At 39.8% G+C, this 288,358-nt stretch overlaps 2 protein-coding genes across 5 annotated transcripts; both read right to left on the reverse strand.

Moving 5' to 3' along the window:
- Window positions 1-7,844: 7,844 nt before the first annotated feature.
- CAMK4 (calcium/calmodulin dependent protein kinase IV) lies at window positions 7,845-171,992 on the reverse strand. 2 transcript variants are annotated; one of them, XM_054054650.1, is made up of 12 exons: window positions 171,758-171,992; window positions 171,173-171,385; window positions 100,850-100,928; window positions 81,780-81,842; window positions 81,052-81,134; window positions 65,166-65,238; window positions 27,602-27,692; window positions 26,267-26,341; window positions 21,686-21,761; window positions 17,767-17,893; window positions 15,526-15,678; window positions 7,845-12,647 (listed from the first exon to the last, which is right to left on the reverse strand). In XM_054054650.1, exons 1-12 carry the CDS (start codon window positions 171,856-171,858, stop codon window positions 12,483-12,485), a joined length of 1,299 nt encoding a protein of 432 aa, XP_053910625.1. In that variant the 5' UTR covers window positions 171,859-171,992; the 3' UTR covers window positions 7,845-12,482. The 2 variants fall into 2 exon arrangements, with proteins under 2 accessions (XP_053910625.1, XP_053910626.1); XM_054054651.1 differs by lacking the exon at window positions 171,758-171,992 and adding an exon at window positions 129,030-129,088 and having other exon boundaries at window positions 171,173-171,200.
- Window positions 171,993-195,367: 23,375 nt separating this feature from the next.
- WDR36 (WD repeat domain 36) lies at window positions 195,368-237,415 on the reverse strand. 3 transcript variants are annotated; one of them, XM_054054646.1, is made up of 26 exons: window positions 237,249-237,415; window positions 236,985-237,124; window positions 236,385-236,453; window positions 234,467-234,607; window positions 230,648-230,675; window positions 228,388-228,488; window positions 227,756-227,873; window positions 226,723-226,855; window positions 225,049-225,103; window positions 224,100-224,232; window positions 221,538-221,713; window positions 220,329-220,449; window positions 218,129-218,194; window positions 217,062-217,145; window positions 215,550-215,704; window positions 214,423-214,537; window positions 213,000-213,165; window positions 212,615-212,723; window positions 211,773-211,852; window positions 207,957-208,064; window positions 206,747-206,844; window positions 205,115-205,257; window positions 204,402-204,518; window positions 204,194-204,275; window positions 201,890-202,077; window positions 195,368-200,084 (listed from the first exon to the last, which is right to left on the reverse strand). In XM_054054646.1, the coding sequence occupies exons 1-26, from the start codon at window positions 237,262-237,264 to the stop codon at window positions 199,935-199,937; spliced, it is 2,892 nt and encodes a 963-aa protein (XP_053910621.1). In that variant the 5' UTR covers window positions 237,265-237,415; the 3' UTR covers window positions 195,368-199,934. The 3 variants fall into 3 exon arrangements, with proteins under 3 accessions (XP_053910621.1, XP_053910622.1, XP_053910624.1); XM_054054647.1 differs by lacking the exons at window positions 236,985-237,124; window positions 237,249-237,415 and adding an exon at window positions 236,644-236,679 and having other exon boundaries at window positions 195,371-200,084; XM_054054649.1 differs by lacking the exons at window positions 234,467-234,607; window positions 236,385-236,453; window positions 236,985-237,124; window positions 237,249-237,415 and adding an exon at window positions 232,966-233,169 and having other exon boundaries at window positions 195,374-200,084.
- Between the last annotated feature and the right edge of the window lie 50,943 nt (window positions 237,416-288,358).

The raw sequence follows: 288,358 nt of genomic DNA on the forward strand, positions 1-288,358 counted from the left end.
CACATGAAATAATACGCATGTTTGGGTATTTTAAACAAAAAGTTATTTGCACATGAACAACATGTTAAACAAAAAAATGCGTTCTAGCTGCTCAGAAGCACACCAGAACTACAAAACGCTAGGGCTTTATAAAGAAGCAGACTGCATTAGGCATCAGCAGAAATGCAGGTTTCAGTTAGTTATGAGGCAGGATGTTTTTTTTAAACTCCTCAGCTATCCTAACCTATGGCTAGTCTCTCTGAGTAGTTCTGTCAGCTTACTGACTTGTCAGTACTTTCTCATGTCCCATTTTCTTGTTTGTCTCCAGCTCTCTCTGAAACCAGTGTAAAGTTATGCGGCAACATGAGCTTCCACACTGATGTTTGATACACTATTTTTAAGAGTTCAGTCCAAAGAACAAACATCTTGAGCTCCAGAGAGAATTCAGAAGTCTATGAGACCTGGTTCCTATGCATGCCCTCTTCCCTCCTTTCAGATTTCCACCGACATTATTCACTGTGTTACGGAGATGAGAAGAAGATAATTCCATGAAACTGTAGTAAGAATCTATGCTTTGCCTCAGCTTGGGAAACATCAAAGTAGACAGTGTTTCTGGACCACTGTTACCATGCAGATCATCTTCCAGAACTTATAAGGATTTATTTCTTACATCCCTTGAGGGTTTTAAAAATATAATCTCCCACAAAGGGGCAGGAGGATACTTTACATTCAGGCAATTTGCGTGGCTAAGGAGTTGTAGGTAGCAGGAATAATAAGTTACACCAGTACAAGACAGTGGTCAGCTGGCCAAACAGCTGTTCAGCAGACCCATAGCAGTTGTGACCCATGACAAACTGAGCAGGAGGGAACACCACTGAGGGTGTTAAATTACAGATATAGAAACAAAACAGAGAAACAAAAAGTAATCCTTCCAACACTTCTGTCTTGCCAAGACCTCCACTCAGGTACTATGTGTAGCTTTGGGCTACATAGCTTTTGGCTATATAGCGCTAAAGAGAATAGTCAATGAGAGGCAGAAAATCCTTATGTGTGCAAGAAGAGCAACAAAAGACCCAGGATGTGTGACCTGTGAGGAACAGCTTGGTTTGTGCTGCTGAGAGGATGCTGAACAAAAGACCATTTTAATAATCTATAGAGGCATAAGAAAAGGTTGCAGAAAACAGATCACCGTGACAGACAAACCATTAACTGCCACAGAAACACTCAGAACTTTATAAAATACTTTCCAGTCACGAGAGTAGAGTAGTGATTTGGCAGATTGCACAATGAAGTGGCAGTGTCTTCGTTGCTGTAGGTATTTAAGACCAAGTGAGACAAACATCTGTCTTGCATAACCCTCCCTGGGGTACAGGGATAGCCTGGACAACTGTACAAAGGTCTTTCAGCCCCTTTGGTTTTGTAGTCCACTACTAATAACATTTCGTTTGTCATCCAGCCACTAAGGCTTTGAGGGAAGAAAAAGAAGTATTACGCCAAGTTGGAATTCATTCAAGACTGTGCTATATAAACAGATAACACCCATCATTCCATCTCCTTATAATGATGACTAATATTCTGTATCCTACAGTAGGCATTAGCTGTTAGCAAATAATAGATGTAAGCATTTCTAGATTTACTAGTTTATTTGGCATCAGACCAGTCATGCAAGCCACTTACTAAACTCACCATCAAAGCATATTCTCATGGCTTATCAGCATTTCCATGCAAGCACACAAGCAGGTACATTGGTCCCAAGTATGTACACTTAAACAACAAAACTGTCAATTTTTCCCTGTTTCAAATTTCTCTCTGGTTCATTTGCACGGTATCAGAAAAGTTACTACATAAACAAGCTTAGTTCAAAGTAAAAGTGTACAATTAAACGAGTAGTCCATAAACTTCTATTTAGTTGCTGACATCTTTGCTAGTACAAGCAACAGTGTTGATGGTACAAGATTTCTTACACATTAAGCAGTAAAAGGAAGAGTCAGGTACACAGGACACAGAAATAATTCGAGAAAGTCTAGTAGATATATGACAATTTTCATTGTTATTATTAAGAGTCCAGACGTCATTGCTCTGAGATCAATGAGCTTCTGTGACAGGTTTATAAAATACTTCATGTTACAAGTCAATAGCACCATTTGTCTTGGAAGCATCAGCACACACCCTAACCAAGCAGCAGATACTCTCCTGAATTAACATAAGCACAGAATTCCCTGCTTACAGTCTGGTCCTGATCCAGCTGCAAATCCAAGAGCCACCACGAGCCTCCAAACCAAGGCCAAACCAGAAATAAGCCCTTAACGTAAGACATTTCTTCAGGTAAAAAAAGCTTAAGCGGATGAGCTCTTTACTGTGGGTCAGGAGCAGCCAGCCAGGCTCTGCTTGGTGACTCCCAGGCTTGCAAGGACATGGTGGTTTAGCTCCTTGGGACTGAAAAACTCCTTCCCCAAAGTGAGACAGACTCAGTGACTTTCCCTCTTCCTCCACACCCTCAAAAGCTCCATCAGCCACTCTTGCTGTTCTGAAAGACTATCCTATTTATCTTAGTCTTAGGGATTAGGGTTTACCCACCATCTCTCCATCTTTCTTTCTCCCTGAGCACCTAATCACTTCAGAGTTAATTTTCTTACAAGCATAAGATTCTCAAATACTGTGTATTCTGAAAAGAAGTCCAAACAACTCAAATCAACCCCCCCAAAAACTGTCCCTTATGGAACATTAAAGGAAATTTCTGCTGTTTAATCAGAAGCATCAGCATGACTCCTCATGAGCATGTGGTATGAACAAGAAACTGTTTCCTGTTGTGTATAATAGCATGAAGACACAGCTGGGGTTAGCTCTCAGCAGCTAGTAGTTTAACTGGTCCTGTTTCTAATTACTTTCAGCTAAAAAAACCTCTTAGTTTGTAACTACCATTTCCCTGCAGCCAAGATGATAAAGATTTGAGCAAAGCAAACAAGGCATCAGCCACCACACTGAGTTCAGTAGGTTGGTGGTGGCACCACAGTGGAACCCTCTGTAGGGTTCCATGGATCACTATCCTTCCCAGGAAAGATATTTCTCAGGGAAGACATTGCTGCAACAGGATTCAGAAAACCCTTCAAAGATTTTTTTTTCTAACTATGCACACAGTCCATTTGCTTAGTTTCATGAAATGTTTCTTGACAAACTCTTGTTCACCACTAAAGACTGCTCCAGGCCCCACAAGAAGCTGAAGAAGACACTGTGAGCCATATTGATAGTACAAACAAAAGAGCTTTGATGTCTTACAAATGAAAATTGGGGTCAGCGGTGAGATTTCTTCATCTATAGGAGGCTGGCGCTCTACTTTTATAAATATGTCTGAAGTTGATGTCAGGAAAATAACAGATATTTGGGAATCTGGGACCTTGGGAAGAACACTTACACACACTTTTCACCTTATTCTTTGTTCAGACAAAGCTCTCTTCGGTGTGCTCCATAGCAAAATCCTTTGTTCTTTTTGTTGTGCTGTTGATTTTATGGCAATATTTGGAGATTTGTGGTGGAGGTTGGGCTCCCTCATGTAAAGCTTTTGTAAGTAACATCACCATGCCTTAGGATCTGCTTTTTCCTAGATTCCCCAGTTCCTGCAGATATGGCAGTTATAATTTTTCACAGTGCAACTAAGCTATTTGGAGCTAATATTTGGGGCTAGGGGTGGGGGGGAAGTTGTAGCTAATGTCTGTGAAATCTGTGATTTAAATGGGCGCAATCGATTTTAGTAATTCAAGTAGAAGTGTAAGATGGAGCTTAACAACAATGCCTCAGATACACGGCTCTCGAACAGCCATGGGGCTTTGCACTTTACTCTTCATGCACCCTGTTTAATTTATTAAGTATGGTAAATTGATCAGGTAATTTGAGCACTAGGTAAGTGCAAAAGCTAGAGCTCCTCTGGCTTGTCCAGGTGGAAGAGACAGAATTCCATGGGATGGATTAAAATAGCATCACCTCATCACAACTGACATAGTGCTCAACACTATTGCTTTGACAGGAGTTGGAAGACAGCCTCCCTTGAGGCTGCAGTGCCAAGGAGACATGGATGAACAACTGTTGATTTTATGCACCTTTAATTTTAATTTCACAGATTAGTGAAAAAAAGCTTTCCTTTGGAAGGAGTAGCTCAGAAGGACATGACAGATGATACCAAGGGCTGATACGATAAAGCAGACCCCTAAGCACAGTTCTGCGGATGATAGGATCATAGAATAGTTTGGGTTGGAAGGGACCTTAGAGATCATCTAGTTCCAACCCCCCTGCCATGGGCAGGGATATGCCACTAGATCAGGCCGCCCAAGGCCCCGTCCAACCTGGCCTTGAACACCTCCAGGGATGGGGCAGCCACAGCTTCCGTGGGCAACTGTGCCAGTGTCTCACCATTCTCATCGTGGAGAAATTCTTCCTAATGTCCAGTCTAAATCTGCCCCTCTCCAGTTTGTAGCCACTCCCCCTGGTCCTATCACCACAAGCCTTTATGAATAACCCCTCCCCATCTTTCCTATAGGCCCCCTTTTAGCACTGGAAGGTTACCATGAGATCTCCTCTGAGCCTTCTCTTCTCCAGGCTGAACAAGCTGTCTCAGCCTGTCCACGTAGGGAAGGTGCTGCAGCCCTCTGATCATCTTTGTAGCTGTCCTCTGGACTCGTTCCAACAGTTCCATCTCCTTCGTATGTTGAGGATTCCAGATGAGGTCTTACAAGAGAGGAATAGAGGGGCAGAATCACCCCCCTCGCCCTGCTGGCCACGCTCCTTTTGATGCAGCCCAGGACACGGTTGGCCTTCTGGGCTGCGAGCGCATGTTGCCGGCTCATGTCGAGCTTTTCTTTGACCAGCAATGAATGAATATGACTCGGTGGTTGATGGCGTATACTGTCTCTGTATAGATCACATGCCATTTTGCAGTTGTAATCATACCCAATCATTTGTTCCAGCTTTTGAGTTACCAAAATAACTGCCTAAAGTCTAAAACATTAATTTCAAGCAGAGCCACCCCAGATCCACCCAACATGGAGGTAAGAATTAGTCTTTTTTCTCTTTGATAGACTTCCACTGTGTGTACCTATGTAGATGTAATGATTGGCTTCACACAGTTTTCTATTTTAAAGCAGGTTATTTACAGTTCCAGCCAACAAATGGGACCAAGTGTTATGAACTGACTTTGCTGTTCCTTCTGCCAAGATGGCAGGTGGCAATGCTGCATGAAATATGATACTAAGTATATCAACTGGTATTAAGCAAATGACATTAAGAAGATCACTGGTCAAAGCACACGTGGTATTTTTCCGAGGTCTTAAACCTGATGTCCTTTGGCTTGACCTAAACCAAATCTTCTCCATAGAAGGGAAAAGATGCCATTGGTGAAGGAACTTCCTAGTGTAGAACTTGGAAGGCCAGAATGTGGCATAATCCTCTTCTTGTGCCACTTTACTCTGAGCCCCTCACTGCAAGCGTTAGCAGCACATACAGCCAAAGCATCTACAGCCGTCCAGGTGCCTTCATTTTCTACTGGGAAACTAACTGAAAGAGTTGATTTTTTTTTTTTTTTCTCATTCTATCTGGCATTTTTTTTGCACAGCAATGAGCTATTTGTGTCAGCCAGGTATAGACTTTTGAGAAAGGAAACAGAAAGTGCCAGGAAACATCACAAGTCAAGGAAATTGGGAGGGAAAGGAGAAACACCTTCTCCTAGAAATTAGCTAGCAATGACAAGTCACACCAAGAGTGTCTTATGACAGAATATATTTATACTTTACAAGTAAACCCCAGACTCTTTTGGGAGAATAAGCTACTTACAGAGCAGGAGTGAAAGCATCTGACAGACCAATGGGCAACAGCAGATTAGTCGGGGCAATGCAGCTGAAACTTGCCAAGCATTAGATGGCTCTTCTCCCACTGACCAGCAGCTGATAGCTCTTCCTGGGTGCCCCATCGGGTACCGGATTAAAAAAAGAGTTGAAGCATAAAGTGGAAGAAAAATAACAAGCAGTTTCGTCACAAATACATGTTAACACTTGTTCTTGAAACCAGAATTTCAAATGGAAAAAATAAAAAGTACCCTTTCTTTTAAGTTTTGCTTTTTATGTATTGTAATACAATGCTTGGGAATGCTGTGATTTCTAGGGCAGACAGAAAAAAGTTGCTGATTCTATGGGAGGCGCTTGTGCTACTAAATAGGAGCAAACATGTTCTTAAATATACTTTGGCCAGCAAACATTTCCCTAATATAAAAGGTAAGGATTAGATTGTGAGTTCTTAGTCACAAGTGCTGTGGATGGAACGCTGCAGGGCAGGGGCCTCTGGTGCAGCTTAGGGGAGCTCTAATCCATCATAAAATACTGTCCTTGTGTTGTCACCCCACTTCAGCCCAAATACTGAGGGGAAATACTACGGGAAAGGATGCGGGCAGTGAAGCACTTTTTTCCCAGCTGTGTCACGGTATGAAGGAGCCAAAGCTGGGGAGAAGTCTGTACGCCTGTATTTATTAATCTTTTATACCTTGATATCTATTACACTGAGTTTCATCCAGCAGTGGTCCAAGAATGTAAACACTACGCTTTCAGCTCCAGCAGAGTAATGCAAAAGGGTAATCCAGCAGAGTAATGCGGGCAAAGGGCACAAGATCACTTAAAAGATTACTGCTACTGTTAATGCATACAAGGGTCTTAGCATTCAGCAAACTCTGCCTCTCTTTTGATAAATTTATATATTTGTGTGTGTGTGTACATACATATAGTTTAATATATAGTTGGAGGTCGGTCACAAGTAGTGTCCCCCAGGGCTCAGTGCTAGGTCCAATCCTGTTGAACATCTTTATCAATGACCTGGAAGAGGGAATTGAATGTACCCTTAGCAACTTTGCAGATGACACTAAGCTGGGTGGAAGTGTTGATCTGCTGGAGGGTAGGGACCCTCTTTAAAGGGATCTGAACAGGCTGGACAAATGGGCTGAGACCAACGGGCTGAGACCAACAGCATGAGGCTGAACAAGGCCAAGTGCAGACTCCTCCACTTGGGACACAACAATCCTGTGCAGTGCTACAGACTAGGGGAAGAGTGGCTAGAAAGCTGCCTGGAGGAGAAGGACCTGGGGGTGTTGGTTGACAGTGACTGAACACGAGCCAGCAGTGTCCTCAGGTGGCCAAGGCAGCCAATGGCATCTTGGCTTGTGTCAGAAACGGCGTGGCCAACAGTTTCAGGGAAGTGATTCTGCCTCTGTACTCTGCACTGGTGAGACCACACCTTGAATCCTGTGTTCAGTTCTGGGCCCCTTGCTACAAGAAAGACATTGAGGTCCTTGAGCTTGTCCAGAGAAGAGCAATGCAAGTGGTGAAGGGACTGAGGAACAAGGGTTATGAGGGACCTCGTGTTGTTTAGCCTAATGAAAAGGCGGCTGAGGAGTGACCTTATCACTATCTACATGTACCTGAAAGGAGCTTGTGGTGAGGTGGGTGCTGGTCTCTTCTCCCAAGTGACAGGTGATGGAACAAGAGGAAATGGCCTCAAGTTGCACCAGGAGAGGTTCAGATTAGACATTACGAAAAATTTCTTCACCGAAGGGGTCATCGGGCACTGGCAGAGGCTGCCCAGGGAGGTGGTTGCGTCACCATGCCTGGAGTCATTTAAAAGATGGGTAGATGAAGTGCTTAGGGAAATGGTTTAGCAGTGGACAGGTAGAGTTGGATCCAATGATCTCAAAGGTCTCTTCCAACCAAGCAATTCTATGATCCTATGATAGAGCTATAATTTTACTGGTAAGTTCAAAATAGGGCAACTTTGACTATTATATTCTGTTCCTGCTTCTATATTATGTCTACTCCTATAATATCTGAATGGCTTCTAATGATGACAAAGTTCATAACTGTGTTCATGGCGTTCACTCCTCTCTGGAGGGGTAGAAGAGCATGCAATGCAGAGTTTTTTTTCAGTTTTGATGGATTTTTAGCTGCATGCATGTACATCATTCCATCCTTATATAGGTTAGGGGATTCACACTCCAGGGAATGCACTCCTTATTTGCACTGACCCTCCACCAATCTTCACCAAATTACTCTGGCCAGAAGTTTTACCTCCCAGACATAAAGTAAAATCTGCTTATGTAGAAAACCTAGAGTCTTGTCAGTGAAAGTTTATACATGTTCTGGAACTAAGATTTTTTTAACATTCCAGATATAAATAGATGAGGTAATTATTCCTATATCTCTCCTCTTTGTTTCTTAGAATTTTATTTGCTGCTTATTTTTGCAATGCAGCTAATGTTTTTTTGTACAATGTAACATGGTACTGTGCAAAGGCTTATCAGGGAAGCTAAATTTCTTTATACAAAAGCAGAACTAACTCTCACTTTTGCAGGTGTCCATTCTAACCGAAATTACTCCGAAAGGGTGGACATTCTTTGAGCTATTAGTGCTTTATAAAGTCACTTTAAGGAGGTCTGAGTTGTCTTGTTTGTTTAACTTTGGTATCTTCAGGGCTTGCTTGCATCCCTGCCATTGTACTCCAGGTCCAACTGTGCATGTTGTGCTTGGTCATTCTTGGTCCTACTTTTCTTCCATGAACGAAGACAGGTTTTTTACTTGAATGCCATGCCTACATAAGCTATACACTCGTAACTTGAAAATGGAAGAAGCAGGATCAGACACATAAAACTGAGTTCTTCACCAGGAGAAATACACAGCCTCTGCACAAGCCAGGGATCAAGGCACTATGCTGAGATTCGCAACTGTCCGTCACTTTGTAAGCAGGCAATATGCAGGTCACTGTGCTGGGAGTCTGCTGGGAGTCCTCCACTCTACACTTTCCTATGCCACTCTTAAAAAAACCATCTTGAGAGCTGCACTGTAGGGCTCTGCATAGCATCACGTCCCAGGACACATGCGGGAGTTGAGGGACAGTTGCCAATCATTATTTGGAAATGGGAGCCCTCTTGCATTTGCTGCTTAGCAGATACGAGTATTCTTTTTTAACTTGGACACTGCCAACTCCTAGCATTTTCTTCCTCTTCCCAGCTGTTCAGCTGCAGAAAATGCACTTCTCCTACAACTGCCAGCTCCATCTGTGTTTCACTCACCGCTCAAACAGTAGAGGAAGGATCTTTTTTTTCAGTAAGTGCCGATGCCTGGCTGCCAGTGAGCCACAACCTCCTCCATCCTGGGACTTCTTGCTGACCTGAGCCCCTTCCAAAAACTCTTTAGTTGCCGCTTTTATCCTGCTCTAGTACCACATGGCTTTTCAGAGCACTATGGTTTATTCACCGAGGCATGGGGACTTTGCATAGGGGATACTGGGCAGTTTTTGTCACTCCTCTCCATGTGCCTGACAGCCTGCTTGGTTGCAGAAACACAGCTCTTAATACCCATCCTACAGAACACGTGGCATATCGCAGACTTTTGCCTTAATGCTCTTTTGCATTCAAAAGTTTGATTACAGAGTATCTGTATCTTTACAGCACGCGTGCATGATGTGAAGTATAAACTTCAGCTAACTACCCAGCACTGGGCTCATGAAGTGCAATCTACTGTGTCATCTGTAAACCTAAAACAAAAGTGTTTGAAACGACATGAAATGTCTTCTATTTTGGAATGAATCTATCTAGATTTGTAAAAAACCCTACTGCTGTGCAAAAGCAGAACATCATTAGCCATTTAACAGACATCAGATCCTCAGCCTAGCTCTCAAATATTAGACTTTAGTTGGCTAATATCATAATCTGCCTCTAAAGGAAAAGTTTTGCTAAGTTCAACTATTTCAAAAAGATGGCAAGATTCCCTCTTTTATACTTGAAGGACTTTGCTAATATGTTGAACATTTTAAAAATTTAGAGGTTAGAATTTCAACAGAAAAGAGCATCAGTAATTTACTACCTAGTTTAAAACCACAGAAATGGAACTCATCCATGTCTAGTAGCTTTTGGCTGTGCTCCTATTTTTCACCCACAGTAAGACACTGGTGTCACACTCTCAATTCTGAATTATGGCAGATGCCACCAGGGTGTAATTTTTCAGATAAAAAACAATGCACATAACATTCCTTTCTTCTGTTACGTGCATATGCCCTACCACTGCTCTTCCTTCTGCATAGTAATGTCATACATAATCCAGACATACTACTTTACTGACTCACGCATTTGTAATTCATTCAGCAGAGATATTTGATTGTCTCATAAGGAGAATAATAAAAGAAAATTAAGCAAAAACAACTGAAGCCCCAGAGCCTTTATGCACAAGACTGAAATGGCTCGAAGATCATGTTGTTACAGAGGAGTCTCCAGTTGCATGGCATCAGTTCATATTTATGATACGCTATGGTATAATTTAGCAAAGAACAACTTCAACAATCAGCTGGGACTACTTTTCAGCTCAACGAACCACTCCTCAGACGTAGAGATTTCTGCTCAAGTAGTCATAGATGTGAAATGAATGTGCAGCCAGCTGCACAGATTAGAAGCAACTATCACAAATTAAGGAGGAGAAGTTAGGCAAATCCAACCTCTCCCATCAAACCTCCCCACCGACCAAATTCGTATGGCTTCACCTCCGTACTCAGCAGACGAGAACTGTGGCTGAGAAATGCATTTGTCCTGCAGTCTCCTCACAGGATAAAAGAAAGACAGTAAAAACTGAGACAAGTGGGATGTACCTGTCACCTTCTCCAAAGTGCTTAGTCTTACCGTACTTGTTTGCAAAGGAAAACCTGCAGAAGTGTCCTGTTGGCCTGTTCACAGCTGCCAAGCCCCCACCAGCTGACCTCAAAGCGTGTCACCTGGGATAAGGATGGATGGATCTACTTTAAATTTCAACTGTGCTTCATTAGCAACCCTTTCTGTACAAGCTCAAAGAGTTATAAGAAATGGATTAAAAAATCTCAAGTACAATACATTCATTAGTCTGCATTCTTACCTATTAAATACAGTACCTTTAATTTTTGTTTTTATATTAATCTAGATTACATTTTATTTATCAAACCTACCACATGAATAACATGGTATTACCCTTTAATTTCATCAGGAAATGCAGCTACTGAATGTTTTATTAATGACTTGCTTTCTCAGTAGCTGATATGTTTTTCAAGGCAAGTTGTGCAAGGCCTAACTTAACATAAAAAATAATTAAAGCATAAGAGAAATGTTCAGTGTATTGGTGTGTTAGGTAACTATCAGTATTAAGAAGTTCAACAAAGACAAATGACATTGTTGTACATCGGTTTCTTTTTGCCATTTCTGTAATATATCAATAGCATTATGAAATTCACATGCTATCAAAGTGATAACAAACAAATGTAAACTGTCATACATATTGATGCATGTTGGTTTTTCAATTCCTATCAATTACGTTCACAAAAAAATCAAGATAGTTGAAGAGTCTGACCCTAATTTTGCAAGCTAATGCACGCACAAAACTTTTAACTTAAGATACAGGAATTCTGAATGGATGCAAGACCTGTGCTGGTGAATCACTTTGCAGGAGGGGTCCTTTTCTTGGAAAATCTGGACTAATTATGGTGACAAGTGGAAACTGGTTACTCATAAGGTTAAACTATCTGGGAAGCAGCAGATTATACTACTTACTCCCAGACCCTGTATAAGAGTGCTTCCTCAGAGCAAAATCATTAAGTTGTGGAATAGCTTCCCTCAAGCATTTACAACTTGTATAATTGCAGATTATTCCCTTATGCCCTATAAAAACATCTTCTAGCTGCACAGTTTAGAAATTAATGAATAAATATAATGGTATTTCAAAAATTTGCATCTACTTTAATCCTCTCTTAGCCTATCATTTTGTTTTGCTAACACTTCTCTAAAGAATGAAATGGCATAAATCTGAGTAATTTTGGTTGTCATTAAAATACCGTATATAAACAGGAAAAGTCACAGTAAGGCATTCTCAACATAAGCTTCAGGAACATACATTTTCATGCCCAGTGAAACTAACATTTCGATTTCTTCCCAGAAGTAGTGGAATGTTTTTTGCATATAAATCCCCAAATACCTTTTTAATTTTACAGGAAAAAAAAAAGCATTATTTCATACATCAGTTTTAAAAGCATTGGCTTGGTATTTCCTTCCATTTCATCTGCTGCAGGACTATGAATCTGGAAGGATGCAGTTCAAAGAAACTCAGGACATACAGAAGACACCTACTTCCACAAAACCAAATTAAACAGTATTTTGTTTCAAATACCATCTAGAAACACTGAATAGATGTATATGAAATATAGACATTATGGTAGGTAGTTATTAATCCCCATATTTTCACCTGCCGGTATTACTGCAAATAACACTGTTTCCATGACATGCCTTATGGAACAGTTTACTATTTTCATAAGCAGTCACATGCATTGAAGGTAGGATCACCAGCCAGTGCGTCTGGCACCCCAAAGCAGAACCAGAGAGGCCAAGCTTACGAATCTTTCCTGCTGAATGACAAGTTAGCTGGTGTATGAAATGACAGATCTCAGCTGAAACAAGGAAGCACATTGATCTAAGACATTTCTTCCGGAGCTGCTTCTGCTTCCTGAGTAGGTTTCTCTTCGGGTTTGCTGTCATGGATGGGAGACGGGTTACGGCTGGGCTTGTTGCTGTCATGCACACTGTGACCACTGGCACTGCCGAGGCGAGTCGATGCCACCACAGCTTTTACTGCAGCCTGAGGAAGAAAGGATCACGCAAACAATCCTTAAAGGACATGGTTTGTCAGCACTACAGCCTTAGAATCATCCCCTTAGGGAACATAATTGTGTTTAGTCTTCATGGTAATGTCACAGTCAGACACCTGCCTGGGCCTGGATAGATTTAGAAGGCCATAACTGACATTCAAAATTGTAGCTTTCACAAGGTTACCCGTTGGCCAACACAAACAGATATTTTTTTTTAGAAACTACTTCAGATCTCCCATGTTGACGTTCGATAGGAAAAAAGTTATATCTTCTGACATAATAATAACAGTATTATTGCTGATCATCCCATGAAAAGTTCACAAAGGGAAACAATATTTATCAGTATGGCACTGTTGGATATACGAAGCACAATGATGCAGAGCATACAGGCAACTCCCTGCGTATATCTATAAATAGACCCTGGGAATAGGTTCTCAGATCACAAAAAATGGCACAAAATGAAGACACTCATTAAGCCGGTTATCCTAGCCTTCGCTTTGAAGAGTTTTATTGCCTCAAAAAACCAAACACACAGAGGTAAATAAAAGAAATACTAATCTCTGTGTGTGACAACTCTAGCTATTTTTGACTCCACTAGCTTTTTGCTTAGGCATCAAAGAAGTGAGTCTGCAAGAAAGGATGAGGAGTTCAGCAAGCTTTGCGGATGGCTTGGAGAGTTAACCAAAACCAAAAAATACAGGAAAAGACGCTAATGAAAAAACAGACTATAAAGCATTGGCAAGAAGGAAGAATCACTTAATACAGAATATGAAGTCTAAGTACAAAGCACAACCCAATAAGCCAATAAAAGTGGCAAAAATTTTGAAAGCGAGATTACAGATTACGAACAGAACAGGCCAGCCAATGATATAATGCATAAAGATAATTTTAATGTAACTTAATCTCACTAGCCATGTGGATGTTTATGAAATAAATCCAACACAATCTATGAAAAACCAACCATGACTTGAAAGCTTTAGAGTTCTTCTATAAAAATGTGTCTTCATAAAAAGAAAGTCCGCTGCTGGACTTTTACGTTGGGAAACAGAGGATCATTTGATAATATTCTTATTAACAAAACAACAACTAAAGCATGTGTTCACTCACTGTTGATCTGCTTTGTTCTTATTTTCTGGACAGGAATTTATTGCCTACAAGTTTATGGTTCATTTTATACAGATGTATGTGTAAAACTATCAACGCTACAATAGCTGATAACTGCAACTAATTCTGTTAATCACTGGAGATTTCATCATTTAATCTTTAATAGAAAAACAATGAGGGAATAAAGTTATAAAAAACAACAGTTTCTTAACACAGAAGTATAAATCCATTGACTATGGGGATCTAAATAAAGTGGGCCTCAAAAATATTTTGTTGGTGATCAAAGGTGTAAAAACATAAAGAGAATCAAAATCAAAACGTTCAAAAATGCACAGATTTCTTCAGGACCTCCTGGACAGGGAGTATAACAGCTCACTCAGAAATGATGAAATGTAACTTTGCTTCTACTCTGAAATCATTGTGATACCAAGTGTTGCACAGCATCTTCAGTGAGTGTGCAGCAATCCTGTGATAAGGGTACAGAACTCTTTCTGAAGATAATAATGTTAATTATTACTAACATTTAGTCAGTTTAGTCAGTCCTGCATGAGGAAAGCATCGCGGCGAATTATAACTACAGTGTCTCAGACCTTTCTAAACAATAAAACCTTTTTTCTTTGCCCTGTAGAAATGGTCTGTTGCAGTTCCCTAATACTGAAATAAAAAGGAAAAAAAAAAAAAAAAAAATTAAGGGTCATTATTTGTTTTGCATCTGGGTTTTGCAAAGCTCTCAGACAAGAGGCTTTTTACTCTTTTTCCTGAGGGCTGCAAGGGCAATTTCACTGTAGCTGTTGGTAATATTTCCTATGCTGAATTATCCCTGGAAGTCTCTCCTAAGCAGACACAAGTCTTTATAAACTGAAAAAGGGATTGAGGGAGAAGGAATTTTCCTGATATTATGACAGTCAGGTGCCTAGTTGCCTGTCATTTTCATCTAGAAATGTTTCCTTGCTTCTTCCCATGGTAGATCCGTAGACTGGATGGTAAAGGAGGATACTGGTGTCTTTTCAGGACAGGTCCCACCTACACTCTTGCCTTGCAGCACTTAATTTCCAGATAAAGAATGCGATGACACATTTGCCCCAGAGGTACTCGGAAATGCATGTTTTGGGGTTGTTAATCTCAGCCCACGCATTTTATAGACCTCTGTGTCTGAAATGATGACTTTAGATCACATAGAAGGATCACTTAAGCTCCTGCTTTGTGTTGAAAGGTAGAGAAAGTGGGAGTGGTTTGCAGATCAAAGCACATCCCAGGAGATCAAATATCCTCCCAATTTATGGATCCTCATGAAGAAACTATACAGGGAGGGAGGGAGGGCGTGAGGAAGGAAGGAAGGGAGGAAGGGAGGAAGGAAGGAAGGAAGGAAGGAAGGAAGGAAGGAAGGAAGGAAGGAAGGAAGGAAGGAAGGAAGGAAGGAAGGAAGGAAGGAAGGAAGGAAGGGAGGGAGGAAGGAAGGAAGGAAGGAAGGGAGGAAGAAAGGAAGGGAGGGAGGGAGGAAGAAAGGAAGCTGTGAAAGCTGTGTACATTCTCAACAGTTCTATCTGTGTAGGTAAAATTTTCCATCGTTTCACACAGTTTTATTTGTTTGGCTGCAGGCATTGACTAAATCAGACTGAACTTTTCTTCTTCATCAGTCATCTTAAAAAAAGCTTCCATACCACTATGGAATGTTGTCCCGAATAGTGTGCAAGGTTTGTGTGAGGCTGCTAAGTTAATTGCATGCTTTTCCAGCCCAAACAGAGAATATGTCCAGAGACTTGCCTTGAGTTTACGCCGGGCATTGAATTCCTGAAGTTTCTTTTGTGCATTGTCCATATGTGCAAAGTTTGCTGCCTTCCCTGTAACCCACGGGTGCTGCAAAGCCTGCAGCGTAGTAAGGCGTTTCTTGGGGTCTAAAACAATCAACTTTTTAACCTGCATCACAAGGAAGAAGTACAGAAGACTGTTAACATTACGCTTCTTTTATGTTTACTGAGCTTTGCATTTTGGGGATTTTGGTCTTCATTTGGGAAGCATCTTAGTAAAGCACATTCTAAGGAACCAAAAAAAATTTGCATTCTAGTCTTTGCATGTGTTTTGTTTCTAGCATTTCTTGGTCCTCCAGAAATAACATCTAATTAACACAGCCAGCAGGGAAGGAGATGAGAAAAAGAATCAACTGGTTATCAACATTTGTAAGAGGATCTACCAGTGCAGCTGGCCAGTATCTGCATAGGCTTTTGTATGTCTGAATTGTCACATATATCTTAAGAGATTCTCAAAATACCCCCAGACAGGCAGTTCTCTTAGCACTGTCCCTACTCTTTGATTTGGTAATGTTTAAACAGGATTAGAAAATTTATATTGTAGTGTATACAAGTCATGCAGACTTGTACCATGCAATCAGTGCCAGGTGCATCACAAATGAAATGTTTCTTTTGGTTATTGTAAAACATCATCTACATGTGAACTAAAAAGTATTGCATTTCTCTCTTAGCTTACTCTGAAACTAATGCTGTTCAACATAGAACCACAGAATGGTTTGGATTGGAAGGGACCTCAAGCCCATCCAGTTCCACCCGCCCTGCCATGGACAGGGACACCTCCCACCAGACCAGCCTGCTCAAGGTCACATCCAACTTCGCCTTGAACACTTCCAGGAATGGAGCAGCCACAGCTTCCCTGGATGACCTGTGCCAGTGTCTCATCCTGCTCATCACGAAGAATTTCTTCCTAAAGGCTAATCTAAATCTTCCTCCCCTTCAGCTTAAAGCCATTCCCCCTTGGCCTATTACTACATGCCTTTGCAAAAAGTCCCGCTCCAGCTTTCTTGCAGGTCCCCTTCAGGCACTGGAAGGCTGGTATAACATCTCCCTGGAGCCTTCTCCAGGCTGAACAACCCCAGCTCTCTCAGCCTGTCCTCATGGCAGAGGTGCTCCAGCCCTTGGATCATCATTGTAGCCCTTGAGTCCACAGGAGAGGTCAATTTAAGCAAATCTCTTCAACTGAACACCCACAGCATGGGGTTTGAGAGTCCTAGGCTTCATCCTTATTTAGAACTTGCTATACAGTGTTCAGACCTGAAACTCTGAGCTAAATGGTAAGGACCAAAGCTCTGTACGTACAGATATTAAAAAAAAGAGCAGCTTTGCTGCAGGCTGTTGCTTATCTGGGTTTTGATGACATAAGGCAGGAAATTACATTTGTTTGATCTTAGAAAAACTTCACGTCTAATACAACAACAAAAAGTACTTTGATATTCTACAGTCCTTCCATTTTAGACATCCAGAGATACTATAAAACCAGTAATTATGCAGTATTTTATGGCACAGTTTGTGTAAGTAATATGGAACTGAGCATTTGTGCCTTCAGTGCTAATGAAATAACTGAATTGTGCAAGTTATTGTTGACTAAAAATCAAACGCAAGAACACCTATCTTTGCAAATCATTGTCTCCTGGATCCAATTGACTTTATCCAGTAATAAAAACACACAGTGCAGATAGCATGCCAGCCCTTGCATTTTGCTAATGGATCATATTTAAAGGTAATCAGTCTTTCCTTATCTACTGAGAAAAAACTGAAGTGGACAGAAAAAGGCTGTCAACAAAAGTGAGGTAGGGAGGCTTCACTCCTTTTTATATTCTTCCGACGTTCAGACTTGAAAACTGCATAAAATACAGGGCTTGTTTCTTCGATCCCCTGAAGGTGGTCGCTTTGCAAAGCAGAACGATGAAACACTTCACAATAGTATTAAAGGCAGGCATACATAAACATTGTGACATCTGCCAACAATATGTGGCTTTAGTTCACAGACAGACCTGAACAACCATGGTTTTGAGTGCAAAATTATAGCACTGGACTAACAATGGAAATTTAACAGCAACTTAATATACCAGGGATAAGAAAAGCAAGGAGCCATATGAACATATAATTAACCAATTATTCTGCCTTAACCCCCAAATGAACTACTAGTGAATACATATCAGCAAAGATAGTCCTGTCTCATTTTAGCTTTACTTACTAAATCCTTGGCATTCAGAGACACGTCATCCCACCAGGGGGACACAAAGTCATATTCACAGTTCAGGATTCTCTTAAACATGTATTGATCACCCCTTTCATCATAAAATGGTTCAAAGCCACAAAGTCTGCAAGGATGAAAGAAAAAGAAATTTATCAAAGATTAGTTAGTCTCCGGCTGTTAGAAAAAGTTGCTGGTATTCTCTTTCCCTGCTTTGTTTTCGATACTCCACTTCGGGAAATCAGACCTGGATGTACTTATCAACTCCTAATTCTGCAGGGCAGAGCAAATCGTGGTCCTAAGCATTCATAAGCACTGGGAAAGGCTGACCAAATTGTGAAACTGTATAAAGTCTTTTTTTGTTTCTTCAATGCACTTTAATCATGCCTGCACACACAATTTGGTATTTTAAAGTGAACTTATTCAACCAGTCTGTGTTCTGAGCTTAACAGAAAGTCTATCCACTACTCTGCCTCCAGAAAACACAACAAGCAACAAGCTGATGATAGGAAAAAAACAACAGACCATAAAGAACAAGTCACCAACAAGTCTAGAAAATTTAAATTTTGCATTTTAATGTGGTTTTATATTTTAAAACCAAATCAGTGTTCCTACTGTCCAGAGAAAGGACACAGAAGTTCGAGAAAGAAATGTGGAAAAGAGTGGTGTGTAGCCATGGGTGTTGCATCATTTTGTACTGCTGAAGAGGAGAAAACATCCACTGTAAGCATATTCTGGATTCATTATTGTTTTCCAAGACTGGCAGAGATATGTTAAAACACAAGGATGCGACCTGCAAATACTGTGTGCTTCAGTAGGTGGGGGCCAGTCATGGTCCCTCTGCTGCTCCCCTCTCCTTTGCCCGCCTCTCCCACCATAATTTCTGAGCTTACTTTAGGTGGGTGCCTATCCTCATGAAGCATCTTTGCTGTGAAGGTTTTGGGGCCACCAACTCATTGAGCCAAAACTGGCTTCTGAATGCCAGGTACTTGATAGACAGTGAGACCATGCTTAAGTCTTGCTGTGACTGTGTTGGAAGCCTTCTAAGTGATTCTCTGTTTACTCCTAATAATATTTCCATCGTAACTCACTACTATCACCTATTTTTGTCTTATTAGCAATTTCTATGGATATGCTTCTGCCTAAAAAAAAATCATTTCAGCAGACAGATTGATGAGATGAATAAAACTAGAGGTGTGATTTTAAATTAAATAAATTAAACCAGGGTAAGACCCAGCATGGCTAATCTTGATTTAATATAAACCAGGATTATGCTGATAATTCTAAATCAATTACCTACCAAATAAAGAAAAATCAATGTAAACAGCTTCAAAATCAATTAGAAAGGACCAGACAGTGTTTTGTGACCTTTTAAGTAAGTTAGTTAAAAAACACCTTTAATTAAATCCATGCAATTTTGGTAACAAGCAAAGCCTCTATATTTGTTGACCACCATGTGCATCTCAAATGGGCAGCAGCATTTCTGCCCTGCTGTAAGAATACAAAAAGATTCATCCACTTTGCTGCTAAAACTGCAAAGGTAGTTTCCTTGAAATTATGACAGTTATCATCAGTAGGTCTTAGTATAATTTGCCTCAGGAATAATTGTTTGGTCGAAATATGTGTCAAAATTTTTCTTAATCATGTATTGAGCCCACTTTGTACTGGTGAGAACATATAATTTTATGCATGTTTTCTGTAGCATGGTAGTTGACTCTGTTTTGGAGGCACATACAACAACGTACTTTTTTGACTGTATGTAAATGTGCTCCATCTGTTGAACTATGAGACTTATACAAGCAACAATGTTCTTTAGGCTGCAGGACTAATCAATTAGTTACTGTCATGTACATTTATGGTTTCACCTTCTAACACATCAGAAATGTTTGCCTATAAGGCTTTACACTCACTAGAATGAGTTTTAAATGTAGAGTATTATTAAAGCTAAATGGAAGAGATGGCCAAATGGATTTGACTAGTACCCTTCTAGCCTGGCTTGCTCCTGTAGGTCAAACTGGAGTTTCAGAAGGGAGCAAGAGAGGACCAGAAGGAGGGAGAAGTGGGGGAGTATATGTACTGGTAGTGTTCCACCCAGGGCAGAAGCTCATACACTTGTGTTCACAGCAGCACAGAGGTTTAATGTGGCTGAGGAGCACCTCTGGAACAGCTGGAAGGTTTTGAAAGGCTGCACATAGCAAATGCCACTCCACATATTCCAACAGGAAATTTCAGTACATTCTTGATTGGAGCTTGCCTAGACTCGAAAGCAAGTTCTGCTTAACGAAGGCTCTCAGTTTTGAGAGTAACTACCTCTCAGTTATTGAATAACTTGGCAAGCCCATGGCTCTATCTAGATATCTTTGTAAACGGACAACAAAAGCCACCTCTCCAACTGCAGGTACAGAAATTTTCCTGCTGGAAAATTTCACGTCTCTCTGCCATGCGTGGACCACTAAAACTGATGAGAAATGATCACCTGGTTGACAATATCTGAGGTGTCATCAGATTTAAACCAGGCCTTGAGATAGAGATTCAAATTTTAAAAGAAGTAGATAACACAATGGCAAATAGGAATAATGTAACCTATTATTTAGAGCCACCCAAAAGTAGAGACTTATTTTAAGTCAATTATGTGACTTATTTGAAGCTTATGCACAGAACAAAAGACGTTTTATGGTATTTGGACCAATGTTTATATAAACTTATATATTCTTACTAGTACTTCTAGTAAGTATTAGTAATAAAAACTAGAAATTAAAATTCTTTCTTTGCAAAAGCCATTAAGAAAACTACTATTATTATTATTATTATTATTATTATTATTACACTGTATTTGCTGTACATGGTTAATGAGTCCTAGAAGGGGAAAGAAAATGTACCTGAACTTACAAAATCCACTATATCTTTAAAAAAAAAAATATATATATATATATGCAAAATCCAGTATATCTTTAATGTATATATGTCAAATCCTGTTTTCTTCACACAAAAAGACATCCTGCAAGTACTGTGTATAACTACACAGGCCAGCTGAGCATTGGTGTTGCCAAGAGAATAAATGAATTTAGTTATTCTCCCATAAAGAGAATTGTGAACACAACAGAATCCCTTCTCAATAATCTTCTTTTGAAAGATTCCATCAATGCAATAAAATAATTAGAATGCTTACCAGCTGAATCAGGATCATCCATATTAAGATGCAGACACAAGTGCCAACTTTTAGACACAACTGTTTGAAAATTTTGGTCTGTCTTTGCAACTTCAACTGTTCAAAATATTTATGCCTAGCATCGCTCAGCCTTCTGTCAACAGTGTCTCTGGTTATTTTTTAAGAAGTGGAATACTTCAACATTAATGATTTAACCCATCAGGCTGATGTGAAGACAGAGAGTCCAGGGTTGTCCCCTGGTTGAGACGCTGTGCGAGAGCAACACTCGTGCTGCAGCCAAAGCTGTAGCAGTGTCTGTGGCTGACACAGATCAGACACCTGCATTTGGGAATATTCACAGGCACTGTGAAACTATAGCAAGCACCTTAGCTTCTCCTTTCCCTATTTGTAGTTGAGAAGATACTTAAGATCATACTACATCTCACAGTTTATGTGAATGAACAACTCTCCTCCTCCCCCCACCCCAATGCTTTCAGGAACTCATATGCTTCTATTTATGCCTTACGCTGCTTTGCTGCTATTCATTCACATTAATAAAATGATTCTTCACAGACCTTGTTGGTGTTCAGGACGAAGTGTTCTATTTATCAAATATATAGCGTGTGTGTTCTGCTATACTCCTCTAGGAGCTGATTTACTTAAATAAGATCAAGAAAATCACACTTAAAGTTTGGGATCTCATGTTTTCCAAAGGCATAGCTCATAGTGTCATGAAAACCTACAAGTACTCATGGCTCTGTCTGCACTTACAGGATGTAGGTGATAATCCCCAGAGACCACATGTCCACCTCAGGGCCATAGGCACATCCCCGTAGTATCTCTGGTGCTGCAGATGATAAAATCTTGTCAATAAGATGAAAGTCGAACATAGAGGTAACAGTAATCAAGTCAATTTAAACTCTGTGCACACTTGTAATTGTCTTTTAAAAAAGTTACAGTCCAATCCTTTAAGCCCTTAATTTGGCAAATTACTCCCTCCTCCGAATACAAAGCAACAGAAGTCATGTCCAAGCACAGCCAGAATAAGAAGGAGTGCAGATGTTGGTTTAAAAAGTCTTTTTAGATTGAGGTTTGTGAAAGGAACCATGGAAAGCTACGGCAGCGCTGGAGTTGCAGTGTGGCAAAGGAAGTGTTAGTTTCACTTCAGTATTTTATTTATTTACATGGTACTTTATTTAGAGTTTTTTTTTTTTGTATTCTGCTTTATTAGGAAAGGCCATTTCAGGCAATTGCTTTTGCTGCAGTGCGGAGCAGATGGAAGGGCTAGGCAGTCTCAGGGGATCCCGGCTCTGCAACGGTATAGAGAAGTTAATCTCTGCCCAAGCCTCTTGAAAGACACACCTCAAGAAAAGCTGAGCAGACTGCTGTATCCCTCAGACTGTATCTGTTGCTGTCCTGTGTGACTAAAAATGTGCACGGCTGCAGAGTTAAATTGTGACATGCCTACCTCAAGTGCCCCTGGCCCCCACACCTCCAGGGCTTTTAGCTCTGTGTAACCCTGAGCTTTGCCTCGGGCTGAGCAAATGTCCCTAGGCAAAGCTTGAGGCAGAAACAGGATATGAAAATGCCACATTGCCAGAGGAGGAAATGGAAGTGAATGATACTGAGGGAAGCAAGACCTTCCCCTCCCTCACCTTCTAGCCACAGACAAAAATATCCAAATAATTTGGAAAAAATAATTTAAAGGTCACTCCTAAGCCACACGTCCTCCTATCAGCAGTCCTTCGTCTCAGCAATTGTTGTATTTGTATTAATACCCATCAGCTATATGAGATGGCAACACAGCCCCTGACCCCACCAGTTCTATGATGCACATGGGATGGCTGCCACATTTCTGGGGCACAACAGGCTTGTTGCACCTATGCACATCAATGATACAGCATATACACACCACTTAATCTTCTGGCATTACACTTTCACAGCCAAAAGCAGCAGGAAGGGCTGGGTCTTCACAAAGTGTATGACAGTTCCTGCTCAGCCTGAAGCTTTGATTGCCCGTATGGACTGACCCATGCTGCTGGCATACTCCTGCTTTCCTCCCAGCCGGTTAAGAGGTGTCTGTTGGGGGCAGCTAGCTCTACCAAGGAATGTGCTGCAAGATCCTGGGGGAGCAAGACTCCCTGAATTATGATTTTAACCAGAGTATACACGACTCCCTAACAGACTCCAGGCATCTGGTTCAGACTTCTTCAACTTACCTGGAGGATTTACCACCACTGTTAGTTAGATGTTGGCCATAACAGACTGAACATGAATCACTGCTCTGCATTGCCTTATTTTTATGTGCTACTGTCAGAAATCACTTATGCCCTTCTTGTTAAGTTCACTGAAAGCACAATGCCTCAGCAAGTCAAGTTCTTTTGTGCTTATCTTCTTGCTTTCAGTTCTCTGCATCACTTTGTATGCCCAGCAACTGTAGAAAAATAAATCTTGATGCCAAACTGTCCAGATTCCAGTAAGTGGTTTTGTTGCTGCGTTCCTTCTGGGGAAGCTGCTGATAGCTAGGTGGGCAGGATGTGGGAGCTGGCAGCCTGTGACTAAGTTTTTCACAGTTTAATTTGGTGTTGCAACATTATCCCTCCTGAGTTTCCTCCACTTCTGGAAGTAATGCTCCGGTATTTTCCAGGCACCAGAAATTCTGCATGGTCAGTTAATTTGAGTTGCAATGCTCCTTTCTCCTCTTCTCAGTGCAGATATTGAGCCTCAGCCTCCCCCACCAAATCATCCCTACTCCGTCGGTTCTTCTAAGAAAATAAGCCTTATTCTGACTTTTATAGTATAAAAAGACAGGCATTAAAAGGCTGAAACTACTGTTCCATGGCATTTTCAGTGTAATTGTCCCAAGAGGAGAATATTAATAGCTAATATACAAAGTACATTTTTATGAAACTAAGCAGACTAGAATTCAACCCTACTCTATAGCATACCTGGCACCCGTGTGTGGTTGGCAGAGGGTGTCATACAAGGTAATGGACATATAAGCCCAATTACATTATCAGCTGTGCTACAAGGTATCACAGTAATCTTATGGTCTTCTTCAATGTCCTTTTTCCTTTGCTTTTTCTGTTATAAAAGCAAATGTCAAGGCTTTAGTTTCCACAGGGCATGGCTCAGCTCTGTCCTGAGGTGCTCACCACCCCGCACACTGCTAACAGCTTGTGGGTCTTGTATGAGCCCATTCAGCATTTAGAGTTCAGCAAGAATGTCAGCAATAAGTTTCTCCTCAAGATCGCATCGGTTGCTAGAGCTGAGCATCCACCGTGGGAAGCCCATCAGGCTTGCCCTGGTGTATACAAGACCACCAGACTCCCTGGCCATTAGCTGGTTTGCAGAAGTGCCTTGCAGTGAAGGGCAAGGAGGCTGCAGAGGCAGCTGCAGTTCTCTTTTGCCAGAGGAACATCTTCTTTTGCACATTCTAACACTGGAGAAGTAATTTCTGGCTCATTTTCTGGTGATGGGAGGCCAGGCGGGCTTTTGCATGTTCCAAGGAGCTAGCTGTCCCTGCTCTGACAGCGAAGCTGTGCACAAGGGTGTACTAGGAGCGTGAAAGCATGTACAGTGTGCCTATCTGAAAGCTGCCAGCCTCCATCCACCTTGCACACCTCACAAGAGCAAGAACCCACTATGGATCTGCTCTGCTCCACAGACCATCTGCCTGCAGGCAGGCTGGAGGCTCTTTGTGGTTACAGAGCATATGACATGCCCATGCCACCCTCTCTAACCTGGGGATGATGGTGCTGAAGAAAAGTGCTACGCACAGGGGACAGCCAGGCTGGGTACATCCCTGCCTGCAGTAGGAAAAGCTCCTGCCACAGCCCTGCAGGCAGAGCAAGGAAAATGCTCTGTCCCCATGAAAGAACGGTCCCTGGGGCTCAGCAATACCTTCTTAATTATTTTTTCAAGATGAGTTGTATGCATGTTTTACCCCTGCTGTGGTAGATTATGAGCTTGAACTCTGGTTTTAGATTTTGGATTTTTAGGGGGTTGCTTTCAGTATAGCTTCTTCGGATTACTGATTTCTGACAAACAGCACAGCTATGGCATTTTTTGCCAGACATTATGCATACTACAATCGTAGTGTTTGCTCTCTGCCATGCTTATTTTCTCCCAAAAGCAATGGAGAACCCCCACCCATTCCTAATTACTAATGGTCTGTTACCAGTATTATGTTTTTCCACATGCTTATCAAAATCTCACTCTTTCATATGACAGTAAAGGAACGTATTTTTACCTAAATGTGATTCTATGGAGACTTGTTTTAATTTGAAGTATCAGAGGTGGTTTTCTTGCATTCAAATTAGATGCCTTATTCAAAGCTAGAAACTAGCTGTGATTTTGGAAAAATAACAGAAACATGTAAGCACAGAATAACTGAGGAAAAACACGATTTCTAAACTTCGTGCACATCTTCCACAGTCAAACAACTAGAAAGTGTCATTAAAGGCTACTAACTGAAAAATATAAGACCAACATAATTAAGTATATAATTTCCTAATTTCTAAATTACTGAAGGAATTAAAATTACTATTCTTGTTTGCAAACTGCTAAGCTCATGAGTTAGATGTTTGCTTTGAAGTCATCCACAAACTCATACTTAAGCATTGTGAATAGAGAGGCAAATTAGTGATTTTGGCATGCAGCTGTTCACGCTGATTCTCACTATCTTGATAAAACTGAAGCAAACTTATGATTTCATTCTTATTTTGTTATAGGAGAAAAGTTGACTAGTTAAAAGTGCCAAAGCCTTAAAACTGCTGAAAGAGATGACTAGATCTACACTGGTCACTGCAGTCAACAAGATCTGCCACAAAGCACTCCTTGATATTGTATTAATATTTCTGTTATGCAGGACCCACTTCAGTGTGGACCATTTTAGGTTTAGGGAATGAAGTTATGAAGTTATGAACTTACTCTAAGGAATAATTATATTTCCTCAATGTTAAAAAATTACTTTAGGATAAATGAAAGTAATAAATATTCATAGTCATTATGAACTCTACAAATTTTTAGTGTTTTCCATTATGCCTTTCATAATCCAAATTTCTGCTGATGCGTCTCCAGTATTATATTAGTAATTTCAGCATTTTTATTATTTCCATGTGAATAATGAACCTGTACCGTAACAATAGTTAAGATTATTAAGCTTCAGTGGTACAGAATATGAGTTGAGAAAACTTTAACCCAGTACTAGTTCTGAATTTTAGATTTTTATTTCTGCTTTTCAGGGGCTTTTTTGATTTTGATTTTAGAAAGAAGCATTTCACCTTACGAAGAGAAAATGTGACATCCTCACATTAAATGTAGCGTACTATAAATAATAAAACAACATACCACAGTATCCTGGAGTTCCACAAACTGTCTTCATGGTCACCTGATCTTCCACAATCTTGGAGAGCCCAAAGTCAGCTGTTAAGATTGTTTAGGAATAATAATGTTCTTACCTCCTTGTACAATCACTTGTTTTTTACATTGCATATGTAATTAAATAAACATTTAAGCATTAAATGAACTGTCATTTTTGTTTTATTACAGTGAGAATAAAAGACAATGTTTTGACTTAAGGTCAGGTTAGGAGTAGTTTGCGTTTTATTCTAGAAATACATGATTAGGGTCCACTTCTTCCTAAATGGTTACAATTATGTATTATTATTTATCTAAACAGAAATATACTTTACTTTTATGAACAATGTCAGTCATTGTAAATCAGATCTCATTTTGAACAGAAAGTGAAGAATCACAGCATTAAGGAAAATACTTCAGAAGCCCCTACTCCACTCTGGACACCAGACTGAGGCCAATGAGTGCTGCCTTAAACTATCACATTGCAGCTGTTTAAATCCTTTCCAGGAATTATAAGAACTAGGATAAAGTATTCTGATATCATCGCCCTGAGATGCAAGACTTTCCTAGAGATTTATATGAAATTGCTTCAGTTTAGTTTGTGGAAATGCAGCTCCTGAAACCCATGATGAACATGGCAACAATCACCCCTTGCATGCTCCCATGCTTCCAAGCTCCCCAGTAAGGGAGCATGAGGTGGTATTTCCAAACAGAGCGCTCAAGAGTGCTGCACAGAACTCCTTTTTGCTCAGGGAAAAGCTGGTCACGTCCTTTGAACAGGCTGCCATCTCCAACAGGAACGTGCAGGAGACCATGGTCTCACCTTGTTCCTCCTCATTCCCCTTGTGGTGCTGACTGTGCTTCAGATAACTTTCCTATGTTCTTTGTGAAAGTCACTTCTTATCTCTCAAATCTGCCTTCAAAACAGAAGTCAGCTTTGCTCGGTGTGCTTTCTACCACTTATCTGAACACTTGTATCTTCATGCCAATGATTCATTTCGCTTAAAATACCAGTTTAACAAAGAAAGGGGCACAAAATTAGTACACAGAGCTATATCCTGATCTCATGATCCTTCTTGTTCCTCCTGAGTACTTTATTCTCAGTGACATTCTGCACAATTTTGGCTGTGAGTTCTCTAAACAAGCACCTAGTTTTGTACTGATTTTTAAAAACACTACGCACAGCTGTGCTACTGAACAAGTAACAGGCTGCTCATTTGAATACAAGCATTAGCTTCAGACTAAGTGGTGGTGAGATGTATGTACTGTAAACCTCAGTTAACTGGTAGAAAGGAGTTAGGGAAGCATACATTTAGTGCTGCTTACCGATTTTAAGTGGTGCGTCCGGTGCTGGCGTTGCATAGAGTAGATTTTCTGGCTTCAAGTCACGATGCACAATCCCATTTGCATGCAGGTACTAGAAAAAGAGAAAGTCAAAACACTTAAGTCAGTAGAAGAAATCTTGGTCAAGCATGAGTTAACATCTTCCTAATAATCTACAGCAGCAGATTAATAACTGCTACATGTGCAACAGAGTCACTTAACTAATTCTTAGCAGTTTTTTTCTGCAAAACTGCTCGGCCCGGGTTCCTTGGATGCATTTTGTAATCTGAACAGGTAACTAAAATTTGGAAGGCAAAGATAGGATCACATCCATTGGAGAAGAAAAACATCCCAGAAAGTATTACTGACTTTCTAAATACAGTGGTAACTTCAAGGAAGTAATGAAATAGATGTTGAGATACCAAAGTCTGGCTCAGAGGAAGGTGGTTTCTGCACATTATAACATTTTGAGAGATAAGAAAATGGCCATACTATTAAGCTATTAAATAGATACCTTTGAGCAAAAAGGATGCAGTATGTGTCCTGGGCCAACTATAAAATCCTTGAAGTCACTGGAGCAAAACTGTCAAGGGTTTTAAAACCACCCAACTGCAGAGTCTCAAAAATCCTTCTGTCTTCCTGAAGCACATGCAGTACATGTGAATTCTCTCACACTGAATTTAAAGATGCTATTCCAGCCTTGCACTAATGGGAAGAGGAACATTTTAGTAGCATCTCTCTCAGCTGTGTTTCCACTGTTAAAAACCCCCTCTGTGTGTGCACTATTATGCAGCAGGTGAAAAATCATTGAATATTCATCTAGAAAGTTGAGTCAGCATCCGAGATGAACTTTTGACACTGGATTTTTAGTTGGTATAAGTTGCCAGTGATTAAATAACATTAACTGAGAATACATTGCTCCTTCTTTGGGTATTGTTTTGTGACACTGGGTGCTTTTTTAAGTGTGTATTTCCTCTTACAGTGCAATAAATGTTTTTTTGTTGACCTTCTTTAAAATTCTAAGATTGCAGTATTTGTCATGACACGGCTTGTGGAGATCAGCCAAAGATGCTCATCTACTTTCTTCATAGTGACATCTAAGTGCTTGTCCCAGCTGTATTTTTGACAATGAAGTAGATAATCAGTTATCCGAGGTAAAAACAGGCAACAATGTACGGAAAACTGATGGACTGCATGCTGCTACATCATTTAATGCAGTCACAGCTGCACGGCTGCACGCAATCATGTCCATCCTGGATAAAAACATATCTTTATCTGCCAATGAAGACATAAGCGCAGCAAAGGTCCTCTCACAGCATAGGATTAATGCAACTGACATGCAGAGGTGAAAGTGTTACACAGAGGGTGCACCAAAAGCAATCAAGTTGGAATAGACAGAAAAAAGATGTCTGAACTGATCCATCTTCATGTGCTGCAAATCAATTTATCTGGCTCTGTAGGAGGGAGAAGGATCAGACATTTCACGATTGCTCAGTGAAAAGCAGGCATTTCCAATTCATTCATATGAAAAAATGTGTGCAGAGAAGTCTTCCAGCCAAGGCTGCAGTCTACGAGCAGGTCTTTTTTACACATGCCCACAAGCTTAAAAACATTTTATGGTGTGAGGCAGAAAACATCCCCATTTTCTTCTCTTACCAGAATCACATTTTTGTGGGAAAGAAATTTGAGAAAAACTTTTGGAGAAGCTGTTCAACTTTTCCTCCCTTTTAAGTCATAAAGTAAGACTGGCTCATAGGGCTTCTTCTCAAACACAGGAAGAACTATAAACAATGACATCTGATAACCATGCCTGTGTCTCATGACTGACTGTGTAACATATTTTTATTGAACTGGCAGTGTGAACACTTTTGTTTTTATTACAAACTCATAAGACCCCATGAAGTAAAATGTCCCTCTTCTATCCAGCCCACCATTTGCAGAAAACTTGCAGGATGGCCAACATGATGGTGCCCAACAAATGTGAATTGCTTCAATAACCTAGTCTGTATCTTTCAAAGAATGTCACTGCAATCATCTGAATGCATTCTGTCATGATCCCTCCTCACAACAGACGCAGCCACTCTTACCCTCTCCACTGTATCTCCCCTTATCTCCCCAGCATCCTAGCCCAGAATTCCTGCCTACTCATAGTACCTCCTCTGACTTCTACCTACAGACTACTTAGTCTACTCAGATCCCATCAGAGTTGCTACAATCCCTGATTTCAGTTCCTGCTACTCTGTTCTCTCTCACTGTTTCTTTTGCTTCACTTCATATTTGGGCACAAGATGATACTGGCGGTGCTTGGACAAGCCATGCATGTAGCTGGGGCTGCCTCAAGTAGCCAGGTCATGGATTTAACAGACCAACTGTAGTCATCTTGTATCTTTGGGACCCAGCCTGCTGTCAAATTTTGTTGAGGTTGGCCAGTAGGGTCAATAGTTTTGTTGTCAACTAACAAGCAAAAGGACGAAGTGGACAAAAAACCCCAGTGTTTTCACTGATGCAGAAATCCCATTCTTCAACCACAGGAAAGTACCAGCTAGCCTCGTGGATCCCCAGCCCTCCAAGGGGAGAGACTGCTGACTGGACTTCAGTAAAAGATAACTGCCTCCAAAGAGCCTTGTTACTATAGGTTTCCAGCACATACAGTGACCTCCTGTCCCCCAGGCTGAGCTACTTGTCATTCATTAAGTGTGTCTCCTGATTCACAACCCACTATAAACGGGATTTTCAAAGGCTACGTCCACTTTCAGCATTGCTCCCTTACTTGGTAAATAACCTAGGGCTTGTTTGCAGATTTTCACCAGTTCCAACAGCTCTGCTCCCTATGTAGCGTAATAGCTCCTGGTCTTAAAGTCTGCTTGGCAGTATATAGTTGTATATACATGAACAGTATTCAGAGTTAAACTACCTTGACTTAGAGATGGATTTAGTTAAACTAGTATAATCCACTTGGTATAACACTTGTATCTATTTATAGGTGCTCTATTTTGATTGCTGTTCACTTTATTTCTTGCAGAATGATTTTATTAAGTGTCATGTTCCTTTGCAGGCAGTGCCTCTGCAGTGTGAGTTCAAAGATTTTCCTAGTCTGGAGTATCACTTTGGGCACTGCACAGTCTCATTGTAAAATAAAATAGATAGCCTGTGGTCTCCTATTGATGTACTATGCCTCTTAATGACTAAATGATGTGATTAAATAAGAAGATCAGGGCCACGGTATGAAGCCAGAGCAGAGTACAGGCCCACTTCACAATCTAGGCATTGCTGAATTACATCACTCTTCCCACCTATAAGATATGGATGAGACTCAAAAAACATTTGAATTCCGTGGGTGGATGAGGAGCTTTTAGATGCACAGTGATATTTGACACAACATGCACATAAAATGTGATTGTGACATGGTACTCTTGTAGTAGCTAAAATGTCCTGTTCTCACTTCTCATTTTCAGAAGACAATGTCAACAGCTATAAGAAAACAAAAGCATGGCAGTTTTCTGATTGTAGCCTTGCTAATTTGTGGTAGCAAAATAAAGTGGATACAGAAATTTTGTATTCACATAAAAATTCTGTATTTTTATGGCAACACTACAGGGATATATTTAGCTCTAGTTGTGTCCTGTAACATCTATGTACTCAAATGTAAGACTTACTCATAGAGTGACAGTATTTTGTTTGGCCTGATGATGTGTAGATGGAAGACAGGCTTTCACAGGACCTCACAGTGAGGCCCATGAAAGAAGATTTTGTGGAAAAAAGTGTTCTCCATGCATGGCAGTTTCATCTAAGCAGCTAGCCAATGGCACAGGGAAGAGAAATTGTGCTTTTTCACTTTTTCATCCACCTTCTTCTCTGATTTTTTCTTTTTTTTTTGAACACCACATCAAGATCAAGGCAGGTGCTATTAATAGGACAGTACTGATTTTAAGAAACCTATGGCTATTCCATCCAGCAAAAGAGAACTAACAAGAAAAAGTGACATGGATATACTATAGACCCTGGGCGATCTGAATTAAATTCGTGAATTTAAGTGCAAAGGAAATAAAATAAACAGTGAAAAAGAAATATTATTTGTGCCTGCTAAGATTACACTTTTTTTTGATTGCTTTGGCCAGTGAGATGTAAGTAGGCCAGGCAGGTGAATCAGCGGTACTTCAGGCACACAGTAAGGTACAGCACTATTAGTGCAGGACACCTCAGGTAATCACGGAGAAATGTATTCTAGCAAAACAGAGTATGACAGTCTTATTACTCTTCCATAAGCGCTGAGGACAGACTCATAATGATAGTAGGTAGGATAAATACAGGCTCTTTTCCAAAAGACTCAGTGGTTAAAATAAAGGCAGCTTTAATCTTGGCCTTCACGTCTGTGGTACACAACAGCAACTCAGGACTGAAGAAGTGCTGTGACAATAATTATGGCTGCATTTTCATTTTTTTTTTCAGCTTCTTTCTAATTGCTGCATAACAGTTCCTTTCGCGCTTTGTTTTATCTTTTAATAACTCAGGTTCCTGTCTAACTTGAATGATTTTATGACAAGAGGGCAAATGAAGACTGGTTAAAACTGTGGCCTTTTTCCTTTACTTTATGTATGGTGCCTATTGCAAAGACTTGTAAAGTAGGGCTCAAATAAACCTGAATCATCTACTTCTCTTTATGCTCCTTGGCAGCATCAATTACATCTATAACAGTTGTTTGCCCAATTTATGCTTAAAAACCTCTGATACTAGAGAGTCCACAATTTCCCCAGGTATTTGTTACAGGGCTATGCTATATTGACCATTAGAAAGTACTTCACTGTGACTTACCTGGATCTTGACACAGACCAATGAAGACCATTACTTTGTTTTTTACATACCATAGAGGCAGAAAGCAGATTATTCACTCTTTTGCAACAGCCCTATGAGTACTTGTCATCATGTATGCAATCATTCTTCTCTCTAGGACTAAAGGACGTTAGTTTGCTCAATTTTTTCTTACTGACCAACTTTTCTAGACCTGCGATCATTCTTGTTGCTCTCCTCCAGGATGTATTGACTTGCATCAATATGCTGAAAATGCAAAAATGTATTCCAGTTGCAGCCTAACAAATTTTACAGGACATATTCATAAATTTATTTGCCTTTTTTTTGACATATCCCATTCCTGTTTGCCTTTGGATCCAAGTAACCTTCAGGTCCTTTCTGTTTTGTTTCCCCTCTCATGTTTATATTGTGAACTATCTGGGTTCATGTACAACTTCATCCTTGACAGTACAGAGAGGACATTGAATTTTACCAAAGTTATTTTATTTCTAGTCCTACTCCACAAAATACTTGCAGTTTTTCCAAAATTTATGTTGCCCAAAATTTTCATAAGTGTACCTGCTATTCCATCATGTGAGATTGTCAACAAAACCACTAAAAGAGCAGACCAAAGAAGATTCTTCTAACCTCCACTCTCAATTTTTAGATACACTGACAGAGATTCTTTTGGTAAAGACAGTCTCCCTCCAGCCTAAAATCAGATCATTGTGACCACAGTTCCCTAATTTATTGTCAGACTCTCAGGTGAGACAAGTACCAGAAGTTTTACTCAAGTCAAGTACGTATGATACCATCTGTTCTTCCCCTGTTAAGAGAGCCTGTTACTCTGCTTACAAAAAAATCAGAACGATTTGGCATGACTTGACAAAAGCTTGCCTCATTGGTGACCTTCCTGCTTGATTATCTCCCAGATGCCTCAAATTCTTTTGTTTCATTATTTACTGCAGATTTTTTTTCTCGGGAGTGGAGTTAAGCCAGTTAGGTCTGTAATTCCTGCCTTCTTCCTCTTGAGGTGAATACTAGATACGTCTGATTCTCTGCCAAGCCTCCATCAGAAGTGAGTGTTACCTGTTAAATCTGTTTCAGACTTAGAAAGCTTCTTCTTTAAATATTGTACTATGAAGGTCATTGGGTGCAACCAATTTAAAACGATCTGAATGATTTGAATACTTTCTGACACAGTCTTTTCTTATTGTAGGCTCACATTTTACTGCTCAGTCGCTGCTGTTAATTGTGCTAGGCATCTAGTTATAGCTGAACTTTTACTGAAAACTAGTAAAAAAAAAAGACCAAACCACTGCTGCCTTCTTCTAGACATCTTTCAATAAATCTCCTTCACCTGGCCTTATTCATATGAGGATGATTTATTTTGCTGCAATTCTTATCTCATGCTTATTTCATCTTATTTCCTGCCCTGGCCTTTCTAACTTTAATGCCTGAACCCCTGTTATTCTTTCAAATCAGGCATAAACAACCTGACCTGTTTTCTGCCTTATACTTCGTGCCTGTGTTTAACTCTAGGATGTGCTGTCCCCGAGCACAAGTGGACTGATGAAAAAACAGCTGACCTCTGACTACATAACTATGGTCCCAAAGTCCTGCACCTTCTCTGGCAGGCACAGGGACACTGCTGACAGTGTTCCAAGTTCTCTTTTGCCAGCAAGTAAGGGAAAAGTCCTAAAATACTTTTGTTTCTACCTATGGGAGTGATTGTGAGCTGCACAGCCTTCAGTTTTCAGGATGTCTTCTCATTAACTAACAGATTTTGAAACTAACTGGATCCCAGCTCTGGACATGATCTCTAGTGCTGCAATGTGGAGAGACCTTACAGTAACGGCAGCTCCAGCAGCAACAAGTGTCCTCATGATTACTGTTGTTCACATGCCTTAGCTGTTTTGTGATCCTGTGCTGTTCACTAGCCCTTGCTCTGCCTTACAGACCCTCCAGCCATGTGTGAACCCATCTTCCTCATAACATGCCATTAAACAATCAAAGAGATGGTTAAGGGAGCTCCACCTGCCCTTCTGGTTCACACCCAGCTCACACTTGTCCTCCTGGCAGTGCCACTTTGTAGGATAGTGCACACAACTTGTCCAGTGGTGCTGAATGGCCGTTGCAGTGGACATGCATTGGATCAAGGACCTAGCGCAACTTTTTCTCCTCAATCATGATGATGGTTTTCTGTGTGCACTGGCTTAGTAGTGGGGAGAAACCTATGCTCTCATGTGTCTGCGACAGTGGTATCATCAGTGGCATTTCTGTCCAGGATGCTGATAATATGACTGCCACATATATTAATACCAGACTCACACATGTTTTCAAAAGGAAAATGTCTACCACTTTTAGTACTACTAAGAATATATTTAGGCCTTGCATGTTGAATTTATTACAAAATCAAGTCTGCAAGTACCTGAAGGGAGAATCGAAGCCTTAGATACCAGTTCAGTACTGCACATCTTCAGCTAAAAATGCAGTTCCCATATCCTTAAGAAGCTGAAAAGAGCACGTCTTTCAGAAACATCTAGACTTGTAATTCAGCTCTTTCTGTAGCCCTCACAAAAGGGTGTCATTGCATAAAGAAAGCTACTGGACAGTAATAGAGTTTGATTAGAGCTACATCACATTTGGTAGAGATGCAGTTAACTGGTAAGGTTTCTGAAACAGTTAAGAGAAAGTTTAACTAAATTAATAATATTAGTTAATATTAATTAATATTAATAATAACTAAACTAATAATATTAGATAATAATCTAATAGGGTAAAGGAAAAAACATACATTCCTGTTTTCTGTTCCTAGGAAGGTGAGTGAGATCTCTCTTAACTGCTTTATATACACAGAATGGCAAAGCCAGTCCCCATGTAATTTGTGTCTAAAATAATGATCTAACACAGTACAGGGAGACAAGTATGCATCATTAAAAATGTACACCTAGTCTCACACTGTGCATTGGTGCAGATTTTGGAAAACAAGACACATTGTGTGAATGAAGAGAAATCTAAAATTTCATAGTCAGCACCTATGCCTTGTTATTACCTTCTGTGCGTATCAGCTGATTTATAATTCATATGTCAAATAATTCACAATTCAAATAATTGCAGAAAAATTATAGATTTATACAGGATATGATATATGACCTGGAGCTACTGTGCTCTTATCCTAGAGTAAATTATGTTTGGTTTTTTTTATGAAATACAAAACAGTAATTGAAATTATTCTGAAAAAGCTGGGATTGCTTTGAGAAGTGTTGTTTCTCAGAAGTGTATATGAGAATTCTTGCCTAAAGAGTATTAAAGAAAAGACACAGTCAGTGATACTGTCAGAACCCAGCTCCATCAGAATCAACAATGCTGTAGTAATGAAGTACGAAATTAAGATCTATATATACAGCACAATCTTCCCTCTGCCACTATTTCCTTACTGCAGTCATGTTGCTTTTGGAACTGAATGAACACAAGACCATTTGACCATTGTAGAAAACAAAAACAACACTAATTTTCTTTCTGGATATATTTTGGCAAGTCTGGGATGTTTATATCGGATAACAATATAATGAAGTCTTAAAAAGCCTAAAAATAAAAATATTATTTTAGTCAAACAAAGAATATTGGTCTTTGCATTTTGTTTAAGTATGCATTAACACAACTGATTTATGATTTCAAATAATATTTCTATGTATTATTAAAAATGTGAATAAATGCATCAGCATAGATGCATTTGTTTACTTTCTTTGTCAGTCTACTAAATTCAAAGTCAAGAGATAGCTCAGAAAGGAAATTCTAAATTAAGCAATTAGATTATATAAAGTTTTAACTGTCATCTAAACAATTATTTCCTTTTACATTTGGAAACATTTTTATTTTTTTTAATGTTCCTGCTTTTAGACGAGTGAAGCAGCCTTAAGGATGATGACACCGCACCAGGTGTGATCACAGCAAATCATGTACAGTCATTTCTGTACAGTCTGACATACGTAGGAGAGGATAACTCATACACCTTCCCACACAAATCCCAAACGAGCAGGCTTCGTGCAGAGAGCTGTCTGCAATGGCATGAAATTCTTCTCTCAAACTGGAATTAGGACACAGCATCAGAGTAGGTATAAAAGCTTTGCTATAGTAGCTTCTTAAATCCATCCAGACGAGCCACACAGTAGCTGATTATATGAATGCAGTGAAGAATTAACATACATTAACACTGTTCCTCATATAGACACTCTGCTTAAACTTTCTTCATCTGCATGTCTGTGTTGGGGAAGACAAAGGTTGTTTCTCTTCCTGCAATTCCCCAGATAACATGTGCAGAGGAACTTTAACCCTGAAGCTTCTATACCAACCAGTCATGCACCTATGTGCCTGCTCTCTAACTGGCTGTATAACAAAAGAGTGAAGTATGTACGTTCTTCTCCGTTTCAAAAGTATTAGAGATGCAATTATTTTATGACCATGCTAAAAGAAAACTCAAAAGTTTATAAATCCACTATATGTGCCTTTGCAAACTAATGCCACCACAGGAAATTCAAAAGTAAGTGGGGAGGAATTGTGCAAAATCAGGTGTCTTCCTTTAAGCCAAGAGTATAAATCTGCAAAAGGTATTTTATCAATCTGACATTCAGGTATCGAAGACAAACTTCAGCAACACCACAGTAATTCTAGCAAATCTAAATAAGAAGTAGATTCTGTATTTTGAGCAGGTTACCAAAGAGCAAGAAATGTTTTTGCAAGCCAGTACTGTCCTTGGTTTTGCCATGAGGAAATGAAAAAGAAAAAAAAAAGAAAAACACAGACTAAAATAGATCTAAAGCCACTGCAAATGACACCAGTTCCTAGCTCGAGCCCCAATAACCTCCAGCATCACAGAGCATGAAGCTGATGGAAAACTATTTCTGGCATCGTTACATCTTACCACAGAGATTTGCCAACTGTAGCTCTAATGTACTTGTAATGGTGCCATAATATAACACCCTAATTAGCCACGAGTGTAAATCTGTTCATTCTGCACCAACTTATTTTAGTTTTCTTGATGCAAAAATATGTCTTAATTTAATTTTTTTTTGTGTTCTAATGGGAAGATTATATTTTAATGCTTTTCATTAATTTATCTCACTTCTTAAGAGAGATTTTTTATGAATAATGTAACTCTTAAAGGGTAGGTTAGAATCTATACTACTCGCTTTTGAAGAACAAGGAGATTTTGTTCTGCCTGTACAGTACAGTTACGCTAGTGAATTAACCCATGCCAAGGAGTGCTCCCAAGTGCTAAAACCCATTTGCCTACACTGTTCAAACTTCTGTAACAGTCCTGGGAAAATGAGCCCCCACTGAAACAACTCCCTGATACTCAGGCTCAAGATTACCCCCACAGGCATTTTGAAACCGGCCACTTCGTTTTGGAGGGTAGCACAACTTAATGATAAGGATATCAGCTGTGGCAAGCCAGTTGGCGTCACTGAGAGAGTCCCCAGCTGATTACCTAGCATCCACAGAGATGTCACACTTAAGAGTGGTGACTGGTTAGTAAGACCAGACTGTTGAACTTCGCATCAGGGACATGCGTGACCACAGCAAGGCAAAGAAAGCCTCACACACCTGTTTTGACAGGATCCGGCTTACAATTGTTTCAAAGGTGAGTGAGAATGACATTTCTTTTGCCCATCTGTGAAACTCTTCGCCTGAACTATGGGTGTAAAACATCTAGCATTTCTAAGACATCACTGTACTTATTGAATTTTCTGTATTTGAATTACTATTCATGCAGAAATAACACTGCTTTCCTTGAATATGAAGCTTGGCCTACGTGTAACAGCATCTCTTGCTAAGCCTAATTTTGATCTTACACTTAAGAAAGTAATGCCTAAATCATATATTAGAAAAGTCAGCATTTCTTTCTTTTGCTTTTGTTACACAATTTTTTACAAAATATAGATCTAAACAGCACCACTCTTGAGGTCTAATTGCACAGAAGTGTTTCCACTTATTCATGTGCTAGAGGTGAGCCCTCACCTCATGTGATACAAAGGCCCATCTGTCTTCCAGGTACTATTTACAGTAAACCATATCAGCAGAGTAGCAAACTCAGACAGATCCTAGCGCCACAGCACCATGATACATGCACTTGCCTACTCTGAATCAAGGAAGGAAAACTTACAATTTTGGCAGTTCTACCATACCTCAGGAATGTCCTCACTCAAGGTACACCTTGCAGGCTACAGCTGCCATCTATCCCAACCCTTCATGGGTTTTGCAGAACAAAATTTATACTCAAAACCAGAAAGGTCTACTATATTGCTGCCATGGTCACTCAGTGCCCTCTTCATATGAAATAAAAGAATAAGATTCCTGGACAGTTATTTAGATTCCTCAAAGCCACTAGAATTCCTAAAATTCATTTCTATTCTAGGTTTACAAGACAGAAACTATCTCTTGATGGTAGTGTTAAGAACAAACATCGTTGTGAAATATTATCGAAGAAATCTTGAATTTTAAAAAATCAAAATCACAACAATGAGCTACACCTGCAAGAACACAACTGGAAGGAATAAAGAAATTCTCAACTACTAGGAAGAGGAGGTTGTCAGGATGATTAGGCTTTGGATCTCTCTATTATGTAGGTGCCTGCTCCCTTTGAAAAGCTATCTCAGACTGCATACTAATATAATTACGTGTTTTCTGGAAAGGAATATTACATGGTTTGTGCAGGCTCCTGAAAGCAAAAGGACAATTCACATTCTGCTGGGAAATGTGACAATGTTATCAAGGCAAATGGCTTTTATTTTCTGAGCAGCTGAAATTCTGAAATACCATGTGCCACCTGGTGAAATGCAGACTTGTAAACCTAGATTTACCATCAGTCCCTCTGTTTTCAGAAAGGTCAGCAACAGATCAAAACGAGACGATCAATTTCTATCTAATGAAGAAATCTCCCTCTGGTTTTGGTGCTCCAGCCCAGAACTTTAAGCAACACTGCCTATTTTTAAAACTGACCACATTACTACTGTCTAATATACAAAAGGCTACCAATATCATCCTTGATGAGATCCACTAGTTCTTGAAGACACTGTAGGAGACATGTCTTTCTGTAAGATGTAGAACTTCATTTTTGTGAAAATTTTTCAGAATCCTGTTTCCACACATATTTTTCCTAGTTTCTATATAGATCTATCTGCATTTAATTCCAAATTTTGCTGCTATAATGGAAATCTCCAAGAGAAGCTCCATAAATTAAATTTCTGTTTCTCAGTTATTGTGCCAGACTCTTTCCAGCATTCAGAAATAAACATGTAAAAATATTTGACCAGAACAAAACTGTTGTGCTAGGTAACATTCTTCCAATACTCACAGCTACAGAACTGAGAAGATGACCTTGGTATTTTACACTTTGCTTTGTGGATAGATTGTATTCTCAATGCAAATAATCCAGCCTTTTCCAATCTGCAATGCTCAGGGCTATTTCTGTAGAACAGGGACAAGAATTTTTTACAAACTCATGTAACACAAGCGCTTTCCACAGTGGGTAGTGATAAAACACAGCTCTGAGCACGGTGCCATCTCCAAAGCCTGCCTCAGGCTCCACAGTCAGAAAAGCTGCTCATGGCAGAGAAGCCTGGGGTGCCAAACCAGCTCATGTATGTCTTACAGGCCACTGGTAAATAGCAATTTTCAATTAGGACTTACAGCTAGAAAAACCACCAACCACACGTGGCAAACTGCAAGGAATCCTATGGAATCCTATGGAATTACTTCTAGTATCTTCAAAGAAATCAAAACGTGTATGCTGGTTTTGGTTTTTCTAGCGCACTGCCATAGTAATTCAAATATCTCTGTGGCAACATCAGCCTACAGCCAATGTGGTAACTCTCAAAGAGAGTTCAGACCTTCTCTTATAATTTGGTGGAATTAGATGCAATGACAATCACTTCGTCACATGTTATCACTCCACTCTGAGAGCTGGAAATAGGGTTGTAATATATGTTCATTTTTGCATTTTAATTTAGGACTGTGCTTTTCATATCATGTCCAAGAGACTTAAAGATTAGGGGTAGGTTTAAATTTATTCCCATATCAAAAAATAGCTATAGGATAATTAGGAATCTGTCTGATACACAGTCTGATCTTTATTGATTTGTTTGGCGAGCATTATGAGATATAAAATGTTTTTATTATTACAGAGTAACAAATTGAGAGGATTGTGGTATCAAAATCTTGTTTATAAAATCTGTTTTACTCAAAATCTCAGTAAATGAAATTAAAGCATGGAACGAGAAACAAGAATGTCAGTCAAGATTAAAATCTCTTCATCTTGCATCTCTGAATGTAAAAGTAAATCAGAGTTAACAGCAACAAGCTATCTTGGCCTCATTCAAGTAAACAGCTAAATTCCCATTGATCAGAGTCAGAAAACAATCTGACTAAAGAACTATGGAGAGTGTGGTTGAAAATTACGTCTCCTCTTAACAATCTAGTTTTTACCACCCTCACTCTTTACAATGCCATAGTTAATGGGGTTTTCTAATCATAGAGTCTTCTGGCTTGCAATGACCCGAATTACAAGTATGAAATATGATGAAATAATGTACAATTAAAATTTCAATGCCGCCCACTGTTTTGTATGGTTTACAATAATGTAAGAAGAATTAACATTAATTTTAACATATTTCAGAACATGGTGTGCTACTCCTGCCTTGGATGAATCTTTTATCATCAAATTACAACTGCACTGGGCACAATAGTAGATGTGAATGTAAACACTGATGATGAAGAAAAAAGAAACTCGGGACTATATATAGGAAAAAAAAGTCCTTGTCTTCAGGTTTTGATCACCTAAACTTCATGCAACAATCATGGACACGAATACATCCGGGTTTCAGTGAAGCATCTGTTCAACTGGTTCAGCTGATGGTTGCACTGAAAAGGATGGGAATCAGCACCAGAAATGCAAAATAGGCAGGAAATTTAATACAAGGGCAAAGCAGGTAAAGCACATGCAGAAGTCTTTGCTGTGGTGAAAACCCTTCTAGAGAACCAGTAATCAACAGGGGAGTGGAAAGGCTGCTGTGTGATGAGACGATGCCAAACTTGCCTTGCTCAGCAATGCAAAGTAAGGGTCTGAAGGAGGATTTAACCGCTGTCTACAACTACATCACGATAAATGTCAAGCAGGGTAGAAGAAAAAGGTTTCAAACTAAGGAACTCTTGGCACATCCAAAAACTATCTATCTATTAATATCTTAGGCTAGAAATGAGAAAAATACTCTTGACTGTGAAAGCTGCAACTATTCAGGGCGACCTTACGAGAAGTGTAGGGAGGTCAAACTGCTTCTAAGGGGATGCTCAGTGCTTAACTACATAGCTTCTATATGGGCAGCAACCGCAGCAGGGGGCTAAGGGGATACATGTCCCTTGCAGAGAGAAACTCCCTCTTCCTTTAGAAGAGTTTGTGTGGATTGTCAAGCCTAGCCAGATCATCTCTCTCAAAACACTACCCAGGCAAAACCCCCAACTTCCCATTCAGTCTCAGGGGTTTGGTGCTGGGCAGGTACCTCTAATCCCTGCCAGTGATGCAGACAGCCAGGTGCCCAGACCCCTTCTTGGGCAACTCAGGAGGTAGCGACCTGCTTTAGCACATCTGCCCACTCTCCTTTTTTGTCCTCCTCTCTGTGGTGCCTATGTTCCTCTGCCCACCACAGCCTGTCCAGAGCCTGCCAGCTCTGTACCCATTGCTCCCACTGCCCTGAGCATTACCTGGGCACCTAGTGGTGCCTGCAAAGGCATAACAAGATGGGGAAAGGAAGTGGGCGCCAAGGAGTGGGAAACAATACAGAAGAACAGAAGGCAGTCTCACTCCCTGGATGCTGAGACATCATTCTGTTATCTAACAGATATATCTGTAATCTAGAAAGGGAAATTTGCCTTTAAGATGGAGGTTAGGTTGCACTAGGATTTTTTTCTCTGAAAATCAGTCTTTTCCATTTTTCTACTGCAAAAGCTTTTTTTATAGTGTGTTGGGTGGTTTTGTTTCTCTTTCATACTATGGCTTTTTGAATGGCTTGTAGTTGAAGTTTCTGGCAGCTTCTGTGGGTTGTACTTCTCAGGAAACACTTTTGCTTCAAGAACTTGTGCAGTGGGACTGCACGAAGACATTTGGGCAGGAAGTAGGAAGGCCATAAAAGAAGTGATGAGCTAGGAGGACTTTCTTCCATGAATGAACTGGAAATGATACCTGCATCCCTATTTAAGTATTGATGTCAATTTGGATGTTGTCAGGGTGGGCATCCTACTGAGAGATGGCAGCAGTACACAAAATGTTTCAAGTAAGTAATGGGAAATGACTTTCCTCTCTGCACAGTGCTTCACTGGAAGAATTCCAGCTGAGGAATGTCTTTTGTCAGACAAGCACAACTCAGGCTGCAAGACTGTTAATACGTCAAAGGGGAATGATTTAAGGGGCTGCTAGCTCCAGTTCAAGGGGGAATGTAGAGCAGACGGAACTCGGGAGATCCAAGTAAGTGGTAAAGAGGAAAATTACCGCAGAAAATTACTTCTTTCAAGCTGTGAGGCTCAGAGAAAACTGGCAAACATGTTTCACTCAGTCTTTTGGCATACAACAAAGAGAGTACTGCAGATCGAGCTTCTGCATGGTCTTTTCTATCTCAAGGTCACCAGTCTCTGTACATAATTTTGCTTATGTTTTTAAATTCACATAATCAAGATTCTTCAACTTAGGCCTCATAATTCTACTGAAAGAACGCAAATAATCACAGAAGTATAGAATGGTTTGGGTTGGAAAGGACCTGAAAGATCATCCAGTTTCCCCTGCCCTGACATGGGCAGGGACACCTTGCACTGGATCAGGCTTTGAACACCTCCAGGGATGAGGCAGCCACGATTTCTCTGGGTAACTTGTGCCTGTGCATCACTAGCTTTCCCAGAGCCCCCCTTTTAGCTCTGGAAGGCTGCTATAAGGTCTCTCTGGAGCCTTCTCTTCTCTAGGCTAAACAATCCCAATTCTCTCAGCCTGTCCTCATATAGTAGGTGCTCCAGCCCTCTGATCATCTTTGTGATCCTCCTCTGGACTCGGTCTAACAGATCAATATCCTTCCTGTGCTAAGAACTCCAGAACTGAATGCAGGGCTCTGGATGAGGTCTCACGAGAGCACAGTAGAGGAGCAGAATCACCTTCCTTACACTGCTGGTCACACTTCTTCTGATGCAGCCCAGGATATGGTTGACTTTCTGGGCTGCAAGGGCACATTGCTGGCTCATGTCGAGCTTCTCATCCATCAGCACACCCAAGTCCTTCTCTTCAGGGCTGCTCTCAATCCATTCTCTAGCCAGCCTGTAATTGTGTTTGGGATTACCCTGACTCAGGTGCAGGACCTGCACTTGGCCTTCTTGAATTTCATGAGGTTTGCACAGACCCAGCTCTGTTAAGGTTCCTCTGGATGTTATCCCTTCCCCCTAGCGTGTCAACCATGCCACACAGTTTCTATTGCTGTTTATTTTTGTAAAAGGTCTTTTCCAGGTATTTTTTTTTTTTTTTAATTTTCTCTCTCTGGAGCTAGATAGTCAAGCCATTTGTATTCTCTTGGTTATTTAGGGGCCTGCCCCTATTCTCTATGATCACATTGCCTCTTCAGTTTAGCCTGTTCACCTCCTCCTGCTCAGGTCTCTCATCCATCTCCATCCTCACCCCCCTGGGCTGCTTCTCTTACCCAGATACTCTCATGAAGATCTGTTTTAAGCACCCACTCACATCCACCTTTGTGGATCTTCTAGCATATTGACAGCACATCCTGTAATACACGCAGTTCTGCCATCTTCCTCACACAGCAGAGATAAATTGTTTCATGTGATTTGCTAAAGATGAACAGCATTCAGCATTGTCAGGTCCGCTGAGGTCTGCAAAATATCAACTTCTTTCAAGGGGAGTAATCACTTCTGTTACTGGACATCTGTATAATGTTGCTGAGGACACATATTAAGAGTCATCAGCTAGAAAAGCAAGAGGAGAGAGACTTAGGTGTACCTATACATCACAAGATGTAATACTAGAGCATCTTAGCTGTACAAGATTAACATGTAGTGTAATGCCATTTTTGCAACTGACAGATATGGTCCTTGGATGTAGCAGGGGAGGTGTTCCAACTAAGAGAAATGCTGCTGCACAAGGCTGTTGTTATACCAGATGCTAAAGCAGGCCGATTGCTGTGCTACCATATGCTGTTAACACCGAACTTTTATATCAAGACTTTTCTGCATGGAAGAACAAGCTGGGATTATGCAGAACATGAAAATTCTCATTTAGTCAAAGAAAAAAATTAAGTGGGATGCAATGTTTTAAATTTATAACAGAATGTGTGTAAAGATAAGGTCTAGCTGAGTGATCAGGAGAATTTATTCCATTTTTAATTACTTTGCCTCAAACATGGGTACCTGCAATGGTATCTGGTAATGGAGTTCTCACAGAATAGTTGAGATCAGGTTCAGATCTCCCAGTAAGAAATCTATTAACCCTGAAGCCTGTGTCCTTATGAACAGAGATGATTAAGTCTTACTTACTTACTTTAACAAAAATTGCAGGCTTGGAGGAGAAACAACTGCTGTTTCTCAAGACAGCAGGTAAACACCTAGAATGAGTGATACTGAACAAAGAATAAAAGCCCATAGCTGTTCCCAAGTCACTAGGACAAGAACAGTTTTCCAAAAGGGATTCAGGAGCAAAAAGCTGACTAGTCTTACAATCATAGCTCATCAGTCTATGATAAAATATACCTACAATGGTAACACCACAGAAAAACTGTCTGAACTGGAACCATGTAGAAGGTGGAAACAAAAGGTTGCATTTCAGACTGGAACATCCTTGCCAGGTTCCAAAAGGGAGCACCCCTGTGAAGTACAGGATACTCTTTTTTTTTCCCAAGCTGTGCAGTCAACAAGGCCAAATTTCTGCCTGTGTTTGCTCCACTGACTTCAGTTCACCATTGATGATCCATCTGGATGGAGGTTCCAATCATGGTAAATTTATGTGCCACGTTTCAGTATGGGCATGCATTTTTCACCCTGCGAACAGAAACTTCGGGACTTCAGCTAGTAGTTACGTGCAGTCAGCATTCAGCTTCTGTGACCTTGCAGAGATGAGAGTAACTCTGTTTAGAAAAATATGATTAAACGAAGGCAGAATAGTTTCAGGTAAACTAATGCTGTTTTCAAACAAGGAACTAGACACTATCAGGCACACTATCAAATGCAAGATTTAGCAGAAATAATTTGTGATACAAATGAAAATGCCAACATTTTCCACCATTAAAATTACATTTACTCGGGGGAACATAATTATCTTAAGTGCCACTGTGTTTACTCTATGTTATCCCAGGTTTTGGAAGCTTCTATCACAGAATTGTAACAGTAGGCATATAGACTGTGAGAAATGACTGTGAGACTGATTATTTTCCATGCAGAAAAATACTACATAGCCCACTGAAAGCAACCAATGTTAAGTTAAAGACTATTATGTTATATGAATGACTGTATGCATGTAAATACATACTAGCACACAGTGCACAGACTGAGTCAAACCAGACACATTTTTCTTAGAAGAAAGCACATGCATTTAACCTGTTAAACACTAGTGCAACCTTAAAAATGTGCAGCACCTGTTCCAGGTGGAGCTGTGCATTTGTAACTTCTGCAGCTGAGGGACAACATCCTCCACTGATGTTTTAAGACCCCCTATTTGACAACTTGACAATCCTGGAGGCGGATGCTAGCTTGCTGCCTACCACATCTATGAATGAGCCGTGAAAGTAAAGGGAGAGGTCATGCAACGATGGATACTACAGCCACCAGAAACGTATTAAATTTTAGCTGCTCTCTGCTGGCAGGTCTCTTCCGAAAAATTCTGAAAAAGTGATGTGCAAAGACTTCAGCTGAGGCTATATTTTCTTTCAGTGAGTGGTGATAGCACACACAGATTTGTATTTCTCTATTCAGAGAATTTTCCTTTCCCTTTGCACAACAATTTGAGAAATCAAGAGGGACTGAATGTGTAGGTACAATTACCCATCATGAACTAGGTATGCCACAGTGAGTTAATAAAATCCCTACAAAAACATGTGATTTTAGGAAAATGCTTGCCAAAACCAAAAGGATGGGATATAATCCAGAGGGACCTATATAGGCTGGAGAAGTGGGCCTGTGTGTCCCTCATGAGGTTCAACGAGGCCAAGAGCAAGATCCTACAATTGGGTCGGGGCAATCCCCAATTTCATTACAGGATGGGGGATGATATTATTGAGAGCTGCCCTGCAGAGGAGGACTCAGGGGTGCTGGTCGATGAGAATCTTGACTGGAGCAATGTGCGCTCGCAGCCCAGAAGGCCAACCGTGTCCTGGGCTGCATCAAAAGAAGCGTGGCCAGCAGGGCGAGGGAGGTGATTCTGCCCCTCTACTCCTCTCTTGTGAGACCTCATCTGGAGTATTGTGTCCAGTTCTGGAATCCTCAACATAAGAAGGATAAGGAGCTGTTGGAACACGTCCAGAGGAGGCTACAAAGATGATCCAAGGGCTGGAGCACCTCCCATACAAGGAGAAGCTGAGAGAATTTGGCTTGTTCAGTCTGGAGAAGAGAAGGCTCCAAGGAGATCTTGTAGCAACCTTCCAGTACCTGAAAGGGGCTACAAGACAGCTGGGGAGGGACTGTTCACACAGGCTTGTGGTGATGGGACCAGAGACAATGGGTATAAACTGGAGAGGAGCAGATTTAGACTAGATATAAGGAGGAATTTCTTCACCATGAGAGTGGTGAGGCACTGGAATGGGTTGCCCAGGGAAGTTGTGGATGCCCATCCCTGGAGGTGTTCAAGGCCAGGTTGGATGGGGCATTGGGCAGCCTGATCTAGTGGATGTGTCCCTGCCCATGGCGGGGTGGTTGGAACTAGATGATCTTTAAGGCTTCTTCCAACCCAAACTATTCTACGATTCTATGATTTTATTTTAAAATTCAGGACAGGACTTGAAATCTGTATTCTAAAGGTCTTCAGACTTTGAAACATCTCTGCTTGTTTCAGACAAAGTCTATGAACCTGTGTATGAAATTTGAGGCTATAGATATGACGTCTTAAAGTCCTTACTGCACACTAAAACATGCAAATCTGTGACATCTTAGTGCTTTCCTCAAGACGAGGTACTTCTTTTCAGGAGAATTGCCAAAAGAAAAATACTAATAAAAGGCTTTCATTTCAGCAGCTGAGAAGAACTACTTTTTTTGTAAATGGCTGCAGGCCATTTGTATTTTTTTTCCCAGCTATAGCTGAAGGCACTATTTCTTTGCTTTAAGAACATTGTCTTCTCAAAGCAAATCCTGATAAAAAATTGCTTATGCAGTCATGACTGAAGACAGAAATCCGTAAGAAGAATTCAAACTGACATTCACTCTTATTGTGCTGCTTTCTATTGCACAACCTTTTAAAATATTCTCTCTTCTGACCCTCACTACGTAAAAAAGAAACAGAAGCTCACACAGCCTGTGGGTGACAAATGTCCTCAATTCCACCAGCCAAGGCCAAAACAAGAGTTATATTCAATAAAAACATGGAATGCATTATCAGCCTTGCGGGGTTTTTTTTTCCTTTTATGTCAAACCTGGGAAGATGAAAGTTTGAAGGTTTCTTTTCTTCTTTTCCATCAACCAACAGGTCACAACCAAGGCTCTGATCAACCACCACTAACCTAAGCAAGGCATTATGCACGGCTGCTGCTCCTAGCACTTGGACCTCCTTTCTAAAGAGGGCAAATACACCCCAGACAGACACAAAAGTGGGCAGCAGGACATCGCAGAGCAGCTGCTTGGTGAAACCGAACCTGGTTTGTGCATTCTTCTTGTGGAGGGCCTCAGAAAGGGCTGTGGTAACTCAGCATGGCCTCATTTTTTCACTCAGATTTGATGCTGGGTATATTCTAGTTTGTCCAGGTCACATCTCACAGCACATCCATTTTCCAATACAGACTCTTCTTTTCCATGTTGAAATAGGGTAAGGAAGCTTAATCAAATAGAATACGAATTATGTTTTAAATAAATTTATTTTTCATATTGCATTTCACTAGGCTGCATTTATGTAATGTGGAGGATGCTTTGGCCTGAGCAAATATATTTAAAACACAAAATACAGCTACGTCAATAAATGACATTAAACAATTTTCTAGGTTAATTAAAATGTAAGTTCTGCACACTCAAAGTCAGTGCTAATGCCTAATCAACAGAACAGCCCCCTAGCATTATCAATGAAATCTACAGCTAAATTCATCTAGCTATTAAACTAAACACACTACCTATTAGAAGGAACAGTGGGGTATTGTTTATTAGTGATAATCTCCTGCCTGGAAAAAAAAATTAACACAAAATGCAACAAAAGAAGCCATATGCCAGATCACACAGAAAAGTGGCCAAGGCAAGTTCAAAGTGCCTTTCCACATAGTTAAAGTACCTTCATTCACAAATATATTCCAAGAGTTATCTATAAATACCATGACCACAATATATGTAAGATAAACTCTGCCCATACAGTGATTATCAGAGCTTTCTGCCCCAGCGAAAGGTCGCAGTGACAGAAAAACCTTTTGGGATGCCCTGAAAACATCTCCACCTTTTTTAGGACATGGTTGTAAGGTCAATGACACTCCTGTGCAGAAATGCTGTGGTGCTCAGAATCTTCTTCCAAGCTAAATACAATTGTATTTACAATACAATGTCTACCATATTTACCACTTTCTTTAAAGAAAAAGGCTCCTTAAAGCTTCTTTGATTTTAACTTGGCACCTAAATGATCTTTGATAGTAAGGATGGGAACACTAGACCCTTTCTTCTGGCAGAATGACAGCCAAGGGTAGATATGGAACTTCAGTGTGTGTATCACTTGACTTACTCGAGCTTCATTCCTGTTCACTGCAGGGATACCAGCTTCTTGATTCAGAGCAAACATTACTAGGGCTAGAAGGCAACTAGGGATTGAACTTCCTGACAATGGTCAAGAGCAGTGCAAATCAGTAAAGAAAGTCATAACGCCTTTCACTTTGAAAAACATTACCTTCAAGCTAAGTCACAAACTATGTGGATGGTGTCTTTTTGGAGCAGATACAAAGAAAAGCATAGAATATTATAGACATATCTCATCATACAACTATATTCTGGCCGCTCTGCATTAGTAAATCATTACTTAGTGAAACCACACAATAAAAATCAGCCAGTTGTTCTGACTCTAAGGTCCCATATGTCTGTGTCATTACAGAACCAGCAGTCCTTCAATCTCATTGTCATGAAATGATAAGTACAATCGTTTGCATTGTTGAACAACACAGAAAGAAGACTAACTTAACTTCTAAAAGCACAACTCTTGCTTGAATATTTCACTCTGATATACTTCTTTGTTACTGTCATGTGTTTACAGCTTATCCTGAAATCTCATCCAGTTACTCCCACTACAAATCTAAACAGCTTCAAGGGCCTATAACTGCAGTGGAAGGGAAAGACAACACGCATAAAGCTAGACTGACTTTTGTTTCAGCAGAAAACAATTAATCTGGAGAGTGACTCAAAGCTGGGTCTTTGATATCCCAAAATTTTCGAGGTATGCTTCTTTGCAGTCCTCTGCTGGCAAGCTTGTCTGTGTGAGGAAGGCTCCAGACTTTTAGGAATTAAAGAGCATTTGTGAACTATCATCTTGCATTTGTTTGCATTCATTGATCAACAAAAAAATACTCCTCATACCTTGATTATAGAAGGAATAACAGAGAAGGTCTAAGTGGTCCCTAGTACCCTCAGGGACACTGGTGAAGGACTACAATTCCCTGCCCCAGCAGATAACCTCCCTCTGTATGTGGATTTCAAAACTCAGAATATTGCTAAAATACAAATTATTTCTTCTAATCAGAAAAAAATATGCATAATCTCTCCCCCTTAACAGAATAATATTAAGCTAAAGCAGGAGAATGAGAAACATAGTCAAGAGGGCCAATGACAAACATGTCTGCAGTCCCTTCTGGCAACGACACACTTCTGTGCATGCAGTGCTTTTCATACCATTTTTCATGACCAGGCTTTTGTGGGCACTCTGGGGTCTTAAAGGTCTCACATTTGACGGGGTACCAGGCTCTCTTCATCACCTCTGGCTGCAGATGAGACTTCCAGAAGGTGCTAAGTCAGCTATGATTTTAGCTGATCTTTGGCGAAGGGCTATGAAGAAGGCTCTGGTTCCTGTGATGGCTGCTGGGAAAGCCAGCAGGAAAGCATAAAGGGTTACCTTATCTGGTTGGTGTAATTTCTTTTCACATTTCCAAAGCTGCATGAAAGGATTCCAACCAAAGATATTTGCCAAGCATTTTGGACAGAGCTCTGAAACAAACCCCAACTCTCTAAGGAAGATTGTCTGTGTGTGAAAACAACAACTCCATGAGTTATTTCCTTTCTTTCACTTAGCTGTAGCCCTACCACATTAAAGAAGAGAATTTTCCTTGCCTAGATCAAACACATCAACTCTATGTTTTTAAAACCATCAATCAAATTGAAAACTGACAGAATGCTATCAACCAATCCACAATTTTTCGCTATTTAGACACATTAGTCTGTATTTCCTGATGAAAAAACAATTTAAGAAACAATTAAAAGAACAGGTAACAACAGAATAAAAAGCCTAGGAAGAGCAGTAAGTAAAAGCTAACATTGTTAGGGATTAATAATTTATTTCTAGAGGGCCACATGCCCATTCGGTGTAACAGTTTAACTACATTTGTAGAGTACATCTAATTGGAAGGATGGTAGCATTTCATGAATCTTTGCTTTCACAGATTTAAGGCTTTCTGGGGAAGACAGCACTATCTGAGTTATTATCTGAGTTGTTGGGGAAGCCAGGAGCAGGCTAGAGTTGGGGGAGATGCACAGCCCAGGGGTTTGCCTTGCCTGTCTGTGTGGAGGTTTGGACCGTAGCAGAGGCCAGCCTGCCAAAGTAACACCGCTGCCCGGAACCTCCAACACCCAATGTGTGATGCAAGCCACAGAACTATGCCTAGAGCACTGTTCTGCTTGACAGGGGCACCAAAACACAGCACCAACAGCTGGTTCTTACCTTGTATTACTGGGTTACCTCCAGTAGATTTTAAAAAGCCCCCTAAAAGAGACATACTTTACTGGCTATTTCAATAGTTATTTCTCAGCAAATGCACTTGCAGCAATATTAGGCCAACTATAACACTCTCCTGCTTACCGTACCTGATAGTTTGGAAAGTATCTTTATAATGTGGTTTAAATATTTCTTCATATTACTACAATACAATTGCAAATATCTCCCATGTGTTCCTGAAATAGACACTCAAGGATCACATCAGCTACATGTCTGCTTGAGTCTGCTGCTTCCTGCAGAGCATGAGCAGAGAGAGAAAAGGCAGGCATAGCCCCAAGTTTCAAAAGGAAGCAAGCCTGTATTCTGATTAAACAGGAGACCCTTTGCAGAATACTACTTTCAAATTTAGCTGAGCAAAGTGGCAGCTTGAACATCTCCACCAACAACACTCGTGACAACTCAGCATAGGAGAGCAGCAGTATCACATGCAAACCAGTCCAAAATCACGTAGGGTTGGAAATATTCAGAAGTAATATAATGGAGCCCATCCTTGCTGCAAGTTTCAGTGACCACACAGATATTTAAAGGCAGAATATATAAGAATATGTCTTTGTATTGGCTTCTCCACATGTTACTCGATTTTATTTTGCACTATCTGCTTGGAGAACTCAGACTTTACTAGAGGCTAGAACTTTTAATTTTATTTACTAATTTACTAATTTCTTTTGACTGGTTTGTCCTTTTGGACAATCACACAATTATTGCAGGGAGTTGTGCTTGCACAGAAAATCAGATAGATCCTTCAAAATAGTGAGATAATTGCTTAATTTGTTTTTTTGTCTATAACTATTATTAAACTGAGCTTATCTACAACTGTTTGATAAACCAAATGATAAGTGACTCCACACTTTCTGAAATAAGTACTGCCAAGACTTCAGTTTCTGAATGGAAACTGAATGATCATCCACTCTTCCAAACACGCTTAACCCTTTGGAGAAGACAGGCCTCTCTTCTACATTTCTTCCCTTTGCCACTGACGCTTCATGACCAATGTGTCCTGTCCCAGACACATTACAAGGAGCATGAAGACTAACACTGTACTGTTAGAGAGAACCACAGCCCCTTTTCTTCCGCTTCTGTCAATGCAGCTGCATTGGTTTACTGCATTTGAACAACATACATGTGGCATTCATTATAGATGCACTGAAAGCAGCCTGCTGTGCTGCAATACCCAACATGGTTCATCATGACAGAGATAATTTTAACTGCTGGAGTATGAGCTAACACTCACGTGAGCTATGGCAGCCCACCCTGGAGGAGCCCAGCCTGCTCCTCCACTCTCTGCAAAACCCCAAAGCTGAACATAGAGTACATTTCATCACTGTACTGCATTGTTTGGAGAGCAGGATTTGGGGAAGCTTCCAATGTGCAGGGAAATCACCTCTCCAGCAACCCCTGCAGAGCGAAGGCAAAGATGCTGGCAGATCGCAACTGTGCACATCTACACTGGCATCCACACCAGCAGAGAAAGGATAGAGACCTCCCTCCGCTTCCGCATGGTGGCAGTGGAACTCCTGCAAACCAAAGGCAAGAACAGTGACCAAGTGGTGGAAACACCTCTCTGAGGGGATGTTGGTAGCTCATCACCAAGTGGCTGTCAGTTTGCATCTGGCAGGGAGCTGCAGTGCTTTGGATGCAGCACTTTGCTTGTTGATTCTCCTGACTTAGGATTTCCAATGTGAAATGAAGTCAACGGGTGATTCTCAGAAGTGAAAACAAGGCTTGAGATGAAGACAGTAGGAAAGAGAAAACCTATTTCTACAAGTCTGCTCTTCAGGATGTTAGCAGCATCATACTTATGCCCACTGTAGGAGAGGATAAGGTGTGAGACCAGCTAAAGAACATGAAGGTGCACAAGTCCTTTAGACCTGATGAGAGGCATCCACAGGTCCTGAAGGAACTGGCAGATTCATATTTGAGAAGTTATGGCAGTCCAGAGAAGCTCCCACTGACCAGAAAAGGGGAAACATAATTCCCATTTTTAGGAAAAGATAAAAAGGAAGACCCAGAGAACTATAGATCAGTCAGCCTCACCTCTGTACCTGGCAAGATCATGCAGCAGATCCCCCTGGATCTGCTGAGGCACTTGGAAAATAAGGAGGTGGTTGGCAACAACCAATATGGCTTCACTACGGGCAAATTTTACCTGATAAATTTGGTGGTCTTCTACAATGGGTCTACAGCATTGGTGGATAAGGGAAGAGTAACTAACACCATCTACCTGGACTTGTGCAAAGCATTCAACACTGTCTTGCACACTATTCTTGTCTCTAAAGTGGAGAGACATGAATTTGACAGATGAACCACTTGATGGATAAGGAATTGGCTGGCTGGTCACACTGAAAGAGTTCTGCTCAACAGCTCAATGTCCAAGTGGAGACTGGTGACAAGTGGTGTTCTGTAGGGGTCGGTATTGGGACTGGTGTTGTTTAGCATCTTCGTTGGAGACATGGACAGTGGGATTGAGTGCACTTCTAGGAAGTTTGCTGATGACACCAAGCTGAGTGGTGTAGCTGACACATAGGAGGTAAGAAATGCCATCCAGAGGGACCTCAATAGACTTGAGATGTGGGCCTGTGTGAACTTCAGAATGTTCAACAAGGCCAAGAGCAACGTCCTACAGCTGAGTCGGGGCAATCCTAAACACAATTACAGGCTGGGCAGAGAATGGATCGAGAGCAGCCCTGAAGAGAAGGACTTCGAGGTGCTGGTGAATAATAATCTCGACATGAACCAGCAATGTGCCCTTGCAGCCCAGAAAGCCAACCATAACCTGAGCTGCATCAAAAGGAGTTCTGGATTCCTCAGCACAGGAAGGACATCAATCTGTTAGAGCAAATACAGAAGAGAGTTACAAAGAGGGTTGCTCAAAGCCTCGTCCAAACTGGCCTTGAACTCCACCAGGGATGGGGCATCCATGACTTCTCTGGGTGACCTGTGCCAGCAGCTCACCACCCTCACAGGAAAAAAAAATCTTCCTAATATCTAATCTAAATATTTCTTTTTCATCTTAGAAGTTTTACACCTCATCCTGTTACTGCACTTCCTGATAAAGAGCCCCTCCCCATCTTTCCTGTAGGCCCCCTTTTAGCACTGGAAGGTTTTTACAAGATCTCCTTGAAGCCTTCTCTTCTCCAGGCTGAACAACCCAAACTCTCTCAGCATGTCCTTGTATGGAAGGTGCTCAAGCCTTCTGATCATCCTTGTAGCCTCCTCTGATCCCGTTCCAACAGCTCCATATCCTTCTTATATTGAGAATTCCAGAACTGGACACAATACCCCAGATGAGGTCTCACAAGAGAGGAACAGAGGGGCAGAATCACCTGCCTCAGCCTGCTGGCCACGCTTCTTTTGATGCAGCTCAGGATACAGTTGGCCTTCTGGTTTGCGAGCGCATACTGGGGACTCATGTCAAGCTTCTCGACAACCAGTAAGTCCTTCTCTGCAGGGCAGCTCTCAATCATGTCATACCCCATCGTGTATTGAAATCAGAGATTGCCTCGACTCAGGTGCAGGACCTTGCACTTGGCCTTTTTGAACCTCATGACGTTGTCACACCTACACTCCTGAAAAATCCCCAGACCATCCATTAACTGAATCAAGGAGACACCCTGGTTCTTACATATATCCTTTCTCATTATTTCTAGCTCCTGATACAACATGTACCATCATGCACTCAAACCTACTGGAGTGTTAAGTGGGAAGTGGCATTGACTCCCAAAACCATCAACTTCATTATTCACTTGTTCTAGAATTTGGATTCTCAGACACGGGAGCCTAGGAAAGCCTCAGCTGAAAAGGAGGAGTTTGTGTAATTTAAAGACGCTCCCTGGTTTTGTTGATATTTATTGAGAAACATTAAAACTGGAGATAGAAGAGTTCGGAAAGCAAGTTGCGCATAGTCAGCAAACTAGTATGAGTGTATCAAGTAGTACTGGTCACAGAGAAACATAAAAAGAATGAGGAAAGAGTAAACGAAATAGGAGAAAATCAAACTGAAAATCAAACAAGTTCTAAAATACCCACAGTTGCTGGCACATCAGAAGTAAGGAATCTTGAGGGAATAAGTAAGGAATGTCATTTAACTCATGCTGTCAGAGTCACAGAAATGGAGCCACTTATCTGAAACAATGTCTGATAAATTATTACACAGCTTGTTTAAGACTGATCAATGTCAGTCCATCTTAGCTGAAACCAACCCCTTGGCAGGCCAGGAATCTCCCCTGAAGATGGCAGAAATTCTCTTAGCATTTCTTCAGACCATAAGCACAGAGATTTGGGCAAGTTTCCATATGATTTAATGAAAAAATGCAATTTTGTAAATAGCCATTTTGCTGAAAGCCTGCTATTTAGTCAGTTTGGCACTATGAAATTGGAGACTAAAAAGTGCACAAAGCTATAACAGTGGTATTGAGCAATCTTCTTGCAAATACTGTACATTTCACAGATTCACTTGCAGTTTACTTCAACATATTTTTCTCCCTACCATGATTACAGAGGCAGGAACAGCAAGGCACAGGGAGACAAGCCTGTCTTCACGAAGGTTTGCAGACATGGCAGACAGGAGAGAGAGTAACACAGCCCTGTGGATGGAGACAGCTGAAGAAAGGGACCTCCAGCAATGTTTTTTAAGATAAAGCAGTGATTTCTGCAAAGGTGCTCCTATGCTGCCCTAGTTCCTTGGGGAACGAATTTGCTGCCTGGGAGCATACTGCAGGGACTGCAGTGGCTGCTCCTGTCCTCTGGCTGGTGTCTGCGCTGGGGACAGAGGGAGACTTCTTATGCACAGGTGTGTTCAGGCTCTTCTCACTACACTAAAGTCATTAAACCTCTATATTTTTCTTCAAACCTTAGAAAAGTGGTGAGGGATTTAATGTAATGTTTAATTAGATGCCTTTCAGCCCTTAGATCAATAAACAGTGCAGTATTTGTCCACACAGTTATCCCTTCACCAAGATTGCACAGTTTGCATGAGGAGTAGCAGTCACTGGTGAGACACCTGTGCACCAGTTAGCACTTCTTCTCTATCTATTCATGCATAGCTGAGTGGTTTTCTACTTCAGTATTTCCCCTAGGGCAATTTCTGAAGCAAGACCTCTTAGTTTCCAGAGGGATCTGCCATGGACCCTTCCTGCCACTTTCTGTAGCATCCAATTGCTAATTTTCTACTGCCTCTACAAAAGTGTGAAAGGCTCTTGGGATGCTTTGGGAGCTTGTCCAGCCAGAAGCTCCCATGCCTGCCAGGCTTCTACAGGGACATATATATTTTGCAGATACAGACTGTACAATATTTATGTTCCATAAGGACAGATATTTGTCCCTGCTTAATGGTTAGCACAAGACGTGCAATAAAAATAATAATTAAAAATAGTTAAAAAAAGGAATATTAGCAGGATAAAGTCTGAGACAAAAGCAGTCTACTTCCTTTACTTTTGCTTTATTAATTGCTAACACTTTGCTCGATAACACATAGAAGAAATATGGGTAGCTTGGAAGCCAAGACTCAAACTCACACCCAGTGTCTGCACAGAGCCTGTTTTCTACACCAGGCCAACCCTCCTCTTGGAGAACCTCCATACCCAATGGGAACCCCCTAAAGGTGATGGCCAGGCTATCACCAAACGATGGTCCAAAGATCATTTAATCAGGCAGACAGACACAGCCTTTGGTCTGAGCCAACATGCTCCTGATGCAGTATTTCCAACACTCAATGTTATAAATGAAGCTACAGACTAATCGCCCATCTGCACGAAAGGAATGGGGGACAGGTCAAATCCTTGAGTCCTTAATCAGTTCTTAGACCACAACTTACTTGCAAATGCCTGTCTCTTGGAATAAGAATCAAGTGTAGGCACTGGCTCAAAACCAGTGGCATCTGACACTTTGTGGTGTGTTTTAAGTTAAAAAAAGAGCTAATTCATCACTTTAATTGCTATTTTCAAATATTTTTCAATACTAATACTGCAGCTACTTGATTCCAAAATGAGAGGAGGACATCTTACATAGATGAAAGCGTAACTTAAGATGATAACTTAGCAAATATGATGCCAACTTTTTTCTGCACTCGACATTAGCTGTAATATAGTAGATCTGCAACATGATCATTATTGCTTGTTCCATTTCCTCTATTAGAGATAATAGTCAATACAATACCCTCATTTCCTTATTGCTGATGGCAGCATTGCCAGACTTTTGACTGTAAATCTTCTTTTCTCTGTGTGCTGCAAAACCAGCTTTGCACTCAACTTAAAACAAGTCTCCAAAAATGTTTTTGACAAGATAATTCTGAATCAAGGTGGGGTAATAAAACCCACTCTATTTTTCTTCTAACAATTTGAATAAAACCCTAACAAGAAAAATTTCAAATCTGTTTTACAACAAACGAGAAAAAACGATGACTGTAAGCTAGCAAAATGATGAATCTACTCATTCAAAATGTCCTCACTCTCTAAAACAGATTATCGTATGTATGGAGCCATTTGTTACTTAATACTGCTTCAGAAACAGCACATTTAGGACACAAATGCACTTCTCTCACAGGCAGTGGCAGCGCTTTGGTAGGTTTCTTACATAACTTGACATTTTACCTACTTGCTTATTTGTTTTTGACAGCAATGTGCTAGAAAGCCCTCACTGGGACACTCACAAAACGCTTGTTAAAAAGTTGTCACCAAATGGAAGAAAAGGCCAAGATGATTTCCTGGCTTCCATGCAGTCATTTCTGTATGTGATGTGTTAAATCACTCCTCTGCAAAAGGATTCACCTTCAAGCCTCAAAGTCAAATTTTGAAGAAATAAACCCTTTGTGTCTGGAATACATCAAATGGCAGCTATTTATTAAAAAAAAAACAAACCCAAACCAAACCAACCATAATGCCTTAGGATGGAAACCATTACTTCTCCCTGGAAGTCACTAAGTTGTATGCCATATACATAGCCACAGTTGCCATTCAGACTCATATGATTGTCCCATAAAACACAGCTTGATATCAATCCACCCATTGGTCCTGCATGCCTTCACTGACTGTGGTCATAAGAAGGTACATGCAAGCAACAAAAAGTCCTCTTCCGTTATTTCATTTCTCATCTCTGTTTGACACCCTGCCTTGATATGTAGTGTTTATTATGCATGAGTCACATTTTTTATGGATGTTGTTTTTAGAAATATTGTTAGTCTTTATTTTGCAGTATACCACAATAACTAATAAAGTGGGTGTTTATACTGTTTCAGGAGGTTACAAAAATGATCACATCAGACAGTATATGCTGCTCATTATGGCAAACTAATCTGTATTTTTTCTTGTCCTGTGATTTGACTACACAAATATAATTATAAATGGTAAAAATATAATTATATAATTTCTTTTCCCTTACTGTGACTTCAAGTGCACTACAAAACTATTTGTAGTAAGGTATTCCTATTAGACGATTCCATTCAGTCACTGTCTCATACTTTCCCTCAGGATAAGACTTCACAGGGAATTGAGAATACCTGTCAATCATCCAGATTTTATTAAATCAGTTAGTACAACCAGTGTATCTGCTGTGATGTTTCTTGTATTGATTTGCATATCAAAGAGATGATGCTCTGAGAGTTTTTGACAGTTGCTTTACTTACAGATCCACCTTCAGGCCAGATATTACACTACAGCTCATGACTTACAACTGTTGTATACACAGTAATGACTACTGTCACGTTGAGTTTACATCTAAGTATACATAGTTTTGTCACATCCACAGAACTAGTTTAATAGAAGTAGATAAAACTGCCATTATGATGGCTTACGTAGTAGAACGTGTTCTTCAGAACATCTGTTTGATCAACCATATACAAGCTAGGTAAGCTCCTTCAAGGTCAAGAAAGATGCAATACAAAAGAAAGCAATTCTGTTGTGTTACTTTTCAACTGACAGAGTTGGAAACATATCATATATTTATATATGGGCATGAAGGAGAGGAGACAAAATTTAACATGTTGCACATGACACAGAAAAAAGGCAGGCAACCCATCGAGAAACCACTTTGGGGCACAGCCTTGATGGGAAGCAGAGACAGGTGCATCACCTACAAAACTGGCCAGCATGGCTGATGTTGAAACTGCCTGCTCTCTTCCCCACCCCAATTCCGAAAGCCTTTAGAATAATTAGGACTTCACAAAATAGCAGGCATGGCATCTATTTTCACATACTTTGTCTACAGAACATAAGCATGCAACTATGCAGTTACGTCCTTGAATACGGAGAAACCACTTGGATGAAGTGAAAGTTACTATAATCTCCTAGGTCAGAGATGTACAAGATTTTACACACTATATTAATTTTTATTTTCAGAAAACAAAATGTCTTTTAATTAAGAAAAAAATTTATCAAAGAACAGCACTGATTTTCAATGATTTAATAGATGACTGAGCCCAATTTGTAATTACAGCTTTATTTTACCATATTTATTTTAATGAAATGCAAATGTTCTCAGTGTAATTTTCAAATTGCTCTTAGATTTATGTATGACATGCTTGCATATCATGTACATATGCAAATCTGTTATCCAATTAAACATAATTCCAGCTAGGCATTTAACTAGAAATGAGTAAAAACAAGTAGATCCCTGCACAATTTCTGTGCAGTTTGTGCAAGGCCTACTGACACAAGCCATGCAGATGTCTTCAACGTGAATTTTTTGACATTAGTAATTTTTCTGAGGATGCTGATGTCTCCCCTGCTAAAATGGAAATCCTTTGCAAAATATTTCAATATCTACAATCACACATGACATTATATACAGAATTCCCAATTTTTTTTTACTATTTTACACAGGTCTTTACACTGTGTTGTAATACCTAGGCATCCCTGTAATTCTCTTTTGTGGAATTCAGCTTCATTTTCTACAGAACCAAGCCCCAGGTTTCTTTGCTACTTGTCTCAACATACTTACTGTTCTTAATGGTGTGCTTTTTTAGGCCTGGCTAAGTATATATTGATAATAAATTGCATTTGCTTTGTTCAGAATTTCAGAATTTCAGAATTCTGTGAAATTACACCTTAGCTAAGTTCACCTTGTAGCTGATGGCTAGAAGTAAATTCCAACAGCTGCCCATAGCTCTAGCAAGCGCTAACTGAATGTACAGAAAAAATGAAACTTTATCTTCATTTAATAATGCCTACTTTTCTTTGAATTCTAAACCCCATGAATATTTGAATTAATTCTCTTTGATCTCAGCCAGTCGTTAAAAAGTTGGTTACCTCATCTGGTCTAAGCTCTAATTATTAGACATACCATTGCCTAAGGGTCTGTAAAATATATTTGCAAGCCTCACATTTGCAATAGGTTCTTGCCTACTATCAAATAGCTCATTGTCAGACAGATCAAAGTTCACTGAAATGAATAGAAACCTTTAAGCTAGATTCTCCCTTTTAAACCTGCAAGTGGCTAAGTGCCCTCCATCTTTGCAATTGCAGCTGAGAATTCAGCGTGCTCCCTGGGAATTTAAGCTGACAAGGAATTGAATAGGAGTGCAGGCATACAATGAGGTCTGAAGTGGCAGAAAATTGGAATAAAAAATAGAAATGAAAATGGAGGTGGTCCCACATACAGCTTCAGGAAAATGTTCCTATCTAGACAAGATAATGGCCACTCAGAAGAAAACAACCTATTATAAAATGTGATGGGAAATTTAACTTGGAGACCGCTGGATGAGTTCAAAACTACATACAGAAGGTATGCAAGTAACTACCCTAGTTACAAAAAGTAAATTGTTAAAAATAATTTCAAATTTAAATATAATGAAAAAGGTAATTTAACCCTCAAGCAGAAACCTATTGCTTTGACACTACTGCAGAATAGGCAAGAAGGAACACCGTTTAATTTTAGTGACAAATACAAGACTTTGAAATTATACATTAAAAAATATGAGTGTCAGATTCATCTTCTACTGACTGACATCTCAGGTATGACTTGAACTCCGTAACATCAATAACTCATTCTGCAAGGTGGGCAGTGAAGATTTGGCTCAGGAAATGTCTGTGCAGAAATTCATTTATTGCATTAACAGAAAAACTGCATCTAGAATAGCCATGCATGAAAACCACAGTGTATACGACTGATCCTCTAAGAAGGAGAGAAAATACAACGATGTGCTACGAGCAGCTGCCTTCAAACACATCCCCTTTCAGGAATGAAATTCACTGTGCTCTGAGATATTGGGTAGCAACAAAACCTCCCTTCCTGTTCAAAATAGCACAGCAGAAGAGCTAAAAAGAGAAATGTTGGTTTGCCCTAGTTTTGCACAAGCCTTTTAAGTTATGAATGAAGTAACTTCCCAGCTTAGAGAACAGTGGAAGAATATACAAATAAGGCGAAGGTGAAGAAGAAAGAAAAAGGTAAGTTGTTCCCACTAAAAGCAAATACAATCACGCACTGGGAACACTGGGTCAGGTGTAACCAGCAGAAAGAAAAATCACGGAAACAGACAAAATGGATGCGGTGGTCTTCAAAACAATACTAGGCTTTGTTATTTTCTCTGTTCTTGGGAGGACAAATGTCTGATATATATGCTAGTTTGTGACTTGGAAGATAATCTTTCATTTTCTGTGTGCTGCTCTGACTGCTTGCCTAATACCTGGTAAGCCAGCTAGAGCTAGGCTTTCAGGTACTCAGCTATTACAAGAAACAGATACACCTAGAGTCTTCATGTGATTTTTTTTTTTTTTTTTTTGAAGAGCATTATTCTATTTGGTTTAACAATTTCAAAAAGAAATTGAACAAAAATGTTTAGGTGCTTTTAAAATACCACTTTACACTTTGATTTAATCCTTTCAAAGTGTCTCAAAAAACCTTTGCTAAATGAAGACATAACACCTCTTTATGTCAATGATCCCCTGTGAAGGCAGATCCATTACTATAATATCAAAACAGCCCTTAACGAGGGATTTATAAAACAAGTAGACAGAATAACTGAAGAGAGTTCAGTAAAGGGAAGGCTGAGTGCTTCTCTTGCTAATTTCTGAAAACTGCACAAGTCAAAATGCCTAGCTGGTGCCAGGAGGGAATTAGTTGGCATGATCTGCTTGGGGAGATTGTACAATTATTTGCTTTTAAGAATGATCTATGGATATATTTCCTTTCATTCTAGAAAGATTACTCTTCTGCAGCAGTATTTTCCAGTTTCTAATGTTAATCCTCATTCTGCTCACAAATGCCACTCTGTCAACACTACGGCCTTGATGTAACACAATATTTCAGTTGGCCTGTGAAGGTCCCAGTTTGGGAACTGCAGTTTCCACAGCCTTCCCAGCTCTGGCATGGATGTTCTAGTGTGAGCTGTAAGAGTGAAAGTCAATACAAACCATCCTATGCAAGGACCTAATATAATGATCTATAAAAATTCAGACTATTGCATGCTCATATATAAGTCAGATTTCTAGTTTCTGTATGTCTCTGTTCCATTTATTTCAGCCAAGCTATTCAAATTCACAGGAGCTGAAGACCTTCCTGTCTTTTAAAATACAGAGCTGAAACATCTTCTACAACATCTTTCAGCAAAACATCATCACAATTTTTGCAACAGGATGATAAATAACATAGGATCATCTTATCTGGGGCACTTACAGCAGAAGAAAAAATTGGTCATAAAATAATAATATGGCCCAATTTTAACAAGTTTATACAAATGTATTATGTTGTGCACTAAACTTAAATATATAGTTTAGATTACTTTGGATGAAAGTGACTTAACAAGCATCAGATCATTCAGAAAGTAGCATCAATTGACCATTATGGTCTTATCTAGTTACTGCAGTAAACACCAGTTCTCACATCCTTTCTACTGTAAACAGGCTAACAAATAATACAGAACCACGATTTATAGGAGTATTTCACAATGGGCTATTTTATTACCATCCCAGGTATACATGCAGGTCTGCCTGTTCCCTCTGAATTAATCACACTGCAGCTGTAACCACATTAATTTCTCCTCACTGCTAGGTACCTTCCGCAAAGGTCATTCACCACCGCAAGTCCTACCCTGAGGACAGCTCTTTTGAGACTGCATCTCCATGGATGAGATCCTGCCTTACCACTACCATCCTTCAAAATAGCCCTTTAGGCTGACCTTTCCTTTTCATAGGTCATTAACAGTTGCGTTTTCTTTGAGAAGTCTGACAGTCCAGAAATATACCCAAAATCAGTCATATCCCATCTGCACACCTCTGAGCACTTGTGTCTACGTCAAGATCTTTGCAGTGCTTCTGTTACCTGTCTGCTTCATTCTAAACACATGCTGCAGACAGCCACACAGTGTCACTGGATAAAATATAAAATACTCTCCTGCTGAATCTGAAATCAGACTGTCAGACATGGCAGAAGGCAAAATCTTTAGCATCCATCTCTCCTCAGGCCTTGCTAACATCTTATTTTCAAAAAGGAAAAGAGACTCTCTACTATTAGTCTGAAATCCTCAGTGTGTCCCAATTGGAATGTTTTTTGTTGTCCAACACATCCCCTTTCTTCTGTACTGGAAGTGATCAATGCTAGTGTATACACTAGACTTTTGACCATTTTCTTTCATCTGACTGCTGGTTTGGTGAACAAATGGTATGAAATCAGATGGGAGGGCTACAAATGGCTGAGAAATATGGATCCTGTACAGAAATACTGTATGTAGCTTCTAGAAGCCTTCTTGTCCTAAAAATCTTTATGCCTTTCTCTAAGTAGCAGAATGTGAAATAGTTGTACAAAATTGCAAACATTTGAACAAACACCAAATTTAGAGGAAGTAGGTATACTAGGAACTGCACAGCCTGCTGAGACCAAACTTTATTCTGGTCTCTCTCAGTATTACTCTCAGTCGGTGTTATGTACAATTTGAAGAGCAGCAAGAATTGATTTTTGGTTAGACATGTTGTAACCCACAAAGTACACTTCCCCATTGTATAAGTATTCTTGTGATGAGCCTTGTTTGTATAAATGCTTCTGCATAGTGTCAAAAAGTGTGATGGGTTACCTTTAGGCAAGAACTGCAAAAGAAGCATAACTATTTTCATGGTGATATTATGCAGAAATCTCTGACATAAATTCTTGTAAATCTTTAGACTAGCTAACATGCTTGTTGAATCCTTCTAAATTGAGAAGAAAAGTAATGGACTGGTTCACTTTTTCAAGGTTCCAAATAAATTACTGTGACATGCTGTGCCAAAAAAAGAATGAGAGACTACACAAGGGCTAGTGATTTCAAATTACTTTTAGAGCTAAGTTAATCAGTGCTGAACTTCACAGGTTTTTGAGATTGGACAGAGAATGCACTCCACCGTAACAGATGACTTAGAGCATTAAATGTATTGCTGACTGCCATCCAAAGTCACTCCCTGTCCCTCAAGTGCCACTACCTTAAAAAAAAAAAAAATCAATACAAAATTAATTATAGGAGGGAATTTGTGTGGGTTATTTCCAGTGAACTCCACTTCTTTCACACATAAGTGTTTGTTGAGCTATTATCGATGGTTGGACTCTATGATCTTAAAGGTCCTTTCCAAACAAAACCATTCTGTGACTATAGATGAGAGATTAGGCGGTAAGAATATAATGTTAGAGAATACTCACAGCAACTGCCTCCAGGATCTGTTTAACAGCATCAGCAGCATCTCGTTCACTGTAGTAGCCCTTTTCCACAATCCTACAGAGGAAACAACAAGAGAAATTGTGTTTAGGATTTTGCATTAAGGTAAATAAACCACTGAGGCAAAATCTGCTCTTCAAAAATGAGCTAGAAAACAATCAAATATAAATAAGCCTGGGATACTGGAGTGCCCCTTAAAGAATAGAAAACAATCCTTTTGCCACTGAAGTTACCTTTGATTCCCAGTTAAATGAGGAACTGGAGATAAAATATTAACTTGGTAAGAAGCTTGTAATGCATACACATTCCGTTGAAAGGTTCTGAAACTCTTGAAAACCCAGGGAATCTCATTTTACTCACATTAAACTAGGTATCTGTTAGGAACTGCTTTTTTACTTCTATATTGAACCTAAGAGTACATATACACTATTTATGTATTTGTTTGTTTGTTTATTGGTCATATCTTTTGATTTTTTACCATATTCAAAGCTCAAGAAGACACACACTGACTGTCTAGAAAGAGAACCTCTGGTCCCAGTTATACATCTTATAAAATTATCTCCTGAAAGCACACCACACGAAGCAGGAGAACAAGAAACCTATAACGTCTGAAGACAAAAGTTACTGGAAATATCATTTGCCTCAGGGTCCAGAAACAGATTCTGCTTGTGGCAGGAAGGGTGTCTTCCTTCCTCCTGTCTCCCCCCTTTTACAGTATCTTTTCATCACTTCTCTTCTTCAAAATATCAGACTGATATTGAGCTACCTCCAATGCAACTACTTACTGCTTTACAAAAGCTGACAGGAAAGGGTTGGCTAATGTACCTATGAAAGACACTACTACATATCATTGGAAGATTAAATGCAGTATGAACAATGCAAAGATAATAATCCACTAGAGACAGATCTAACAAGCATGGCACTGCAGAAAATGGTCTTATACAGAGATATTCCTAACCAACCGCAATTACTTCACCTTAACACTGTATTCACAGATAACTAAGACTATTCGTATGGCATCAGTAACAGCAAGCAATCTTTTTCAAACAGGAGTTCTTTTATTTCACCATGATTTCTTGGCTGCAGAATTATTTGGTCTTATTTCTAGAAGGTTTATTTTTCATAGAGTCCTTCAGCTACCATCCTATATGCACTGCTTCACTTCTAATTGGCCTGCATCTCCTTTGTATTTTAGTACTTCCAGCTCTTCCTCTGCTTTGTTCATCTTTTTAAACCATTACAAAGACGTTTGCTTGAACTTAACCACCACAAGAGTAAAACAAGCAAAGTTTACTCAATGAGACATTATTTTAGGCTTTTAGTCTCAGGTTCAGAAAGGAGGTTATGAAAAATAATAGATTACACAGTTAAATGCTACAATGTTCAGCCTGGAGGAGAGAAGGCTCTGAGGAGATACTATAGCGACCTTCCAGTACCTGAAAGGGCCTACAGGAAAGCTGGAGAGGGACTATTCGTAAAGGTTTGTGGGGATAGGGGAATATTTGTGGGGCAATGAGTATAAACTGGAGAGGGGCAGATTTAGACTAGACATAAGGAGGATTTTCTTCACTTTGAGAGTTTTGAGGCCCTGGCATAGTTGCCCAGGGAAGCTGTGGCTGCCCCATCCCTGGAGGTGTTCAAGGTCAGGTTGGATGAGGCCTTGGGCAGCCTGGTCTAGTGGGATGTCCCTGTCCATGGCAGGGGGGTTGGAACTGGATGATCTTTAAGGTTCCTTCCAACCCAAACTATTCCATGATTCTATGATGCTATGATTCTGTATACTTGAAAGGAAATTCCTCCTTAGCTATTTCAGGCTCTCTGAAATATCTTCCTCTGGTAGGTTACACGGTGAGACTTGAGTCCCAGTAATCCTCATTTGGGTCTTTGTTATCCCAGATAAACCAGTTTGGTTTCCTTCTCTTTTTTAGTTTGAATAAAGTATTTAGTGTCAGCCAGCATCCATAAGCATTTCTCAGAATACAGACTTCACCCCCATTCCACTTTTCTCCTTTTCCCTCCTGGCATTTTGGATGCTAACCCACTCCTCCCACCACGGCACAAGAAGCACGTTAAAACAGTACTCATTTTACAGGATATCATGTATTGCAGACATTCACAACCATATTCTTTTAGGAATGCAATTTTAAGTAGGGCACAGGAGACCATAACAAAATTTCAAATTTGGTAACAAGGCAGTAAAGTCCAGAATTCTGCTGTGCTACTTTAACCCTCTGCTTTCAAACTGTCATAGATTTTTGGAATATATTCCACAACGTACTGCAGAAAAAAAGCAGGCAGCGTGAGGCTGCTGCTAGGGATGTACTGCATGCAGGGTAAGCTGCCAGGAGTGTGCTGGGTTGAATTCCACCATTGTTTAGCCATATGTCCCCTGGGAAGGGGTCCCCCAGCTCACGCCTTGAGCCAGCACACTTCATCAGCGACAGGAATACTTCGTGCACCTGACCTCAGAAACACATGCAACAGGAAGTGGAATTTTTTAAGGTTTCCACAGGATTTGAAGTTCTCCGATTTTCCAAAATACATGACTAAGATCAGAGAAATATATGACACTACAGTTACAATTCAATTGACATTTCTCTCTTCATGCAACAAATGTTTAATTTTACTTTATGGTAGACCAGCATTCTTTCTATTCTTTCTTTTTCAAACACATAAACTTGGTGGGGAAAAAAAATCTCTTAAATGTAGCCAAATTCTTTGTATACTCCTCCATACAACAAAACCAAAGAAACGAGGAGCTTCTTGTTAATGACTCAGGCAATGGAGGAAAGGAAACTTTTGATTACCTGACATCTGGAAATAGAAGAGATCAAAGGAACAAACAAAACTGTCCTCCTGACCACAGAAGAACAGACCACTCTGACTTAGACAACCATATGTTGGTATGGATAAGATACTCATCATTTACATTTAAACGCACAACAGAAGAAGGACATAGACACTAAAGATGAAGCCATTGTGAATTCACGCTCTACAGTAAATAAATGCAATGAAGTGTAGGTCCATATTTCAGGAAAGCAATAAAAATCAACTGCAGAGTTACTGTGCAACGTACATGACTCATCCACTCTTGTTACATGCGAATAGCATGCACTGGCAAACCAATCACAGCTTGTGTCACATGCAGTTAACTTCCTAGTTTTTCAGAAATCTAGACTTCTTACTTATTGCAAATACAGACTTATCACAAAAACAAACCTAATTCTTAATAATAAGCTAGCACATAGAAAACCTAATCCTCTCTAATAATAATAAATGAAACAAAACATACTTCTGGTTAAAAATGAAGATTTGTTTCTAAGGGCATTCTGCTTTAAAAGTAAAATCTGGCTAATATGCAGTAAGGAAGCATACTAAAGGAAGATTATCTTGTACTTTAGGTCCTATAATAATGCTGGGAGATCATTTGCATATCTGTTTTTCACATCCTTCCTGAAGTAGTTTACAAGACAAATAGTAGGTGTGCCAGTTTGCTTTATTATAACAATACTCCTACCTGAGACCAATGAAGTTTCTTTACAAGGTTTTTTCAATTTCAGCCTGCAGATCAACAATGACTCATAGCCCATTTTTCCATAGTGGGAAGGAAACTTTCAGGGATGTCTTGTTTTGTTATTATGGAAGCAAACCCAATTGTTTATGTCTAGTTTACAGAATGATCTTTAAGAAAAGCACAGATGATGGAAGATTAAACCTTCCTCCACAGGAGAGAAAGACATAAACAGTAACAATAAGGAATTAATTAAACACCCTCTTTGATATGCAAATGAAAGAGCCAGGTAGGCCAAAACAGTGCTAGAGTGAAAAACCAGGACAAAGACAGCACAGAATCTGGAAGAAATGATACAGAAATGCTTAAAGGGGGGAAAAAAAACAACGCAACTTGGAGAAACTCTGAGTTTGGTGTCACAAACATCCCTGAAATTCAAGACAGTGCTTCAAATGGTGACATTCTAGGATAAGCAAAAAACATGATGTTGATTAAATAAACTATTCTTAACTGTGATCACATTTGTACAGAATTACTTTTTCATACCTATTTGTGCACAATACTTGAAATATGCCAGTTCAGTTGTTCACACTTGCACCTGGCCAATCATACATCAATCAACTGTACATACTGATGGACATGAAGCTACAGATCTCCTAAGACACCACCTGATTTAATCTTGCCTTTCCAAGCTCATGTGAACATATTTGAGACAAATTGGCTTCTTCATAGAAAGGGAAGCAGGGAAGTGTTTCCTAAAGGCCCTTCCTCATTCTTCTCTCTCATTAACACAAGGGATGAGGATGAAGAATCCCCTTCCTTCCTGGAAATTCTCCCTCTCTGAAAAAGAGGAAACTATTTTTATTTTTTTTTTAAGTATTCTGTCTCCCGCTCTGAAAAGTCTTGTGCCATCAGGTAACAGGGAGCTGCCAAATAATTAGCACTGGGGAAAAAACACCCTTAGCATCACACCACCCAGCAAGGCTGTGGAAATGGTACAATAAATTCCCTGTGATCTATACTCTCTTTTGCAAAGCAGGCAGTCAAAATTTGGCAGCTTCCATATGAACATCAACCATGTACATCCATTCAAGTGTTTAATAATTTGCAGTAATGCTTGCCAGCTTTCATCCAGGATTTCTAGCATTTCTGTTCCCTTGAAATACTGCAAGTTTTCTGGCAATATAAATCCTTTAGTTTTGCACACCATTTTCAGTGTAGCCTCTGGACATCCACTGTGCCACTCTACTGTGGAAGTGCAATGCTTCCTGTGTTGTTTATAATGTTTCCATTATGCAGACCTTCATGAGAGGCTACATGAGCAGAAGCACAAATGCTTTAACAACATTCACCATAATTCTGCAGCCTGCAGTATCATTTGGGAAGATGCACAGGAGTGTCAATCTACTGGAGGGTAGGGAGGCTCTGCAGAGGGATCCGAACAGGCTGGATTGATGGCATGAGGTTCAACAAGGCCAAATGCCTGCATTTGGGGTTCTGCATTTGGGGCACAACAACCCTAGGCGGTGCTACAGACTAGGGGAAGAGTGGCTAGAAAGCTGCCTGGAGGAGAAGGACCTGGGGGTGTTGGTTGACAGCGGCTGAACATGAGCCAGCAGTGTGCCCAGGTGGCCAAGAAGGCCAATGGCATCTTGGCTTATGTCAGAAATGGTGTGGCCAGCAGGACCAGGGAAGTGATTCTGCCTCTGTACTCGGCACTGGCGAGACCGCACCTTGAATACTGTGTTCAGTTCTGGGCCCCTCACTACAAGAAACACATTGAAGGACAAGAGCATGCCCAGAGAAGAGCAACTAAGCTGGGGAAGGGGCTGGGGAACAAGTCTTATGAGGGGTAGCTGAGAGAATTGGGGTTGTTTAGCCTGGAGAAGAGGAGGCTGAGGAGGGATCATGGAGGCTGAGGAGGGACCTATCACTGTCTACAACTACCTGGAAGGAGGTTGGAGCAAGGTGGGTACTGGTCTACTCTCCAAGTGATAGGACAAGAGGAAATGGCCTGAAGTTGTTCCAGCTGAGATTCAGATTAGACATTAGGAAAAATTTCCTCACCAAAAGGGTTATTGGGCACTGGCAGAGGCTGCCCAGGGAGGTGGTTGAGTCACTATCCCTGGAGGTATTTAAAAGATGGGTAGATGAAGTGATCAGGGCTGTGGTTTAGTAGTGGACAGGTACAGTTGGACCTAATGATCTCAAAGGTCTTTTCCAACCAAGCATTTCTATGATTCTATGATTATTCCTTTCAGGATATTCTTCTTAGGACTTCGTACCATACTTTTTTTCATCACATCTGTATGAAGCCACTGAAAGCAAGGGAGTACAGTAAAGTGAGGTAGGCAGTGGTCACACTTGCTCTGCAGAAATTTTATTACTGGTGTGAAGAAAAAAAAAAAGAAAGAGTGCAGACCTGCTAAACTAAACATACTTGATCTGATAATGAGGAAAGAGATGGGGAATCCTGATGTGTCATTTCAGAATCAATTTTCAGAGCAGTATTAAAATTACATTACTGCACAAATTTACAGTTGACTGAAATACATGTCTTTTGGGATTAATGACAAGCATGTCAGCCACAAGTGGAAACAATCTCCTACAAAAACAAACACATGAACATTTCATCACAGAAGGAAAGAGCTAGGCTTTGAGTTTGATTTTTCAATAAGTTACAAAACGGAGGGCCAGATCTTTCTAAATTCTGCAAGAGAAACAGGAACTTGCACAGCTGGTAGTAAAAAAGGAATCAAAATCATCCTGCTTTGAACAAGCAGAGGAGTCATGCAATGACAGAGGATGCTAGCGTGGGATAGTCACTAATGTCACTTCATGTCAATACCTGAAATCCTTCATCAGCACTGGCTACTACACCAGCAGTAAGACCTCTCGGCTACGCATAAGGAAGGGCTGTACATCCTTCTCAGGCAGCACAGCCACCGAGACACTCCTTGCACCATAACAGATCTTGAAACTTGGTTTGGAGACCACCAGGGGGGTAGAGGAAGCAACATGAAAGAGGAAGCAAACAGTACAGGAAATACGAACTTTACCAGCTCCCTAACCCGAAAACTAAAGCCTCTTTATGGGAACCCAGCACGATAACTATTCCAGCAATTTTAAACACAAGCTATTCTTGTGGGTCCTTGCGCAAGAAAATTGAAATCTTACCCACTTTAACAAACTTACTTGTTCCTCCCTCACCATCTAAATTGACTAGTTCTCCTATTCTTAGGTTTGCTTCACTGCTTCCCTCCTACACTGGCCACCCTACCCATCCTCCAGTATAGCCTGAAATATGACTATGTAAAATCTGATTCTTGCTTCCCGTACCTCAAACTTATAAGCGCACTTAGTTTTTACACTAATCAATCCAAATAGCTACTGTAAAAATCTGCAATATTTAGCCATCATTTAATATTGTTACTATAAATACCACTTCTCCACACTGTGAAGCTAGATGCATTTCAGTATTAGGTGAACACAGAAACACGCAATGTAGCTTGCAAAAGGCCTGCTAAATACATATAGCCATCCGAAACAGTAATACTTTTTATTACTTTATCAGTTCCCAACATTACTTGCCTTTCTTTCTTTCCTCACACTATGTCTTTAATTGCTTTGTAGAACATTCTTCATAAATATTGCAAACTCAGAAAAAGCCATCACTGATTTTAGGGTCATTTTCTTTCTGGATTTAGTTGGCTTTTATCCAAAAGTCTTGTACCACATCTTGCCTGTGGGTTGCATCTTGTTACATTATGTATAGTCTCAGGGCACACACTAGCCTATATAAATACAATATCTGTTCCAATGCCTGTATGTGCTAATATTTTTATTTAATATTTGGTTGCATATAAGAAATGTTAATTTATCTAAAATCCTTTGGTAGTCATGGAGATTTTTTCTGCACATATTGACTTAAATTCTTACATAAATTCTTATATTTCATTAAAATGAAATTATAATCTTTCTGTAAGGTAAAGTAAGACTACAAATGAATCCGAAACATGAAAATAAAATGACATCATTCTATTCAAAAGCAAAAAGGTTTCTGCAAGGAACACTTTCTCAATGGCTGATTCATGGATCTATTGTCTTCTCCCTGTAACAAGATGGTTCCAATTCCTTGTTGCTTTAATGCATTTGTTTAGTTATAAGATAAAGTTTACCTCTAAATATGTATATATTTTCCATACCACAGCACTGAAGATTAATAAATACAAAAATTATGGCTGTGATTGAGTCTGTTGATCCTCCCTTATTCTACAAGGATTTTCTTAATTCAGTGCAGAATACTTGTTACTGTCGCTAATGACTCAGGCTGCCTGCCCATTATCTGAAGAAGGATAAAAGGAAGAAGAGAACTGGGGTTGAATCTTGCTCCCAGTCGAACGAGACGTTTTCCTTCAATACCTTGTTTAGAAATTAAATGCAGCACTGCAGTCATTCAGTAAAAACATTCTCCCTCTATTGTTATTATGTAAAAAGCAGTTTCTGATAAAGATGCATGCAGGAGAAATTAGGGTAAGAGTCCATATTTGCTATATTTCATACTAGGGTCTGTTTTCCCCTCTTTAAATTCCTTTCTGCTTCCTGGTCAGCATTTCTAAGCACATACAAATCTACAAAAAAAATCTTGTAGGAAAATCGGGAATTATAGGTTAAAAACCTAGGTAATACTAAATAAATGGCCACATCCTCAAAGGCAGCAATGACCCAGGTATCTGCAGTGAAACTAGTAAAAACAGTTCAGTGTTCTAAAAGACACATTCATCTGGCAGGAGCTTTAATTTCAGTAGGCATTTTTAAAAATAACAGCCTTTATTTCTAGAGGTTGTGAAACCACAGTGTTATGAACTAGCGGGTCAAACTTCTCTCTCAAACAAAAGTTTCTGTGTAAACTGACTGTGTAAGCCAACGCTACAAACTGAACTATTTCAGGATTTAACAGCACAGGAGGCAGTGGCCTGGGGAGGGGGAAGAGCAGCACTGAAGGCTGCTCTTGATAGAGCTATCCTACCAAGAACTGGTGGGCTTACATTGGATTTCTTTGTCTACCTAAGGACACTATGTTATAAGAAAGATATAGGATTGTGAAGAAGGTTCAACAGACAGTAACTGAGACACAGAAAACATGAATAGGAATGAAAGATTGCAGAGACTGTGAATATACAGTTCTCTGCAGCAGCATACAGAACTCCGCTGCCTGAGTTTGCTATAAAGAAGGAAGTAATCACCTTTTCTCTAGCTGCTGGGGACAAAGCAAACAGATTTTGGCCAAATTTGCAGAAAGGAAGTTTTCCTCATATTGAAACTGATTCTAATTACCAGGCTGGAGAGCCACTGGAATAGCCTACATAAGAAGAGTATAGAGACTGTTTAAAACCCTGGATCCCCAAGATGGATGTGTTTTAAACACATTTCCACAGAGCTCACTCTGGCACACTGCTTACTTCCCAATAACAGTGAAACAAATGACCATCAATATCTGAAATTGGGCACTTCTTGCATAACACATATTGTGTTTATATCCCTCTATGTCACATTTCGCAAGAGTATTCACAGTATCATTATTCAGTTCAGGATTATTTCAGGTTCACTTGTTACAGACCTCCTTTGGTGGCCTTTGCACATCTTACATTGCATGCATGTGTGATACATTCCTCAGGCCAGCAGCTAACATTCAACATTGAACTGAGAAGTACATTATCTAAAAAACTATTTACTTTTCAGGTTTTCATCAAAAAATTGAACTTAATTATCATTTACGACAAGCATTTTGGTGTTCTGGATATTCAGCATAACTGTACTTACTTATAAACCATTTTTGCATCCCTTTAGACTCTTACCATAATGTACATAGAAAAATCAAGAGAAAAAATGTACAAATCACTCACATCCTAAGTGATTTCATAATTTCAGGAAAGGTCTTGAATCAAGGCATAGAAGACACATCATTAGCTCTTGCGTCAGAGACTTCCTATGTACATATACATAAGCTACAGCTACAGAGGCAGTAAGTGCATCTACTTCAACTTGTCGCCTCCTCAGAGCTGTTAAAACCTCTCTGCATCTCAAATTGAAAGCCAAATTTGATAAAATCAGCTAAGGCTTGATCAGTTTCCTATTTAACTTAACAGGTGTATTTCTTTTAGCTTGTCTGGCATCCAGACTATGTATGTCTATATTACAGTGGTAAGACAGTGGCAGAAAATCATGAACATATAAGAGATGTTCTAATCACAAGACGTCTCACTATTAACAATACCTAACAAACTTAAGAGCTTCATAGGCATGATATGTCTCACCTCCAAAAGGCTTGCCCAGTTCCTAGAGTGAGCTAGCAACATACGCAGTCAGCCCCAGCTAGAACATACCCGTGCTAACAACTCCTGCAAAGTTATCTGGAGCATAATAATAATAAAAGGCAAAAGGCCATTTTCAATTAAAATGTTCCAACTGAAAAGCCTTCCTCAGTGGAGTTAAGAAATAGGTAAGCTTTAATGAAACATCAAAGAGTGGAAGGATGCCAGCCAGTATTATAATTGTACCATAATCATTGCTTGAGTCATTTAGTCATTTATAAAGCTACAAATGTTTTCCCTCTGGTACCTGATGTTTCACTTAATTCTAAGTGTACAAATCGGCCACACCGTAAGTAGTAGCCTGTGCACAAACATTTACAAAAAAATGATTTGTACCTCTCATCCTGAAGACAATATTGTTGTCAGAAGATACAGACTTACTTAGAGTAATTCTATCCAGAAACAGAATTATGACTTATGACAGAAAATAAGAGGCTGACCACATAAAAGTGTAAAAGCAGTATTACAACTCCAAATAGGAAGGAAAGGTCAAATTACATTGCAAAGGCTACAAATAAGCATTAAAGTACACTTCTTTATTCTTAAATTACTAGTTTTTATCATTACTGCAGCTGCAATCAAGAGACACTAAATAAGCTGTCATGACATCAAGGAGCACTTTAGCTAGAGGTAATTTCTGTGTTGTCTTCTGAATTCAGAGAACAGGGCATAGTTGGTGTAGTCAAGTCAGACCTCTTTTTTTTTTTAGCTACTCACGAGTGAGGAGACTGTAACTGGCTCAAGTGAAAGAGCGTCCAAAGAACGGCTCTGACTCCTGTTTAGAAGACAGACTGTCACCACATGACCAGAGTTCAAAACCAAATAAAAGATGCTACTCTGTCACTAGTTCATAAAAGATCCCCACTTTGGTGATGGATTAATTCGTTAACTCTTTTTGATGTCACTTAGCAATTATAATTTCTATATGCAGATATAAGAAGGTGTTCCTGAAGTGTGAGAAGGCTTCAGGAAATTTTGTCCAGAAGAGGTGATCAGTCCTGCATCTCTTAAAAAGGTGAGTTTTTTAGAACAATTAATATTTTTGTTAAATAGGAGAAGAGAATATCAGCTTGAATCTATATTTAAGAGGAAATTCTATGAAAAATGAAATGGAAGGGAGTCAACAGACTGTCAGCTCTGAGCAGTATTTTAGGACAATGTTTGTCACACTTAATAATAACAGGAAGGAAGAAACAGGTGAGTTTGTGGTAAAGATGCCAAAGCAGAGACAAGGAGAACGTATGGATTCACATTATCATTTGAAGCTGAATAAAGACTTTAACAAAAACTATTCTTATCAATCTGCAGGTATTCTGACTAAAATGAAGTTAAAGTAGAGTTGATTTTTTTTCTGAAATTAATATTTAGAAAAGTGATATATTGGTGATTCAGCTGAAAGGCAATAGATACGAATAAAGCCTGAATGGAGTTTTGAAGTGCAACTTCAAAAAAGTTACTGTATAAAAGACAGATATCAGACTTCACTGTTCTGCAAGACATATTACTGCCTGTAGCAATAAAGAGGTTTATCAACAAAGTGACAAAGAATCTGATGAAATACACTGTGTTATAGAAAAGAACATCAAAGATAACAGTAAACAGAAATTACATGTAAGTAAAGAACAATGAAGGGACAGAGGGCAAAAGGAAGAGGCAAGAGAAAAACATAAATGAACAAAGTTTATGAAGAATCAATTCTATTATAAATGGGAAGAACTATAAAAAAAAAAGAAGAGGTAACAATCAGAGGGGTTAACATAAAAGAGCGAGGCCATTAGCTACTCATCTAGTGAAATCATTGAACAGTCTAAGGTTTACTGATTATTAATAAAGACATGTTTATAAAGCAATTAGTTTGACAAAAAAAATTGCCTATAGAAATGGGATGAGTCTATTTTTTTCCAGGAAACCTACACCAGTTTTTGTGGTGTCCATTAATTCTACATTCCCTTGTGGTCACTGCATTTAAACTCTTTACTCCACTGCAATCTTTAATTCATATTAAAAAGTTTGATTCCATTTACTCAAATTCAGTTCTATCTATCTGAAATCACCTGGAGGGTTAATGCTTCTTCTGATTATAAATCTGCCTTTTGAAAGTGTTCGCATTATTACTTTATTCTGAATGCACAATACGATGTGATCCAAAAACATAATAAACTCTAATTCCATTATGTGTTTTCATCACTCAAACTTCTTACAGAAAAGAACTGTCTGTGGTCTCATCTGTGGCTCTGCAATGCTCCTCATAAGAAGATGAGATGAAAAGAGAGGAAAATGCAAGAGAGGGATGAAAATTGACCTTTGTCTGCCACTTTGCTCCTAGCCATAAAATTTCCTATCTACTAGCATAACGATCCTTTAAAAACTGTTCAGCTATTAGAGTGATCTTTCTGCCATACATTTGAACAGTTATGCTAAATGCGGGGTTTTGTTCTTCACTTAGCTCCTACCCTGGTGAGGACTGGTGTGATGACAGCCTGCCCTCAGTATTGTGGCAGTATGAGAAACACAGCCACCTGCTCCCAGGCACAACACTGCTGGGACTCTCAGAGCCACACCAGAGGGTCATCCCATGGGACTCTATCAACACACTGCTGCTTTGCGTGCACTTCAACCACACATGTCTGTTTTAACCATGCAGGAGTGAAGAGGAGGGCCAAGCAAATGCCAAAATCATATGTGCCAGAAGTGGACTGTAGACACAGTATCAAGAAAGAACCACTTAATTTAGACCTACTGCAGTTCTTTCTCTGTCTTGGACAGTTTCTCTAGAAACTCTAGATAGATTGGTCTATCTTACTTCAAATGATCTTTGTTACTGCTCATTTACTGGCAAAAGTCGTCATGCAAACTAGCAATAGATATTCTAATTTACACAAACTTCTCTAATTTAGTGTAGAGTCATCGTTTTGTTTAGGATGGTATAATATTTTGTGTCAAGGTATAACCTACAATGCGATTTATGAAGTCCAGGAAACACATTTCTTTTTTAAAGATACAACCAAAACCAACCTCATTTCAGCTGTAATAACTCAGATTTGTAACTAATACTTTTGTTGGAGTTTATCTCCTTTTGACTAACACAACTGAAAAATTGCTAGAACGAAAGCTCATTTTAGCAATATTGTGGATGATTTGACGAAAATATCAAATATCGTGAAGGAAGTGAATAATTTTATTACCCAGAATGTTTATGTTAGAGTGGCATGAAGCCAGTAGCACATCAACAAAGCTAATAGAACTCTAGAAAAATAATTGGATCTTCGTGATAAGGGGAATGTGTATGTGAAAGAACTCTGCAGCCCAAACACCATTCAAAAGAAGAACGGACATCTGGGATGGCAGAAAACTAGAGCACTAAAACAGTTCATAAAAAAATGCTGGCATATTACCAGAATTGGTGGTAATAGCTACAGCAATGAAGATATTTACAGTAAGGAGAGCAGATGTGTTTTTGTAATAGATCTAGTTGTTACCACTTGCTGACAGCTAATTTGAATGAGGCATAAGGCTATCTCCTCAGACGGTGGTTTACAAAGTCACATATCTGTGCACCAAGCACATAGGGTCTTCCAAATCCCTGGGATGGTCTTTGGCCACATGGGGCTCCTGCTTGCCCACATGCTCTCTCTACAGGGCCTTCTCTCAAGAACAGCCATAGGGTGGATCTCAAGACAGGATCACAGCTTCCCCTCCACATCTGACACAGCACCACTGCCCCACAGGAGATTTTCCACAGTTGTTTTGCCTTCTCCTGGGACAGAAGTCAGGCAAGCACAGGAGAGGGAGTGCACTCGGCCTCTCTGTAAGTCAGGACATTTCCTTCATGCGTGACAAAAAGATGTATGGATTAGAAAGATTAAACATGAGAGGGGAAGTCTGCCCTAAAGCAGAAAGCTAAATTTACCCTCAACTAAAACTCACAGAGCAACCATTGTATAGCACAATGCAAGTGTTAATCCTTCAGTCCAGCTGAAAGACAGGACAGGGACAGCTAATGCTTAACTGAAGTGACCAGTGCAAAATATCTTGTCTACATATTTCTATTATTTTTTTTTTTTGGTTTAATGTTGGATAGTGAAGTGATACTCATATTGCTAGCTTAACAGCTGAAAATAGCTTTTCATGTTTTTTGTTTCATTGGTTGGTTGGGGTTTTTTCCCAAATCACAGACCAGAGACTACTGTCAAAGGTCCCAGTTTTATTGTACATAGAGAAAAGGAGGATGCTGAATTCAGACTTCCATGGTATTAGTGGTCATTCGTGGCATCACAAGGGGGCACCACAATTCTAGTAAGTGACTAGCAATGCCAGACAGCTCATCCTAGTCAAACTACTGCATCAAGCACACAATTTCCAGGAAAGATCAGTCTGCGAGTACAGATCTAATCATCACTGCTGAGTACAGATTATAGAATATTGGAAACATTGGAGTATTTAAGTCTTGGTTTCCTTAAGTAATGCAATTCCGCAACCTGCATCCCATGGAATCTTTACTCTTCAGTTCTACTATCACACAGATGGTTGCAGTGCAAGAACCAACACTTCACTGGCATATTTCTGTTTTCCCTTGCAAACTCTCCTCAGCAATGACTCCTGTAGAGTATCAAGCCCTTCAGAAAACCACTCTGTCTGAAACCAAGTGGATATGTAATAGGCTATGTGAAAGGTAAGGCAACTTCTGCAGGGTCCTCTCAAGCTCAGGACTGGTGCTTGTTTAACTTCCAGAATGTTTATCCTGATTGCTTCGGCTGAGCATTAAGAGAGTAGAATCATAGAATAGTTTGGGTTGGAAGGGACCTTAAAGATCATCTAGTTCCAACCCCTCTGCCATGGGCAGGGACACATCTCACTAGATCAGGCTACCCAAGGCCCCATCCAACCTGGCCTTGAACACCTTCAAAGATGGGGCAGCCACAACTTCCCTGGGCAACCTATTCCAGTGTCTCACCATTCTCATGGGGAAGAAATTCCTCCTTATATTTATCTAAACCTGCCCCTCTCCAGTTTATAGCCATTGCCCCTAGTCTTAGTATGCACCTGTCTTCTGCCAAACTAAATACATTACAAGAGGAGTTGGTTTTGTTGTTGTTGTTCAAAAATAATTCATTGCATGTTTGTAGCTATGACTGGTAAAAAAAAAAAAGTATACTTCTGTTTTTCAAGTCAAAGATACTTTTGGATTGAGCCTTTGATGCATATTTGTACAACAGTCCTCCAAGATACTATAGTTGCAGAAGAAGGAAGATCACATAAACTGTCCTCACATGAGCTGGAAATCCCCAATGCCAGGGAATTAACTGACCCACTCAAGCCAGTTGCAAATGCTTTTTGTAACTTCTCTTGCTTTATAACGCAAATCTGCACCAGTAAAAAATTTCATTCCAACAGTATTACAGAACTATTTCAGTTTATGCATCTGCATCTACACTGCAAGCATATGCAACCTTATAAACAATATCTTCAGAACTCAATAGTTGTCTTTTATTCTTTATAACAAAAACAGTATAAATACACATACATATTCTTTATAACATAAACAGAGCATAAATACAATGAATACTAAAGAGAATGACTTTTTTGTTATTCTGCTTATCAAATTTTTATCTGACATAACGTGACACTCCTGGCAGGCTGATTGCCACCTACCGTATTTTATGTCTTGGCAATGCGATTTTACCAGTTTTTCCTACCTTTTGCCTGCTCTAGCACAGTCTGACACTATGCACCTGCTAAGCTCCTTCCTTCAATTGCATGTGCTCTTCAGAATTCACTGTTTCCTCCATTTTCAACCCATGTATCCTCTCCAAAAAGTCTCTTGATCATGTAAGCCAATTCCTGAAGATATTTACTCATGTGAATAAACCATATGCTGACCAAATAATTCCAGTAATTAACAACATGAGAATTCTGTACAGAGAGCAAATCTGGACTGTAACATCCTTGGGAAGGTACAGAGCAAGGTGTGTACAAGTAACCTACCTGTCAAACAGTTCACCACCAGTTACCAATTCCAGAACAAGACTGATTTCTGTAGGGGTCTCAAATATCTCCTTCAGTTTAATCTGGTAAAAGATAACAAAAAGGATTCATTTTGCTTATTTGTCTTCTTGCTGAGCATATTACAGGGCTGACAGCAGAGAACAGACCACAGTCAATAAAGCAGAAGATGGTACCAACTGAAGTTGGTACACCATTTACCTTGAAGTTGAACAAATTATTGTGTATGCGCTCTCCCACCTCCCTTTTTTTTTATTAGCTTTATCTTTTCTGCATTCCCTTTTTTTTCCTGTTATTCTCAAACTCCCCATACCTCAGCAACCTCTATGTAACACAGGAGTTGAAGAAGCTGCCTTCATTCATGCTTGTCAACATCTGTCTGCCAATCTTTCAGAGTAACTGAAGACCTTCCCCCCCTGTAAGGACTGACACCACCAGCTTCCCCTTTCATTTGCAGAACTCCTTTTGCATAGTTTCTCACTCAACTCTGTCAGAACATCAGTAATTTAATTTAAAGTGTAAGTATAATTCAACAGTCTTCCAGAATGAGCTGCTAGCACAGTCATGAGGAGAAACCAAAGCTTTAATCCAGGACTCTCCCAAACCTGTACGAGTGAACCAGGAGTCATTTCTCAAGAACAGGGAAAAAACTAAAACAAACTAACAAACAAACAAACAAATGTGAGGCAAAAGAACAATGCTGAACTTACAATGTTTGGATGTGAAAGGCGAAGAAGAACTCCAATTTCTGTGCGGACAATTTTCTTGTCTACCTGGTTAGAAGTGGGGAGGAAGAAAGTGAAAAAATATTTCTATGTTTGCAACAGAAACTTCTAGCTGCATCACAGGAAAATATCTATGAATAGCATTTCTTGATCTTGTAGAATGAGTTGATGTGAGACACACAAGTCAAATACTCAGGAGTAATCTCACTTTAACACAAGACATACTATAACGGAAAAGTATCTGCATGTAGCAAAATTATTACAAATGTACATGTAAGTCACACAAGAAGTAGAATGTAAGAAAGATGCTGAAAAAGGTGCTAAAATTCCTGGTTTTATTCAAGTTCTACCCTTGTCTATTGTTACTTCTGTTGGTTCGGTTTGTGCCAGCTTCCTTTGTTCAGCACTGTACTGGAAACAGTTTCCTGCACACAAGATGTGCAAATCAAAGCAGTGTAGCATACTGCTTAGAACATAATAATGATGCAAAGGTCATCAGACAGGGCATAAGGTTTGACTTGAACTTGTTTCAGATATATCTAAGAGAATAGTCTATTCATGCAAAAGTCTAGCTATCTGGTTAAACCTCTAAGAGGATTAGACCTTTCCTTTCCTTCCTTTCTCAAACAACCCAGGCATAACCTATGTCTCGTTGGGGGACATCAGCCATTTCCCACAAAAAAAAAAAAATGCAGACCTAGGGAGTATTTCAGTCAGGAAAGGCAACTGCAGCTCTCCTGAAACTCTGCATGCTTCAGCAAGCAAGAAAGAAAAACGCTCATAAACAAGTGATGCATGGTTTTTTGTTGCTAAGGTAATTAATACATTTATGAAGAAACAATCCAGTCTGCAAATATGCTCATAAACCCTAGAGAAAATCTCTACTGATGAAAATTATAAACATATTTCTTCTACAGCACTCTTTACCTCAGGGGTTAAGAAATAAATGAGAATCAGCAAGTTAAGTCACTAGCTGTTTCCAAACTGATGACACAGAAAATGTCAAAGCATAGCATTTTGAGGAGGGGTTGTGTGGGACTTTTTAGTGGAGGTTTTTCATCAAACACATGGTTTGATTTGTTTTTTTTACATCATATGAGAAATGACGACTTATAATATATAAACCTTTAAAAGGGCCATAAAACTACCTTCAAATTCTTAGTAAGGAGGACACGTGGTTAAAAAATGATCCCTATTTTATCACCTGAAAGAAGAGATGTACTTCTCAGTATTTTATTTTTGCCAGCAATAGCAAAATCCAAGTATTAGTCATAGCCAGAACTAAAAGATAGGCAGAATTTGATTCTCCCTTTGTGTCAATCAGGAAGGATTCCAGGTTAGTAATGCCACAGTGCTCCGACAGCACTGTAAATGAGTGGAGAACTAGAGCTCCTAGGGATTTCTTGAAACTCACTGACATCTAACCTCTTTAGTGGCTCTGCCAGAAAGTAAAATGAAAATAAAGAAAAAACAATTTGGACAGACAGAGAAGTAGAAGAAAGCAAAAACCAAACAGGAATGAAATATTCCATTACTTCAACACTGAATTGTAGGTAAAGTTCATGGTCAATAACTAAATAACATGGTCTGCTCTGGGATCATATATCTTTTAAGCTCTGCGACAATCACAGGCTGTATAAACTTTATCGCTTTCTAATCAGAATGCAATGGTTTCTTTGCTTTTGCCTGCTACATAAATACAGAGCAGCATGTTTGAAGAACAGTCTCCTGTGCTGTTTTCCTAAAATCCTGTGAGCACCAGCCTGTGATCTTACATGGTTTCAATATCCCTTTGCCAGCAGTGCCATTTTTCAATTCTGGGTTACTTCTGTCAGTACAAACACAGAGACAAGGGCTCCAAAGACCACTGATGGGTAGCAAGGGCTTCTTGATGATTCTGAAAGTAATATATGTCTGGACCGTTTTCGTACACTTTGCACCTCAGACAGGATCAGAAAAATCAATCTACAATATAGCATAGACAGTCATTTCCTCAAAAGCGTCGTTTAGATTGAGCAATTTACCCTACCCAAAAGCACGGCTACAAACTGAACAACCTACTGTTTGTTTTCTACAATTTTGAAAATGTTTGCATATCAAGCATGACTGCCAATAAGCATGGAAGAGACTGTTCAAACTCTAAAGATATTTCCTTTTGGCACTGAGTGGTTACAACTGAGGAGCTGGAGTCCTCCTCTCGTACTGCAGGTGGCAAAAAATTAAGTTAAAAAGTGAACTGAGACTCAGTTTCAGGTCTTTGCTTTCCCAGATGTTTACTCTGCAACTGTAGGAGAGTCTCATTATGATCCAATTCCTGACCTGACACAAGACAGCACACTTTCATAATACTTCCTCAGCTGATGGCATGAGGAAAAGGTACCCAAAAATTCAAGATGCTAAGATGCAATGGCAAATACACCACAGAGAAACACGTGGGAGTATTATATGTTTATAAGCATCCAAGAATGCGACTATTGGGATAGATTTTACTACAAAGCATGCACGTACAAATGATAAGAACTGGTCCAGAGTAAAAGCAGCAGCATATTAGTAATGGCATTTTATTACAGACAGCAAGTTTTATCACTTTTCTTACCTTCTCCTGGATTAAGTATAGTTATTTTAACACTTAGATTGTTTCAGCTCCTTCCAACTAAATGTACCAACTTATACCAGGGTCAAACTCGGCCTACGTTTAGTTTGTGCAGGAGTATCACCTATTCAATTACTTGTACTCCCCACAGAAATTATTTGACAGGATGACAGTCAGGTATTTTACTCTGCAGTGTATGTTGCTAGAGAAACAAATTTTAAAAGTCAAATAATTTAACCAAAATATCCTACTACCATGAATGTTTGGGCAAATTAAGTATGCTGACAAGATCGAATACAGCGGTCTGATTTGTGTAGATGTAATAACTGACAAAAATGAGGCTGCAAAATGATTTATTTTTGTCTCCTCTTCTTTGGATGCAATTTAAATGTGCAGTACAATATGTAACAATTTATCTTCAATTTATCTGAGCCTTCATTAAATTAACATCACTCACAGGAGTGTCAGTGAGACCTTTGTGAGTATATCACAGTCAAGAGTAATAAGGTCAGCAGAATCAGTCTGTTTGTGAAGAGAAAGAACAATCAAATGTTATCTTTCAGACGTTCATCAGTTCTACTAGTCTAGCAATTATCTTTCTACAAGATTCCTTTACTCTTTGCTTTTAATCTATGATAATAGCCTAAGCATGCTTTTGGTCAAACATTTTAGTAGTATAATTTGATTTCTACTTAAGAGATTACTTTTCTCTATGTGAAAAACACATACTAAATCTGTACCAGGTCACGCAAATGACTGGTTGGATGATTTCCACACTGGCATGATTTCACTGAGCTGTATTTTATGTTTGTAAACTTTAAATTGCAAGCAACGAAGAGGCACTTGTTGTGATAGGCCTATGAAGCAGCATTCTGACGTGATACACATTGATTTGAGAAGTCATTTACCAGGTAATCATGGATTGGTTATTTATCAGTTCATCACCACTGACCCCAGGCATGAAGATTTCACTGCCCATAGACCAAAGAAATCAAAGTCACTGATGGCCTGTAATTACTAAAGCCCACATCTCTATGCTTCCATGGCTTACCTGTGGAGGCATCCACATTAAGTGCTAAAACACAGCAAATCTCCAGGAACTGCTTTGTAGATGTGATACAGTCCTGTAGGTTGGGTGACAATACTGTGCCCAGGCAAGTGGTGTGAAGCAGCCAACACAAACAGCTTTCAAGGAGCTTCACAGCACTGCCCACCTCAGGGAGGCTGTTCACCCCAGCTCTGCACAGCTCCTTATTTAGTACCCCACTTATTGATTCAGACGAACACCTCTAATATGACTAGTGAATACTTTATCGAACCAGCAGGTCAGGCTCTGAGCATGTACTTCACTGCCCTTATAGCAAGCATGATTCAAATCATTATTGGCTTGCCACCACACTCTATTAAAAGTGCTTCCAATAAACAATTTTTTATATTAATCTCAGCTAAAGTAACGGCTCTACAGCCTAACCTTTCCTGTATTTTATGGAGTCAATTTATAATTAACATTTATTACTTTGCCATTATTTTGTCTTCCCACAGTTAAGTTGAAATATTAAAACTTATAAAGACATTGACTGCTCACAAGCAAAGCTGCCAACTGCCTTATAGTCTGACCATTCTATTCCCACCTGTCGCAGCTACATACAAGGCTGTTGGGATACCCAGGTTCTCTTGGAAGGCTTCAAGAAAAAAATAAATGTACTTTAAATTAATTCTTGAATTTAAATAGTCTTCACAAGAAGAAAATTCCAAGTATGTATTCAGTTTCAGATTTTGTGTTTTAATTTCAGAACGTCCTGGGTAACAAGAATTCCAGCTCTTACATGAAATATCTTCTCAGGAAGTCTTTCAGCCAAGACTTCAAGACTCAAACATTCTAAATGTGCAATTCTGAACGTGCATTTCCATAGGTATAAAGCTGGGCATTACCACTGAAATCATGCGTCTGAGCTGGTCTATGCAAAGTACAGATGTCACTATATCCCATAAGTGATAAAGAATCTTCGGAGATACAGAAAGTGGTACAACAGAAAAATCCCACAACAAATGAAAACACATCCTTTGTTTGTGACCCAGTCAGACATCTCTGAATTAGTCTGGTGTGGCTCAGTAACCAGTAAGTCAGTGGACAGTGGGTAAAAGCAGAATTAAAAAAGGCTGACCCTTCTAAATGAAAGGATATTTCTTTCTTCCAGTTAGGGCACGTATTTAACCTGTTGCAGGTGATTTGATTCTTTGTATGACAGTTTTTTATTTTAATAAAAATTATTAAATTATTTTAAAATAAGAGTTTCTCAAGTAAAGAATTCTTCTGGTGTTTTAGGAGCTTTTCATGCTGGGACACTGCTTGACCTCCTCAGCCAGGTCAGCAACTCGCTTTGTATGGAAGCAACTTTTGTACTCCTAATGGACTAACAGTATCCCAGTATCCTTAACAGTACAAAATCATCTTTATTTGTAGTTTAAGCTTGGCAGACTATTCTGGTTCTATTTCCATTCAAGCTGAACACGAGTTTCCTGAAGAATACATCAAACAATGCAATAAAGCACAGCAATAATGGCACAGCCCTGCAGTATCTTCCATAAACGCAGCAGGGATTTTTCACTCTGTAGGTTACTGAGAATCTTTATTTTGAGCCTCCATAAGTGAACTTGTATTATTAACACACAGAAAATAGCCTATTCATTATTAGAGCAACTACTTGCTGTGCACACGTCCACACTTCCAATTTGCAGCTATAATCTTTCCATTAATGTATATGCTTCAGACTGAACAAACTTGCAAATTACATCAATGTGCTTACATTTGTCCTATTAGGTGTCTGAAAGTCTGCTTGTACATGGAAACCTGCTGGCTGCAAATAAAGATTAGCTGGACTTGTACAAGCACATGCATTTTAAAAAATGAAAGAGAAATGCACTATCTGCATATAACACTGCTGTTAATCTGTTAAATATAAATTGCTGCATCAAAGAAGTAAGACCTTGGTTTCTCAAAAGGCACAGTACCCTTCCTTGCAGGTAAACCACTGGATGGAGAGAGATGATTTGTGGGATTATGCAGACCTCAGTACAGTAAATCACATGCTTGTATATCTAAGAACAGGACCTGCATCTTGTAATATACAATTTCAAAGATAAAGCTGACCAGACGCAGATAATATCCCCAAAGACACATAAGCCTTTGTGAACAGGCTTTATTCCTCACTCACATTAGCTTCGTGGCATCACCAAGGGGTAAAGGATGGGTCCAGAGGCACTTAAAGCTTGCACAACACTGGTCATTTGCAATAATACATTTTATGTCTGAGTTCAAAACAAGTTCGATGTTCATTAGAAAAGGCCTTATTATACGCTGTGGTCTAACTATCTGACTAATTTCATTGTTATTTCTGTTCCTGACTCATTCATACACAGATTCCTCCAAATATATTTGATAATTGTTGAACAGTTTATGCAAACAAATTTCAGGCTATTAGGTATTCATGAACCATTCACTTCAGCTATCCACTATTTTTAGTGTCTTACTGCTGTTGCTACTGTTCCCAAAGCTGGGTGGAGGAGGACACATTTGAGATGCAAGAACAATGTATAAATCAAATGGTAAGTACACTTTTTAATTAGTACAAAATAATTGCTTTTATAGGATTATTTAGGAAATTGTACTTGCCATTTTCTTGCCAATTCTTGCTTTTCTCCTGTAGTTACAAATTCAAAAATTTCCTCTCTTCTCAGTGAAAATTTATTAATCCAACTCTTATTCTAAGTGACACAACCAGTTTTAGACATCTAGCTTTCTGTAAAAGGCTTCACATTCACACCATACCTCTGAATAAATAAATTGCCACATACAGTAGAGCCTTAGAAACTGAGAGCTATTAGGCGATAGGACATTTTCTATCATTTTTTCTATCAAAACATTTTATTTTAAAGCTACTTGAAGTTCTTCGGAAGCCTCAGAAGCATAATAAAGATCTAGAATACATTATGTCTGCTTAAATAAGCCAAGTGCAATGCCTGCTGCAATTTCAGAAATTGAGCAGAAAGAGTAAGATAGTATAGCCATCCTTCTCTGAATCAACTCACACTTAGAGACCCATATGAACCTTCACTGTTACCCAATGAAGGTTTCATGCATGAGGGCTACCATTAATATTGCAATCTCTATAACAGGCATCAAATTATTCCATGTGATTAATGTACTGGTATTGGCTAAGACAGAGTTAAATTTCTTCATAGAAACTTGTATTGGCCTATATTTTGGATTTGTGATCCCAGAATTACAGAATGGTAGGGGTTAGAAAGGACATCTGGAGACCATCTATCCCACTCCCTCTGCTAAAGCAGGTAAATGAAAGGCAATGAAAAACATTGTTGATAACACAGGGATCTTTTAGACATGGTTGAGCCATGCTTATGCAGCATCATAGACTTTTCTGCTCCTCATACTGCCCCAGGCTGGGATGCACAAGAAGCTGGGAGGGGACACAGCTGGGACAGTTGACCCCAGGACACCACAGGGATATCCCATGTCACGTAAAAGAGTGCTCAGCAATAAAAGCTGGGGGAAGAAGGAGAAAAAAATTATATTTGCAGTGATGGTGTTTGTCTTCTCAAGTAACCACTATGCATGATGAAGCCTGCTTTCCTGGAGAGTGATTATATGATTCTATGGCTCAAATGCCTGCCTGCCAAAGGAAAGAAGTGAATGACTTCCTTATTTTCCATCACTTGCATTTTTACGTATGTTTGTTTCCCACTATTTACCTATACAGTCTGTCTTTATCTCAGCTCACAAGTTTTGTCATTTTATTTTCCCTTCCAATTCTCTCCTCCATCCCACTGGGGGCAGTGGGTGAGCAGCTGTGTGGGCTTGAGCTTCTGGCTGAAGTTAATCCACAAGAATCAACTATGTTCTGTACCACTTGATTTTTGTTAGCAATAGCATAGATGATGATTGGGAAAGGCCTAGTTTTGAGTCTGATGATCAAATTAGACTATTCTGTTCAAAATTGTTCAGGTGGAATGATACTAGGGCAACATCAGGTGCAGATTAAATCTTGCATTCTTTCTCTGATGAACCACCCTGAATCTCTGGACCTGCTGTTTAAATGACACCTGTACTTGGAGATATGTTATCTCCTGATGCTACACAATTATTCTAATACGTCAGCCCCAAACACTGATACTGAGGGGTCCTGAAGTCACTTCACTGTTGCTTGATAGTGTATAGTACTTGTAACTCTACACTTATAGGAACCATATAAATGACCCCACGCCCCTAAGCTGCTAAAAATTTTATAATGTGTATAACACAGAAAACTAGTAGATCCTCAAAGGAAAGTGAAGGAGGAATCCCTAGGAGAAATGTTTCGGGGACTGAAAATGAAAAATATTTTATATAGTTGGAAGAGGATACAGAGAAGCATGTACAGATGGTGATATGGTTAAGAGAGGCAGGCAAACATACGAAAGGAAGGCTTTATAATTAATTTAGAGAGCTAACTTCATGGATTACAAACTGTGAACAGTGTACCTTGTTAGGACTATGCATCTACAAATAACATTAAAGTTTACAGGCTTGTTTTCATCCCTACATCTCTCCAATTGCAGCGCAGGATGTCTCAACTACATTAATAAAAAGACATTACCTTGCCTCCTCTGCCACAAAGTGCCCTCCATTTTTGATTCCATATTCACTGACACTTCAAAGAATTTAAGAGGAAATGGAAGAATTGCTGAAAGGTGGCGATTGTAAGCTATGTGAACTTGAACCAGAACACGTAAATTTTTTAATTTCAGAAGACTCATCTACATCTCCCTTTACAGCCACTGAATTCACATGCAGATCTGACAAATCACACAGAATCAGATCCAAAACCCACCTCTGATGCACGAAGTGTGATTTGGTGTGCAATTTTGGTACTTAAAATACCAGCAGGGTGAAGGAGGGAATTCTGATCCTTTACTCTGCTCTTGTGAGACCTCATCTGCAGCCCTGCATTCAGTTCTGGAGTCCTCAGCACCGGACAGACACAGACCTGTTACAGCAAGTCCAGAGGAGGGTCACAAAGATGAACAGAGGGATGGAGCCCCTCCCATATGAGGGCAGGCACTGGCACAGGTTGCCCAGAGCAGTGGTGGCTGCCCCATCCCTGGAGGCGCCCAAAGCCAGGCTGGATGAGACACTGAGCAGCCTGACCCAGGGGAAGGTATCCCTGCCCACAGCAGGGGGCATTAATCTAGATGATCTTTAAGATCCCTTCCAACCCAAACCATAGTTTGATTCTGTGACTTTAGAGGAAGGGTTAAAGGCAACAAAGAGGGCTTCTATAAGTAGTCAGGAGACAAAAAGGAGGCTAGGTCTTGCTACTGAATGAGATGGGGATCTAGTGACACAGGACATGGAAAAGTCTGAGGTATGGAATGCCTTCTTCACCTCAATCACTAGTGAGACTGGAGTTCAGAAATCCCAGGTCCCAGAGCTGAGAGAGAAAGGCTGGAGCAAGGAAGATGTACCCTTGGTGGAAGAGGATCAGGTCAGGGAAGAGCAAAGCAAACTGAACTTACCTAAGCCCATGGGCCCTGATGGAATGCACCCATCAGCGCTGAGGCAGATGGACGAGCTGGAGAAATGAGCTGACAGGAACCTCATGAGTTCAACAAGGGGCAATGCAAAATCTTGCCCCTGGGCATGAAAAAAACCGAAGGCACCAGTACATTCAGGGGTTGCCCAGCTGGAAAGCAGCTTTGCAAAACGCACCTGGGCGTCTTAGTTGACACCAATTAGAACATAAGGCAGCAATGTGCTCTTGCAGCAGAGGCCAACAGTGTCCTGGGCTTCACTAGGAGAAGTATTGCCAGCAGACCAGGGGAGGCGATTCTTCCACTCTGTTTTGCACGGGTGAAGCCACACCTCATCTACTGCATGCAGCTCCACTCTCACCAGTACAAGAGACAAGGACATGCAGGAGACACTCCAATGAAAAGCCATGAAGGGAATGATGTAGGAATGGGAGGTTATATCCTACAAGGAAAGACCAAGAGACCTGAGTCTGTTTGGCTTGGAGAAGAGAAGGCAGATTTCACCTGTGAAGCAGAACATGCAGCAGGTAGTTACTGATGTACTATGAACTGCCATAATAATTGCCTGGATACAAATAATTTACAGATCTCGATGCTAGCCTCCATACCTAACATGCTCCTCATCCCCAAAATATGGAAATGCTAAAGTTATTTCACTGCAGTGTTGCATTTTTAACAAAGTAATGGCACAAAAAAAATAGTTATAAAGGTGAAATGAGTGATTTTCCTGGGGTTCTGATTAAGAGATTTTTGTCTTTTCATTTGTAGAAATCATGGCTTTCATCTGCAGGAATTAGGACTTTTCCCACAAATTCTTGAATTTCCCACAAATTCTCAGGTCACAGAATTCTTTTGACTTTACACTTTCTCTTATTTTTACATTCAAACCTTATGTCTACTGTATGTCTTCTTGTAGCATTATTCTTTTATCAATGTATAAAGATCTAAAATCTATAAGTGATATGCATAATATCTTGCAGATAAAATCTACATTCTGTAGGCTGATATTCCTGAGTACTGCTTAGAAGTCCTTACAACTTAGCATATCATGTAATCTATGCAATTCTAAAATAAACTATGCAATTCTAAAATAAACTTGAAATCAGAATTCTCTCAAAAAACTCTAAGTGAAAATGACTTGCATACCATAGGACTGAAATACAGAACAAATAATCTTATTTATGCTATTTCTTATTACTTATGGAAATGTTTCCAGATGGTTCCAACTGTATCAACTGAAAACTTGCCCAGATGGAGTTTCAAATAACTGCTTGTTCAGTACATGCAAAGTATAATGGAATAGCTTGTTTGAAACAAACAGTAGTATCTGAAGGCAGCTTAAAATGAAGGAGGAGGAATAACAAAGAAAGTGGCGTCTTTTTTTTCAGATTTGTAGGAAAACAGATTATTAGTTGTGTTTTATTTATTCAGGGTTTGGAGAATTATTTGGTGGTGGGGACAGGAAGGGAGCTGGGGATATGTGTGTTTGGTTGGTTGGGTTTTTTTGCCTTAAGAAAGCCCTTCTAAAGTGCCTCGAGCAGAGAGCAATTTTAGTTTGGCAAAAATTTATGATAGTCACCCTTACACACCAGTCCCACAGACATCAACTGTCAAAATATTCAGCTTAGAAAGCTGTACTAAGCCTTCATTCCAGTCTTAAAAGATGCTCTGACAAGGCAATGTATCTCATGGAGATTAGACAGTGATGCTTTCTTCATGATTTCTTAAAGAAGCTTCTGTGACCAGAACCCACTTGTAAGTTGTACCCCTTATACAGCTGCTGTGTAAATTTCTGCCTTTGCTTTCTCATTCCTCCCTACATATGGCCAGTCTTTCTCTCAAAGGACATAAGACAAAAGGAGGCCACCTCAGCCAAAAAAGATGTATTTTATCTTGAAACACATTAGCAAAACCAATATTTGTCAAGTAAGTATATGCCAATTACTGAGTTCTTGGTAATAAATCCTTTCTCTTATAGATCTCAGTTACATTTGCCTCTATGAGGAGCTACAGAGAACTCTGCTTGAGGTGAGAGGAATAATCCAGGATGCTACATTTTAAGTCATACACTGTTCCTCTTTTATTCCAATTTGAACTGCTGGCATTGGAGAAAACACTGTGGTTTCTGAACTTTTAACTTAGCCTGCTTCTCTTCATTTCTGGTGCATCTAGCCAGATTTCCCTTAATTCTTTGCATAACAGCATAGAGCAAGCTCAATCTGTCTCCCCCAAAATGAATAACTGTCACAACTATGATGACAGGATCGCAGCATATGCTTCTTGAAAACAACTTCCTAAAATGCAGAGCGAGAAGACTTTCAGAGATCCCCAGCACAAGCCTCATGGACCATCCATCTATGCAGAAGCCCCACCTGCCCTGGTGTACAGCTCCATCAAAGGCATGTCTCCAGATTTCTTTAAAAGGCGGTAAATAATGAAGGGTTTCTAAAGAGGAGGGCTATAACCGCAGGATAGCCCAGTATTTACCTTCGTGCCTACTCTCAGCCCTTTTTGCAGGGCGGCTTCTTTGCTTTAGGCATTAAATATATTCTCACACAGCAATACATTTCATTTCTATTCCTTGTTTTGCCTCTCTAAATTTATGTGCACACTAGACACACAAATCTCCTCTAGGCTTGCTTAAAGCCATGGAGAAGACAAATCAGTGCAGGCAGGAAGAGAACAAAAAGTGCATGGATGGGCTGGTAGAAGAAAATGTGCAGGTCAGATCGTTTCACAAAAGTTCCTGTTAAGTTATTCAAAGCTAAACGTGTGTCCTTTTTTTCTTACTTTTTACTGAATTAATCATCTCAGGTACATTATTTAGTTTCTCAGAACTACTTGTTCAACAATGTGATGTGTACACTAGGTTGAGCCTCCTAGAACTGCATAGCAATGAGCTGAACTTAATATTTTTCTCTTTTTATTACCTGATCTTTGTATTTCCGAAAAATAAGCTGTGAACACCAGAAATGAGCATTAGCTACTTACCTATAAAATAAATGGAGTTAGGAGAAAGGAGACATAATATATACTCCCTATTCCCAAAATCTTAACCCACAGTATGACTTAGTCAGGAAGAACACAGTTATTCAACTTAAATGGCAACAGGTTAAAATATTGTGCTATGTTAACGCATTTTTATTACGCACCTGTAATACAATATGATATAATAGAACACATTGTAATACAGATTACATGTTAAATAACTTCATGCATGTAAGATAGGCTTTTTTCAACTGTAGAATGGGATTTTTTACTTTTCTGAAAGATGTCCTGTCAATGCAGACAAAACCTTTTTGCTTTCCAAGGACTAAATCAGCATATAACAAAGCTATTTTTCATTACATTTTCCACTTCTGCTAACTGTTGTCTGATTTCTTATCTTCTAAAGCAAAAACCTGCAGGCACCTTACTGTAGAACAACAACAGAAAAAAAACCCCTTTCTGTTCTCTTTTATTTTGTATGGCATTTATGTAAAATGAACTTTCTAGTTTTCCATTAGATAGGATGCATTAGATGGACTTAACTTTTACATAAAGCCCTTTCTTTTGGAAAGTAGTGAGTCACACTGGGGAAGCCAGATTCCCCATATATATTAGGGAAAACTGGATATAAGCAGTGGAAAGCTCAAAGACTTACTGCCTTATTTATTCTTATTCAAAACAATTTTGACTGAAAGATTTTTTTCATCTTCCAGAAGAAACATAACAGTGTGAACTGCATGTGAATAAGATGACACGGATGATTAAAACTGAGCAAACCGGGGAAACTAAAGTAATCTACATATATAATAACTAGTACTGCAGATGGAGTGGTAATTAATAATTTACCATTTTCCAGTAATTACCAAGCAATGGCATGTGTTTATGTGTGGATGAATAACAGAAGAGAATCTGTAAGCTAGCTGACAAAAATACTCCTTTTTAATGGTAAGCACTGATGTGCAGTTTACTGTTTCCATGTAGACTTACATATGACACTATTCTTTTTCCTTTTTGAAAAATTTAAATAAATGAGAACACTACACATTAATACAATGTGTTAAGTAATATCATCTTTGAGAGGAAAAAGTTGAAGTAAATATATTGCAAACATTTGTAATCTGGAGCATAAAAGAATACTGTCATAGCACTTCAGACAAATTGGAACATTATGGCAGGCTCTCACCTTCTCTGTGGACCAGGTCTGATCACTCTCAGATGTCAATCCAATAAGAGTACTGACAATTATTGCACCATAGGAGACATACATATGGAGAGAGTATATATAAACACTGCAGATCATGTATGTATATACACATGGACACTATATTTTGTTTACATAAAATGTATAAAGTCTATAGAGAAACTTGCACATGGAGGAAGAAGGCACTTGAATTGTAAATCCTGTAAAGCCACATGGCAGCAAATGGAAATTCTCATTTTATAGCTACCAACATACATATTTTTCTCTAAAAGTCAATAAAAGATGAGTACATTAATTCTGACTACCTCCAAGTCTCACATACGGTTCCCACCCCCGTGCCATGGCACTTGCCTTCTCAATCAGTTGGCAAAGTTCAACCAAAAGCAGTGCACCTCCAAGAAAACAAACCTAAGATTTGCATGAACGGCTTGAATACCACTTGATACAACCAACTCACTGCAACACAAAATTAAAAAGCCAGCCAACTATACTCCCTGTACAGTTGGGAATATGTGTATTTTAGAACATGCATATATGTTTGTATGTATGCTACATAATACATGTGTGTGTATATATGTGTATACCTGCAAACATGAATGCAATTGAGACTTTTTGTGCCTTTACAGACCACTATAATCTCCTTCCTATCCTAACTTCAGATATCCAACCCCGCTTATCCAGGACGGAAGCCCGTTAGCATTTGTGCACTCTCCTCTCTGCCTCACAGACATAAACTATTTGTAGTTCTGAAACTGTCTAACTGATTAGTACAACTAGATTAATCCCAGCACAATTATTTCCAGCATATGAGTTGCTTGAAAACTGTTGCTCTGTTTCTTGACCTGCAAAAAAGTTCATGTGCCTGAACATTTGTTAAATTTTGAACATCAACCAGTTTGCAAGAATGCTGCTTCACAAATACTGATTTTAATTAAAGCACTGACGAAGTATTAGTTAAGCATCATAAATCCTGTGGGGAGGATGCTCACACATTAAAAAAAATGAAATCAACATAAGAATTCTCAAAAACAGTCTCTGTATTTGCATGCCTCATTGATCGAATCACAGAGTGCTTAATACTTCATAATAAGAATTACTCTTAGGGGAAAGTACCTATTAATTAAATCCTCGAAATAATAACCAGACTATCCTTCAAAGCATAGCTGTGAAGGAAATCAAATAAATATTACCTCATTTTTATAGATGAGAAAGATGAAACCAAAAGAAATACCTCAGCCAGCGGCATAGGCTTAATTGAGAATACACCAGGACTGAGGCTCCAGACAACCCAGCTCAGTATCCTGGTCTCCTTTCTGCAGAATATGGTGCTTTATTGCAACTGCAACTCCCAAATTATTTCAGTTACAGTTGCTAGGACTTGGTAGTCCTATAAGGTAGGCAGACACTCAGTATCTTAAATTCAGAAACCACAGAACAGAAACCATCTGTTTCCTTCACTATTTTTAAAGCTACTTGTCCAGGCTGAGGTAGGAAACTTAAGGCAGAGCTGGATCTAATTTCTTGGAAGGCATGCACCTGTCCAGACTATGAGACATCCTCCAGGCTGGCCCTGGTACATGTGCTGCTTGGCTTTCTCAAAACACTCTGATAGGAGGCAAAGTTCTGCAGCTGAGATGTTTCATTTCTCAAATAGCACATAAACACATTTGCCCCTTCAAGAATCTTATATTCTGCCAGTATGATCCATGTGTTGTATGTTGTTCACAACTACAATTGTTCCATAATGATGAGTTGTAAATCTCACATAATTTTTAAGTCTCAGCTTAAGAGTAGTAACAGTCATATTTGTGAAGTGTATCCTAAAGATACTTCATTTTTCTTATGCACTGACTCATTAAGCAAAGGTAAACTGCGTAGTGAAACCAACCTCATATTTGGAAATGCAAGCGTCACAGTTCACCACTGCACTTGCTTGTTTTACGATTTTTTTCTGAAGTGCTGTACGATCTCCTTTTTCTTCTTTCTTGCTTCATGAGATGGATTTACCCACAAAGAACTTTGAAACTTTATATTTATTACCTGTGTAGAATTTAAGAGATCTGCTAAACATAGCAAAAATCAAATTATGGGTATATAATACAAACTTACATTTCAATTATGCTCAGAAACTGAGTATAAAGGTTGAGTGAACAAATCAAAGGCAGGAACTTAGTGCTTATTCATCTGTCCCATAGATGTCCTATAAATGTATTTCTTTTTGTATCTGTTAAGAATAATTCTAGATTTCCTATATCTGAGAAGTTTTTCCTTTGGACCTCTTTAGCTTTCTAACAGTTGTCTTTTAGCTGCTCTGGTAGTTACGGTACTAATTTACCTATCAACTTCCTAACATTGACAGTCAGACACTTCAAGAGTAAGAACCAGAAGCATTCTTTGAACTAAATTTTATTCATCAAAAGTGTAACATAAAGGATTCAAAACTACTCCTACAGATGGGCTGAATTTGACAAAACCAAACCAAAACAGGGAACTGAAATATTCTCTTTTACTACTTTTGGACCAGCAGAAAAGCATTTTTCTCCTCCTTTTGGAAGTGTATAACATTTTAATTAACGTTTATGTATGATTAAACTTCTCAACTGAAATAAAATATTTCCAAATGTGATTTTATTTACTCAGAACAAAGGTTTATATAAACATGTTTTCCCTTGTTTCTCTTTGTTGCCTTAAGTAGCAAGCAGGAAAAAATAATAAATAGAACTGAGAAAATAATCTAAGATACTATTTTATTATATCTATTTATACTAGATAATGAAGAAATATTAATTACAGTATATCCTAAGAACTCTCATCTCTCCACAAGTGTGTATTTTCAAAACTGGCAGATACGTCTTGCCCAAAATTTTATTTATTCTTTATAAGAATTCATTAGTCAGGAAAAATGAAAATTTCATCTTATTATTTAAATTAAAGTATTACTGATAGGCATTTGGTTTCTTGCAGTCTGTTTCTAGCACACTACTTTAATCCAAAAGGATAATTTTTTCTTATCTGAGCTGTTACCATGGGACAAAAGTAATAATTTCCAATGCTTTACTTCAAATTACAGTATGCTAGTGATCAGCATTCACAAATCTGGAGCTGCCAGTCAGCCACCAGACTTCTAATTACACATCACTTGTTATCACTTCCAGAAAAAGCAGGACCACCCTCTAGCTGATTCTCATCCTCTACAGACACTCTTTCTCAGTGAGTTAGTTTTGTTTGATGCAGTGTTTAAAGTCAGTCAGTTTGAATGGAAAAATCAGAGTATTTGCTGTTCTGCTACCTTCCTTTGTCTTATTCTAATTTTTCATGCTATTCAGAACTCCCTTATACACATCTAAGAAAGACTTAACAAAATGGGACTCCTCATCAGTCACAGGATCTTCCTCTTTTTTCCCCATCACTTTTCCTCCCTTACTGAACTGCCATCTGTTTTCTCTAACTTAAAAAAAAACCCAACAGGATACTTAAGCCCATCAAACATTTTGGCATATGATTTGGTTATTTTCACACTGAGGCACTCTGAGCAAAGATCAGGCCTCCTGGTGTGGACGCACTGTAACAAATAGTTAGTTCTGTCTCTGTGATAATAATTAAGCCTCCAAACTGGAATGGTGCTACAGTAGCTGATGGCACACAGACACAGGCAATGGCACATCCTTACAGTATTGTCTCCCATCTTCTCAATTACACAAATAAGTATAGTTGTGTAATGAAATCACTTGTTCTCAGACAAAAAAATCCCGAAGTGTATCAATTACTCTGGGAACAACTAAGTTGCATGAAATGCTTAACCAAATTGCTAGTATAATCAAGGCTGCATTAAGCCAAGGAATACAGCTGCTGTGCAAAGAACTAACATAACTACATTCTTACATTCTTCCTGCTCACTGTTTTAAAAAAACACAGTGCTACAGTAAGTCTGCCAAAAGTCTAAACTAAATAGTTTTGGGAGGTCCACAAACTTGATCTGAGGGCTGAAGCACCTCCCATATGAGGGCAGGCTGAGAGAGTTGGACTTGTTCAGACTAGAGAAGAGAAAGCTCCAGAGAGACCTTAGAGCAGCCTTCCAGTACTTAAAGGAGGCCTACAGGAAAGCTGGGGAGGGGCTCTTTATCAGGGATATGTAGTGACAGGACAAGGGTAATGGTTTTAAGCTGAAAGAGGGCAGATTTAGATTAGGCATTAGCAGGAAATTGTTTACTGTAAGGGTGTGAGGCACTGGAACAGATTGCCTAGACAAGTTATGGATGCCCCATCCCTGGAGGTGTTCAAGGCCACCTGATGTAGTGGAAGGGGTCCCTGCTCGTGTCAGAGGGGTTGGAACTATATGATCTTTAAGGTCCCTTCCATCCCAAACCATTCTATGATTCAGGCACAAAAAGACAGCTCTGGTATTAATATGGTCATTGTGAACATAAATTAATTTCCAAAAAGGCCAACAAGATAAAAGAAATACTTCTAAGTAATATTGTTCTTCCCAGTGCATTTCAGAGTAAGAATAATAAGAAAGTATACTCCTAAAACATTATGGGAATTGTTAGTATAAAGAACTCATAAAAACTTGAAAATCATGTTTCCTGCATTTCCATAGGAGAGACAGAGCATAGGCTGCAGCAATGCAAGCTTTCTCCTGTGCACCAGATGCAAACTCAAAAGCAGAACACACAACTGAATTTTTGTGCCAGTTTAAACTTTGGCTTACTTTCAAAGATGACAAATTAATGCCAACATTTTACTCATGTGGAACCCACTCATTATGTCTTGCACAGAGACCACCAGTTAATTCAGCATTTAGACATGTTTACGCCTACCCACCCATTATTATGCTGCTACATATGAACATTCCTCAACTTTATGGAATAATGGATGATTTAACACTGGAACAAGCTGAATCAAAACTACTTGTGAATAAAAATTAAATCCATGCCTCACAGCTTGCTAGCACCCTCTCAAATTTCTCTTCCTCTCTTAGGAACACAAACTGCTCTACCCCATTCCCCACACTCTCTTTGTGGTTGAAGCTTCTCAGTCCATTACTTGCCTTTTCCTCTCTAGTCCCAGTTCACACTTTCCACCATCTATTTTGTAATATACACAAAAATAGCTGTGATAGAAGTGTGACATATATGGAGCTCTAAAAATAAGTGAAGTCTTAACTGGTTTTCTTGCAATATTGTAGACTGGGGAAACCCACATCAAACATTTAATTTTACTGGAGTTTGAATTGGTGTTTTAATCAGTTAAATTGTGCAGTGGTAACTTTTGAGCAAAACAAGGTATTAAAGCAAAATAAAACCACAAAACATTTAAATTATTTGGAATCTGCTTCTCTTCCATAGTGAAAGAACAAGACTTTTGTCTAAAAAAAATTGCCCAAATCTACGTCTATACAGACAACATCAGATGAAGGTACAAACAAGGTCTGAGGAGATAAGGCATTCCCAACAGACTCCTGTTATATCTAAAACCCGTTTTAAGGATGAGGAGGAGAAGAAGCCCAGTCACAGAAAATACAAGCTTCACAGGGGCCTTAATCGACCCCATTTCCCCCACACAAAGAAAATGCATCAAAAAAAAAAAAAAAACAAAACCCAGAGAAAATCCCAGACATATCCCAGAGCAAAACAAAACAAAACAAAACAAAACAACAAAACAAAACAAAACAAAACGACTTACTGTCTTCTTCAACATTTTGACGGCGTAAGGTTTCTGGGTCCCTTTCTGCCTGCATCTGTAGACAATGGATGTAGCCCCACTAAATTAGAAAAAAAAGAAAGAAAAAAAAGGAAGAAGAGTTGTACATACAGCTCTTTGAATATGCCAATAAACAGAGTTGCCTAGCTGAAACTACATTTTCTACTCCTCCCAGCCTGGGCAAAAATACCTCAATTTTCCCCACAGATGCAACTAAAAAAAAAAAAAAAATCCCAAAAGAAAAGAAAAAAAACAGAGGAAAAACTGTTCTCTGGTGATCAAGATGCCTGTTGGTGACACCTTTTTCTGGCTCCTGACAAATCGTAGAGGCTCCCTCACTGTTAGGAAAGAATTTATTCTGGCCCCAAACCTGAGACAACATATCTCGTCTTTGTTAAGGCAACCCATTTGCAACAACTGGTTGCATTAAGATTTTTTTTTACACTATCTATTGATGGCAATAATGGGGAGAGAAACAGAAAAGAAGACACAAGTATTGTGTTGCTCCCTGCTCAGTTGGCAAACAGCCAAATTCAGCACTAGACAAAGCGAAGATCGCTTTTGGTTAATTCAGTGGAAACCTGTGCAACTCATTCAGACCGAAACTGAACTGGGTAATATTTTCTGGTTGCATTCAAGGTGCATTCACTTGAATGTGCTAAATCTGAGCACGCATAACATAAAATTATGGCTCTGCTGGTTGGTCTGAGTGGGAGGCTAGGCTATACAGTCTCCAGAGGCAGCTCAGCTGCTGAGGTTACTTCTTGTGCTCTACTTGTTACCATCAAGGAAGGGATTTGTACTCTATAAATTAGCCAAAAAATAGGAACCCACTGGCAAAATCATAATGGTTATAAACAGCTCTGGTACCTCTATATTCTACCACATGTACTTTTAGGTGCCATTGAGCAACCCAGAGTTAGCCACCATCAAAACAGGTGCACTGCTGTGCTACAAGTCAGCACTGGATTTATGGCATTTTTCAAAGCCTCCTATTCTCAAGGACATTTGTCACCCACTATAAGACTCAGCACTTTTGAATAGCTGTAGATTTTTAAGCTAGAGGATACTGCTGTTACGAGACATGACTTCCCACAAAACATACATCACAGAGCAGCAGTGTAGAAGGATTTCATATATACCACACATGAAATTGCACTGCAGATCTCTCTGAACCAGAAGAAACTCATTTCAATATGTCTATAGGAGATGACCACAAGAAGCAGAACGACACAAACAGCTTTCTTTTAAGCAGTGGAATGACATAGCCATTCACTTGACTGCCTAATTAAAGCTGGGATGCAAGGTTTATGATTCTGGGTGCACTACCGTACAAAACCACGATGGATGCTCTGCACTTCTCCCTCCTCAGAACTGGCACAGGTACCAGATAATGTTCTGCATAGGCATGTCCGTATTTTTATGTATACATGAGTGAGCACAAGAACTGGCATTGGACAGAGATTCATTTCAGAAAGATCACTTCGTCAGGAAAGGTCATCTATGGCAACGGTTACACAGCTCAATCATCAATTATGTGTTCATCAAACACACATAAGGTAATCCTCACTTCATCTCAAATGTTAAAATTATTTGTCTCTCATAACAGTGTACTGATAAATGTGTGGGAGTACTGCAAGCCTCAGTGACTCCCAGAGTCATTACGTGAATTTAATTAGATCTCCTCTGCTTGGCCAAGTCTGAAAAGGCTCTATTTAGTAAGAAGAAAAAAATACACATTAAAAAAAAATCCTCATATCTTCTAAGTACTACTAAAAATGTTAAAAGATAAAATTTCAAGGACCTGCTGTGATAAGGTTTATATCCCCCAGTGTTTCAGTACAGCACTGCAATGGGGAAGTCACCACATAAACTGCAGATCATTCTTGTCCCCTGCTTCACATATTCACAGTGTAATATAAACACTAAACTCATTAGTCTATATATGCTCCGACTAAGTAGGCATCAAACCTTGTAGAAATTAGCTTATTTGGTTGAGGTGACAATTAGATAAGCTGTGCAACTGATGATACAAATAGATGACCTTTCCTGAGCACATCTCCAGGTGCTTGCTGCTGCTGCAGTGATGGACTGCAGTCACTGTCTCTCAGTAATGATATTGTCAGTGTTCGCTCTACTAGTTTGTAAACTGGCTCAGTAGTCTTCTGCATGAATTAAAAACCTAATCACTAAAATTCCTCTGATTATTCAACAGAATTCACTTAGTGATGAGGTAGACAGCTACACCAGCACAGGTAGTGTGGCACCACCTTTAACCGTTCATTTTACTGTACCTGAAGCTGGAAGCATAATCCTCAAAAGAGGCATGTCACAACCTGGCAAGACATAGGAATTTCTGAAGGCATGTCTGAGCAGTTTGCCATCAGGCTCGTTAGTAAATGTTCAAAACATACACAGGAGCTAGTTTAGAAACTATTCCCTGTTGTAAAGATTTTGTACAGCATGTCCTTGGAGCCCTAATCTGGGGAATAAAATGATAACAAGATATCACAAGACTTGGGAAGATTTTCAGAAAGTTATCTTTTGGTTCATGTGCCTATTCTATCTCTGACAGAGATGTTCCCACCAGCAAGGAAAGAAACCACCAAGCTAACACTTAACATTGCTTTCCTCTTCTATGCCAGAAACCTGCACTGGGACTGAGAAACAGGATAGACTCATAGAATGGTTTGTGTTGGAAAGGACCTCAAAGAGCATCGAGTTCCAACCCCCCTGCCATGGGCAGGGACACCTCCCACTAGATCAGGCTGCTCAACGTTCCAATGGTTCCACATCCCTTTTATGTAGGGAATTCCAGAACTGGACACAGTACTCCAGGTAGAGCCTCACGAGAGTGGAGCAGAGGGGGAGAATCACATCCCCCAACCAGCTAGCTCTGCTTCTTTCGATGCAGCCCACGATATGGTTAACAACCTCATTACATCACACCTGGTGCAAAGCTTGACATAAGCAGTCAATGTGTGCCCACAGGCCAGAAGGCCAACCATATCCTGGGCTTCCTGGGCTACATCAAAAGAAGCGTGGCCAGCAGGGCGAGGGAGGAGATTCTGCCCCTCTGTTCCTCTCTTATGAGATCTCACCTGGAGTATCGTGTCCAGTTCTGGAATCCTCAACATAAGAAGGAGATGGAACTGCTGGAACGGGTCCAGAGGAGGGCTACAAAGATGATCAGAGGGCTGGAGCACCTCCCATGCGAGGACAGGCTGAGACAGTTGGGCTTGTTCAGCCTGGAGAAGAGAAGGCTCAGAGGAGATCTCATAGCGAACTTCCAGTACCTGAAAGGTGCTACAGGAAAGATGGAGGGGCTAATTCATAAAGGCTTGTGGGGATAGGACAAGGGGGAACGGATGTAAACTGAAGAGGGGAAGATTTAGACTAGACATTAGGAAGAACTTCTTCACCATGAGAGTGGTGAGACACTGGAACAGGTTGCCAAGGGAAGCTGTGGCTGCCCCATCCCTGGAGGTGTTCAAGGCCAGGTTGGATGGGGCCTTGGGCAGCCTGATCAAGTGGAATGTTCCTGCCCATGGCAGGGGGCTGGAACTAGGTGATCTTTAAGGTCCCTCGCAACCCTAACTATTCCACGATTCTACGAACCATGTTCCAGAATCGCCCATTTCTCTCTGTTCACTGCAAAGGCCACTTAGATGATTATCAGGGAGGTAAATAACAACATTTGATCAGATGAGTTTTGCTCACTGTTTTTTTGTACAGACTCAGACAGAAAGAAGAAAATTGTATTGAGTCAGATAGGTTCAGAAAAGGTATTCAGCACTTCTCTTAGCATGGCAAACTGCTGCACAAATGGGGAGATAAAGCCGAAGTAGAACAAGATGGTGCTAACGAGGCAGCTGATGAGTCTGCTAATAAGGAAGAATTACTCCAAGTCTTGTGTTTTAACAAGAGCTGATGTAAATATTGTGGTGAGTTAAAATTAGCCAGAGCTCAGAGAGCTGGGATCATTCAGCCTGGAGAAGGGAAGGCTCTGAGGAGATCTTAGAGCGACCTTCTAGTACCTGAAGGGGCTACAAGAAAGCTGGAGAGGGACTATTCACAAGGGCTTGTAGTGATAGGACAAGAGGAATGAGTATAAACTGGAGAGGGGCAGGTTTAGACTAGATATAAGGAAGAATTTCTTCACCATGAGAGTGGGGAGGCACTGGAACAGGTTGTCCAGGGAAGTTGTGGCTGCCCGATCCCTCGAGGTGTTCAAGGCCAGGTTGGATGGAGCCTTGAACAGCCTGATCTAGTGGAACGTGTCCCTGCCCATGGCAGGAGGGTTGGAACTAGATGATCTTTAAGGTCCTTTCCAACCCAAACTATTCTACGATTCTATGACTCTTAGCAGCCAACCATTGCTGGTACAGATCTGACTCATCGTCTGTTTGGTGAAAACAGAATTTCTTTGCTTGTTCCCACTAGAAAAAAAAAAGTGAGGGGGGGAAGCAGCCTATGGGCCTTATTGTAAATATTCTAACAGAACTGCCTTGTGCAAATAAGGGCATTTTGCCTTACTTATTTTGGCTTCACTGGAGTTTAGCATGCCTTCTGCTGAATCAGCACACACAGCTTTCCTGAACCTGTATGACTCGGAATGTCACTAATAAAACTGGAGGGATTCAAGCTTTCATCACCAAAGAGCAGTGGGAAGCTTCAGCTGCAAAAATCTCATGTGCAACTGAAAAGCTCACAGAGTTCACTCTTGCCCTTAGCTGAAGTTTTTCAACATCAAACTTTGATGGCCATCAACTGGGCTCTCAGCACCTGGTCTGGAATTTGTATCAACTAAACATTTCATTGATAGTTTTGGTCAGAAAACACAAATATGCAGAAAACAAAAATTCTTGTGGGAATATGCCACCCTCTACGGGCATGGAATTTATGGCCAGACAGACAGACTGCTAAGCTTCTCACTGTCTCATTCTCTGCAGGTGGTGTTCCACATCGTCTGAAGGGTAAATACTAATAGTGCTATAGAAAGAGATCACATATAGTCAGTGGTTAAGTTACTTATTCAATAAGGAGCAGATACCAGTGTTAGGAAATATTTAATCCTACAGCATGACCAGCAGGTTGAGGGAGGTGATTCTGCCCCTCTACTCCACTTTCATGAGACCTCACCTAGAGTACTGTGTTCAGCACAGGAAGGACGTGGATCTGTTACAGCAAGTCAAAAGGAGGGCCATGAAGATGATCAGAGGGCTGGAGCACCTCTGTTATGAGGACAGGCTGAGAGAGTTGGGGTTGATCAGCCTGGAGAAGACTCCGGGGAGACCTTCAGCCTTTAGTACGTAAAAGGGGCCTATGGTAAAGCTGGGGAGGTGCTCTTTATAAGGGAGTGAGGGGACAGGATAAGGGAAATGGTTTTAAGCTGTAAGAGAGGAGATTTTATGAGAAGAAATTTTTTACACTGAGGGTGGTGAGGCACCAGAACAGATTGCAAGGAGGAGTTGTGGCTGACCCATTCCTGGAGGTGTTCAAGGCCAGGTTGGATGGGGTTTTGAGCAACCCGATGAAGTGCAGTGTGTCCCTGCCCATGGCAGGGGGGTTGGAACTGGAGGATCTTTGAGTTCCCTTCCAACCCAAACCACGCTATGATGTAATTCTATTAGATGACATGAACAGCTTCAGGAGAAGAAACTTAGAAGAGCCTAAGCAGGTAACAGGCACTTGCAGAAGTACACTGCAGCATGTGATTGACAAGCAACCCATTTCAAATGTAGACCAGAAACCAGAAATTAAGTGTCCAGTATTCCAGATGAGCCCAACCACAAGTTTAATACTATATTGTGTCGGTATTTAGAACTGACCCTGCCAGCTTTTCCCTCTCTGTAGTCTGTGAATACATACGTACCTATCTATCCATCCATCTTTGCATATATACATAAACTTGTACTTGCATGAAATATTTGATCATGTGTATTTGTGTATATAAGTGTGTACTTATTACCTTCTAAAATAAAATTAAGCTTAAATGAGCATACAGCTGTTGCTTTTTCAGATCTCTGCCTAGAACAAACTGTCTGAATTCAAACATAAATTATTTGAAGTTAGCTGGAATAATATGACAAAAGGCATATTCTTGGAATATATAGTTGGCCAACTTGAAGAACAGTAAAAATGAGAATTCCCATGTTTTAGAAAACACTTTTTTTTACTAACATAAGTGTTTCTGTCTGGAAAGCTGCCTAACAATTATGTTAAAGGTTTACTTTTAAAAGCCCACGTATAATTATGAACATGCTTAAGAGCAACAAAGAACCCCAAACCACTTCACTACGTATGCTATCTGCTTTACCACACAAATATGTTTCTATATCCAGTTTTGAACTCACAAACCTCCTAAAAATACTGGATAAATCTTAACTACTTGGTCATAATAGATAATAAAACAAGCCACTCACTTCCATGTGGTGCTGTCTACAATGAGGACATTGACAACTTAAGAGAAACTCGAGATGCCCTGTGCATGGAATATATCACAGCTGCTACAAACACAAGTCAGTATTAGTACAGAACTAGTTTTCCCGCAGTATGTATGCTTCACCGACACGAAAAACTCACTCAGCCATTAGTCCAATGATTGCATGAAAAAATTAAACTATTGGAAGCACAATTGAACATATGAAATGAGACCAAAACTCAATGACTGGTCTCTGCATGTGTGTTGTTCTCCACGCAAATTTGAAAAATATTTTTAAAATATTTTAAAAGTATATGTAAAACTTCTTGCCTACCCTATTACTCTGGATAACTTTTCTTATATTATCCTCAAGTTTTATTGCATTCACAGTTATTTTAGGACACTATTTTAGACACTGGGCAACGGTACCATAGTGCTCTGCCTGTGATAAGGAGTCCAGACTGCAAAGCTGAGAGAAAAGGCATGGTCACACTTCAAGTACATGCAGTCAAAAATAGCGGTGTCAGCACAGATGGAAGGAAGGCAGGGACACCCAGGAGGGGTGTTAAGGAGGTGGAAGTGATCAGCAGAATTATTACATGAAGGAGAAAATGGAATTTGCAGGAGCAGGCTGGACTCACATTGGAGACTGGCAGGGAGAGAAAAGCCAAGGCAAGAAAAGGCACTGAATTCGAGCCAGATTGGAAAAAGCCTTTCTCTCCCACAACTACAAAAATCTTCTGCCTCTGAAACAGGAACAGGAACCCAAATAAAACACAAACAGACATTCATCTGCTCACACGTAGGTAGGAAAGGTGAATTCCTAGAACTGCAGTTTTTATAATAAAATAGACAGCAACTGATGGTATTTTCAGTGGAAGTAGGAAAATCAGTCCTTTCAAAAGCAGGTCAGTATCTCCGTACCATGCTCGCTCATCCCTGGGTTTATACTTGCATTTTGAATCAAGTCAGTACAAATACAGTCCTCAATGTAATCTCCTGTAAATTTAATTTGGATTAAACTCCCCAAGTTCTGAATTGATTTTTGAAAACTAAATTAGTTTGTGCTTCATGCAGTCAGAGAATGATTACACAACCTAGTTTGTCCAAACAAATCAGGTGAAAGAATGAACAGTTCCAAGAAAACTGTACATATTACAGAGTCACGGAAATCTGTGCTGCCAAATCTACAGTAACAGATTGAAGCCTAGTATAGGTTTCCACAGAGAATACTGATTTTAGTTTGGTCAGAAGTATAAATTTAAAAAAATTAATTCATTCTTTCTTATATATACACTAGAAGGTCAAAATGAATTTATAGGAGTGAAACTACTGTTTCTAGACTTCAAAATTAAATGCCTTATTTTACATTAAAGACTGGATAAAACAAAATTGACAAAGCTACCAACATGCATACAAATAAAAATTACATTTTAAAAAATGCATATTCCATGCCATTACTACTACTGCCTTCATTTAAAAGAGCACATACATGCAAATTCAGAAATTCTCACAACTTGCACTTTAAATGAATGTGTATCAAAACAAACTTTCTTTCCACAGTGAACTTACAAGCCGTTCTTAAATTATTGAAATTTAATCCAAAAGCTTCTTCTAGATATCAATATCTACATAAAAAGGACTTGCAGGCAATTGTGTGCAACTGCAGCCCTCCCTCCTCCCTTATTCTTCCACAACTTGTAAATGGTAAAGAAAATTTCAGAAAACAAACTCAGTGAGGTGTGGAGGAGGGTAAAACCTTGAACTCCAACATTTTATAAGGAATAAAACTAATCTTTTAAAAAGGCAAGACTGGTGGAAAAAAAACATACACAGTTCTGGAAAAGAAAGCCAATTCCATTGCATTCCAGAGTTCTGTCTGGTTTGATTTGAACAAGAATAACATCCATACTTTTTCATATTTTCATTCTATGCCTTTTAGCTGCTGTGTTGATTTTCTATATTTGTGGTGAAAGGACTTTTTATCAATCAATTCCTGCTCAGACTGGCCTGCAAAGGCAATGTAATAGACCAACAAGGTATTTTTGATATGCATCTTCTGCTGCATTCATCAGACAAACAAAAGGAGCCTTACATAAGCACACTCCCAGCAAAAGAAATACGCTGGTTTTAAATAAACGGCAATCAAATTAGTGCTTGCTAACATTCTTAAGCCTGTAACTTCCATAGAAAACAATCTGTAGAACTGTAATCATTTAGGCATGGGCTAGGTTAGCTGGTGAAACACAATTTAAAATGCAGCAGTTCAAGTCACCCCTTCTGCAGTGCCTGGACCGTTAGCTGCTAATTCCTGCTGGAAGTGCAGCAGCGTATTTCCCTCTAACCTACAGTGGAGCTCCTCCCTCAAGTACTGCAGTAAATTTATAGAAAAAGACCACTATCCCGCAAGGAGTCTAAGCACTTACTAACTACACGTGGCATTATTGCCTTTTACGTGGTCATTCAGCTAGGGGCTTAAATTAGCAGTATTCAATAACATCCGTGTTAACATTAAATTATTTCCCCCACTTCAAATACTATTTCTTAAGTCTCTGTTTAGCTCAGGAGTAAACATTGAGGACTAGAAACACAACACCAGCAATGCATACTTTGAAGCACCTTGACTAACCTGGCTTCACCACCTTTCACTGAATGGAAGAATACAGCTAACCCTGACTAATTAGAGGAGCAATAATTATTATCTCAGACTTTAATTTTAAAACATGAAAGCAAAATTCAAACTGAATTTCAGAGGTTACTGCTTTACTGTGAGTACATTATTCTCCTGGTGAAACTCAGCTTTCAGAAAGTTGATTTCTGAACAAAGCTTCAGGTAAGGCTACTGACACGCACATATGAGGTGGAGATCAGAGCACTTCATACAGCACCATGGAAGAATAATGCACAGAAAATGCATTCACTCTTTCTTAATTTTCCTTTTGTCCCTTTGAAAAAAAAAAAACAAACGGTTAGACCGTACCTAAGAACAACTGTATTTCTAAAATAGCAGGCCAATTCTCAAAAGGAAAACCAAATACTTTCCTACCAAGCCTGAAAAAAACTTGCAGCTGAAAGTTGGCTGAATATGAACTTGTAATAGTGTCAAGTTGATATTTCAACATGAAGCACTTGCAGTCCTATAGATTCAGAAACTGATTTTGAATATTTTATTTAGAACAGAGTTTTCCTTTGAGACTGCTATCCTCTTTGCAGAGACAGGAAAGTACTTACCTACTCATGTTTCAGTTCAATAAAAGCAGGGAGAGCAAAGAAAAGAAGGTAGAAGAGTGGACAGGGTGAACCCCTAGTAAAGATTTTTGTAAGTTTTCAAAACCAGGAGTTTAGACTACCTGTGCAAGATGCAGACCTAGATCCTTGTATTGGCAGTCTCAGGCATATTCTCACAGCCACAGACTTTGCACGTGCATTTTACATCTATGTGACAAGCCATGTAGCGACTGTCCTCACCCGCAGCAGCACACAAAGCCTGATGACTGAAACATTTCAGTCACTGGAACAGCTCAGCTCCCCTGGCAATACACATGCCATATTTTAAGCACTGTTTAAACCATTATCTCATAAGCAGCACTCTCTCCCACGCACACTCCCCAAGAGATACTAATGAAGAATAAGCATTGTCTATTCAATCTCAATGAAAAGTGCCTAGGAGAAGAAAGAGGAGACAATAACAAGAAAAAAAGAAGAAAGACAGAAAAATAAAACAATGCTGCTGCGGAGAGGCAGAGATAGTCTGGTCATACAGTGAAACTCTGTAGAGAGAAAGCAGAAAAGAAATCCTAAAGGGTCACCCTGACTCAGAAGACCCACATTTCTCCAGCTGATTCATTTGGGTCATGAAAGAGTTCTTAGTTTTAGTTGATGGACTGCTCTCAAGGGGTGAGTGTGAAGGGCAAATACTATGAAGTTACACTCAGCAGGTATTTCAATATGTCACAATTTCAAAGAATTTTCTTGTTATTTTCTTCCAAACCTCTCTCTCCTCTAAAAAGAAAGGAAAGGAACAGGGAAGATGGTATTAGGATGTTTCTGGTGTGTTTATCAGCAGGAAAATTGAAATACATTTACAAACATTCCTTTTGCCAGCCACATGAGAGAAGATGAACTCTATTACTTATACTGGGTCAGACACTACCACTTTCTTCAATTGGTCTGAGACCATACTGCCACTGCTTGGGAATCCACTATTAACTGACTCATTGAGCTTCAATGAACTCAGTGGTTCGCTGCCCTTGAATTCAAAACAATCCTCTCGTCTCATCACAGAAAGGAATGCATGTTACATTGCATCACCAAACTACAAAAATGCTAGCATTGTCCACAGGAGGGGAGAGAACAGGATAGTACTATTCATGGAAGTAGAAATAAGTGCAACATACCCAGTCAAAGGTGCTTTGTTTTTTTACTTATTTCATTTGCACATCTAAATATTGAATTGTTCCCCCTAAAAGGTAACGAAAAGAAAGCTTTCCTTCACTTTGTTTACTGACAGAGTTTTGCAATCATCAAAATTTCTAGAAATATGCTTGATTTCCTGCACATTGGCATTTATGCACAGCCTACTGCCTTCTAGTAAACATACATGAATTTCTGATGAAGAACATCCGTTTTCATAGCAGATAACATCTTACAGTCTCACAACATCTCGCGAATAATTCCTCAGCCTCTGGTAATTTCCTTATGCCACAGTATCAGTGTATTGAAAAGAATACGTTATGCATAAAAGAGTTTCCTCTGAATGCAGTTTATTGTCACTTGTATTACTTCTCTTGCAGGTAAAACAGAATTATCAGACATATCACATCACCACCTCTCATTTGTATTTGCCCAGTATTTGAAATTCACAGGAGAAACAGACTGCCAAACCTAGACAGCCCTCAGGACCACAGAGCAAATCTTGTTACCGGAGGGCATGACACAGCCACACTGATGCATGCTCTGAGAAACAGAGCGCCTCAGAGTATCAAACACCCACCCACACTTGGGCACTATGCTCTTCTACAGGAAAAGTACACTATGCCCACAGTGGCTCTTGAGATTACTTGTTCAGAGTTTACTCAACCTAGCCAGTGAATTTTTTGACTATTAAGAAACCTGGATGATCTGGAAGGCATCTTTAAAGAAAACTTAGGAGGCATTCATACACTACTTAGCTAGTATCAAGCTACCAAATATTTAATAAGCCATGTATGGCAAAAGGGAAAAATGCACACCACGCTCATTATAAGGTAAGAGAGAGAGATATTGTGGCTAGGCTTTAGGAAAATTGAATAACTAAACAGAGGTAATCCGAACCATTCAAATATGAAGAAACATGTATTTGCTGCTTGTTCAAAGGCACCATCATGAAGGTTAATGATCAATCCACTTTGATAATACTGTTAATGCTTTTCAGGACCTTAACGAGCACCAGGCTTGTACTTCAAACTATGATTATTTCACCAGATTATGATTTCATGAGACATATTTTATATGCAGTTACTGGTAACAATAATTATAGAAGTTATCCTGAATTATTATACTATGGCTTAATACATGTTAGTTGAATGTATACATTTATTGCAGTCATACTACAATAACACAGGCAGCGAAAGTAATTCACAATTATAGGGAACTTTTAGACTTACTTGCCAATTTCTGTGAAACAGCATAGAACCTGTGAGACAGGACAGAGATGACTTCATAATTCTATTTTTATTTTTTTTAAGCAAACTGTTGTTGGAAAAGATTCTGTTTCTTCAATGTGCTTAGCTTCCTGCTGAAACTAAGAACCGTTGCTAGCCTACTATTCAACATAACTTTATAAGTATTAAGAAAAAACAAAATCAGCAAACTTCCTATTTACTATGTCACACAACTAATCACTTCAATTTCATCTTCATTCCCCTTCTTCCATCAAGGGCCTATGTAATTTTCTAAGAGCATCACATATTGTTACTAAAGGAGGAACACAACACTCAGCACATTTTCTACAGTTATCAGAAATGTCTAGTGCCAATATTATTAACAAATTCAAAAGTGAGCTTATTTTCTCGCAGCTTGCTCTATTTATCTCGATTAGAATTTAAAGATATGAAATTATTCCCTTAAGCATCAAATCTGTTCCTATCAATGGTAATGGTGGAAAGTCAGAGCTTCGTAGTTTATCCCTCAGAGTGAATTTGATTTGCAAAGAGTTAACAATAATTACCTGGAAGTTTTATGGGTCATTAGTTTGGGTGCTTCATTTATAGCAGTGTAGTTTGTCTAATAATGAAAAGAACTAGCTGTGATAAATGAAAACCCTTTGTCTCTACTAAAGCAAAAGAAAAGACGAGAGTAGTAAAAACAGAAGTCTGGTTTGTAATTCATTAGTCCACGATCAGAAAGATGCATCACTTAGTTTGAGACAGGAGCCCTGCTCTTAGAGATGGCACCTGAAGAGGAGGTCAAGCTCATGCGAGAAGCATGCTCTGCCAACTACCAGTGCAGATAAGAGTAAAGGAGATGGTGCAGCACACCAGTGCTGATAGAAGGACTTGAATTGCAGGGCTGCACAGCCTTATAGGCAGCCACTGCCACTAGCAATGACAAGGGACAGCCTTCCCATCCTGCCACTGCCACTGTATTAACAATCCACAAAGGGGACCTTCTTGGTCTTACTGAAAGTTCATCAGCTGTAAGCACAATCCCTTCAGTTACAGAAACTGCAGAAAATACAGCTATCTACAACTTAGTTCACTACAGCAAGCTCGTGGACTTTTGGCTTTTATTCCTTTTGGTTGCTTTTGAAGGTTTGTTTTTGAGGTTTGTTGGGATTTTTTTTTACATTTATTCCTCAAAATCTTAATTTTGTAAGAGCTATTAAAAACCAGCACAAAGTTATTTTTTTACTCCACAGCACTAAAAAGGGGCAGTACACGGCAGTCATTTGAAATTATTTCCATTTACTCAAATACTCCTGCAGTGCTACACAACACTATAATGGAAATTGCTGTTCTGGTTCCATTTCAGGAGTTTATGTATGAATCAAAAAGAAAAAAAAGGACTCTATAATTAATTTCAAGTAATGCTCATATAATAAGTGAACATCATATTCTATACAGTAATTATAACAGGAATTATATTGTTTTATCCATGACAGTCTAAAATGGCACTTTGGAGGAAGAGGTAATATCTTATTAAATATGTTGACACTGTTGAAACAAACAGGCCACCTTTTACTCTTTCTTCAGACACTATATCAGTTAATGTGATCTGAGCGCATGATAAAAAAGGTTAAGGTTTGCATAGAAAGACCATTTCACCAAGCACTAGAGAAAGTTAAAAGGATTGAAGAGGTTATACAATCAGGAGGAAGTTAGCCAAAGTAGATAAAATGTCAGCCATCAGCACAATGTATTCTGACAAACCAATTAAATCTTTCATGAGCATCAATGGAATAGCCTCAGATAGTCAGGTTCTTTTCAGATATATTTTCTTCACAGCCTAATCCGGAGAAGGATTTTTGAGTCCACCCAGGGATTTTGTTCACTTCGGACAGGACAAAAAAAAGCAAAAAAGCAAACAAAGTCAGTTCAAGGGAGTTTGGAAAGATGTGATATTGCAAAGTTAGACTGGGAGCTAAGACATTAATTGTTAAAGTCTTCTGGCTAATTTTAACTCATCACAATATTTACATCAGCTCTTGTTAAAACACAAGACTTGGAGTAATTCTTCCTTATTAGCAGACTCATCAGTTGCCTCGTTAGCACAGTCTTGTTCTACTTCGGCTTTATCTCCCCATTTGTGCAGCAGTTTGCCATGCTAAGAGAAGTGCTGAATACCTTTTCTAAACTATCAAATTACCTGTCTGACTCAATATAATTATATTCTTTCTGTTTGTGTCTGTACAAAAAACAGTGAGCAAAACTCGTCTGATCAAATGTTGTTATTTACCTCCCTGATAATCATCTAAGTGGCCTTTGCAGTGAACAGAGAGAAATGGGCGATTCTGGAACATGATTCGTAGAATCGTGGAATAGATAGGGTTGCGAGGGACCTTAAAGATCACCTAGTTCCAGCCCCCTGCCATGGGCAGGAACATTCCACTTGATCAGGCTGCCCAACGCCCCATCCAACCTGGCCTTGAACACCTCCAGGGATGGGGCAGCCACAACTACCCTTGGCAACCTGTGCCAGTGCTTCACCACTCTCATGGTGAAGAAGTTCTTCCTAATGTCTAGTCTAAATCTTTCCCTCTTCAGTTTACATCCGTTCCCCCTTGTCCTATCCCCACAAGCCTTTATGAATTAGCCCCTCCATCTTTCCTGTAGCACCTTTCAGGTACTGGAAGTTCGCTATGAGATCTCCTCTGAGCCTTCTCTTCTCCAGGCTGAACAAGCCCAACTGTCTCAGCCTGTCCTCGTATGGGAGGTGCTCCAGCCCTCTGATTGTCTTTGTAGCCCTCCTCTGGACCCATTCCAACAGCTCCATTTCCTCCTTACATTGAGGATTCCAGGTCTGGACACAGTATTTCGGATGAGATCTCACAAGAGAGGAATAGAGGGGCAGAATCAGTTCTGATTCTGATTCTGAATCAGTCCCTCGAATTCATTCCATCCTAAGGACATTTGGGACAGGTGAGGTGAAGTATGCCCTGAAAGTGTTTTATTTTAACTCTGATCACCAAGGAAGCCTTATATAGGCAACTACAATAGTAACTACCTGTGCTTAGGAGAAATTACACACACCCTTTCAAAGCACTGCAGCAGAGATAACTTGGTGAACGAAGGTCGTGGCAGTCTCTTCCTAAGGCTCCCAACAACAGCAGAAACATCACCATGATGCCCTTCCCTGGTGAACCAGAGGCTTTCCACACCTCCACAAAGTAATAGTATTTGATAATTTCTTGATATAACAAATACCAACAAATTCATTGACCTCTCTGTCCTGTGCCTCCTCACGTCCTATCCCAGCCAGAGCAGACCAACACGTGTTTATGAAACAATGCTGAGAAAGCAGCTACCTTGTGTGGTAGGGCACACATCAGGGAAGTTCCCCACAGCACACAACTGACCTTTGAAAAAAAACAGAAGCCAACACAGATGGGGCAATGGAAAGGGACATGTGTATGTGTATCAGTATCTATGTAGATATCTGGAGATGAGATAGGCACAGATGGCAAGACTCAGGGGGAAGCAGAGAAGAGAGGCATACTGAAGTAAGAAGACAGGAAAATGAAAACAAGGTGGTGAGAGGAGCAGGCAGTGGGAGCATGCAGAGTGGACCAGGAGATTTGCCAAGTGAAGAGCTGGATAGTAAGAAAGGATGTGAGAAAAAGGACTTCAGAATAGAAGGAGCAGTAAATAGAAAATATGTAGATAGACTTATCGTTCCAGAGTTTGGGAAACAGAACATGCAATAACAAAAAAGTACAGCAGAGAACAGGAGCTGGAATGAAAACTGCAAACAAAGTTTCAGAGGAACAACTGTATTGCTTTTCAAGCTTAGAAAATGAAGAATAGTACAGGAAAGAAGTGAGGAACAGGTAATAAAAGTCATTCTTTTTTCTTTTTTCTTTATTTTTAAATTGGCTCCATCATTATTATCTTAGAGAAGATATAAAATTTGCAAAACAGACACAGTTATCAATTGTGATAACATTTTTTTAAAGCTCAATGCAGCATCAAAAGTGGTGTGTAAAACCAGTTCTGTAGACTTGTTACCTCCAATGCCGTTTCAAATGCTACATATTCAGTACCTGAGGGAAAAAAATACACACAAAATACATCACCCATATCACCTGTATCAAGCTAAACTACCATACCCCACACTTGCATATGAGCATAAGTCATGACACCTTCACTAAAATGCAATCTAAATAGGACTTTGCCAATTGTACATACCTTTGTTGTGCAACCTAGCAGTCCATGGCTAACTGATATATCTGAACAAAACTGAAAAACCACCTTCCTTAGACAATGTGTGCCTGCTCTTCATATAAAATTAAACACACTCTGTAAACTGAACCACCTCCAACTTTTAAAAAAGAAAGTGAAAAGTAATACCAAGCTATTTCTAACAGGCTGCCAATAATCTTCGCCCTCGGGCCCATTTTCTCACATACTAGGACAGAAATTCCTTGTGCTGCCATAAAAGTATTGTAAGTAAATATAATTAAAAAATAAAAACATTTAACTTTATTTTCTACTACTAACAATAAATTTAGTAAGCAAACTTTGCCCTCTTGCACTGTCTTTTCCTACCTAGTGGCATTCTGCAAATGTCAGCTATTTAGGCTAAACATATAATTCAGTTTCAAGCGCACTTGCAGCATACCACTTAACATTTAAATAAAAGGGAACTGCTTTTACTGGTTGCTTTTGCTGTTACAGATCAACTACCGCTTTTCTTGCCATGGTATGAAGGAATAAATCTTACAGTAGCTATCAGTCACTTACACAGCATCATGTGAAGACAAGAGGATCTAATGGTCCAAGAGAAATCCTGGCTGCATACGACACGGCAATGGCCAAAATAAAGCTATGCACTCTCCAAATCTTGTTACTTTAAAGAAGAAAAAAAAGACACCTAAGTTCATTTTTACAGTAGAAGACTCACTATTGATTGCCATGAATTTTAATGAATGGCACTGATGTTATACAACAACTGGATAAAGCACAATCACTCCCAGTTTTTAAGGAGTGAATATACAAAACACTGGGTGGATTTACTCTAATTAAATTTCACTGGTTTATCAATAAGATGTCCTTTCATCAATGAATTGGGTAGGTGCTTTCAGAAGCACGTTCACACATTCCTAGCAAGCCAACACAGTGAACAGCAAGCCTCAGCAGGGTTCTGCCATTTCTAACAGCAAAATGTAGGCTGCACATACTAACAAGGTTTATTGAACACTGCTAAGAATGGCTTATACAGAATCGGTGACAGGTAAACAACGTTGTACTTTTTTTCTGCTCATGGACTTCAAAAGAGATGTCTGTACCACCACGCTTACTTCTTTCACTCTGTAGGTCACAAATAATTGTAACATTCTAGTTAAATGTACACTTTTTTTCTTTAAAGGCTGCCAGTTCAGGAAGCTCATTACATAAGGGAACAGTGGCAACAGCTACAGCATTAATAGCTGATTTCTAAATAGCCAGCATCTGCGACAAATCGGTACAGTGGTGTAATGCTGACATGAAATCAACATACTTTTAAAAAGAAAATAAAGGAAAATGATAAAAGAAAAGGAAATAAATTCCAAGAAAACGACGTCACATATACTTAAAAAAAAACCCTCCTAAGTAAATGAGAAGTGATTTTGAAATACTAGATTTGACGTATCCGGTCACACACCACATTGCTAGTACTGCCTGAACAGAAAACTACAAGGCAACAAAAGGACCAGTATTTCCTCATTCTGGTTGCTCTACTAATGCAGCATGATAGCAAGTATAATGTTTATAGAAAATTATCTCTATTTGTATTGTTTTTCCCAACTTTTGTGTTTTCAAAACTAAAGATATAGTAACCTTGGTTAAAAGCACGATGTATCCACTCTCATTATCTACATCGATGTTATTTCATTGATGGATGACTGCAGGGGAATACACTAAGTATCCAGCACTCATGCTTTAAAAGAAAAAGAGAGATCACAAATCTATAAACATAGCTTTAGCTTTAAGCACAATATTGCAATATCACACTTTGATCTTCCATATTAGTTTTGAGTAACTGCTTACTGCTATTCTATCTTCTAAGATATCTGTGATTACTGCTAATTTGGAACATATGTAACTGGACATACCAAGCTTTATCAGCAAGCCATTTGAACAGATTCCTGAGAGTACGTTCACTGCAAGTTATCACAACATATAATATCAATAAGATGATAAAGAGCACAAAAATTCAATTTCTAAAGCAAGACAGAAAATTGTTGTTTGTTAAACATTATGACCTAGATCGAGATAAACATAATCTCTTTTTATACATAATCTGCATGTATAAAGCAATTTGTTAAAATACTAGTGGAAATTTGCAACCTGTTCCACAGAAATCTTTGAAATTGCTCCACCTCTTCCTCAACCATGTACTAACATAATTTACAGTTATTAAAAGTAGGAATTTAAAAATATATATAATGTAACTCGTGGTGTATGTTGTTGTTATACCACCTAAACTCCATGTAACCACTTTCTGGGAAAGGGGGATGACCTCTGTTTTTTTCTGACAATCAGTCCATTTCACTTTCTTAACTCTAGTTATCCCACACATACTACAAAACAAAGCTTTCTACTTGAGCAACACACCCTTTTCCTTGAGCTAATTAGAAGAAAAAAAAATCAGAATTTTTTAAAATGCCTTCAATGCACACACCATTTCACCAAGTATTTAATCAAATATTAAAAAGTAGTAGTAGTATCCGTTTTTAATACTCTGCTTGTGTGTAAACCTTTGTTACCTGAATAGACATGGGATTATTTTGCCAGCCACATAATTCATTTCTCTAACTGAATTCACAGACGTGAGTCAACTCACAGGGGAAAAGCACTGTATTTTTACCAGCCTTCTCCTCTCCAAACCACTTCCTCTTAGGAACAACTATTCTTTTAACAGATTTTCATTATTAAACTGATGTATGAAAAAGGCCACAGAAATATTTTGGTAGAGTGCACACTTTTGCTGCTTACTGAATTCCTCACGATAACCATGAAAACAAAACGCACAAGGATGGCAAGACAACAGCCTTTTAAGAAATTGATGGGTTATGGAAATTTTTATAGGAAGACCTATGTTTGCTTTCCACATCTGAAAGCAGCATTGTTACATTTCTTTCTTAGATCTGTAATAGGTACCCTGTAAACATTTCCTGTCTTTTGCAGGGTTGGCACACAGCTATTCAAATGAATGTTTGTCCTTAGTAAGTCACAAGGACTGAAGTGGTTATCTGTCAGACTGTTTTTCCTGCCATTTCTGGATCCATTTTAAAAAGAAAATATTGTTCTACAGAGTAATCAATTGAAACCAATTGTCTTATTTATGTTTTTCTCATTACAACAACAAAAGGTATTTAACTTGAATTACAGTAGCTATCATTTCAGGGTGCTCCTCTTTCAACCTTTCTCTTACATTTGATAGCAGAACTGAACCAGATCATCAGAAAAAAAAAATTATAATTAATGCTTTTCACCACTAATTAGGTGACTGATTAGACTCTGCAACCTTTTATCTACCGTGTTTTAAATTCTGCGTGTCTCTCAGGCAGACAGGTGGGTATTTCAGGTAAAAATTCCAGCAGGGACATAGATTTATAAGGGTTGGCAGAACACCACAAAAATTTGGAAGGATGAACTCCCCAACCTCACATCATATCTCTGCTTCAGACAAGAATTTGCAAAACAATTGGAAAACATACCTCAAATTGTGAGCAACAAATTCATGAATTTAGAACACATGGCATAAATTTTCCATTTTTCATTGAAACATGAGAAAACTGAGAATCCAGTACATGGCTCTGCATTTCTAAATTAAATACAAGCATGGGTTTCTGATCGTTCTTCAGTCACAAGGACCCTGAGACTCCAAAAGAAATACATATTTTTCAATCATGCTAAGGGGGTAACAAAAATGACCCAACTTCCTATGCATCATTTTATATTCCAGTATACTATATCACTTTTTTTTTCCAAAAAGTTCTCTCATCTTTTACTGACCCATATTTAATTACTATGCCAATTTCTTGTTGATGCCAACGGGCACCCAAGAAATAAAGGGGGAGTTAATCTTTAATTCAGTAACTTTTATGAATCATTAACTCTGTTTCAAACATAATGAATTTTAAAAAATGCATTGAATCGTTATTTAGGGTTGCTTGCATTTCTTATGAAGGGGAGAAGAACTGTGCAGCAACTCACTAGGTGAGGCCTGAGTTCTGTTGTGTTTTCAAGCAAAGATCAAATGTTTCATTTCTTTCTATATATTTAGCAACTCTGGAAGCTTTTTTTCTAGGTCAGTAACAAAGAAAATTAAACTTCTAGGCATTAGTAGAATGCTGCCATTTATTTTGAGGCTCTTTTCTATTAAATAGTGCTACCTGAGAAAGAAGAAATAGACCTCTACTCTTGTGTAAGGTCTGTGCCTTGTAGTAACTCTTGTTCTCTGGAAACACAGGCATGCTTTCAATTATTCTAGGCTCAGTTATTTCAGTACTTTTCTGCACTAATTTTTGCAAGATTTCTATAGTCACTATTTACTCACAGAATCTAAAATTGTGATTTAAATTGTTTATGTACAAATACTGTGTTAATTGCATGTATCATCAAGAGGCATTTATCATTCATCATTTCAAATATGAAGTTTCAAGATATATTATTGACGTGCTAAACACATCTTACTCTCTTTAGTTTTCTGCTTTTGAAGTTCTAAACATTTCTGCACCACCTTGTGTTTTTCCAGCAACCAAACAGAAGCAGCTAGGACATAGTTACATTCTTGTTTGTTTGCTTGTTTTAGTTTTTGTTTTGCTAAAGGTTTTTTTCTTACTAATTTTGCCTCACAGGAAAAAACAACTGCCCAGAAACCATTCTAATCAGCAAGACTGGTTCTTCAAAAACAGGAGAAATCAAAGCTCAAGGTCAAGTGAAGAAGGAGGGGGAGGACATACCCCAGGCACCAGAGCAGAGATTCCCTTGCAGCCTGTGGTGAACACCCTGGCTATGCAGGTTGTTTCCTGGCAACCCAAGGAGGTCCACAGCAGAGCAGATCCACCTGCAACCCAGTGCACACCCCACAGCAAAGCAGGCAGGTGCCCAAAAAAACCCTATGTGTCTGTGGAGACCACACACTAGAACAGGCTCCTAGCAGGTCGTATGGACCCACGGACCCATGAAGAGAGGACCCATGGTGGAGCAGTGTCAGGACTTCTGACCCCATGGGTGGCCCTTGCTGGAGCAGTCTGTCTCTGACAGACTGCATCCTGTGGATGGGAACCCAAATTCTTGAGGAACTGGATTCTGTGTGAAGGACTGTTCATAGAATCATAGAATAGTTAGGGTTGGAAGGGACCTGAAAGATCATCTAGTTCCAACCCTCCTGTCATGTTGAAGAACATTGTAAAGGACTGTCTCCCATGGGAGGAAGCCCATGGCAAAGTAGTGGAAGAGTGATAGTAGGAAGAATCAGCAGAGAGAAAGCATTATGAACTGACCACAATGCTTTGAATTGAGCTTTGGAAGATGGGTGGGGTGTGGGGGGAAGGTGTTTTTTAGATTTGTTCTGATTTCTCACTATTCTACTCAGTTATTAATTGGCAATAAAATTAGTTTTCCCAAGTCGAGTTTGTTTTGCCTGTAATCGTAACCAGTAAGTGATCTCTCTACCCTTATCTCAACACACAAGCTTTTCATGGTACCATTCTTCCCCTCCACCCTGTTGAGGAGAGAGAGGGATACAGCAGCTTGGTGGGCACCTGGCACCTAGCTAAGGTCAACTCGTTCAAAGGCTAGTTTTTAGTTTCTACACCATGGGTAAGAAAGAAACATCTGAGAAAAAATTGAGGTCTGGTTCAAAATCTAATGCGTATAAGATTACTCCAATTACATTTAGGTCATAAATCAGGCAGATTTAACTACCAAAGGAACCAGGGTCTGATCAAGCTTCTAATAGAAATAAACGGCACAAAATGCTGAACTTATCTCAAAATGGAACATGACTGACATAAGAGAAGAGTTATAAAACGAGACTGCAAAAAAAAATTATAGAATATTGGACTGAGACACAGGAAGTCTCATCCAGAACAAATGTTTTAGCACTTCTTTTATGGTATAGTTTATTGCTTCAAATAACAGCTGATGCATAAAACACTGAGCTTCAGGTTTGGAAATTAGCCTTGTACGCAAAATTAGAAAGGATTAGGAGTTCCATTTCAGTTGTGAAAGTCAAAACTTCTGTCTTTATGTTACAGGAAGATCTGGAGAAAATGATCTGAAATCTCCAAATACAGAAATGCTTTTCAGGAGGGAATGTGGAAAAGTCAGCCAAAACTGCAACTGTAAGCACCTTAACACCTCTGAAAATACCATATACTCTTTTAAAAATGGAACATAAGACGGGCTTGCAAGAGGCTTTCCTTTAACTCACAATTGAATCTGCTGAACAACAAGTCAGAAGTGTCTTGCAACTGAATTTGATGAGGAATATATGGTTTCTGGACAATATACCATTGTGCTGATTTTAGCAGGGGTAAAATTAATTTTCTTTATAGCTGTTAGTACAGGGCTATGTTTTGGATTTGTGCTGGGAACAATGATGATAATACAGGGCTGTTCTAGCTATTGCTGAGCACTGCTCACATAGCCAAGGCCTTTTCTGCTTTTCACGCCACCCCACCAGCAAGTAGGCTGGGGTGCACGAGAAGATGGGAGGGGGCACAGCTGGAACAGCTGACCCAAACTGAACAAAGGGATATTCCATACCGCAAGATATCAGCAGCAGCTGTGGGAAGAAGGAGGAACAGATGGCATTCAGAGTGATGGCCTTTGTCTTCCCAAGTAACTGTCATGCATGATGGAGCCCTGCTTTCCTGCAGATGGCTGAACACTAGCCTGCCACTGGGAAGTAGTGAATTAATTTTTTGGTTTGCTTTGCTTGCATGTGAAACTTCTGCTTTACCTAATAAACTGTCTTTATCTCAACCCACGAGTTTTCTCACTTTTGTTCTCCTGCTTCTTTCTCCTATCTCGCTGGGAAAGAGTGAAGGAGAAGCTACGTTAAACCATGGCAATTGTACTATCTTATGATCTTAAAATTAAAGCTTGAATACTGGTTTTAAGAAGACTTTTCAAAATTATCTTTGGCTGACGTTGATGGCAGCGTAAACTCACTTGCTGAAAAAACATTCAGACACTGAAGAGATGATCTAGCTCTAGGATTCTTAAACAGGAAATTAACTGTAGATAGGATCTGGAGAAACTCCTGGCCATTCTGTCCAAAAGATAGCATCATGTGGAATAGACTGCTGGAAGCCATGACTGAGAGGCTAGGGGAGTGGGATGAGATGAGACACATTTGAAATGTTGGGTCCAGTTCTGAATCCAATCAAAAGATGTGAACTTACTGGCAAAGAAAATAATTCACTAAGACAGGTTTTCTGACAACTCCACTCTGGCAACTATACAGATTGCAGATGTGTTTCCACTTCTTTGCGCAGGAATCCTTGAATTTAAATTGTTCTGCATTACACCTTTGCAGAGATGATCCATGTTTTGAGGTAACCATAAACACACAGTAACATCACAGATTGGAAGTGCTCTAGTAATAACGTTAGACTGATTTAACCTATTTTAACATGAAGTCATTGGCCAAATGAGCCACCATAGGAAAAGATGGCTTGGAGTCCATGACCTTCACTCCTTTCTCTGTCTTCTCCTCCTGCAGCTGTAAGGCAAGAGGAGCTCAGAGAAGTCAAGTGCTTCATAATATATTAGTATGACTAAGTGAAAACGAGACTCAAAAGTGAAAACTGAGCACAGGCAATGGCTTTAACATAAAGTTCATTTTATATTATTGTTCCTGTTCTTTTCTTTCAAGATTTATTTGGTTCACAAAATACTTCTCAATGCCTACTCCCTTAGTACCCACAGCCTTTGTTGTGCATGCTGCCTTCCATCTCATGAAACAGCAAAACACATTATTTTCAAATTCCCTGGTCTATGGCAGTCAAATTATAAAACACCAAAACCAAAAAGACCCACAACTCAACAGGGACGCATACCAGCAGGACTACTGCTGAGCAGCAGAAACGCAGAACTTTTGAAATCGAATATACAAGCCACAACTGTATTTATTTTTTTCCCAAAACACATTAGTCATTTCTCATCTGACTTGCTGCATTCAGAGCTCATGGCCTCAAACCATCCACAGTCTGTCTGCATGATCTGTGTGCCTGGGGTTCTGTCTTTCCAGTGGACAGAGAGTTTCTCTGAGACAGAGACTGTCTTCTTTGTTACACACTGTTTTGTGCAACATTCATGCTCTTGGGTTTGCACTATGCACATCAATGTAAAGTAAAAGACACATAAATAATTATACACCCATGAAGGCACAATACGATATTCCTATCCAATATTCCTATCCCAGCAAGAAGCTACTTTGCCTAATCCATCCTAACCCCAAATTTTTCATTTCATTTCAAAGAAACCCCTCTCTTTCACTCCATTCCCATTGCAGAATATTTTATTTCCACCTTTCTAGGAGATACTCCATCATTCCATAACATGTTATTGCCTTAAGCAAAGGAAAGGTTTGGTGAAACTCTATGAGCTATCCTACACAGGCTGTTAGATTCAAATAATACATTGACACATTCTGACCTTAAAAAGTGTACCTCTCTTATCGCTAAAAGGAATTGTCTCGTGTATTTCCACACATACCCAAGCTCTAGATGTTCATCCTGGATGCTAAGAGAGCTTGCAAACAAAATACAATACAGACTTGCTCAGACATAAAGTCTGACTTTGTGTTTATGTAAAATATAAATCTGTTCAGATATACTGAGTCCAAGAGGCACGTATCATCATCTAAACTCTCTGGTTACATTTTATATGCAATACTACAATCAGAAACCACAAACACCCTACAGAATTCTGTTCAGCTCCTCCAACTTGTGCAGACGAGAAAAAATTTGGACTTCTTTGGTGGGGAAAAAATGTTGTTGGCTGAGAACAGTATAAAATTAATTGTTAAGATGCATTATGAAATGGTAGTGGCAAGTCACATTTCTATTTTGAAACCATGACTGGATTAAATGACACTTAGGAAGACAGGTTGCTATATTCCCATTTGAGAACACCAAGCAATGAAAGAAGCAGCTTTCATGTCTATTTGTTATTGTTTTGCTAACTGGTAGGGTAGTTTCTCCTTTCCTCCATGTGGTCACTCATTGTAGTTTCAATGACTCATAGCATTCCTACTTGATTGAAGATGAGTTTTTCAGTCTGTAACAAATAACGTGCACTTACATCACTAAGTAAAAGCTGCGGCTATACCAGACAACTTTAGTATGGGCAAAACTTCTCTCTGAGTCTATGTATATTTGTGGCACAACCAGTTGAAAGAAAACAAACAGCAATAATCACATTCTCTTGCCATTATGGATCCCTCAAATGAGTCATAACTTATTGCATGAACCCTTAATAGCTAGCAATTAAGATTTTTTGACCTCACTCTTCTGTAACAGAGATATAGATTGTTTTAATTCACTGATTCAATTTTTGTGTCTTTTTTCCCATCTTACAAGCTGAATTTTTAAAGTTTTAAATTTCTCTTAAAGAGCATATTTTTACAAATTGGAATTGTTCAGATAGGCTGATCTCTCATCCTCGGACAAAGTATCTTGCCCAAGAAAACTACCAACTATAACACAGAACTAAGTAAATAATTCTGATTTATTCAGGTGTTCAGTAGATTAGTTTAAATGCAGGGAAACTGCTTCAAATATGAGTGAGAAATAAAGATAATTTAAAACAAAAAAACATATAGTAATAATACTGATAGGGGAGATCCAAAGTCTAACAAGGCTTTCGGAATGAAAGCTGTGGGCATGAGGGGCCAGGCATGCTGGTCTGCATTAGTAAGAGCACTGCCAGCAGGTCAAGAGTGCTGTTAACGTGCCCTCTTTTCAGCACTGGTCACATACACCTGAAATGCTGGGGTACGATCAAAAGACGTGAACATACTGGCATGAGTCCAGCAAAGAAAATAATTTAGTCCAGCCTTTAAGATGATTTAGGGGTTGGACCACCTGACATAGTAAAAGAGTCTAAGAGAGCCGGGGCCATTCAACACAGAAAACAGAAGGCTCAGGAGGATCTCATCAATGTCTGCAAATACATCACTAGGGTAGGGGCAGGGCAGTAAATAAGATGGAGTCAGACTCTTCTAGGTGTTGCCCAATGACAGAATAAAAAACAATTGATACAACATGAAGTACAGAAAATACCATTTAAGTGCAAGGAAAAATAAAAACAACAAATCACTGTGAAATTGCTTAAAGATTAGGGCAGGTTGCCTAGAAAGATTGTTAGAATTTCTATCCTTGGCAATACTCAAAACCCATCTGGACATGGCCCTGGGAAATGTGCTGCAGCTGCACATGTTTTGAGCACAGGAGTAGGGCTAGATGAGCTTCAGGGGCTCCTGCTAGCTTCAGCTACTCTGCAACTGTACAACCCACAGCTGTTAACATACTCTTAACATTTATGAAACTCTCATCCGTTGTATTTGTCTCAGTAGAGCCACTAAACTCTGTTTCAAAGGAGTCAGTATTTTCTGGATACAAGTGAAGTTATGTTATAAAATATTTCCTCTGGTTCCTCAATATTTTCTTATCATTTTCTAACTTGGAGACCTGCTAAGAAAGACTCTTGACCTATAACGGCTTCTAAAGGAGAAGTCCCTAGACAGCTTCTGTGACATAGCATCAGCACTCCTGATTCGGAGCAATTAACTTCTATGAGGCTGTTTGAATGGATGAATCTACTTCTTAAATAAATGTTTCTAATTCATAGCCTCTCTGCTGTTTAGTTTTGTTTCTAGTAAAGTCAAGTCCAGCTAACTACCATTATCATAAATCAAGTTCAGTCAGGTTTCTTATCAAAACTCTCCAACACAATAAGAAGGAAATCAGGCAGCCTCTGAGAATGAGATAGGATGCACCCTTCTCTAATTAATTTCCTAAAATATAGAGAGTAAACAATAACTGACAATTTGTTAAACTTTTGTTTGATGTGCACTGTCATAAGAAATATAGAAAAAAAAAAAGAATGGTTGGACTATGTAAGGCTTCGAGATTAATTTTTAGTAAGAGTTCAATTTTTCAATAAGGATCCACAAGTAAGCGCACAGCATTCTGAAGCCATGGGCTCAGCTGTCACTTCATTGAAATCCATAAATTTAAGTAACTTCATCTAAGCTGAAGTTTTCATTGATTAAAGCTGATTTTTAATATATTTAATGTTTTCCATTGAAGTTAGCTCTCAAGGAATTCAACACACTGAAAAAGCAGAAGAATATGCAAACAAAAGCACCAGCTGATTAGCACTTTCAAAAACTCCCAGAGATCACAAGGATTTAATTAAGAAATTAAATGTAACAGCACAGATATCACTCTGCCAGTTCTGAGACAACTACTTTCCAGTCACCCTGTGAAGCTTTAAGCCGCTCAAAATCTGTTTTACAAAGAAGATGGAGAATATGTGATTGTACATCCATCAGTAACTAATGACAATATGCAGAAAATATAAGATTAATAACTAATCCTTTGGTGTATTTTGCACATCAACATTCACAAGTTCACACCACCCTTCTGCTTTTAAAAGTTCAAAGCATCTTTCTATTTTTCCTTTCACAAAAATCTGTCTGTATTTTTTCATCACGGTAGATCTGATGATAACACATTTCTAGTCTACGTCTTCTAACATGATGAGGTGAAACAAATCTCTAACAGAAAGTTAATACATATTTTGGTAATCAGACAGATTCTGCTTTGCAGCCACTCAAGGCACTGAAAACATGGTCCTGGACAGGATTAGCATTGTATGAACTCATTGTACATGTAAGTATACCAGGCGCCAACCTACACTGCATCAGATCACATAACTACAATACAGTATTTAGAAAAAGAGATTTATTCATAGGAAAATTTCAGTTTTATGCAGGAGAAAACCAGGCATTATAGGGAGATACGGGTTCAATTACCACGTTCTGCTGTTTCAAAAGCTGTGAACAGTCACAAGGATCCGAACTGAAATGGCAGCCTACATGGGAAAAAAACAGAAAAAGGAAAAACAAAAAATAAAACATAATCCAACAGTGTGCCAAATCATCAAGAAAAAAATAGCTAAAAAAATGAAGTTAATTTGTCACAAAATGTAACTTTTAGAGAAACAATATCATCAGGTAGTCACAAAAAAAGAGAATGGCAGGGTATGATACTTCCCACCAACAGCATGTGATTGAACTTGGGCTTCTGTCAAGGCTATTTTTATCCTGTGAGGATGTCTGAGAAGATAGTTGACATTTTATTGCTTTATTCTTATTCATCTATTATAGATGTGCACACAGAGAGAGTAATGAACAGGCACAATTAAAAACACTGAGGAAACAAACAAATAAGATCTACTTTGGATTGTAATAGAAACCAGTACTACTCCTCAGGTTTTCTTTCAGGGTTATGCAAACACACGTGCTGGCATGAGACATAGCTGTGTCAACCTAGCAGTTGATAAGTCTCAGAAGAGAGGTTAGAAGAAACAATAAATATCCTAAAATAGAAAGAATGAAAGTTATTTGAATGCATAGATAGGTGTCAATAATCAAGAGCAGAGCAACTTACACTGCAAGTTGTCAGTCTGCAAGAAAAAAAACAAACAGAGAAAAACCACATACAAGATCTCCCACACGTAAACTATACTTCAGAAGGAATAGAACTCACCTTAACTTCCAAGTCATACAAAGTCCTGGAGGGGCATCCACAAGTTTCCCCCGCTAGTATTAATGGAATAGATCCAAACTATAGTAGTAAAAAATCAAACTCTTTTCCTCTCTTGAAATCTGCTCTAACTTGCCAATAAAAATTTCTGCTTATACCCCAATACACAAAAATTCAGATCACAAAAATTCTGCCACATAAGTGCCATAAATAACTGTTTTCAAATGACATAAACAACTTTGAAAATTTAATTTCTCTGTCAACACTTTGAGATTTCCTCTCTGCATCATCTGCATTTGCAAAAGCAAGAAGCACTTAAGTGTTTACACTATGGATGTAAAGGATTATGGACGTGACAGATTTCACACCTCTAGGATGATGTTCCCACTTTTACTGCTAGGAATAGACAAAACAGGACTTAGTTTGATATGTCAAAATACATTTCTTAAGACAAGGTGCTTTTAATCTTGTAGTGCCCAGTCTATTGGATCTGGAAGCAGAAAAAAAAAAATCTTTCTGCTGCCAGATGAAACTGAACATTAGCAAAGTTTGCAATCAGATAAGCATTAGAGAAAGAAAGCAGATTTCAATTCAGTAAGTGGTCTGAAAATATTCGCTTTAAGTGCAAATGGAGAGACCAGTGGACAAAGAAGCTCAAAGATATCTCACATTGCTAACGTTTATGTAAGAACACATTGTTATATTTTGCTTAACAATTAAGAACGTGAAAAATTTGTCTCTAACCTCAAGCCCACTCAAGCTGACCTCAGATTTAAGATACAAGATGGTGTGTGAAGTTAAAAGGAAGAACTGCACAGCCAAGAAGCCAGTCTGGAATTCTCCTTGTTAGTTGGCATCCCCTCTTTCAGATTTCTTTCTCCAAATACACTAAAAGCTGCAATTTTGCAATGAGCTTCAGAGGTGGTTGATTTTGTCCTCCTTTTATCAGCACTTATTGTCTTGACGGCTATGAGACAGATGATTTGTTTTCATACATTCTAACCTTGAAAGCACCAAGAGTTTTGTTATTTGTATTGCTGTATATATATTGCCTTACACCGCCATGGTTAAAAGCGTTTGAATGTATACTGCATGTACACAGCTTGACAGTCCCTATGCCACAGAAGGTGAATTCACCCAGCCCGTGTGCAGTGGGCCACCGCAGAAGAAACTGTAATGAGGCCATAGTGCTATCAAGCAGAATCTACGCAGAGTTTAACCTTAAGCCTTGGCAGTAGAGCCCCATGTGTTAGACTGCTATAACCTCAGCACGTTTTCTGGCTTAGTATGTGCTGACTTTAACAATGCTACTGTACATACCGCTTGTAAGACAATGTTCCTACAGAGATGCGTAGGGTAAGAATGCTCTTGGCCAACACTGACATACCACCTAGCATATTCAGTATTGTACAGGTTAAAACACTCATAACTTTGCTTTGTATACTATAAAGATGTGAAGAAGAGTGAAGTTGTTGAGCCTCACCATGCATGGCACCAGCATGCCACAATTGGCATGAATTTTCTTGCCTGACAGCACCTACACTAGATTACCCAACATCAGAAGGGACATAAGACAGCAAACACATTTCCTACCGTTTCTATCCCCATCAGCTTTAAGTGTCTGTGCTTTCTGTGCTGACACCTCAGAAAAACAGACATCTTCTCAGTGCAAAAAAACATGAGATAGAAGAAGACGAGTAAGACTACAAAGCAAGGAAAAGCTCATGAGGAAGAATAATAAAATGACTGGAGGCCGGTCTCAGAGCAACAGCAATTTGGCCAATCAATAAAGGAACTGAGAGAGATGTTAGAAAATTTTTTTGTATCATTTCGTTTTAAATAGAAAACCACCAGGGTAACTGATTAGATACCAAAAAGCAGGCATAGAAGTCTGGTGTCACATAGCATCAGAATCATAAATTGACATCCTGCTAGCTAAGGTTAAGCAACAAAGGTTCTTAAAAGTAAAAACAAGCTAGCAAAAGCAGATAAAAAAAGAAAAGTAATATGATCACCTTTTTATCTTTTGCTTTAACCATTACAATAGCATTCTGTGTAGAAAAAAGAAAGGCAAACTGTATTGTCAAGTTAAAAAAAAACCCTACTAAAATAACAAGTTAAAAGTGTTAGCTGCATGATTAGATAGAAAAAACAATTATTCTCAACCAGGATTATTATTTTGCTTCCCAGCTAATAAAAGAGCTGCTGGATCCAAAAGAGAAGGGGTCTGGAGCTTTAGAGCTCACCTGATGTCAGCTTTCTCAAAACATTCCCAATCAACCACAAGAACAGTGGGATCTATAAATGACAATCATCTGTTCTTTTGTTATAGCAGAATATATGAAAACAGATTAAGTTATTAAAATAATAGATTACTAGGATGCCTCATTTCCCAATATTTCTGTGTTTTCATACTTTCCAAAAGCCTCATCTTTGTTCCACAAAAAAAAATCTCTTAAAAGAGCATTTTCCCCTCTGCTCTTCCAAATTTTTGTTCCTATCCAAGCTCTGACTCTTCATCTTTCAACCCTTATGTCAGCAATCCTGTAGGTCCTGTAGTACTCAGGAATTTTCCAACTAGCTTCTCTCTCCAGCTTCAGTTCTGCTACAGGCAGAGAAACAAAACATCACAGAAATTCTTCCCCCTTCTTTCTTTGGGATTGTACATTTTTTTCAGAGAAGCAGAAAGTAAACAAATAATTTCTGACTCAGAGACCACCTTCCTACCTGTTCCTTCAAGGGAAGCTCAGAGCTTTGCAAACATTGCTGTTTTCTCTCAAGGTTCATCTAAACTCCCTTGTTTCGCCACAACAAATGAAAGCCCCAACTTTTGAGCCTGACTTTTTTTTCCAAATTCAGAGAGAAACTTTGGACTTAACAAAATTACAAAATTTTGTAACTCAAAACTTTATTTCAAGGTATGAAAGGCAACTAAAATTGTATGGTCACTTTTCTACATTTGATGAACAAATTGTTTAAGTCTTACTACTCCATTGCAATCCATCTGCTTGTATATAAAAATCTGATCATTTCACCTGCAAAGTGATCATCCCAGGAATTTTATTTACAGGCTTGCATAGTTTTGTGCCTGATTTGTGTGTTTGTTTGTTGGAGTTTTTTCTGTCCTGGGAACTGTGCTATTTGTGATGTATATAAAAATCAGTAGTTATATTTTGCACCTGTACAAGGAACACTAGAAAAATGGGCATTACTTACATGACAAGTGTCTCTTCTAGGTAGCTACAAATTCTTTATCAATTATTTACATGAAAAGCAAAACTACAGAATTTGTACATTTGCATGATCTGTTCTAAGTGGAAAAGTTAAATCACATATTTATGAAGAAATACGTGGGATTTCACAAATCTTTCCAACATTAAATCGAGCTTTCATCAGAATAGTATATTGAAGTAATAAGTATGCATTTAAAACAATAACCTACCTTTTAATTAAGAAATAATTTCTTAAGCAGCTTTGGCATTTATTCAGTAATGCCATGCTCTGCATTTATTTAATGTCATAAAGGATTTAGTGAAAGCCAGAACAGAATCTGATCTTATTAGCTGTGATTCTCACCTTTCAAATACCTGTGAAATTGGTGAACTAGGGAAACAGTGATGTCTAGAACTCTGACAAGTAAGCATCTTACAGAAGCATATGATATCAACTGGGTTTTGCTAATCTATTTCAAGGAATATGAGATTCCTCTGAGAGAAAATAAGGTCTGCCTTCAGTACAGGTCTCAAAATCTGGATACTACCATGACATCTAATGGTCTGGATTAGGTGGGAGGAAGCATTAGATGATCTAAGGATCCTTTCTGGCTTCAGTCTGTATTAAATCTATCAATATTCAAATTAAAACCAAGTAGTGTAGAAAAGTTAACAAAACAATCAGCTTTCTGCAACTGATTTTGCTTTTGACAACATCATGAAGAATCTTCTATTTCTCAAAATATTAATCAAAGAAAATGAGTAATCACTTGTGGCTTACTGTATAAACTGTGTTTGAATCTTATCAAGGAGCTATTTGTTAATAGGTACATTACCAACAGTGAAGCAAGATGAGCAGTATCATGCACATCTAGTATAAACAAAGAAAGAACTTGCAGCAGCTTCGGAAGGGAAAGGATTTCAATCACAGTTGGGTAGCTGCAATGGTGGATATGTAAAAAAAAAATAAAAGCGGACTACCAATTTGGTCATGCAGGAGAAATTATGTGCAGGCTTAGCAAATGCACACATATAGCTAGAGGAGGTTCTCCCAGGATGTTCAATCCTGTCTTTTCAATTGGATGTAATGACATGGGACTCCTCCAAATGCTGCACAACGTACAGAAATTTAACTTCTTAACCAGCTTTCTCAGGCTGGAAGGGGGAATACACAGGTAGAAAGGACTTCTGTTCTGTTCAACGGAAAAAAGGATTGTTCATCGTTGACTTTTTTTCCACTCATCAGTGTTACAACGGGATAAAGAAAACTGCCTGTGATTTACATAGCAGGTCAGCATATGCACTTCAAATGTTTCTAGGGTGACAGGGAAGAAAGCACTCGGGTATGCCGTTATACTGCTTACCTGGAGCACACTGTAGAAAAATTGTCCTCTCACTATTGCAAGCACACAATATGACATGTTTCAGAAGATAACCGTAATAGCTCCCCCAGGGGAGGTTCAGGTTGGATATTAGAAGAAAATTCTTCACAGAAAGAGTCATTGGGCACTGGCAGAGGCTGCCCAGGGAGGTGGTCGAGTCGCCTTCCCTGGAGGTGTTTAAGGAACAGGTGGATGAAGTGCTGAGGGACATGGTTTAGGGAGTGTTAGGAATGGTTGGACTCGATGATCCAGTGGGTCCTTTCCAACCTGGTGATTCGGTGATTCTGTGATTCTTTGCTTTTCCTCCTTTTCTCCTGCTACTTATAATCTCAACTCCCACTAACTTCTTCCACCATAAGCAGCCATGCAGCTCATAGTTGAAATTATTAAAAAGGCAGTTCTGTAGTAAGGCTGATCAAAATATTGTTTAAATTCAACTAAACTTATTTACTCAAAAATGTTAACAAAGCATTCACAGTTTTCTAATTCTGAATTCTTCCGCCTAGCACTACCACCCTTCCTTACAAAGAAAAGAAATTACTGGAACCATGAGGCAATCTTTATTTTCTCAGTTTCTCAACCAGAAACACCTGCCCCTTTCTTCTTTTTAAAGTCTCTAGCAACAGGTGTGACTTTTCGCCTGCTCCAGCATAATGGTCCCACACTCTTCACGCCCCGCTCCTAGGGCTGCCACCCATCAATTGCATGGGTGATGACAGCAGGTGTTTTGCCCAAACGACATCAAACAGAAACCACCTACCTCTGTGCTCACTTTTCTTTGCAGAGAGATCAGACACATTAGTAATAACCCATGGGTGCCCTGCTGCTGTGTTGTTTCAAAGCAGCTGTTGTTACACTGCACTGCAGAGGAACAGAACATTTTCTAGGATAAATATTGTTTGCAGCCAGGAACTGGTGATAGTTTTTACAATTTATGTTGTAATTGTGGTGAAAGGACAAAAGGAGGAGTGTGTGTTAATCAGCCACCTTTGTCGGTATTCCAATGATGTTATTTTGACTGTGGATGGGGAATTATTCTTGTTGATGTAAGTGAAGTTTGTGAAGATTGCATGATAAATGTGTGTTCTGAGGTTTTTCTGATAATGATAAAAAAACCTTTATAAAATGATGCTGCAGACAAGAAACAACTGATCTGGGTTTTACAGAGCTGTAATTATTCACTACCTGCTTCTTCAGTTTGTTCTCATATTTCATTATGCTGAAAACAATGCCCTAGGGAAATGCATCTGAAGAGTCCAGAACACATCTGTTCCAGATCTGCCACTTAAATGTATATACAAGGGTACGAAAACTCACAACACTCTAGAAATAATTAAGACCAATCACATCCTTTGATTCAAATACCATTTGCTGACATCCTTTTTTACGGAGAGGAGTCTTCTAAAAATTCTAGAAGTCATTATGCATAACTTGGTTAGGAAAGACTTATCAACACATCTTACTCACTCTACTTTTATTAAAAGAAAAACGTAGGCAACTTCACCAGTTGGTTTTGTTCCTATATCCAAATCTGTTAGTTTTACAAGGTTTCTGAATGACAGGTATATAAATGCTGCTGTGTTTCAGATCACACATTTTCTGGACTTCTACAGCTGCTCAGCCTCCGCCCCTTCTTCATGCATCTTACTAAAATAACTGCTGTTCCATCAGTTACTAACAGAAGACACATCTGCAGTGACTCTGACTTTTTAATTTTCCTGCCTATTTAAAGATCTTGGATTTGAGTTCATAAATCATTGACATTATCTTTCTTCTTAAGAAAAAATTCTACACAGAAGCAAACAGTTAAATTTCAAGTCAGCAAAATCACAAGCTGTGTTGAAAAGCTCCAGATGACACTTATTTATAAGATATCCATGCAAAGATGCTTAGAAATTTAAAATAATTCACTTCTGAAAGAAAGTGTGCTCTAGGTTACATGAAAGTATCTTTTCCCACAACAGAGGCTTGTAATCTACCAACTTCACTGTCTGATTGGATCACTACATTAGCAACTGCTTCAGTGGCACTGTAATCTGTAGGAGTGGTGCACAAGTCATATGAGCTGCATCTGCCTTCATTAAAATGCCAACACCCATGCTGTATTATACTGTTATGAAAGACCGTAACTCTATTCACTATATTAAAGTAATCATTGCAGCACCTTATGGACTAATATTTAATATTTCGAGGCCAGATTGGACAGGGCGTTGGGCAGCGTGATCTAGGGGTAGGTGTCCCTGCCCACAGCAGGGGGATTGGAACTAGATGATCTTTAAGGTCCCTTCCAACTCAAACTATTCTATGATTCTATGATTCTAATATACAGCAGACAACTATGGCCACTTACCTTACAAAGAAACATTTTGTTTAACATATCCAGGTATTGACTTTGGAAATCATACTTGGTTTATGGACTTTGAGAAAGCATGGCAGATTTTTATGTGTTTCCTTTGCCATGAAAAAGTGAACAGAAGGAGAGTGAGCTCATAATATTTTATATGAACATCTTCAGTTGCAGTGCTTGTGTCCCTGATCAATTACAGCGTTTAAACCAATTCTTACTTTTAATCATATGCGTAATACCATTAACTTCCATTCTCAAGTCCCTTCACAAGTTGATCCCTCATTTCAGACTGAATAATCATTATTATTAGTCAAGCACTATTAGAAAAAGCAGAAATAGAATCTCTTTTATAAAAAACTAGGTGATTTAATCCAGGACTCAACAAAATACCAAAAGAATTTTTATCTTTCTGTACAAGCTGTACAATTCTATTCACAGTATTGCTTTTCAGAGCAGAGCTGCATTTTTTTGTTCTCTCCTCTTGCAGGTTTCTATTTTTATATTACTCTCCTATATGCAAAGCCTTTCACTCTTAAAAATAAGCTTATTTTATCAATTAAATCCCCCAAATCTCCATAATTTCCTTAAGTAAATAGTAATGGTTCACAGCAAACCAGTACTTTTCACAACTATAATCAATACGAAAGCTTTTCCTTTTGTTGCAAATTAGGAACGGATAAGTACACTTATATAAACTTCTAATATATAAAATGGGTTTTCAAGGAAGGAAGAAAAAAGACCCCTTTTGAAGAAAAAGGCTTTTCAGTCTGCTCCAAAGCCTAATTCAGAAAAAGTTCCATGAGACGTATAAAATTAATCAAAAAAAAAAGAAAATAAGCATTTTCTACAATGTTTTCTTGGTATCAGTGGAACATTCAAACCCAAAAAATACCTTTCCTGTGATCCACCCCTTTTCAGCTTAAGTCCAAAATTTCCTTAAAAGCAAATCTGGACAACTTTGACAGTATGAACATGAATGGCCTTAGGCTCTATGTATATTCCCAATTAATCCTTTGCCATGTGGGGGTTACCCTGCTCCATGCATTTTCAGGACCTCAGGCAGCATTTCAAGACATTGTGAAGAAGGTAGAAGCTGAGGACACTTAAAATCTTCCTAAAAAAACATGTCCAGTGTAATGGGACAAAGAAAGAAAATCATTCTGAGAGCAGATGTTTGACCTTACTTTGCTTACCTATTTGCTGTCTGTACTTTCTGAAGTGTTCGTACTTGCCCTTTTCTGTGCTTTAATATTAAAGGACTATATATCTCCTTCATACAGTTAAAATCAGACCCTGAGTGAACTGTGTGTTGTAACTGCAGCATATTTTTTAGCTTCAAGTGACAGCTTTATTTCAAACACTGTTCAATAGAAACATTTATACATTCAAGAATATGTGCTCCTGATAAATCTTTTAAGGTAATCTTAATTGTACAACCATCTGCTCTTCATATTGAAAAAACTGGACAGCCACCTGGTCTCTACTCTCAAGTTTATTTATAATTTGAATGAATGACCTCTTTCACCTCACTGTCTATTTTACTGAAATGTTTAAAATGCTCAACTCCACCTATTGATGCTATGCTTTCATAAAACAATCTGGAAAACCTAATGTGTTGTTGAAAAACATTCCTAAATTTTTTTTCACTGCATATCATATCTTTCTCTCACCTCAGGTGACACTGCTGTTGTACTAATAGCCTCTACTTGTGTATAGACCAGCAGGAGACTCACAATGGATACTAGCTTCACACTGAAATTATTCCATGCGTGCTTGACAGCTACATCATTGCAAAAACCACTACAGACCAGGTAACAGGTAAGAAGAGAAATCAGCTTTCACAGTTTGTCATAGCTGCCATTATTTACTTGCATTCCTAACTGAAGAAGTTCATTTCTTGAGTGAAAACTGACAAACACACATAAGTTGAGCGAAGTCACCTTGTAAAACACCTCACTAGCTTATGAAATTGCAACTGAAACTAAACAGTTAGGTTTCTCCATATGAAGTATCTGTTTGAAAACAGAGTTAAACAGTTACTCAGATTTCCACAACTAATAATAAGCCTACTATTATAAGATAAATCTTAAGTGGTTCATACCACCTATAGACAGATATTTCTGTCTCTAGGTAAAAGTTGATATAAATAAAGGCTGCCTTGCAGAAAGAAAGATTACTTCAGGATGCGCATGGATATTGTAGTCACTCGCCATTATCCACAGAAGAGAGAATCAGATCTTAAAAGTGAGTATAAGCTGAAGCTTATGCCGGATTGTTTGGTAGAATCTGTATGCCTGAAACATGTCAACCAATAAATCTACATTGAACAAGTCAACATGTACTCCAAGTATCTTTTTCTGTAGCGATTTCTACAAAAAAAATCATAGCTATCATAAAACACTGTCAGCAATTGGAAAAATGACCTTGACCTTCAGATACTAATGACCTAACGGTATTTTAGTACTAGCAATAGAGAACATAAACACAAACTTTATAGATTTCATGGCACCGTCACTGCTGTGGTACCACTTTAGGATCACCTGCGCATGTATTCCACAGGGCTCTTCCAGAAGTGTCTATCCTTTAAAAACTGCAGGTAACACAGCCTCCTTTTCTGGCTTCTTTGTTAAGAATCTTTCCTCTCATCTAGGTTTCTTACAAAAATACTACTTTTTTCTGTCAATATTTAGGGTAGAAAAACCTCATAAAAGCTAACATTCTCTGAATTAGAGACCATAAAATTTGTTTCTATATTCATGGAAGTAGAATGACTCAGGAAAAGCTGTAGAAACATAGGTCTTATATTCACACTGTAGGGCAGAAACACCACATTAAAAGAAATTAAAACCTTCTAATATAACACTTGAAAAGGATTAAATCATGTTTTGAAGAATATTGCTATTAAGGAGAGCAAGCCTTTTCATTATCCAGAATTTTCTCCACCTCTAGAAATGAAAAAAAAAAAAAAAAAAGATATTAAATTATAGCCAAACAGAAAAGTATTTTTGTGGCTTTCTGATCTTGTAAAACTTTTCTTTTATTGTTTACCTCCCTCAAATCTCTAAGAAAAAAAGACAGTGAGAAACAGGAAGAAGGCCATTACCATGTCACAGGGAAGGTGAGTGGCACAAATAAATTAAGGTCTTAAAAAAGATTTTAAAGTTCTTTTAAAACATGAATGATTTTATGATTCTACAAGCAAGTTTTTCATCAAAATTACTGAAGAATTTTCTGAAATATGTGGTAAATTTGTGTTTGTACTCATAATGGTCATTATTGTAAAACAAAGGTATATTTGTGTCTCATCTAAAAAAAATATGAGATCTCCTACAGAGCTGAATTGAAGTGCCTACTTAAAAAAGATTCCCAGACATTGAAATGGTCAGATTTACTAGCTAAACAAATGTAAGTTAAATAATTTTTTAGAAATATTAGAAAAGCACTGCCAATTTTATAAGGATATAAAAATGTAGTATTCAGAAGGATCCAGTAAAGTGAAAAACTTATATGTTGCTAATGCTACAACTCCTCAGACTTAACAGGTTTTTGCTTTTTCTTCCAAACTATGTGGTTGCTGTCACATGTAGACACTATCACCATTTCACTCTTGAATCATAGAATTACTAGGTTGGAAAAGACCTTTGAGATCATTGAGTCCAACTGTACCTGTCCACTACTAAACCACATCTCTGAGTACTTCATCTACCATCCTTTAAACACCTCCAGGGACGGTGACTTAACCACCTCCCTGGGCAGCCTCTGCCAGTGCTCGATAACCCCTTCTGTGAAGAATTTTTCCCTAACATCCAATCTGAACGAGTTTCAGCCTGTCACAGATGAAACAGAACAAAAATGTTTATATGAATTATTAAGAGTTTGTGACATCTGGAATTCTTTCCTGTGAAATTAAAGATTATTAGTCTATGCTGCTTATTAAATTACTTTCTTAATGGGTGCAAAGAAACATACTACTTCTGTGCATCTCCCATATAGACAGGAAGTACAATTGCACCCAATATCTTGTGGAAAAGAAACATATGGCTGTTAAGATTGTAGAAAACTGACAGCACACTCTACGCAGAAGATACTGACAATGTGTTCTACTTTTTTATGTTTATATTTATATATAGTCACTATATAATCTAACTTTCTTTTTATGGCAACTGGTTCCCTGAGTCTATCTGGAAAACTCATCTGAATGAGTGTAGGTATACAAGATATCTAGCATAATTACTAGCAGACTGCTCTGGAATGGAGACAAAGCTCCACATTTGTGAATCATTTATGCTGTCATTTGTGAACAAAGATGTCCATAAAGATTCCATTTGTTCAGTTTGAAAAAATCACACTAACCCTTGACTAGACATCACTATCAAAATCAGTCATGCCCACTGGCTAAATCTGATTAGCTAATATTTACCTTTTTGGCAGCCGACAGTTCTGCTGTACAGAGGGCCAAATTTATAAACCATTCAGCATCTTTCCAGCTTCAAAGAGAAGGTACCAATTGGTACATCATTAAATAAAAGGCTTTCAACATTACATTCCTAGCAATAGCCTCAGTTTCATTCACAATTCACAACATACCTGAGCAGTTTCAGGAACGTCTGCTTTATCAGCAAGTTACAATTAATAATAAAAATGGCATTTTGAAAAAAAAGAAGTCAGGTCCCCGTAGCCTAACTTTGTGTGTGTAGTAGTTCCAAGTGTTTAAAGGCAGAGCAGTAGGATCCCATTGGGAATAAACAACAGAACCAGGAGTGAGGAAACCCCAGGGCTATTCTCATTTGTACCACTCACCTTCCCTGTGACATGGTAATGCCCTTCTTCCTGTTTCTCACTGTCCCTTGAGAGTGATAAATACAGATGAAACACATGAATGAATCTCAGATCAGTCGCTATAGAAACTCTGTTATGTAAACATGCTTAACACTAAATGACTGAAATACTACTATATGCAGTTTTTCAGATTTGAACACTATGCCAAAGAAATTAAGCATGTGGCTTCAAAGAAGTAGAATGCAAATAAATTCATAAAATAAAAAAAAAAAAAACAAAATCCAGAACAATTTTCTATAACTTGCATTTCTTCACTAGCGAATATAACATGGTTTTAAAAAATTCACCAGAAAAATTGGCTTTAAATTGGAAGGGAGGAAATTTAGATTAGACATTAAGAAGGATTTCTTAACAATGAGGGTGGTGAGGCCCTGGCACAGTTGCCCAGGGAAGTTTTGGCTGCCCCACTCCTGGAAGTGTTCAAGGTTGGATGGGGCTTGGAGCAACCTGGTCTAGTGGGAGGTGTCCCTGCCCATGGCAGGGGGGTTGAAACTGGATGGGCTTTAAGGTCCCTTCCAACCCAAACCATTCTATGAGTCTAAGAAAATTCTTATGTAGCCATAGGGTATAGACTATTATAGAGGACAAGCTGAATACTGAATTTGTTGTTTTGAAGGCAAAAGACCACTTAGGAGAGTTGACAGAAAACACAGCTGCAAGTAGCAGTCTGAACTATTTCAATGCAGCACAGGAAGGAAGAAGAATAATAAAAGACTGATGTGGCAAATTGGACTCTTCCTCAACCACAATGAAAAAAAAAAGCAGAAAAGAAAAAAAAATCAAAACAACCAACATACAAACACAAAATAAAACAGAATATATTGCAAAAGAAAAACAAGGGCATGCACAGGTAGTCTTTGAAAAACAAGTGCAAACAGCGAGAGTCATATCAAAGGCAAGGGGGAATTATAAGGAAGACCAAAAGCAGTGTTGATCGGCTACTTAGTCCAGAGGGGAAAGGAAAAATCTTAAAACCTCTACAAGGCAAAAGTTTAATGCCTTTCTTCCACTAAAGTCTCACTTTTGTTCAGGTGAGCAGAATAACAATATTATAACAGCTTAAGACAGGGGAGAGAATATGTCAAAGGGTACTTAGATAAATTACATATTATCGAATTTGCTGACCTTCATAAGTTTTATCTCAGCATATTAAAAGATTGATCTCAAGAAATTAGAAAGCCACAAGTGGTAATATCTGGTAACTCAGGGGAAACAAGAAGGAAGTAGAAGACAACAGAGAATGGTTTTGGTTGGAAAAGACCTCTAAGATCATGGAGTCCAGCCATTGATCCAGCCCTTCTAAGTCTGCCACTAGATCATGTCCCCAAGTATAACATCTACTCATCTTTTAAACATCTCCAGGGATGGTGACTCAACCACCTCCCTGCACAGCCTATTCCAGTGCTTTACAAACCATTCAGTAAAGAAATTCCTCCTAATATCCAACCAAAATCTCCCCTGGCACATCTTGAGGCCATTTCCCCTTGTCCTGTCACTCGCTACCAGAGAGAAGAAACCAACTCTCACCTTGGTGCAACCTCCTTTTAGGTAGCTGTAGAGAGCGATAAGGTCTTCCCTCAGTCTCCTTTTCTCCAGACTAAAGAACTCTATCTCCCTCAGCCATCTCTCATAAGACTTGTGCTCTAAACCCTCCACCAGCTTCGTTGCTCTTCTCTGAATGTGCTCCAGCATCTCAATGTGCTTCTTGTAGCGAAGGGCCCAAAACTGAATGCAGTGTTTGTGGTGCAAACTCACCAGTGCTGTGTACAGGGGCAGGATCACTTCCCTGGTCCCGATGGCCACACTATTCCTGATGTAGGCCAGGATGCCATTGGCCTTCTTGGCCACCTGGGCACACTGCTGGCTCATATTCAACTGACAGACTGGTCTTCCCCACCACCTCGTTTTCGGCACACAGGGGCGGCCTGCCCTTGTGCCTTTAAGATTTCCTCCTTGAAGAGTATCCAGCTTTCCCAGACTCCTTTGCCCTTCAGGACTGCCCCCCAAGGGACTCTGCCAACCAAGTCTCTAAACTCGTGATCTGGATGATGGGATGAAGTGTATCTTGACGAAGTTTGCTGATGACTCCAAACTGAGTGGGGAAGTGGACACTTTGGAAGGGAGAGGAACTCTGCAGGAAGGCCTGGATGGGCTGGAAGAGTGGGCTAACAAGAACTTTATGAAGTTCAACCAGGACAAGTGTAAGATTTTGCATCTGGGAAAACATAACCCAGGAGTGCAGTGCAGGCTGCGATCTATGCAGCGGGGGAGCAGCTCTGTGCAAAGGGACCTGGGGCTCCTGGTGGACAACAAGGCCAATATGAGCAAACAGCGTGCTTCTGCAGCAAAGGAAGCTAACAGCATGCTGAGTTGCATCAACAAGGGCATAATCAGCAGAGACAAAGATGTCATTATCCCACTGTACTAAGCATTTGTCAGGGCACACTTGAATGTGTTCAGTTTTGGACCCCTCTACAAAAAAAAAGAGGGATGTGGTTAGGCTTGAAAGGGTCCAGGGAAGGGCCACAAAGATCATCAAATTACTGCTAAGTCTGCTGCATGAGGAAAGCCTGAGAGAACTGTGTTTGTTCCACCTTCAGATAAGAAGGGTTAGGGGATGTCTTATCACCATATTCTAGTATTTAACGTGTAGTTAACAAAGAAGATGGAGATTCCTTTATACAAAAAGTGATACGGAAAAGGCAAGGAGTAAAGGCTACAAGTTAGTTCTGGGAAGATACCGATTGGACACAGGAGGAGAATTTTTCACAACAACAATCACCCATTGGAATGATCTCCCCAGGAAAATGGTAGATTCCCCAACACTGGGCAGTTGTAAAAATCAGCTGGACAGTGTAGGGGGACATCTTGTTTAGATTGTGGCTTTCCAAGAAAGGTTGGACCAGATGATCCATAAGGTCTCTTCCAACCTGATACTCTATGATTCTATGATTCAACAGACAGGTGTGTCATCAGTCCTGTATCTGATGCTGCTCAGTGTTTTCATGAATTACCTAAGTAAAAGAGGTCATTAACGGACAGGTCATAAGTGATTTAGTAGGATAAAAATACATATTTTTAACACGGACACTACAAAACTGAGAAGGTACGCTGGAGAACACACAGGAATTAAAAATCTTCACAAACTAGAGAAACTAGTCAGGAAGACCTCTCCCCAACTAACTTACTTTAAAAGACAGAAATATCTTCCTGAACCTTTATTCTCCAGATGGAGCTACATCATACAATCAGTCTCTCTCTACACCCACTTGCCCTCTTCAGAGGTGAATCTTGGCAAATCTGGAGACAGCTGACACATTTTCTATTATTTCATGTTCAGAGATAAATTCACACTTGTCTCAACAGTTTCCTGCAAACTACTGCAAGTACAAGGAGACACCTTATGCTAGTGTACTTTGAGCTGGTCCTGGCATTCTGGAGTGCCCTCCATTACTCCCCGTTCTTTAGAAATTGGATTTGTTGGTCTTTAGTCATTCAGCAACATGCTGGTAAGGGTACCAAAGAAGGCTTCAGGACATCATTTATTAATGGAGTCAGAAATTCATTCTGAAAAGGAAATGAAAGACTAAAAAGTTAAAAGGAAGTCTTTCCTCCCTGTCTAAAGTAAGGCACAGTTGAAAAGCTGAAGGCAGATATTTGTGTTTTTAAAGAACAGAGCTTCGCTGTTGTCACTGGCACACTTTCAGCTCCCGTATAACCAACCTGGTGAGCCACAGGAGTCACAGCACAGAAGACTTTGACCCACCAGAGTGAGTGAACTGGCCAGCAAAAAACATAGTCTTCAATTGATGTTAGATAGCATAGCTCTAATATAGTCAATTATATTTTCCATTTGATGAGGTCCAAATGCTTTTTCTGCTGTAAAATCCCTGTCTCCAAACAGACCTCTATACACGTCTGAGGATATAGTTTATCACTTCAGCTTTTATTTGTAAGTATCTATAAACAGACATTAGCAACTCAAAGAAAATGACTGCTCAAGAGCTAAGAGACAATGTCATAATGAACTAAGTATATGCAAATGCCACCTCAGAGATGGCAATCATATAAAGCAGTACCATGTGGAAATGTCCGGAAATATTCTCCTTGCAACAATGGAGCACAAATGCTAGGAGGAAATCCAGACAGCAGCATAAAAAACCAATAGATAGACATGGACTACACATTTCAGAACGACGTATAAATATCTTGAAGGTTTCTTTACATGCCCTGTATGAACACGTTCTCAAATACCACACTGCATGCTACTCTAAGAAATAGCATCTAATTACAAAATTAAATACCTCTTTCAACCTTAGACGTTCAATAGCATGAAACATCCCTGATGTATCAGACTTTCAATATTTTGCCACAGAACCTGACCACACATTGCAGTTTCACTCAAAAGGAACTAATTCAAACTAATGTAATTACCACAGAAATAAAACAAGAACTTATTTCAGTCTTTTTTACCGTGTGAGTTATTCTTCTGGCATACCAGATGAAAGGATAAGATTAATAGACTAAAGAAATTGATTTCTTCCACTTCCTGACAATTACACAAAATTCAGAAACTGTATTTTACACAAACCAGGTCATGTAACTACACTGGAAATGCACAGTCACAGCAGATCTCCTAAGAGTCTTTGGTAATTGAACCTCAAGAAGCAGGTAGAGAACGGAGTGGAAACTTTCTGGGTTGAGAGATAAAAGGAACTTGCATTTGACATAGTAGAGTTTATATGGTAATTGTTGAGAAAAAAAAATAAAGCCTTGCAAAATGTTAAATTTTTTGGTCTGGAACACAGCTACATGGCCATAAAGATCTCTCAATGTCCTCTTAACACTTTAGGAGTGTTAGCCAATAGATTTTTTTTAAAAAAAAAGGACAGGGAGAAGGTCAACAACACATTTGCTGCTAGACCTCCTATTAACTTTCTGGGCAAACAAGTTCTTTCAGTTCTGGAAGAAACAGGCTTTACAGCTTAGATTCTCAACCATGGGTTCAGCTTCACCATAAGAGATTTGGCCTCCACCACTCTACCCAAGCTGCTGCTTTTTTGTTAGTATGAGAATAACTACACTACGGCTTTCACTGTCTTTAAGTACCCTGATTTACTGAAGGGCCTTGAAAAAGTCCCAGCCTTGGCTGATGAATGTAATTATTTGTTGTGAAACTGAAATTAATAAATGTTACATATAAAAATATTATATATATAAATAAATACTATATACACAAAAAGTTTATATACGTGTTTTAATGCATGCATCCATATGAAACACTCAGGCATCTGCAGCCACTAGACACACAGAATTGTGCTGAAAGAGGCAACGACAGTACCTTTCTTCGCCAATCTATGCAAAACATCACTAGACCACAGAAACTCTCCACTGGCTACCTCATTAAAAGCCAGTGAAGTTTGTTAAGACTTGTGAAGTTGGATAAATAGAGCAGAGGATTCTTTCATCCTCAACATTACTGAATTTTTTGTCATGCAAAACAGATTGCAACAGGTTTATCCACACACCCGTGCATTTACTGCAGCCTCAACGAAAATAAAATTATTGAAAACCACAAGTACTTTCTATAATAATAAAACAAAAAGTCTCCAGATTTGCAATGGTATATGTACTATTTCCCATGGTATATTATTATTACTTATTTCACCTTCCTGAAGCAGACATAAAGCCCAATCATTCCACAGAGGTGAGACACATTATCATCCTGGATGAAGTTCAGATTGGAAAATAAACCAATCAGCTCTCTTTAGATCATCAATGCTGCCTGCATGCTGGAGCCAGCACTGCTGCAGGGATACAGGAACACAGAAGAACACAGAAACTGAAGAGGGGCAGAACTGGAGAAGAACTAGGGGAGGATCAGGTTCATGACCACCTGAGGAACCTGAACATAGATAAGTCTACGGGACCTGATGAGATACATCCCAGAGTCCTGAGGGAACCAGCTGATGTAGTAGTCAAGCCACTCTCCACGATATTTGAAAAGTCAAGTCCTTGCTGACTGGAAGAAGCATTGTGCCTATTTTTAAAGAGACTCTACCTGGAGTATTGTGTCCAGATCTGGAATCCCCAACATAAGACAGATATGGAACTGTTGGAACAGGTCCAAAGCAGGGCTACAAAGATGATCTGAGGGCTGGAGCACCTCTGCTATGAGGACAGGCTGAGAGAGTTGGAGTTGTTCAGTCTGGAGAAGAGAAGGCTCGGGGAAGACCTTATAGCAGCCTTTCAATACCTGAAGAGGGCCTGCAGGAAAGCTGGGGAGGGACTTTCTACAGGGCCATGGAGTGATAAGACAAAGGGGAATAGCATTAAATTGGAGGGGGGAAGGTTTGTATTAGATTTTAGGAAGAAATTCCTAGTGATAGAAGTCCTAGTGACAGGACTAGGTGCAATGGGTATAAACTGCAGAGGGGCAGATTTAGGCTAGGCATAAGGAAGAATTTCTTCACAATGAGAGTGGTGAAGCACTGGCACGGGTTGCCCAGGGAAGTTGTGGATGCCCCATCCCTGGAGGTGTTCAAAGCCAGGCTGGATGGGGCTTTGCGCACCATGATCTAGTAGGAGGTGTCCCTGCAGGGAGGTTGGAACTGGATGGGCTTTAAGATCCCTTCCAACGCAAAACATTATACGTGTCTATGATACACTCAGTCACAACTAAAAAGAATACATTTTGCAAAAGGGATTAAAATTTATTTTCTCACAAGACTCTGAAAATTCAGTCATTTTTTTGAAAGTTAATGGAAGAACTAAAAAAAGTAGGTGTGTGTGTTTGTGTGTGTGTATGTACACATGTTCCATAAATGTCTATACTCCTGATCGTCCGCTGTTTTCTGCAAGTTCCTTTCAAGATATTTGAAATGATGGAATGAAAGTGCTGTTAGTGATATACAGAAAGATACTTCCAAGATAATACATTTTTTGTCTGGATAAATGAGCATGAAGGTTAGGAAACTGTTTGATCCTTATCAAACCAAGCTATTCAGAATAAACAAAGCTGTGACATATTCCACATAGATTCTTAAATTCAAGTCTGTAAAAAAGACAGTTTTGCAAATATGGAGCTGGGAAAATTTCCAAGTTTCAATTATGTTTCAGGATGCTGCTTGGATGTAGATATGTTTAACTGAAGACATGCCATAAGAAAACAGTGGGTTAAAGTTCTGTTCTAAAATCAATCTATCTGGTGCATCAGTATTTTTATATTTCTCTAATTTGGCTTTCAGAAGTTGTTACTAAGAAACTCTGTCAGAAGTGTAATTACCTGCAATGCTTAGATGTTCAGATTCACCCACACTTAACTGCTTTATTTAAGTAGCTCTCCCACCTCCTCCCTTACTGCAGATATTTATCCATTTAAAAAAAAAAAAACCTACAAAACTTGTATTTAATTAAAAATAATTAGAGATCAAAACAGCTCATTAAAAACAGATCCAGCAAAAGACTCTTCCAGTCAGATTTAAATGATACAACACCATTCTATAAACAGAATTCCATCTGTCTGGTGGTGAGACAGTCCACAAAATCTACATCCAGGACATTAGCAATGTTCTGTTATTCAATAATTTGATGCCAATGCTTAATTTTCAACTCCAGTAGCTAAGTTAGGTCTTTTATCCTATTGCATATAATATTACTCCGTTCCCAATGACAAACCAGGTGAGTTGGCCTGACTCACTTTGTTGACATTTTTGGACACATAAAACTGCATTCACATATCCACCATAAACAGGCCGACAGAACTGATTCAGCAGAAACAGTTTATAACATAGCTCCTGCAAAGGTGTTGCACCATTTCTTTAGATTTGCATCTCTTAATATTAGCTGTGAAAAACTATTTGGTCTAATCCTGCTGTCAAGGCAACCTCTACAGTTAACTTTCAGAAAGTGACCTATCTACTTATAAAATAGGTGTGCAACACAGGCAATATGCATTACTATTTGTTTCCTTCTACTGATAATAGCAGGAGTCTACATAGCTTGAGAAACTAAGCACCTCTAGACACTAAGTAAACAGCTAGATAAAATTTTGCTTCTCCTAACTTTGACCCACCTCTCAGATCTTAGTGCAAAGCTGGCATATTAAAAAAAAAAAAAAAGTTAAAAATCATGCTTTTTTTCAGGGTCTTCACTAACCATCTTTTCCTTTGACCTACTTTATATTCAAAACCTTCAGTGAATGTACCACAGAGAAGATGAAGATCTAGTGTCAGCTAGTGCCCTACATCATGTATTTGTTTACTTCAAAACCACCACTGTTACCACAAACAAATCCAATATCTTGTGTGGCCTCATTCATGCAACTTTATGTCTAAGGTGTAAGTATATATGGTGCATTGACGACAGCTTTAATTCAGCCTGAAAAAGTAGCTGTTGTGGTGGCAAAATAACAGGAAGAACTTCAGTGAATGGTAAGTTTCCATGCAGCTGGCCAGAGGATCCAGGAGGGTGCTACCTCTGTGCCTTCCCTTTGCCACAGGCAAAACAATGGGAACTGCACAGCTGTTTAGATGCATTTTATTTTTCCTAAAATTATCACTGGTAGCCTTGTTGTGCATCTTCACTTGTAACTACCTTTGCACTTCTCCAAATAGTTTTCAGAATCATCATTATTTGGGCTAACCAAAGAACTTGTATGGCGTTGTATAGCAGAAATAACCGCCATTCCCCTACAAGAAATCTGCTAAGTAGGAGGAAGAGAATGATAGAAGCAATTCACAGAAAGCACCATCATCATCATCATCAGGTAAACTTGCAGATGGTGCAATAACATTCTTACTTGCTCAAGTGGTGAGCAGTGAATTTACTACAGAGTAGCAGGCAGACAAGAAAAGTCTGTTTTCCAAATACTCTAATTCCACTTAAGTGTCTGGTTTTAATGTGAACAACTGCACCTGTCCAAGCAATCATTTGAATGAATGGAAGACAGCTTTCAAACTAACATTTTACTTTGCTGACTGATGGTGTGAAAGAAAAAGAACAGGCTGAGGCCATTTTTCAAAGCTGAACTTTAGGAAAATTCAGGAAAGTTTGCTATGTGACAGCATAATTTTATGTTATTTTTGCTGTGTATCAAATTTTGCATATGCTGTTAGAGGCCAGATTTCTTAAATACAAAAAAATGTTGGTTTATAAAAAAAGGTTCCATTTTGTCATTTAAAATAAATTACATTTTATATTAAACGTATTTTAAATGTTAAATGAATCTGCTTTGGTTTATATCGTCATGAGTCTGACCTGAAGACTACTGTCTATAGGGAAGAAAGCGTACTCCCCTATTCACAGCTTTTCAGACATAAAAGTCAGAAATAACTGTTGCGGTGGTAAATTTGGCTCATACTTGGGGAGGAGGGGGAGAATTAAAATCACTGAACAGCAATCATATTAGTTATTCCAGTCCTGTCACAGTTCAGTCCTATGAAGCCCAGAAGTTTACATGGCCAGGTAATAATTTTCCTACTTCATGCTAGTCTTTCAAAATTAGTTTACACAGCTTCGGTAGAAAGTCTGGCATATGAGAATTATATCAAATAAAAGTACACTTAAAACATGTATTTTACATTGGAGTTCAAAATGAAATCATTTCCAGGGTGGCATAACACTATCTCACTTCAATCACATGGCAAGACAAATCCGGACACAACTCCCAGTTCAAGGTAGAGCCCTCCATGAAATCTGAAATGGCACAATAAGCAAACAGTTTCTGAGTTACACAACACTTGTTTCATTTTCATGTCTCAACTTCAAATTTTTGAGGTCAGTTCATTTTGCATGAATAACTCTCCTTTTGTAGTGAATGAAAATGTTCATTTCTGAATGACTGAGGTATCAGATTAAAATGTATTGCTTCCCAGCAGCAGAAAGTTTTAACACAACTCACACTTGTGGAAAAGGCAAAATTAGGGATAACTGAATTCTGCATTTTCTTTGAAAAACTTAAAAGTGGGGAAGAATATTCTCACATCGGCTTCCCCTCTTTGCATTGCTCACAGAACTGCAGTGCGGCAGCTGGGGAAGGAAGGAGTGTTCTTCTTCTATGTCATGTTATTGGAAAAGTGACCATAAGATGCATAAAAGGAGAGTTTAGCTGCAGAAAGATGAGAAATTGTCAAGCAATCCATAGCTACTACTAGACCTTTACTAGCAATGAGAGGCTGCAGCTGTTGGCAGAAGTATGACAGCCTGAGAAGAGATGTTCAGCCAGCAAAACACAGGCATAAAAGGAGGAGTGGATTCAATCCCAAGCATGTCTTCCGAGCAACTCTGTATCAGGGGGAAGAGAGGGCAACATCAGTAGGAGTGCTGACAGTGTCTCAGAAAGTTCTGATGCCCGAAACATCTCAGGTATGGGGAAGCACACATGGTCCCTGAGAGGCTCCTGTGCACAACCGCAGGAGCACAACATAACCTTCAGAATCCTTCATCTGATCAGGCACAGAAGAAAGATGTGTATCCCCTGCTCCCACTGTCTAGTTTTAAGAGCGCTTGCACCAAATGAGTCATCTTGGAATACCCAGCCCACTGAGCTGAAAGACAGAGACAGGGAGCAGAATCTGGAATAACCCAAGAGGACAAGGTTAGTCACCTGTTGCACCACTTAGACACACGCAAGTCTACAGGGCCAGATGGGATCCACCCAAACTTACTGAGCGAGCTGGCAGAAGTGTCCACCAAGCCACTTTCAATCCTGCCCATCACTGATGCAAGCTGGGGCAAACATTTCCAATAAAAAATAAGTCTTAGATGAGGCTTATGAATACCTATAATTTATTTAATTTTCAGCAGAGCACACTCTGGTGGTTCCTGTTCATCTGACCACACAAGGAACCATAAAAGTCATGTGCAAAAGCTCACAAGTTATCTTCTCATCTGTCTGAGACGTGCCTGCATACGCCTGCATATGTGTGTGCATGCATGCATTTAAGACAACTACATCAATTACAGAGAGATCACAACAGCAACTATTGTGGGTTTAGGGGCAACACTAACACGATTCGTTTCAGTCAACACTGTCACTTACCGATTTCACTTCCAAACAGTTAAATAACATTGAGTTTCTTCTACAACAAAAATGATATTCTAACGTAAGGTCATAGATGAACACTGACACAACGGAAGCTTTTCAGAAAGGACTAAGAAGCCAAGAAGCTAGCACTCAAGTTATTGATTAGTAGATATTGAAACACTCCTTAGACAGCTTAGTCAGGCAAAACGGAAGTAATTTAGACACAATTTTCTCTGTTCAATGATGACAATAATGACAACATTTTTTCCAGCTATTTAGTCATATGCACTTCTCTTACAAGCTATACAAATGAACTATCACCTGAATAATTTCCAGCACCACAACAAAACACCAAAGCAAGCAGATTTGAGGCAAACTTGCAGTCTTCATGCACCATTTCTATACTTAAATCTATGCCTATAACAGCAAATAAATTTTCCCAATCTGTCTATTAGCTAGGCATTCAACTTCTGACCCTCAGCTTTCCAAACTGCTACGTCCCTTGCACAGATCATCAATAAGACAAATACAGCACAAGGATGTAGAATAACTTCACAAAATTTTTGCTTACCTTTAGTCATTCAGATTTCTCCTTGGCTGGACTTAGAAGTAGCTAACATCATGTGGACAGACATAAAAACCAGTAAAATATGTGAAGGCCTTCACCTTGCCCAAACTGTGATAAAGTACAGTAAAAAGAAGGTGTAGGATGACAAACAGCAGTCATGTTCTACAGTCTTCCCTCCGATCTGCTATGAGCAGACCTTTGCCTCAAGGGGCAGGAGAGCAACCTCTGACCTGTTTTTCACAAAATAAAAAAAGTTCTGCATTGAAGGCAATCTGTACCGCACCCTGCAGCACGGAATTGCCATAATACAGAGCATCTGTGTTGTACTTGTAAACATTTAATTCTGTAAAGAGTTTGTGTTTACTGAATAGCCTGTGATAGATCCGATGTTAAACAAACTGAAGTTTTTCCAATGCTAGAACCTTTCCTTACCCTGAAGATAAAGGAAAAATACTCTTGAAACTTCTGAAAATCTACAGAGAACAGGCAGAAAAGAGTAGGGAACATATAAAATGACCGATAGGACATTACAGGCACCAGCCGAGACTCACTTAATGGGTTAACTTGAACTCTTGGATTAAATAGCCCACATTAAGGTGATATGTAACCTCTTATACACCACTTAGCCTTTTTAGAGGAAAGACACGAAGGTGACAACAATTTTTAAAACCAGTTATGACTAGACAATCTTAAAAGGCCAACTACATCCATCCTGTGATTTCTGAGCACTGCCTGCAAATCTACATTAGCATTCTGATATGAGGAGTGGAGCTGAAGTTTCAGCTTTGGCTTCAGATTTCGAAGGCTGATGGAGTGCACTAGGCACTTATCCTTAAATGCTTGCCCTGTTTTTACACTCCTTTTTAGGGATGTGCTTCCCACTACAGATAAAGACAGGGTATTGGCCTAAAGACACCATTAATATGATGCAGCACAGATGTTCTTACAGTACGAAGGCTCAAACAATTTAGGATGACCAGTTCATTTTAAATTTATATTGCAAACATATAGGCATACATTAGTCAGTACACAGAAAACAGGAGTTTTTGATGTGATTTTGAGGGCGGAGGTGTGAGATTTTAAAATGGCTGAAAGTTCTGATAACAAGTACTTAGTGTTTCAAAAAAAAGATGTCTCCATAAGCAGAATGGACAACATATCTGTACTATCAGTAGAGTTGCTTCTTACTGAAAGGCAAATATAAGTTTCCTTTAAACACAATAACGCAAGTATCCAGTAAGGTACACGCTCATCCCTGAGAGCTACAGCTCCAGTTTAGATACCTTTTCCATTAGCCAGATATGAAGGATGTAGAAGATCACAATTTCAGCCCCAAAATAGATTTTATTTTCAATTTGAGATAAGAACGTGACTAGGCGAATTTGGCTGATCCCTTGGTGATGTCAACAGATCAATACTGAACTTACTGCTATCAAGAAGCGGACACTGAAAATCAATGCAGTTACTCTGAAGATAAGCAGGAAGGTTTCTCCTGAGTCACTAAGACAGGTCCTGGTGACATGGGCAACTATGTCATGCAGTCTGTTTCACAAAATTATCACACACAAATTTTAGGCACATTTCTTGTCTCTCCTGCTCAGATCGAAAAGGCAGTTACAGAACTAGGGATAGTTAGATACTTTCTTCTAAATTACAATTGTTATTGTAATCACAGTCAAGTTCATTCTCTTCTCCTTTGCATGCAAAAGGAGTTCCTAAATTTAAGTGAATTATTCTACTTCACAGATGTTGTTCTCTGTTGGAGAACTATCACCACCTTTCCCTAGCACCATCTGTTGCACTAAAGAAATGCAGTTCCTCCACAGTACATTTTCAGATGAAAAAATTTACAAATAAGTTTAAATCAGATTTTCCATAATACATATTAAAGCAGGCATTTTATGCCACTGTTTCAGTCACTTTTAACAATGGTAATTATTATTCTGGCTGGATAAAAACTAAGGAAATCTGGCCATTTAACTCAAAATTTGTATCTTTTCAAGGGCCATTTTAAAAAACATGCTATTTTTAATTTTTGTTTGACAGAGTTACGGGAGCTGAGTCCTTCTACATTCAGGAATCACTAAATTCATCCATACGTAATCCACATTCCAAAAACGGGAGGAGGAAGATAGGACAGTGGTAGAAACCTATCTGCATAATGCAATCTAATCACTCGCTTCCCCTGAAACGTCAAGATCTCTGTCAGCCTTCTGACTAGCATACCAATTATACCCTGTTAGGCACTCATCACAAGAAGTAGGTGTAGAATGCCCAATCTTTCAGTTTCTGAAGTTGCACCCTTTAAATAAAGTGGAGACTATTCCCTCCTCTTTGCATAAAGACTATTGAGAGCATTTAGTAAAGCAAGGGCTAGGAGCTGGGGGGAAGGAAGATGAGAATTGCCTTAGAGGTACCTAGCTAAAAGAGCAAGGAGTCACCAAAAGAACCTGAAGGAACAGATTAACCCTTGAAACAGGCAATGCTGCAAGAATTCTGAGGGGTTTTTTTGTTTTGTTTCAGTTTGAATGGGATAATGGTATAGAGGGAAACAGTTTATAAACCATTTGCTCTTAGGATTTTTCCTCCCTTGAGAAACTTTGCCTGTGCGATCTAACCTTCTCCAAAAGCTTAAGAGAAACACACTGCTCTTTACTTCAGTGGTTTCGGGAGTCATTTCTGATGTGCATGTTTGAGTAATATCCCTTCAGTTTGTTATACATGACTTAATATTTTATTTATTGACTTTGACATAAACTTAGGGGTATGCTGATTGAGTGTGCTGATGATAAAGGTCGGGAGGCACTGGCAACACCGGAGAGAACTGTAATATTAGAAAGCAGAAACTGTAGTTATACCTGGGGAGTGGGAGCAAGAGAAAACGGCTAAAATGTATCTGTATTAACTGCAAGGTCATGCATTATAGACAAATAACAAGAATTCTGCTGGGAAACATAAGTCTCATCAACAAAAAAGGGAGATGCAAAATGGAAGACATACAGTTTGGGCAACAAGCAACTGGACTACTACATACTACCAAAGTAGAACTGTGAGAAAGGCAAATGTGATTCCTTCCCATTCAATAATATACAAAGTTCTTTTCAGAAAAGTGTGAGAATTTCATAACTGGAGTCAGCAGATAAAAACAGCTTCTGCAGCCTCCCTGTGTTCCATTAGAAAAATACATGATATAAAAGCTACATCATTTTCAGTGTAACACACAAAAACACAGTCCAAGCAGGAACAAAAGACAGAGGGTAAAAACGGTTAAGAGGTACCTGCATCAAAATTCTCATAAGATACCATGCTACAAAAGATAAATGTAGTTTGTTGTTGCAATCTGGTTACTTTGAGTCAAGCATATTTTTAATTAACACAAAATGTAAAATGTGAAAGTGCTTATAACTTTTAATTCTAAATTAGTGAAAAAATCCATGCTGTGAAACTCTCCCTTATCCACATTATGCCAATACTTCAATTACTCATCCAAACTCAAAACAAAAACAAATGCTGAAATATTGAAATTTATCATGGAATGGAAACTGGAGTTTCTCAAAACTGCCAGTCCACTACTGTAAAGATATGAATATGTGGCTAAAATAAACTTTAACAGAGGCATGACTCTGAAGCATGAAATACATTCTTCCAATGGCCAAATGCCATTGTGGATGACTAACGCATCCTGCTTAATCATTATTTTTCTGTTTCAGCTGTGACTAGCGAAAAACACAATAAAATGGTCTTACTAGGTATTCAACACAGTTAAAACACATGGGTCGTAAGAAGCACCATGACAAACTATATAAACAGGCTACCTGTTAAGTATTTATTTTATTCATTCATAAATAGCAAGCTTAACCAGTTCACAGAACAGGGATTCACAGAAGAATTGCTAGGCTGAAAAAGACCTTTAAGATCATCAAGTCCAACTGTGCCTGTCCACTACTAAGCCATATCCCTGAGCACTTCATCTGCCCGTCTTTAACCTCTCCAGCGGTGGTGACTCAACCACTTCCTTGGGGAGCCTCTGCCAGTGCCCAATAACCCTTCCAGTGAAGAAATTTTTCGTAATGTCCAATCTGAACTTCCCTTGGTGAAACTTGATGCCATTTCCCCTCGTTCTACCACCTCTCACTGGGGAGATCAACACCCACCTTGCTACAACCTCCTTTCAGGTAGTTGTAGAGAGCAATGAGGTCTCCCCTCAGCCTCCTCTTCTCAAGGCTAAACAACCTCAGTTCCGTAAGCCACCGCTCGTAATGCTTGTTCTCCAGCCCCTTCACCAGCTTTGTTGCTCTTCTCTGGACACACTCCAGAGCCCCAACATCCTTCTTGTAGCGAGGGGCCCAGAACTGAAGACAGTATCTGAGGTGCAGAATCACCTCCCTGGACCTGCTGGTCACACTGTTTCTGATCCAAGCCAAGATACCGTTGGCCTTCTTGGCCACCTGGGCACACTGCTGGCTCATGTCAGCCAGCTAGATTAAGTGAATAAGATTTGTTAGGCTGTTTATTTAAAGAATAAATTTCACCAGCTACACTTTAGAGAGCCATCTGCAAGAGAAATACATCTAATATGATTGTTTCCATCACAAATGACATTTCATCTTTTCTGGAGTATTGCAGAAAAAGCATACGAGGAGGTTAAATTATTTTCATTTCTTTTGTTTTAACACATAATTTTTTCAAGAACAATAAAAATAGACTAGTATAGATCAAAATAGCTGAAATCACTTTACATTAACATGGACAGTTGTCTTTTAACTAGAGAAGCTGAAGATTCAAATGGTCAAAAGATATTGTTGTGCTGAGAAGGAAAAGGCAGAGGAGGAAATGACCAAGGTTGTTTTGTCATTTGAAATGAATGATTCTCTGGAAATAGAAGAGTATTCTCTTTATGCTACTGCCAATCAAATGAACTCTGTGAACAAGTTTTTATAGTAATGAATAAAACTGCTTCAGAACACCTATGATATGAATTATGCATAGAGAAGGGATTTGAATTTAAATTCAAAAAATAATTTTCTTGCATAGCTATTATGGAGGTATTGCAGAGATGGAGATGGGTTTCATCTCTTACACAGGGTCAGAGCAGATAACATGAATTTTAGTGTATCCCTTTTATTGCAGATTTTCCATTACACGTTGACCCAATCTGGCTGTTGATTACTGACCTTACTTATCATTCATCAATTATTAATTTTAACTATTAACCCAAATTCTGCATTTGTTTCTAGTTAAGACATTCTTGATTTGAACTGTTGTGAAGGGACAATCAGAGGAGACAAACGTACCAGCCTTCCTCTCCCCTGCAGCAAACAACATTTATTTATTGTTGCCTTTTTAGTGTCAGAAGTGTTGTTCCAATATTGCCAGTTACTTGCTGTTCTAACAGCATTTTGTTAAGACTAGACCTGATTTCTTCTTTCAACTCAACATAATCCCGTGTCAGTTAGCTAACTGACCAGTGTAGAGTGAAAAATGCACTCTATAAGCGTTTGCAGTTTTCATCAGGCTGCAAGGAATCTCAGAAAAATCACAGCGCGTGCTGCTGGTGATGGTGTGAGAAGCACCCACCTTATGTTTCTTGATCTAATCACTTGAAACCTAAAGTCACTAAACAAAAATCATTAGTAATTTCCTAAATGATCACCAGTATCTATACCATGTGTTGCTTTCCATTACAAAATCAACTTTGCAGCCCTTCCCTTTTTGATTTTACTAAGCTAAGAAGTCAGAAAATTATAAGATACTGTAAAAAATACAGAGATACGGGTCACTCGGGAAGGTTTCCAGTGAAGCCAGGAGGTAAAAACATTCATGCACGCGTGTCTTACAGGTTTCTGAACTTAGATTGTGATGATGGGGTTAGAGTTTTCAGCATGCTTTCTGTTTAGATTTACCAAACCATTATTGCACAATATGGAAAGCTGACAAGTGTTCTTCCTCCATAAGCAAAACAAACATCTGTAAAGCAGATCAGTATGTAATCTACAAAACATGTCAACAAGCTAAAAAAAGTACAGAAAAAATCAGTACTAATCCATGGTAGACTTCATCTTGAGGCCTTATAAGCCTTACCAAAGCATCCATTTTATCTGCAAAAGTATAAAACTATGTAATACCACCACATTAAAAAAAATCACTGTATGCCAAGAGAATTGCCACAATTTCTGGCCCAAAGCAGGATCTTAAAACACCCTCATTGGTCCATCATGTTAGATCTGTGCAGTACACTTCATAGATCAGAAACAGAAAACACCACCTTGCATGTACAGAGAATCTGAAAGGGGTACTTTGTCAAGTTTGAATTAAAGCAACTTATGTCCAAAGAATATAAGCATCTAAATGTCTCATTATCAACTGAAAGTTGCACAAGTTATGGTCAGCCTTCTGCAGAAGGGGCATGAAAGCCCACTCCTTTCAACACACTATTAAATTTTTTTACAAATAAACACAAAATAAAATCACATAGCAGATTCTTCGGTACTGGCAGTGTGCCTCTCTTAACAAGGATTATTTAAAGAAAAATCAATATGAATATTATTTCAGAAGTACTTTAAGATAATAACATATTTCCTCTTCCATGGATATTCATTAAGATCTCACACATTTTTTTATTTCCACTCATTCATGAGTGCAGAATTATTCATTGAAAATAATTTATTTAGATTAAACTAGAATGCCTGCATTTCATGTATGAGCTAATCCAAACCTTCTTTACATTAGTTTATCTGGTAATGTCAGCATTTGAGGTTTTTAATAAATGAACAAATGTCAATAGGCAATTCACAGTTTGTGGCAACTGACCTGATGGATTGATTCCCCCCCCAGTCACATGATACTATGCTGCCTCATTAAAACACATAAAATCAAGACATTTGTAGAATATTTTTGTTTATGCAGTATTCAGTTGTGCTAAAGCCTGCAGAGCAATCAGGGTCATCTTCATGAATAAAACCACGATAAATTGAGTATTTTAAGATGCAGTATCAGTTCCCAAAGGTAGTGAACCTGGCAGAGTTGGACGTGCTTAAAAGATCGAAGACTGAAAATAAGAAACATTATCGGTGGGTTTATGATGATCTGAATCGAGAAGAAAATACAAATACTTGCAAGAAGGAAAAATAGGGGAGGAAGGAAGAATGATGTTTTAGAATGATGCCTCTTCTTTAAACCCAAGCAACTGCTCTTTTTTCACAATGCCTGGAGAGATGACAGAGAAGACATGCATCACATTTTTCCAGTGAGGAGAGTTTGGGGACTGTGGAGATGACATCAATTCTGAGGTAAAGTTGCAGTTCTGGCATCTTATCTGTGGCATATGGATGCTCACAGTGAGGTACGCATTGGAGCACAGACTATACACTTGTTAAGGGCTTAAATTTTAATGCTGTTTGTTTTGTGGCTGTGCATCGGACTTCCACTGCCTTATACCTCCCTCCCAAAAAAATGTGATAAACATAGTAAACTGTCAATGAGCAGCTTTTCTTCAAAAGGGTTCTCATTTTCCTTTTATTTCATATTGTATGGTTCCCGAGTTCCAGCAAATGAAAGCAGGACAGCTTATAAGCTATGGCTTTATGTTGTTCAGGTGATTACTTCACTTGTGTCAGAATTATCATACAGTCCTGACCATGTAATTTTTCTCTCCTGTTATCCCTTGTAGATGAAATTCCAATAGTTGAAAGCTTTGGCTGCTACAGATCGAACAGTCCCTTTCAAACTCATATTCTTGTAGGGTGCCCTAACTTATAAACACGTTCCAAAGAAAAAAACACCAACTCAACAATCTATTCTCAGAGCAACAACTGCAAATATTGATGATCCCAAATAGTACACGTATTGTAACTGACAGTAACCTATGACAGCAATGACATCATTTTTTCATTTATTCTGTACGCAAAAGATATATTTCCAATGTGTACTGGTATAGTGTTATATCAGACTACTCTATCTCTGTTTTAAACATTATAGAGTTTAAGAAATTGAGCACACATAATGTATATGTTGATCAAAACCCCCACACTCGAAAATGGTCTTGGATATCTTATTCTCAGAGATCTTTCCCACCGCATCACGCTAACAGCTTATAACAAAAAAACACAACTAAACAGGAAAAAAAAAGAAGTAGGCTTCCATGTGCATCACCACAACCTTCCTACACACCCTAGTAAAGTCAAGGGAAAAGTCAATCTGTCCTTAAAACCTATAATCCTCAACAGTCACAGCACATTTGAGCTGTTCTGAAGCGCACTATTAGCCAACACATCATTGTGAGCAGAGCTTTCCCTACTAATCCCATTGCAACAAAACATGCATTTGCCTTTTGAAACAGATCGTATTTCCTAGGTCAGAAAGAGCTAGGAAAGCATCACAGGCAAAGAACTGCAGTCTTGGAACACATACAAGGAAGAAGTATGCTTTTCTTGATATGTTAGGATGAGTTTCTAGAGTCTTAAAAGCTAACACTCTGGGAAAACATGCCCTGTGCACTTCTGCCAAAAGTGGAGTCCCTCTGAAAGACCTTTCTTAACACTGAGATACAAAAGTAAGGCAAAGGTGAAAACAAGGAAACAACATGCTTCCACAACACTAAAATTCCTAAATTAAATTCTTAATGATTCACCAGCTCAGACTCCAAACAGCAAGGAAGAAAAAAAAAAATCCTCATAAAAGCTAAACTTATCTCTAATTTAAGAGCTGTAACCAGTAAGCTCAACTGCATTTTCTTGTGATTACTGATGGGCTGAGGACACTGACAATGCAAGCCTAAATCAAGAAACACTGACAACAAATGTAAGAGTATTTCCGAGGTATTAATGACTGGTTGCAAAAGTTTTCATTCTTACCCATTTTCTTAACATGAAGGAGATAGGAAAGCATAAATACCAAAAAACACACTAAACAAACCAAGAAACAACAGCAGCATCACCATTTGGAAATACACAGAACATTTGGTTATCCTTTCTCAGAATGAGCGTTGCTGTACTGTAAAAAGACTAACTCTTGTGAAATTAGTGATTGTTCAGATAATAAAAGTCCACTTATGAAGATGAAAGGAAGCATGGTATGAGTGCATAAATGAGGAAGGCAACAGTAAATACGAAGTTTGTATGTTTAAATTGTGCTTTCACAAGGAAGCATAAGGGAGGAAGTGTCCTTTCTTTTTAAGCAATCTTAACTCATAAGAGTCATGGAATCATAGAATAGTTTGGGTTGGAAGGGACCATAAAGATCATCCAGTTCCAACACCTCTGGCATGGGCAGGGACACCTCCCACTAGATCAGGCCACTCAAAGCCCATCCAGCCTGTCCTTGAACACCTCCAGGAATGGGGCAGCCATAGCTTCCCTGGGCAACCTGTGCCAGTGCCTCACCACCCTCATTGTGAAGAAATTCCTTATGTCTAAATCTAGCCTAAATCCGCCCCTCTCCAGTTTATACCCATTGCCCCTTGTCCTACCACTACAAGCCTTTGTGAACAGTCCCTTCCCAGCTTTCTTGTAGCCCCTTTTAGGACTGGAAGGTTGCAGTAAGATCTCCTCTGAGCCTTCTCTTCTCCAGGCTGAACAACTCCAACTCTCTCAGCCTGTACTCATATGGGAGGTGCTCCAGTCCTCAGATCCTTCTTGTAGCCTCCTCTGGACCTCTTCCAACACTTCCATACCCTTCTTTTTACTTTGAGAATTCCAGAACTGGACACCATACTCCAGATGAAATCTCACAAGAGAGGAATAGAGGGGCAGAATCCCCTCCCTCGCCCTGCTGGCCACGCTTCTTTTGATGCAACCCAGGATACTGTTGGCCTTCTGGGCTGCGAGTGCATGTTGCCGGCTCATGTCAAGCTTCTCATCGACCAGCATTCCCAAGTCCTTCTCTGCAGGGCCGCTCAATCACATCATCCCTACTCCTAATGGTTCATACATATTGTACATACATAGATGAAAATACTATTAAAATCTCGGCACTTTTGTCCACACTTATCATGCAGTCTCAGAAGATTGCTTTCCAAAAGCCTGGCCAGCAGAAGACCACAGAAGAACCATTTTGATTTAACAATAAAGCCAGCTCAATTTGGTAGATTATAAACAAAACTATGGCCAGGGATAACTATTGTTTTTACTTCAGGATTAACCTCTTCAGACAACATTTAGGAAGACAAATTTTTTTTATCTGAGTGACTGAAGAAGATAGCTAGTCCTTCCTTCCAAGTAGTTGGACTTCCACAGATGAGGCACATGGTACAGCAAACAGTGAGTGTTTTTCACTGGTGGTCTCTTCAATCTGGCTATTTACTATGTTGACAAGTATTTAAATTCTTGTTACTGGTAGGATTCTGCCTATTAATCGGTGCCCATTACAACTCTTTTCACAATACTATGCACACTCAGACACACACCTACAGACACAGTGGAATGGACGTATTTTCTTCTTATACTACAGGGCTTCAGTAAATTTAACCCCTTCCACCCAGAATCACATAGGCTTATTACACAATCATACTCGGTGAACTGCTTTCAACTGAACTTGAAAATACTAGTTCAATTTCAGATGTGCTGTCTCCATAACAGGCTGAAAGAATGACTATGTTACATCTGACCCCTTGCAAACCACTGCAATGTTTTTCAAGACTGACAGTCGTCATATTAACACAATTAATAACATTACTTTCAACTCCTAAAAGCTCTATGTGCTAAAACTCTTCCAGTATTCTTAAGAGTACTTACTTCAAAATCTATTCATTTTCTCCATTAGAAATATTTTTTCAATTAAAAAAACATAACCAAAACTAATGACAAAAATTCAAGTGGCTGAGAGGAAAACTTGAAAATAAAGAAATAACAATTCTCTAATAGAAATTTTCATTTTTAATAGCTCATCACAGAATCACAGAATCACACAAGGTTGGAAAGGACCCATTGGATCATCGAGTCCAACCATTCCTAACACTCCCTAAACCATGTCCCTAAGCACTTCATCCACCCGTTCCTTAAACACCTCCAGGGAAGGCGACTCGACCACCTCCCTGGGCAGCCTGTTCCAGTACCCAATGACTCTTACTGTGAAGAATTTTTTTCTGATATCCAACCTGAACCTCCCCTGACGGAGCTTCAGGCCATTCCCTCTTGTCCTGTTCCCTGTCACCTGGGAGAAGAGGCCAGCTCCCTCCTCTCCACAACCTCCTTTCAGGTAGTTGTAGAGAGTAATAAGGTCTCCCCTCAGCCTCCTCTTCTCCAGGCTAAACAACCCCAGCTCTCTCAGCCGCTCCTCATAAGACTTGTAAGTCTCATGTTTAAGTACAAGAAAGCTGTGAAAATCACACAGAATTATCATCTTTTCATTCCAGCTATTCAAGACTGCTCCAGCACTCCGTTTATTAAAAAAAGGTAACGGCTCAATTTATTAACAGAAGAATGCATTGAGTGCACACACTCATAAGAGTACAGAGATTCTGCAACAATTAATTACTCCTTCACTGCCCACTGTAAGTACTTAATTCTTATTTATACAATATATGTTCCCTTTAGCTTCCAAGTTAATTAAAACCTGAGCAGATAGACACTGACCTGTGGATTATGTTGAATGGATGATATCACAAGCATCCTATTAATCAACTTGGAGATTAACTACAGTTAGATTTAAGTACGGTATCACTAGGACACATAATCTAGGTGTGCACCAGCAAGTTGTACAGTGCAGTAGGACCACACGAGTGTTACAGATGGTGGGAATGCGTTAATACCAACACACAAACTTCCCGTAGGTTTTATGCCAGAGGAACCCTGATCTTGTCCTGTGGACTGTATCTTCCATTTCAGTTACATTCAGTCAGCTCGTAGTGCTCCAAGAACGCCCCTTGATGCAAGCAAAGCACATTGATTCTGTGGATAATTGAGACCATTTGTTTCACAGAAGCATTTGTTTCACAGAAGGGCAAGAAGGGGAAGAAAGGAAAGAAGGGGAAGAAGGGGAAGGGGAAGAAAGAAGGGGAAGGGGAAGAATGAAGGGGAAGAGGAAGAATGAAGGGGAAGAGGAAGAAAGAAGGGGAAGGGGAAGGGGAAGGGGAAGGGGAAGGGGAAGGGGAAGGGGAAGGGGAAGGGGAAGGGGAAGGGGAAGGGGAAAAGCTTGTTTCAAGCTATTTTTTATACAGTTATGACTTAGGTATTACTAATTGTATTAAAAAACAAGTAATCTGTTTATTTGCAGAGGTAACAAGGCAGATTCTTCTACAGAAACAAAAAATAACATATTCCTGAAAGACAGCTACAATAGTCAATTGTAGTAATACAGTTCTCTAGCATGACTGTCCAAAAGTGTTGACAGTTAAATGCTTTGTCCATAGCTGATTGGATCAACAAGCTTATTTTCCACCATGGCATGACAGAAACAATGGCTCTATCACAGTAGAAACAGGAATCAGATATACACCTAAGCCATTGTGAAAAATTTATCATCTGTTTTCTGACATCTAGTGAAGCAGGAGTTGAGTTTGCAGTTCAATGCAAAATTCCTGGCTGCAGCAGAACAATGGTTTTGCCACAAATCTCAACTACTGAGGAATTTGAACAACTGTCTGTAAAAGTTAATACTCCTTTTCTAACAGAAATGCAATGTCAAATGTGTTAACTAATACTTAAAAAAAAAAAAAAAAGCCACCTTCTTCCTCAGGAAATATGCAGACGAGTTCAGACAAGTGACTTAGTACCTAAGATAATGTTTAGACAAGTAACTTGGTACCTAAGATAGGCATTTGGACAAGAGTCAACAACAGACTCCTACTGCAAGGTGCAAAGTGTCCATTCCTCTCCATGATCAGTGACTCAAGTAAAATGGTATGTCCATTCTCAATTGGTTTTTATTTACAGAATAGTAGAGGAAATTGTCTTTTCTTGCTTTTTCAACACCCAGCTTTTTCAGTCTGAATCAACCAGTTGATAACTGAACGAGACAAAACTGAAGAAAATACTCTCCCTGCACACAACAAAAATTTTTAGTTCTCAAAACCCAGGCTACACATTGCAAGTTCTGCTTCCTCATACCCAAGTAAGAAATTTTACCTAGAACACTGTTGAGAAGCTATAGAGCTTCCACAGAACACCGAAGAGGAAAAGGAAGTGAAAACCTTCAATTAGGTCTATGCCAGCTGGTGAAACACATGAAGACCATTCTCCATGTCTGCCACCTTGGCCAGCACCTAAAGGACACTGTGTCCTCTGTACCTCATATCTTCCTACCTCAAAGCAAGTCCAATGTACCTATCACAACACTCTCAAATGAATCCTCAGACCCTTCTTCAACAACCTTCCCTATCAGCACAAATCACCTCCATGGAAATGTTTCCTGCTTGCCTGAAGGTGTGAGGGTAGCAAGCAAGTTGCAGTTCATGGCACAACGTGATCTAGAGGACAGACAAATCTACCAGTTTCTGGTCAAAGGTAATTCTCATCCTCGTTCAGCTAAGCACTTCGCACTCACATTCCGATAGCCAACACCGTGTGCAATATGCAGCATGCCTGCATCTCTGGAAAATCCTCAGGACCAGGACTAAAAGTCACAAATAAATAAGCAAAAGCATTCCTGAAGGAGGGACTGACCTACTTTAAATGCTCCTCAAAGCAAGGTGAACATATGATTTTCAAAATAAACATGGCATAGACTCTCTCTCTTTATAACAAATGACTCAAAACGAGCAGGAAAAGAAGGCCCATTTATTTTTTTTAAATGAAGGGATGGAAGGGAAAATAATTGGCATACTTTCAAAGCCAAAAACTGTTTGAACTCCAAAGCATCAAGTGCAAAACCAATCCATTTATATACAATGATGCTTATACAAAAGGAGTTACCTGATTTCATCTACTACTAGCGTTGCAAAAGTAGATGCTACTATAGCAGCACTCATAAACAGGATTAACAAAGTAGGGCATCATTGTGCACACTGAAATCTTGAATTCAGACAATGCCTTGGATTTGAACTCTCTCTGTGCTAAGAACTGAAGAACAGAAACCATCTATGATTCAGTTCACACTGTGAATTCAAGATAAGTTGCCAGTATTGATCACCTTTCAGTTTCAGGTCCTCAGCAAATACCACAGAATTTAAAGACTGTCCAGGAAGGAAAAGGTAATCTTGGAAGATCCTCATTTATCAATCTTATGCAAAGAAAATTCCTATAACTTTTCTGGTTTTTTAAAAAATATATTATTATATTACTCAATCTTTGAAACTGAAAGCAAACCCTAAGGATTTGGTCAGAAACACCTCCAGCTGTTCTTGATTACTTAGTACATCTGCAACACACCTACAATAACAACATTAGACACTTTCAACTCAAATAGTCATGCGGTTTGGCACCGCTAGGGCACAGAGTGCATGCTAAGTAAAGTTCCATAAATAAAATTCAAACACAAATAAATTCCTTTTTTGCAATATTGCTGAGTATCAAAAAAAAAAAAAAACAAAAAAACCCCTGAATTCCCTCTTCAGTCAAATATCATTTCTAGACTACTCCTGAATTCTGAAACTCTGTACCAAAAGATACAGCATAGGTTATTTAAGGCTAACAAAAGGTGTCAGTCTTTAAGGAACATAAAAGTTTAGAACCTAAAATTATTGAAATCTTTTTCCAAGGCAGTGTGGAAAATAAGCTTTTAGATTAAATACACTCAGAACAAAATTGCAATGTACATGATTTCCCACACTTTCAAGTGTTGCAACCTTCAGAGAAGGAACAGATACTCCTTGTAAAACAAAGACCAAAATTTCATCTTTACAGCATTTTGAACTCCATTTACATGGTACATACAAAATCTCCTAGTGAAAAACAGACTAAAAAGAAGGCGAACTAGCCAGGCATTCAGGAGAACATAAAAATAGCCATCCTGCGTCGGAATAAAAGCCTGTCCAGCCCAGAATACTGTGTCTAACAGTGGCCAAACACAGATGCCTCAAGAATATAAGAACAGAGCAAACCTGTATCAATAACATCAAAGAATATTCTCATACCATTCCATAACTTATAGTTGAATAGTTAATATCTTCATGTTTAATTACTCTTAATGGATTTCCTGCACGTAAACTCGCCTACTTGCCCGTTAAACCAATATAAGTTTCTAGCATCCACAGTACCCAAGGACCAAGAGTGGCACAACTTAACTACACACTGCACTGAAGTGCTCTTGCAGTTCATTTTTTACTTGCTATATTTGTCAGATGTCCTCAGAGCTTGCATCAAAGGGAACAGCAAATAGACACCTCCAACTAGGTGTTCCGTCCAAGCCACATGTGTTTCCAGAGATCTCTGTCTTAACCTTACTATTGGGTTTATTGGGGAAAGAAAACAACTAAATGGCTCCTCCTCCACCATTTTATTTATCTGAACTGAATTTCATCCACAATTTAAATGCCCTATCAGATCAACAAGGTCTTTCTGCAATTCTTCATAGGCAATGCTGTCTTTAAAACTCAGTAACTTAGTAAGACCAGCAAATATCACTTGTTCAACCACTTTATCTATGAGGCTGTTGAGCAGCAGAGACACCTGAATTGATCCCTGTGGAGCTCCACTGTTGAAAGACAACTGAACAGTCCTACCCAAGCTTTAAGGCATTTATTATTTCTCTCACTAGCAGAAACTTTCTTGTCTTGTCCCATAACTCCTTACTTGGTCATGCAAGCAGGAATTATTGACTGATGGCTTAGGGACCTGTCAGACATACTTTGCAGAAAGGGCACGCCTTCCAAAACTGAACTCCTGTACTTGGAAGCAGCTGTTCAAATGCAGGTCTCTGCAGTCTAATGAATACAGAGATTGCTAGATGTCTTTAGCCAAAAATATTTTAGGATAGTGTCTCCTGATAGTTATCTTAGTATATTATTTTGATTTACTGCCCCTAAAGGGATCATGTGGCCACATTTTTCAGCCTCACCTGGTATATCTCCACTACCACTAACCTAAACAATGAATATTGTCTGTAGATGTATTCAAGATCATCTCCAGGAATAAATGATTGGAGACAAGATTATCAAGAAAACAATACAGTTTTATATTCTATTTAGGAACCAAGAGGGACTGTTGCATCTCCTTTATACATTTTCTAAGATACGTGGGCTATCAGAGGAAGTCTGAGAAGCATCAGCACTTTGAATGCTATGTCTAAAAGGATCTCAGATCTAGCCTTAGGACCCTAAAGATTCCTTGCCATACCCATCACTGCAATTTTCCCTCGGAGCATATACCTCTCCTGAGTTCTTCTCTCTCCATTCCCTACATCACAGTCTTTGATCAAGATGGTTCTTAGCTCCTGTTTTCTTTCTGCTTTCATTTTAAATCTTATTTCCTAATTCTATCCAACAGCAGAGCAGACAGTGGGTCACACCTCTGCACTAGCTGGGTGCAGTTATTTTCCTTATTCAGACCTTTTGTCAGGGTTTCAGAGCTACTGCCTCACCTTGGAAGGCGGGAAGACCCACCGCACCTCAGCTTTCATTAATTCTTCCTTCCTCAGACAGGAGAGTTCACATTTCAAAACACTTTTGAAGCTATGCAATAAACCCATGATGTATCACCAATACAGACTATTCTTAAATTAAGCGCTTGGTCGCTAGCACACATGCTGAAAGAATTCTAGACAGACCACACGTAACAGTATTAATCCAGACAGAATTGGTGTTAACTGCTGTTATTCAGCAGTACACACTTCTTTTTTCTCAATTCCAGAGACAAAAGTGATACAACCGTATTTACTTTTTTACATTCTTAAGTTTTTCATAGGTGTACAGTGAAGTTGACTACAAATGTTGTAAGCGTATATAAACCTATGCCTATTTAAATCTGGCCAGCAACAGTAGCAGTAGTGGCAAAAAGGTAGCAGCAGATGCCTAAGACCTAGCCAGCAAACCAAGAATGATACTGTATTGCATTTCTACAGACTCTCCTGCTCCTATCAGTCCTGGTACAGCAAACACAGGTATACTTCGTAGAAATAACTTTCACTGTATGCCCTTTCTGCAAAAATACTGTACCAAAGCAACCAAGGCCAGGCTGGATCCTGGCAGCCTGATGTAGTGGGAGGTGTCCTGTCCATGGCAGGGACTGGAACTGTATGGACTTTAAGGTCCCTTCCAACTCAAATGATTCTATGTTATTCCTGGAAATTTCCAGTATTCATCCAGGATTTAAATATTTTAAGACATGCAGATTTAAGTATCTACTGTAAATCCTTAAAAATGCTGTCATCTTCTGGGTTGTTTTTTTTTTTTTTTGTGGGGGGGGGCAGGGGAGGTAGAGAGAGAGGTTAATTTTATTTTCTACCAGCAAATTCAACATGAACCAACAACTGTATTTAGACAGAAAAAAATGGACTTTAGATATAGGCAGCAGTTTTTTACAACGGACTTCAGTTTTTAAGAGTAAACACTTGGGATAAGTTGTCAGGCAGGAGCATCAGGGCGGCAGCGCAGGACTGATGAATGAAGGGGCAGCAGCTCACTCGTGTGCCCCGATGGAGACACGCTGCCCACAGTGCCTTCTGGGGCTCTGCCTCGGGCGGGAGCGCTGTCAGCGCCAGGTGTAAGGATGCTGAGAACGCCGATAAACGGTAAAAGGTCTCGTATGGAGCGAGGCTGCCAACAAGCCGGCATTTTAGCGCTCTGGAAGAGATGCCTGCCGTTCAGCAGATCCAGGAGGAGGTCCGGAGTCTTGCAAACACACGGGTAACCTAACGTAAAGCTGCTCGTGCGGACCAGCGCTTACCGAACTGACGCCTTCTCCTGGAAACCACTCCTTTCTTTTGCCGGGGGTGGGGGGGATGTGCACAGCTCGGCTACGGGGGGGTGGGGGGGATCATTTTCTTTCGAAACCCCTACATTGCCGTGAAAGCCAGCACGCTTTCCTGATGCTATTCACCGCAAACCAAAGTTTTGCAGCTCTTGCCATTGCAAAGCGATGCTCGCTGAGGAGACCCAGCCCCGGCGGGGCTTGGTGAGAAGCAGAACCCACCCCCGCACCCCCCGCAGCCCCAGTCCCTCCTCACCGTCCCAGCTCGGACTCCAGCTCGAAGTAATGGGCCAGGGTGTCCTTGTTGGAGCCGTCGATCCAATAGTCGGGTGCGGCGGAGCCGGGCCGGCTGGCGGCAGAGGAGCCGGAGGAGGATGAGGACGAGGAGGATGAGGACGAGGAAGAGGACGGCATGGTGACTTTCAGCATGCCGGGACGCCTGCCGGGGCTGCCCCCTCCTCCGCACCGGCTGTAGAGAGCAGAGCGACGCGGCGGCTGGCGGCGGCTCCTCGCCTGCCTTCCTGCCTCCCTCTATCTCTCTCTCTCTCTCTCTCTCTCTCTCTCTCTCTCTCTCTCTCTCTCTCTCCTCTTCCTTCCTTCCCTCCCTCCCTCCCTTCCTTTTTCTCCTCTCTTCCTCCTCCTCCTCGCCCCCCCGGGCAGGAGCGGCGGCAGCGGCTGCCCCAGTCCGCAGGGCACCCACCGGGGCGGGGATGGGCGGGTCCCACACACGAGGTTCCCGTCCCTTCTCCACCCCTCCAGGTCCCCTTCCATCCCTTCTCCACCCCTCCAGGTCCCCATTCTCCGCCCCTGGAGGTCCCCTCCTTCCTCCCCGGGACCTCACCGGGTCGGCGGGAGCCCTGGATGTCCCGGATCGCAGGGACCGAGCCGTGCGGGACGCGTAGCCCCTAGCGACGCCTGCCCCTCCCCGTCATCCTGCACCATTTTGCCGGTTCCATCGCCGGGATCGGCTTATCCGGGCGTGACTCCGGTGTCAGGGGTTTTTCCTCCCTGCCTTTGCGGTGAATCGAGTGGAGGAGGGTGCGGAGGCAGGGGGAGAACGGGACAGATAGTGGGAAAGACTGGGAAATGCTCGAAAGCGCCGGCGGAAATAAGAATACGGCTTCCCTTCCTACTGCAGGGCTAAAAGGAGCCATAAAGAAACAAAATTGCCGTGCTGCAATGGCGTTATTAACAGCCGGTGAATCGCATGCGGTTATGACAACGTGTATTGCGTTCCTGGCTGTAAAAACCTGAGCCAGAAATGTCTGTGTAAGGGCAGTTTCTGTTGGTGTAGTGGTGAAAGAAAACAGCAGCAGTTGTGTGTGCCTCGCATGCATAGTGTGCCAGATCAGTCCTACTCACATCCTCTCCGTGCTATTACACCCACTTACACTGCCATGCGAGCACAGGCAGGAGATAAAATGGACCATGTGCAAGCCTGCACAGCAGAAGTGACGGAAGTATTGTCCTCTAATTTTCAGCCACAATCCACTAGCCTGTTTTTAAACATTGTATTCCTTGCTCGGATAAACCACAGTGTCCTGGTCAGTGTCGTGGTAATTCCGGTGTATTAATATTTTCCAGGATGCTTTGTTTCCCCCCCCCAAGTTCCCAAGACGAGTCTGTCTCTTACTGGTTATAGAGTCACTGAGTCACGGAATGGTTTGGGTTGGATGGGATCATAAACATCACCCTGTACCAACTCCCCTGCCATGGACAGGGACACCTCTCACCAGATCAGGTTGCTGAAAGCCTCATCTAACCTGGCCTTGGACGCCTCTAGGAATGGGTCAGCCACAACTTCCCTGGGCAACCCGGGCCAGGGCCTCACCACTCTCACGGGAAAACATTTCTTCCTAGTATTTAAGAAGACAGAGGATGTAGGAAGATATCACAGAGAGGGCAAGTAATCTCAACTCTGAATCTCTTAATATCTCAAAAACCTTAAGAAAGAAATGCTCCTCTCTGTTTAACCAGATAACAGAAGAAATATCTGCTAATCTTGCCTTTGCTCATGGTAGGAAAGGATAAGAGATAAGTGAGATAGATAGATAGATAGATAGATAGATAGATAGATAGATAAAAGAGATAATGCCCTTTCCTCTCAAGATCACTTTTTGCAATTATGAAATTAAAATGTAGATCCCCATCACAACTTGAGATATTATAATTTTCAAATCCGTATTTGAAAGTGAGGAAAATAGTAACACAAAGTCTTATTTTTGAAAACCAAGTTGTATGCAAGCCACTTCAACAGAAACTCCAAACTGGCTTTGAGATGAAACCTGGTGCCCAGAGCACCTGCTCTTTACAGATCTGAGACAGCATCAGAGCAGCAGAAAAGTAAGCTTTTCGGTGTTGCTTATTCTTCCTCCCAACCCCCATTTCACTCTGTCTCTGCTGGTCAACGTGGAACTTTTCTTCATAAAGCTTGGGTTGCTAAGTGACTTTTTTTCTTTCTTTCTATATGACATTTTCTGACAGCATCTGCTGGGAGAGTAAATGGTCACTGATGATGAAAATCACATGCATGTGCAAAATGGCCAGGCTGCACACATAGAAAACAGTGGTATTCCACATCATATTTTTGTTTAGTCAAATACCTAACATATTCTGTAACGCAAAGGGCACATGTATTTCTGTTGTGGTGGAGTTTTAGTAACAACTGTTTTAGTAGGATTATGTTCATCTATGTACCTGCAATCAGATTCACACGACAGATTAGATATGCTTATCATGGACCTATATGGGCTCATTGCTAAATGACATAGCACCAGTGAATTTTTTTATTTTTTTTTACTGGACTACCTGTGCAAAATTCATTTAACATCCCTTAAAACTCTATCTCAAGGTGAGCTGGATCACACCATGCTGACAACCTAGTACTTGAAAACAGGCTGGACCTTATTCTCCAGGGAGCTCGATTTCCTTAAAAATAAAATAGCAATACAAATATGTCCATATGGAATTAAAGAAAGTCTTCAGGTTGCACACCGCATGTAACCAGCACAGGAATGCCTCTTGTTGTCTCCAGGAAACCAGAGGCAGCATTTTAAATGTGCAGTTCTCCACTCATATCAGGTCTATGTTAACAATGTGAAGATCTGCACTGTTGTTATTAGGCGTGAAATTAAACTGCTGATAAAACTTCATTTATATATTTGTGAATACATACTATGTGTGAAATTTTATTATGGAGTTACAAATACAATAATTTTCCTGCCAACAAACCCAGGTTACAAATGCAGAGGAAGAAGGCAGGTCAAGGAGGCAGGCATCTTTTGCAGAGGAAGCAGGTTTTATGAACAAAAAAATACATGCAAGAGATGTCCAACCTCTCACCCCTCTCCTGCCAACCATAAATTTAAACTCAAAGCAGGAAGTTAATCTGGTGTGTTGGCAGAGGTGGGATGAGTAATCTTTCAGCCTTCCTAGTTGCTGCAGTTGTTTTGTCAACGCACATGTCCTTTAGTATAGACAGCACTGCATCAGGCATAAGCAGTCCACACTTCCCAGAGTCAACTTCAGAAAATAAAAACAGGATAAGAACCCTTTAAACTTGATTTCTAAAATTTTCATAGAATTCTAGCAGCTAGACCTTGGGTAGACATCCTGAGAACAAGAAAATTGTGTCTAGAGTGTTAAATAAGTAGTTCTGGGTTTGTGGGTATCATTCTGTAGAGTAGCATGTTAGTCCCTTGCCAGCTTAGGCTAATATTTTTTCCTGGACAAACTGCAGCGTGTATCTTTGAGGTACTTAAATAAAAACTATTTGTTTGACCTCTCTTGCTATAATTTTGATAATGACTATAACAATAACAATAACGATGATGATAATAACAATAACGATGATGATAATAACAATAACGATGACGATGACGATAACAATAACAATAACAATAACAATAACAATAACAATAACAATAACAATAACAATAACAATAACATGCAGCTTCTTATTGAAGGTATAAAGTGTCCACACCTGTAGTAGAAAAGGTAGTGTCATCAATAAGAAGAAAACTGTCGGATACTCTCCTCATTAAGAAACACTTCTCCCAAAATAGTTTGCAGATACTAGAGCTTTCCTCTTTGAGTAAGTGATCCATCATTGATTCCATATTTGCTCCCATGCCAGACCTGATGCTTATCTGCCATATGTGTCATGTGGAATTAGGTCTTCTGAAACTGAAGTTACTCAAACCATGTCACATTAATGTCGAAGAAGTTCAGAGCAGGGCAAAAACCAAAAAGCTTTCTCTTCCTTTTCCTGTCACTGATTTTTCCTGATGTTTAGAAAGCCTTGCATTACATTTTATTTTCTGCAACATCTTTCATTTTTTCTCTCCACTTCCAGTACTTCTGTATGACTATACAAGCTTCCATTGAATGACCATTAGTTAGGAATGTCAAAATCTTCTGCTAATTTCATTATTTTTATTTATGTGGAGGTAGCCTTATGGCTTGCAATGAGCAAGGTTGTGAGTCTCTTAACTTACCTTCTTTCATGTGGTTTTATATGTAAATCTAAACCTACTTAATGATTTGTAGAGCTGCTAGGTAAAGACAGACTTTCATCAGCTCTGTATGTGAAGATATTAAATCAGGAAAGAATGAACGCAGAGCAGAGAGAGGCCAGCAGAAGAGTTGTGATGGTGGTGAGATGTGTTTATTCAAGAAAACAAAGAGAATCTGAGACATCCTTTGTGGCATGGCAATCAGGTAGAAGGATGGTAGCAATACGCCCTTTTGCCTCAACTCCGACTCGTGTTTTGAAGTCATGACCATATTTTTCCTTTGTCTGGGAAAAGAAAACATGTAAGTGGGGATAAAAAAAGAGTGAATGCCTAAAGATGAACTGTTAGAAAACGATGTGATTCAGCCATTCCTGAACTATTATGTGTGCCCCAGATATGGACAGAGTCATTTTGTAGTCATTACAGGAGGACATATAGAACAGTTATCTTTGCAACATAGTCACAGTACTTATCTTCCTGTCCACTTTTTAAGTGATTCAATCAATCCTTTTATGTCTAGAATGTAGAAGGATACTTGAAGCATTCCCTTTCATTTGGCAGGATCAAACAACTTCCTTTGGTTCACTAAAGAACATAAAGCTGATCCACAAACCGACATGAGTCATTAAATCCAAATAAACCAACCCCTTGAGGGCAGGTTTCACAAACCAAAAGTTGCCTGGTACGACCCACAGAAGTCACATACAGCCCTTTCTGAGTGAAGCACACTTAGCTGCTTCTGCCTTTCTAGACCCTGTTCAAACAAAATCCAGCTGGAGGTCCTCTGCCACAATTAGTTCACAAAATATATTTCTCAAAAATAAAATGCTTCCTTGTTTCTAATGCAGAGCTTTTTCTTCATTTTTTTTTTTCCCTCTCCACCTCCCTTGCTATTTTGGAGTTTAAACTCAATCCATCGCAGGGTGGTGGAAAAAGAAACACCTCCTGGCCCCATTCCCCCAAAAAAAAACAACCTATGAAATAAACTATAAAATACACGTGTAAGATTACAAACTTTCTGCCAGGCTTAAGATTATGCCAGCCATTGTGAATCTAAAAGTTTCACAGAGCCCTTTGTGTTATATTGCCCAGTAGAGAGAAGCTGCCTAGGCTATCATTTTCTTGAGTTTCCTGTGTAACTGTAACCAAATTCAGCAGTGCAAGATGTCTCACTACAAATGTAAAGCAAACTCTTCACTGCCAGCAGGACTTCATCTTGTCTAGCCGTAAAGTGGGCTCAATAGCTGGTCCATTAACAGAGAAGTTAACAGCCATGACTATAGTTGTAGAGCTAGAATTCAAGGTTCATCCCGGCTGCTGTTCCATAATGTAGCTAGTTCACTAGGTGGGCTAGATAATAATTCTTGTCTTTCCAGTTGTATTATTTTACAGCCTGCTCTCATCCCAGACAAAATAAGTAAAAGCTCACGGTGTTGTGAAAAACAATTACGACCATCAGTTCTGACTGTTACTCTCCAGTATGGAACAGATCTCCATTTCTCTCATTTGCCTCATATTTGAGTGGCTGCAAGGTGAGATATCTCTAGCTGTAGTGTAGTGGTGACTAGGTTTCTTGTGACTTGAGTGCCAGTGAAACCAGCAAGAAACACAGAACGCTTTTCTGCAGGACATAGTAAAGAAAAGGTGAAATAGCTATTGTCATTCACTTCAGTGATTTCTGACTGGATTGCTGCCAGTTCTGTAAATTCTGGAATACTGCAGCTTTTATGAGCAAGGAAATGGCTGTGGTTTGTGGATATTGTTTTGTACATCTTTCTGATTAAACATCCAGATATGGCCTTGCTCAATTGCAATCTAATCTCTTTGAGTGCCTTGCCCAATACTGGTGATAACAGGCTTGCTATGTGTTAGCAAAAAGGTTTCTAGAAAATACCAAACTCTGCAGGGAAAAAGCCCAAATATTACAACACCATCCAATCTAAAAATTAAGATTAATTATTTAGCTATGTATTTTGGACCAGGCTGACCAGAAACACACAACGGAAGAGCATCTTTCTCAGGATTACTTCCCAGGAAGTAATGTTTGTAAGCTAATCTGCAGAAAAATGCAGAGGAAATTCCTAGGAAAACACAATCTTAAACTCATATTCCCTCACCCAAATTTGGTACTGATTTCATGTACTTGAGGTTGCCTCTACTTTGTCTCCCCAGACATGTAACTCTCACCTAACTGCTCAGACCTGCGGCTCAAGCATCAAACTTTCCTCACTTCGATCATCTTTCTCCATCTCATTCCTGGATTTGTTCACAACCATGCATTTTTGATCCTTGAAAATTTACTGCAATTAATTTCACTCTCACGGACAAGGAAAAGTTGCTATTAAGTAAAAGGAAAACTTAAAGCACCTCATCTGCTCCCTGATAAGAATCCACACAAAGACATTTAGCTGGTATTTATTACAATTGAAGAGTAATTACTGTAATTCATGTGTGTACACAGGGTTGCCTTTCACTAAGCTGCTGATGGACTGTAAGGTCTTAGCATTATTCAGCAACGCAGTGTCATTAAACCCACTGAGAGAGGTGCAGGGCTATATACATATAGTATAGATAGCTTCTGCAGTTTACATAAAAAACAACTTTATTTGAAATACCTAAGAAATTCAGCCATGACTCAAGATCACATGAGATTATACTTTCTCAGAAGATACACTACATCTTGCAAAACAAAAAAAAATCTGAATCCCTCCAAGGCAAAACAGAGCTTAGTATTTCCAAGTCAGAGCACTGTAATTTCTTCTCTAGATGATATACATGTATATTAAAACAAGTTACACCACTAAAATCGTGCTTTTCCAAACACAAGAGATTAGTTTTATTTGCATTTTGTGAAAATCAGTTGCATTTCATTTTGTGTAAATTCTCATTTAGCCAAATTTTTAAAATGTGTCCCACTCGTTTAATCACAGGAATGAGAATTAGCAACGATGATCATGTTTGCAGGCTGAACAAATTTATTATTCTATTATTATACTGGCCCCTTTAGCTACTGCTTTTGCAATAAAATTGGACAAGGATTAACTAAAGAATTAGAAAGCTGTCTGGTAGAATTTCCAGTAGAGCTAGGTGAGTATCATGTATAGAGACTGTAATTCAGAATCTGCACCTTCATGTCCCAGTGTGACCTCCATAAGTCAAAAGTGAGGTGGAAAGCAGAATGGCTTCATTGTTTATGTGAACAGTTTTTATTGTTTATTTCTCACTCAGTAGTTTGCTTCTATATATACCCTTATCATAGATCAGACACTTGGTTTATGCAATGTATCTAAAAGCTTTGGTAACATCTGACTCGTAAAACTCATTTTGCAAAACTCACAAATTCCTTTGTTGCCATTAGAAATTTTAAACACGTGATTAGGGGCTTTCTGCTTTCCTCAAAACAGTATTTCTTATTTTGTTTTTTTGAAATCTAAACTGAAAAGCAACCAGTGAAATACTGAATATTGAAATCAAAGAAGAACTCTTCGCTAAATCAAAATGCTATGATCACAAATCAGTATATTGTTGAAATGAATCTGCCCATTTTTTGCTTAGACATTGATGTTCAAATACATAAAGAAAATAAAGCTGCATTGGGCCAGTTTTTATGGTGAAGCTGAGTTCATCCAGAGGACATAAATGATCCTTGAATCTTCACAGGAGTGAATTATAAGATATATGTATGCAAAAAGTCATGCATAATTTGAATGCTGATCTGCATGTAATTACAGTGTGTGTACAGAAAGATACACACATTTGTGCTTAGAAAACAATTCCTCTATAAATCTCCTGTGCAGGAAGGCAATATTAATATTACTGACCAGTATGTGGAAACAAAACAACCAAAATATTAAGAACTCTCCAGGCTATTCTTGCTGCATATTTCTCAGTGCTCTGTGTGTCCTAGATAGAGACCTGTGATATACTTTTTTTGTCTTGTTATTTGTATGGTTTAATAATAGATCAGAAATGAATGTTGGTTTCGTTTATGCATATGCAATGCCAATGAACTCTAAGCATATTAGCAGATGTAAGTGAAAGAAATATTTGACCAGCCACCTTGCAGGAGGTTTAAGATTGTCACCGGTTTCTTCCCAGTGTCAGTTGTACAAGTGGCTTGGAAAAGGACGAGTTTTTTGCAACACTAGATGAGAAGTGGCCTGATACTGCTGCTGATACTGATCTGTCTGCTAAGCAGCCAATCTTGCATTTTTATACACAAAGTTTCCAGAAAATAATCACTCAAGACTGTTTTGATTGTACTTGCCATTTTCACATTTCTCTAGGAGTTGTAGAAGACACTGCTACAAGAAGTCAGCAGTTATGTAGATAAGCATCTTGATTCATGTGGGGCAGGAAATGTGAGCTATTTAAAGTGAGTTGAGGAATAGCAGTCATTATGTTTCGCTGACTGCATTTGGAAAGAAATGCTTTCAATCTGAAATGAGAGAAAACAACAGTCTTGTTGCTCTTCACCAGAGCGAAGACAGTGTGTGTTTGTTCTTTTGTCTGAGTCTCGCTCAGCAAGAGGCTTCCTGGTTGGTTGGACAAATCCCACACAAATTTACTCAAAGCAACTTGCAATCAGCTGTTTTGCGTCTTCAGGTGAAATGCAAATGACTTGTTTTGAGTAATTGAAGAAGATAACCAGAACTGAGTCTAAGGACTTATTTTGAGTAATCAAAACAAGTTTTGAGTAATCAAAACAAGTCCTTAGACTCAGTTCTGGTTATTTTCTTCAATAGGAATTTCATAACAACAAAAGTTTGTTTTGAAGCAAAATGTTTAACTTCAAAATTACCTACACTAAACATTTGATTGTCTCAGCAATTTTTCCCCACACGTGATAATCTACTGAGTTTAGGTCAAAGAGTATGCTGATTTCTTACAAGGACTTTTTTGTCTCAGAAGGTGTTGGTTAAAAACGTTCACATTTCCATGACAGACAAGCAGCAGCAACACAGACAGTAAAGGGAAACTTTGTTCCCAGCAGAGTACAGCTTAAAAGGCAGGAAAGTGAAGAAATGAAAGTGTTTGGTAGATTTATCTTGGATATGTCATAGAATCACAGAATCACAGAATCACAGAATCACAGAATAGTTTGGGTTGGAAGAGACTTTAAAGATCTTCCAGTTCCAACCCCCGTGCCATGGGCACCTCCCACTAGACCAGGCTGCCCAAGGCCCCATCCAACCTGGCCTTTAACACCTCCAGGGATGGGGCAGCCACAGCTTCCCTGGGCAACTGTGCCAGGGCCTCATCACTCTCTCGGTGAAGAAATTCTTCCTTATGTCCAGTCTAAATCTGCCCCTCTCCAGTTTATACCCATTCCCCCTCATCCTATCACTACAAGCCTTTGTGAACAGTCCCTCCCCAGCTTTCTTGCAGGTCCTGTAAAAATATGTCTTTTTACATCATTTAGAGTCGTGCAGCTTAACACAGCAAAACACAACATCCTTTTGGGTAGTACCCACAGCCATTTTCTTGGGTAATTTTTCACTGTTGGGATGTCAGTAGGAAAACTGTTTACCAGGTCACAGGAAGAGAGGCCAAGAGACTTGCATCAGCCACTGCAACGTTCAACCAAGTGGAAATAATAAAAAAGAAACATGACTGTAAGTGCTGTGAAGGTGTGAAGGTTTTCCTGGGGTGATGACATCTACAGTTTAAGGGCAACACAGCTGGGTTAGCATCTTGTCATGAGAAGGACTGAGTGAAGTGGATGCTGCAGCATCATCATAAATACTACATCTCCTATTATTATTTTTTTCAATAGACCTACAGTTAGTAAGAAGGAGACTGATTTAGTACTTTGGAAACTATGTATTAGTCATCTGTATCTTAATTCATTACTCAGCTTTCCTCTGCCCCTAACACTGTACAATATTTCTGAGCCAAATCCTAAAGTTCTTACAGGCACATCTAAGAGCCACTGACACCAATGAGAGTCTTCGCTTGCAGAAGTCAGCATTTAAATTGCATATTACTCTTGGCACCTATCTTCAGTAGCCTGATGATCCATCAGAGGAAAAAGACCTTCCTAGTTAAAAAGCAGCTAATGGCAAATAAAAGTAAGATGTAAGTGGAAGATTTGGCCAAGTAATACTATCTCCATGTACAGTAATGAAGAGACTTTTAACAGCCAGTATAACTATTCCTAATATCTTCTGCCTGTATCTTTTATGTATTGTATGCAGCTTTTTCATCAAAAAAGGTTTCTTCAGTACGCAGTCTGCATTTGGACTACCTGCATATAAATGGCAGGAATGGGGATTCTAGAAAACGAATAAAATTAACAGTGACCCTGTTGTTAGAGAAGAAAACTAGGTAAATAGAATACTGAAATTCAGGGTATCCTTGGCTCTTCACCTCAATTCTGTATGGGATCCTTTTCTCAAACTTCTAAACTTAGATCTGGGTTTCTTCTATCTAACCTACCCAAACCAGAATTTTCCTACGAAAGTCACTGTGATGTGTGTGAAATGTTTAAACCAAAGCGCAGAGGCTAGTTCTGAAGAATAACAGATCACTGAGGAAGGCGCGTGAGATTGTATTTGTTCTAAACATAGCAGGACTGTCCCAGAAAGCAAGTTTAAGATACAGTTTTAAAAATGCCTAAGACAAACTTGGGACCAGCCTTGCAGCAGCAAAATTTTCAAATTTTAAAGGAACAGACTTAGTTCCATGCCACTGGATCATCCAGCCTCCCCCATCAACTTCCTAATACATGAAGAATGTTTAAAACAGCAGTTAAACAATTTTTTTTATAGACTACAGAAAGTGTCACCCACAACCAGGAATCTCTGCCATGTTTTCTTAGATTTAAAGAAGTGGGCAAAGGGTCAGATACACATGTTTTATTAAAACAAACAAACAAACAAAACCAAACAACATAAAATAAAAACAAAAACAAAAATGAAACACAAACCCAGAAGCCAAGGAAACAAAAGTGCTTATTAAAATCTTCTGCCACAATCATGTTTACATACTGAATTCTTTAAAACGCTGATTTTAAAATGGAAGCTTTATCAACCCCTAAACAGGACAGCAGCAGTAGGAGCTCATACAAAATTCAGTGAAGAAAGACTCCAGGGACTGGATCTACAACTTATTCTACATTTGCTAGATAGGTGTTCTCCATGACAACATTTAATTACTTCATAGTATTCTAATTTACTAAAATGCAACCATGAACAACCAGCCATAGTTCACATACTTGATCTACAGGCAGGCAGCTACTCTTTTTCAAGAAGAGAAACCCATTGACATAAAAAGCTGCTTCTGGGGCTGAGTCATTTATATTTATTATTGAAAATAAGGAGTCCTGTGCAACCATGCCAAATTTAGTATGGTGTATTCAGGACATCAATATAAGACAATTCTTTTTCTCTGAAGTCCAATATAGCAGTGATGTGATATATTGTGTGGGCGATGCTGACTACATTTTAATTTAGAAGGCTAATGTTCTGCAGACTGAATAGGTACAAACTGGAAATTGGCCAAGGAGGCAGGAAGAATAGAGCATTGCAAATGATGGAATTCCAGACCCTGTCCTTGCTGCTGACGTTCTCTGGCTGCTGCAGCAGAAGGAGCATCTGCAGCTCAGAAAGGCAAATCGGACGCAGCCAGCCCCACTGCCATGCACCCCTGCAAGGCCTCTGACCGCATCCAGCACAGGTTGCATTGACATGTCTGCCTCTTGGGAAAGAAAAGGAGAAAGAAGCCACCTTGGAGAGAAGCTAATCCTGGCAGCAGGAAGAAGAGCTCTTTTGGTGGAGGATGAAGAGACTGCGGATGGACACAGGCACTGAGACTGCTGTGATGGGGTAGGGGAGAAATGTTCATCAGAGTCCTCATCTGGGAAATAAAACGGATGCTACAACAGACCAAATCTAAACTTCTTGGGCCTCAGTGGCTTCAGGAAACTTCAGTGGCTGAAAGTATGCCCCTCAAGCTGGTATCCCCAACTTGCTCTTAAACTGCTTACAATATACCCAAGAGTGTTACAACCAGCACGCAAACCATTAGATGAAAGCAGAAGGATACTAATGAATACATGTGAGTTACAAAATTGTTTTCAAGTCCTATCTTCTTGGTAGGTCAAAAACATCTGTTGTTTCCTGGCAATGTAAGGACAGTACCACCAGTTAGATGATGCTATCAACATGCTCTTTTTATCCCTCTCTTTCCAATCTGGGGTTTCCTAATCAATTTAGCACATATGGTTTATCATTAATGTGGCAATCTTCAGAGAATTTACATTTTTGCATCTCAAGCCTTCTTAGCTCCTTTAAAAACTGTAATACTTGCACTTTGTGCTTACATCATTGCAATTATTGCTACAGCACACACTCCTTTTGTAGCAGTGTTAGCATGAAATTTTATTCCCAGTGGAGGTCAAATAATTTACTATGAAACATTACCAAAAATTATTTAAGACAGAGTTGTTGAAAATGTTTTGCGGCCTGAAAAAAAAGATAAAGGCAGAAAACATTATGAGTTAACATGGCTGCAAATATTTGCTGCCTTGCAGTTTGTGATGCTCCCTTCATTTGAAGATCCAGAGGTTTTAAATGGGTGATGCTCTCCTCCAGCTTAAAAACAAATTTTGCTCAGACTTTAGTCTATGTATACATAGCAAGAATCAGATAACACATTGCAAACAGCATAGAAAATATTATTAAAAACTGCCTAGGTAGACAAACTTGTCATTACCAGCACAACTGACTCTTGTGATATTTTGTCTCTTCCCTACAGCCCCAGAAGCTGCCACTGGGCTTTATCCAGATTTTTATGGTTGTTCTTGACTGATGCACCTTGCCTTAGGTATCCAAGCATGGAGGGGGCAGCTTAAGTGACCACATTTTCTTCTTCAAGCTATACAGACCTCCCTCTGCTATCATTATAATACGTCACTTCTGAACACCAGCTTCATGAATGAGTAGGGTTTTTGAAAACACTCAGTATCACAGACAATGCCCGACTTCCAGCTCCATTATGTCCTATGTCAGATTTTCCTTTTCTTTCTCAGACAATGTCTCAGCTATGGTGAAGTCATTAGCTTTTTCAAGGCAATCCAATTCCATCCCGTAGCTATAAAGTGCAATAAAAAAAAAAAAATTATTAAAGCATGATGATGCTTACAACAGTGGAAGAATGCTTGGACTTTTTTAAGACTAAGAAACTGCTCATGAACATTCTGACCATCTTTCCACTGGAGGCTTTTTTGCCTGAGGCTGTCATGTAGTGGATGTACCAAAGGTGGGCAAACAGCACAGTGATTCAGTGCTGTGGGCATATATACAACAAGAACTTGCCTTAATCATCGAAAGGTCCAGATGTAAAGGGGAGAAAGGTAGAGTGACAGCAAGCTGTTACTCTAAGGCCAAGGACCTTCAGAGCAGATGGGGAAGCAGAAGAACCACTTGCCATCCTATGTGTCAAGAAGAAGGAGTGAAGCTTATGTTATTTTAGCAGATGGCTTAGGAACTCAATGTGATTTTTAACACCTGATTTATACAGATCAAACACTTCCAGACCAGTCCTATTTGTAGATACACTCTTTGAACAACATCACATCTACTACCTGTTACCAGATGGCTACCAGATTTGCCTGCTCTCTGGGTCTCATCTGTGACCCTGATCTCTGTGGTCACAACACAGACTCTGTTAAAGTCTTGCAGATTCTTCCCAGATGGTATTTTCAGACATGTTTTTTTCTTCCTATCTATGTAATCCAAACTATTCATATCTCAATTAATTCAAGTTCTGTTCCTGGGCTTCAACAAATGCAATGTAGCTCTACCGAGAATGGTGATGATAGAAATAATTTCCCTCCCAGACTGTTGATTTGTTTTTATAACTCCTCTAGTTCAAGTCATCAAACACAAAAATTACTTGTTTGTGCCTCTGAGTCCCTTCAGAGTGCATGACCACACTTCTCTCACCTCTCACTCACTATAAAGGTGACAGTGTCCCCATTCACAGGACTGGCCACCAACATTCCTTTGTTACATCTATGTAGAATTTCAGTATTCTTTAACGTTCTGCCGATGCGCATGGGATGGCAGTCTTTTAAACATCTGCCATCAGAATATTATTTCACTGTACATAATGCAAAAGGCCAAACATTAGAATTGTCCATAAATGTTAATATGCCTAAATCTGACAGCTATGATCAAGAGCCGCCAATAAAAATTGGTAGCAAATCTAAGGCTTCTCTGGTTTGAGTAAGGTCCAGTAATGTTTCCACCAATTCCTGTAACAGAAATTCCTAGCAAATGTTTTTCTCTACAACACATTCAATCTGAGACAGTCTGGGTTATTGGTAAAAGAAGGAATCTTGGAAGGCATCCAAATTACTCAATCATTCTGACATTGGAGAGGCCAACTGTTGGAAAGATTTTGTGAGAGTTAAATGAAACTGTTCTAACAAGACTTATATAAGCACAATATGATACTCTGGCACAGAGCAGGCCACAACCTTTAGGTGCCAAATTATTACTTCCATGTTGAACAGGATGTTCCCTTCTAGTCTGCCACTTTGGTTTGCTCATTTTTTAAAAAAATTCCCCTGAATTTCTGGTAACAGTAACACACTGAGTATTGCTTCACTGGTTAAGGAACTCAAGAATATATTACTGATTTATTTATAGGCACTGAGAGATGGTGACAGAATTGAGAACAGAAGTTACAACTCTATGTTCCAGTTTTGCATGCAACACAGGAGAATTCTGCTTTTCCACAACCCCAATCTTAACTGCAAGGTTTTATCTTCTTTCAGTTCTGTTCCTTCTTGTCATCCCTCCTTAGTGTATTTGTCTTTACAGGAGTAGAACTGATCCTGGAAAGTAGAAAAACTTGAGGGAGCTTGAATGACTAAACTTAAAAAGATCAGACAAGAGCAGCCTGAAGCGCTACTGAGAACAAGTACCCTTAATGGGAACAAATACAGGCCATAGTCCATAATTTCTGTTAGTTCTCGGTCAGCACAGAATCTAGCATAATAAATGTCACATGTAATTTATCAATACAGCAAATATTTTATGGAACTTGAAGAGTAACATTGACTATGCTTTTCAAAGTTTATGCAGAGTCCCAGAGAAGTTACAGGGTCCTCAAATACTGTCATCCCATTAACTATGAAAAACATTTACATGTGTAAGCAAAAGAGAGAACACTATAAAGAACAGATTCTAGCTGTTTAAATGCCAAACACCAGGTCATACTTTACAACACGAGCCCTCCAATATAACAGTCCATGGCTGAAGATGCTTCACCAGCTGCCAGATAACTCCTCTATAGTGTAGGAAAGAGTGCATTGATCATGACATCTCAAATGGGGCTGAGATGACATTACTGCTAATGTCTCCATTCACTGCAAAAATCCTGCAAAAGCAGTCTCCATCCCTTAAAAGAGTCTGCACAACCTGACAATCTGTCCTCTTAGGCCAGAATCTCATCCAAAACATCGTGTACTATAAAACTTCAAAGGAAACCCAATGTTATTGTGAAATGGTCTCCCCTGGGATGAAATGAAATGGGGATTTTGGACTTGGACAAATTAAGACATATTACTGACAAAATATTAGTGCATTCTTAATGAGCTTTTTTTTTAATCCAGTGGTATTTGTTAGTTCATAAACTGAAAAGCGTTGATTTAAGTTTGTCACCTGTAATTTGTCACTCACTTGCTGCTTTTGGAACATTTTTCTAAAATACATTTTAAAACCAGGATAGAGATTCAAAAAGGTTTGCCTGTGTTTTCTTCCCAGATTATTAAACTGCCAGCGGACTAAGAGACTGATGCAGCCAGTAAGTAACTCCCTGATGTTTACAGCTATGCCAAGCTGCCTGCAACTCAAGAAACAATCACCTTTCATGGCTGTTTATTAAAGCATCCAAAACATGAAATCATATAAAAATTGTTTTTCACTTCCTAAATCAGAGTGCCTACATTGGTCAGCATTTGTATGTACCTGTATCTACATTGCTTAGGTAGAAGGTTTCCCTTCCCATTACAAAGTCATCTTCGCCATTATGTTTGTTTTAATTTTACCCAAAATAAAGACCTAGAAAATCAAAAGGAGAGTGGGGGAGAACACAGGGTGGATCAGGTATTTTGTTGCTACTTTTTGGTGAAAGAACTAAGGGGAATACGATAGAGTTAGCAAGTAGCCAGCCTCAAAGCAGCAAGCGGAGGTGTCTGTGAGCAGGTAAGTTATGGAACTCCTTGCTGTGGAATACAGCAGATGCCGAAAGTGTAGATGGATTCAAAAGAGGACAGGTAGAATAATGAAAGACAAATCCACTGTTCAATATCACAGAACAGTTAGAAACCATCTTTGCTTCAGATAGTCTATTAATTTCAAATTGGTAAAGCCTGAGAAAATATTTTATAGGAAGAATCAGATATGCTCGCTGCGTTTCATGTTTTCTTGTCATCTGCTTATGGCCGAATCAGTGAGATCTAAGAGAGGCATTATTATTGTCACCTAAACACTTCATATTTGTTATCTTAGCAAAACTTAGCAGATCAGATAAACATATGATATTACTGAAGTGATTTTTCCTATAGGTTATTTTCCTAAATAATTTATCAGTTCCTCACAACATGGAAGAGCTTTGGCCAAGAAAATCTCCTGCTGTGTGGGCACTTCTGAAGACTGTTGGGTTTGACTCACAGCAGTGCATTTGCACAGCTAATTAGTTATTAATTGTTTATGTGTGTATCGTGAAGCCCACCAAGTCTGGAACTCCATACAGTGCTTCACTGTGGCCTAAGGTTGCAAAGAAGTTTGACATGAGGTTTCTGATGCCATATGGTACATGTGTGACTGAAGTTACATGCAACTAAAATGAGAAACTAAGGGGAAATATTAGGCCACTTTAATAATGCATCACATTATTGGATCCACAGATCATGAATATCCTGAAAATGAAGCACAATTAAAAGTCAAGTATCTGACAAAAGCCCAACTTCTCTGCTGTTTGTTACTCCTCCATGAACTTTTACAGCCCTTAATTCTGTGAACTCCTGGGAAATGAATCAAATAATCAGGACCCTACAGCTCAGAAAGGGAAGTAAATAGTACACTTAATTTTCAGCTCTTTGTCTGCATGTTAAAATGTAAACAGCCTTTCTTCAAAGGTAAAAAGAGTGAAATGGCTGAGGGATAGTGACAGATTCTTTATTAACTTTGCCTGTCCAGACAGTAGTCTTCGTAGCGGAAAAGGCGAGAAAGAGAGGAGAGCTTTAACAACATTGTGACTAGATTTGTCAGCACTCACATGATAACACGATGACTTACATGACTGAAGCGATTTGAATTCACAGAGCAATTCCTCACTCATTGCATTTCTGGGTAGAATCAACCCTGAGGCTGCTATCTATACATCTACGAATATGAACACTATTGTTTGAACCAGTCTTATTAGTAGCCAAACTTGACAATTTAGTGGTCTTTCATTCTTGCTAGAAAGAATTTGGCTTGAGCTGACATACAGTAAGGCTGTAAGCATTCGACTGGCTGGGTAACTTATTTTTCATAATAGAATCTTAGAACAGTTTGGGTTGGAAGGGACCATAAAGCTCATCCAGTTCCAGCCCCCCAGCCATGGGCAGGGACATCCAAATAAATCAGGCTGCCCCAGGCCCCATTCAACCTGGCCTTGAACACCTTCAGGGATGGGGCAGCCACAACTTCCCTCGGCAACCTGTGCCAGGGCCTCACCACTCTCATCATGAAGAAATTCCTTCTTATGCCTAGTTAAATCTGCCCCTCTCCAGTTTATAGCCATTGCCCCTGGTCCTATCACCACAAGTCTTTGTAAACAGTCCCTCCCCAGCTTTCCTGTAGTCCCTTCAGGTAATGGAAGGTCTCTATAAGATCTCCTTGGAGCCTTCTCTTCTCCAGGCTGAATAAGCCCGACTGTCTCAGCCTGTCCTCATATGGTAGGTGTTCCAATGGTATTATGTCACTCTATTTTCCCTATAAACCTAGAAGTGCTGGTTGGAGTTAATATAAGGTAGCACTGAAGACTTCTTGTGAAAGATGGAGAGGATAGGTTGGGTTATTAGGAAATCCTAGGTAAAATGTTTCAGCAACAATCTTCACAAAAATACAGTAGGTCACAACATGGAAACTAAAAGACAGGTCTTCCTGTAGTCCCTCTTGCCATGAATGCAGAAATCTTAATTTTCATCATTCCTCTTCCACCATTCTCAACTTTTTCAAGACAAGAGTAATACTGAATGGCAGAACAAGGAGACAAAATTTGGAATGACTCTGTACAATCTCTGGTCATTCTGCTGACCTGTTAGAGGGCCTTCAGCAGCAGTGGATGTTTTCTTCACCGAAAGGGTCATCAGGCACTGGCAGAGCCTTCACAGGCTGATGGTGGAGTCCACATCCCTGGAGGCGTTTAAAAGACTGGCCGATTAAGTGCTCAGGGATATGGTTTAGTAGTGGACAGATACCGTTGGACTTGATCTCAAAGGTCTTTTCCAACCAAGTGATTTTAGTAAGACATCTTCCCTTTCAGTTAAAGCAGAAAAGCATAACTAAGCAATGTAAATAAAGAATGGTGTTTAGAAATATGAAACAGAGATGAGAAAATGCTGAATTGACCACATATAAAAATTTCTGCAAATAATACATGGAAGCAATGAGTTGAATACTGTAAGAACCATACCACAGAAATTGAGAGAGGAGTGGCAGAACTAATTGGAAAGGTCATCAATTAATATTAGTAAACCATTGCTTTTCCACTTTGAGGACAATGATAGTTACAGCTAAGAAAAAGACCTTGAGAATATCTTTTGGGGAAAAAAAGAGCAAAACCTGATTGGTTATACAGTTATCTTAAGCACAGAATTTTTACATTTTATTAGATTTAAATTCTGTTTTCATTTGACTGTTGCTATCTATACATATTTCCAGTATCTAGTTGGGTTAATATTTATGAGGGGCAAAAACTTGTGCCCATGCAGGCTCACTTCAATAGGGCAACAGAGACTTGAATACCATTCCAAACTGTCAATTGTCTTTTTCTGTTTGAAAGCAGTGGATTATTTTACTTAATATTCTCCAACACGCATAAAACAGTTAATTAGCTTTTCTGAATGTAGTCCTCGACACTGATTAATTAAGATTCAAGGACTTTATTTAGCAATCTTGTCTTCATAAGCTTTGCAAAGGTCCCTCTTATTTAAAGCTTTCATCCCAGTCAATTTCCAAAATAACATACTATTTTATTACGGGAAGGCATTAGAAAAATAATGTATGGCTTATTATATTTTTTTCTCCACTTTATTGCAACAGGCTGCCTAGTGCCATACAAGGCTGCTTCTTGCCAGTGGCTAGAGTTTCCCTGTAGGTATCTCTAATCAACAGGAATCTGTCATTTTTATTGACAGATAAATAAGAGTAGAGAGCTAACTTAGCTTAATTGTTACCTAGAACACAGCATCTCTTTTAGGACTGTAACCAGTATTTAAAACAGCATTTAAAGCACAAGAGCAACAAAACTGGAGTAGCGTATAAAGCTGTATTCAGAAGGGCTGCTTTAATTGCCCTCTTGCTGGTGGAACACACTGAAGTGGTAAGAATATTCTGCACCACAATTTGGATTTGGCTCCACTCCTAGGCACCAGCCCACAGCTCTTGCTAGATAAATTCAAATGAGGTTAGATGCATCTGATCTGAACTATTTTCACCTGAAGCCACAATCACTGTTTAGGCTCAACCAGGCATATTGAGAAGCTCATGGTCCATGTTTTAATTGCATATTGACTTCTGCTAATCCCAGTGCTCCAGCTGCATTTCTGAGATCAAAGACTTAAGTGGAGGGATAAAGGCAGGTTACCTGAAGATTACTAGTAACATGTAACATCTGCACTGATCTGGAGCTTTAGGACTTCCCTCTCCAACACATCAAGATGATAAATGACATGATCAATGAGTACCTGTGCTGTGCTGTTGTGCTTGCTTGAAAAAAATCAGGAGATTTTTCAAAGCATCTCCTTCCAGCATGAAAGGAAATGACACGTGCCAGAGGAACAGCACCTCTTCAGTCATGTCAAAATAGTCTGTTTTACATGTGTATGATATAATGAAGATTTATTCTTTGACTACCAGGCACTGGGCTCAGTTAGGAAATATTCCCATATAAGTGGAGCAGAGAATCTAACATGGTCAAATTCTGATTAGCACAGACTGATTTCAGTATCACTATCCCTTCAGCTTACAGCTGACTTCATTATTTTACCGCTAATGTTTCATTGATTTTCTTCTTTTATTTTCGCAATTTCAGTATTTTCTTTCTCTACTAAGTAGATTAATAAAATACTTGAAGGCAGGTTAACGGTTTTTTCCAAGTTCACAAAAACAGGTATTTTCATGAAAAAATAAATCTTACCTTAACCACTTCGTTTGTAAAGACAAATCTGTTCATGTCTTGACAATGCTTAGAAACATTCAACATACCTCTCTAATAGGTTTCACTTGGGGAAAAAAATGGCACATTTTCCTCATAATTTTATCAAGTAAATGTTTTGGCAATATATTCGCATTTTCCCACTACGTAACTCCTTACTGTCACCCTTTAAGATCTTGACATTGGCCACCATGATACACAGATACAAATCCCAATTTATATAGAAACCCAACTGCGACCATCTGAGAGGTTGAATTCCAGCTTTGGCTCCTCTGCTTACAGGGAAATCATTCCTGTCTGGTCCCCTAGGGAATGCCAGGAGACATGCTGCAACTTGCATGTTATCCTGTGTGTGATATCCCTGATGCCACTTCTGTACTCTGTGGCCCTGTCTGTGCAGAATTTCCCACAGGAACTGTGTAAGACATAAAGGCAAGATCTTGGCCTTGCTGTAAAGGAAAGAAGAATTCTACAGCATGGCCACAAAGGTCCTACTGCTAGGCAGGGAAGAAGAGGAACATGAGGCTGTCCATCTCCTCCCACTGAGGGCTTTCAGCAGTCAGATCTTTGCTTCCCTACAGGATCACTGTTATTTACTTCGCTGTCTACCATTCCTCCTGTGTGAAAAGAGGGTCTGGGTTCCTCTCTTTCAAGATGGTATTTTATTTTATGTTTTTTTTAACCTCTGCTCTGGTATTTAGGTATTTGCTCTGATATTTTCATTAACTATTGAAGGAAATGCTGCAAAGTGGGCAGCATCCCTAGAGAGGACATCCTCTCCTGGGCCAAGTACCACTGTACTAGGGTTCATCTTCTTCCTGAGGAATGACAATCTTTCTTATTTGTGACTGCACAAGTTCTTCACACCACCTTGGGCTTTTTCCTTACTAAGGAAGGAGATTCAATTATGTAAGTCTCCAGCTCCTAAAAAAATACATCCCAGTCCGTTTCTTTTACAATTTTGAGATTCCTACTGTCTCAAGCCTAAGCAGCAGAGTCTTGCTCCAGAAGCACTTTCTAAATACTACCTTTTCTTTAAGACAAGGGCACTTTGTGTCTCTTTCTCAGCTGGCTACATGCTTTTACAGTCTCTCTTAAAAACATTTCTTGGAATTCTCACTATTCCCAGACTAAGTGCCTTGTAAGCTAGGATTTTGCTCAAGCACAAATTGTGTTACCACATGGTTATAAAACAGTCAGACTATAGAAGCTATTACAAAAAGCAGCAGCAGCAAGTCCAGAGAAGGCCATGAAGATGATCGGAGGGCTGGAGCACCTCTCATGTGAGGACAGGCTGAGAGAGTTGCGTTTGGTCAGCCTGGAGAAGACTCTGGGGAGACATTATAATAGCTTTCTAGTACTTAAAGGGGCTACAGGAAAGATGAGGAGGGGCTCTTTATCAGGGAGCACAGGTATAGGATGATAGGCAACTTTTAGGGTAAAAGAGAGGAGATTTAGACTAGATATTAGGAAGAAATGTTTTGCTGTGAGGGTGGTGAGGCACTGGCAGAGGTTGCCCAGAGAAGCGGTGGATGCCCCATCCCTGGAGGTGTTCAAGGCCAGGATGGATGGGGCTTTAAGCAGCCTGATCCAGTGGAAGGTTTCTCTGCCCATGGCAGAGGGGTTGGAACTGGATGATCTTTAAGGTCCCTTCCAGCCCAAACCATTCTATGATTCTATAATATGCTGGTGATACATAAGAATGAAACCTCCAGGGATAAAAGACAAGAACTTGTAAAATGGTCAAATGTGTCGTGGTACTTACCAATTATAGAATGATTTTTCTTATCACACATTCACTTGAATAATTCCTACTAATTTGTCAGTTTAATTCTTCTACGCATCATTGCAAACCTCTCAAATACCGCTAACATTATTCACCATTGCTGCGTCTAATTCATTTGGCTTCTTTGCTATGGGACATTTAACAAAATAATAATGCATTAGGCATAATGTGACTAAATTAATTTCTGTAATGCTGATTATACTGGATTACTGCAAAAGTAATTCATCCCTCTGCACTGCAGACTCAATATCACCCAGAAGCCAGCTCACATCATAAAAGGTACATGGCACACCGAATGCAATGAACAAGCATGAAAACTTGTAAAATCTTAGCTAACAACATGCTTGTTGACTTTAACAGTGGTAATTTGCAATATTTAATAGCAGACTATTAAGTAATTACATACTGTTATACTTGTACTGAATTTTATCATTAGATTCACAGCTCTTCATTTGTCCACCCAACCAGTCATTTCAACCTACAAGGCAACCAACTTGTTTAAGGATGATTTGTCCTCATGGCTCTCTGCTGGTTGTTCTTCATCTTGCCCGTTGTGTACTGGAGATGGATTCCAAAAACTAATGCAGCACATGCTCTGTGATTATTTTGGAAACTGAAGTTAATTTTGACCAACCAGTAGTTCCCTGGATCCTCTGTCTTTTTGAAAAATAGGCGTAACAGCCCCAATCCAGTTGTCAGGGATCTCCTTGATCACAATGCTTTTTTATAGCTGTGAGGTGGTGCTATTGTATTGGACAGCATTTCTGTGTCATCCTGTGTTGTCCCATGGTTATAAGGCGACTTCAGAGCACTGTGCTCTAAAGCCTTTCTAACCCATTTCTGCCCCACTGCTGGGAGCTCCTCTCTTTCAGAAACAATGCTGGTATACACAGAAAATGGAAGTAGGCCTTGCCTGTGAAAACTGAAGTGAAAAAAGGCATGAAGTATTTCTGCTGTTCCATGTGCACCAGGAGGATGTCAGCCTCAGCCATCAGTTTCAAGGAAGCTGCAGGGATTTCTGTGCAGGTGATACTGTTTACTCTAGCACCTTCTCAACTGAGCACTGATGTAAGCACTGCTGAAATAGCTTATGTTTATTCTGATGCTGCTGAAATGGAAATTCTTCAAAGAGAATTGAGCAGTCATCCCTCACCCTTTCATCAATCCAAAGCAAGAGGCAAATATAAAGGTTAATCTCAAATGTGCACAACAAGCAGTTGCAAACCCTGTGTGATCAGCTCTTAGGTTCAACAGAAAATGTAACCTGACACACTGAGAATACGTTTACTTGGGCTTTAAAATTTGCCCCACATGACAGGAAGGGACATGACACATTACAACAGGCTATGACTTTTCAGTTCCAGCCATGTCAGAGAAACACTAACATTTCCAAAAGAGTAGGGAACATCACTGATTCTAAGAGAGGAATGTCATAACCGCTTTTTTAGGGCACCAAGTTTACAAAATCCTTTTGAAACGTGAATCTGAATAACTTTCCAGGGGAGTCTGTGGTAACCACAAATGGGAAGAGCTGCTAAATTCATATCCTATTCTGAAACTAGCACCGGGGAACACAGGAGATACTAAGTGCTAGATCTTCAGCTGTGTAGCTGTAAGACAACTAGCAACTTGGCTACAGGACAACACTGGATGAAGGAATCCTTTACATTTAATTTAAGTAGGCAAGTTTCTTTTAATTTCCACCATAGCCTTTACCAACATAGCAATTGAGTGAGGATTCTACAAGTACATTATTATAATCTATCTTATTCTGATTTATTCTAGTTAACTGCTAATCACCAAAGCAGTCTGATTCTTGAAGGGCATAGCCCTTAACACTGGCATACTCTTAACACTCACAGAAACAGCACATCAGTCCTTTCAACACATCGGAGAGTCAGGGCAACAGTATGTACCTGCAGTTAGCCACATGGACTGTTTTGTGAACAAGCAGCTCACATATCAGTGGAGAAAAGGCATCTTGCAGAGATGACCACTAACCAGCGAAGCTCCATGATGTGCAACAGAACATCAGAGAGCTCACAATCCTTTTTGGGAACATGTAACAACCAGGGCAGAAGTATCTTGGTTATTTTTCTTTCCTCGATTTATCAGTACTTCACAAAAAGAAAAGCACAGATGCAAGGACGTTTAATGACAGCATATAATTCTCCGTTAACACGCACTGCAAAGCCATTAAAAAAGTAAAGTACACTCCTTGCACTGACATCAAGTAAGGCATTGATTGGATTCTTCACCTTTTAAAAGGTATTATTTTTTTAAAAAAAAAAACAACACTTCATCAAATAATTCTTCAGAAGCACAAGTTTACAGCTGGTGATGCACTGAAAAGACTGATAAGCTAACATACCATTCTCAGGAAACATCTGTTGATGTTAACAGTCAAAAGCAGAACCTACTTCTACATCTTTTAACAATGCTAAACTCTTTAACACAGCTCATCAGCAGAGTCCAAATATGCCAATAAACACTTTGTCTTTTCTACTTCACAGAATGCAAATGAGTATCTTCCAGTTTTCTTATGCTGGGACAATGACACTTGCATTATGACAATTTGCACAGACTTGAGATCTTTCCTGACATTTCTTTTGAAGAAGCAGGAGTGAAATTTGAAACACACAAAGAGCAAACATTGAACTGTTTACTTGAAATGCTCAAATGCTTCAAGTCAGTGGTCTATGCTGGCTGCTGAACAATGTGTAAACATTTGCATCTGTTTACTCCCACTTCACACTTGCATGTTTTTCCTCATAATACCTCTATTTTCTCTTGGAAGAAAAAGAAAGGTAAAGATAGCAGTGAAGGTTTCTGGCTCAGAGAAGAGCAACCTTCACTATTCAGAATCTAGCCAGCAACACATTGGGGGGAAAAGTTCCAACTAACTGTTACAGTGTCAAAACAACTACAAGTATCAAATCAGTCTGGAAAGTACAGTCAAAAGAAAATAGTGGAAGCATTAGACTGAACTTGACAGGAATGTTGTATACAGCAGTTGATAAAAGGAGCAGCTGTGCTCAGAAGCTGAAAGAGCAGGAATAATCATGGTGAAAACGGAGCACAGGAGAACAGGCAGGCACAGGCAAGTAACAAGCCTGAGAAGACGCTGGGAGGAGTGCTGTGACACCAAAATGGAGAAATGCAATAGGAAGCTGCTAGTCAGAGCTAACCCAAAATGGGCTTGGCATTGTGTAAGAATCGTAAAACCCTCAGTAGTTGTCCTGCTTGGAAGAAAATCTAGGATCAACAAAAACTCTATCCCTTAATACAGATCATGATTTTTCTCACAGCCTGTTAATATGTCATTACAATACCAACAAGCTAAAGCTAGTTCTTATAGATAATGCAAAGCCCAATCTATCAAATTCAATTGTAATGAGTCTTGCCACTTGTAATCAACAACTTTTGACTAATATAATAAAATATTGTCCCTGGTATCGTGTGTGGAGGAATAATACAGGTGAAACATCCACTCGCATCCACTAGCAAGTGGAAATTATTTTTCATTTCTGAAAAAAAGTTATTAATGGCAAAATGTTGCTCACCACTTTGATGCAGGGAAAAAAAAGGACAAAATAAAAGGCTAAGAACAAGAAGCAAACAGAGCTAAAGGGATAAGACTGGAAACAGCTTTAAGAACAGTCAAACGCTCCTGGAATAGCAGCAGTACCTAGGAATGTTGAGGAAAAGACAGATGAACAAAGGAGGTGGGATATCAGTATCATCTAAAGACTATTTTCTGAAGGAAACAACCAAAGTGTTCTAGGCAGACTTAAAAAACATCTGCATATGACATAAGAAACTGCATTAACACAGATTGCAATATTATGTCAACAGTGTTATACATAAAATGTTTGCAAAAATTAGCTTGCTGGTTCTGCTTTAGAAGAATAGCCTGTTCAGTATGTATTTTTTCCTCCTGATTACATCAAGTAGTCCAGAAGAAAAAAGAAAAAAACCCTACTCTACAAATCCTGTAAGTTTTGCAAACAAATCTTATACATAGACTTGAACATCTGTGCCCCAAAAAAGGTTCCTGTATGTCAGTGAAAAAACACACATGCGCACTCAGTAAAATGTAGAAACCATTTCACAACTGCTATGTGGCAGAAAGGCAGTGAAGCACGAAGAATAGAGCACAAATATTATTTTTCCCATTTAAGAAGTAGGAGGGCCAAACAGGATTAGAAGACAGCAAGTCTGGATATACAAACAGAAATACATTGCTTCCCTCAGTACTTAATTAAATTGCAGGTCCCATTACTACAGGATGTTGTGAAGGATAAATGCATTCTAAAACAGATTAGATGAACTCATAGAGAACAAACATGTCTGTCACAGAATATTAAACACAACTGTTAGAAAACAGCTGGGTCATGAAGTATCTAAATAGTTGTCTGCTGACAGCTGGTGTGATGTGCCTGAGAAAGGATTGCTTTATACATAATTTGTTTGCTACACCCTTTGATTCTATTCCGTACTCCAGACAGAAGACACTAGACTTCACAGAGCTTTGCTCTGATCCAAGAGGAAAGCTCACTGTCCACTATTACTTCTCCTGAGGCAGGTCTGCAATTACTGGTTTACCCATCTTTTAATATTCTAATGTCTTGGTCCAAAAAATGATTCTTTAAGGTCTTCTAAATTAGTTACAGTAGCACCTATAAGCTCAGAATCTTATTATGCATTTATTACACTGAAGTTTGTATCTGCTTCAGATCCATTCAAGAAATTCCAAGCAATGGGTTCTTGAGAACCATATCAACAGGAGCTAATCATTCTACATTACAAAGCATTTTCTTAAATCTCAGTTGTAAACTTAATTAAAAAAACCTCAGGTGTACATCACGCCCATAAGACTCCACATTCTCAGGCCTAAATGGCTAGAATGCAACAGTCTGCAAACTTCCATAGTACTTCTTTTTTCACTTCAAGCTTTAACAGGAGTCAAAGTTATGGGTAACCACAAGAACACCACAGAGAAGCTGTAAAAGTTGATTTCCCATCACCTCTGCACTCCTTGGACAACCCTGACAACTTTTCTTGCAAATCTGAGCAGCAAAAGAGGTGCTGATCTCATGGTACATGTGAGAATTGTCACTTGTTTCAGGCAGTATATCATAAGTCTACACTGCTTGGACATGTTTGTAGATAATTTATTCCAGGATACATGACAAAAAAGAGTTCCATAATATGATGGCATTAAAAAAATGTATTGTATATACAGAACAGCAAAACCACACTGCTGTTTCAGGCCAAATGCAGTGAATGCATCTTTCAAGTTTTCTCATAAAAATTGCATATATTTGTAATTAGTCTGTGTTTGTAGCCTGAGCACGTGAAACAGAGAAAAGGCCTTATACAGGAGATTCTGCTGTGAGGCAGTGCCTTCAAACAGCAAAGTTGAAGATAATCTCATTCATGAGTTCCCAAACGCTACCCAAACCTTATTATTTGAAACCTAAGTGTCAATTAATAAAAATAACAGCTGATTCAATTGAAAATACCCCACAACTCAAAGCTTTTATTCTGGTAATCTTTATTTCCTTAATTTTTCTGATTTCAGAAAAATTAAGCCTCCCAATTTATAGGAAGAAACGTGTGTGGTTTTTTTAGTTTAGTTTTTTCAAATTCCATCATTTGTCCTGCAGCTAGAAATCTTTGCTTTCAGATACAGGTGTCTGAGGCAAAACAACAAACACAATTTGCCAAATTGAGAAGAAAAATAGTTTTTACAAACTTTCTAGGAAAAGCGCTCTGGCTGCAGAGGAATGCAATTTTTACATGAATTTCCTTCAAACAAATATTAATAAACTGTTAATAATTCAGACTTTGTTTTATTTTTGAATCAACAATAATTTTTTATTAAGCAAAAATAGGTTTTCATCTCCTGCACACAAATGACATTCCCACTCTTTTTTTTTTTTGTTTTGTGCAACTAATTCCTTCATTCTGATATTTGCATTTTTGGTCATGGAAGCGTAAGGTAACAAGCCACATCACCTATATGGCCATCCAACTGTTTGTTCACTGACAGGAAAGTAAAACAACATGGATATTTAAGCCACGTACATTAATTTTTGCTCCAACTGAAGTGAATAAAAATACTCAAGTTATACACATTCTAAAATAATATACCATACACAGATGTATAAAATAGAGCATCAGAAGTCCCACAATAACTCCCAGAATCCAGTATTTTTGGTAATAAATTGTACTATTATTCTGAGGGGAATTTTATGCAGACATAATTCTTCAGTATTTTACAGTAAAGCACTTTTCATATATGTTAACACACATAGACTCTGATTGAAGAGAGTCTGTAAATGAATCCAAGTTTCCTGGAGTTGCGTTGACAACCTGGATACCTCTTCCAATAGGTTTGGCTCAGATGAGAGAATCTTAAGATGTAACTGAAAACAAAAACAAGCCATTAGTGAAACAAATAGAGATATATCAACGATACCACCACCACCACCACCACCAACAATAATCATCATCATCATCTGTTTCCTCATTCAAGTCCAATACTTCACTTTCAGGAACACTGCAGGGAAAGGAAGGACTCTCCCTTCAGTTAATTCTCTCTACTTAATGCTGCCTCCCCTTTTGCTAGTATTTTACAACTCCATTTATTCCCATATATCTATTAGATGAAATAAGGCAGAAAAACTTCTTAACATATATTACTGCTTTACTAGATCTTCTGCCACCTGCTGCCGAATCTATCCTAATCACACCCTTCTCCAGAAACTTCTCTAGAAACTTTATCTTCTTTCTAACCTACATCATAAACTCCTCTTTCGGCTAGAAAGGCTAAACAGACACCCCTAGGTCAAGCAGGATTAGTATTTCAATTATCCATGTTGCATAAGGCAAGAAGAATGATGACAGCACACTCTACACTGATAAAGGGAGATGATGTCTCTCTGTGTAATAAACAGTAACCTTAGCAAAGCACAAAGAAAATAAACTTCTTGATCTTATGAAAAGGCAATACATTGTTACTACTTAATGGAAGTAACTGTTATTCTCCTGGCCATAACTTCAATCTAGGAGTCTTGCTAAGCCCAGAGCTGTTTTACTTGGAATATACAACAAGATATTGCTGTTCAGGTATCACAGACTGAGTTTATATTATTCTATCGTACTTCAGACCAGGAGTACGTTTCTGAGGAAAATTAAGTTGCTGTCCACAAACTACCCTGCAAGAACTAGATTTCTTTTCTATGAAACTTAAACAGAAAGTCACATTCCAACATCCAATATTGCATCTATTAATCATATCCAGTCAATGGGACCAGACAATAAAAATCATGATAATAATATAGACATGATATTCATTCACCAGAGGCTCTTTGCCAAGACCCCAACCCTAAGTATTTTACTCTACAGATCTACTCCTTGTTGACTGCACTACTTTTTCTTGTGGAAGTTGCTCCATAGATTCTATTTAACCGCCGAAAAAAGGAAAAGAGCAAGTCATATTGTCCAGCATTACACTGTGTCTTTATAACCAATCTCTGTCATATTGCTGTTAAGAAATATCCCATTAAATAGACAGTATTACCTGTGTCTGAATGTTTATAACAAATTTTTCCTAGTAAATTGTAATTAATTGATTTCCCAGTTTCTTTAAACAGAGTATCTTGACTAGGTAAGCTTTTGTACACCAGAAGGGTTTCAATCCTCTGAAGAGCTAGTCTCTCATTGAGAATAAAAGCTAATGTATTCTATCACAGAAACTTTCTGACTTCCACACACAGTGGAATAATTTCATTAGGTCTGTGACACTTAACAGGTAACAGAAGAAAACCAGCCAATTGAAATGGAAAGTAAAAGTCAAGCTTTTAATGTCTAGTGGTAAATCCAACAAGATGCCTATTTTACTTCCTCACACATTGTGTATTGAATTGTTTTCTTACTTAAGGTACAGCATATTTTATCTTAGCAATTAATAACCATTAAGAAGGTAGGTATGTTACAAGAAATAAAAACTATTTTAAGTAATTAATACTAGAATAAAACCTGTAATCTTCACAATATCTGGGTTTGTGAGTTTTATGAGTTGTCCAATTACCATTTTAAAACCATCCTCATGTTTGTTTTTTTAAAAATCATTTAAGATAATTATTCTGAGCAGACAATTTACTTCTTTTTACTGGACAACCATCATTTTAAACAACACTAACAAAAAATTTTACATTAAAATTATTACCTTTAAAAACAGTGCAAGGTATGCCTGGGCAAGTTCAAAGTTGTACTTCTTGTTCAGCATCACCCCTATCATTCTCAAGAAGCTTAGCATCACCTCCATTGAGCCACCACCTTCAGGGGCCAAACCCCTTAGTTCTATCTCAATGTTGGATGGTCCCAAGCTTTTCAGTAAGTTAAGTGGAGCTGTATCTGTGTTAAAACATTGAAGGATAAATTATTGGTAACAGTTGCACAGAAAAAAAAATCTTACAAACCCTTAAAGTGGACAGGTTTATTCCGAAATCCTTAAGCAGTGGCTCAATGTTTTTACTGTTTCCTTACTTGTTTTCTACAAAATGCCATCCTGTCTTTAACTCACCATCCCATCACACACTATGGAGAAGTACTTCTCTAATAAGAGAAGCTCACCTTGAAAAATACAAGTAACATCATCACCTTTTTATCACTCCCCTCCTAACTCCACCCCCCCAAACCTCCTATATCTGTCTTTTAAGCTGACCTAAATTTCTTATCAAACATATAATATTGTCATTTTACATCTCTTGGCAATAAGGACCTATATACTCTGGACTTCAAGGTGTTACTGCAAATACATTCCAGAAAAGATGGGCTGTTACTTTTACTAGGAAACTTTACAGTGTTTATTCTTATCGAAATTAACCTAAATTGAGGATCTGCTGGTGCATCTAAGGTAAAAATTACTTCTGTGAAGTTAATTCCTCCTGCTTTCCCTGGGACTTATCATATGGTGGGATAAGGCAAATCTTTTCCCTGTCATATATACATGTAACTTAGAAATTCTCCCTTCCTTGCTTTAAAGATGCAGAAATAAAAATATATATGGTTGGAAACACAGCTGCTGGTAAAAGGTCTTTTAATTAAAATTTCTTTTGCTAGGAAGAGCAACTATGAAAATCATTAGCTAGTTTTTTTTTAAGTACTAAACAGACGCATTAACTCACTTCTGTGCTGTTAACATTAAATAAAAAGAAGCATGGAACATGCTGTGAAGTTGATACACACAAAATACGGAAAAGGTGCCCAGATGAACCTTATGTTCCACATAAGTCCAGATGTCAGGTACAAACCTCTCTTGGGTACCTCATCCCAATGGTAAGCCATGAAAGCTTCTAGTATACTACTATTAGTTGCATAGCCTAGTCACCTTTAAAAGAGATGCTTGTAAACTAGCAAGCATAGAGCCATGTTACACACCAGCAGCATCCTGAGTCACGATCAACAGGCTCCCTGGATTGCCGCTAGATCATCGATTCTGGAGAATACCTGCCTTCCAGCAGCTAAGTGGCCTGAGAGAAGCCCATCGGACCACTACTACAATGCATCACGGAGTTCAGCTGCTCCCTGGTACAGCCAGCCTCTAGGTGCTTGTTTGGGTTTTTAAAAGTTCATCTGATGTTTCACTCTTTGAGCAGCTTTGAAGCAGCTTAATAGAATACTACCAGTTGAAATACTAAAAAGTCAGCATAAACCCACACCTTGTTTGTGAGAGATTAATAAAATCCTGCACACAGGACGTTTCACGTGCAGTTGCACAATCTAGTCATCTCAAAAGAGTTTAAGAAGGGTTAGAAAAATTATCAGCAGAAATGTCTTGTGGACAAACTACCAGTGACTGTCTATTTACATTTCCAAACCAGCTAAATAGTAGCATTTATTTCCAAAAATCTAAACTTCAATGATTCTGCAGCAGCACAAGTTAAACAGGGAAAACAGCAGTACATTTTAAAGGCAATTTAAGTGACTGAATTTTCAAACTAATTGAATGTTGAAAGAAATCCAACAGGTTATTTTCTTATCAATTCTTCACAATCCTTAAATTATAAAGTGATCACTTAAAGCTCTAAGTTTGCTGAATGTTTAGTGAAGTAGCCCTTGAAAACCAAACTTAGTAGGTAAATTATGGTTTTCGTATCTCAGTGCACCACCAAATGATCTCTTACCATACTATTCCCTTCCTTTCTTACACTACTAATGACACATAGCACCTTTTCTGGGTGAAATCATCACAATCTCCAAAAAAATCTAACAATCTTAGGAATGTTTTAGTCAGAATTGGGATCCATACTGCAGGCAAGCTGAAGTATAAGTGCATTTTTTATCTATATTGGCTATCTATTTAATAGTCAGGTCTTAGACACATAACAAGGTCATCCTTTTTGCCTTCACTACTATACAATGCGTATTTTTTCCTCCCACATTAGAGATCAGAAATACATCAGAAATCAAACGTATATTAAAATATGATTAGCATCCACATTTTTACTGAAACATCTTGGTAACTTACATTCATTAGTGCTCAAGGCTTCTTCAAGATGAACATAGAAATCAGATTTCTGTGCCAGTACTCCAAGGTTTACTACCTTTGACTAAACCATGAAAGTAAAAGAGAATGTACATGAATATGCAAACATGTTTTTACATCTCAATTAGATTCTTTTCTTACTGACAGAGTAAAAGACTTTAAAAACTATTATGTAGATTCTTGCTTTTACCTGTGTATCATTTTCTTCCTCTGGAGCAAGGTATCGGGGTATAAGGCCAGGAACTGTTGGGATGAAGAAAGGGGCTGACTTTGGAACTTTCGGTGGCTCTCTCGGTTTATTTTTTTTCTGTTAATTAGATATTTGAATTAAAATCATCATCATATTAAGAACACATGGGGGTTTTCTTTATCAATATTTTTAAAATACTACAAAAAAATCTAAGGACTAACTGAAAAGTAAATATATAGGCAAAATGTAGTTACAGGTAAATATGAACAGCCTCTCTTCCAAATTCCATAAAGGGCAAAAAGCACCATATAGAGGTCTTTTACTAAAAAATCATGAAAAATACCTGAAAAGCAGGATCAAATTTTGTGATGAGGTAAATGCAGCTCATTGAAGAAGGGCAAATGTATCTGGCCATGTACTAATATTTTGTATGCACTCCCTTTTTTTTTAGTTATGGGAATGCCCAACAGTGATTTCGAGGCATAACCTACAACAGATTTACAGGCGCTTATTTGCTGCATCGAGATGAAAATATCTGCCTTCAGACAGCTATTTTGCATGTTGCAGAAATAGTAATGGCAAAAGTTATGAAGCAGTTCCACCTTCTGAAGATTTTCTGAACACCCAAAAGAATGGTTAAGGCAACTTTCTTCTGTTTTACATTAGAGAAGAAATAGATCTTATTGTACCTCCTTCTTAAAAAATACCATTACCTTGATAACATCAAGACTGAGGAGATTTTTCCACCTTGATTCCGGTAATAAGGAAAGGGTCACCAGCTGCTCTCCCAGTTGCTCAGGTGAGACATATTCTATCATATCATCACATGTTTCTTCATCTCCTGTCGCACTGACATCTGTCAACAAGAACAGATATCTTTTGTCAAAATTTATACTTTACGTATTTTTTTTTTAAAAAAAAAAATCAAACCAACATGATTTATTATGCAGTTTTCAAAAAGTGCATGCATAACCACTATATATCACGGGTGCTAGCATAACATATAGCAGGAAAGCTTCAGAAGCAGTCTTTATTAACCCTGGGCAATATTAAAATTAAATTGAAAACAATCATAGCTAAAATGTAAAATTGCATGAACATGATTTTAAAGACTAACAAGCCACTTCGGCTGAAATGATATAAAAGCAATTTAGAGAAGTACTAAAGAAAGAACAATGCATTATGTTTAATTTTGTTAACAACTAGAAAATACATACACAGCCATTTTAGTTTTGGGTTACAACAACATTCACAAACAGTTCATATGTATGACTGAAGTGGCACATGAAAATGAAGAAAATCTCAACATTAAAGCATAATATCACGCAAGACATGCAGTCTGTTGTTAGGTTTTCCCTAGTCCTATTATGTGGACTTGACCAAAGACATCTACTTTCCCTTCCCTTTTGCAAAATACTACATGGCTGAAACCATGAATGTGATAGAAAAGCCTAAAACAATGAAGAAATATAAGCCATTAAAAGCTCTGAGCATCTTGATAGGAACTTCACATTCGCTGAAGACAGAAAGTTATTAAAGCATATAGCCAGGATCAGTTTAAAAGATTAAAATACTGAAAGTTTCTACATGAAATCCTGCATCCCTAATTTAAGTATCTAAAATAGGTACATGCTTAATAAAGCAGTATTTAAGTATGTTCTTCACTTTCATGCGGTCGGTAGCTAGGTGTGTTTCTCCTCCAGATGGAGCTCTAAATGTAGGCACTACTAAACTTGAGCAGAGAAGATCTCCGTCTAGAGGCCTTCAGAAGCACAACTGTTTCTATCAAGTGTATCCGAAATGTAATTAAGGCCTTTCTTGCACTGGGAATCTAGCACAGTTACATTGTAGGTCTAACGAGTAAAATTCTCTTGCCAATAAGACAAAATACAGCAGTGAAATGGCAGTTAAACTACCATGGCATACAAGCAAACGAGTTGGAGGGAAGTCAGTAAAGAATAATCCCATTCTCACTGCCTAACAGTAATGTTAATTTCAAACTGTCCTCACAGATGTCAAAAAGAAAGAAATTTACAGAAGTCTGGGGGCAAAAAAAGGAAGCAAGTAGCACAGATGTTTTTATTACCTAACAAAATCTCCTTGAAGATGTGGAGATCATCACCATGTAATTCTTTACATCTAAACACAGAACCGTGACTAGTTTTCAGAAAACAATATTAGCATATGAGTAAGTATGCCAAAAGCGGTAGAAGCACTGTCCGGTAGAAGCAAATCCAGAGAAAGAATTCTAGAACACAATGATTTTTCGCAGAGAAAGCTAACCACATTCTATCAGAAATACAACATCAAACTGAAGATAAAGTACTCTTCCATCTGATGGTTACCTTGCACAGGGCAGGTGCCAGGGAGTGGAACCACAGAAGGCTCATAATCCGCCGGAAGGGGCCGTAAAGAAACAAGTGAATACAGACAACGGTTTGACCTGAAAAAATAACACAGGCATTTTAAAAACAATTTCTGGGTTAATGGGAACAAGTATTTTAGACATAATTTTTACTGCAGCCTAATACTAATTCACTACAGCAATTCATCAGGATCTAATCCAGATAAACAAGAAATGAAACATAGCAATACACATCACCTCAAAGTCTGAAACATAAAAGTTATGCTCAAGTATTATTGCCCAGAACACTTAATACATATGCAATTATGAAGTACAATTACTTCAATTATTGCCAGTTACTGTATTTACTTGAAATTGCAAATTGGACTCTAAAAAGCTTGCTTTGTACTACATATGTATAATACATTATGCTAGCATAAATGATTCATCATGCTTCCGTAGAATTTCAGAGTAGTACTCCTAGCAAATTTTCTTGAGGTTTGGGATGCACACAGGGCATTCTGGCAAATGATTTTTTTTCTGTCAGTATAAACCAGGTCTAGGTAAAAACTTTTGTCATTATTCACAATGAAGCACTTATACTTAATCACAGAAAGGTCTAACAATTGCAACATCCCTCAGGAAGAGCCATAGACATCTATCAAAAACTCCAAACCACTTAACAGGTGTGTTTCTTCAGTTCTGGATGTAACCAGTCATTTGCTTTAAAGCCCTGTCAGGAGAAAATTGAACTAAAGCACATTTTACATCTCTGCTGATCTATCATTAACAAACAGAAATAATCACAACTTTCAAATTCTTCTCAGAAGTCTCAGACAACACTGCATACCAGCACAAGAAGAAAAGCCCTTCTGAAAGTAACACTATGTGGGCACTAACATTTCAAAAGGAAAAAACCCCACTGGAGTCAAAGAAAAACTTTAAGAATGGCATAAAAGGAAGGCTTTAGAGTAAGAAAGCAACATTTAGGAAAAAGAGATAATTTAATTGTCCGACTGAATACCTTAACTGAAAGAGGTTTCAAGATTTAAGAATCACAACAATACAGAATACCTGTCTGAATTAGAACCAGAGAAGACAAAACCCTAGAGATCGTACTCTGCATAACAATTCTGTTTGTCATAGAGGTGATTAAAAGATTTCTTCCCCCTCTGAAACTCTGTGTTGAAATAGATATATTACATACTAACCACAAATAAATTCCAAGATCATCCACATGTGTTGAAGCTAGGAAATCTCCTGTAGGAGACATAGTAAGGCTCACAGCTGCGGAGTCAACCAAAAAACAATCTATAAGGCTAAGGAGAGAAAACAGAACAGAGAAATGAAATTCTCAGCAACATGAACTTGTTTATCTATGCACATCTGAATTACAACACAAATATGACTGAATGCAAGCAGGACACTGGAACTATGCATACCAACCAGTGTAGTAGAAGTATTTAAACATGACACACAGACTTAAGAAATGAATGGCACTGAGCAACAAACCACTCACCTCTAAGACTCTCTAAAATTAGACGAAGCTCGTACATTCATGCTACTTCCTTAGACATCCACATTCTGCAGAAAATACGACGAACCACCTGTCCGTATTGAGCTCTTTATGCCTAACATTAACCTCTCTAGTGGCCATAAATTTTTTGCTTTCCATCAGCCCCATTCTGCTCTGACTTCTTCTTTTAACGCTCTGCTAATAACTGACAATACTCTCTCTCAAGATCCTTCATACACACTAGCACCTAACGTTTCTGAAGCAAAGATTAAACTGTACACTGCAAAATCTGATTATCTGCAACAGTGTTTACCACATATTGAGCCTGATATACCATTCCTTGATCATTTCTTTCACTACTGCAGAAAACTGAAAAAGCACCACATAAAAGAAAGTCAAAATTTTCAGTAGCATGTCACTGTTTTTAACAATAAGCCATTTTTTGTTCTGGATGATGCACACCCTAGTAGAATTTCATTCAATCACGGGCTGATAGCTTGTCATTTGTGGGGATATAAATTTCAGTTACTTCAAATTATAAGAAACAGTTGAGTTTGACAACTAATCCATTGTGAAAAACAACAGGACAAATGGGGTGCTTGAATACTCTGGTCTTGTTTACAGAACAAAATCAAAAGCAAAGTGAATAGTGACGAAAGCAGCTAGTTCTACACCATGTTCTGTTTGCTAACCATACAACAAATACTGATGTAACAAAGCAGTTTAAAATGTAAAATCTTGTGGGCATGTATATTCTTAGGTATCGAGCAACTCCTTTGATGGGTTGTCAAACCATGTTAAAAATAAAAGCCTTTTTCCCTGAATGTAATGTTTAATTCCTGCTGCACGCTGTTAAGATACACATTACAAGTAAAAAGGAATGGGGCAAGAGCCACATCGTTGATCACTTGCAATGTAAAATACACAAATGCTAAACCATAAGTGAAAGAACAGGTATCAGTTACACTGATGCATTTTGCATGCAGTGTACAAGGGCTAAAAAGTGTACCATAAATTGTTTCAGTTCCAAATCTTAACAGTAAGTGAGAAATATTGCTCAATAAAGCTATCATAAAGAAGCTTATGCTTTCCTTCTATCATAAGGAAAGAACCGCAAAACAAAAAGCTAACAGTGAAATAATTTTTTCTGTTTATTGAATTTAAATCATGATTAAAACTACAGACTGGGAGGGGAAGGAGTGATACCAATTCACTATAGTAAAAAATTGACACAAAACATACAGTCAATGCTAAATGAATCCTACCTATGTGCTAAAGGCATTCACCTTTACAGTTCCTGCCTAACTGCAGAAGGGAGACAATGGAAAGTACAAAATTACTGAGCTCACAGCATGAACGGATTTCTTCCATCATTCTGTCCCAACTACTCCATCCAAACTATAAACAGTCAGCTTGTGTCCTTGATTCCTTAATTTATCTATGCAAGTAGCACTGCAGAAAGAAAAACTTGTGTAATGACAAGGTTCCTGCTTGTAACTGTCTACACAAATCAGTAATTTCTTTCTGAATTTTCAAAAAGGCCTACATAAAAATCACGCACTAGGAACACTCACATTATGTAAGGAAAACTAAGCAGCATTCCCAAGTAAAAACAGATATTCAGTAAGTAAATGGTATGACAGCTATTAAAGTCAGTTGGTATATTTTATAACACAAGACTTAATAATTTAAAAACATGTTTTCCATCCTTTTATAAGGACAATATCAAAGCTGAGTCTTTAGAATGTACAGCTTATAATTCAGTTCTCCTGTTTGTGAGCAAATATACCGCAGCAGGAGCAAATCAAGCATCTTTTTAATAAAAACTCTTCTTCCTTTTCAGTACATTCCCTTGCCTATAGTTATGGGAATAGCTTTCCTTTTAAATTCTTGAAGAATAATTTAACATAATTACTTTCAAAACCAGAACTTGTCATTAACCTGCCTAGATTTCAGCTACTTAGAAAGACAAAATATTTACTTAGGTGTAACATGCAAATAACAGCTACTGTAAGATTGCTTTTAAAAAACAGTATGAATAGATTCTTACTGCAAAGTGTTATGTTAGTCAAGAAATGAAAGATGCAAGTAACATTTCTGAAGTTTGATAATTAATGCCACACTTTTTTGTAGGTGTATTATTTTGGGAGGAAAGAAGGGCTAGAAAAAGGAAGTCCAAACGCAGTGTTAATTTCCCTCCCATTTATACTAGAGAGAAGACAGTTAACATCCAACCTGTTCCATTTCAGACTACTGTATTCACCACGTAAGAATAGGCCAACTGTTTGTTCGAGATCCATAAACATCTTGTATTAAAATGAAAACTTACATAGTACACAGAATTATTTACTAAACCACATCAACAACATTAACCAACCCAAGTGAAAGCATTCAGTCCCAGGTATGACCACAGCTGCACATGGCATAGCACTCACTACTTAAAAAAAAAAAATCTAGCTGATGTGCTGCTAAAAGCATGCAGTGGCAGAACTCCAAGTTACTTTTCAGCCTATTTTTTTTTCTGGGTTCCTGAACTTCTTGTATGTACTTGTGTACTTCTTGGCCGAATTTCATTCTGGGAGAAGACAACTCACAGTGGATCACAGAAGACAATTTTTGGCAGTTACAAGCATGCACAGATGAAAAATATGACTGAAATAAGGCCTTATCACATTGCTAAAATGAACATGACAACAAGCTCCTATATACAAAACCAAGCACATCCAACACCAGGGCCTCTAGCACAACACAAACACGAAGGAAAGAGCAGGAAAATGACTGGAAGGCTAGAACGCATCACCTACGAAGAAATACTGAGACAGTTAGGCTTGTCCATTCAGAACAGAAGGCCCCAGGGAGACCTTCTTGAGTGCTTTTAATACACAAAGGGGGCTTATAAAAAAGACTGAGAGAGACTTCTTAGAAGGGCCTGTAGCAACAGGACAAGGGGCAATGGTTTTGAACCATTTGGGGCAGGCTTAAGACTGGGAAAACATTTTTTACGACGAGGATTGTGAGACACTGGAACAAGGTGCCCGCTCCCTGGAAGTGTTCAAGACCAGACTGGATGGAGCCTTGAGCAACCCAACGTAGGGAGAGATGTCCCTGCACACGGTAGTGGGCAGGACTAGATCTTTGAAGGTCATTTCTAACTCAAACCATTCTATAATTCTATGAATGCTTCAGCATATCACAAAGTCATTCACCTTAAGTAATCTCTGGTCATTTAAACTATACTGCTGCTTTCAGACAAAGAACAAATTCACACTCATTTACACCACATGAAAACTCCAGGCTTTATCACCAGACCTTCAGGACATCGTTTTTGTCATCATACTGCTGGCATCGCACACAACTGAAATACTGGGTACTGAGTTGTCATACCATGTACAACTTTCAATATCACATAATAGAGGTTGGCGACAGATACTCAAGCCAGAAGGCTTTTTACAACTTAAGAGACAAAGAGGATTATAATAAATTCCTGCTACATAATTTTAAACTGACTCACCATCCAGAGGGAAGGTCCCACGTTTTAATGGTACAGTCCATTGATGAAGTTATTAGCCAACGACCATCAGGACTGAAAGTCTAAAATAAAATAGTCAATTCAATGGCACAACTAAGAAGTCAGTCCCTACAAGAGAGCCTGTTCTACATAGTTAAAGATTAGATTGCTCCCTGACACCAGGATGAAATGGTCTGGCCATAAACCACAGCTGACACCTCCTTATCGAAAGTCATAGAAGGAAAAAAGTGGAAGCTATTTCAGAACACATTTAAATATGACACAGGATACACCTGGCTGTTAGTAAAAGCACTTCAGTCATTGTTTTTAGGTTAACGGTAAAAAACATTGAGCATAAAATTAAAGAAATCAAATAAATACTTACTAGCACTTAGAATTAAATCAGAAGCTAAAAACTATTTCGATGAATGCTACAAAGCACTATCACATATGATGCAAAATAAAGAATTATCAATTCATTGCATAATGTCAGATCTGTTTACAACTTTTATTTACCTGGCTTATCTTTTCTATCTATACAGTTAAGCCTCTTGCACAATTTTGCTCCTCAATGCAGTTTTCATTATTCCTAATGCTTTGTTAAACACAAAATTAGCACTTTGCAAAATTACATTTAAACCCCAAAGCACACTAAAAAGACGTGACCACTTGAACATTATACATTTTTAAACTAACATGACCAAAACTGCTGTAGAGCTGAACTGCAACTGTATTTACCCGCGGCTGAACCTAGCAACTCTAACATAAACAGAAAAATCCACCATCTTTAAAATTAATTAGGTGTTCGTATATGTTACATGTTACAGAAAATCAGTTAGAATTACCATGTCATTAATCCGTCCATGGTGTCCGGAGAACGTTCTGACAATCTTTCTGGTTTCTATATCCAAAACACTAATACTGAAGTCATCAAACGCAATTCCCAGAATACCACTGTCAAGAATCATTAGCACATATGATAGTGAATGCTCAGAGACAAAAAATAAAACCAACACCCTAACATTGCTACAAAAATCTTTTATCCTGAGATAAACAGTATTACATTCCTTCAGTCAAATAAAATATCTTGTAGCCATTTTGCTTCACCAGCTAGTAGTCAGTCGTATTACAAAGCATCAGAACAAACTTTAATAGAATTTTTGTTCACCATCCTACACTTACATAGGCACAGCAACACTACAGGCACATGAAATAGCTTCAGTCTCTTACCTGTCTCTGTGAAGCAGAATTCCACTTGGAGAAGAAGAAAGCTCAGTGGAGTAAACTAGATCTTTAGTTTTGAATTTCCAAAATTTAATTAATCCTTCACTACCAGCTGTGATTACCAGCTGGTTTAATCCATCCACTGCTAGTCCCCTGATGGCCCCCTCATGTGCTGCAAATCAAGGGAAATGAAAGCTATATTTCAGAGTTTAAACACAGCATAGAAATCAGCAGAACACCAAACACTATTCTCTGTCTTCTCCCAACTACACTAAATGAGCGGTAATCACATGACAGACAGTTCCAGAGCCACCAGACAAGACTACTCAAAATACTAGAAGTTTCTTCATCAGCACAGAAAGCGAACTGCTTTCAAGTAAGCACCTAGAATACAATATGAAAGTTGTGAGTAACTGAAGTTGAATATTAGCTTTTATTCTGCTTTCAGTTGAGGGGCTTTTTTTTAAATTTTTTGAGATTTCAGGGACTTTTTGAATCCCTTACAGAATGCTTCCAGCAGGTCTCATCACTCCAGACAAAATTTACAGCTTCTGTTCTGGCACAAAGTCTGTGTGTTTTCCTAGACTACTCTACACTGTAGCATAAAGGTAAGGCATAACTTTTTGGACCAATTTTGTTTCTTAATCTATGCCTTCGGTTACTAGCCAGTAATAATACTTGTAAAATTCATTCCTCTATTAAGCAATAATGTAATTAAGAGTTCATGTTTGCCATGCTAGGTGGCTTTTAGAAAAACAGTAAGTTTTAAGCATACATCAGGACTCCTTCCTTGTTTCTACAACAACAACAACAACAAATCGTGAGGGCAACTGCAGACTTACAAAGCAAACATACATGAGGGTATATGACATGAAATACCTATGACCACAACCATTAAAAGAAGTATTCACACTGCCGTTTACATTAAGTCCTAAGTTTGCAGCTGGGTAATCGAAAAGATGAGCATACACAAAGAACTGGACTTGTTTAGGATTTCAGCTTCCCATGCATGTAAGCGATTCGTTCATTTTTAAGTGGAGAGCACAAAACAGATGGGAAGATTCATCTCCCAGATAGAACCCTGTAACAAGAAGCCAAGTACTGGAAATGTGATTATCTCAAAAAGAGCTGAGGCCAGAGGATTTCATTTTAGCACTACCCATTTTGGTAACTGACGATTTTGTGTTAATTAATACCAAAGAAAATGCTAACATCAAAGCTGTTAAAACTAACAGGGATCCTGTCCTTCAGGGTTTATTCCAAATTAGTTTTGGTTACAGTGTAAGATAGGACAGTACAAGGTAATTAGAGAAATTGCAAAGGTTCTCAAATTCAATTCAGAAGCTATATTAAATTCCCTAGATGACAGAACACCAGGTTGTTGCTGTTCTGCTGAGAGTCAATAATTGAAAAACATAGAAATACTTACCTCTTTCTTTGCCGTAGCGCCCTCTGTGAATGCCAGACTGCATGTTATACACATCCACCTGCCCAGTTGACAGCCCAATTACAGCAAAGTTCCCACATGAGGTAATGTCAACTGCCTATCAAGGGGAAAAAAGAACAAACCACTTATGAAAACAATTCTTTAAGTATGTATCCAATTAGGAAAGTTGTTAGAAATCGTATAACATACAGAATATAATATAGCAATATGTTTTTAAGACCTCTTCAAGGAAAACTGCATAGAGCAAACAAGTCAAAAAAGTAGACAGAGGAGCTTTTAAAATAAGCAAATAGTCAACAAGTCAACAGTCTAATACGGTAATGCACCTTTGAATGATGATGAAATATAGACTTAGTGGCATCCATCAGAAGTCAGAGCTAATAATATCAACACTGTAATCTAAACGACTAACCTTGACAATCCAGACATCCACAAACTCAATCTCTAAGATAAAGTCCAAGCATGCTGACTGAATGCCTCTTTCAACGCTCTATTGTTAATGGCACCCCAAACAGAGTAAGTTTAAATGACAAGAAAAAAAGAAACAACACTCTAATATCTTTGGAAAGATACAGTCCAAAGAATCTAGTAGTTCAAGGAAAACAGGTATTTACAACTAAACTGATCTTATCTACTAGGTGTAAGGTCAGAAAAACAATTTATCACAAGATACAGTAGGAATATGAATACCTAGCACATGAGGTACACCACAGTAACTACTCATCTTGCAAGCTCGTAAGTCGCAGTAATCTTTGATTAAGTATTTGACTTTGGATCCAGTGTGTTTTATCACCACAGACATACAGTCTACTCTATAACACTGTGATAGATTAATGGTAAACACTAAACAGCTATCTGATTCAGAAAATAAAATCTGCACTTAATCTGAATGTCTAAGGCAAAAATGCATACGCAGCATTTTTCTCAAGACCAATATGCGTTACAAAATGGCCAGTAGGACACAATGAGCTCGCAGAAAACACTTTTTGCAAAGCAACTGAAGCATATTTAAATAGTCCTTTTTAATTCTAAATATTGCTTCCGTACAAATAAAAATCAAAACAGCATATACTATAATACTTAGGAAACATTATCCTAAATAAACTTACTGTTGCATATATGTCAATAGGTTTGTGTTTGCTAAATTCTTCTGGCTTCAGTTTATGAGCTCCCATAGAAGTTTTCTGATAGTTCCAGGTTGTACAGGTTATGTACCCTTGATGGCAGGCAATAATACCATCCCAGTCACTCTGATGTGCCACTTCTGCAATGTAACACACACTCCTTTTAGGAACAATTGTTCTAAATTCAAATAAGCTCTTCTGATATCATAAGTAAAGAGTACTTTGAAATACCTTTAGACAGAATAGTTCATATTCAGTCAAAAGGCTACCATTCAGAAAAAAACACCTGGCAAACTGTTGTGCATATGACAGCCTAACTAAAATGTCAGCAAACCCACAAGTGTTTTTTTGGTAAGCCGTGTTTCATCTCTTTGTGTATTTGAGTCTATTCAGTTTTAAAGTCATATTTAAACTTAAATAGCTTAAACTGCTCAATCTGTACACGTTTCCCTCTGAACTGGCAGAAGCCACAAGATTAACAACTTAAAAAGCAGGGTTTAAGAACTAAGGCTGCTACACAGAGCAAAAGACTTTTCTGCATTTGCAGGAAAGCAGTTCACCAAAAGCTCAGTATCCAAACTTTGTAGTTGAATACGATATGTGGAGATCTAAATAATGAGCAAGTTTGACTTTTTTCCCCTGGAATTCATGCATTAAGAAAAATTAAGAGCTTGAAATTCTATATTTATAGATCTTCAAAGAATAAACAACCAGAAACACACTGGTTCACTTCATCAAATAAAGACAATATAGCTAAAAAGAAACAACTCTAGTTAAAATACACTTACATAAATATTATCTTATGTCTTCAAACACATTTAATTCTACTACCTCAAATCAATCAGGCAGGTCTAATATTATTTTTAAAAGTGCACATATATTCACACACACATATACTTGCAACAAGTTAAATACACAGTCTCTGTCACAGCAGTCTGTAAACATAAGTAACAAAGTGTAGTCTAACAGCTACACAAAATAGTAAATCCAAGTCTTTCAACATATGAAACTGTCAACCATCCTCAGAAGACAAAAGAATAGCTGCACTTAAGAATAGCTGCAATTCCACTTCAAAAAAGTCAGGTTCACTATTGGCATACTGAATTACAAATTAACACAGAAATTGAAATTTGACTTTGAGATGTCACTGAAATAAAGGAACTGGGGAATGAAAATCAACCACTATAACTAAAATTTCCTCAGCTGACAAATTCTTCACCTCCCCTAGCTGCTTCTTCTGTGGCTTGGAATAATATGCACACCAGAAGATTCTGGCTCCCATGCCGGAGATTTTCAAGCCAAGAGCCAATTAAACACAGATGTTTGAAATAAAAATCCTCTTTTTTTGAAATAATAGAAAAGTTTACCAAGTCAAATGTCATTTTAACATAATCTCGTCTTGATACAGCATGCGCTTTCAGAACAGTCGTGTCTTGAGGTTTAAAAGACAAAACGAAGACACGATGAGCTCTGTGACATATTTCAAAGACTACTTACCTGAAGCAAAGTCTGTAATTGGTGGAAGTGCCATCGTATCAAGCTTAAGACCTTTCTTTTTTGATTTCTTTTTGTTAATTGAACCTTAAATAAAAAAGCAGATAAGTGTCTCAATCTCATGGCCAGATCTGAGAACAATCATTTAAAGTAAAAAGGACTGTTTACTAAATGTAAAGTTCCTAAGAAACTCAGAAAAAAATTGGCTTACATTAACACAAGATTGCTGTTTCTAAGGGTTTAAAGTGCTAAGAACATTAATAGAGTTTCTGTCAAAACTGATGTGACGCCAAGCAAATCAATAGCCTATTACATTGACAGATGCACTACTCAACTCAGCCATTCCAGGAGCTTGTGCTGACAACCTGAGGCAGAGGTTCCCTCATCACAGCTAAAATCATCATCATCATACAGACATGACTATATAAAGCATTATGTAACATCCAGCCCTCTCAATGACCAAAGAGTCTCGAATCTCAAATTTATGCCAAATGGATGTATATAATCAATTGATCTGTATCTGTCTATTCAAATCTACCTAAATACAAATACATCAATATATACATATGGGTACTTAGGAATTATTTTAGTCTTTCTGAGCCTTGCTATCTGAACTGTACAAAAGAGCATGACTTAGTCATGGCATCACATGGAAAACGTTTTTTAAATTAAACTCTACATTAAATCAAGGGAACTAAAGTCAAGAAATAAGAATTAAACAATAGCTTAGTCAACTGAATAGAACGGGGTAAAAAGCAGTAATTATGCATGCTGAAATTTCAGGCACAGCTTTACACATTTTTAATACAAAAATCATGCCAAATGTTTCTCCTAGTTGAAACAACATACACTGCCAAATAATCAAATTTATTTTTCTGAAGTACAACAAATCTGAAAGTACATTTTAGATGCATCAGGAAGGACTGAGGTTGCAGAACAACTGAGGAGAATAGTTCTCATACCACAGTTGAAGTGAAAGTAAGCCCTCCGTAATGTCTGAGTTCCTGTTTACATAAACACTTTTCAGGGTTTTTTTAAACCAATATTTGTACTTCCACTGAAATACTTACCACGTCCTAAACTTTTATTGAACTTGTCATGCACTGTTGAAAAAGACTGCAATGTTCCATCTTGACCTGATAAAACATTAGCAGAGAGTGGTGAAAAGAAAAAAAATAATCAACTTTCTGTTCTTCTCATAAGCTATCTAAGCAAGAAAAGCAGAAAACAAGCACTAGGAAGCCTCAAACACCATAATGAAGTATTTAATAATAGTTCCGATCCAAATAAAAATGCATGTATGCTATAAGCAATTAATGGAGCCTAATATTCTGTGGCCTATAATCCACTCTTACTACACTGTCCCCCACATGATCAGAATGACACCTCTTCTACAGACATATTCTCAATTTCTCTGAACCACCTCCTTTCTCCATCACAGTATGTGACTGTTCCCAGCTTTCCACAACTAAAACCTTAGATAAACTGTTACATCCTTCACATACCTCCACAGTATTTCCAATGCTTTTTTATAACCCCATATACTCCCTCACTAACTGCAATATCCCCTTCATTATCCTCTGACTAACCAATACATGCTTTGCCTGATTAAGAACTAACTACACCTAGGCTAGTAAACTAATCGAAAGAAAAATGGTAAAGGCCAAATTGTCCACCAGGACATTAATGCAATTTCTCTCCTCCACCCAGTGACCAATGTTCACAGAACTGATAGGAATTTAATTTAATAGAGGGACAAAAGTCTCAAATTTGAAACTTGCAAACGGATCCACTTCATGGTGGAAACATTGACAAGGCAGAACCAGAAACGAAGAGAAAATGAAATTGCACAATGCATGTAAAATGAAATGCATTGAGATGATTTTTAAAGAAAAATCAGAAGAATCACAAAACATTTTTACTAGGCCAAATAAGTAAAGAAACAGAAAATTTGTCAAAGTAAACCTAAAGAATCTGAAAAACAGTGGAACAATTACAGTATTCAAGCAACCTTCCCTCACTCTTATGAAAGCAAAGTAAGGCAAGATGTATATATTGGGAACTGAAAGAAACATTAAGAAGGATGGAAGTCAGTGACATTCATGAAATTTTACAAAGTTAATTTGTGGAAATGCCTGTTCTAAGGAAACCAGTACCATTAAAAAAGCACTCCACAGCGTTGCTGCTTAATGCCTTTTGAGAGGTTCAGAAAGGAATGCAGTGTCAGTCTCCTTAAACTGGAGAAACATCCTGTCTCAAAGCTTGAGACTCTTTTTTCACTTTAGTGGTTATTTCTGTGCCCTCTCCATATGTTTCAGTACAGTTAACAAAGCAGTAAATTGCAAAAGCCAATATGAGGATTTGTTAAGCATTTCTGGATTGTTATTGTGGTTCACCTGGTGTGAGCTATACTGTCAAATAACTAGGTACTTGAACCAAGTTACTAGCTGGATGACCAGCAAGAGATTCTGGTGAGGTGGTTTTAACACAGTCTATACCTGTACCGTGCTAGGTGTAACATTCATCAAAATGTAGAGCAATGTTTTCAAATGTTGCGCACAAAGACAATTTCATGACTTCAGAGTAACTAAAGACTAGGTGAAGAGTCTCTATTATTCCATTACTGAAGTGTTCTAGGCCACAAAACACTCTAATCTAGTACTTTATTTCCTAAGGGTCTTGCCAGATTTTAAAATATGCTCATTTCTAAGGAAGTGTAGTTACTAATGTATTTTTACAGTTTTGGATTAATAGCTTAGTAACAAGCGACCTTGGGAATATAAACTAGAGACAATTGAGCAGTAACAAATTACAAAGACACTGCAACCCACAAAGCTTGCTCATACTAGCAGGCAAAGTAGAGTGGCTCCTCTAAGTCACTACACGCATTATGCTGCTTATTTTCCACATTACAAAAGAATTTCCCTAGCCGTTATAGGTTTTCATTTTGACCAGCTGATAGTTCCTTAGGAGATAATGAAACAATTCCTATTCATCAAACATACAAATACAAATGACAAAAGCAGGTCCTAAACTTTTCTGCTTGTAACTACTTTACAGACTATCCACTAACATATATTCCCCCACAGCAACTGTGAAACAGTTTGATACAGTAATAAATTATAAAGTCTACAATAATCACTTACTATGTTCCATAAATACATATACATATACATAACACAGTAGATAAAATCTATTGTATTAATAAATACTCAGCTCTGCATTTTTTCCTTTGGCAGAAAATTAAGACTGAAGAATGAGAATTCATACCAGCACTGAGAATTTGCTCTCCATTTTGCCCATAGTATCTGATTTTTGTTGGTGGTGCACTATGTCCAACTCGGCTTCTCAATACACGTCCTGTACCACCAGGTCCATCAAATATCCACACCTGCCTCCCCCCAAAAAGCAGAAAAAAAAAGCTGATAAGCATTGTCCTGCCAATAATTATGCCTCCTGGCAGCAGAACAGACTTGACTGAGAACTGGTGCAGTGAACATCACATATTCGTTTTCATCCTAAAACTCTGTAAGTTTCTGTCATGGCAGCTGATTGTTTCCCACTGTTCATTTTGCCCTTCTACCAAAGCCTAATTGCACCACAAGACAGGTAGAACAAGCAACTAGAGTATTGTACCCAGTTCTGGAATCCCCAAGGTAAGAAGGATATGAGACTGTTGGAACACATCCAGAGGAGGCTACAAAGATGATCACAGAGCTGGAGCACCTCTGCTATGAGGGCAGGCTGAAAGAGTTGGAGTTGTTCAGCCTGGAGAAGAGAAGGCTCCAGGGAGATCTTAGAGCGACCTTCCAGTACCTAAAGAGGGCCTGCAACAAAGCTGGGAAGGGGCAGTTTACAAGGGCCTGTAGTGACAGGATGAGGGGGAGTGGCTTTAGACTGGAAGGGTAAAGATTTAGGTTAGACATTAGGAAGAAATTCTTCACGATGAGGGTGCTGACGCACTGGCACAGGTTGTGCAGGAAAGCTGTGGCTGCCCCATTCCTGGAAGTGTTCAAGGCCAGGCTGGACGAGGCCCTGGGCAGCCTGGTATGGTGGGAGGTGTTCCTGCCTGTGGCAGGGCGGTTGGAAGTAGATAATTTTTAAGGTCTCTTCCAACCCAAACCATTCTATGATTCTATGAAACAGCAACTGCTCATGACCCAGAACATTATAAAACAGATCAAGACTTAAGATGCATCAGGGTATAAAGTCAGGTTCTGGAAAAGTGGATCCAAAACTTTGTTCTTCAAGGATATCTAGAAAGTATATATGAAGCAATGACATCATGGTACTGAATTGTTAAACTACTCCACTACAGATCAAGTGATAGCCAGCAATTTCAGTAACTTGATTTTTGCCGCATTTGTTTAATTTGAGAACTGCTACTTCAATCCAAACTAAACATTTATACTACGGAGGAGTACAAGAGAAAAAAACAAAAGTACCAAACTGCAGATAGCAGCAGTTATTTTAACTTACCCGTATAGCGTTATCAGCACCATTGGTAATAAGAAGTGGCTCTCCAGGCACGAACGACATACCAGCTATTGCTGTGGAATGGGCGTCTTGCATTTGACACGTTATTTTCTTCTCTTCTAGATCCCACAAAGCAATGTGTCCAACTGGGCTACCAGCTGCCATTACTGGGTGTCCATCTGCTCAAATATAATCACAACCCAAAAAGTTCAAAAGGTTTCCTTGTCGACATTCCACTCATCCTTACTAACTTCTCACAACTAAAACTGATAAACAAAAGGCTACAATCACAACAACAACAAAAAAAGTTTCAAGATATGTTTTAACCGAAACCTCTAATATTTCAAACACAAAAGAAATGAAGTTCATTGAGAATAAAACTAGGATTTTTTCATATCACATAACAACAAATATATCTAAATCCAGTAGCAGACACTGAAAGCATAAGTGACAGTGGACCTGTACCATTTTCAAAAGTTACCCTATATCCCAAACTTCTTAGCCTCGACCCTTTAGGATGTGTGAGCTACTGTATCACCTCTACTGAAGTTTTCAGTCCGTTTTTCAAATCCTCTTAAATTCTTGGCTGAATCATTTGCAAAAATTCCAGAAGTTGATTAAATGTTTATTCAATCATTCCAAGCAATAATTAAAATCTCAATTCACTGAATTCCTATTTTGTTCTATTTGCTCTATCCTGTCTAATATTATACATACCACACCAGCTTCTAAAAACTCAGCACAAGTATTCAACTAAGTTTGGAAACTTACAATATCCAAATAAAATTCCACCAAATATCTGTCATATTTTGTGACTAATCTTTTTACTCCAAAAAAAAAGAAAAATGCAGTTTCCAATTTGCAAATACACGCATCATAGATAATTAAACAAGAGAGGCCTAGGGTTTTCGTTTTCAGTAAAGCTTCACAGATATGGAAATTTGCCAAGTTATTTTAATTTAAATGAAGAACACTTTACTGCAAGACTAAAATGAGAATACGAGTTGAAAACAACCACATTATATTTACACGCAATTTCCTAACTATAAAGACAGGAAGAGAGAGATATTAGAGAACATCTGAAAGCCACATGTTCAAGTAGGCAATGGAAGTTATTTAATAACATATTGAGTTAAACAGCTGACACAAAAAACACACCCTCCACTTATCACAAGTCCTTCCAGTAGCATTCTTCCTCAACAACATCTGTACTCTGGAGTACATATATTCTACAGTACTGTGTCCAGTTCTGGAATCTCCAAGAGAAGAAGGATATCCAACTGTCAGAATGGGTCCAGAGCAGGGCCATGAAGATGATCACAGGGCTGAAGCACCTCTGCTATGAGGACAGGCTGAGAGTGTGGAGGCTGTTCAGCCTGGAGAAAAGAAGACTCTGGGAAGACCCTCCATCAGCCTTCCAGTACCTGAAGGGGCTACAAGAAAGCTGGGGAGGGACTTTTTACAAGGGCATGTAGTGACAGAATGAGGGGGAATGGCTTTAAACTGGAAGGGGGAGGATTTAGATAAGACATTAGGGTGATGGGTGGTGAGGGTGGTGAGCCATTGGCACAGGTTGCCCAGGGAAGTGGTGGCTGCCCTGTCCCTGTAAGTGTTCAAGGCCAGGTTGGATGAGGCTTTGAGCAGCCTGGTGTGGTGGGAGGTGTCCCTGCCCATGGCAGGGGTGTTGGAACTGGATGGGCTTTACGGTCCCTCCCAACCCAAACCATTTTATGATTCTATTTGTCTACTCAAATCAGAAATAAGATTAAGTATCAACAGCTCTGTAAGGAGGATCATAGAATCACAGAATCATAGAATAGTTAGGCTTGGAAGGGACCTTAAAGATCACCTAGTTCCAACTCCCCTGCTGTGGGCAGGGACACCTCCCACTAGACCAGGCTGCCCAAGGCCCCATCCAACCTGGCCTTGAATACCCCTAGGGATGGGGCAGCCCCAACTTCCCTGGGCAACTGTGCCAGTGTCTCTCCACTCTCATGGTGAAGAAATTCTTCCTAATGTCCAGTCTAAATCTGCCCCTCTCCTGTTTATACTGGTTTATCAACATTAAAGTAACTAGCTCTAGTAATTAGCACATGCCCGTTAGACAAAAAAAACTGTGAATACAAACAATGTTCCTTGGCAATATCCATTCAGTGACCTAACCGTTAGCATTCTAACTTTGTTTTGGAGGGAGAAGATAATACTGAGACATAGTTTTGGATACTAACTTAGCGCGTACTCATTACTCTGCACGAGTTCTGATAACTGTGTACTCTGTTAGCTCTTGACACATTGTAAACATAAACTGCCTTACTTTTCTTTGAAAAATGAATATCATACTTCCTGTCAGCACACAAGAAAATGCCATAAAACAGTCAGTATGATGAAGATGCATGATCTCCCTTACCTACTGACGACTTTTCTAGATTTCGTGCAACCTTAGAAAACTAAAATTCTCAACCCAAGTTTTGATTCTGAAACACCTTACCAAAACATATTTTCCTACCTTCCACTTAAGTTTTAATGATTTTTTTACACACTTTCACTAAAAATGCTAATACTTACCTGTACGAAAAGATATTGCTGTGATAGGACCCCAATCTTGTTGAAATTTCATTAAAGTTTCATCAAACTTAATATTATGTATAATGATATGTCCTGATACAAGGCCAACTGCAACAACATCCACTGCTGGAGCCTGCAAGAAAAATGAACAGCAACCGAAATGAAAAAGGAAAAACTTATCGGTACACTACCAATACAAATATGTACAAGACAAGGTATCTGTGTCCAGGACAGATAGTAAGAAACATACAAGTCATCTTGCACGAGATCTTCTTTCTATAATACCTTATCACACAACTGAGCATCTGAAAATCTAAATAAAAAATGAGAGATGCAGGAATCTGTGCTTAGTCTCCACTGGTTGAAACAATTTTGGTTTCAGAAACTAGAACTCCTTTAAGAAACACCTCACTGTATTTTCAGCAGTTGCAGTATACAACTGCTGCACCCCAGCATAAGTTTTATCCAGGACATCTGCACTTCCAGATCTGTCATCAATGCTACCAATAAGTTCTAATTGCTATACCTATAAAAATACAGTAAATACAAATGCAAAATAGTTTCTTTAATTAGCAAAATCTACATTTAATTAATCTCCAAAGCAAAATAAATTCAGCAAAAAGCTTCCAGAGTAATGCAATTTACAAAATATACATACATCTTGCAAACAAGCTGCTTCTGTGAAGTCATGACATTATTCACTCAACAAAGACTATAGATGGGACAAACACAAAACAGCTAAGACACTAAAATCAACAGAACAAGGACTAGAGGAAGGGCAGACAGTAAGCCTTCAAGTCTATCTCTCTTCAATGTCTAAAATACTTATTGTTATTAAAATTATATAACAGAATACAAGCCATCTTTATTGCTGTAATTTTAAACAATGATATTTTGCCTGCTATTGTTGACCAGTTAAGTAAGAAAATAAGATATCAAAAATACTAACTTGTTCCAGAGTAGTGACTGCAAAATGCCATCCTGGAAACGAGTATAAGAGTTTGCTGGAAAACAAACAAACAAAAACCATAAATCAACTAACCTTGGGGATTTTCCACCAAAAAATGGATGCTCTACAGGTACCTACAAAACTATGATGCTAATAAGTAAGGTTAAAAACAAAACTTAATTAATTTCTATTGAAAAAGTTACTGTCATGGGCTATTACTACAAAGGTAACATAATTACATAACACAAATAGGGAATAAGACCCCTTCTATGCCAGTTGCCCTCCATGCATTTCTGCTCTGAATACACCTTTTCAGACTTCTTAACACCAACTTTAAAAGCCAGTTTTGATCGAACTTCAAATAAAAACAAAACCTTCATTAGTACAGTAACTTCCCTAAATGAAGACAATAACAAATATTACAAGCACACCTCATCTTCTTTCTTTCGGAAATGGTAACAGCCAAGAAATGAAGTAGGTCAGTTCACTGACAAGGCAGTCATGCAGTACTTATTTAAAAGTGAAATTATAAAGACAGTATTTAAAAACAGACATGATTAGAAAACTAATCTATCACCACAGATATAAGTTATACTTAAAGGACTGCTAGCAGGCACGCATGTTACCATCATTCACTTTCCATTCTTGCCAAAGACCATCACACTTTGCCCTCAGTCCTTCTGATTTGATTCTTTGTCTAACTGTGCCCACACCTATATACAAAATAATCTGGGTAGGCAATACATAGTCAAAACCACACACTGCTTAACCCAGCAACATTGCTAAAAGAGCAGTAACAGTCACAGAAGTTTTTACACAATTAAAAGAGAAACTAAGCCATCTAAGGAAGATTTTTCATCATCTAGGAGATTGCATCTCACATGCTATGACAAGCACTGAGGAGATATAAGAGTACTATGAGTAGAGACATCTACTTTTCCCTATTTTTAGGTTATTTCTGTTTTCCTGATTTATACAGCATATACAGCACCTCCAAAACATTAGAATATGAAACAAAGCATTAGCAGTGGTATCACTCAAAGTGTATATATAAGTTGTTGTGAGAATAAAACAATGAACTATGCAAGCTGAGTTAACATCTATTTGCAGTATATACCCTAACACGTAGGCAAGTTCACTGTAGCTATCAGTTTATAAGTTAGAAAAGCAGCTAGTCATAGTAGGCACAAAATACTGCCATAACGAACGGTGCTTTACTGCTCAGAGACAACTACACATCTCTTATTTGAGTACAAGGATTAAATGTCAATAAATACCTCCACACTACCTGCCAACACCTCCTTGGACCCACAACAAACAAAAAATTCAACCTGGAAGAAGGGAGGCAGAGGGCCTCAAAAAGCACTTAAATTATTTTAATTATTTTCATGGAAAAGATATGAGATTCCAAGAAATAAAATAAAAATGTAATTAAAAAAAATCTGAACAATGCCTGATATTTCACAGGGAGAGTAAACAACACACAACTTGAAAGTCATCAGCATTCAGGGAGCAGCAGCATTCTTTGTTCCTGGAGATCAACCAACTGAAAACTTGTGCCAAAGGACTTAGTAAAAGATTCCACGTTGAAAACTTACTGTACTTGAAAGCGTTATTTATTACTTATCAAACCACTTGGAGTATGAAACATGTCCAAATTCTTAACAATCTTACTTTGATCTTATATTCCATAGCTGCAAGCTTCCTTGTTCACTCCCAAGTAGAATTTTATTCAAATAGGTGCTGGGATGCAGAACTGCAGAAACTGCAAAAGTGGCCTTATCAAACTCCACTTGAAGATACTCCTCTGCAAAAAAGTAACAAACAACGTTAGTGTGGCTACCCCTAGAAAACTCCAGGCTTGCCATCCTTTGGCAAACTTAAAGTCAGAACTGATCTTTATTCTCTAAAAACGCCCTAAACGGTGTTTCTTGCATTAAAAGATTAGCTAATGTGTAAGAGGACACAGGACAGGCTAAACTTGTTTATGCTATAACATCTTTTGGCTTGAAGATTTTTTCCCTATAAGCCTACCTAGCACAGCAATGCTGGCAGAACTGTTGTGATTTATATCTCTCTGAAGGATTCCTGTTCCTGCCTGAGCAAAACACTTATCTGATTAGCACGCCTTCTGTTTGTCATAGCAACTTCAAATCTCTAAAGCATGTCTGCAGCAACTTTTGAGACCTGGCATCCGGGGAATGGCACTGGACACACCAATAAGAACGCCTTCTGAAGAAAAAAATTCAGAGCACTGAAGCAGGATTTCAGAAGATACTTCACAATGGCATGCGAAGATACTGATACAATCAGAAGATTATTCGTAAGAGTTCAGTCTTACCTAGGCTGGTAATTTTCAAGGAACTACAGGATTTTGGACATGGTGCCAAAGCTGCTGTACGACAGACTTCACCAGAAAATGGAACATTAAAAGCAGTTTCTGTATAAGCATGTCTCTTTACACTTATATGGAACCTTACTGTCTCTGCATGTGTTGTGGGATCCAGTCACAAAAAATTACTGCAGGATTAGGACTTCAGATTACTGCTTAAATAGTACTATCATTTAAGGTTCTTTTTTTCCTTTTTCTGAGAGTAAACTACTCCTCAACGTGTGTATTTAAAAAAAAAACTTATTTTTTTTTAAATTACTAAATGTTTAACAATGCTATCCTCCAAAGTAGTAACAAAAATAAAGTGTCTCTTACCTTCTGACTGTATATCCCAAACAATGAGAACATTATCAACATCCACAGAGATAACATGATCACCAAAAGGCTGCAGAAGGTGTATCCTTGCCTTGTGACCTTCATAGGTATGAACCACCTATAATTCCAAAATAGAAATGTTTTCAATATAAGCTCTTCAGGTAGCCTATCACATTACTATAATACTTGAGGCCAGCTAACACGTTAGCAACAAGTTTAAGTAAAATACATGGAAACACCACATGCCTTGAAGTGGAAGATTGATCACTTCCTCTGATATTTAAAACTGTTAGCAAAAATATTTTAACCAAATACCTTTAATTATTTATTTTAATTTTAACTAATTTAACTTTATGTGAATTAACAATTTATTTTTTATGTTTAAGTAACTAATTATTATAATTAAGGCATAAAATACAACCTTAATAGGATTTTCTCAGCCATTATAAGATTTTCTCTTACATTCTCTCATTCAAACCTTTTTATTCCTCTTCCTTCAGTCTTTGTTTCCCCAAAACTGAAGGTACTGAATATCCATGGAAACAGATCTTTGTAGAAAATTAACTGTCTTGAAAAGACAAATATTACACAACTGTTTTGTACTACCATGCAATAAGTAAACTGATAAACACCTCTTTGTTCCTGGCAAAAGCATGGAGAATATTGTCATATGAAGCAAATATCAACATCCGGTCCGCTGCCAAGCATGTAATGTCTTGTGGTAAAGCATTACCTGTTAATTAGACAAGAGAAAACTTCAACAAGTTTCAGGACTGTAATATAAGAGAAAGTCTGACTGAATATGGCTATCAACCAAGAAAGCTTTCCTGCTGAATCTTAAGAGAAATGCACATATTTCAGATGAATGCAAATATTAGCATAAATAACATCACACTGGTCACAACAAGGTAAATAACATCAGTTTGACAGATGACAAAGCGGTTCTTTTGAGAAGCACTTAATAATAAATTACTGAGTTAACACTGTAAGTAAAGGCATCCGTTAGCTTCGTGAGGGCTTATAAAGAAGTCATCCCAACGTAATGCTCCTGCAGCCTGCCAGTGCCCCACAGCCCACCAGACTGCAAACCAAGAGGATAAATCAAAGTCTCAGCATTAGCAACACCTATTCTAGGTTAAGCCACATTGCAGATCTGGAAGCCAGTGACCCTCTCCTGCACCCATTTCCTGACTAGCTAAAGACATCGGGAATTTGCTGCTCTAAGAATAAGTATCTACTACTGTGACTGCTACTTTACTAGCTCAAACAGTAAAGTGCCAAAGCTACAGACTACACTGAGAAGCTGCTGTTGTGGTCCCAAATGGCAGAAAATTGACAAAAATACTTTTGGGAAAAACACTTTCAATCTAGAGAAATATAAAAATGCAAATCACAGCACTTAACAATTGCATAGAGAAACAACAAATCAAAAATCAGTCACTGTGGGAGTGTGCCTATGATATAAACATACATGAGCACACAGCTGTCTTCCTCACAGTGTCGCTTTGTACTGTGAATTATTATCAGACACCCTTTGCTGTACTGCAGCACAGCTTCAATGGGAAGAGCTAAACTAAGAAAATAAAAAAGGTTGCACTTTATGAGAGGTTTTATTTGTTTGAACACATCAGACATCTTCCCATAGCACCTCTGAAATGACTTACACCTACAACAAGGATACAGATACTCCACATCAGCTGCATGCAAGTCTGCTTTGGCCAAGACAGTTTTAGGCATACCCCAACTAAAAAGCTCAGAGCACCAACCACATAACACCAACAAACCAACACCACTGCATAGAGAGGCACATCATCCATTCGTTCAATCACAATTTTGCACATGAATGTCTGTTTCTCAAAACGCTTAAATTATTAAGTCTGTGAGATGTAGCCCACTGAAATGGACCTCACAGAATACACAATGCTTTTACAATTTTGTAAGCTGAAAACACTAGTTACTTAATGTGTTTACAGCTGTAAATATTGTGGCCGATCTTCTAAATCTGGTCCCAGTTGTGGGACTGCTACTTATTCTCAAGTTTAGAAGTCTTCTGTTAATGGAAAATAATTTGCTTTATTTTTGCGGTATACAGAAGTAAATAAACCTACTTTTCAAGACAGCATGTTATCTCACTGAATCGTGTAAATGTTGATTGGAAGGAACCTTTGGAAGCCATCTAGTACAACCTCCCAGCTCCTCACAAAGCTGGATTACCATCCATACTAGAACATGTTAACTGCAGCTGTGCCCAGCTGTCTTGAAAACTTAGCTCTACACTGTACTACACTCCCTCTTAGTCAAAGCCATTTTTTGTAATCTCCATTGTAACCCCCTCAAGCTGCAATGTGTGGCTGTTGCCCCTTGTTTTTCCACCATTATCACCACAAATTCAGCTCTGCCTCATCATCCAGTCTGATGGAAGATGCTGAAAAATCCAGTTACCAGCTGCCGAATGGATGTCGATTCACGTTCTTTGTATCCAGCCAATTTTTAACACTCCATGAAGCCTTTCAGTTCCATTAACATATGCTCTGTTCCTGTAATTATTTTTCTATTATAACAAAGCCTTCTAGTAACCACAAAACCAACAGATCTGGAATTAACAGGTTTTTTTACTGCTCACTCTTTAAGTCGTAGGGGTGTTCTTGGAAGAGAAAGACGACAAGAATAGAAAGTTCACAAGGTATATCCTTAAGAAAACCAAGTTATAGTTGCAAGAGCAGTCTCATTTCTGAATTGACATTCAATATTTCCAAGACTCCTTTCAACATATTTCGTTGTAAATATTATTATATACAATTAATTTTCCATTTTTGACTTCAGAATAAAGACCAGATGTCAGATGCACTTAAAAAAAGGCAACCAAGAAACAGACAATCCGTGCATACTTACTCACAGCAACAAGACCAAGCTTCTTCACCTGCAATGAAGATGTTAAAAAAACACGTTTAGTGATTTGTTGCAATGAATTTGCTCTAAGCAGAAATACAAAATTCTAGGAACCAACCTAGAAGAGATAAGGAATTTATGTGCCTCACAAGACAGAAAAATTATTCACCTTAGTTTACAACAGTATCTATAGGAAAACCCACAGTTAGCAAGTCAAAAGGAACAAGACAATGTACTTGCCAGAAGAAACTCATCCAGCAAGTTGGGTTTCTTGATACACTTTAATGTACAGGGAACCAAGCATACGTTTAGATGCCTTGCAGAGCTTGGACAATTTTGTTTTCAAATCATCCCTGCTCCCATTTTATTTCCACTAAAACCACATAATACTATTATCTTTGTTGACACAGAATCAGCTTCCATTACAGTCATCTTTGCCCACTGATGATCATTACTATTTTAATTCAATGTTTGTGGACAAGATTGACAGGAACAAACACTAAATGACTACCACACTAAAAGGTACTGGAAGACCCATGCTCTGTCCACACTGCTGATACAAAGAGTAGTTACTACTCCAAAAAGTGGAATATTTTGAGTTAAGCTAAAGAAGAGTTAAGTTTTCATCCAAGTAACTGTATTTCTGTTTTGTCTCTCTGATAGTGTGGTTTTTTACAGCACTTTTTTTTTTTTTTCAAATAGTGCTTTTCCAGACACTATTAGGCTGCTAGTTCTTTTGGAAACGATAACATCTTATGTTAAGTATGATTTGTGCTGAACAGATGTGTCTTCTTCTAAAATCATCTCTGTTTGCAGCCTTTATCTCAAATGCAAGGTCAAACAGAGAGCAGCTCTAAATTAGGAAGAGTTTTGACTGTTGTGAAGTTCGTAATAACATTAAAATGAGTACTTGGAAAGTAACAGACTATGCATAAGATTTCTGGGAAAGTTTATCCATATGCCTTTAAGTCGGAAATATATTTTGTCTCAGCTCTTGTCTCGTTGCACACAATTGATGGAGATCATTCTCTCACACTGCCCAGGTCTGATAAAGGATGCTTGCTTTCTAAGCCTCCCAAATGAGTCTTAGATAGTTTATTTGTTGGCATTTTCGGCAAAATGCTCTTCGCTATCATCACTCGATTCAGTTCCGGATTGTTACTGTTTTTATATACTGAAAATGCTTTCATCGCACAGCAAGAAACAAGTCTATATCACGGGCTTTCACTTTGCAGAAATGAATTACGCTCATCTGCTTCCATACAGGAAAAGTTTTAATATGATTCAATGGATCTCATGCCCAAAACTGTAGCCTTCAAATGCTAAATCCCAACTATCCAAACTGCAGGTGAACTTTGCTTTATCACAGAATCATAAAACACTTTGAGTTGGAAGGGACCTTAAAGCCCATCCAGTTCCAACACTCCTGCCATGAGCAGGGACATCCCACTGGATCAGGCTGCTCAGGGCCCCATCCAACCCCACCTTGAACACCTCCGGGGATGGGTCAGTCACGACTTCCCTGGGTAACCTGGGCCAGCGCCTCACCACCCTCGTTGTTAGGAACGTCTTCCTGATGTCTAACCTAAATCTTCCCCTTTCCCATTTAACAAAGAAAAAGCTCCAGCATCTAGACCCTCCCAAGATAGGTGTGCTGTGCTGTGCTACGTACCTCCACTGCTGCCCACACTGCCGAATGAGCTCATCCAGGCCCGTTTAACCAGCTGCCCACTCGGCATCCCTTGCCACCAGCACTCCCCACACCAGCGAGGCTGGGGAAGGGGCCTGGAGAAGGCTGAGGGTAGACCTTACAGCAGCCTTCCAGTACTCAGAAGAGGGCACAAAAATGATCCGTGGGTTAGAGCACCTCTCATGTGAGGCCAGGCTGGGAGAGCTGAGCTCGTTCAGCCCGGAGAAGAGAAAGCTCTGGGGAGACCTTAGAGAAGCCTTCCAGTACTTAAAGGGGGTCTACAGAAAAGATGGGGAGGGGCTCTTTATCAGGGACTACCGGGATAGGACTGTGATAGAAGTGCAGTGATGAGCAACTCTTTTAAGCTGAAAGATGAGAGATTTAGATTAGATATTAGGAAGAAATGTTTTGCTATAAGGGTGGGGAAGCCCTGGTCCAGGCTGCCCAGAGAAGGCGTGGATGTCGCATCCCATGGAAGCCAGACTGGATGGGGCTTGGAGCCCCCTGATCCAGTGGGAGGTGTCCCTGCCCGTGGCAGAGAGTGGAACTCGATGGGCTTTGAGGGCCCTTCCAGCCCAACCCCCCCCTCCCCCCCGCCATTCCTCGGCGGGGGAAGGAGCCTCGTACTCACGTTGTAGGTGTGGACGCTCCGCCCGACGGCGGCGGCCACGTAGAACTCGCGGTGGCGGCCGTGGTAGCGCAGGGCGTGCGGGACGTGGCCGCTGAACCGGCCGAGCACGCGGAACCCGGCGAACAGCGCAGCGCCCTCCCCCGCCATCACCACCCCACGCGGCCGCGCGCAGGAAGCGCCACCCTCACTTCCGCCCGGCTTCCTTCCGGCCGCCGCACAGCTTCCTCCCCCGCCCGCCCACCCCCCCCCTTACGCTGGGCAAGCGGTACACAATGCTGTCCGCGCGCACGCGCTCCGGTCGGACCGTAGTGCGCTCGGAATGGTCCCGTCCCCCGCCCGTGCCCTGCAGCCCCCGCAGCTACTGCAGCCCCGCACCGCGCTCGGCCTGCAGCTACCGCCGCTCTACACGGCGCTCAGCCCGCACCTATCGGAGGCCCGCACCGTGTTCAGCCCCGCACGGCGCTCAGCCCGCTCCCCCCGTGCCCTGCAGCCCCCGCCCTGCACCGCGCTTCACCCAAAGCTCTGAAGCCGCGCACCTCGCTCAGCCTGCACCGACCGCAGCTCTGCGCAGCGCTGAGCCCGCAGCTACTGCGGCCCCGCACCGCGCTCAGCCCAAAGCTCTTCAGCGCCGCAGCCCCGCACGGGCTCAGCCTGCAGATATCGCAGCCCCGCATGGCTCTCAGCCCGTGCCCTGCAGCCCCCAGCCCTGCACCGCGCTCAGCCCAAAGCTCTGCAGCCCCGCTCCGCGCTCAGCCCCGCGCCCACCACAGGTCCGCACCAGGCTCAGCCAGCACATACCGCAGCTCAACGCGGCGCTGAGCCAGCACCTTCTGCAGCCCCGCACCGCCCTCAGCCCGCTGCCCCCGCAGCCTCCCACCGCGCTCCGCCCAAACCTCTGCAGCTCCGCACCGTGCTCAGCCCCATAGGCCGCAGCCCCGCTCTGGATGCGGGAGGGCCTGCCTAACGCAGGGAGGGCAGCGACAGCGCCGCTCCATCCCCGCGAGAACCAGCACCGCGCACCCCCGTACAAACACTTCCCACAGCCACGACAGCTCGAGTTTTTTCCTTTTATTCTTTTTTTTGGCTTTATCCCCTTTCCCCTCACAAAGCAGCAGGCTCGGGCGGGCAGCTGGGCGCTCCCGCCGCCCCCACACCGGGAGGTGTTTGCTTCGGGAGGTGTGCGTTTTTTTGTTCGTTTTGTTGTTTTTTTTAATTATTTTTTTTTTCCCTAATAAATTATATATAAAAGAAAACAACCCGCAGGAGGGTTTCGACTGCACGGCGGACTACACTCCGCAAAGTCCGGTGGAGGGGAAAACGCAAACCAGAGGGCAGCTATCCCAGACCGATGTAGCTCCTCCACACCGCCATCAGCTCCCGAGCTTTGCTGTCGCCGCACGGTCCCCGTCTCGCCTTGGCGGTGGCTCCCTGCGCCCGCACACGGCGTTAGCATCCCTGGCGCTGCTCCGCGCCCCCCCCCCGCCCCCGATCCCACACCCACCTGCGGTGCCCGGTACCCGGGGCAGTGCCTCCGAACCACCGACAGGGCGAGGCGCCGCGGCGCCTCCCGCACGCCGCAGCCGCGCACCCGCTCCAGGGCGCACGCCAGCAGCTGTCCCGCACGCTGCGTCCGCAACGAGTCCTGCGGGCACGCCGAGACCTCAGACCCCGCCGCCCCTTCTCCTCCGCACGACATCCCTGCGAAAAGGTCGCCTCCGCGCGACATCTCTGCCTACTCACCCTCCCCTCACCCCTCCTCGCTCCCCATCCTGGATCCCTTCTCCCCCCTTCACCCTATCCCCTTTTTCCTCCTTTCCCCTTCCGCTTTCCACCTCCTCCCCCTTTTCACCCCTTCTCCCCCTTTCCCCCCTTTCCCCCTTGTCCCGGTTTCCCCTCTTCTCCCCCCCCCCCCCCCCCGTTCTCTCCCTTTCCCCCTTCTCCCGCTTTCCCCTCTTCTCCCCCCTTCTTCCTCTTCCACCCTTCTCCCCCTTTATCCCCTTCTCCCTCTTTTCCCTCTTGCCCCCTTTTCTCCCTTCTCCCCCTGCTCTCTCCTCTTCCCCATTTTGCCCCCTTTTCCCTCTTTCCACACCTTTCCCCACTTTCCCCCACCTTCTCTCCTTTTCTCTCTTCCCCCCTTTTCCCTGCTTCTCCGTCTTTTCCCCTTTTCTCCCCCTTTTCCCCTCTTTCCACACTTTTCCCCATTTTCCACACTTCCCCCACTTTCCCTCCTTTTCGTCTCTTTCCCTCCTTTCTCCCACTTCTCCCCCTTTTCTCTACTTCTCCCCTTCCCCTTCTCTCCCTTTTCCACTTCTCCCCCTTTCCCCCTTTCTCCCCCGTTTTCCCCCCACTTCTCCCCGGTTTTCCCCACTTCTCCCTCCTTTTCGCCATTTCTCCACCTTTTCTCCGCTTCTCCCCGTTTTTCCCCAGTTTGCCCCTTTCCCTCTCTTTCCACACTTTTCCCAACTTTTGTCTCTTTTCCCGTTTTTCCTCTTTCCTCCCTTTTCCCTCTTTTTCCCCTTTTCACCACTCTCCTCCTTTTTCCCTTCGCTTTCCCCTTTCTTTCTACCCTTCTTCCTCTCTTCTCCACTTTTCTCCACTTCTCCTCTTTTTCTCTTTCCCCTTTCCCTTCTTTTCTCCACTTCCCTCCTTTTCCTATCTTCCCCCCTCTTCCCACTTACCCCATTTTTTCTTTTCCCTTTTTTACTCACTCCCCTTACTTTCCCCCTTTTCCCTCCTTTTCCCCACGTTCCCCCATTTTCCCCACTTCCCTCCTTTTTCCTTTCATCTCTTTTCCCCACTTCACCCCGTTTTCCCCTTTCCCCTCACTTCCCCTTCTCCTCCCTTCCCCCTCTTTCCCTACTTACCCCCTTTTCCTTTTCATTCCCCTCTTCTCCCCCTTTCCCTGTTTTCCCCACTTTCCCTGTTTTTCACCCCTTCCCCCACTTTCCCACTTATATCTTTCTCCCTTTTCCCCACTTTCCTCCTTTTCCTCTCTTTTCCCCACTTCCCCCTCCTTTTTCCTCTTTCCCCCTTTCCCTCTCTCTTTTCCCTCTTCCCCTTTTTCCCTCCTTACCCCACTTCCCCCTTTTTTCTCTTTTCCCCACTTCCCCCCTTTTCCCCACTTCCTCCCTTTTTCCCCTTTTCCCCGTTCCCCCCCTTTTCCCCACTTCCTCCCTTTTTCCCCTTTTCCCCGACTCCCCCTTTTCCCGTTTTCCCCATTTTCCCCCCTTTCGTCTCTTTTCCCCGCTTTTCCCCTTATTCCTCTCTTCCTCCCCTTTTCCTCTCTTTTCCCCACTTCCCCCCTTTCCCCTCTCCTTCCCCCTCTCCCGCCCCACCCCACCCCGCCCCCAATTTCGGTTTGTTTTTCATGGAAAGGGAATGCCACCTAGCCGCTGGAGGGTGCGCGCACCCGGGCGAACCTCGGACTGCTGCGGGCCCGCCGCCGGGGAAGGCGCGTCCTGGCACGTGTGAAAATCGAGTTGGAGCTCCTGGAAGGAAGGACACAAGAATAGGGGGAATGCTCGTTAAAGCCACGGGCCCTGGCACCGGACGCTCCACCGCTCCCCCGGTCCCCGGTGCGCGGCTGCCAGCGCGGTGCAGCGCGCACCGCCCCGAAAGCCGACGCCTGGTCTTTCCGCGTGTGTGAACCATCCACGTAGCTTCTAAACCACTTATCACCTTTGCGACCGTGACAACCATCTTCAGCGTCGGTGAAGCATTACACAAGCGACTTTTCAGTCCTACGGGTCTGCAGGGCGCCGGGAAAAAGTCGGGTAGCGCTCTGGCAGCAGCCGCCCGGGCTCCTGCTCTCTGTCCCTGCCAGTCCCAGCTTCAGTCGCCGGAGAAGAGTAGGAGATAACTTCCCCGTCCTGTTCACAGGCACTGATTTGCTAAACTAGCCAACTCCCGGCTTCCTAATCGAGATTTTCAGAGAGCAGCTGCCGGCGGTCGAGGGTAAAATCGTGGAGGCAGTGCCGTCCCGACAGTTTCCCTCCGATGCCAGCAGAGAAACCACCAACCTCTTGCTCAAAGGTCGTGTTTGGCTCCAAAATGTTTAGGAGATCCTCTTGAATCTTGTCGTGGTTACAGAGGCTGAAATTGTAGGTGGATCCCCGCACTAAGTCGGCGATCTGAAGAAAGATGATCAAGCCACAAAGGACTGTGTAAGAAAAAGCCAAAGGTTAATTCTCCTGCACCGCTATGTGACCCGACAAGGCACGGAGGACAGGTCTGAAGAGAGGGATGCCGGTGCTTCAGGAGCACTAGAAAAACTGGTTGGTTACCCTTGTGATTATCCATGGTGTCTTTACACGTTGTTTTTCTCCTGCTGGGCTTCAGATAGTTGCTGGCTTCATATATGTACCTGTACGCCTACGGAAATGAAGGTTTCCAATTCCATAACTGGGGCTTATTTGGACGTCTCATACATCTTTTTCCAGAACTGTAAATAATAATTCAGACTTGAAGTTGTGTCACTGATTCTAAAAGAAAACCAGGATGATGAATAATAATGAAACGCGGCGTCCAAACACAAAACAAAACAAAAGAAAACAGAAAACTCCACGACAGCCAGTCTTGTATGAAACAAGTGTGAACATCCCTCCCCACAACTGCGTGGGGTCCACCTTAAGCTTGGATTACTGCAGTAACTCACAATTTTCTCTCAAAGGAGATACAAAAAGCTCCAAGGCACTTCCAGGCGGAATGCCAGAGGGCCATTGCTCCTGCCCTCCTTACCGAGGGCATCCCTGCATCATCGCTATAGGATGAGAGAGGAGGCGCCAGTGGAGAGGAGAGGTCATTTCCATGTGCTGCCTAGAATGTTGGGGTACTTTTTCTGTCGAAGGTGAACGTTTTACCTTTCAAAACACTTTCCCCAGGGAGGCCTTTCACTTGCACAGACTGCGGGGAGTGCAGCTGAGGGGCACTTGCTCTGCTCTGCCCTGCCTTCGGGACAGACTAACTGACAGGGTAGCTTGCTGTCCCGGGTGCTGGGGACTGGGATGCCTTGGCTGTTGGGGGCCAGGCTGTCCTGGGTTCTGGGGATGAGGATGCCCTTGCTGTCAAGGTCCAGGGCTGACCCAGGTGCCTAGGATGAGGATGCCCTGGCTGTTGGGGGCCAGGCTGTCCTGGGTGCTGAGGATGAAGATGCCCTGCCTGTCAGGGGCCGGGCTGTCCCGGGTGCTGAGGATGAGGATGCCCTGGCTGTTGAGGGCCAGGCTGTCCCAGGCACTGAGGATGAGGATGCCCTGGCTGTAGGGGGCCAGGCTGTCCTGAGTGCTGGGGACTGGGATGCACTGGCTGTTGGGGGCCAGGCTATCCTGGGTGCTGGGGACTGGGATGCCCTGGCTGGCAGGGGCCAGGCTGTTCCAGATTCTGGAGACTGTGATGCCCTGGCTGTTCCACCTCGGGCATGGCTGTGAGGCTTTAAGTCCAGCCTCAGCTCAGTTTCAGAGAAAGTTCGCATTCGTTTTCGGGGAATGCTTCTCCGGCATGAGTCATCAGGGAAACCCAAGAGGACTGTCACCACAAGGGGAGAAAGCGCTTTTTCTTGGCCAGATGAGCTGGGGACAAGCCAAAGGAGGTGAGTCAACACTGCGTGCCTGTCCGCTTGAGTGGATTCTCCTCCCACGCCGCTCCCGGGCTTTTCCCATCTCTCTGTCTTTTATCTTTCTTCCTATGTTTCATCTCGCAGCTGGGAGCTCTCGGTCGGTAGTTCGAAGTTTGGCCTCAGTCTTATGACTCTCTATGTATGTGTGTATACAAATCTAATCCTGGTCAAACCCGACATTCTATAATCGATTCCTTAAAAGCTATTGCAGGAATTGAGACGCAGTTGCAGAGCAGGTGCACTGAGGTCTAGACAAGCTCGGGTAGCCATTAACACTTGAGCGAGTCTTGTCAAGGTACGTCCCTTCACCACTCTCACAGTGCTGCCTACCAAACTGACAAATTCCCAGTTTCCTAAAGGATGCATTGTTTTCATGTTCCAGAAGCTCTTGGGGTTTTCTTAACTTGCAAAGTCGTGTGCCTTCATCTGTCTCTGGGGCCTTTTTGTCTGAAGTTGCTAACAGACTTCATAAAAGTTAATAAAAGTACAGTTCTTCTAAATAGCTTTGTGTTTTACAGCTGCATGAACAAAGGTGCACCCTAGCTTTAAAGAATTCACTTTAGGTGAGTTTTATTGTATTCCTGAAAACCAACAACACAACTGACCAAAAGCCTTTTTCTGCCGTGAATTCAGTGTAACACTCATCTAAGGAAGGTAGTTGGGACCAAGAACATGTTATTTTTCTTTACTTTCCATTGCCATTTTATCTTTACTGAACCAGACACAACAACTCTGTGAACAATTAAAGTTGTTTATTTCTCTTTACTAAAGAGGACATAGAAATCCTGTGTATAGGTAAAAAGTATAACTCGTTTTAATGCAAATAGAACTGTAGTGAAATTATCTTCTTCACTGTCACTATGCTCTTGCTTTTATTTCCAAATTTGTGTCTCTAAAGGTAGCAGTAGAACGAAGTTGCGACAGAACTGGCAATATAATCATATCAGCAAATGAAAACCATATTTTTTTAAAGGAAGCAGAAATGTGTATGGCTGTGAAAGACAACTTGACATTCAAAACATGTTTGTAAGTAAGTTTAAATGAAAGATTATTAGGAAAAAAGAAATTAACTTACATTTTCTTTAATCACTTTCCTGTATGAGAAAAGTTCTGATCTGGTGAGAGGTGTCCTTACCCATTGCAGGGGGATTGGAACTACATGATCTTTAAGGTCCTTTCTAGCCCAAACTATTCTATTCTATGATTCTATTCTATTCTGTGATAAACAGTGTCTGCCAACAACTTTGCTACTCTCTAGTTTGCACCCATTAGAAACCTCAGAAAAGACAAATTATCATGCTTATGTTTTAAAGTTTGTTTTCTATTTCAACTTCTTCACAGGTACGAGTTCAACTACTGACATATATATCAGAGAGGCAGAGAAGGAAAAACAGGAATTTAGAAAAATCTACCAGTTTTTATAACTATAGCAATTCAAACCTTTTAACTTTTGCTTGCTCCGGCCATAAGAATGCTGAGGCATACAGGGTTTTTTTTGTGCTGATTCAGCATTTAGAGATTTAGTGCACCCTCAGCAAGTTTGTGGATGATACCAAGCTGAGTTGTGTAGTTGCCACACCGGAAGGACAGGATGTCATCCAGAGAGACCTGGACAGACTGGAGAAGTGAGTCTCTGAGAACCTCATGAGGTTCAACAAGGCCAAGTGCAAGGTTCTGTAGCTGGGTCAGGGCAATCCCTGATTTCAGTACAATGCGGGATGATGTGATTGAGAGCTGCCCTGCAGAGAAGGCCTTGGGAGTGCTGGTCGATGAGAACCTCGACATGAGCCGGCAACATGCACTCGCAGCCCAGAAGGCCAACCATATCCTGGGCTGCATCAAAAGAAGAATGGCCAGCAGGGTGAGGGAGGTGATTCTGCCCCTCTATTCCTCTCTTGTGAGACCTCATCTGGAGTACTGTGTCCAGTTCTGGAATCCTCGACATAAGGAGATGGAGCTGTTGGAGCGGGTCCAGAGGAGGGCTACAAAGATGATCAGAGGGCTGGTTACTATGAGGACAGGCTGAAAGAGTTGGGGTTGTTCAGCCTGGAGAAGAAAAGGCTCAGAGGAGATCTTATAGTGACCTTCCAGTACCTGAAGGGAGCGTACAGGAAAGCTGGAGAGAGGGCTATTCATAAAGGCTTGTGGGGATAAGACAAGGGGGAACGGGTACAAACTGGAAAGGGGCAAATTTAGACTGGACATTAGGAAGTATTTCTTCACCATGAGAGTGGTGAGGCACTGGCACAGGTTGCCCAGGGAAGCTGTGGCTGCCCCATCCCTGGAGGTGTTCAAGGCCAGGTTGGATAAGGCCTTGGGCAGCCTGGTCTAGTGGGATGTCCCCGCCCATGGCAGTGGTGTTGGAACTAGATGATCTTTAAGGTCCCTTCCAACCCTAACTATTATATGATTTAGCTGAATTCTATGATTTAGCTGAATTTTCTCTCCCCATACTCTCAAAAAGAGCACTGTGCTGGGAACTTACTCTATGTAAATAATGCTGAGTTATATTTTGCCAGGAAAGATTGCTGAGTAATGAACAGATGTAGTGCAGCCTCAGGGAGAGCAATGAAGATTCTTGCCAACTAGAACCAAGAGGATATATAACTCTCACTATAACCCTGGTTTAAAGTACCTTCACACAGAACTGCAATCCTCGGTGCTGCTGCTCAGCTATTGCATATCCTGAGGCTATTAATTCCCTGCAGGAAGTCTACTCAGAAGATATCCTTAATAACATGCCAAATCAAGGGCTCCTTGCATCTCAGGGTCTTGGATTTGCATCTGGTGCTGCAGAAAACCCATGGACTCAAAACAGCCCAGGAAAGCTATGGCCCGTGTCAGCACTTGTCAGCTTGAGAGGGCTGGAGGAGTATTTGCCCTGAAAGCACAGCAGTTTGTTTATTTGCTCATGTGTTCATGGCTCCCTCCCTCCGCTGTCCATCAGCTGAGAGAAGCAGGCTGCCTGTCTGACACCTGGAGAGGGCAGCAGCATTTCCCGATCTCCCTGAAGCCCAGAGCAGGGATGTGAGGAGCTGCTGACTCCTCTCCATAGGTGGTAGCTTCTTTGGCATCACTCCCGGAGGGAGACACTGGAACCTGGAAATGGAGTTTTTGCTTCCTGCCAGAAATCCCCTTCTCCTGCTGATATTTCCTTCACTAGCTCGTCTGGTGGCTTGTTCCAAGATAAGTGTCCCAAAAGACACTGGGGTATTACATCGGATAAGGTGACCTGTAGCTTGTGTGAGGCTAACAAAGTTGGAATCCAGATAAAATGGACATATCCATGTCACCTTATTCACATATCACATCCTGTTCAAGTCTCATGTCCCTGCCAGTCCCTGGACATGCACTACATCTCCACACAGTCCCTGCCTGCTGATTCCAAGCTGCTCCCCATGCAGTATCCTGGCCGCAGGCAGCCATGCGCTCTCATATTCTCTCAGTCCTCCTGCCTCTTCTGCTTGCTGTCTCCAAAAGTCTGCTTTCAGATGACACAAATGTCTTCCGTCTGTCTTTAACCCTCCTCTTCTGCTCATGCCATCTGTTAGCACAAGCCAGGCTGGGTGAAGGGTAAAGGATAGAGAGATGCTGCCTTTCGCACTCATTTCTGAGAGGGAAGAAGCTGTTTAGGCCTGCTACTGGTTTAGGTCAGTTGCAGCTGTGGCTTGAAAGGGGCAAAACATTTCCCGTATGAGTTCTGTGTGATTAGGAAGCATAGCATGTGGTAGAAGCATTGAAACAGAGCTTGAACCCAAGGAAAGTTTAATTTGGTTGAGGGGATGAACCCTGAGCTCAGGCAAAGAAAGAAGAGCTCGGCTCTGTGCATAGTCTTGGCAGCTGCAGGGTAAAGGTGCCTTGCATTCAAAGCAGGATGTGAAATAAGTGGGATGGACGGGAAAATGAGAGTTTGAATTTAAATCTGTGCTTGAGTGGTGCTGGGGAGGTTATTCCCTGCAGAGACAAGAAACCTCATCCCTGGGGACCCATGGGAAGAAATAGAGGAATCATGCAGCAGTGCCAGCTGACTGCATGTAGCCTGACAGGTGGCCATGTAGCAAAAACACGTGTGACATGCTGCTGGGTAAACCTGCTTCCCTTGCTGTCAAAGCAAGAGGGCTGTTTCGCTCAAAATGAAGGAGGGAGGAGGAGAGTCATAGGTAAAGGGAAGGGAAATCAAGGGGATTTTCTCTGACTCCTTCTCCATGGCGCAGGAGATGGGGGATGCCTTACTGGGAATTGCCCTTGGACAGTAGGGCCCTGGCCCACAAAGAATTAAAAGCCAAATATTTGTTCAACTGCAGCTGCTCCATGCCAGCTCATAGTTTAGAGGAAACTGGGAGTCAGTCAGTTCTAGAGACCTGAGCAGGGTCTTGTAGATTAAACTAAACTGGAGGATATTGTTCTTACAGCCTAGGTAAGATGGCTCAAGAAAGTTGCTACTGGGAAATACCAGCTTAGTCATTCAAGTATATCTCTGTTTAATGTCTCTTGATGAAAATTATGAGCAGCTGGAGCCAACTCACTTGGTATTTTAAAGTTACAACTATTTGTATGCTGGCGACATTTATCTTAATCACACTTTTGAGGGCTGTTCCAAAATGAACATAAAATCCTCTGGCATTTGTAAATATTTGTGTAAATCCAGCCATTTTGGTGGCTCATGAGTTGAAAGATTGAGCCAACCTTTTTCATGGTCTTGTGGGTCACTGTGTGTTATTCAGTGTGACATAGATCAAAACTACAGCTTTCAGCTCCAGCTTTGTTTTAAGAGAGCTGCACTCTGATTTTCCAGCTGTGGGGAGAAGATGGAGAGGCAACATAGCCCTGGCTTGTGGGACTGGAAGGGACTCTGCTGTCTGAGGCTCCACATCAAGCAGGTACTTCACACGCCGCGTGCCAACCTTCAGTGTGTGCCACAAGAATATTTATATATTCAAACACAAATAGGTCTGTCAGAGATTGATTGACAACAGGCCTTTAGCTTTTTCAGTTCAAAATAACTTTTTCCTATTAAAAAAAAGTTAAGAAAAGGAAGAAAAGATGATAGAAACTGGCCTTTTCGTATTCTATAGGCACACATTGTCGTAAAATAGCTACTGAAAAACAGGCGGAAATATTTGTGACAATAGTCTTTGGAAAGATTACTGCCAAGTTTAGCATCATGTTGCAGAGGGTAAAATAGCATAAAGGAAACATTAATAAATAGAGGTATAACATATAGATTTAATAACTTCAAACAACATAGATTTGATGACTTCAAAGTAAGACATACTAGAAACATTAAAAATTTTTGTTCAGAAAGTGATGTATTTTACTAGGAAAAATAAACTGCAAGGTATAAATTTAAGTATGTAGTTTCTAGCAAAATATGGTGATACATATAACTTCAAGAATGAAAAACTAGGAGGCATTAGGGAATTCAGATTTGGTAACCTTTACAAATAAACAGACTTTTTTTTTTAAAGTTAAGTTTTTTGAAGTACAAGGTGTCATTATCTATGAGTATTTTCTAATTTCTCAGTTTGCAAGTCACTATCTTTGTGCTGGACCTGGGCAGTATATAACTCCTCAACATCTTTAACAACGACCTGGACTAAGGGATTGTATGTGCCCTTAGTAAGCCTGGGGATGACACTAAACTGGGATGATGTGTTGATCTGCTGGAGGGTAGACAGGGTCTGCAAAGGGATCTGAACAGGCTGTACTGATGGGCTGAGACCAACAGGATAAGTTTAACAAGGCCAAGTGCAGAGTCCTGCACTTGAGGCACAATAGCTCTAGGCAGTGCTACAGACTGGGGGAAAGCATCTGGAAAGCTGCACAGAGGAGAAGGACCTGGGGGTGTTGATTGTCAGCTGACTGAACACGAGCCAGCAGTGTGCCCAGGTGGCCAAGAAGGCCAATGACATTTTAGCTTATATTAGGAACAGTGTGACCAGCAGGACCAGGGAAGTGATGGTGCTCCTGCTCAGCACCTCGAATTCTGTGTTCAGTTCTGGGCCCCTCGCTACAAGAAAGACATGGAGGTCCCGGCACATATCCAGAGAAGAGCAATGAAGCTGAGGAAGGGGCTGGAGAACAAGTCTTATAAGGGAACAGTCACTGTTTAGCCTGGAGAAGAGGAGGCTCTCTATAACTACATGAAATGAGCTTGTGGAGGGGAGGGTGTTGGTCTCTTTGTCCAAGTGATAGGATGAGAGAAAATGGCCTCAAGCTGTACCTGGAGAGGTTCAGATATTAGGAAAAACTTCTTCACTGAAAGGGTTATAAAGCACTGGAACAGGGTGCAGAGGGAGATGATTGAGTCTTCAGCCCTGGAGGTATTTAAAATATGGGTAGACAAAGTGCTTAGTAATATGATTTAGTAGTAGACAGGTACAGTTGGACTTGATGATCTCAAAGGTCTTTCCCAACCTAGGGTTTCTGTGACTCTCTAATTCCTATGTAGATGAAAAGATTTAGATCTTAATTGTCAAGAAAAGTTTAAAACAGATGTTTTGCATATAGAAATGCAGTATTTCCCATTTATGTAATAGCAACTGCCTGAATAGTAAGGTTTTTTTCTCTTAGAAGAAACATAGGTGGCACAAATTAATTACTCCTTTTGTACAGTCCTGTGTAGTTCCATGGAACATATGTGCTATCTCATTGTCCTGGAGGCTGTGAAAAGAAGGTATGGAAAGAGAGAAAGAAATGCTTATTTGCCTCTGCCTTTGTGTCATAATAGGGTTCAGAGCAGGAGCCTGAACCTTCTGGTTTTTTCAGCTGTCTCAGAACTTCCTTTTTTTCTCTTGAACCTCAGAGAAAGTTGATCAAGCATGTCTCCTTCTGGTTCTGCACTAAGAACCAGCTCTGTGGCAGAAATTACTATACGGTTGTTGTAATATCATACCTTATGCCAACTCTATCCATCTTTTTGCTGTTAGACTATAAAGGTGGCATTCCTAATGGTGTGCAGATCTGATTTTTTTTTTTTAAACGTAACTATGTGCAGATTTAGATTTCATGTCCTGGTAGACTATTTCTGCCAACTCAAAACTTTGAAAATCACCTCGTGCTGCTCAGTTTCCTTTAGGAATACAAGTATTAAGCTAAGATCAATTGCCAAGACTATTTTCAGGTTTTGAAATGATAAAACAAAAAATAGTTTGAGCCACTAATGCAGCTATTGAAACCCTGTGCAATGGTTTTGCAGCAGGAGCAGACACTATGAATGGCTTTCTATAAATCCTGGAGTGCATGGGAAGCTGGCACACAAGGCACAGCTTCAGTCTTCTTTTTGTTAGTGGACATATATTCTCACCTCTCTACCTGAATAGCAGATTTTATTATGAAACCACTCCCCTAGATACTGAAACCTGTTGTTAGTCCTTATCTCCCTTACAGTCCTCGCTTATAGAATATTTTATGATCTTTTTTTTTTTTTATCCCCAATATTTTCCAGTTGCCAGAAGCACTTAGGAAATTAATGACAGTTGCATTCAGGTACGCAAGAATGTTGGTCGCTAAAGGTCCTTGAAACAAAAGGTGTAAAGCAGGTTTTAAATACATCACCACTCTCTCTTGCTGAGTGCTGACGATGTTCTGCTTTGCCTTCAGCATTACAGCAGTTTTCACAGTGTGGATCAGCTGCTTCTAAACTATTTCGTTCACTTACAGTTGCACAGAAAATAGCTATAGACTTGATTTATTAAAAACTTTCCTGGCCTTTGTTGTTACCTACTTAACTGTCTTTAAGTCCTGATAGTCATTAGCTCAATGGAACAGGTTGCCCAGGGAAGTTGTGGCTGCCCCATCCCTGGAGGTGTTCAAGGCCAGGTTGGATGGGGCCTTGGGCAGCCTGGTCTAGTGGGATGTCCCTGCCCATGGCAGGGGTGTTGGAACTCAATGATCTTTAAGGTCCCTTCCAATCCTAACTATTCTATGAGTCTATGTCAAATATGCTTTACCACAAATGTGCCCTTGTGGCAATAGTGGACAATTGTACCCTTTTTATGGCAGTATTAGAATGAATGTTGCCAGCAAGAAAAGTGAGTTTAAAGCTAGTTAAACCTAGTTTAAAGCTTTTACAATAAGCCCTGCTAAGTGCAACAGTCCTTTTCCCCCTTTGAGACAGGTGTAAAACATTTGTTGCCAATAGGCTTGCTGTCATGTAGTCCAACCCACAATCAAAATCCCTAAAATTCTGCAGGTGACATCAGTCTTGCAGCCAGCTGTTGCTCTGCTGGGTCTTCCTGCTTCTCCCTTCATCATTCCATGCAAGTAGAAGCATACAAAACAACAGTACTTGTGCTCCTGGTCCCTTAATCACTTTTCCCAAGGTCCTGAAGCCTCTCTGGACTGCCTTTGGTCCTACTGCAACTTCACTGCTGCCTACATGAAAAATGAATAATGGCAGCAGATAGCTGAAGATATTAAAAAGGCGACTAGACACAATCCTGGGCAACAGGCTTTAGATGGACATGCTGGATCAGGAAGATTGGACCAGATAGCATCAGAGGTCCCTTCCAGCTTCAACCATTCTGTGATTCTGTGATTTTTAAACTCTGCACACCCTGAAAATGGTGACTTCTTTTGACTTCATGGCATACTACTTCATGTCTTTTTGACTGACTGACTGACCGACCTAAAAACCTGATGCTTTGCTCTGACAGAGAGATAAAAAATGCTTGAGATAACCATATAGGCTTCTGAGAATGGGACACAATCTCTTCACAAGTGCTACCTAGCCGTAGGGCTAAGACAATGTCCTAACAGAGGGAGACCAAAGTGTCCGACCTCTTTTGGGCTGACTCAAGGTAAATCAGTCAGGTACCCACACCCGAACAGCACAGTCAAACACCAACACCATCTGCTGCTTCTTCCTGCTCTGCACTCCTCCAATATGAATATTGGCTTGATTAGCAAGCTCTGTTCAACTACATCCTGAGTAAACCTAGTAAATCTGTCCACCCCAAAAGCAGTGGAGAATTTTTACTCCTCTTTCCAGTTCTGGACTGGGGGCAGGCTGTAACCTCAGCTTCCCCAATGTTGTGTGTCTGAGTCCACATCCAAGTCAGTGTAAAACATCTAACGGAATCTGACTTTCAAAGCAGAAGATTGATTTCATGGACTGCCATTAGGTAACACTTAATGACACACAGTCAAATTATTCTCTCAGAGGTGGGTATATGATCGTGCTGCCTGAGATGGCCATTTGATCAAACAAAACTGGACTTTCTAAGTTTGGTTTTTTGAGTTTCTTCAAATATTTTATAATAAATTGAGTGAGAAATTCACAAGAAAAACAGGATATTAGAGGCTGAATTTAGTCAGGATCTCTATCTGTTTTCAGTGGTTATAAGCCTCCACTGATCTCTAGAAAGAACTCCATTATAGATTATACCCTTCTGACAGAGAGAGAATTTGTTGTGGTTTTGGTAAATACTTTGTTAAGTTTGATAATAGTTGGCAAAATTACTTTAAGTGTACGTAGGTTATGTTTATATATTAAAACACTAATTATCGTAACAAATAAAAAATAAATATACACTGTTTTGGTGTGTAACTGACAACAGAAATGTTTCAGATACATTGCATACAATGAAAAAATAATTTCAGAATACTTACCCCACTTCGATTTTGGAATTATACATGGTTAACTAAAAGTGTAATTTCTTAACTTTCTTTTCACTGTTAACTTCAAAGAAAAAAATGTACCAGAGCAACCACATGCCTGAATGCAGCCGTTTGAGTGGGAGGTGTCCCTGCCCATTGCAGGGGTGTTGAAACTAGATGATCTTTAAGGTCTGTTCCAACACAAACTATTCTATGATTCTATGTTAAATGTTTAGATAGTCTTTCATTCCTAAAGTGGGACAGACATCCAAGTGTATCATGCTAAATGCTGCAAATAAACATGAAATTTAAGAAGTCTAGGCATTGCCTTCTATCAGATTCCAGACATAGCTGCTGTTTTGAGAAGAAAGATTATGAGTATCACAGCTCTTGGATCTGGACAAGACGACTCATCTGTGAGATTTTGAAATCCATGATACAACGTTGCTTCGTGAGGTTTTTCAAATAATCAAGATAGGAAGTTTGAATTTCCTAGATCTAACATTTAACTTCTGCACCCTACGTATTGGGTTAACAGTGTCTGAAGGAGACTTGTACTTTCTCACTTGCAAGCATCACATCTACTTGGGAATTACTCTATTTCAGTGAAGTGGACTTAATTATATATTTACAGGTAACTCCAGGTAAGCTTCTTATGATGTTTTTGCTTTGTAGTTGCACAGAAGGGGAAAGAAAATATTGATAACTACATACATATAGATAACACAAAGTATAATTGTGTTCATCCCCACTTGCTAGCACCAAATAACAGATAAGTCAGCTGTTTTGAAGAAGAGTTATGTTCTAAAAAATTTCTCTGGAAGGCATTACAAAAGAAACATATTGTTCTCAAGCTATCATTTGTTAGGAACAGGAAGAACAATAGCCCCTAATAAGTCTAGATTATGAAATAACTCTGATTGCAGATCTTCCAAAGCTTGTTGAGCAGAAACTGCAAAAGAAAGCATCCAATTTGAACTCTAATATTTGCTTGCAGTGGAAACCAAATAGGTTGTAAAATAAGTGAGATAATAAAATAGTTCAGGTTACCTGCACTAAAGAGGTGTTAGGAATGCATTCATTAATTTCTCCCAAAAGTTGTTTTCAGTGGAAGATACCATATCACGGAATCACACAGAATCACAGAATGGTTTCAGTTGGAAATTACCTTTAAGATCATGGAGTCCAGCCATTGATCCAGCCCTTCTAAGTCCGCCACTAGATCATGTCCCCAAGTATAACATCTACTCATCTTTTAAACATCTCTAGGGTTAGTGACTCAACCACCTCCCTGTGCAGCCTATTCCAGTGCTTCACAAACCATTCAGTAAAGAAATTTCTCCTAATATTCAAGCAAAATCTCCCCTGAAGAAAGTTTGGGTCATTTCCCTTGTCCTGTCACTCGCTACCAGGGAGAAGAGACCAACCCCCACCTTGGTGCAACCTCCTTTTAGGTAGCTGTAGAGAGCAATAAAGTCTTCCCTCAGTCTCCTTTTCTCCAGACTAAAGAACTCTATCTCCCTCAGCCGCCTCTCATAAGACTTGTGCTCTAAACCCTCCACCAGCTTTGTTGCTCTTCTCTGAATGTGCTCCAGCATCTCAATGTGCTTCTTGTAGCGAAGGGCCCAAAACTGAATGCAGTATTTGTGGTATGAACTCACCAGTGCTGTGTACAGGGGCAGGATCACTTCCCTGGTCCCGATGGCCACACTATTCCTGATGTAGGCCAGGATGCCATTGGCCCTCTTGGCCACCTGGGCACACTGCTGGCTCATATTCAACTGACTGTTAGGCAACAGGTCCTTCTCTGCCAGGCAGCTTTCCAGATGTTTTCCCCAAGCCTGTAGCGCAGCACAGGGTTGTTGTCACCCAGGAGCAGGACCCAGCACTTGGCCTTATTGGACCTCATGCTATTGGCCTCACCCCACTGATCCAGCCTGTCCACGTCCCTCTGCAGGTCAACACTCCCAACCCAATTTAGTATAATCTGCAGGCATGCTGAGGGTGCACTTTATTCTCTTGTCCATGTCATTGATAAAGATATTAAACAGAACTGGACCCAGCACGGAGCCCTGGGAAACAGCACTTGTGACTGGCGACTAGATGGATTTTAGTCCATTCACCACAACACTTTGTACCTGGCCATCCAGCCAGCGTTTTACCCAGTGAAGTGTATGCCCATCCAAGCCATGAGCTGTGAGCTTCTCTAGGAGAATGCTGTGGGAGACAGTGTCAAAGGCCTTATTGAAGTCCAGGCAGACAATGTCCATAGAGTTTCCCTCACCTACTAGCCAGGTTACCTGGTCATAGAAGGAGATCAGGTTAGTCAAGCAGGACCTGCCTTTCCTGAACCCATCCTGACTGGGCCTGATAACCTGGTTGTCCTGCAATTGCTGCATGATGACACTCAAGATGATCAGCTAATTAGTATGATTAATTGAAAAAGTACTTCACAATTTTGTTTTCCTTTTTATCTTTAGTTCTATGTGAATTTGACATACCTTTTAAATTTAGAAAATAACATATCCCACACATGAGCTAAAGCCATGTGAATATATAGCACACTGTCTTCTTGTCACCAGTAATAATGAAAACAGTGATAAATACCCTGTTCCAATCCTAATAACAACTATTGTATTTTAGAAAGTGTCAGAATAAGGTTAAATTCTTACCCAGTGGAAATCCACAGAAACAGCATAAGGAAGTATATACAAGGCATTCCCACTCTCTCATGGCTTATTTCTTGTTTTCTGGGGTTAATACATTAATTTTCAGTTGTGTTTGACTGACCATCTGAGCAGCATGTTATTATACTTGGCATACACGGATGGATTATATATTCTATGTGAAAGGGAACGCTCAAATGCATGAAGATTTGGAACAGGGTGGCTGATTGAGAGTTTAGAAGTTGGAACCAGAGGGAAGAACAACTTGATGGGTATCTCTTACATCCAGAAGTAGTATTGGATGAAACCTTCCATAAACAGCTGGAAGAAGCTTCACGATGGCAGGCCATAGTACTCATAAGAGAGCTGAACTCCCATAATATTTTCTGGGAGACAAATATGTCATGTCAAATGCATACCTACGCAACACTAAGATCTTTGCTCCCGTGGGCTGCAAACTGACTGTTCTGAGTGCTGCTTGCCATGCCACTATATAACCAGTATTTTATCTGTGGACTTGGAGCTATCTCAGGTATAGCTGTCTTGAGTATAATGACCTCAGTCTAGCTGCAGCTATTAACCTTGCATTACCCTTTCAGTTATAGCCAAACACTGTCCTTGTGTTTTGTTTTGTTTTATTTTTTTGTTTACCAAGGAAGATGAGCATTGAAGCTGTACAAGTTATTCTCTGAAGCTCTCTTTGCCCCTAAGACACAACTGAGGGTACAGTGATGGCACTGGTTTAAGAGGTAATCATACTGCAGTTCTGGAGGTGGCTGCAGAAGGCAGTAGGGTTCTTGAGCTGGATTCAACCTAACCCTGTTGGGTACTTGTAATAACATCATCACAATGTATGCAGCTACAGCAAGGACTGAGTTTTTTCAAGTATCCACAGTGAAGCTAGAGTTTCAGGGCTGCACAAAACCAGCATTGAAATTAGAGACTTCATGTTTATGCCTGTTTCATTGACAAAGTACTTTTGGTAAGCCTGATTAGATCACAATATCAAAATGAAAATTAAGAGATTTGCCTTTCAACAGAAACATCCACTTTCAGCCTTCCCACTAAGCATAAAATAAATAAATCTGAGTAATATAGTGAAACAGAGTTAAAAGTGGGGGAAAAAGGAATGTTGTCCATTATTTAACTACAGATAAAATTCTATACAACCATTTTAGCCCACAAACAGAAATGTCATAGAAGGTCCAGCTATGTGCTTTCAGATTTTTAATTCTGTCCAGATCTCCCTTTTTTTTTTTTTTTTTTGATGGATGACTACAAAGAGGAGATAAGGCAGCTTAACCCACACAGTCTATGAGGTCATTACTGACTACATGTTAAGAAAAGATGAGCAACTGAGGGGAAAACACAGACTGAATAGCATTGGTTCTCCAATAGTCACTTTCCTGTGCCTCCCCCAGGCAACACCACCTTGCATATGCAGAATCCTGTCTTCCCGTGGTGGAATAGAGGAAAACCCCAGACAGGCCTAAACCCAAAGCCATATTTAACACAGCATTAACATGAACTATCTGCAAGTCTCTGGTTAAACAAACATGATCTTCAGCATCCAAAATAATAACCAAACCCAGAAAGCTACTGTTAGGTAGTTGTCTTAGGATAATCTCCCTCTGTAAATATTTGTCCTATTAGAAGAGTGGTTTTCAGGGAAATACCTTGAAACTGTTTTCCCATTCTGAGAAAACCTTTTCCTCCGTTGTTGAATCCTGGGAGAGAGAAAATATTTACCTAGAAAGAAGGCAGTTAGATTTTGTCAAAGAAGATTATAATGTAGAAGCTGGGATAGAAGCTGTTTGCAGAGGTCAATGGTAAGTGAGGACAGTAGTGTGGTTATCTTCCCTAATTTCATAGTATTACTTATGGCAAGATCTCTGCCTTTTGCTCTCAGGAGTCAATATGTGTCATAACTGGAACATGTATCATTTGGAATATTATACATTTCATGGAATATGTATAATTTAATGGAACAGGTAATCTTGAGAGCTATCATGAAGCACATGCAAGAGAACCAGGTGATCAGGCCCAGTCAACATGGGTTTACGAAAGGCAGATCTTGCCAAACTAACCTGATCGCCTTCTATGACAAAGTGACTCTACTACTGGATGGGGGAAAGGCTGTGGATGTAGTCTTCTTGGACTTCAGTAAAGCCTTCAACACAGTTTCTCACAGCACTCTGCTTCACAAACTGTCAGCCTCTGGCCTGGACGGGCACACACTCTCCTGGGTCGAAAACTGGTTGGATGGCCGGGCCCAGAGAGTGGTGGTCAATGGAGTTAACTCCAGCTGGAGGCCAGTCACAAGTGGGGTTCCTTAAGGCTCAGTACTGGGTCCAGCTCTGTTCAATGTCTTTATCAATGACCTGGATGAAGGCATTGAGTGCACCCTCAGCAAGTTTGCGGATGACACTAAGCTGGGTGGAAGTGTGGATCTGCTGGAGGGTAGGGAGGCTCTGCAAAGGGATCTGAACAGGCTGGACCGTTGGGCTGAGGCCAATGGCATGAGGTTCAACAAGGCCAAATGCTGGGTCCTGCGCTTGGAGCATAACAACCCTATGAAGTGCTACAGACTGGGGGAAGAGTGGCTGGAGAGCTGCACGGAGGAGAAGGACCTGGGGTAATGGTTAACAGCTGACTGAATAGGAGCCAGCAGTGTGCCCAGGTGGCCAAGAAGGCCAATGGCATCTTGGCTTGTATCAGAAACAGAGTGGCCAGCAGTTCCAGGGAGGTTACTTTCCCTCTGTACTCAGCACTGGTGAGACCGCACCTTGAGTACTGTGTTCAGTTGTGGTCCCCTCACCACAAGAAGAATGTTGAGGCTCTGGAGCGTGTCCAGAGAAGAGCAATGAAGATGGTGAGGGGGCTGGAGAACAAGTCTTATGAGGAGCGGCTGAGAGAGCTGGAGTTGTTTAGCCTGGAGAAGAGGAGGCTGAGGGGAGACCTTATTGCTCTCTACAACTACCTGAAAGGAGATTGTGGAGAGGAGGGAGCTGGGCTCTTCTCCCAAGTGAGAGGGGACAGGACAAGGGGGAATGGCCTGAAGCTGTGCCAGGGGAGGTTCAGGCTGGATATCAGAAAAAAATTCTTCACAGAAAGAGTCATTGGGCACTGGAACAGTCTGCCCAGGGAGGTGGTGGAGTCACCTTCCCTGGAGGTGTTTAAGGAACGGGTTTATGAAGTGCTGAGGGACATGGTTTAAGGGAGTGTTAGGAATGGTTGGACTCGATGATCCAATGGGTCCTTTCCAACCTGGTGATTCTATGATTCTATAACAAAATGCAAGTATTCAGGTGTAAGATTATTTGTAACAGTTAAATCTTAGTTGGTGAGGTTTCAAAATGAATTACAGTTGGCAGGGATTACAACAGGCAAAGGATACTCTACAAATCTATTAGCAGATAGTGAAGAAAGGAAGCAAGCACATACCTAGTACTTAAGAAGGGAATGTAAACACTGACCACACTTCATAAGTAATAAAAATACATAGAGCTAGAATGACCTTCAAGAGATGATCTTTTGAATGCTTCCACAAGGCACAATCAATTATATATACATTATTTTTCACAGAGGACCTGTCAGCATGCCCTTGATTATGTTAAGCTATGAAAATAACATGACTGTTCAAGACAAACTTCTGGAGTGCTACTATTCAGACGTTTTCTAGTCACTGTGTTATGACACCCAGTGCATAGCTTTAAGCCATTAAACATTAACTTCCCTACCTGGGAGAAAGAGAACAGACCACTCCTCTGCTCTTTGCAGATGTTTTCTCTACTCTTGAGGGATGTCATTTCCCCTTAGCACTCTTGTATTTGGACTGAACAACCAACATTTCTTCAAACTACTTTTAAAGGTCAGTTAGACTTATGATCATTTGTGGTCAACTTTTTTCTTCAATGGAAACTAGACTCAGCTTTGCAGCTGAGAGATTACTAGTTTCATTTACCTTTGAAAGTGACACTTGAGTTTACATATCACATTATGCTGTTTGCTTTTTGTTTTTTTCTGCAGTTTCACTCTGGTGAATCATATGCAATAGCATTTTTTGCTTCAGTCCTAAAAATAAAAAGTTAAACTGTGGCTTGATGTTTAATTTAATGGAAATTAAGTGAAGGTAGTACCAGAGGCTGAAACAAAGAAGGTAATTTCCAGGTTCTTTAAAAAATGAGTACTATGTTTATCACGTTCCTTCCCTTCAATGCCAAGGAAGTTAGAAGAGAGCTCTTTCAATTCCTTAGGAAAAAAAAGAAAGAAATATTGGGGATTTCAGGAATTTCATAAACATTTCTCTCTTTGCTTTATAAATTATCCACCTTTTTCCCTTCTGGATCTTGCTTTTTTTTTTTTTTGTCTTATTTTCTTATTTTCTAAACAGGCATTTGATTCCATCATAAAATGGAAGTGTAAGAAGCTTAAGAATTGGAGGAAAATTCCTCCAGAACTGCACACTACAAGAAAGACAAATTTATAAATATCCTTTAGTAGTCTGAGCAGAAGGATAATGTTCAGTATAACAAGGCCCAAAGAGTAAGGTGTGCGAGAAGCAGAATGGTAGAGAGAAGTTATATGTGAAGATAATGTTCCATGATGCTAACACTCCTCTTGTGAGTTGTGATTGTACCCTTTTAAATTATGCTATATAATTTGCTTAGGGAATGGAGAGAGTTCATATGGCCATACTTGAATTTTGAGCTTACTCATATGATCATGGAAGACTGACTTCCCTGAGGGCTGCTTTACTTCTTACTTAGATCCTCCCTTTTCTATATCCTCATGCCTGTTGCTGCTTTAAGAGTTCATTTTGCATAGCAGGGCAAGCCCCCATTTCAGGAAGGTTCTCCCTGAGTTGTACTCCTTTTTGAGCACAGTGGCAGTGAGATTTTATGTTTCCTAGTGGGAAAATTCCTGGCATTTCTTGACATTTGGAGGGAGCAGATAGCCCGGTCCCCTCTTAGCTGAGCCATTCACTTGTCAAACTGGAGACGATGGGAAGGGCAAGTTCCTGTAATGGGAAGAGAATCAGAGAAGTTTTGGAGGTGGAAGAACAGCAATGAACCCTTGATAAAACATCCCTTTACATCTATCGTGAGCTAAACTATCATCTTGCAAAGAGACTTACTACCAACCTCTCACATCTGATGAAAGACCAGGAGACCAAGAGGAAACTTTGTCTCTGAGAGTGCTTTTGCTCAGCACAGGCCTGAAACAGACCTGGGAGAACAGAAAATCAAGATCACGGTCCATAATACTGTAATTATTCTGTTACCCTTTCTCAAGCAGTTTGGAAAAGAGAACTAGAAGCTGGTTATGCAGAAAATGGACACGGTGTAGGCTTACTAGCCCAGTGTCTGACAGTCAGCAGTTCAAGAACTTCCTCAGCTTGAGGCTTCTGTCAGAAACTGGCATTCAGTAGCTCTAAGTGGACCTACCCTGCATGAATTACTGTAAGCCTTGCCTGATTTCATTCTTACGTTTGGTTTCCATGGCTCCTAAGGCAATTGATGCTGCAGCTTGACTAAGCATTTTGTAAAAAACCACTTCCATTGCCTGTTTTAAATTTGATGCCTGAGAATCTCATGTTCCTTTTTTTTTTTTTAATAAGAAACGGTGCATATTCATCCCATAATCACTCCTTTTCCTGTCCCTTGGCAATTTCATGAATCACCCTCCTAGTTGCTTCTTACTGGTGGAAGAGCCATTAAACCTCCTGTCACAGGGACTCCTTTATCCTCTCTTTTCCCGTCTGTCTTTTTTTCAGATGAGGGGACCAGCACTGGACTTCATATTCGTGATGTATTTTGTGAATCTGTATAATAGCTGGATTATATTTTTATTTTCAGTTCTTTTCCAACTCACGTTACTGTAGCAATAATATTGCAGCCAACAACACTGAGGGAAGGCTTTAGATTAAAACCAGATGTCCTATTGAAAGACATTATCTTTGCCCATATGTATTGCTTTCTTAATGGATCCCAGTATTTTATTTGTCTTTTTGGGTGCTTCTGCATGTTGAGCTAATGGCCCTAATGTCTATGTTCTGAACAATCACATGTAACCTAGAAAATATGGGTCTGTTTCTTCACATATACATTATGTTTTGTTTATTGCTATTGTATGTCACCTGCCATTTTAGCACTCTGTCACTCCATACTGTGCAAAACTTAGTCAAGCACAAGACTAGTTGCCAGAAGTTGCTTGGAAAAATGTCATTTACTACTGTACCATCTGCAAAACTTGTCATCTCACCATTCAATGCTTTCTTCTAAGTTATATATGAAAGAATCAACATGAATTCCTGTTAGAATCTTACTGAAAATATCCTCTCATTGTGAAACCTCATAGTTTATTACTGGCATTTATTTCTCAACATTTAGCTGGCTGTTAATCAACCTTAGTCTCCCATGACAATTTAGCGTCTTTAAGAGACTTTTACAGGAGAACTTATCAAAAGCTTTTTGTAAATCTAACTATGTTTTAAGAGCTGACTTACCTTACATACATGATTGCTTCAGATAAATCAGTATGCTGATGAAGCATGATTCCTCTTAAAAACCCACATCATTTCTTTGCCAGTATAATATTTATCTCTGCTATCTGCATATTCTCTTCTTTATTACCGTGGTTACGAATTTACCTGGTACTGCAATTAGACTTTCTGCTATTTAGATTTCTGGTCCATTCCTGGAAGCTCATTTGATAATCTGGTGCAATGATTGCCACCAGCTGATTCGTGTGTGCCAGAGCTTATTTGAACAGAATTTGCACACTGTTGCTGCTATCTCAGCTATTTCATACCTTCGTCATTTTGAACTCTTGGGTGAATATTAGCAAGGCCTGAGAGTTTCTTGTTATGGATTTTCACATTAAAACAGTGTTTTGGGAAAACTTAAGCTTTAATTTGAGCCTATTCTTTAGACTTTTTCTCTGGCATATGAATCTGCATTAGAAAACAATGCAATACTTAACTGCTATGTTTATTTTTTAGCTAGTGTGTTTCTTTACATCTCTCATCCATTAACTCCATATCTTCCTCAGCATGCTGTAAGTTTCCAGAATAAATTAAAATGGGTCATCTATTTTGGGCTTATGTCTTTAGGTAGCTGTTCCACCCTTTGTTTGCCTTATGGTGTTTTTGTTTCTAATTTCTCAAGAGTTCACTGGTGACTCTATCTCTCATTTAGGCTTGATTTCTGTGTTAAAAAAATTACTTGCCTTACAACTGATAACCACTTATTTGGCTGTGCAGCCCAGTTGCTGTGTGTGTACATGTGTTGTCTTTATAGTCTTTACAGCTGATTGATGAGAAGCTCGACACGAGCCGGCAATGTGCACAGAAGGCCAACAGTATCCTGGGCTGCATCAAAAGAAGCGTGGCCAGCAGGGTGAGGGAAGTGATTCTGCCCCTCTTTTCCTCTCTTGCGAGACCTCACCTAGAGTATTGTGTCCAGTTCTGGAATCCTCAGCATAAGAAGGAGATGAGACTGTTGGAACGGGCCCAGAGGAGCACCACAGAGATGATCAGAGGGCTGGAGCACATCTGCTGTGAGGACAGGCTGAAAGAGTTGGGATTGTTCAGCCTGGAGAAGAAAAGGCTCCTGGGATACCTTAGAGTAGTCTTCTGGTACCTGAAGAGGGCTACGAGAAAACTGGGGAGGGACTCTTTTTAAGGGCCCGTAGCGATAGGATGAGGGGGAATGGCTTTAAATTGGAAGGAATAAGATTTAGATTAGACACTAAAAAGAAATTCTTCACGATGAGGGTGATAAGGCACTGGTGCAGGTTGCTCAGGGGAGCTGTGGCTGCCCCATCCCTGGAAATGTTCAGGGCCAGGTTGGGTGGGCCTTGGGCAGCCTGATCTAGTGGGAGGTGTCCTTGCCTATGGCAGAGGAGGTGGAACTGGATAATCTTGGATGTCCCTTCCAACTCAAATCATTCTATGATTCTATGATTCTATGATTCTTTCTTGATCTGCCATACACATTAATTGGTTTAGTAGATAGTGTATATCCATCATGCTTGTGAATGTTTTATATTTTAGCCTGTTATTTCTAATTTCCCTCTAATAAGTTTCATTATTTTAATGTTGATCAATGCACCCACATCCAGCCCCTTTAAATAGAACATTAATTCAGGGTTTTTTTCCCCCTACTGTAAGAGTACTACACCTAATCATCTTGTGGCAAGTTCTGCATGAGGCTAAGATTTATATATTGAGCCAGGTTGCTTGGATTTTTTAGAGCTAATCCAGTGCTGGTTTCTTTCTTTTGAGTTCTCTGACAAGTTGATTTAAGAGGTCACAATTTACAGTGACTAAAATTTCATTGCCTGAGTCATAATCCATTGTGATATTTCAATTGTTCATACAGTGGCACAGGAATAACTGAAGGGTGCAATCGCTAAAGTATTTTCTCAATAATATGAAACTTCATGAGAATTAAATCATTTAGCAAGTGCCCTATTATAAATTGCTCAGGCTTTCTGCTTCATCTACCACCTGATCTGTTAGTTCTCCTCCTGGTGAGTCACAGTTTGTAGTTCTAGAAGAGGACATGGACAAAATCAGGATGTCTTAACCTCTGAGTAAGGAGTGAGACCATAAAGGCAGGTCACAGACTGCCCAGCGCTGGCAAACTCTGTCATAACCTTGCAGCAACTGCTTTCCATCATGTTAAGAAACACACTACAGAGAGGTTTGTCAGATGGGTAATAACAAATCCCAGGAGACAAAAATCCTGTATCTGAACAGGAAGGGAATATCATTGAAACTGTGGTATTGCCCATCTGAATAAGATGGACAGAGTATCTGCAACATGTTAAGGAAGTGCAGAGAGGCTGCTGATTAAAAAAAGACAAAAAAACACACATAAAGTAGACAAAGACAGGCAAACAAATTTTTATGCTGGTTAAACCATGAGGAAATATTCTTAAAACACTATGTATTCTTGAGGTACAATAATACGCTTCTCTTGAACTGAAAAACCACATGACGCTAGAAGAGTTTTTTTTTTTTAAATTTCACATTTTTCAACAACTTTCATCTGCTGGCATTAAAACTAAATGGGAAGGAAATGAGCGGTTTCAAAAATTCTTACTTCAGGAAAATGATAACTCAGTTTCCTAGTCAATCACAGAATCATAGAATAATAGAATGTTTTGAATTGGAGAGGACACCTTACCCCTTTCTATTTATAGGTTAAGCAGTATGTGGTTCCTGTGGAAACTCAAGTGCAATATTATACAAAGTACAAGAATAGGTAATATAAATATCATATCATAGAGAATATCAAGAGAAAAGTTATAGTAACATATGTCATGCAGGCTGGAAAAGAGAAAGTTAAGTAGAGACCACTTCCTTTCTAGAAATGAGCAGGAGGAAGCAACATATTTGGTCTATGAGCTTTCTTACTCTGTGCAAGCCTGAACAACATTTCATTTGCATTATCTTAAAAGGACTAGTCAGAAGTACAAACATAAAATTTAAGTTTAATATTTGAATTACTGATTTCACAACACTGTACCTGAAAGTGGTTACTTAACAAAGTAGAGGCTAACGTTGTTGCTTGCATTTTACTCAGTACCTCGCAGGGCATGTCTGCTTGGTTAATACTGTAAAAGAGAAAGTAAACTTTGTGGAACTTCTGCAGAAAATATGTGGAAATATGTGGGAAGAAGCTGGAAATTTTTTCCCTTCAGGCAGGAGAAAGAAAATTGCCTAAGAGGTTCAGTGGAGGCCTTAAAGTTACATTGAAAACATAAGCGAAACAAAAACCAATGAAAAAATCCCCACACAAACATCTAAATACTTTTCTTCTAAAATTTTTTATAGTGAATTGATTAAGAAATAAATCGGAGGAAGTTCTCTTAATTGTTATGTGTTGAACAGGAATCAGTTCTGTGATCTGCAATCCATCTCACTATGCTGATGAACATCTAGGAGGGTACAAGAAAGTGGGGAAAATTGTCTTCAGGACAGCTTAAAAAATGTCACCAAAACATAAGACGCAGGCAACTGGGACACAGTGTTATCATAACAAATTCAGGAAATAAAACAGTGGAGTAGAAACAAGTAAGATAAGCTTTTTGCAGAAAGGCTATGAGACGGTCAGACTGAAAATAGTGAAAAGGCTATCACCAATTACATGTGGTGCATGTGAAAGTTTGTAATTCTTTGAATCATGCTTATGACTCATGCCGTAATCAGAACTTAGTATAATTCAACATTTCATCAAATGAACAAAAAGAACAGCTAAAGAAAATACCAATCAACATCTGAGTACAGCTCAGCTTGCCTTGACACCAGCACCGTGGGCTCTGGGAGAAGTAATGACTGTCTCAGTAAGTCAACGCTTAGACCAATTTTTAGAATATTTCAAATTAATTCAAATTCAGTTCTTGTTATGCTAAATGTCATGCTCTGATACAGGAGCATTACAATGTTCTAGGAATGTAAACGTAAGATGCAATAATTCTGGTATTTTACAGCAAGGAATTGAATAATGCTTTGTAACGGTGTGGCATCTTCCATCCAAGGAGTTCAGACTTCTATATTTTGACTACTGAAATTCATATCAATGTTATATGAAGAGGCTAGGTAGGGCTACCAAACACCTACATCTTCTCCAACACATCCTCTGCTCTGCTCTAGACTGTCTCTGGGAACACAGAATCATAGAATCATTTAGTTGAAAAAGACCTTTGAGATCATCAAGCATACCTGTACCCATCCACTACTAAAACATAGCCCTGAGCACCTCATTACCGCTCTTTTAAACATTTCCCGGGATGGTGACTCAACCACCTCCCTCAGTAGATTGTCCAAGTGTCTGTTAAACTTTGTAGTGAAGAAATTGTCCCTAATGTGTAATCTGAACCTCCCCTGGTGCAACTTGAGGCCATTTCCTCTCATCCTCTCACCTGTAGCCTGAGAAAACAGATCAGCACCCACTTTACTACAACCTCCTTTCACGTAGTTGTAGGCAGTGATAAGGCCTCCCCTCAGTCTCCTTTTCTCCAGACTAAACAACCCCAGTTCTCTCAGCTGCCTCTCATAGGGAATGGAGAATGCCAGCTTCATTGTCCTTCTCTGGACACACTCCAGCACTTCAATGTTCTCCCTGTAGTGCGTGGCACAAAACTGAACACAGTAATGGAGATGCAGCCTCACAGTGCCCAGTACAGGGACACAATGACTTCTCTGGTCCTGCTGGCCACACTGTTTCTCATATAAGCCAAAATGTCAACTCTCATAGCCAGCCCTCATAGCAGAGGTGCTCCAGCACTCAGATCATCTTCGTAGCCCTCCTCTGGACCAATTCCAACGGTTCGATATTATTCTTATATTAGGGATTCCAGAAATGGACACAGCGCTCCATGTGGAGTGCATCAAGCACAATGTAGGAAGCAAAGAAGAGCAAAATACTCTTAAACTCAATGTTAGGACTCAGTTAATTGTTTATTAGCTGTTGGTACAACATTCCATAAATTAGTTTGTGCAAATTTTCATGTGTTGTGCTAAAAAAGCAATTTATGATGCACTCCTATGAATGACAGAAAAATACCCGCAAATTTTACAAGGAAGAAAATAATAACTGTACTAACTTCTCTTGGCAGCAGCAAAGAGCAAATGAGATTTCAAGAGCAGTATAACAGTGTAACTGCGCCTGAAAGATGTTTGTCCTTGTGTATGATATCTCATTTTTAAAAGAGAAAGTAGTCAATATACATTTTCAGGGAAAAAAAACCAAGCCACAATCACTCTGTCAAATCTAGGATCCATAGGAAATGTCTTGGTGGTAGCATCTGTAGCATCCCTTGCAGATGAACAACACTTCTCATTGTCATTCTCTCACACAGAAAGGACAGTTGTTACAGCCCAACCTGGTCTGATAAGAAAAAAGTCAAAGGGTCTTACAGACTCTTAAGCATTGTGTTGGGGGCCTCATAGCACAAGAAACTTAGACTTATCCAGGCCTTAGGCCTTAATAAAAAATATGAAAATAAATTGTCTACCTTTAATCAGTTATGTATGAAGATCGCCAGGTGTAAACTGCACATTTTTTTCTTACAGACATAGAATCTTGGAATAGTTTGGATTGGAAGGAACTTTTAAAGGTCATCTAATATATATATGCTCAAGAAGAAGGAAGACTGTGAGAGAATGAGGTTTTATGACAGTAGGAGTAGCTAATAAAGCTTCTATTAGGATATAAAGATAGCAGGAATTTAGACTTGAAATCTATAATTTATTACCCTAAATAAAAGAAACTTTGACTAAAAGAAAAGAAAAATCAGATGTTGAAAACAGAGAAAATCTGAGGTAGAGAGGAGACTGATTTTTGAGAACTGCTTGTTTCTTGGATGGTCTGTTGAAGGTTAAGGACCTCCCTCTTCCAGCAAAGCGAAAAGTCTACCTAACTGACTGGTTTTGTGTCTCTCTGCCTTTGGGTGTGAAAAGAATGGGGCATGAAGAGATGGACATTATTTCACAAATGCAAGGGAGACCAGAGAGACCTGAGAGATTTGTGTTATACTGTTGTGAAAGAAGGGTGAATTGCCACTCCGCTCCCCATCCCCTTTTCCCCTTTGAGAGGCCTGGCAAAGTATAGAGGCAGGATGAATTGCAAAGCTGTTTTCCCACTGTTGCCACAAGAAGAGTTAGAGTCACGAGAAAATCACAAGAACGCTTGGGAGGCTGGAGAGAAAAAAACCTGCAGAGGTCATCAGAAAAGCGACAGGCTGAGGGGAGAATGCGAGATAGGGGGGCAGAGCTGGGAGACTCATGTATGCCTGGGAAGGCAGCTGTGGTGAGGTAGTACGACCGCCTTGTTGGGCGATAGGCGATTGCCTGCTGGTGACCTGGAGGGGAAATAATAACCTTTGAATAGTGAGTTTGGGAAAAAAATGGGAGTTCCTTAGCAGTAGGCTATATGTAATTCTGTACAATTTGTTCTAGGCTATGTTTTCCGTTAGAAGCACCTGAGTAATGGTCATATCTTGGCATTGCAGTTCAGAAGAGCTGCTTAGCACTGAGTTATCACAAGGACAGACCCGGGAATCAGGAAGGAATCTCACAGTTTTTGGTAATTATTAATACAGGGTACAACTATGAAAAAGTAAATATTTTCCTTGAAACACAGAGAAAAACTCCAACGCAAGTAAAATTCCAGGTCAAAGAAATGGAGCAAGAGTGCCAGTGTATTCTGAGTTTGATTCAGAGGAAACTATAGACACATATTTTGCGCAAATTTTTTTCTGAATATAAGGAAAATATTTTAATATATTGAGAAAACTTTTGCCATTTGTCTCACTGATGAGTCAGTATTTCACTGTAAAGGCTAATTGTGAAAACATAGCTGTGTGATGCATATTCCTTTCTTCTAGATCATGAGTCAGGCAGAGAGAGAGATAGAGAGACGACAAAGTCACATCAGCAGAGAAGAATGCAACAAACACAAGAAACAAACACATCTGTGCCTCTCTGATACAAAAATGCCAGCAAATGTAATCAATGTGCACTAAACCCCTACCACAACCCCCCCCATACACCGAGGGCTAAAGGCTACTGCCATCTCCATGTTGCACAGGGCTGTTACACTTCAGAGCGGAACTGTGTTTGGCTGTGATCTAACAGGAAACCTGACAGAGTTGGAGCATGTGATGCAAGAGAGCACTCAGACAGTAGTGCCTTACATGTCTCCAGAGCAGAGCCCAAAATCTTGTGTTAGAACAACTTTGATTTAATTTTTCACCTCCTGTTAGCGGCTCCTGGGGATGTTTCTTAAGTAGTGGAGTTGCAGTGTTCTAGACTTTAAATTTATGTTAATTTTAAGAAGTTAAGAGTTTCAAACAATAAATTCCTTCATTGATATAAAGCTGATAGTAATTAGGTGAATGTGAAGACTTGGAGGCGTGTTGACGTGACGCTAGCACCACTAAAAAGTATTAATGACTATTAGGGACAATTATAGAATGGTTTGGGCTAGAATGGACCTTGAAGATCATCCAGTTCCAACCTCTCTGCCGTGGGCAGGGACGTCTCCCGCTAGATAAGGTTGCTCAAAGCCTCATCCAGCCTGGCCTTGAACACCTTCAGGGCTGAGGCGTCCATGACTTCTCTGGGCAACCTGTGCCAGTGCCTCACCACCCTCCCTGATATGTAATCTAAAACTACCCTTTCCCAAGTTGAAACAATTACCCTTTGTCCTGTCACTGCACACCCTGATAAAGAGCCCCTGCCCTGCTTTCCTGTAGGCCCCCTTCAAGTACTGGCAGGTCATTATAAGGTCTCCCCAAGCCTCTCTGGGCTAAGCAAGCCCAAGTCTCAGCCTTTTCTTGTATGGGAGGTGCTGCAGCCTTCTGATGATCTCCATGGCCTCCTCTGGACTTGCATTAACAGGTCCATGTCCTTCCTCTGCTGAGGACTCCAGATCTGAATGCGGGACTCCAGGTGAGGTCTCATGAGAGCAGAGTAGAGGAGCAGAAACCCGTCCCTTGACCAGCTGGTCACACATCTTTGATGCAGCCCAGGATACAGTTGGCTTTCTGGGCTGCAAGCACACATTGCTGGTTCATGTTGAGCTTCTCATCCACCAGTAACCTCAAGTCCTTCTCCTCAGGGCTACTCTCAATCCATTCTCCACCCAGGCTGTAATTGTGCTTGAGATTGCTCTGACTCAGGTGCCGGACCATGTACTCGGTCTTGTCGAACTTCATGAGGTTTGCACAGGCCCACCTCTTAAGTCTATTGAGGTCCCTCTGGTTGGCATCGCTCCCCTCTGGCATGTCAACCGCACCACACAGCTTGGTGTTGTTGGCAAACTTGCTGAGGGTACCCTCAATTCACTGTCTATGCCTGTGACAAAGATGTTAAATAACAGCAATCCCAATACTGACCTCCAGGATTGCCACTTGACATCAGTGCCCATTTGGACACTGAGCCACTGACCACAACTCTCAAAGTGTGACTATCCAGCCAGTTCTTTGTCCAGCAAGTGGTCCATCCATCATATCCATGTCTGTCCACTTTACAGACAAGAATGTTGTGTGGGACAGTGTCAAATTCTTTGCACACAAGTTCAAGTAGACAATGTCAGTTAATCTTTCCTTATCCACCAGCACTGCAGCCAACAAATTTGTTAGGCACAATTTACCCTTAGTGAAGCCCTGTTGGCTATCAGCAATCACCTTCATATTTTCCAAGTGCCTCAGCAGAGTTTTCAGGAGGATCTGCTCCATGACCTTGCCAGGTACATGGGTGATACTGACCAGCCTGTAGTTCCCTGGGTCTTCCTTTTTTTCCTTTTTTAAAAATGGGAGTTATGTTTCACCTTTTCCAGTCAGTGAGAACTTCACTGGACTGCCATGACTTCTCAAATATGATGAACTTGGCTTAGCAACTTCAGCTGCCGGTTCCCTCAGGACCCACAGATATGTCTCATCAGGTCCCATGGACTTGTGCCTTCAGATTCCTTAGAGGGTCTTGAACCCGATCTTCTCTTACAGTGGGTGTTTCTTCACTCTCCCAATCCCTGCCTTTGTCTTCTGGGACTTAGGTGGTGTGGCTTGAGCCCTTGCCACTGAAGTCTGAGGCAAAAATGTCATTGAAGACCTCAGCCTTCTCCATATCCTAGGTGACTAGGTCTCCCATTTCCTTCTGGAGAGGGCTAACATTCTCCCTAGTTTTCCTTCTATCACTGACATACCTATAGAATTTTTTCTTGTTGTCCTCGACACCCAAGGACAGTTTTAATGCTACCTGGGCTTTTGCTTTCTTAACCTGCTTGGACAATTTATCTGTATTCCTCCCAGACTACCTCTCCTTGTTTCCACTCTGTGTGTGCTTATTTTTTGAAAGTCCAGGACTTTCTTGTTCATCCATGCAGGTGTCCTGGAGGTGTTCCTTGAATATTAATCAGCTTTCTTGGGCCCCTCCAGGATTTCATCCCATGGCACTCTACCAAGCAGATCCCTGAAGAGGCCAAAGTCTGTCCTCCTGAAGTCCAGGGCAGTGAGTTTGCTGCTTGCCCTCCTTGCTGCCCTAGGGATCTTGAGCTCCACCATTTCACGGTCACTGCACCTACAGCTTTCCTTGAGTTCCACATTCCCCACCAGTCCCTTCTTGTTGGTGAGAACAAGGTCCAGCATAACACCTCTCTCCTCATTGACTCTTCTGTCACTTGGAGAAGGAAGTTATCATCAGTGCATTCCAGGAAACTCCTGGATTGCTTATGTCCTGCTGTGTTGTCCCTCAACAGATATGAGGGTGATTGAAGTCCGCCATGAGGACCAGGACTTGTGAACATGAGGCTGCGCTTATCTGTTTATAGAAGCCCTAATCCTCTCACTCTTCCTGGTCTGATGGCCTGTAGCAGGCGCTCATGACAATGTTACGTGTCCCTGCCCTTCCTTTAATCCTGCTGCATAAGCTCTTGATTGGCTCCACATGCATCCCCAAATGGACCTCCATGCGCTCCAGCTGGTCATTGGCATAAAGGACAACACCCCCTCCTCATCTTCCCTGCCTGTCTTTCCTAAAAAGCCTGTATCCCTTCATTCCAATGCTCCAATCATAGGATCCATCCCATCCCAACATGTCTCTGTGGTGCCAATGAGACCATAGCCCTGCAGGTATGCGCACCTCTCTAGCTCCTCTTGTTTATTCCTCATGCAACATATGTTTGCAGAGAGGCACTTAAGTTGGACCCCCGATGAAGCTGGCTCACTGGTTGGAGATCCCTTTGTGTCTCTCTTCAGGCGCTCTCCCACTGATCTGCGTTCTTTCTCCAGACTCTGGGTATCTATTGCTATCACTGGTATCAATCTGGTACAAGTGGGATGGATTGAGGTTCCCCTCCCCTGCAATTTTAGTTCAAAGCCTTTTCACCATGTTGGCAAGCCTACAGCCAAGGATGCTCTTCACCTTCTCTGATAGGTGGAACACATCAGCCCCTAGCAGACCAGGTTTCTCAAAGCGAGTCCCATGATTTCAACAGCCAAACTCTTGGACACGGCACCAGTCCTACAGCCATTTATTTGATTTGCTCGACTGGCCCTTTCAAGCCCCAACCTTTTGATCAGGAGTATTGATGAAAAGTTTACCTGCACTCCTGAGTCCCTTACTGCTGCTCCTGGGGTTCTGTAATCCCTCTTGATACCCTTCAGACTGCTCCTGGCTATATCATTACTACTCCTTGCTATATCATTGCTGCCCGCATGAAACAAAAGCAGTGGATAGTAGTCTGAGAGTTGCTGCTTGGCAGCCTCTTTGATGACATCCTTAATACAAGACCCTGGTAGACAGCACACCTCTCTGGAGAGTGGGTCAGGTCAGAAAATAGGTGCCTCCTTACCTCTCAGAAGAAAGTCCCCCACTACTGCCACTCATTGCCTTTTCTTCGTTGTGCTCATTGTTATCCTGGGGACAGATGAGGCTGCCTTACCCAGTGTCTCTCTGAAAGTGATGTTTCCTCTTCAGTCTACAGAGCGGTGAAGGAAATCCTTCGTTACTCTCCCACCTCCCTTCTGTGTGCACTCTTGGGGTAGTTTTTGGCAGATATCATAACCATGACACAGGTAGATCTGTACAACAATAGGCCACATGCATTAGGCTGAAGGTTTGTTCTTAACTGCATTGGTAAGAAAGAGTTTGGAGACTTTAAATACAGCACAGATAGGAGACCCTACAGAGAGACTGTAGGCAAAGAGCATCATGTAGCCATGGTCTCAAGGGTCCGTTAAAACATTGCTGATGTCTCCAGCTGTGAAAAACAAGGCATTAAGCAGAGCTTCAGTAGAGAATATGAGTGTTTTTTTAAGCCAGGCTGTTTTAAGTTGATGGCTGGTTATCCATGGGGAGCCATTAGAGAAAAAAGACAAGAAATTCGCTGGGACCAAATGGCATTTGAAGCAGAATGTGGATCTGTGAGCTGTTGGTACACAGATGGGAGATGAGTTTGTGCTTACAGGTGAGATACAATTTGAAGGGAGGAGGCAAGAGAACATCAGATGAACTTCTGGAGGGAGGAATGATATCATGGAGAACTGCTTGTCACTACAGCCAAGTTGGCAAGTTCTGTTTGATAGTACACAATATTAAGTAAGACATCTTCGTGTTTCATTGCTTTTTCTATCAAGATACTGCCTGGAAATGAGAACAGTAATAAAAGCAAAGAAGTATTTGTATTGTTTACAGCAAAAAGAGTCCTTGCAGTTTCCTACATGTGTCATTCCTGCATAGTAGATTTTGAATGCCCTGAGTCATATTTGATAGTATACGGTATCTAGTGTTCTGGGAATTTGCCTGTTTTCTGTAATGGTGATTCTTAAGGGAGTATTTTTTCTTAATAATTTATTTAATCAGTTTTTACGATATTTTCTTGCAGACTAAGTATCTTGGATGCAGTTCCTACTAATGGTCCTGTCCTGTCAGAATGACGAATGATAAGAAATGACATTTTTTTCTTGGATTGCTTGATTTTTAATTCTCCCCAGCTTAACTATTTAAAACACATGACATTCCATCTGAACATACAAATCCCACTTTTTTCTGTGAGGTGATCAAACACTAGCACAGGTTGCCCAGAGAGATGGTGGAGTCTCTACTCATGGAGACATTGCAAGCTACCTGGAGATGTGGTTAACTAAACACTCTAAACACTTCTTTTTAAGGAGCAGTTATTTTCAAAGATGTTCAAGCTGTCTGAGGATGAAACAACATTCAACTCGTAAGAAGAAGTCTAAACAAGTGGATATCAACATCGGGGATATATTTAAAGGGAAATCTTTTATCCCAAATGATTTAATGCAAAAGTTTGAATTAAGAACTTATGCCCAGATACAAAATGAATTTCAGACACATACGTAAAAAAATGCTGTTTAGAAAGCCTACATTTAGCTGCCGACTAACTCAGAGGCATGTGAGCTTCACAGACACTCAAAATTTTGCTGTAAATGCATCTAAAATCCAACTTCTGTGTTGGCCCAGGAGCATCTTGACCTTAGCCAATAGAAAAATACCTAATCCACATTCACATCCACAAAGAAATTAATCCTCCACCTCTCTCCACATAGGACCTGGTCCTACAGTTGCTACCACAGCAAATACTAAATCAACATCCCTGCAAAGTGCAGAAAGCAAATATATTCTGTAAAAAAGAAAAGAAAGCACAGAGGCTAAAACATTCAGTTCTCACCACTGTGATTTACACCCACCTCCTTCATCTTTTTAGCAAATACTGCAGCCAGCAGGTGATCAGCAAATCCAGGTGAGCTATTTGCTAACACCCCTGCTATAGTCTTTCCTCTTAGAACAAAAGGAGAGAAGGGCACTTGTTTTGAGAGGCTGTGGGAGTGTGAAAGCTGCCCTCAGGCTGTGTGGCTTAATAAAACGCACTGTATCCGAGCTGGCCTCACAACACAAGATCCCTTATGCAGATAAAATGAAAAAAATCTAGAAATCTAGGAAGCTAGTATAGTTCAGCAACGGGAACAAAAGGCGGGAAGAAAAGAAGAGGAAAATAGAGTATTTAACAAACTACCAGAGGAAAGGGGATGACTTGACATATGAGGGGGAGCTCCCTGGCACTTGGTTCTTGCAGTTCGTGATTTTTGAAGCATGTTATTCTACCTTCCTGGGACAAGTCAGGCATGTTACTCATGTTAAAGTCATGCAACTTCCATCTCACCAGAGACATTCTCCAGAAGTGTAAACTTGAGGAAAAATGACCCTGCTTTCCTTGACAAATGAAAAAAAGCCCAAACCATACACGATGACTGTAGAAAATATTCAGACACATAAATAAGAAATCTGACCTGATTCTCCAGGGATACTTTTGAAGAGGCACACAGGCAAGCCTGGTGGGCCAGTGTGGCCAGTGTGGCAAGTGGGAACCTAAGGTCTGTGAAGACCAACCGAGGAAGCAGGACTGGTAGAACCTGAACAAGCAGAAGCCCTGGCAGTAGCTCACACCACTGTTCAACATCCACAGAGATGTTACAGAGGTGGTGCAGGCAGAATCCGCTCAAACAAAAGCAGTAAAAGCAGCAGTGGTAAGGTGCAATAAGGGGAAGAAATTCTTGTGGGATTTAAGGATAGATGGGTCAGAAGCAACCAGCCCCTCAAGGGTCCAGGTGTGAATATTCACCTGTAAAACTTGCTCTTTTGGACCATCACACTCAAAGGCATCACTAATTAAAATTTTCTCTAGCTTAAGTTCTAGCAAAATCGAGCTTAGAGACACCATAGCGATTGTTCACCTTAAGAGCTAAATGATGACAGATTTACCTTGAAATCCTACCCACGGGACTTCTCATCACAGCAACAGTAACGATCATTATCAGATGTATGATTATTATTTTCTGAACTTTCTCTTTTCCTAATGTAAATCAAATGTTCTTCTCCTTGCTAGTGAGGTAAATAATGTCTATTTTTATTTTGGAGCAGGACTATCAGCTGAACACTTTATGAAATTAGTATCTTACTGCACAGAAACACTTTTTTTAAAAAAAAAACAACTTTTCCTTCATGAAATCCATTATAAATGTAATTGCAGAATTTACACAAAACGGATGTACTGTGGCAGAATATATATAAAACCAAGTTCTTTAGATCAATGTCTCACATAATTTTTCCAAGCCAGAAATACTTTGAAAGCTGTTTTTTAAATATGGATCTTAGCCTAAAAAATAGTCATAATTTCTCATGCATTGATATAAACTAATTTCTCTTTTTCTTTACAGACTTTGCCTAGTATTCTAAATAAAGCACCCCTCCTTTTTACTGTTCCCAGCCCAAGACATTTGATTTGTTTGGTTCTTCTTGTGTAAAAAGGCACCAATTCTAGATTTTAACTGTAAGTTTTTGTAAGAAAAGTTTTAAGAAGCATTGTAAAGGAAGTGACAGTTATCCACAGCCTCAAGGAGAACATTTATTTCTTTGTGTTTGTTTCTCCCACAGTTCTGAGGCTACAGACATTCTACTTGTGATTCAGCGAAGTCCCAAAGAGAATTCATTCTTAAGGTATTGCCCACAACTAATTATGTGATTACCAAAGATTTATCTATCCTTTAAGTTATCTTACTATCACATTAACTTTCCAGCATCCCCCAGAGAATACTACTGAGACAGCTTCCAAAACCTCCAGCTTCCATTTGCTCTTTGAATTGTCCGGGGTTTGTTACTTGCAGCTTTGTTACTTGCAGCTTTGTGGCTATGCACGGTAAAGACTGCTTAGCTGAGGGAAATCCTCAAAGTGACTGTGGGTGAAAGCTGTCAAATTTCAACCCACAGGTGAATGGGTGTATGGAATCCAAGATGTGCTGCCTCATATTTGAGTATGAGGCATGAGGTTTAACAAGGCCAAATGCCAGGTCCCAAACTTGGGTCACAACAACCCTGTGCGGCGCTACGGACTAGGGGAAGAGTGGCTAGAAAGCTGCATGAAGGAGAAGGACCTGGGAGTCTTGGTTGACAGGGACTGAACATGAGCCAGCAGTGTGCCTGGGTGGCCAAGAAGGCCAATGGCACCTTGGCTTGTGTCAGAAACAACGTGCCCAGCAGGACCAGGGAGGTGATTCTGCCCCTGGAGTCAGCACTGGGGAAACCACAGCTAGAATCCTGTGCTCAGTTCTGGGGCCCTCGCTACAAGAAGGATGTTGAGGCTCTGGAGTGTGTCCAGAGAAGAGCAATGAAGCTGGTGAGGGGGCTGGAGAACAAGTCTTACGAGGAGCGGCTGAGGGAACTGGGGTTGTTTAGCCTTGAGAGGAGGAGGCTGAGGGGAGACCTTATTGCTCTCTACAACTACCTGAAAGGAGGTTGTGGAGAGGAGGGAGCTGGCCTCTTCTCCCCAGTGACAGGGGACAGGACAAGGATGAATGGCCTCAAGCTGCTCCCAGGGAGGTTCAAACTGGACATCAGGAAAAAAATTTTCACAGAAAGAGTCATTGGGCCCTGGCAGAAGCTGCCCAGGGAGGTCGTTGTCACCACCCCTAATGGTATTTAAAAGACGGGTAAACGGGGTGTGTAGGGACATGGTTTAGTGGAAGATAGGAATGCTTGGATTCAATGATCTAAGAGGTCTTTTCCAACCTAGTGATTCTGTGATTCTATTCCATAATGGAAAACTAAAATAATGGTTTTAAAGTTTCAAGGAAAGTTGTGTTGTCATAGACTTACAGATTGGTTTGAGTTGGAAGAGACCTTTAAAGGTCATCTGGTTCAGTCCCCAAAATGATAAAATGTGATAAAAGTGACTACACCAGGATTTTTCCCTGTAGTTTCCCACTACTGTTACCAATGGTTTAACTCCAAATGTAATAAACAATGAAAGAGTGGTCATGTAGAGAGTACTACGTGCAGACACTTTCCTTCTGAGTAGGTGGCAGTGGAGGAGTCCTGCAGTTGAAGCTAACAGAGCACCATTAAGACATAGAAATACAAGGTACTAACTCAGCAAACTGTAAACCCAAACACAAAACTAAAATGCGACTTCCTCACCCAGTTCAGAGAAATGTTTTTACAAGGCAGACACTTGTCATCATGCCAATAGGAACCTTACAGATGTCTTCCCACTCTAGAAGACAGCTTTGGAAGAGAAAGGTGAAACTCAGATCTAAGTAGATAAATCATTATTGATTTTCCCTTTTCAAAATGTATCGTTAATATGGTATTGCATCTCCTAAGAGTGGTGCACTGATATGCAGAGGGTTACTTAAAAGTTATGTCTACAGTGAGGCCCAGGCACTCTCTGCAACATACATGATAGTCCTGGTTTTCCCAGTCATCTATAAAGGAGATCAGGATCTTCTGGACTTGCCACTGCCCTTCCATATTTATCTGCCCATATTCCTTCACCCATGTCATCATCCTGTGTACCCTGGATTTTTTTTTTTTTTAAAAAGGTATGGCTATGTGGACAAGGAGGGAACCAGGCATGCTCCACTATGTCCATCCCATCTGAGAAGCGGGTGATCAGGGCACACCAGAGCAGCTGGTCTTTGTATGCTTTCTGCAACTTTTCTCTCCACTGTTTGTGACAGAATGAGAATACACTATGCCTCCAGTTTGTGTTCACAAACTGAGATTAATCAGTTTTAATCTGGTAGTTTAAAAGTTGTATCACCTTCGACAGTTACTTAATCCTCTCATAACAGTTTGGGGTTTGGAATTAGATCCTTCAGGCAAGAAACAACTTCCATCGATTACCTGTTCAACCTTACTTGTGGGAACTTTCTTGCTACCTTCTGCACTACACATCCTCACCGTTCAGTGTTTGTCCCCTTGCAGAGGTGTATAGTCTTGTCTGCTAGCCTATGCCAGCCTTTCTCCTCTCCCTGCGTGCACAGGGGTACCTGCCAGCACTTTGAAACCTCGTGACTTGGTTAGCTGAAGACCACTTCACTGGGAGCTACCTGAGCTCTCCTTTTTGTTATCAGGTACTGAGGTGTAGATGCCTCCATATTTATGTGATAACAAAGGCATATGATTCCATATGAACAAAGTTAATAAAACTCTCTACGTACAAACCTAGGCAATCCTCTGATAAGTGCTGAGCAACAGTCTCTTTTTCCACAGGGGAAACCTTACAACCAGAAAGATATGTGCACACATAGAAAACTCAAGATACCCAGAGGCATAAAAAATGGCAACTACAGGGGTCTCAATGCTCCTTTGACAGCTAAGGCAGCCTGAGCTACGGTCGACAACCTTCTGTCAGCTCTGCTGACTTTCTGTTAGTCTGGCCTTTAAGAATTGTTTAAAACTCAACAGCAGCTGAATTTCTGAATTGCTTGGATTAAAATATGCCAGCATTGACTGCTTCTTTACTTGCTTATGTTCTCTGTGAAACTAAATTATCTGGTAATTCAATATCAGTATAAATCCAGCCACATATTGACTCAGTTCTAATCATCATCAGAATTTGAAAAATGTGATGTGTCATTCCTGTCTTAGGGGAAGGTCACAGCAGCTGGTGTTAGCATTAAGTCTGACTAGGTCCAGACTTGTGTGTTTTTCCAATTTGCAATGAAACATGAAATTACTACAGCATGGCTTTTTCTCAGATCTGATCTGAGCTTTTTATCTCAGACTGGATCTGACACTTCAAAAGTGGAAGTCTTTCAGCAAATATTTATATACACACACAATTTGTTGTCTTTGGCCCTAATTTTAAACTTGAATTCTCAGCTTTTTACCACAGACAAGTTGTTGATAGTATCCAATTTCTTGTTGTCTTAATATTTATAAAAAGGGCTATGAACCATTGAATAGGAAAGACTTCTATGATCTTGTTAAGAGAATTGCATAAAGAGGTGGTTTCCTTGGAACAGACCTATGACACATTCGTGTTTATTTTCAGTGAATCATGTTGTAAAGCAAAAAACATTATTGACAGAAAGGGGTTCTCTAGTATACACGTGAGTAAGAAAAAAAAGGTCAACATTGGTGCTATGATAACATGCCTGGGTGATGACTTTTCTGGAAGAGGAGTGGGAGTGAGAGAGCAGCTTTGTGAGCACCTGGTGATCAGTCAAGGTCAACGCACCACAAAGCTAAAATTCATAACTACCAGATGGTAAAATTCATTGACTAAGATGCGGCTTTTTTTCTTTGCCATGCTGCATTTTTTTTTTTTAATTTGCTGGTGTAAATATCCAGCGTGCAGGTGTCCGCTTACCCTAATATTTGTTTTATTCCCATTTTCTGGATCCTACCTAAAGACGTGTTAGTGTTGTGTCCGCTGTGTGCAGGTGTCCACTTACCCCAATACTTGTTTTATTCCCATTTTCTGGATCTTACCTACAGATATGTGTTAGTGTTGAATAATTCTGCATCCTAGTGCATTTACTAAGAGTGGCTGACAGTCCCTCAAGAACTACAATTTGATCGTGCATTGAAGTCCCACCCAACTACAGTATTATTGTCTTTATTTTGTGGTTGGTTATGAAAGGACGCATGAGAATTACCATAAACGTACTAAGACCTCCTCTAACTTCTGCAAAGAGCTGTTTCTGTATCATCTGCCAAAACAGATCCCGAGCACAGCAGGCTTCGCAGTTTCACAAAAATGCTTAGCTACAAAATGCTTAGTGTCAGTCATGTACCTACCCTGTTGGTCCCACTTCTTGCATATATGCAATTGCAATGATTTCCAGAAGGCCACAGCTCAGATACTCAATACAAAGCTGGATTCTTTGTAATGTGATTTTATGTAGAGTCTCTAGGAGTGAGCTTAAACAGGTGCGTTCCTATGAATTTTCTTCTTCCTGTTAGGCACCATGTGGGCAGGGAAAGTCTCAGTCTTACAAATTTCAAAATGTTTAGACTTAAGGGCAAAGTTAAACAACAACATGCTAACACTTAAACTGACAGAGGAGTCTGTTTCCCTCTGGTGATACATCTAAACATACAGACTACTTGATTCGAGAATGGGATAGAAAATGAGACCCACATGATGAAAATTTAATCTGTACATAGAAGAGTATTTTAAAAATAATTTTGATTAATTATTTAATTAATACCAAAGCAGCATCAGTTAAAATTCTAAGTAATCTGCAAGAACAGAGTGGAATTCCAGATTGCTTTCTGAGCAACTACATTAACTGCCTGAAATAATCTTTTCTGAAATAGGTGGAGAGGGGCATGACTGTGCTACTGTTTGCTCTGTTTTGGACAGTTTTGTGTCTTTGTTTCATTTGGAAAGTTCCTGGTTTCAATATTGCCTTTGGAATCCTCCAGCAGACACTTCGCAAGTTTGCTTCCAGCATTCCTCACCATCAAAGAGAGCTCTCCTTTGCGGTATTTATTATAATGTCTTCTTTTGCCAGATACTCTTTTGTCAGAAACTTTAACCAACAAAGAAAAGTTTATTTCTTGTTTTAGTATTTCTAAAACTATAAACTAGAAAATAAAAGTCTTTATAGATCTCATAATCTCAAGTGTTTCTTTCCTTTTTTTGAGTAGCTTATTTCAAATTTTATCCCTAGTGGGCCTTACTCATAAATGGGTTCTTTAAAGACCCACTGTGCTGACAATGGTTTCAGTCTAAAGAAGAAACAAGTCTTTGGGTAATAATTCATTTGCAAAATTTTCTTAATGCTTTAATCTTTTTGAGAGTTTTTGCAGAAGGACTATCTATACACTTTAAAAGGCATAAAAAATTTTCATAGCTGCACATTTTGGGATGCAGTTTTTTGTGACTTTTTTTTTCTTTTAGGTCTTCAAAATCATAGAAAGTAACGTCAGCAAATAGAGTAAATTAGGAATGGCAGAAAAGTCAGAGTAAAGTAAAAAAGTGCATCTGAAGCTCTGGCTCAATATCCATGATGTTGCAACTCAAAACAGTTACAAAAGCTTTTCCAAACTAACAAGCAGGTATACTATGAACGCCAAACCCAACACTCCTTATTTCCTGTGCGACACACCATGAGATTGATTTTGTTTGTCGTCAGCTCCTCAACAATAAATCTAAAGATTGCTTATGGGGAAAATCTGATGATTAACATTAGCAGATGGCAAAACTATCACCCAAAAGAGTAGAAATTTATTTCTTGCCAACTGTGTCTTATTTATTCTGTATGAACTCATATCATGCTTTTTTTATTGCATAACATATGTCATTTGGGATTACACTTAAAATTGTTACAAATATTTAAGAAAAAATCTAGGACTCAAACAGAGAGAAATAATAAAACTTATCCGATGTCTAGGAAACAAGACTCTGTATGAACCGATTAAAGGACTCAAACAAAAGCACTCATGAGGGAAGGCTGTCCCACCTTGCAGAGAGGAAGGCAAAACAGGAGAACTGCCACCTGTGAAAGGCATCTAAAGTATAAGGAGCTCTACCTTCACATCATTCACAGGCAGTGGGGGAATCACTGCGGTCCCAGAAGCGAACTCAGGTCAGACTTCAGGAATGCCTTGCAGAAACCTCTAGGCATGGGAGGTCAGAGGAGGACAGCAGAATCTGTGTCACCACTGAGGCTGCAAGAACCTCATCTTGAATGATAGCTCTCTGATCCTGTCCTGGGGCAAACGGAACAGCTCACAACAACACTCCTTCTGCAACTCAGTGCCATGTTTAGCTGTAGTCAGAGAAGAGAATCACATTGTGTAAGATTTGTCTTAAAAACACTGCAAAGGCAGGTTAGAGAGTTTTGCAACTATACATGTGCAACTCCCAGAAAAGCTCCAGCTACATCAGCACAGTCTGTTCTTCACAGGGTGAGGCCCAAGCGGTGCTAACCCTTCTGTAGCAATATAATCATGCCCTCCAATAATTAGAGGATGAAGGTTCATAGAATCATAGAATCATAAAATCGTTTGGGTTGGAAGGGATGCTAAAGATCATCCAGTTCCAACCCACCTGTCATGGGCAGGGACATCCCACTAGATTAGGCTGCCCAAGGCCCCATCCAACACCTCCAGGGATGGGGCAGCCACAACTTCCCTGGGCAACCTGTGCCAGTGTCTCACCACTCTCATGATGAAGAAGTTCCTCCTAATGTCTAGTCTACATCTGCCCCCCTCTAGTTTATACCCATTGCCTCTCATCCTATCCCCACAAGCCCTTATGAACAATCCTCCTCCAGCTTTCCTGTAGGCCCCCTTCAGGTACTGCAAGGTCACGGTAAGATCTCCTCTGAGCCTTCTGTTCTTGAGGCTGAACAAGAGAGGCTGCACTCTCTCAAGTCTGTCCTCGTAGAGAAGGTGCTCCAGCCCTCTGATCATCTTTGCAGCCCTCCTCTGGACCCGTTCCAACAGCTTCATATACTCCTTACCTTGAGGATCCCAGAACTGGACACAGTACTCCAGATGAGGTCTCACAAGAGAGGAATAGAGGGGCAGAATCCCCTCCCTTGCCCTGTTGGCCACGCTTCTTTTGAGGCAGCCCAGGATACGGTTGGCATCCTGGGCTGTGAGTGCACATTGCCGGTTCATGTTGAGATTCTTACCAACCAGCACCCCAAGTCCTTCTCTGCAGGGCTGAAGGTTGTATTGCTTCCACCCTATGAGAACCTTTGTACCATACTCACCTCCCTGAATTACACTACAAAGCCTATAAATAAGTATCCGTGATTCATTTCCACATCTAGCACTTGATGCTTGCAACCGATTGGCAACCACATTTAAATGTCTAAGTGTCCCCCTATATCTAAGGTGCTTTTCTAGCTTATAAATCTTACACTACTGCTGACATTTTGCACTTCTGACTCATGGCTTAAGTCTCCTTGCAAGCAGCTCCCACATATTACCTGCTACCCAGTAGTTGTATTTAGTCACCCCCCTACCGTGATCCAGCCGTCACAAGAAGATGGAACCAACAACACTCCTGACCACACAGCCAGGTTTTGGGACCACAATAACAGATGGGTCTCTGCACTCACCTAACTTGTGCCTTGGGTAGCAAAAAAGGAGGGAAGAGAGGCATAAAGTAGTGCAAAAGGAAGATACCCCATTGGGGCCCTTAGATGTAGTTAACAGGAAGAATTGGCAAAGCAGACAGACTTTTGGGCCGTGCAGCCGGTGTGGATGAGGTGAGGGCTGTCACGGGCAGCTGGCTCTGTGCCACGGTAAGGACTGCACCTGGGACTTGGAGGAGCCCTTGCAAGGTAGGGAAACTTCCCACTGAAACATTCTACTGTATTCTGTTCTATTCTACACTGTTCCATTCCATTCACTAAACATGGCCAGCAGAAGCACTCTTGATATATCATGCTTCTGGTCCTTAAATTAAATTTCAGAGACTGCATTTTTTTCTGAACAGTAACTGACTTTCACTTAAAGATTTCATACAGTATAAAGTTCACATCTGCATCATGGAACACTAATTAGTTACCCAGATTCTTGGAAGAAAATCTGTCCATCTGCAGCCTGTAGATACTGGGTCACATGATGAACATTTTTCACTCTTTAATGAGCCATCATCTGTTAGAAAGTTCTCTTTATTTCTTTATCTTTTAAAGATTTCTGGGTGGTGACTGTCACATCTTAAACATTTAGCAGACCCATTCTACACACCACACTCTTGTAAGTTTCTCATCATCAAGCTTACAGTCTTAGTTACTTATTCCTAGCCCCAAGGTCTCACAGGCACGGCATTTTTTCTGTCTTGTAAAAGGGATATATAGCTGCTCTTAGGCAACTTTTCCCCCTCTACCGTATCCAAGCAAAAACTGTTGAAACCATCTTCCTGCACAATATAGTCATACACAAATTTTTGACTGCTTAACAGTTCTCTACCATCCAAAAAACGTTGCCAGTATGATTTAACATGTTTGCCCACACTTTTGCTAAAAATATGAAATAGTTTTGGCCAATTTTAAAACTTTTTCTTTATACTTTTTTTTTTTTACTTTTTTTTTGCCTTTTCCCACTATTTTTTTACACTTTTTATGGTGATTTTCAGAGCAATTCTAGCTTCTAATTTACCTAGTATCACCTGCATCAGTCAATATGGTGCTAAACGAGATAATCCTTTAGAACACTAAAACATTAAAACAATGGAACATTAAACATTAGAACATTAAAATAATTTTACTGTAATTTATCACACTACTGAGTTATTTGTTTTTCCAAGTTAAAAAAAAAAAAAATTCCTCTAGGAGTTTTTTCCTAGAAATCTTGGACTGACTACGTTGTCCAAGCCAGACTACACAGTCAAATTGAACCAGACTGAACCACTTTGATAAATGAGAAAGATTTTCTTTTTAATGTAGAGTTAAAAAGATGAATCAAACTTGCAGAATTTCTAGCAGTGACTTGTGGGTTTTCTTTCAAAATTCCTGTGGCAAGTAATTTCTATATGTTTTGACAGAGCAGCTCTTCCAAGCGGTATGCTTTGCCAATGTATAGGCTAGAAACTGTGTAAAATTCAGAGATGAAAGTGTCTCTTTCTTATTCATTATTATTGCGATTCTATTTGTCATAAAGTACTACAAAACTCCAAATAAGACTTACATATCAGTGTCTACAGGGATCCGACTTGACATTTTGACAGATTCTTTCACAGATTTTCTGTCCTTCAATCTTATCATCTTCATCAGTACATTCACAGATTGCCTCAGGATGATGAAGTAATTTCAAAAATGGCATGTATAGCTGCAATAGAAATACAGCATTGTGCAGAGAAAATGCAAATTTCATTGAGGCCAATGCAGGTACAGTGAAATCATACACTGATTACTGCTCTCTGCCAACTGTTGTTCTTAAGTATGCATCTCCCTAGTGCAATGTGAGAACTAGAGCAGCAGATCCCACTCTTCCTCACAGCAACTATGTCACATCTGCAGGGTTTCAATGTATTTGATCTTCATGAGAAACAAACCAGTTCTTTGCTTACTCCATGGAAATTTTCACCTTCATTTCAGTCCTTGATCTCCCACCAATATCATTTTTCCAACCAATGAACATATGTAGGCACATAGAACAATTCTTCTACAGGTTTCCATTTGAAAGTGATGACAGTTAGATATGATTTCTTGACGTGAAGAGTGGGGAAAATGTAGAAGAGAACCCATTTCAGCAGGAAGCCTGCACTACAGGCACTGCCACGGGAATTCTGCTCCTCAGATAATAGCCATCTAAACAAGGTACAGATAGGAAAATGAAGGATCAGTGTAAACTATTGTCCACACAAGTGTGAGCAGTCTAAGATGTAAGGTAGAGGACCCAGAATGACTAACTTGTAATGAAAATCAATGTAATTATCATACTGGTAACTTAAAAGTGGTAGAAGGGGTATTGTGAGATCAGAGATATATAGTATGCAGGAAAGGCTGAAAACACAAGTGTAGTGTTCTGGGTAAAGGACAGGCAGATCAGGTGGGATTAGAAGCCTGTTTACGCCAATGAGTACTGTGGAAGCCCAAAAGGCAGAAGTTCTTGCCCTCAGCAGAGCAGTGGGGCGTGTATTGCTTACTGGCCCTCTAGGATGATGTTGATGTGCTAAGGGAGACAGGGAAAGCTACATGGAAGATAATGAAAAACTAACAGACTGACAGACACACCCCCAATTTCTAGGCCAACATCACCACTGAGCACAATGTAAAGAGATCATTTTTAAAGACAACCAAACACTGCTTGTTCCGCAGAAAAAAGCCCAGAAAAAAGCCATGCTACAAAGAAAGAAAAACTTGATGAAAGGAGAAAAGAAGACAATGTCACTAAGTGGCACAGTGAAGGTAAAGGTAATTGTTAAAAAAAAATACCTTTCCAAAAACTCTAGCTCTATTGCAAAGAAGTTTAGGTGGCACCATAAACACAGACAGAAAAAATCTGACAAATACTGTAAGGTGGACTAGGGAGATATAGAAATCTCTCACAAGAGGTACAAGAAACCAATAATCAGTCATTACCCCAATAGACCTGGAATAGGGTGCCTGTCAGAGCACTAACATATCATGAGGATTTAAAAGGGGTAGCAGAAAACACGGCTTTATCAGAAGACAAATAAGTTTTCACATGTGTATGTGTTGACAGTGGAAGGGTTTGTGGCATTTTCAGAAACACTTCTCTGTGGGGGACTGTTATCAGAAATGCTATCTAAAACTGAAGAAGAAAGAAAGAAGTTTACAGAACAAGCAAACAAAATATACAGCAACAATTTCCACACTGATAACCCCAAGAGCTTTAAAGGAACTCAAGCAATGAAATAATTTAATTAAGTGGTTCACTACATCATCACTCAAAAAATTCTTTGGTACCTGAAGATTAGAAAGTAGTAAATGTGATATTAACACTTTTTTTCCAAAAATCCTTTAGGGAAGATCCAGGAACCTAGAGATCAGCAAGGATGATGTCTATTCTGGAAAAATTGATAAAAAAACACAGTAAGGAATAAGAGTTAGTTGTCTTGGCTTTTGCTAATTTTATGAATTGCTGAAACAACAAAGCCTAATCCATCACAGTCTCTGGAGGAAATTGCTGGGTCAGCACAGCTTTCTCAGAGATTGACAGCTGGTATGTTGCAATGTCACTATGCAGAAAGCTGGAAACCAAGTCCTGTCTGCCCTTACACAGAGAAAAGACAGCAGCTGTATAGTATCAGTAGAACAGACAGCCACACTGCCTACTGGTGTGCCACTGGCAACAGGCGCTAAGCAGTGTTAGAGCGTTTTTCAGGAAAAGCAGAACTCTCCTCAATACAGCTCTATGTTGATTATCTTCCTTAAATGTTCAGGAAATAAATGCAACGAAAGGATTAATGCTTGCACAGGGTTAGAAGGAGAGAGGGGCCAGAAGAGTGCAGGAGTTATTACACTAATTTGATTTTTTTCACAATGGCTTGTCCAGACATAACAGAATAGTATTTTCCATACTAACAAGAGCAGAAAGATAAAAATTTGAACAATTACTCTACCCTGGGCACTCTGAAGAGCAGACCATGGAAGAATTTACCTTGATATCAGAGAAGAACCTTATTACAAACGTACAGAGACAGGGTGCAAAAGCCACCTCTTGGTCAGCACACACCTGCTCTGAGATAAAAGCAAATGTCACTCCTATTCTCTTGCATCTGAAATTCCACATTTTCACTCAGACTATCATCGTGATATTTCATGCAGGACATCCCACAACCTGACTCTCCTTCTTCACCAAAAAGAAGGAAAGAAGCATTTCAGAGCTACTTTTTCATCTACTGAAAGAGCAAACTACAAGTGCTAATACATTACCTACCAGGTGGTGACAATTTCTCTTGGCACAAGACAATCATCCATTGTGAAAAAACTTTGCAAACTGCATATCACTGATCGGGTGCTGCTCCTTACCATGGTAAAGGAGGACCTACACAAATTTTTCCTGTTCATGTGTCAGTATCTCCCCCTCACTCAAGTGTAGGCAGTGCCGCTCTCCAGCTGGCTATTGACTCCAACCATGTTTCCAGAGCAACAAAACAATCCTTCCCCATGAGCATTTTTGTCCTATTTTTCTGTTGAGAAGAGGGAAGGATATAGTGGCTCAGTGGGCACCTGGCACCCAGGCAAGGCCAAGCCACAAGAGAATGCTACGCTATGCTATACATACATACTCATCAGTTTTTCAGGTATTCCTATTAAACCCACGGTCTAAACAAGTCTTGTCAGATCTTGATACAATGGTTTAGCTGACCAGATTTTGTTTAGACTACAGGTTTACAGAGGCTCACAAGATGATACTGTTTCCAAATCTTCACTACATGCACATACCCACCATTCTTTGGCGGAGGTTTTTTTATGTTACCATTCCAGTTCTGGAGATTTTAATTTAGCCTTTGTTATTTTTAAGCATACTTCATGAAGCTCAAGAAACACCAAAGGTTGGTGTGTGGGGGTGTAGGTGTGTGTTTGTGCAAGTAAAAACCTATTTCCAGTTACATATTCTCCCCAGCCTTACTTATACATATAACCCCAATAAGGTTTTTCTTGTTTTTTTGGGGGGGAAGGTGGAAGGGGAGAAATGCGTTGTTAAAAATCTAAATGGAAAACAGACATTCTATTGTTCTTTTCCTAGGTCAAAGAATTAGTGGACTTTAGGAACATCTCAAAAAGTCAGTGATGGTTTGAACCAACTCAGGAGGTTTGTCAAGGAAATTGCTGCTGTGCTGCTTTCAAATTGCTATCTTACTTGTCTCAAAGCTCCCAATCCATATAACCCACAGGAAAAGAATAAATGAAAGAGTGAAAAGGACTCAGAAAGATGTATGCATATCTGGAGAAGTGAGCAAGCAGCAGCATGCAAGTACTGAATGCAGAGAAAAAAACTTTAGGTTAATGTCACAAGGCAGAGCAGGAAGTATTTGAGCAACACAGCATTCTTTTTTTCCCATAATGCAAAATCATTCTGTTGCATAAATATGCATTCTTGAAATGTATTCTATATTGCTCAATTTCAGCATTGATAACTTGTTACATAATCAGTCACTAAGGCTACATTACTTTTACATCTAATTGCTACCAGTCATTTCATAATTAATCAGAAACACAGTTACCCCCAAATTATCAGAGTAGCAGCATTATGACATAGCTCTGCTTGGCCTAGTAAGCTGACTTGATTATACTACTATGGCCCTGAAGGTAATTCTCCAGCAAGTGATTTGGCCTGGACAAAGTGCTCTGTTCATCATGAGATATTACTTCTAGAGCTTGAAAAGTAGCCAACTGCAAGATGCTAAGCCTGAACTCCAGTGAAATATACACAAAGGACAGAAAAATGCCTCAAAAAAGTCAAGAACACAAGCCACCAGTGACCACACTGCAAGCAGAAATAACCCAAAATACAATCTCCACTAAATACAGTCATTAACAAAGATGTCCCTGCAAGAAAGTCACAGAGATGTCAAAACGCAACAGGGGACCAAAAAAATAACCAACTTACCATTCTAGCTTCTCTCATGCTTGTGTGAAAAAGAAGCTTGTTTTTCACAGGTGCAGTCACACAAAAAGTAACTGCTGAAGCCTTCTTTTGGTTTCAGGAGTAAAATCTAAGTGCAACAACTTCTGACAAGTAAGAACTTTTACATTCATCACCAAGCACATGTATTTCTAAGTCATAGCCAGATTTTTATAATCTCAGACATGAATCTCTTCCTGTGATGACTACAGGCCAATTCTTGCAACAGTAATTGCCTTCCTAATGAGCAGTTCTTTTGCTTCAGCTATTAGAGTAAAAATAATTGCAGACAAACACCATGAACACAGGAAGTTAGGCACCTTTAAGAAAATTGCCTCAAGGACTACAAAGAATTAAGAAACAAATTATATACATTTCAACATCTGCACGCCTGTCCCTACACAGTCACTATATTTCTGCATGTTTTCTGTTACAGTTCTAACATATTTTTACATACATGTATACATACAACAAGAACTGCCAACACACCACCATTTGAGACTGAGCCACATAACTTTCAATCTCATCCATCTGAAGTGTTAGGGAATATTCATCAACGTGTGAAGTCACCAATGCACAGTATAAATTACAGCCCCAATGTGAAGTTCAATTTCTATCTTCCTGTGATAAATACTCTATCTACTCTCTGAGCATCTACTCAAATGAGTAGATAATGCTTAAATACTCTACAACATGCAACAGGCATCATTACACACAGTGCTGAGTACCCAGAGTGACCTTCAGCTAAGGAAACAAGAGAAGAGAAGATTACAGGGGCTGGAGATTTCACTGAAGAGACATAAGGACAAAGACTGCCAAGGTAGATTATGAACACCAAAGAGATGGAAAAGACACATGAGAAGAAGGTAGAACAACTAAACAGAGGGTGTACAACTATTAAGTAAAGAGGCAAGGAGGTGGTGTATAAAGCCAGGCACAACATAAAAAGAGGAACCCTAGGAAAAAAAGAAGAGAAGCTACTTTGTGGAAAGGGTCTCCTGTCAAGTAGAAAATATTCTTTCTAGAGGAAAAAATTTGGAGTCGGGAGTAGTTCCATAAGTCTGAGGCTTGCTTTGCACAGACATTTTCCCAAGATCTTATAAGGATCAAAATTTAAACTTCATTTTTTACCCTAACAATTCAAGCTGTTGGCAAAATACTGTACGAGCTCATGGCACACACAAGACCCATGCCAACCCATCCTGTACACCTCCATGGAGAAAGGAAACTAAGGTGACTCCTGTGGCAAAGAACAGGTATCAAATCGCTAATGACAAATACCTGCATATATGCCATAAGGAGAACACTGGCCTAAAATATATCGCTATGGAGAGCATGTAAAAGGGACAACGGAGAAAACACAGGGTTTCTACCACCTCTAAAAAAAGGTATATTATCTTTCCTTTGGTAGTTCTGCTTCACTAGAACAGTGGTGTTAGCACATCCCACCTCATCTTCCACGTCACATATCTCTGCAATGAGATCAGGAAATCCCTAAGCATCCTCAACATCATTCTGCTGACAATGCATAATCCTGACCTGGTAACTCTCTGCACAACCTGCGAAGAGCGTGAAGATTTGAGAAGCAGTTATTGACATGTTATTTCCCAGAGAGAGGGAAAAACCCTGACAGATGACTGAAAGCTTGCAGCTACAGAGGAGACGGAGGATGGCATGAGTCAGCGCAGATCCACCATGCTTTTTATTTCTTTTTGCCTGCAGATATCAAAAAACTAATGTTTATGCTTGTCCTGCTGTGGAAGCAGAAGCATTAGTTTCCCAAGCAGTGGCAGTTACAGAGCTCCTCAGTTAGCCCGTGAGTATGACTCCAACTTTTAATACTGCACGCTTTTAGGTTTTTCTATTTCTTAATAGAACAAGCCCACATGGTCCATTTCAGGAAGATAAAAAGATTTTAACTTGTTGCATGTCAGCCATATGTTTCTTTTGTGGTCTAAAATGCCTGTTTAGCATTTCCATTGAGAAAAGTGTTGAAACTGTATTTAAATACACAATTATTTTCCCTTCGGTGGTGTAATTGAAACCATTTTTCAACAGCAGGCTATATACAAAGATTGAAGGGCATTACGTTGAGGAAATTCCATTATTAGAGAGTAGTTATCAGACACAAAAGTATGAGAGGGAAAAACACAAGTGAGTTTTTACAGGATGCATTATGTTTGCAAATCAGTGAAATTAAACAGCCAATGAGGACATGACACCTTGGTAAAAGCAGGCTTTATAAAGGTAACAAGCTGCTTTTCATTAAAAAAATGCATACCGGTGCTTCTTCCTACAGAATGTACTTTAAAGATCAAATGCCACACACACAAATTCAGGATTCCATCCTAGGGATCAATGAATGTCATGTAGTATACGTTTGAAAGTGTCAGAATGGTTATGCAACAGTTACCTGTACCACAGCAGGCTTTCTGCCTGGTTTTGGGTTTTTTGCAAGAAAACATTGCAGATATTTTCAAGCTCCTGAAACACATGAGACTAGAGACGCTATCACCTTCTCTCCACTGTGCTCAAATAGCTGTTAAAGTGACACGTACCTCCTTATCAAGCAGTGCACATCAATAAGCACACACTCGTTTTCAAGAATCCTCACACACAGTTAGGCCATAGGTGAGAGTCTCCTAAAATCCTGCCTGTGCTTGTATTTTTCAACAGGTTTAGACTGATAACTATATCTGTAGAGACCATAAAATGTCAGTGATCTGTACAGATATCAAAGATGTCACATCCACTTGAAATGGTACTGAACAGAGCTGGTATCAGCTAGGAGCTGGGAATCAGGGCAAGTACACATATTGGTGCTTCTTCCTACAGAATGCGCTTTAAAGCTCAACTATCACACAAATACAGAATTCCACTTCAGGCGACAAAACTTCAGTAAGTCAAACTCACTGCCGCAGTAAAAGCAAATCTACTGTTTTTCTTTCCTGAAGTACCTCAAAACCAAGAACCAGCTCTAACAATTTACAAGCCTGCTCTCTCTTTTGGGCAAAAGCATGAACTGTCCAAGCAGAAAAAGAGTGAAGTCCTGCCCAACAAGTTCTTTTATTCCCAGCTTAGGGCTGGGAAATAAGAGCAAGACTCAGAATTTCAGGTAATAGCTAAACCACC

The sequence above is a fragment of the Cuculus canorus genome, chromosome Z, assembly GCF_017976375.1.
Source record: "Cuculus canorus isolate bCucCan1 chromosome Z, bCucCan1.pri, whole genome shotgun sequence".
Classification (NCBI taxonomy): domain Eukaryota; kingdom Metazoa; phylum Chordata; class Aves; order Cuculiformes; family Cuculidae; genus Cuculus; species Cuculus canorus.

Bases quoted from the DNA above. Each gene is read 5' to 3' on its own strand.
- WDR36 (XM_054054646.1), bottom strand. The intron at 234,608-236,384 runs GTTCGCCCGGGT...GCGTGCCCGCAG, and splicing joins CGGGCCCGCAGCAGTCCGAG to GACTCGTTGCGGACGCAGCG. The intron at 204,519-205,114 runs GTAATGGTATTT...TCTAATTAACAG, and splicing joins TCAGTCTTGATGTTATCAAG to AAAAAAAATAAACCGAGAGA.
- CAMK4 (XM_054054650.1), bottom strand. From the start codon at position 171,858: ATGGTGCAGGATGACGGGGAGGGGCAGGCGTCGCTAGGGGCTACGCGT. The intron at 21,762-26,266 runs GTATGTTGTTTT...TATCATCTGCAG, and splicing joins TGGAACTCCAGGATACTGTG to CACCAGAGATACTACGGGGA. The intron at 15,679-17,766 runs GTAAGTAAAGCT...CTTGTGATGCAG, and splicing joins CTCTGAATGCCAAGGATTTA to GTTAAAAAGTTGATTGTTTT.